Below are 213,331 nucleotides of genomic sequence, written 5' to 3'. Positions count from 1 at the left end.
TTTTTCCGAAAGTCATTTTATAGGTGGGGAACACAGCTCAGTAACTTAGCCAAGGCCATATTACTTCACCACTTTCAATATATATGGCTTTACATCGTCGCATCAAGGCATGTACATCTGTTATCTATTAGGAATTGAATGCTGCTTTTAAAGTATTAGGTTGGAAATGCTATTGCAGATAGCAATTACATACTGCTCCTGTTTTAAATGGTAGCAAATGTGGTCACCCCAGATATTAATTATTCTCATTCAAGATGAAGATGTTGCTCAATATGACAATGTCTTTAGTGATCCCAAAGCCAGACAGTATCTGGCTGACTTAGTACCTTTAAATATTCTCCCTGTTAGAGTAAGGACCAACAAGCTCACATTGCTTTAAGCTGCCACCCATTTTGTATCATTTTATTCACATAAGATCTTACCTAAGAATTTCTTTTCAGCTAGATGAGTCTCTGGTAGTGGGTCCAAAGACTGAGAAGTGAAAAAGCACACTCCTGAAATAAGAATTCCACTGTTGGTCACAGCTTGCTTCAGGACCACCAAAATATATTTTAAAGACCCAGGATTCCATGAGTCTGAGACCCAGAGCAGAGCTGTTGTCTCTCTGCATATTATTCATTCCTATTGGGGGAGTGCTGGGGAGTAAGTGGCGCATGGGCAGCTGGCTACTCAGAGTAGCTGTAACTGGACTTGTTAAAACGTGAGCTGCTCTCTGTTGTTAATAATTAAGGAAGTTAAACATAAAACTATAATTTTCTTTTAGAAAAAAACAAAAAACTTAAGGTGTTTAGGCTGAGAGGAACTCTGCCAACTCTTCAGAATTTCTTTCCTGGGTATATGGTGAACACCACTTACTTTCAGACTCTAAGGCCCTAGGCACCCCAGCATATCCAGCAGCTGGTCAGAACCCGGCCCAGCCTCTGCAGAAGGACGCACCTGCATGCATATCTCTACAGAGGTGGTCAGGCAAAACTCGAATGGTGTACTTTAGACAAGTTACTTAGAGCCAAGAAAGTTTAGTGTTCTGTTTAGACATTAGGTTTTCTACCATAAGATCCTTTGAGACCTAAAATAACCTTTCTAAGGTGCTTTTAGGAAAAGCAGGTCTTAACAGAACAACTAAGAGCTACAAATCCTTTTGACATGTTAGTGTTGTTTTTAAGCAACCACTTTAAAAAGCCACTTGCAGTGACATGTCAGATTTAAAAGTACTTTGTCCATGTTTAGATATTCCTAAATCAGATTTATTTGTTTAAGAAATATTTTGTCAGCAACTTTAAAGCCCTGCAATTTTTCCAAGGCTGCCACAGCATTTAAAAATACTCCACTTATTCACCACAAATAGCCTGAGACAAACAACGGCATATCTAAGTCTACATTAAGGGTAGGAGCCTTGTCCACATTCCACGTTATGGAAACTATTTAACCTTTCTTTGATGGTGGGAAAAATGATAACTATGATCTAACTATTGCCATACACTTAATCCCGACTCCTCAGTTCAGTAGCTTATGTCTCAACACTTAGGTTTCTCATGACATTCTTTCTTGGTGACTAGAGCATAGAGCTATTCTTACAAGTTTTTCCTCAAATGGAACAATTTCAAACGATACACAGCTTTGGGAGGCCCTGAAAATGAAACCTCAACCATGGGGCTACCTGAGAAGCCTTGAAAAAAAGACTCGGTGCACGGCCCCCAGGGAGGACATGCGCATGCACAGCAGCCAGCTGACTTCCCAGAACCCACACGGTCCCAGCCCACACCTCCTGGAGCAGGAGAGCAGTACACGGTGTTCTCACTGCTGAGCGTGGAGGCACCGCAGAGAGCAAGTCATCTATGGAGAGCATTCACTTGCAGAACGAACAAGGCTGGTTTTCTGTTTAGCCTGGCAATTTCAAGCATTTCTCCCCTGCCCTCAGACATCATGTCTTCCTCCCAAGGCCACAACTATCTGACTTGTTCCCACAAAGGTAGATAAAATATAAACAATAGTTTAAGTGCCTTTAAAGAGCTTTAACCCCAAAAAGTACTCTCAAGTGAGCACAGAACACTTCCTCTCAAGTTCATCAACTCTTAATTATAAATATAATTCTATTTTCTAATTTAAAATGACAGAAATTTTTGGTCTGGTCACTGCCCATAAAATACCTTTGCTCCACTTTATGGATGAGACAGATTGGTTCATGAATCAAATTAGGCACATATATATTCACCGAAATGCTCTGGTCTCCCACTGTGCTCTTCTCAAAGCTGTGTTTGGCCAGGGCTATAGATGAGGCTGAAGAGTCTAGGCCAATGGAAACCTCATCACACAGTCTTCACATGAAAGACAGTATTAGTCCTTCCAAGTCTCACAAGTTCCTGAGATAACTGGAAAGAGGATTTGTCATGCACACCTTCCCAGCACTGAAAAATATTAAGTGTTCAGTGTTTGCGAGAGGGTTTGCACCAAAGATAATGTTTAGTTTGTGGGTGTGGGAATTTTGAAGCAAGTAACTTTTTTTGGACCCACTGCCCTCAGGTCAGTAACGTAGCAGAGTTGTCGCAGGGAAGCTGGCTTCATCTAAAATTCCTGCCATGTGTAAGCCTACTGTTTGAGGGCTTCATAGTCACTCATATGCTAGCAGGAAAAGCACTCTGACAAAGAATTCTGGTACCCAAATCCCCTTGCATCTTTAGGCCTCACAGTCATCCCCTAGGGGAGATGTCATGCCACCAGAATGTCACAGAGAGGCACTATAACCACGGCTTTGTTCTGGGACTTTTTGAAAGAGCAGAGATGTGAGGATCTTGGAGGGAAAACGATAAAGCAATCATACAAAGAAGCCAAACATTTATTAGCCATCTCATATAATGAAACATTTTGGCTTTCATAAGGAATTATCTATTAAATTACTTTCAAAAAGTGTGTTTCCAAAAATCAACTCCAGGCTACAAAAAGGTCATTTGTACTGGTCAACTTTCTCTACAAGACCATCTGATCACTATCTTTGTCTTCAGAAGTGCTGGGTTAACAAGAGGCACTGGGGAGCATGATGCATGAGATGAAATAAAAACCCGAGTTTTTATCATGATACAGCTCGGGAATGAACCAACATACAGGCAACCCCATGGATGCAGAGGGAAGGCTTAGGCAAACCTCATCTTCACAGGAGGAAAAATCACATTTTCCTTTGAGAATTTCCTGATTTGAGCTCAGGACTCACCTAGGCAAAGTGAGTAAAGCAGGAAAAACTAAGCAAAGCAGTGAACTGGGAGCAGACATGCTAGAGAGAATTCCTTCCCTGGCCCTGCTTTCTGCTCTTCTAAGGAGAGCAAACAGGCTCCCAAGAAGACAGCACTTAACTGGGATGTAGCTCTACTTTTTTCCACTTTCAAGAAATTGGGGGTGATGACTGGGGAGGTGGGAGAGGTGGTTAGGTCAGGTGGTGTCTTAGCCAGTTTTGTCAGCAGTTCTTCACTAAAATGTCTCCAATCCACAGGACTAGTGTAAGTAAAATAGATCAAGAACATCACGGTTAAAACAACATGGTAGGAAAAACAAGGGACTAGTCATTAAGAAGCTCAGTTCTCAGAAGAATGCAAAACTGAGACAGAGGGGAGGTAAAAAGGAATCCAAAAGGATGTGGTCTAGGAATAGATCACAGAGGGTCCGTGAACCTCGACTGGAAGATCTTCAGGATCTGGTCACGTGAGTGAGGAGGGTAAGAAGCAGCAGAAGCCTGGAATAGAAGTGGCAGTGGGAGAGGATGGGGCTCACACAGGAATCAGGCAGGCCCACGGAATCCTGAAGAGCATCCGACCATGACTCACCACACTCATGCCCTTGATTTTAACTTGGTAGACCATCTGTGCCTCTTGCAACCATTGTCTTAGGCTTCCCATCACAGAGAAAGATCTGCAGAGCCATTTTCATCTTTAAGAGCCAACTGAGAGGCTTGAATGAGGCCTCTGGGCTTGCCTAGGGAAAAAACAGTCAAGACATTTGCCAGCTGAAATGTGTTTTTAGTGATGGAGCTGCAAATGTCTGGGGCAGTTTCAGTGGGTACCCCCAGCATCTTTATCTAAAATGAACTGATAGGGAACAGATTATGATCCTTGAAAAAGAGAACACAGCCCTGCTGTTGGCTGGAAGTTGGAGTACGAGGCTGGAAGTTGGAGGCTCAAGTTCTAGCACCTGCTTCTCTTTTAATGTAAGACTTGGTAGTGTACATCCAAAGGAAATGCCCCGCTGTGTTGCCTTGGTGACAATCAATCCCAGCTTTCCCACTAAGCAGGGGACGAGGCCTGTGTTGGCAGAGGTGATGGGGAGAGAGGGAACACACATTCGCTAGAAGGGTGAACAGAAATCATCATTTATCTAAATAGAATAATAGAAATGAACAAAAACCTTTTAAAACAATCACAAAATTTACAAATAAATTGATACAAAATAAATAGATTGTAAATCTACAACATTGTTTGAATTATAAAATGCATTCGTTATGACAATCAGCTCATGAAACCTATACATGTCGTTTGTGCTTATTTAGGTTTATGGACACAGCTCTAGGTAACTGTGTTCAGAAAACTTTGCTGCGCAAAGCATGAAATGTACACTATGATACAGTGAGTAAAGACTAAGGAGGGTGGAAATCAGACTCAAAGCAGGTCTTCTGTGAGGCGCCAAGGCAGTGCTGGCATTGGACCTCAAAACCAAGAAAAGGCATCTCAGAAGCCCAGGTGGGTAGGCAGCTTCCCTGGTGCACAGAGATGAATCCTGTGATCCAAGGTGGGAACTGGAGACCATCCCTGCTGTGGGGCCAGGCCACCAACCTGGCTTCGGAGTGTGGGAGTGGAGGCCCTGGCCTCAAAGCCATGCTGTACCACTGCCTAGAGAACAGACCCAGTCACCATGAAACCACCTCTAAAGTATTTCACGGAGGTCCCTGAAGAGGCCCTGCTGTGAAGTAGGAGACCTGCCTCCATCCTCATCTCAAAACACTTGCTGTCAGGAACAGAGGCGGGTCCAGTAAAGGGCCTGGCACGCTAGGACCAACATAAGAGCAGCAACCTGTTTAAGACGAAAATAAACAAAACTGCTCCTTCTCATCCACTCTGAAAGACAAAAGAACCCTAGGCTCCATGGATGAGGGGCTCGGGAACAGATCTCATCTTAGTCACAGACGAGCACTAACAGTAGAGGCGTATGTACATAATAAATAATAATATAAAATAAAGCATATACATTTGTGGACTTAAAGGACTCCGGAAACGAAAAGTCAATGGACTGACACACTCCACCTTCACAGTAGACTTTAGACATGGGGAGTAATGAACCAGGAGTGAGGCTGGGCTCTCTGGGCAATGAGAGGCCTGAGGCCTTCCTTTTTTCTCCCTCTCCCTTCTGCTCTGTGAGCCTGCAACCAGCTGTTTACACCCAACGGGCCTGGGCCTCCAGCTTAAAGGCAGGCACCCCAGGTCCTCCAGGTCCACACTTGATAGTTCTCTCCAGGGTAAGTCTGAAGAGGAATCTGGGCCCACTTCTCAAATGAATCCTTGTTGGTCAGATGTGGGCAAATGCCAGAAGATGCTGCCAATGAAGACAGTACTCTCAGTCATTCTTCCAAGTCGTTCATGTCTGATACCCAGTGGGTATTCAAACTTGAAAATGAGTACTCACTCAAGTTTTACAGTGCGTGTTGGATCTGTGTACATATAAACCTTGGCATGCAAACTCCTAGAACTTGACTCTCTTGCCACTTGGAACCTTTTGTTTCCATGTTGCTTCAAGTACAGCCCGATATTTAAAACAATTCTTCTGAGATGATGTCAGTGGCTCTAGCATATACAGAGAGAAAGCTCACTTGAGCCAAGTCAGCCACAGAAGTCTGCAAAGAAGGTTCCCAGCCCAAGATGGTGGGATGGAAAGCTGCCTCAAGTGCTGCAGCTGCTGTGAACTGTCCTCTTCCCTCCTGTTCTCAGGGCTGACCAGGGACTCCTGGCATCTCCAGACAGGGCAGGAGGAAGCCAGCTCATAAGCGCTCCCTGTAGGAAGGATGCCCGCACGTGCCGGAGGTGGAAGGCCCACCGTCACAGCCTTGAGCAAGCTTGGCTTGGGTGCCCCGCACATCCAAAAACAGAGGCAACGAACAGCAAATGAACAACATTCCCCAAACTCATCTCTTCTAACAGCCCACTCAAATACAAAAGAAATGTGGAAAGATAAAAATCTGCAAATGGCCCTGAGGTATAAAAATCCACTGAGTAGGTTCCTCACTGATAACGTTTACATGGGAAAAGTTTCTGAATTCCCAAATCACTTTCATATTGAACTCCTTAAATCCCCTCTAATTCTGCATTAACCTGCCAGCCCTCCAAGATGCCCTTGCTAGCCTGAAGCACCACTAGTCTGGAGGCCATAACAGAACCACACCTGACCTGGGACCAGAGCCCATGTCCTCAAGTAAGAAAGTGAGCAGTGGCACTTCAGAAAGCTCCACACCCTGAACTGCCCAGCTCAGTTTGGCAGTCCCCACCACTCTGCAAGAAAAACTATCTCCAGGATCAAAGTGGAGAGGGGAGTTGTATCCCGCCCTCGTGCTAACAAGGAGCTTGTGTCATGTGACATGCCCCAGGCCAATCCTCCCTGGTGGCCTCCTGCTTAGAATCCCAGGGAACAAGGTGAGCACCTTCCTGTGCCAGCCCAGGTGAGTCCTCTACCTGGACTGGGCCCTGGCGAACACTGGAGGGATACTGGTCTCCTGGCCCAGGGAAGGAGAAAGTGGTCAGATCCCTGGCTGGTTTTCAGAAGGTGACAGGGTTGGGTTTTGTTTCTGACCAGCCATGACACAGGCTCAGTGGGCCAGGGCCTACTTAGGTCTGCTCCTCGACTTGAGGTAATCTGAGGACAGAAGTTCATGGCCCCTGCTTAGCCCAAATTCCTGTTGCTTCATTTCCTAAGGGAAATGCACTTCTTGTATCTAGCACTGTTTTCCAAGACATGGAAAAGCTGGTCCTTTAACTGCATGGTACCAGGGACAGCACAGGTCAATATATTCACAGTTAATGTTCCATAATAGTGTGAAGTTTTACATTCAACACGTGCACAAAAGTTCCTTGAAATATTATTAGGAAATGGCAAGATGCCCTATTCTTCCCACCGAGGGAAGACAGTCCTGTCAGCACGGGCACTGAGCTCTCTTCCAGAAGTGAGGTGAGGAGGGAGGGGAGGAAAGTTACACAGGGTGCCCTTTCAAATTCAAATTATGTAAGATAAGAACCAAGGCTTAAGCTAACTGTAAGTTGACTAACATCCCAATTTCCATGCACAAATCTTAAGGTTCTGTTTTCCTAAAAGTTTAAACACTTGATTTTGGATGAACAGAGAATTAAAAGAGAGGGAACCTCTAAAGCACTAGCAAGTCTCATTTATGAAGAAAAAGCAGATTGTCCTGGAAACACCTGGATACCAGAATCTAGTTCCAGGAGGAACATTCGGGATGCCGGAATGGCTGCTCAGGAGCAGGAGGTGGCCCTGTCTGGTCCCTCAGAGCCAGGGCTCGCAGCAGGGGCCCCGAGGACACTGAAGAGGACAGTGAGGCCCTGGGCCAGATGGTAGGGCTCCCACACGCTTCGGAACCCCGGGGCCTGTGTCTGCTCCTTGACCCACTTCCTCACTCACGCTTACAAACCCGGCAGCCCAAGGAGAGGACGATCCACCGGTGGTGCTAAGGACTAGCCACCACACATCAAGATCTCAACTATCTGAGGGTCTTTCTCTGCCCTGCTCCCATTTACTTTACAGACACAAATTGCACAGACCTGCTAAGCCCAAGTCATTCTCCTGCTCGCCTGCCTCACAGAAGCAATGAGCCAGCATCTCTCCTTCAACAGCCTGAAGTTAGTTTCCAGAAGGAAAGTGGGGCCTGGAAGAGATATCTATCTCTCAGATGTTGAGTGGTACATCTGAAGGGTCCTAAGCTTTCCTCAAAGGAGATGTGACTGTTGCCAAATGTTAGCTTTCATTCCTTCAGGGACCAGACAGGACCTACTTGGGATTCCCTGTTGCTATAAAACAGTGTGAAAAATCAAAGGTAAAGAGTAGTTTATAGAAAATAAATACGAACTTGGGAGACTAAAATTTCATCCTCCAGGAGCCCCACGGCAAAGCCCTCTTGCCACCAGCTCCTTTAGAGAGGACTTTTCACAGAGCCACACTGAGCAGGTATGGCAATGTGGAAAAGTTATCCATTTCTCCCTGAAGCCAAGGAGCCAGCAGCTGGAATCCTCTCACCAGGGCTTTACAATTCTCAGAGGAGCAGGTGGACTCCAAAACAGATCCAACACAGTAACAGTGGTTCCAGAGGCTCCTTCCAGTGGCAACGTGCTGGAGACGGACTGTGTGGGGGGCAGATCGAAGCACATCGGCCAGGGGAAGCTGATAGGCGGAGATCCTGGAGGCCAGAGGTACCACGGCTTGGCAGCCTGGCCCCACCAGACCACTGGGACGGCAAGTACTGTCCTGGCCCAGAGCGTGGCCCGGGGGCTGGGTCAGAAACCTTCCCCAGCAAGGCCCAAGTTTCCCTCATTACAGGGCACTCTCACTTCTGCACGCCCCCCTACACAGACAATCCCAGTTTCCGAGTCACATCACGCTGGCAGTGTGCTCAGCTCAACGCATCTTAAGAAAGCAAGACCTTTAACCTTTATGTCAAGCCTGACGGTGGCAGTGCCATCCCACTGGTGGCATCTTGGGTGCTGGCAGCAGGCCACTCAGCCCCTGAAGGGGCACCCCAGTGACTTCTACCCAGTGAGGCAGTACTTCCCTCACCAAGGGACATGGCACCTTCTGGGAAGATGCTCCAGGACCGACGCACCAGGGGAAGCCATGTGCCGGGCACACATACGACACTGGAGCCACCGAGCTGCTCCCGGGGAGGCAAGCCCAGCGTGTTTCTGGTTCTTCCCCGACCACAGCTCCCACCCACCAGCGCCCAGCCTGGGGTGTACAGTCCTACCTGGAGGAAGGAGAAGAAACTGCTGCTTAGCCCCAGGGCTTCCCTTCGTGCAGTGAGACCCAATGGAGAAAACGCTATCTTCTTGCCTAGAGACTGGACACAGCGTGGACTGACGGGTCTACATGAAAACTGTGGTCAGTAGGAAGTCACTTCAGTGTACGAATGTTGCCCCCAAAATGCACATATCCCTTGGGTTAACACTTAAAACACAGCTAAGAGTTAAGAATTCAGTCATTCAAGAAATACCTCCTGACATTAATCTCACTATACGTGATGAATCTGGTATTAAAATAAGACAGACACACACATGAAATGGCCATGACACACATTTGGTTTCTGAATCCCTGTTTGGGGCCAAACTGACCCTGGCTGTTACAGGCAGCCTCTCTGGCATGGGCCGAGTCTGAGGCAGAGGCACAGAGCCCAACCCTGCTGGGCCCCATGGGCCCAGGGCTGAGGGGAAGAGGGACAGTTGGCTCCCTGGATGGGGGGGCAGGGGCTGGCAGTCCCCAGAGTTCCCTTCGTGAGACACATGGGTCTGGACGTGCCTTCTCGGCGGGGCACAGAGCACAGCTGGAAGGTCTGACTGCTTTTCTAACAACCACATACCGTCCCAGCAGGAAGGGCAGGAGTGTGGACGACACACCTTGAGTTTACTCGAGGGCCCCGTGGAAGATTTCCATTTGGCATCTGTGTAGCAGCATCTTGGGTTAACAAGAGCAAGGCCGGGGGTGGGGTGGGATGACGGTGCTCTGGAGGTTCAGAGGGGGAAGAGGCTTGGCTGAGCCCGAGGTCCCAGGCTGGGGGAATGTTGGGGGGATCCACCCTGGCCTCTTGCAAAGATAAACCATCAGTTTAAAATTCATTAACATTCATTTTGGTGATAAAAAAAAATTCCTTAGAGTGGGAGCAAAATCACATTTCAAGCAAATGTTAAACCTTTCTGAGGGGAAGGGACACGGTTAAACATTAACTTAAAACAACACTGAGCTCAGAGAGGCAACTGCGGGTCCCTGTTGAGGCTCCACCGCAGGGCTGACAGCCTTCGCAGGTCTCTGTCATTCATCCTTCAGGTTCGACAGCGACACCCACTGGGGCACAGAGGAAGGGTGCCCCTCCCTGGGGCGGTGGGGAGGGAGGGCCCAAGGGAGGCCACTGGAGGGACAAGTCCATTCTCTAACGGTCACATCATGGGGTCACAGCAGAGTTCAGACAGAACAACTTACAACTCTGCAAAAGACACTTTTTAAAAACATGATCTCTCGGAAAAAAATAAATCGCGACAATTTTCAACTTCATGCAAATCGAGGGAGGAGGAGAGTGAATAATGATAAAAAGGTACAGCTGAAAAAATAAACATGATTCTATTTGGGCGGAAGAAGTTCATCTCCATAATCTTGAAATGCCACGCCCTGGCTGTCGACTTCCTGTCTCCGGTTTCCATGCCTGCCCTCCCCGGCCTCCTCTGCTGCTTCCAGGAAGGGGACAGAGTCTTTGGTGTCAGGACGTTGCAGGATGCAGCATGGCACACAAGCTCACACTAGTGGGATTCGTGGTCGGACGGCGGCCTGGTGAGGGGGCCAGGCACCCTAGATGGCGCCTTCGCTGTGCAGGCTGTGGTTGGCCTTGGTGTGTGTCACACAGTTCTGTTCATTGAGCAGGTTGGCCGTCTCATCCGGCAACCCATCGTGCAGCTCCGTAAGAGTCAATTCAATTTTAGTGTTTTCACTGTCTGAAGACTGAGGAGTCTTGTCCATCCGGGATGCCATCAAGGCATTTTGGTATTGCTGTCTTGAGATCTGGGGCCAGGAGATGGTACAGAAAACAAACCAAGATAATATCTTTAGGCTATCTTTTCTCCACATGGCATTATATTTATTATACCTTATATCCCCTGAAGGGCCCCAAGTAGCTGCCCTACGTGAAAACCATCCTTCAGTCACTTTGTACAGTTCACGTTGACTCTACGAACAGGTCAGTTTATACTGGTATAAGCTATATCCAAAGTTTGTCTCAAAATTCCACCCAGACTAGAAAATGGAGATAGGCTTCCATCAGCTAGAGCTGGCTCATCCCCTCAAAGCCATCTTTATTCCAGACTGAGAAAAAAGCTCTGTCTCAGGGGAGGAAGTAAGCTGAGGGTTCTCCCTAGCAAATCCTCCAAGTTTCTCAGAAGTCCGTGAAGACTGGCTGAAAAGGTTTCCTCTTTTTCTTACCATCTCCAGCTCTCATTCCCTGAAAGAGAAAGCTACATCTGATTTGGCAGCTCACTGGACAGAGCCAGGGAGATCAATGGTCTTCCCCGGCGGAAGCAGGGAGACAGGAGCTAGAGGCAGGGCCCCCGCAAAATGACCAAGGAGGGCTCCACGCAGGGGCCAGGGAGCCACCTGCTCACAAGGGAAGCAGACCTTCCCCTGCCAGGCCCAGCCGGGCCACCCTTCCCTCTCACCTTAACAAACTGGAGATCAGAGAGGGCTCGCACTGAGTAGTCAGGGATGTAGACCTGGAGGAATGCAGAGTTGAGCTGATTGTTGCTACTCCCCAGCGTCGGCGTTACCGCATCAATTCGGTCGCTGCGACTGAGAGAGTCTGAGTGATTCAAGCCGCACGGGCGAGGAGGTGACTTGTTTTCACCTGGAAAAGGAGGAAAAAAAAAAAAAAAACCCAGATGCCTTTTAAGTGAGGTCAGATGTCACTCAAAGTCAGCTCTTTATTTTCCAAGTAAAGTAATAAACAAGCTCAGCTTCAGGGTCTCTGACAGCGTGCTCACGGCTTCTCCTGCAACAGATTCCCAGCCCCATCCACATGAACACACCGAGTCTCCAATAAACAAAGACCCGTGGCTGCATGCTATGTCAGAGGAGGCGAGGCCCCAGACACAGAAGCTACTTGATAAAGGCCTGGGCTGCAGGAAGGCAGCACAGCATCATTTTGCCAGGAGCAAAAACGCTTGAGAATGTTCCTAAGTCAGTACGTGTTTTTAAAGGATCAAAATAGGTCTATCTGTTCATACTTCCCAGCCAAACCTGTTATTTTTGCCTCTGACCCCAGTAAAATCCCTGAAAGGGAGCCTCAGGACATCTCGCGATTTTAAGCACCACTCAGTTCAGTTCCGGAGAAGGCAATGGCAATCCACTCCAGTACTCTTGCCTGGCAAATCCCATGGACGGAGGAGCCTGGTAGGTTGCAGACCATGGGGTTGCTAGGAGTCAGACATGACTGAGCGACTTCACTTTCACGCATTGGAGAAGGAAATGGCAACCCACTCCGGTGTTCTTGCCTGGAGAATCCCAGGGACGGGGGAGCCTGGTGGGCTGCCGTCTATGGGGTCGCACAGAGTCGGACACCACTGAAGCGACTTAGCAGCAGCAGCAGTTCAGTTCAGTCGCTCAGTCGTGTCAGACTCTTCGCGACCCCATGAATCGCAGCACTCCAGGCCTGCTGTCCATCACCAACTCCTGGAATTTACTCAAACTCATGTCCATCGAGTCGGTGATGCCATCCAGCTATCTCATCCTCTGTCATCCCCTTCTCCTCCTGCCCCCAACCCCTCTCAGCATCAGAGTCTTTTCCAATGAGTCAACTCTTTGCATGAAGTGGCCAAAGTATTGGAGTTTCAGCTTTAGCATCAGTCTTTCCAATGAACACCCAGGACTGATCTCCTTTAGAATGGACTGCTTGGACCTCCTTGCAGTCCAAGGGACTCTCAAGAGTCTTCTCCAACACCACAGTTCAAAAGCATCAATTCTTTAGCGCTCAGCTTTCTTCACAGTCCAACTCTCACATTGATACATGAACACTGGAAAAACCATAATCTTGACTAGATGGACCTTTGTTGGCAAAGTAATGTCTCTGCTTTTTAATATGCTACCTAGGTTGGTCATAACTTTCCTTCCAAGGAGTAAGCGTCTTTTAATTTCATGGCTGCAATCACCTTCTGCAGTGATTTTGGAGCCCCCCAAAATCAAGTCTGCCACTGTTTCCACTGTTTCCCCATCTATTTCCCATGAAGTGATGGGACCGGATGCCATGATCTTCGTTTTCTGAATGTTGAGCTTTAAGCCAACTTTTTCACTCTCCTCTTTCACTTTCATCAAGAGGCTTTTTAGCTCCTCTTCACTTTCTGCCGTAAGGGTGGTGTCATCTGCATATCTGAGGTTATTGATATTTCTCCCGGCAATCTTGATTCCAGCTTGTGCTTCATCCAGCCCAGCATTTCTCATGATGTACTCTGCATAGAAGTTAAATAAGCACAGTGACAATATACAGCCTTGACGTACTCCTTTTCCTACTCAGAACCAGTCTGTTGTTCCATGTCCAGTTCTAACTGTTGCTTCCTGACCTGCATATAGGTTTCTCAAGAGGCAGGTCAGGTGGTCTAGTATTCCCATCTCTTGAAGAATTTTCCACAGTTTATTGTAATCCACACAGTCAAAGGCCCTGGCATAGTCAATAAAGCAGAAATAGATGTTTTTATGAAACTCTCTTGCTTTTTCGAGGATCCACCGGATGTTGGCAATTTGATCTCTGGTTCCTCTGCCTTATCTAAAACCAGCTTGAACATCTGGAAGTTCACAATTAACGTATTGCTGAAGCCTGGCTTGGAGAATTTTGAGCATTACTTTACTAGTGTGTGAGATGAGTGCAACTGTGCAGTAGTTTGAGCATTCTTTGGCATTGCCTTTCTTTGGGATTGGAATGAAAACTGACCTTTTCCAGTCCTGTGGCCACTGCTGAGTTTTCCAAATTTGCTGGCATATTGAGTGCAGCACTTTCACAGCATCATCTTTCAGGATTTGAAATAGCTCACCTAGGATTTCATTACCTCCACTAGCTTTGTTCACAGTGATACTTCTTGAGGCCCACTTGACTTCACATTCCAGGATGTCTGGCCCTAGGTGAGTGATCACACCATCATGATTATCTTGGTCGTGAAGATCTTTTTTGTACAGTTCTTCTGTGTATTCTTGCCACCTCTTCTTAATTATCTTCTGCTTCTGTTAGGTCCATACCATTTCTGTCCTTTATTGAGCCCATCTTTGCATGAAATGTTCCTTTGGTATCTCTAATTTTCTTGAAGAGATCTCTAGTCTTTTGCATTCTATTGTTTTCCTCTATTTCTTTGCACTGATCGCTGAGGAAGGCTTTCTTAACTCTCCTTGCTATTCTTTGGAACTCTGCGTTCAGATGCTTATATCTTTCCTTTTCTCCTTTGCTTTTTGCTTCTCTTCTTTTCACAGCTATTTGTAAGGCCTCCCCAGACAGCCATTTTGCTTTTCTGCATTTCTTTTCCATGGGGATGGTCTTGATCCCTGTCTCCTGTACAATATCACGAACCTCCGTCCATAGTTCATTAGGCACTCTATCTATCAGATCTAGTCCCTTAAATCTATTTCTCACTTCCACTGTACAATCATAAGGGATTTGATTTAGGTCATACCTGAATGGTCTAGTGGTTTTCCCCAGTTTTTTCAATTTCAGTCTGAATTTGGCAATAAGGGGTTCATGATCTGAGCCAGTCAGCTCCCAGTGTTGTTTTTGCTGACTGTATAGAGCTTCTCCATCTTTGGCTGCAGAGAATATAATCAATCTGATTTTGATGTTGACCATCTGGTGATGTCCATGTGTACAGTCATCTTTTGTGTTGTTGGAAGAGGGTGTTTGCTATGACCAGTGCACTCTCTTGGCAAAACTCTATTAGCCTTTGCCCTGCTTCATTCCGTATTCCAAGGCCAAATTTGCCTGTTACCCCAGGTGTTTCTTGACTTCCTACTTTTGCATTCCAGTCCCCTATAAGGAAAAGGACCTCTTTTTTGGGTGTTAGTTCTAAAAGATCTTGTAGGTCTTCATAGAACCGTTCAACTTCAGCTTCTTCAGCGTTACTGGTTGGGGCATAGGCTTGGATTACTGTGATATTGAATGGTTTGCCTTGGAAACGAACAGAGATCATTCTGTCATTTTTGAGATTGCATCCAAGTACTGCATTTCAGACTCTCTTGTTGACCATGATGGCTACTCCATTTCTTCTAAGGGATTCTTGCCCACAGTAGTAGATAAAATGGTCATCTGAATTAAATTCACCCATTCCAGTCCATTTTAGTTCGCTGATTCCTAGAATGTCGACGTTCACTCTTGCCATCTCCTGTTTGACCACTTCCAATTTGCCTTGATTCATGGACCTGACATTCCAGGTGCCTATGCAATATTGCTCTTTACAGCATCGGACCTTGCTTCTATCACCAGTCACATCCACAACTGGGTATTGTATTTGCTTTGGCTCCATCCCTTCATTCTTTCTGGAGTTATTTCTCCACTGATCTCCAGTAGCATATTGGGCACCTACCGACCTGGGGAGTTCCTCTTTCAGTATCCTATCATTTTGCCTTTTCATACTGTTCATGGGGTTCTCAAGGCAAGAATACTTAAGCACCCTGGGAGACACCAGACCCCTTTAGAAGGTTTGATTAGGTTAGCTTAGGTGCTGGGGCAGTCTTCAATGAACTCGTTCGTTAAAACAAAGTGCAAGGAAATCCAGGTGACTCTAAATGTTGCTGCTTTTAAAGGCACATTCACCATAGCTTCTGACACATTTCATTAAAAATAAAACCCACCTCCCCTCACCAAGGCTTCTTCCATTTTTGCTTTTCTAGTCAAACCTATTGCACAAATATCAACCGAGTGCCCACACTGAATTGCACAATGTCACAGGATGGAAGGGGACCTACTCTCCCATCTGATGGCTGGCTCCTCTTTCCAATGTGGTTCTGACTGGCTCTCAGCTGGTCCCACCCTTCAACGACTGGAAAGTCTGTCATCAGAGCCATCAAAATCTGCTTCCTCAACTTCAAGTGACAGCCTCTCCACTCTATGGAGCTCTACTGAGTAACTTCCACTCCTCTGCTACTTGGAATAGCCCTGAGGAGTCTGAAGATAATTCTCTGAAGTCTCTTCTTCTCTGGGCCAAATAATTCAACCATTCACCTCGTATTTTACCTTTCCTTAGCCTATCTGGACCACCATCTGAGAGACCATTGAGCAAAAGTCCCTGTTTAAATATGACAAACAGAACAAAACATGGCAAGTACCCAAGGAAGCTCATATGATGGGTTCATTGTCTCCTAAAATTTTCATGTCACAACTTTCTCTACAGTTTTCATGTCAGGAGCCAATTTTCCATTGTTGGTCAAAATTAAATTCAACAGCACTTCCTCTTGTTGCTTCCACATGGCATATTAATAATTTATCAGATATCTTCTATTTAGCAGGTGACCTAACTTTGATCAGATGGCCCGACTTTGCTAAGCCTCAGATTCCCTATCTATAAAAAGCAAATAGTAATAGCACCCGGCTTATAAGGTCTGATGATGAGTCAACATGAGATAAGGTAAAGCACTTAGCATGGTGTCTGACACCCAGCAAGTGCCGAGGAACGAGCACTTATAATAATAACATTATTATAGTCTTCCCCTGAAGCCCCACCCCAGACCTCTCCACGACTCTCCTACCCTCAGGATCAAGCTTCTCTGCACTCCTGGTAACTTTGCACAGGCTGACAGATGCAACCATCTGTGAAACAAGGGATCCCACTCTATCCCCAGGCTTTAGCCCCAGATCTACAGATACTTCTGAAATGGTGTTTACTTCTTTGAGTTTCAATTTAATGTTATGAAAACAAGACATTTGGGAATGTTCTGGCTGTCCAGTGGTTAGGACTCAGTGCTTTCACTGCTGGGGGCCCAGGTTCAGGGAACTAAGATCCCGCAAGCCGTACGGCACAGCCAAAAAATAAATTATAAATAAATAAATAAAAACATTTTAAGAGCACTTTTCTTATTTGATCAGACCCTGTGCATTGCCCGATCACTGTCATGAGGCCTTCTGCTTCTCAGTCTCCTGTTACTTTTCTCCTGAGGAGGATTACAGGGCAATTTCTCTGGTCTCCCAAGGTATCTATAGACTCCCAGTTAGCTTCCTCTCAGCCCACAGACCTCTGTTTTTTGAGAGATAAACCCTCCCCTTTGCCAGGAAACCACTGCCTGGCATCACAGCCAGTCCAGAGCATCGACCGTTTTCCAGGACCTTTTCTGCAACTTAACAGAAACCAGCACGCTCACCTTTTATCAGCATGTGGTGAGATGTGCAAGTCTTCACACCCAAAGATAACAAAGACTTCAAGTTCCCACCCCGCAGGGCAGGTTTTGTTGCCAAATTTATGTGCCAAGGTTTTATGATGATAATTACCAAAAAAAAAAATCTATTTTAATTGCTCTTATGCCTTCTCAGAATTTTCTGTTTGGTTTGTTTTTTTTTTTTTTGGTCTTGGCTTATTTTATTCATCCTACCCAGGAATCCTTTCATTAGCTAGTAAGCTAGAAAGACACAATCAAGAAACAGCCTCCTCCCTTAGACCCGTGAGGCTCTGTGAGGAACTTTGCAAAAAACTGGTGTAGTTTAACCTCCATTCATCAGGTATCTTATTATTGTAATGCCAGCAGCCCGAAGGCCTGGACCCTCAGAATGGATTTTCTTATGACTAGATCAGATGGAACAGGCTGAACTATGAAATCGCTAAGTTCTAAGAAAAAGTGAAACACAAACGACATTTCCAGGAGCTGCATCCAAAAGTCACTTTACTTCAGTATCTAGGACATTTTAAATCAGTAACAGATGCCAGCAAATAAAAGGGGAGAAAAAAAATACCAACATACACATAAATAAATATATGTTTATGTATACACATGCATGTATATATGTATATACGTATATTTGGTCAGCTGGTCGGATTCAAGCAGCCTGATTAGTATCTTATGGCCAAACACCCTCAAATCTTTTAAGAACAAAGACCTGAAAAATATAACGTTCCTTCTAAGACAAGTAAGTATTGCCTCCTTTACCAAGTATTGGCATTTCAGACTTTTGCTGAAACTGGATGAGGAGATACAAATTTCAGTCAGATTTTAAAATATAAGCTGTATTGAACAAAATACAGAAAAACTGGACTACCAAGTAGGAAAGTCCAGCAATTTTAATTAAAGAGAGATTAAACCTTTGCCGTTCCCTTTAGCAGCTGGACATATTAGGAAGGCATGACCACATTCTCCTGTGGGGCAAGAACCAGCAGCTCCTTAAGAATGTGCACTGTACTAATTTCAAAAAGAAGAAAGCGAGACAGGAGAAGTGGGGCCACCTGCCTGACGGAGGGTGGAAATACATGCACCTCGTTCACGTGGACGTCTGAAAAAAGGACCAAAGAAACAGGAATGCTGGGGCCTCCAAGGATGGAGAACCAAGGAAAGTTCACAGTCCTCCAGCCTTTTGGCTGAATGTGTTCTGCAGAAGAATCCTCGGGTTTGGGGCCTCTGCAGATTCCACACACCATGACTCTGCTGAGGTCACCCAAAGAACCAAAGGGCAGCAACGAAAATCCAAGGTCAGCGGTGTAGGTGGGACTTACAGAGAACACTGGTGACTCACGTTAGAACCACTCTCCTTTTCCCAGTGTCATCGCTGCTCATGTTTCAAGATTCCCTTCCCAGCTCCCAAACCCTCTCTGCCATCTGTTGAGGGCTAATGCTTTCCTGGGTAGCTCACTCTTAGGTCATAGAACCATGGACTTTTAAGAGCTCAAAGAAAAACTGAAAATGGCCTTAACCGAATAGAAGGAGCAGACCTGGCCAGGCAGGCTTTGGCGGGGTCAAGGGAGGCGATCAGAAGAATTATGAAAAGGAAACATGCAGAATTACCTGGAGAACCTGCTGCTAACAACTCTGTTCTGCTGACAACAAAGGTACGAGACAGGGACAAAGGAACTGAAAAATGGAGAAAAACAGGGTGAGACGGTTTCAAAAGGCAAGACAGGAGCTCTCTGTAATCAAGGGACAGGAGTGGATTCCTGTTCTACTCATACGAGTGTTCGGTTCCAGATATGCTGAAGCCTATATATTATATAAACCAAGAGAACACACACTGCTTTCCAGGAAGAGGAATATAGGGAGGCTGAAATCGGGAGAATTCCACTCACATGCTTCTTTACTAACCTAGAAACGTCTTAAGCCATTAATACCCAATTGCGGTTTATAGCTCAAAATGTGCTCTTAAGGACTTCAAACACAGCTAGCCACACAGACTGGGAGCTCAACCCATCATCTGCCCCAGGAGCATGACCCAAGACGCTTTTGCCAAAACACCGCGATGTTAATTCAGTGCACAGCCTACAGCATCCCCATCTCTGCCAAGCAATTAGTTATTCAATTCATTTACACTCTTAATTAGTCTGATTGTAACTTTGACCGGATTGTTTGAAATTGCCAAGTATTCCAAAGCAATTCAAAGTATCAGAGGAAGGTCCTGGGTTGGCCAAAAAGTTCGTTCGTTTTCCATAAGCGCTCACCCAAAAAACTTTTTGGGTAGCCCAATAAATAAAGAACATCATATGCAGATTTCCTGAGAGTGGCAGACCAAAGTCAAACAAAATGCCCTACCAGGCAGGGGTCATATTTCCTGGGCAGGTTTTTTTTTTTTTTAAATTGAGATATAATTTGACAAATAACTGGGCAGGACTTGATAACTGATTACCACAGGGTTTTCTAGGCAATCAACAATAACAAACAGAAACATTATCTTGAGATTACAATACTAATGCATCTCTCAATGGATATACAAAACCATGAATCCTAATTGTAAAGTCAAGTAAAATGCTGGGCTTTTGTAGTAAGCAGGATGCTAATTCTCATCCTTCTGGACATTTGCCTACTAGGTAAGGCTATTGCAGCTCCACATGCTTTCTGTATGGAAGGCCTGCTCTTCCTTTTCTGAATGCGATTTACCCCTGTATGAATCCATAGTTCAGTATGAACTGGGCTAATATTTAGGTTTCAAGAACTAGTAACCAATAAAAATGTACAACTTACATTTTTACAAAGAGGACTAGCTTTCTTTTCAAAGCCACCTTATACACTGATTCTGCTAACCTGGGGCTAACATGAGGATGGTTGCCAAGCAAGAGTCACGATCTCAACACCTTGTGTTAATATAAACATTTCCTCTTGTTCCTTAAAGGTTACAAAGCCCTTGTATGAGTATCACCACATTCTACTCTAACAATCACAGGAGATGATCTTATATCCTTTTAATAGTGAGGAAGCCAAGGGCATTTCTCAGTTGGGAGACCCATAAATGATGGAACTTAGGCTGTCACCCAGGTCTTCTTGACCTAGTTAAGAATGTCCCTGTCCTCTCACTAGCAGTGAAAACAGAAGATCATCTTCAGGTTTACAGCAGATACCTACTAATTATATGGGGTTCAACAGGCTTGTGCTCACACTGGGTGTCAGTTTGCACTTGACAATGGAGATGCTGGCCCATGGAACTCAGTAACCTGCACCAGGGCAGTGAGAAGATGCATGGGGGCAGGGGAGGCTTCAAACCTCAGAATTCTTGACCTTCTCTTGCTTTCTAACTGTAACATCTCTGGGTGCCTGAGACACCGTGTGACGCAGTAAATGAGGACCAAGGTCACAACACAGACTTGTCTGGAGACATCCCCTCCCCTTCATGGGTGATTTTTAAGTTTGAGGTTTATAAGGAAGGTATTTCCTAGCAACACAGCATGTCATTAGGCATTGTGACCACAAGGTGGTACTCCAAGCCCTGTTTACCTGCCTGCCCTGCTGTGCTGTGCTGACTCCTGTTCAGCTCTTTTTGACCCCATGGACTGTAGCCCGCCAGGCTCCTCTGTCCATGGGGTTTCTCCAGGCAAGAAGACTGGAGTGGATAGCCTATCCCTTCTCCAGGGGATCTTCCTAACCCAGGAACCGGGGTCTCCTGCACTGCAGGTGGATTCTTTACTAGCTGAGCTACCAGGGAAGCCCACCTGCCTGCCCAGTTAAAGCAAAGGAAGCTAGAGAGAGACTACTCAAGTCCCATCCCAGAGGTGAGCCAAGTCTCTGCAGCCACATTCCCATTAGCACAGGCCCCGCATTCTGGCATTTTGTGTCAGAGAACTGGATTGATACCCTGAAGGCATACCCACCCTTACTTGGCCGACTTAACTGTCCAGCTCTCTAGTTAAGAAGAACTATAGGCAATGGATATGTATCAACAACCTCAATTATCCTCAGAAAAGTGAAAATTTAAAAAGTCCAGAATAGTTAACACCTAAAAGATTCAACAGTATCTAGTGGTGGCCAGGTGGACGTGAGGCAACTGGAACCCTCGTTAGCAGGGGCAGGCGTGTGGAAACTCCTCAGCCACTCTGGGAAACTGTCAAGAGCTATTAACACGGGCCCCAACATCCCGCTCTTACATATAGACCTGACAGAAGTGTCTTCACCAAGGGACATGTGCAGTGTTACTGCCACACAATTCACAGTTGCCTCCAACGTGAAGCTACCCCTGTGTCCACCGAAAAGAACAAACGCACTGGTGTATATTCACACTGTGGAACACTATACGGCCATGAGAAGAAAGACTGTAAGCTCGCACAGCAGTACAGATGAAGGTGACCAGGACAACCCTGGGTGGGAGAAGCCAGATTCAGTGTAATAATTCCACTGACCTGAAGTTCAAAAAGAGGCAAAACTCGTCAAGGCTCAGAAGTCAAGACAGTGGTTACTCTGGGGAGACAGTAACTAAAAGGGAGGGTGGGGTGTCGGGGGGTGGTTTCCTCTGAGGGTTGGTGATGCCCTTTCTGTCCCCTGATTTGGGAGTTGGTCTACACAGGAGAGCTGAGTTTGTGAAAACGCTCAGAGGCATCTATGTACGAGGTGAGCAGTGTTGTTTGTATGCAACTTCAATAAAAAGTTCATAAAGTAAAGAAACAAGCATTGTGTTTAGCCAGCAGGTACAGAGATAACAGTGACAGTACAGGGCCTTATTTCCTGACCCCTAGCCCTGCCCTGAGGCTGACCAGGACACTCACCTGGGGAGGCTGTAAGGGCCATCACACCATAGTATGAAAAAGCACTGGCTTCAAACTTCATACCTTCTTTTCCAGCTTCTACTTCCACTTTCCCCTGTGAAAAGGAAAAAGGGAGCATTTTCAGCCTATTTATATGAACCTCTTTGTAAATTCTATGCAAGATTTAGTCCTTCCTCAGATTTTGGTCTAAATTCCTTTCCCAACAATACCAAGGAAGTAAAAAGCCTCAGGTAGTAGCCCTTTCCCACTTAGACAGAGGAGAGGGTTAATCCATCTTAAATATGAGAAACTGGATTTAGCTGGAGGTGCACTGGGGATGGTAGTCTGATGTTTAATTTCCATGAGTTCACTTAGTAGTCCACAGCACCCCAGTTTGTGGATTCAAGAGCCCTCCCAGGAATAGAAGAATGGGGCTCTTGCCCCATTCAAGGGGCAACACTGAGAAAGCACTCTGTGACCGTCATCCAGACAGTCCCATGGGAGCCTGAGTCGGAGCAGAGTCAGGGTCAAGGGCCAACATGGTTTGTGACCATGAAACAAGGAGGACTAAACCAGTTCCTGAGGGCAGAACTCACTCTTCTCTCCCTATCATAGTCGTGACCAATTGAGCAAACACCCCGCAGGCCAATCCCTGGTCATCCAGACACCCAAGAGGCACCATAACACTATGGTACTCCTCTTGTCTTGGAAAAGCACCTTAAGAAATGTCTTTCCATTAGGACAAGACCTCTTCTAAGGTTCTTCCTTCTTTCCTTCCTCTAACTTGATCACAACTTCTTCACTCTCACCATTTCTTCTGGGACAGGCTGTACTTTACTTATTCCCCCAGCCTTAGGGGTCACCATAATCTTTTCATGGTAGGTGATATCAACATGCATTTTTCTGGGCTACTGGAAAACCCTCATCTGCAAGTTGTATTCTAAATTTCTAAGCCAAGGATCAGGAAAGTTCTTACTCATCTTACCTGTAATTCTTGCCTCTCTGGTAAGAGTGTACCTTCATGGTACATCCTTTACCATGCAGAAACAAAACTTAAGCTACCATTTACTGAAGAGGAACTGTGCCAACAATCACACAGCTTTATTAATTCACTTAATGCTCACAATGCTATGAAGCAGACACAATCACCACCCTCATATAAATCAGGAGAATGGGGCTCAGAAAGATGAAGTGACCCAAGAACAAGCTCTTAATCAGTATGCTACACTGTCACCCACGAATCCAAACCCTCATCACTGTGATCACTCCCTTTTATTCTACACTAAATTCCCATTTATGGAAGTCTTTTCTCGAATCCCTTCCTCAGAAAACCATCTGTTGTCTCTCTTTTAGGTTTTCCTTCCCTCAATGGAAAATACTAGTTTTATCAATCTCCAACCAATTCTCTTGCTATTATACAAAATCAACCTGCAAACCAAAAGGTGCTAAAACCCTGACCACACAGGGTCCTATAGGAGAGGCTGGGCAGCCTTGTGAGAAGACAGCCTTTGTGCTCCAAGAGCACACAGTTCAGGTAAGGGGAGAGCACATGAAACGCCATGATACAAGGCAGTGAACAAAAATTCCACATAAGGAAAAAGACAAGAACACAAGGACTTCAGGGAGAGAGAAAAAAATTACTTTCTGTTCTTGTATAAAGACAAATTTTACACAGGAAGGAATATCTAAGGAGGTGTAGGATTTGAGCCAAGAGAAGGGAACAGTGTCAAGGAAGGTCAGAGGTGGGCAACAGCAGGCTCAGTGGGTTTACCAGGGAAGAAGGGGAGAGGAGTTTGAAGAGAGTTTGGTGAGCAGGTCGGACTGTGGAGCTCCTTGAAGGATGGGTCAGCTCAGTAAGGTTCTTGAGAAGGTTTCAGGAAGATCAAGTCTAGATGTACACAAAGGCAGTAACTACAGGACTGGAAAAAGATCGCCATGAGAGGAGCCATGGATAAAGAATGAACATAATTTAGTGAAACCGTAAGGGAGAAAAGCATAAGGAGAGAAAGGAGGGGTGTCGAAAATTCCAAGAAAAGTTTGCTCTGAGTGACTTGAAGAACGGGGACTCCATGCATGGAGGTGGAAACACTAGAAAGGGCAGTAATGGGACCTGGGAAGAGAGGACGAACACCCTTCAAGAAAACAAGACCTTTCGAAGAGCCCATCAAAAAGGTTGAAATGGAAGAACAAAGGTCAGGGAAAAGGTCAGCATTGGAGATGGGGATGTGAGAGAGAAGAGAAAAGGGGGTGGAACGAGAAAAGGAGCAACTGCAGACCGTGACTGAGAGGAGGAGGAAAAACAGACAGAAGTAGAACCACACGGCCGCATCACCACAGAGGCGCGGAAGAACCTCAGAGTGAACGGACGGATGACCGCATCACCGCCGAGAGGACGAGGGGAAGAACCTCAGAGAAAAGGGAGGGACGACCGCATCACCGCAGAGAGGAAGAGGGGAAGAACCTCAGAGTGAAGGGACGGACGACTGCGTCACCGCCGAGAGGACAAGGGGAAGAACCTCAGAGAAAAGGGAGGGACGACCGCATCACCGCAGAGAGGAAGAACCTCAGAGTGAAGGGACAGACGACCGCGTCACCGCAGAGACGAAGAGGGGAAGAACCTCAGAGTGAAGGGATGGACGACCGCGTCAGGCAGAGAGTAAGAACTTCAGAGTGAAGGGACGGACGACTGCGTCACCGCAGACACGAAGAGGGGAAGAACCTCAGAGTGAAGGGACTGACGACCGCGTCACAACAGAGAGGAGGAGCGGAAGGACCTCAGAGTGAAGGGACGGTCACCTCACCAAGGAAGGCACTGTGGCCTGAGGGGGGTCTTTTCCCAAAGAAATCAGACAATGGATGAAAAGGGAGGGCAGGCGGGACAAAGCACAGGAGGCAGGGCCACAGAGGGGAGATGGCAGCAGGGTGAGGAGGGTGCTGTGGGGTTAATGAGGGCTGTTCTGTTGTTTTTGTTGTTTAGTTGCTAAGTTATGTCTGACTCTAACACTCTTGCCTGGAGAATCCCAGGGACGGCGGGGCCTGGTGGGCTGCCGTCTATGGGGTCGCATAGAGTCGGACACGACTGAAGCGACTTAGCAGGAGCAGCAACACCATGGACTGTAGCCCGCCAGGCTCCTCTGTCCATGGGATTTCCCGGGCAAGAATACTGGAGTGGGTTGTTGTCATTTCCAGGCAGAAAGGGAGGACAGTTAGTGGAGGGAGAAGAGGTGGGAACTTAGGGAGCAAACGCCAAAAGCTGGCGGGAAAGAATAGGAGGCAGGGTCCCTGAGAGAGGTAGGGAAGGACAATATTCAGAAATGGTAAGCAACAGAAATGGAAGTGCCCGTTAGTGGATACCTTCAGTTATATATCCATTTTGTCATGGACTCATCCTTGATTTTGTATCAGGGAGCTAGGATGCACATAGATGCTATTTGAAAATGTCTGCCTTGGTGATTGTAAACTCAAAAGTGGCTGCAAGACCATCTCGTAACCTGCATTTCTACGCAGAAAATCAGGAGGCAGGATCAAATGCCGTAAAGACTCGTAATGACGTCCATCTTTATGAACCACCCGTTGATCTGGATCTTTTAATTTTTTTTTTTTTTTTTTTAAAGAACAAGTGACAGGGCCTTCTGTGTTCTATGTCCCTGCAAATGGGTATCAGCTCTGGAAACTCTGGGCATTCTGGCCTCTCAAGAGACTCCCCACAAGCTGTCAGTTAGACCAGAACGGCTGCTCAAAAATTCTCAGCCCCCTCAGGTGATCTCTCCCTGCTCCCTAAGACTGGCTGGCAGGCAGAGGAAGATCAGCTACCTTCCTTGTGGAGTCTACCGAGTCTAGATCCATCAGATTAAAGGCAGGTATACTAGGTCAGTGGTTCCCAGCTTGGATCCCAAAAACTAGGTCCATCTTCCTTCTCAGGAACAAAGAGAGAGTTGCCACATTTTTATTTCATAAGAGATTTTTTTTTTTTTAAAAAACACACAGCTATCTGTGTGAGACCATGATTTCACAGAAGCCCAGATATTTTAATCCCCAATATAGAAAATACATAATTTCAGAATGTGTGCTTAGTCGCTCAGTCGTGTCGGACTCTGTGACCCCATGGACGGTAGCCCACTAGGCTCTTCTATTCATGGGGATTGCCAGGCAAGAATACTGGAGTGGGTTGCCATGTCCTCCTCCAAGGGATCTTCCCAACCCAGGGATCGAACCCAGGTCTGAATTGCAGGCAGATTCTTTACCAGCTGAGCCACCAGGGAAACAAACTGAATACACACAGCTGCATGAAGAACTCATTGCCACTGTCCTTTTTCCCCCTCATTTTGCCTCAAACTGGAGAAAACTTGGTCAAGTATCAAGCATTTAGGAACTGCTGCCCTAGGCTAGTCTTGCTTCATTTATAAAACGTTAGTAGAGAAGACGAACCCTATGGTTCTTTCAGTTCTAACATTCTGTGACTCTACAACCCCCCAGAACTACCCAGACCTCCTTCTCTAGAGTGAGGCTTTCCTGACCGGCAAGTTTTAAAAACATCCAGTGAACATATTTTTATTCATCTGTGTGTGTCAATGACTCATAAAAGTGACCATTTTCAAGTAAACCTGCAGCTGCTGCTGCAAAGTCACTTCAGTTGTGTCCAACTCTGTGCAACCCCATAGACGGCAGCCCACCGGACCTCCCCATCCCTGGGATTCTCCAGGCAAGAACACTGGAGTGGGTTGCCATTTCCTTCTCCAATGCATGAAAGTGAAAAGTGAAAGTGAAGTCGCTCAGTTGTGTCCAACTCTAGTGACCCCATGGACTGCAGCCTACCAGGCTCCTCCGTCCATGGGATTCTCTAGGCAAAAGTACTGGAGTGGGGTGCCATTAAGTACACAAAACAGGGCTGTCCTTTGAGGAAATAAATATCTTGCTGGGCTCAAAACTCAATCAGGGAACTTCTCAGATAACAACTTTCTATATAGGGAAGGGGCTATGTATCAATTTTACTTTTGAAACATTCATGGCTTTGCTCTAGCCTGTCACCAAAAAAAAAATTGGGACAGGGCAGGACAGACTCCCAAAGGAAGAAGGGGCATCACATGGGTAAACTGACAAACAGGAAGAAGGCTTCACTGCCCCAAGCAAAGCTGCTGGCTCCTCGAGTAAAGTGACTCCCACAGGATCCCACCTTTCCTTGGAAAAAGGTGTAACTCCTTTCAAAGTTTCCAAGCATCCACAAAGTGCTCAGCGATCATGTGGACCTGGCCTCTAGGGAGAAGCCTCAGCTGTCCTTGCTGGCACGAACAAGGTCAAGCGATCAGTGGAGGCCATGGGCTCATGGCTGAAGACCCTCAGATCCCATATGCTGAGCAGCTACTTGGTCTCCTGCTCGCTCTGGAATTGAGTTCTCTTTTTATTTCCTGTTTTTCAAATCATCATCACAAGTAGGCTTTGACACGTACAGGGAGATACCATTAAATGCCAGGTCACCAGCACTACCCAATAGGAAGAGGAACACCACCCATCCATTCTAAAGCAATATTTTTCAATCTGGAGTCCACAGATGTTGTCCTGGGACTCAGCAAGTTCATAAATGCTTAAACTAAAAAAAATTTTTTTTGACGGTCAAAAATTAATGTACACATATTTCAGGCTATCTCATTGACCATCATCTAACCAAGTGCTACCACCAGATGTCAGTGCCAGCACTTGCCTTTACTGCTCAAATCTCTGTTGGGAAGCTGTTCTTACTACATAAATCATTGTGGCTAAGCCTTCTACTCATCCAAATGGGAGTTTGTTAAGACTCCACCCTAGATGTAATGAATCCTCAAGAGATTCCCAAGCACACTGAAGTGTGAGAAGCACTGAGCCAAAGAGAAAGCAGCGAGGAGGACTAAACATAGAAATAATCCGGTCACACCCAGCAGAGGCCAACTAACAGCACAACATACTGTACAAACATACAAAGTAGCTCAAACTGAGCACAGGGCTGGAGGGTGCCTTCCTCGCCAGGTGCAGGGGAGCCGAGTGCGCTGGATGCAAGAGCAACAGTCTGGGACCACTGGTACTTTCCTGTCAGCCAAACAACATCATTTACACATTTAAAGTATTAATTACAAACTTGTTCTCTTTATTGTTCTATACAAGAGTTCTCAGCTCAAAGGGTTCAAAAGGAACTTATATTGGTTTCATATTGGGTTGGCCAAAGAGTTTTTTGAGGTTTTTCTGTAAGGTGTTATGGAAAAACTCAAATGAACTCTTTAGCCAACCCAATATTTATACATACTTTTTTTAAAAAAATAGGGTTGACGCTAGGTAGCTAATTTTTTTCATTAACGTGACTGTGTTATCAGTACATGAGTCAAGAGTGAGGAAATACTGTCCACTGAGACACATAAGATCCTGCAACTCAAAACTCCATGAGAAGGTTTGATATTGAAGGCTTAAAATTCCTTTCCCAAATAGCAGGTGAAATGATGTTAAGTATTGTGTTTTTTGTTCACTGTTCATCATGGATTTTTACAGAGATTTTTTTTGGTGGGGGTAGAGGGTTTATTTTCTAAAATCAAGAATGGATGTTTACCTCTGTCAGTTGCCTTTTTGATAACTATCGACAGTATAAGGATTTTTTCTTTTACTGCTTTCTTAATTAACATGGCATATTTTAGTTTTGTTGTCCTTTTATTAAACTGGCCCTGAATTTCTAAAATAATCCTAATTCAGTCACAGTGAATAACTCTTTGGGTCTACTGTTGGTTTCTAACTGCTATCTTTTTATTTAGGACTTCTCCATCAATGTGGATAAGTGAGACTGGGCCACAGTAGTATTTACTCAGACTTAATTAGATAAGGCCATGTTGTCCTAAAGAATGCATATGATAGTCAATCATTTTTTTTTCTATTTGTGTAATATAGAAATTGAGTTCTTTAAAGTCTCAACTTTTCCCCCAAGCGATTCTTTTGATTCTAGCTGCTTTTCGGGGGGGCAAGGGAGAACTTCTAGTTTTGCTTTTTCTCTTATCACATTAATTATGGCGTGAGAATACTGAGTTTGTTCATCTTTTAGAAGAACCAATCTTGATTTTGTTTATATGTAGAGTTTTTTCATTTTAAAAGTTATTTTCATGATAATCTATTATTTAATTTGTTCTTTTGAGTTTGTTGCTTTGCTCTTTTTCTATTACAGAAAATTATAGGTATCTTTTTTCTTATGCAAATACTTACAGAAATAAAAGTTTAAAATTTACCATATTATGTATACAGTATTTATATTATTTAATAGTCTTATGGTATTTTATGATAATCTATATATTTTCTCCCTAATTCAGTTGCTACTTAGGGTTTTTAGTTTGCCATTAATTCACAATTTTTAACATTTTTAAACAGGTAGTACATACACATGGAAATTCAAAAAGAGAAGTAAGTTTCCCTTCCACCCTATTCCTAGTTCTTCAAACCTCCTCCTCAGAGGCAATGATTATTATGTGTGTGTAAAGGAAGAATGTAGGTTCCTTTAACACAAATAAGAACATCTTATACTGTCTGTTATATACACATCTTTGTAAGAGAACTGACCACAATTTTAAAATAGCTCTGTACTTTTCAATTATGCATTTTTGTTTAATTTTATTTCATTATGATCTGTGCAGATTGTTTTTATGAAATTTCTCTCTGAATTTACTAGACATTACATGTGACAGCAAATGACCAATTTTTATGAAGTCACATAAAATGTTTTTAAAAGTGTACTTCCCTAGTTTTATATTTAATTTTCTTCAACTTGGTTAATTTTGTTTTATTATGTACACAATTTAAAACTAATATTTTTTCTTCCGTTTTTATGATGGTAGAAAAAAATTTTCCATCAAAATTATGTTCCTATCCATTTCCATTATTTTATTAAGTTATTTAAGGTATGTAGAGCCAATAAAGTTTTCTTTCACTATCTACTGTATTTTTATCAAAATACATTTTATTTAAAAAAACTATTCTCTCAGATAAAACTTGAAAGTGCCTTTTTATTCATCTGTAGTGGGAGGTATGTGCCCCATAACCTATAGGATATTCTTTTAATTAAGCTTACTTGAGTGGTTTGCCCTTTGAATAAATTTATTTCATCTAGGGTTTAAACTCAAAATGATGTTTCTATTTATAATTATATTCCAGACATCAATCATTTGATAAGAGTTTTCAAGTGTCTTCAGAAGAGGGCAGCTCGCTAGCCCTGGGAAAGGAAGGGAAGGCAGCTACTTCTGCTTTCTACTAATTTAATGCTCTTAAAATACAGTGGAACATATTCAATAATCTGGCATGAATTTCCAGTGATGGATTAGTGAATTTTAGCTTGGACTATACTCTGTATGGGGCTTCCCAGGTGGCTCAGTGGTAAAGAATCTGCCTGCCAAGGCAGGAGACACAGGTTTGATCCCTGGGTCTGATAGAATCCCCGGAGGAGGAAATGGCAACTCACTCCAGGATTCTTGCTGGGAAATCCCACGGACAGAGGAGCCTGGAGGGCTACAGTCCATGGGGTCACAAACAGATATGACTGAGCGACTGGGCATATGTTAGACTGACAGGGTATTAGATTTCATTTTGTCATACTCTGCGTACCTCAAGTAACTGGCTGGCTCACAAGAACATGACTTTCACCAAACTCTATAATTTGAACACCTCCATAAATCCTATAAATCTTTATAAAACCCTCATGACATCATCAGTTCCAAGAACTTGTCACATTTACAAAAATATTTAACATGACACAGGTATTCAAATATAGTTACACAGACCTAAAAGTCTTCTGAAAAATATCTTTAAAGATTTACTTATAAAGGAACAAAGATTATGAAGTCCCTCTTCCATAAAGTCTACTTTTAGATCTATCAGCCAAGAAATGGCTTTCTTACATACCAATAGAGCATTAATGAATCAGAATTCATAAATGCTAACTATATAAAAATCAACAATTGAAAGCCATAGAGTTTCTACTATTACTGAAATTCACAATGTCAACCCTCAGAGTTCTCCGAAATAAACTGTCTTTAATGTCATTTAGCTTCTCTAGGTTTAAGGAATATTCATATTGACCTTTTATGAGAAACATGAATGCTTTTCCTTCACTGTAGTAAATAAAATTAATTCCCAATAGCCCCCTCAGAGTTTCAAGCTCATCTATCCCCAGAGAAACAAAAAACACAGTTCAGGACTGAATGGGACTAAGTTTAGTAGAAGCATTAGGGTACTGACTTAGAAAACCTGCAAACAGAAGTTTCCAAGAAACACCCTATGAAAGCAGCATATACCCAGTTAATCCAGACTTTTCTACAACTCCTGACTTCTGCATCCAGAATTCACTGTACAGGCCAAACACAGGGCATGAACACAACACTTCCCAGAGTTTCCAACATCTAGACATTTGATAAACGTTACTTTCAAACAAAAGAACTTTAGTTCATTTAGATAACTAGGACTTACTAGATGCAAACTGTAGATGGCCCTCTGCTGCTGCTAAGTCGCTTCAGTCGTGTCTCCGACTCTTAGTGACCCCATGGACTGCAGCCCACCAGGCTCCTCAGTCCATGGGATTTTCCAGGCAAGAATACTGGAGTGGGGTGCCATTGCCTTCTCCTATAGATGGGCCTACCAAGTGCTAATTATACTCTTACAAAGATCCTTCCAATTCTTATTAGGAAGTAACCAAGAAACAGGAGAATGCTAAAAGGGCTAGTATTCTTGTACTGAAATACACTCAGAATTCCCATAAAAGTAATTGTTCACTAAAGAGGTATAAGAAATCAATAAAACTAGCACACTGTTCTTTGTACTATGCATGTTGGTCTCCATGCCAAGAACTGTGCTCTACCAGGTGAAACTGTGAGATAACAAGGGCCTCCTGTCAACTCAAGCACAGAAGCCCCTCTAAGAGGACTCAGAATGGAGAGACCTTCTCACCTTATATAGTGGATTATGTTATAGTAAAGAAGGAGGTAAGTAACCACTGCCGTGAGAGGCTGTGATTACCCATCAGTTGCTCATTAAAACAATCTGGTTAGTAACCAGAAATAAAAGCAATACATTTGGGTTTTTCCATAACACCTTACAGGAAAACCCAAACGAACTTTTGGGCCAACCCAATAAATGGATTATTTTGACAACATTAAGAGAAGAGATAATAAGGAATCTCTAAGAAGCTGTGTAAGGCCAAGTCTTAATGAGGGGTGGAAAAAAGAAGACAATGAAAAGAAGACCCAAGGAACTCACAACACTGACATTTCAAGTGTCCAGCCAAGATTTAGACACACACAGTTAATTCCCCAAACTCTTCCAAAAAACAAACACCTGAATTCACCCTTCTTCAAAGGAATGCCTCAATGCCTCAGCAATCACCAAGTGCCTATCTGTACTGGAAATTAAAGTAACTAACGACACTGCTTTTGCAGATACGAAAACAGGGAGATGAAATTCTCCCACATATAAGGCCACCCCAGAAGTTAAGTGTGCAATCCTTGACACCCATTCACCTACACCAAGTCTCCTCAGAGCTGGAAGGGTGGGTACTCAATGAGATCAAACAACTATTGATTAATACTTCTGACCTGCAAAATGAGAACGAAGTAGTCTACAGGTTTGTTTCGCTGGTAGAGGTAGTATTCTGGAGCTTTCTTGTTCTTCTCATCATACTTCAGTTCCTGGATGACATTGGGGTGCTTTAGCAGCCTTAGAAGGATCTTCTCTGACATCTGGGATGGGCTAAATGCTTCTACTTCTATAGATATAAACACAACTCGATATTACACTTCAAATGGATGGAAAAAATGATGCTAGTGATTAAAGTGTTTAAAGAATACTTGGAATCGAAGCAATACAGCATGGATTAATGAGACTTCCGTTTCGTGATCCACTGGGGGCAGATAACCTGGGAGAAATTAGAAAATGCTGAATTCTCATGTTTGTTGCTTTAGAATTTTTCTTTTTCAACCTGTCATTGGTATCAGGTATCATTAAAAAAAAAAAAAAAAACCCTCATTTTCTGACTGACACAAAGGAAAATCAACCAGAAGCAGGCTCCATGACTGCCAGGACACCCTGCAACAGGCCACAAAAGACTGACTGTCCAACAACAGCCAAAGGAAGAAGCAGAGGTCAGGAAGCGTCTAGGCGTGGGTTAGTACCAGGTGCTCAGACGCAGTGCTCACATCTCATTCTCCCATCGACTACCCTGAGAAAGTCTGGAAACAGGAAGGTAGAGATTCAGAATAAAAGCAAGGCACGTGCACACAGCAACATGCACTCCAGCTTGCTATTAAAAAAAGTAATGTTGATCTGAATTGATAAAGATAGTGATTTCATTTAAAATAACAAAACCCCAAGTTACTGACTTAAGGGTGCTATACTAAAAGTGAACTTTATGGTATCTCTGAGGCAGAATAAGATAACATCTAACTTGTGGTTCTTAAATGATGAAGAACAATATTATCAGAAATAAAAAAAATAAGTTAAAGATATTGTTCATATGTCTTAAAAGGTTTTTAATTATGTTATATGTGAGACCTATAGATTCTGCATTAGTTCAGTGACTTTTTTGTAATAACAAAATGAGATAGTACATCACAGAAGTTTTGGAAAATACAGAAAGAGAGAAAGAAGAAAATAAACCTATAAACCAACCACTCATAACCATTCTGAGCAATTGGTGAGTATTTCTTTCCCATACCTCACCTAGGCATGAGTACCATGTACATACGTGTGTGTGTACACTAAAAAATACAAGGATAATCTTGTGTACACATGGTTTTATACTGTTTCTTCTTACTTTACACTAAGTATTTTCACATGTGGTAAGTATTATATGATAAGCCTTTCGAGGTATCTGAAAAAATGATCTTAAAGAGTGTATAACATTCCATCACGTGGTTGCTGTCAGCCTTCTTTTCAAAATATCTCAAGTACACTGCATTCAGTTGAAAGGCACTGGCTGCCCCTCTTGGACACAGACGTCTTCTACAGGCCACTGGGCACTCTCAGATTCTCTCACACTTCCCCCTGGCCAACAGAGCTCACCCTTCACCTAGAGAGCCATCTGGGGATGTGAGCAGGGTCAGTCAGTCTCTCAAATCCGTTCGACCTTGACCTCCCTGGAGCAGTCACTGCCGGCTGGGTTGGTGGTTTTAATAATGTGAACACTTGCCTCCTGGAATGGGCCTGAGTTAACAATCTGCTTTGAAGAGGCCATCAGGAAATCTATGTCAGAGTTCTGAGGATTTCTGATTTCATTACAACCAGAAAGGGTAAAGATTTAATTTTGAGAATTTATTGTTCTTCACTGCAAATCATAGCACCTGTGTCACCACTGATGTCCAACTGTTCTTCCGAGGCAAGCTGAAGAGAGAGCTACTCAATGCCTGACACACCGAGATGGGGTCTGGTGTGCACTGTCCGCCTGCTCCGCCAGCTGGCTCTCCCCTGGACTGAGCTGAAGCGGATGGCCTGGCCTACCGTTCACATGCAGTGTGGCACTAACATTCATCCTTACCTTTCAGACCAATTTTAAGTTACTGGTCCACCCCTGGTAAATGTCTCAGAGGGTTCATGCCGACACTGAACATAGGAGAGGAGAGAATTTAAAAAGAAAAAAAACAAAACAAAACAAACAAAACAAAAAAAACAAAACACAAAAGTGGCATTACTTATCACCCCAGTTCCCAGGCTCCACCCCCAGCCCACCCCAGTCAGCGTGGGTGAGAAACTTGCTCCAGGGTTGGCAGAGATTTCAAACTGTGATAAGCGCACTTGCCTGTTGCTAGGAAACGGTGCATGGCCAAGAGAAGCTGTGGTGATATTTTAACCTTCATCTCGCTGTCTGTTTGCTTAAAGGCAGAAAAATCTTGCTTTCTTTCTCGATGGGCCACTTTCTTTTTCGTTCTGTTATCAGCTGAGGGAGGAATGAGAAAAGGAAAAAGTAAGGAAACACATTCCATTAGATCAGGGCTCTTTTTGAACGAAAAATGACAAGATATATTGGAAAGGCTAAGCTCGCTCTCCAGATGGTGGGCACGCTACATGCAAACAGCACGTGGAGAGGGGAGGGACAGAGAACCCTCATCGGATCAGTGCAGCACAGGCGTGGCTATGACACAATCCAGAGTACGAAATCACAGGCAACATGATTAGGGATGACTGTGGACACACGCTGGGAAGATCTACAGGGCCCTTCTAAGTATTATTAATGGGCAGCTGTGGACAAAAATCCTCCCCTGGTAGAGCCTTTACACAACCACGCAGCGACAGGACATGAGCCCAGAGTGCACATAGGCTCCTGCTACTCAGGCTGCCACACAGCAGGAAGAACAATCACGCTACAGAAGACACAGAGAAGCGTGTCTCTGCCTGCCTCTACTGAAAGAGAACACACACACACACACACAACCTCGAGAAACGAACAAGAACACTTTCACAGAACAGTGATTATTTGTGATTGATTTTAATAATATTATCTGTTGATTTTTAATAATATTTGTTGATCTTAGTAATAATACCCCAGACCATGAGACCCTCAAGGTCAAGCAAATACGAAGGAGTGATTCAGAACAGAGGTCAGCACATTTCCTCTGCAAAGGGCTGGACAGTAAATATTTCAGGCTTGCGGGCCATGTACGCTCTGTTGCAACTACAACTCTGCTGTTGAGCAAAAAGAAGCCATGTGAAAATGAATTAGCAGGGCTGTGCTGCAGTAAAACTTTATTCCGGATATGACATTTTAATTCTGTATCATTTTTACGTGTCACAAAATAATATTCTTTTGACTTTTTAACAACTGAAAAAATGTTAAAAAAATTTTTTTTAGCTTGTAAGTGTAGTTTGCCAATCCTTGATCTTGAACGTGTCAAATGCAAAACTTCTGAGTATTTTTCTGGACAAAGTAATGAACTAGAAAAAACTAGGTTAGAGACAATTTGCTTGCTTTTCCTAATTGCTTGCTTTCCGCCCTCAAGAATCAGGAGTCTTTACATTACCATTTCATGCCTAAGGCAAAACAGTGATGACTAATCAGGCTTGTCCTGGGGAGAAGGCAATCACAACCTGGAATTTTCCTCTGTCCCAAATTCTCTTTAAAGTCAGGCAGCAAAAATCAAGGCAAGCATTCTGAATCATTTTCTAATGTCAAAGGTCGTCATCATCCCTGAACTGAATCAAGACTATCCTTGAAACACAAGTTCAGTATCTCATCTCAGGAAGCCATGTATGAAATCAGTCTCATCAAGGTTTAAAAGAAGTGAGCTGAAGTGCAGACATAAAGGCACATAAATGTCTAGAGTATCTTTCTTACACTGAGGATTACCCCTGGGGAAACACAGAAATATGCAGAGACACACTTGGTATTCAACAGTCTCTGTGAGGAAGGATGAAAAGAATGTAAACACACAATTAACAATATTCTCTATTATGAAAGCTCTGATTATTCTCCAAGAGTCCAAAGGATAAAACACATAGGGACCCGGGTTGTTTAAAGAAGACTATACAGATGTGAGGAAAAAAATAAGATCCATTTAGGAAGCAGGTCAAGAACTAAATATTAATTTTTTTTTTTTTTTTTTAAGGGTGGATGGAAGACTTTTGTTTTAAAATGAAGGACATTCCCTTTCCAATAGGCCTGAATAAAATGACTCTGCTTTGAGCAAGGCTGGTTTTGTCCTTGGTGCTCCAGGCCACCTGAACGGTCCCTTTTCCCCTCCAATTCAAGCTTGAAAAGCTCAACAGGATACAAAGAGCCCAAATTCTCCTTCTCTATACCACCTTTGACAGCCGCTAACATCTCAGGCCTCAGGCCATCTTTGGCATTAAGAAACTCTTTAAAGAGTATTACTTTGCTAAGAGTGAGGCTGAGGAAATCCAACAGTTGTGGATTTAATAGGACAGAATGCAGGTTCATTGCCCAGCCCAGGATCGAGCCTGTGCGTGTGTGCTAAGTCACTTCAGTCGTGTTTGACTCTGTGTGACCCTAAGGACTGCAGTGCACCAGTCCATGGGATTCTCCAGGCAAGAGAATCCTGGAGTGGGTTGCCATGCCCTCCTCCAGGGGATCTTCCCAATCCAGGGATCGAACCTGCATCTCTTAAAACGTCTCCTACACTGGCAGGCGGGTTCTTTACCACTAGCGCCACCTGGGAAGCCCCAGAATCAAGCCTACTCCTGGGCAAACAGGTGTGGATACCCACCTTCCCCGATCCAAGCCTACCTCCCAAAAGGCAGAGAAACAGAACGAGAAAGACACGCCTTTACTGTGTACCCTAACCTGTCCTGCTCTTGCTATATACTCCGCAGTGACAACACTACCCCAGCAAAACTACGCCTGCAAACTTCACCTCTATCCCGACCCATGGGTACTAGAACGAGGCAATTTCAACAGTTGCTATCCACAAACCCTTCTCAGTTTTTACGCATTTGAATTATGACTTTAAGTAGAGGCAGAAACTTAACTGAAACAGTTTGCTTAACTGTGTAAAATGAAAGCCAAGAATGGAGTTCTCTGTTCAGGGCAAGTAATGCCCAGCTCAGAAGCAGCTGGCTTTTCAAAGAAAAAAACCATGGCCAGTTGATATTACAGGACCTGCCTCTTCTTCCTCTGCGGTGGAAGGACTGGTGTATACTTGTAGGTGGTACCCAGCCTACACACACTGTGTGTTATTAGAAATAGACAGACAACAGCTGGAGAGATGTCAGATGACTCACAAACAACATGGCAAATAAAAGCAAAGGTTTTGCAAAATTATACTCAGGCAACGGTACTCACTGTATAAATCTGTTTCATCTAGAATCTCAGATTTGATGATTTCTTCAATCACATCCTCTAATGTGACAATTCCCAGAACTTCATAAAATGGATCCCCCTCTCCCTCATTGTTTACTCGCTGCACGATAGCCAGGTGAGATTTACCTTTAAAGAAAAGAAAGCAAAGAGGTAATTTTCAGAGGTGATTTTCTCAATTTCCTGAATGAAATCTTATAAAGGATTATGTTAAAAATAGCAGCAAACACAGATACCAGATTATCAAAGTCTACCTTTCAGCATTTAAAAATGGTTTAGAAATGTTTGTCCACAAACAAATGGCAAAGCTTCATGGGCCATCAAAAGTAAGACCAGTTAAGCCAAAACAGCATCATCATCTACACACCAGGCACCACCATGGTGCCATGTGCTTCTTAATGGAGTTGGTCTCTGGTTATGTCAGCTGTTCCTTTGTGACCATTTAGCAACTGCTGCTTTACCTGAGGACAGCAGTTCTCAAAGTGTGGTCTGTGGACCCCTAGGGGTACCCAGGACCATTTTAGGAAAGTCAGAAAGGCCAAATACTTTGCATTTAGATTACTAAAATGTTTCTGGAGTTTTCTACTGTGTTGGTATTTGCACCAATGGTATAAAAGTGCCTCAGCACAAGTCAAGGCAGCGGTAGTAGCAGGTCACTACCAGTGGTCACTGTCTTCTCACACACACACACACACACACACACACACACACACACAGTAAAAGGGGGAAAATCTGTTCAAGTATCCTTTAAATTAGGAGTTTGGGATTAAAACATACAAATTACTATGGATAAAATCTATAGCCATCAAGGACCTACTGTATAGCACAGGGAACTATACTCAATATCTTGTGAGAACCTACAATGGAAGAGAATTTTTAAAAGTATATAAAACTGAATCACTTTGCTATACACCTGAAATTAACAGAACACTGTAAATCAACTGTATTTCAATTAAAAATTGTAAAAATAATTCTTTTCCGGAGGGAAAAAAATATCCTTGATGATACAGTAGAAGTAATCAGCTTCATTAAATCTTGATTCCTGGGACTTGTCTTTCAATATTGTACATGACAAATTGAAAAGTACCATAAAACATTGCTGTTGCATTCTGAAGTATGATAGTTGTTTTGAGGAAAAGGACTCATGCAAACTGAGTTGCAAGTTGGATCAATTTTTTCACCAAACATTTTAAAGAATAACTACCAAGCTATGGTTATTTAGACTTGGATATTTGGCAGACATTTTCTTGAAAATGAACACGATGAGCCTATTACATTTAGGAAAACAACAGCAGCGTTCACTGCCAAACAGAACATCCGAGCTTTCAAGGGAAAATTAGGGTTTCTGGAAACTTGGATCCACCACCGTGAAACTTGAGAGCTTCTCAGTGAAGACTTACCTGATGGAGACAGGTGGTGCTATTAACAAATGTGATTTGTAAAGTACTGAACAACAAAATGTGTCAACAGTTCAAAGATCTGCCTAACTCTGTGAACCAGTATTCTCCAAATGACCATGGCCATGATGTTACCAAATCATGCATGGGTAAACGATTTATTCAAAATGCAATGCATAACAGTGGATTTTAAAAAACTTTTTATTTTGCAGTAATTTTAGATTTACAGAAAAGTGACAGAGTTCTTGTATACCCTTTACTCAATTTCCCCCTCCCACTATTAACACCTTACTTTACCATGATATATTCATCAAAACCAGAAGTTGACACTGATATGGTAACAGTAAGTACATTCTAGATTTTATTTGGATTTCACCAGTTTTTCCATTAATGTCCTCTTTCTGTTCAAGTATCCAGTCTTGAGGACCACACTGCACTTAGCTATCGTGTCTTCCCAGTTTCCTCTGGTCTATGACAGTTTCCCAGTCTGCCCTTGTTTTTCACGAGCTTGAAAATCAAGGAGTTCTGGTCAGGTACTCTGTAGAATATCTTCTGATTTGGGCATACTTTTTGGATGTTTTTCTCACAATTAGACTGGGGTTGTGTTTTTTCGTTATAGGACATCAGGGCTCTCATCATCACAGGCAACGTCCACGGTCACTGTGTGGCCAGGGCAGTGTTCCCCAGGTTTCTCCACTGCAAAAGTTACCCCTTTTTCCTTTGTCCTCATTCTACTCTTTGGAAGCAAGTCATTTGGCCTAGCCCCACCCCCAGAGGGCGAGTGGCAGGAATTAAGCTCTACTTCTTGGAGTCAGGGAATAGCTACACACACTACTCAGAATTCTTTTGTAAGGAAGATTCCAGACCAAAAGATCTTAATGGAACAGGGCACCACAAGTCCACTGGCAGAGTTTCAGATGCTACACTGCAACTAACCCTAAAGAGACGATCACTTGGGGAGTTTGGGGTTATTATCAAAGAACATCCAAATATTCATAAAGGTTATTAAAATACCCCTCCCTTTTCAAATACATATCTGTGTGAGGACAGAGTTTCTTCACACGCCTCAATAAAAACAGTGTATAGCACAGACTGAATGCAGAAGAGGATCTAGCTGCCCTCCATTTAGCTTGATAATAAACAATACACAGAAAGGCAATCACTACTCTCTTTACTATTCAAGTTTTGGAAAAAGTTATTTTTAATAAAAATGCTACGTTACCATGTAATGGATTCATGGTTGTCCCTTAAAAATAAGTAAATGTTTAAAATTCCTCAGGTTTAATTTCAAACATAGTAAACATCAAAAAGATATCCTATAAGAACACATGCTGTGAAACTGACCACTTCTGGATGCGAACTCTAGTATCACCGCTTTAGCTACCACCAGCTGTGTGATCAGGACCAAGGCCTATGTAACTTTTCTGAGCCTCAGTCTCCTCTTCTCTAAACCCAGGCTCATAACTGCTGCCATGCAGGATTATCGTTAGTATCAGGGATAATGTACCTAGCAAAGGCAGGGACTGGGATCAACTGGGCAATCAATAAATGGTAGCTTATATTAATTTATCAATATTCTTCCTCAATTCTAAGGCACTATCAACTATTACCAGCTTAGAAAGAAAAAGTCTACTACATTAAATGTGCACTGTGACAGAAACATAAATTACCATATGTAAAATAGATAGCCATTGGAAATTTGCTCTATGACGCAGAGAACTCAAATCAGGTGCTCTGTGACAACCTAGAGGGGTGGGAGGTGGGAGGGAGGTTAAGAGAGAGGGGACACATGCATATCTATGGCTGATTCATGGTGAGGTATGGCAGAAACCAACACAATATTGTAAAGCAATTGTCCTCCAGTTAAAAATTTGAAAATTAAAAAAGGATGCATCTCAATTTCAGAAAGATCTTTTAAAAATATTAAATTTATCTCATACACCAATCATTGGTTTTCCTAAACCAAGCCATGAGGGCAGCTGAAACATATCCTTAAGCTAAGCCAAGGAGACATGATATCTGGAAACTTCATGATCGTTTTAACATTGTATTATTTTCTTTAATTGGAGCATAACTGTTTTACAATGTTAATTTCTGCTGCAGGACAACATGAATCAGCTATACGTATTCATATATCTTTCCCCTCTTGAGCCTCCCCCTACCCAACATAATTATATTTTTAAATGACAGGGTGAGGTTTATTTGGAGGCGGTGGGAGTGAGGGCACGTCATTTAAATAAACTTTACTTCAAACTGGGTGAGTTTGCTCAGACACAACTAGCCAAACTAAAAATATCCTGAAGGCCAGTTCTGATGAAGTTCCCAGCACCTACTCAGAGGCTGGCTTTGGGTCTGTGGGTTCATCTGCCCTTTCTGCTCTGCCTCAGACCCCTTTGCAGGCAACACTGTCTGGAGACTGAGAAGTTAAGATTGTTAGACAACTAGGCATCCTAACAATTTGCATCCTTTGCGTGCTCACACTCAAAGAATGAAAATATTTTGAGCAAATGAGACTACAAGGGAAACTTATCAGCAACAGATATATAAACACCGCATCAGGTCAAGTCAATTCCAGTCTAGTCAGTTTGGTTAGGTCAGTTTCTCCCATCTGCTTTCCCAAGGACCCAAACATAAGCAGTTAAAAATTCTTGGTGAATGCTGTCTGTCGAAAGTTAAATTCTTTTGCTATTCCCAGCTTGTGATCATTTAAAAGGAATTTTCCAAAGCAAGGTCTAATATTAGACTCAAAATGAAGTTTCCATTCCACTGAGGCGCTATTCTCACCAAAGTAACTACCGCATAATCAGATTGTCTTGGAGCAATTCGTTTAAATGCAGATGGACATACTTGAAATACCAGCTCGACAGCACCAACAGATCTAACTGGAAAAGGCCTTACTCTAGAAATAATTCATGTAAGCTAGGCTTCTTAGATGGAAAATTAGGTTTTCTTCCTAGCTCAGTGTTCCCTTTCACACCCCCACCTCCAATGTTGAAACTTCTTCATCTGCCCCAGAGTCACATATTTTTAGCTTTGGAATTCCTGGTGAGAAGTCTTGTTTTCTAACCTTCTTCCCAGTAAGCAGTACCAAAAAAAAAAAAGATATCCCTCTTCTCTAATCATGCTTTTGGAAGACAGCAATATAAGGTACCTCTTCCCCTACTTAGCCATTCACTGCAGGGAGTTCAGCCTTTGGCCTCATCAATGGAACCATCAAAGGGAAAATATAAACTTATCAAAACAGAAATTTAAAGAACTGAGCTCAAATAACATCGTTCTTAACCTGAGCATTGGAGGGATTAAGCCAGGATTGAAAGCAGCAAAACAATTTTGGGGAAACTAATAAAAGATATTTATAAACCAAAAACTGGAAAAGATTATGAACTGATGGATTCTTAACTTCCAAAGAGAAGAATAAAAACACAGCACTCAGCACAATATGTGATTACAGGCATGAAATAGCACTAAAGCTTTTTAATATAGCTAGATTACACAAATTTGATTAATTATATATAGAATAAAGCAGACATTGCTGGCACAATTAGGGCTTGGAGACAGCCCTTTGTGGCTAGCTATAAGGGGTCTTGCAGTATTCATGTCGTTTCAAACTGTCCTGAAACTTATACCTACAGCCTCTTGACTAGCCTGGTCCTAGATGACTAACGGAATACTTAAGTCAGACCTAGGAGAATCTATGCAGGCCTCTCTTCAGAGTATAGGGCTCCATAAACACATTTCCAGTCAAATTCAGAATTGTTAAGTTTACTGTGAAATAATCACCTAGATTTTAACTGCTATGTGTTCAAAACAGGGCACTTACACAGATGAAATTATAATAACACGTCTTCACTGTGAGGTAGGCTAAGTAAAATCATCTATATGCAATAAAATTAGGATCAAATTTCTGCCTCCGCCTGCTTCCACTGCTCCCCAAATCAAAGTACTGCATCATCTCTCTGGAGAATCGGCTCAGAATTGTTGCCAGTTGCCACGCTCAAATCTTTTAACCTTACCACAATGCTAGGCTCAGATTCTGAATGACAGATACCATTTGTATTTTGATAGGGATAATTAACTAGGTAATGATTAGGCTGACAAAGGGTACCGTAACCGCCTGATGAAAATATGGACTCATTTGCTCTCATACAAGTTTGATGTCAATCAAGTGAAGTGGAACAGCAGGCAGAGTAACTGAAACACCTAAGGAAGAAAGCCAAGTGAGCAGATGAAGTAGAATGGAATCAGGAAAAACTTGACACAGCTGAGCTAATAACAAGCGACAAGCAGTAGTCCAAACAACCGAACAATGTGAGTGCAAAGCAGACAGGGTCCTAAAATGCCACTTGAACAGCAGGAAGAAAACAAACAGAAGATTTAACGATGAGAAACTAAAGCCAAACATTTTACGTCTGCCATGGCTGCTGGGTCCCACAAATGTAGGAGTCGTGCAGCGTCACGCGTGCGTGCTAAGTTGCTTCTGCTGCTGCTGCTGCCAAGTCGCTTCAGTCGTGTCCGACTCTGTGTGACCCCAGAGACGGCAGCCCACCAGGCTCCTCCATCCCTGGGATTCTCCAGGCAAGAACGCTGGAGTGGGTTGCCATTTCCATCTCCAATGCATGAAAGTGAAAAGTGAAAGTGAAGTCGCGTAGTCGTGTCCGACTCTTAGTGACCCCATGGACTGCGGCCCACCAGGCTCCTCCGTCCATGGGATTTTCCAGGCAAGAGTGCTGGAGTGGGGTGCCATAAGTTGCTTCAGTCGTGTCCAACTCTGCGACCCCATGGACTGTAGCCCACCAGGCTCCCCTGTCCATGGAATTCTCCCCGCAAGAATGCTGGAGTCGGCTGCCACGTCCTCCTCCATAGGATCTTCCTGACCCAGGGATCGAAACCCCATCTTCTGTGTCTCTTACACCACAGGTGGATACTTTACCACTTGGCTACCAGGGAAGCCCATGCAGTGTTGTAGCCCCCCACTAAACAAGAGCATTAGGGCAAGGGAGGCATTTGATATGCCTCTGTTTTTAAACATTTCCCAGTTTACCTAACATAAGAATTATAATAATTCAACAAGTAGGAATCAATCAAGTTCCTAAGAATGAAACCAGTGATAAAGAAATGCTCTGTAAGTTAGAATTCAGGTCCCCCTTCACTAAAACAAAACAAGATGGAGGGTAGATTTGAAGGCTATACTTAAGATCTCCCAAGGAAACCAGTTTGCATATAGGCCGTCAAGGAAGTCAATACACTTTAAGTAGCATTAGTTAGATTTAGTCTGATGTACAAAAATTGAACACACTGACCAATGATCTGACGTTTTTGAACATAATGTATAATCCAAAAGGTACAATGCTATGTAAGTGTCAATGAACTATAGTCACAAACTCATTCATTCACTCAGTAAATATGTACTGATGTCTACTATATATGCCAGGCTTATACCTCAGGGCACAAAACAAAGCTCTGGCTTTCAAAGAACATTCTAGCAGGGGAGACAAACACTCAGGGAAACAGTATAAATGCATGTCAGACTGTATAAAATGTGCAGTGCAGAACAAAAAAGCAGAGGCCAAATTATTTAGCTTAGGCTGGCCCGGGAAGGGCCTCCCTAGTAAGGGGACAGTTGAACAATGCTGGAAGGCATTAAGGAGCCAAATGAAGTAAGTAAGGGGTTGGGGAAGATGTTTCAGGTGGAGGGAACGATGGAGCCCTGGAGAGGAGAGGCCTGGTGTGCTTGAGGGAAAGCAAGCAGTGTGGCTGGAGCAGAGTAAGCAGGAGAGAAAAAAGCAAAGATGAAATGGGGGTTGGAGGGGAGGCCGGGGTAGTTGGGGATGGGGGGTAGTGCAGATCACATCTCCATCACCAAGACCTTAGCTTTTACTGAAGTGTGTGTGTGTGCACGCTTTGTGTGCAGTTGTTCAGTCCTATCTGACTCTGCAATCCCATGGACTGTAGCCCACCAGGCTCTTCTGTCAATGGATTTTCCAGGCAAGAATACTGGAGTGGGTTGCCTTTTCCTACTCCAGGGCATCTTTCCGACCCAGGGATCATGTGTATAAAATAGCTAACTAATGAAAACCTACTGTATAACACAGGGAACTTTACTCAGTGCTCTGTGGTGACCTAAATGGGAAGGAAATCCAAAAAGTAGTTGGAATCAAGATTGCTGAGAGAAACATCAATAATCTCAGATATGCAGATGAAACCACCCTTATGGCAGAAAGCGAAGAAGAACTAAAGAGCCTCTTGATGACAATGAAAGAGGAGAGTGAAAAAGCTGGCCTAAAACTCAACATCCAAAAAACTAAGATCATGGCATCTGGTCCCACCACTTCATGGCAAATAGATGGGGTAACAATGGAAACAGTGTTTATTTTCAGAGAGACTTTATTTTCTTTATTTTCAGTGATTTTGGGCTCCAAAATCACTGCAGCCATGAAATTAAAAGACACTTGCTCCTTGGAAGAAAAGCTATGACCAACTTAGACAGCATATTAAAAAGCAGAGACATTACTTTGTCAACAAAAGTCCATATAGTCAAAGGTATGGTTTTTCCAGTAGTCATGTATGGATGTGAGAGTTGAACCTGAAAGAAAGCTGAGCGCTGGAGAATTGACGCTTCTGAACTGTGGTGTTGGAGAAAATTCTTGAGAGTCCCTTGGACTGCAAGGAGATCCAACCAGTCAATCCTAAAGGAAATTGGTCCTGAATATTCACTGGAAGGGCTGATGCTGAAGCTGAAGCTCCAATACTCTGGCCACTTGATACAAAGAACTGACTCATTGGAAAAGACTCTGATGCTGGCAAAGACTGAAGGCAGGAGGAGGAGGAGACAGAAGATGAGATGGTTGGATGACATCACCGACTCGATGGACATGAGTTTAAGCAAGTTCTGGGAGTTGGTGATGGACAGGGAAGCCTGGCATGCTGCAGTCCATAGGGTCACAAAGTTTCAGACAGGACTGAGCAACTGAACTGAACTGATACGTGTATGTATAGCTGATTCACTTTGCTGTAGAGCAGAAACTAACACAACATTGCAAAGCAACTATACTCCGATCAAAATTTGAAAAAAACAAAAGTTATTTCAGTGATCTCAGTGACAAGGATGGTGGCCTGGACCAGATGGCAACAATGGAGGGGGTGGGAAGTACTTAGAATCTGGGTTTATATTTTAGATTAGAGTCAACAGGTTTTGCTGATCGACTGAATGTAGGCAGGAAAGGAGGAGACAAGCCAGGGCTGACTATAGGATTTGGGGGCCTGAGCAGCGGGAAGGACGGAGTTGCCATTTATAGAGGAGGACTGTGGAAGGTACTCGCCTGGAAAGAAGAAGTCAGTTCAGTGTTAGGTTAAGTTCAAGATGCCTATTAGATTTCCCAGTGGAACTATCCAGAGAAGGCAATGGCACCCCACTCCAGTACTTTTGCCTGGAAAATCCCATGGACAGAGGAGCCTGGTAGGCTGCAGTCCATGGGGTCACTAGGAGTCAGACACGACTGAGCGACTTCACTTTCACTTTTCACTTTCATGCATTGGAGAAGGAAATGGCAACCCACTCCAGTGTTCTTGCTTGGAGAATCCCAGGGATGGGGAAGCCTGGTGGGCTGCTGTCTATGGGGTCGCACAGAGTCGGACATAACTGATGCGACTTAGCAGCAGCAGCAGCAGCGGAAGTATCAAACTGGCAGTTACATACCTAAGTGCAGAATTCAACAGAGTGTGAGCCATGGGGGTTACAGATGAAGAGTGAGAACTCCCAGAGAAGAAAGGCTAGTGAAGCCAGACACCAGTGGAGATCACCAAGAGAGGTGGTGTGTGCAGCCTGAGCCCAGGGCAGGCCAGCGTCTCTAGGGCAGGAAGTGGAGATAACAGTCAAAAAGGAGACTGAGAAGGAGGGGCTGGTGGCACGAGCAGAGAAAAGAGAGATTGGTGTTTGGAAGCCAAATTTTTAAAAAACTACTTCAAGAAGCAGAAAAGTGGCCAACATATCAAATGCGGCCAAAAGATCATGAAAGGTGACTTTGGGAACAAAAGATGCTCAAGATAAGAAAGGTCATAGATGAAGAATCCAAGGCTCATCATCTCAGTGTTCGATCCATGCGATTTCCATAACATCCTTCCTTCTTCTAACAAGGACAAACACACTGGCCTGCTTCTGCCAGGGCGCCTTCGCCTGAGAGCAAAGACCTGTATCTTTAGGCAGAGTGTTTGTCCTTCCTTAGTAACACCTCCCTCTTCTAAGTGCCACCTCTGACAATACTGCCATTGGAGCTCCAATCACCCAGCCTTAAAACTCTGAATCACCTTTGCCTCTTTTCTCCAGATCTTTTTTTCTTTCTTTTTGAATGAAGAGTGAATGAATATAAACCTACTTACAATAACATGTAGGGGCACTGGTCATTATCTTCATTATCTCCACCATAGTTTGGCCTCAGGTCAAATGACAGGGAGGGAACACAGCCCCACCCATCAGTAGAAAATTGGATTACAGATTTGCTGAGCATGACCCTCAGAACAAGACCCAGTTTCCCTCTCAGTCAGTCTCTCCCATCAGGAAGCTTCTATAAGCCTCTTATCCTTCTCCATTAGAGGGCAGACAGACTGAAAACCACAATCACAGAAAACTAACCTATCTGATCACATTGACCACAGCCTTGTCTAACTCAAAGAAACTATGAGCCATGCCGCGTAGGGCCACACAAGATGGATGGGTCATGGTGGAGAGTTCTGACAAAACGTGGTCCACTGGAGAAGGGAATGGCAAACCACTTAAGTATTCTTGCCTTGAGAACCCCATGAACAGTATGAAAAAGCAAAAAGATAGGACACTGAAAGAGGAACTCCCCAATATACTACTGGAGATCAGTGGAGAAATAACTCCAGAAAAAATGAAGAGACGGAGCCAAAGCAAAAACAACACCCAGTTGTGGATGTGACTAGTGATGGAAGTAAAGTCCGATGCTGTACAGAGCAATATTGCATAGGAACCTGGAATGTTAGATCCATGGATCAAGGAAAATTGGAAGTGGTCAAACAAGAGATGGCAAGAGTGAACATCAAAATTTTAGGAATCAGAGAACTAAAATGGACTGGAATGGGTGAATTTAACTCCGATGACCATTATATCTACTACTGTGGGCAAGAATCCCTGAGAAGAAGTGGAATAGCCATCACAATCAACAAGAGTCCAAAATGCAGTCCTTGGGTGCAATCTCAAAAACGACAGAATGATCTCTGTTTGTTTCTAAGGCAAACCATTCAGTATCACAGCAATCCAAGTCTATGCCCTGACGAGTAATGCTGAAGAAGCTGAAGTTGAACAGCTCTATGAAGACCTACAAGACCTTCTAGAACTAACACCCAAAAAAGATTTCCTTTTCATTATAGGGGACTGGAATGCAGAAGTAGGAAGTCAAGAGATACTTAGAGTAACAGGCAAATTTGGCCTTGGAGTACAAAATGAAGCAGGGCAAAGGCTAACAGAGTTTTGCCAAGAGAATGCACTGGTCACAGCAAACACCCTCTTCCAACAACACAAGAGGAGACTCTACACATGGACATCATCAGATGTTCAATACTGAAATCAGATTGATTATATTCTCTGCAGCCAAAGATGGAAAAACTCTATACAGTCAGCAAAAACAAGACCGGGAGCTGACTGTGGCTCAGATCATGAACTCCTTATTGCCACATTCAGACTTAAATTTAAGAAAGTAGGGAAAATCACTAGACTATTCAGGTATGACCTAAATTAAATCCCTTACGATTATACAGTGGAAGTGAGGAATAGATTCAAGGAATTAGATCTGATAGAGTGCCTGAAGAACTACGGACAGAGGTTCATGACATTGTACAGAAGGCATTGATCAAGACCATCCCCAAGAAAAAGAAATGCAAAAAGGCAAAACAGTTGTCTGAGGAGGCCTTACAAATAGCGCGAAAGGCAAAAGAGAAAAGGAAAGATATACCCTTTTGAATGCAGAGTTCCAAAGAATAGCAAGGAGAGATAACAAAGCCTTCCTCAGTGATCAGTGCAAAGAAATAGAGGAAAACAACAGAATGGAAAAGACTAGAGATCTCTTCAGGAAAATCAGAGATACCAAGGGAACATTTCATGCAAAGATGGGCTCAATAAAGGACAGAAATGGTATGGACCTAACACCTAAAGAAGAGGTGGCAAGAATACACAGAAGAATTATACAAAAGAGATATTCATGACCCAGATAATCACGATGGTGTGATCACTCACCTAGAGGCAGACATCCTGGAATGTGAAGTCAAGTGGGCCTTAGGAAGCATCACTAGGAACAAAGCTAGAGGAGATGATGGAATTCCAGTGGAGCTATTTTAAATCCTAAAAGATGCTGCTGTGAAAGTGCTGCAGTCATATGCCCGCAAATTTGGAAAACTCAGCAGTGGCCACAGGACTGGAAAAGGTCAGTTTTCATTCCAATCCCAAAGAAAGGCAATGCCAAAGAATGCGCAAAACTGCACAATTGCACTTATCTCACATGATAGCAAAGTAACACTCAAAATTCTCCAAGCCAGGCTTCAACAGTACATGAACCATGAACTTCCAGATGTGTAAGCTGGTTTTAGAAAAGGTAGATAAATCAGAGATCAAATTGCCAACATCCGTTGGATCACTGAAAAAGCAAGAGAGTTCCAGAAAAACATCTACTTCTGCTTTATTGACTACGCCAAAGCCTTTGACTGTGTGGATCACAATAAACTGTGGGAAATTCTTAAAGAGATGGGAATACCAGAGCACCTGACCTGCCTCCTGAGAAAACTGTATGCAGGTCAAGAAGCAACAGAACTGGACATGGAACAACAGACTGGTTCCAAATAGGAAAAGGAGTACGTCAAGGCTATATATTGTCACCCTGTTTATTTAACTTATATGCAGAGTACATCATGAGAAATGCTGGACTGGATGAAGTACAAGTTAGAATTAAGACTGCTGGGAGAAATATCAATAACCTCAGATATGCAGATGACACCACCCTTATGGCAGAAAACGAAGAACTAAAGAACCTCTGGATGAAAGTGAAAGAGAGTGAAAAAGTTGGCTTAAAACTCAACATTCAGAAAACTAAGATCATGGCATTTGGTCCCATCACTTCATGGCAAATAGATGGGGAAACAGTGACAGACTTTATTTTTGGGGGCTCCAAAATCACTGCAGAGGGTGACTGCAGCCATGAAATTAAGAGACACTTGCTCCTTGGAAGAAAAGTTATGACCAACCTAGACAGCATATTAAAAAACAGAGACATTACTTTGCCAACAAAGTCTCGTCTAATCAAAGCTATATAAATATAGTAGTCACATATAGATGTGAGAGTTGGGCTATGAAGAAAGTTGAGTGCTGAAGAATTGATGCTTTTGAACTGTGGTGTTGGAGAAGACTCTTGAGAGGTCCTTGGACTGCAAGGAGATCCAACCAGTCAATCCTAAAGGAAATCAGTCTTGAATATTCACTGGAAGGACTGATGCTGAAGCTGAAATTCCAATACTCTGGCCAGCTGATGAGAAGAACTGACTCATTGGAAAAGACTCTGATGCTGGGAAAGACTGAAGGCGGGAGGAAGGGACGACAGAGGATGAGATGTTTGGATGGCATCACCGACTCAATGGACATGAATTTGAGTACACTCCAGGAGTTGGTGATGGACAGGGAGGCCTGGTGTGCTGCAGTCCATGGGGTCACAAAGAGCCGGACACGACTGAGCCACTGAACTGAACTGAACAATAAAATGTATAAGACGCACAGTTCAACGAGTACTTAAAGAACTACCACCCACGAGGGACTAAAGGGGTCAGGGCCTAACAGTGGACCTCAGGGTGTATGAGGCAGGAGCAGGAATGGGGAACAGGAGGTGATAGGAGAAGTCGCTAAGGAAGGTGAGCAGACTTAGGTAGGTTCCAAGGGGGAATACAGGCCCACTTGTGTCCTCTTCACTAGGACCTCCTTCCCAGAACCCCTTCTCTTTGTTAACAGCAGGTGTCCCCAGAATAGATGTCCTGGTGGTCCAGGAACATATTATTACCTGGTGACTGAGTGCCAATACAATCTCCAAACAAGGAAAGCAATGCTCCTACTACGGTTAGCCTATGCAGAATACTGTGTTCAGGTTTGGGTCTCTTATTTTATGAGGCAAACTGAGAAGAGAACTACCAAGATCTTGTAAGATGTATAAACTATGGCACATGAGGAGGAAATGGAGGCTAGAGACGTTGAGCCAGAAGAGAAACCTGGGCCGGGGTGAGCAGGACAGAGGCCTTCAAATCTCTGAAATGGAAAGCAAGCCTTTGGTTCTGTGCCTCCTCACCTGAGCACCTCCTCAACCAACTCACACCTTACTCACCACAAGGCTGTCTCCCCTCTGAGATCATCAGCAATGCCTAGATGACAGGGACCTCTGTGTTCCTCATCTTTGTATCACTCTTCATCTACAGGCCCCACCAAGTCTAGCACAATACCTAACACCCCCCTCAAGACACAAAGGTAATACTTACTAAACCCTATCATTCTACAACTCAAAAGTGCTCACTTCCCTTCAATGACTGAATTTAAAAGAAAATGGCTTCGAGTAGGGTTCAAAGGCCATCAAGAACCTGGTCCTTAACTGCCCTGTCTTTCCCTCTTTTGGTCTCCAACGTACACCTCTTAGGGCTTCCCTGGTGGCTCAGATGGTAAAGAGTCCACCTGCAGTGTGGGAGACCTGGACTCAACCCCTGGGTTGGGAAGATCCCCTGGAGGAGGGCATGGCAGCCCACTCTAGTGTTCTTGCCTGGAGAATCCCATGGACAGAGGAGCCTGGCGGGCTGCAGTCCGTGGGGTTGCAGAATCAGACACAACTGAGCGACTAAGCACACATACTCCTCTTATGTTCTTCTTCCCCAGCCGATCAAATGACTTGATTTTCTCCAACCGTAACCTCCATGGTTTTATTCATCCCCACAGAACAAGTAGGAAGGAACCTCTCTCTCCTCAGGGGAAGGGACCAAAGATCACAGTGGGCCAACCCCTGCACGCACAACCCCCCGGGACTGCCCCCACCTCGGCCATGCTGTGTCATATCACAGCCGCACCTAACTCCCGCCAAAGCCACACCTGGGCTGTGGGAATACCTGTGTCTCTACACCCGGAGTACATTTTTTTTTAAACCTTTTATTTTCTAATGGAGTATAGCCAATTAACAATGCTATGGTGGTTTCAGGTGCTCAGCAAAGCAACTCAGCCAAACATATACATGTATCCATTCTCCCCCAAACTCCCCTCCCATCCAGGCTGCCACACTCATATTGGTCTTAACAGTAGATACATCCTTATCCTACCCCTCTCCCTCTCAACAAGCGCAAAATCAAAAGAAAACTAAACCCTGAATTACAAGCTATATTGCACAAAACAGCTAATTTCTCACAGATTTTCATAATGAATGCATGGATGAATTCTTACACATGCCTTGCAGATCTTCAACTGACTTATAGGGTGACAGATCTATTATTATAACATGAGTAAAATGGTAAGATTTGTTTAAGGAGAAAGAAGAAACACAATTTCACTTAGGGAGCTACTACCTTGCTATTTCTGTCCTCTTTAAAGACAAAATGAAGAAAAAAACCCAAAAACTTCATTTCTTTTTAAAGTCTTACTTTACCTTAACCATCCCCATCAGAGCTAAGTGCATTTTTTCCAACTGAATTTTCCCACCGTAAAATACACCAGAAAAAATGTGACACAGATCTTAAAATAGTCCTATATAAATAATACAGGAGTATATATATAGAAGCACTTGCTGTATATAGAAATCACTGGTTTTAAGTGATGATAACTGTTGCTATTCCAGGAGACAAAAGCTCCCTTTCACCAAAAGTTCAACTACTTTTAAAAATTCCAATATCCACCCAGTTAAGTGGCTGGCTGAGCTCTCCCTAGCAGGACAGCTCCACCGCAGGTGTGTTGGGGTCCCTCCATCCCCGACAACCTCACTCCCAGTTAGGTCACGTCTGCCAGGAGCTGACTGGGGTGAAATATGGAATCATGGTTTCCTAAACACTTTAATTTATGGGGGTGAGGGCAGGAGTTGATTTGATGCAGACAGTATTTCTTAATCAGGCCGTTTCCTGGGTAGAACCCTAAATTTATCTACTAACTTAGATTATAACAGCTTTCAGGGAACAGATCCTGCTGTTCATAGGCCAAACTCTGAAAGAAAGATGGCAATCACTTGCTGAGGTGCTCAGCCTCTAAGGCACTTAAAAAAAAAAAAAGCAAAGCCTACACCTTCACTAAAGGTGACCAGAGAGTCCTGGGCAGAGCGCACGGAGCCCCCAGGAGTCAGAGCACTTAGGCCTGTTACCAGGGCCCAGGCCCAATGTTAAGGGCTTTCTTGGTGGTTCAGTGGTAAAGAATCGGCCTGCCAAGGCAGGAGATATGAGTTCCATCTCTGGGTTGGGAAGATCCCCTGGAGAAGGAAATGGCAGCCCACTCCAGTATTCCTGCCTAAGAAATCCCATGGACAAGAGTCTGCTAGGCTACGTGAGTCGGACATGTAAGTCATGTCCTACATAAGTTGTAAGTTATGAATCTTACAAAAGTCACGAGTCGGACACGACTTAGCAACTAAAGAACAACAACCGCCCCAATGCTGGTCCCTGGAGGTTACCTGATTGTCTGAGCCTTCTTTCTGTTTGCTATAAATACCTGTTTCTTAACATTTAAACTGAGTTTGGTCCCCACCTTTCCATTTCTTAACTGTAGTTTCCTATTCTATATCCCTAAAATAGAAACACCTGAAAGACATTTCAAGTAGAAAATATCTTTTAAGACAATCCATGAATTACATTTGTAGTTATCTTTATAAGTTACTATTGAATTATTTTTGACTGATGGAATTTCACTTCTCCACAAAAATCTGATCGAGTTGGATCAGAAATATACACTGAGAAATTCCAATCCACATGATTCTCAGATTTTGACAGCTGTATCAGTTGAGATTTGGGGAAGGCGTGGCTGCCATCAAGGACATCAATATCTACATCAAGAAAAGTTTCTGAAATACATGAAAACTATAGATAGTTGCCTGGCAGAGAGGCACACAAATATTCACTAAATGAGTGAATCCACACATTTACCTAAATCCTTCAAACAGTTTTATTTTCAATCTATACAACTTTCTGGGCTAAGATGGTATTTGTCCCACAACTACCTCCCTCCTGCACATTTCCAATGGTTTCCTCTTGATTTACACTTTAAGTTTGTTATTGTTCGGTTGCCAAGTCATGTCCAGCTCCTTCTCGACCCCATGGGCTGTAGCCCACCAAGCTCCTCTGTCCATGGGGTTTTTCAGGCAAGAATACCGGAGTGGATTGCCATTTCCTTCTCCAGGGGATCTTCCCAACCCAGGGATCATACCCACTTATGCACTGGCAGGCAGATTCTTTACCACTGAGCAGTATGTAATTTATTCAAGCATAGGACTAAGATATATAGATGTCTACCTCCTGAAAAAAAATGACTATTTTTTTAAAATGGATTAAAAAATAATTAATCATATTATAAAAGGATTGCTTTATAAAATGTTTTTTTTTTTTTTTTTTAATTTATTTTTGGCTGTGCCAAGTCTTGGCTGTGGCACACAGGACCCAGCTCTCCTGACTAGGGATCAAACCCGGGTTCCCTGCATTAGGAATGTGGGGTCTTAGCCACCAGAACACATGGGAGGTCTCTAGAATGGATGATTTTTCAATTAGAATTTTAGTTTGAAATAACTGTGCATTCTTATACAGCTGTGAAAGATCTCATGTGTTTTCACCCAGGACACCACATACACTCTTGCCCATCCGTTTCTGCCACCAAGAATATCTTGTGAAGCCAAACTGTGTGGCAGCACAGCATTACGACCAGGATACTGACCCTGCTACACATACAGAGCATTTCTATCAGCACCAGCACCCCCTGTTGTCCTTTCATGGCCTCATTCACTGCTCTTCCCACTCCCCAGAACAGATCATTTTAATACCTTCTCTGATAAAGTCAGTGCTTGGTTTTCCACTGGCAGTTGGCTCTTGAGCTTTAGCTTTTAAGTTTAAACAAATATTTAAAAACTCACAAAATAGCAATCAGTAGGGAAACATTTTTCAGTCAACAAAAACCTGTTTTGTGTGCAACTTTTGAAAACTCACGAGTGGGGTTCGGTGCCGACAAGATTAACTAACCAGGCTCCCCTGGTGGAGGTACTTGGCAGGCAGTGCTACAGCTGTGGGCGCTCAGAGAGGACTGCTTGTAGAGAGCAGCGGACACCAGCCCTGATTTCATGAACGCTGCAGAAGCACCTCCATGGCAGTAATTTCTCAGGCAGCTCCTCTGGCTTCTCTGAATGGGATGGATTTTTGCTGTGTCCATTTGGCTAGGTAACTGCCCTCAACAATTCAGTTAAACGTGAATCCAGGTGCTGATGTGAAGGGATTTTGCAGATGCAGTCAAAGTCTCTAACGGGTCGACTTTAAGGGTTGCCATCCTCGGTGGGACTGACTCAATGTGCTGACAGCCTTAGAAGCAGGGCGAAGGCTTTCTGAGGGAAAGATGACCTTCCACCTGCTGAAAGCCGCTGCAGACCGTGCCCGTGGGGTTTCCACCTGCTGGGATCCTCCCTTCCTGACAGCCTGCCCTACCAACTCTAGACTTTCTTAGACAGCCTCCACAATTCCATAAGCCTGCTCCTTATAAGAAATTCCTTAACGCATGTGGGTGTCTGTCTTTTACTGGTTCTGCCTGTTGAACCATGATTGACCTACTCAGGACCCACCAAGGGATTTAGAAAGCAGATACCAAAAGAAAACTAGGATTATAGACTAAATTGTATTTCCCAAACCCAAGACAATGAATGACTAATTATCTAGGAAGATAATATGTACTTATATATATACTAAACGCCAGAGAGACTTGCTGAATGAACTTCCTGGTAGAATAGAAAGTGAAGTAACCACTAGGACCAAAATATTAACTTAAACTGAAGTTGTATTCAAAAGACAAGAAACCAAATCATTATGAAAACAATACTGTAATGCAATTATCCTTCAATTAAAAACACATACATTAAAAAAAAAAAGCCAAATCATTTGCTTCAAACCATCTGCATGGACTGCCCTATTAAGGAGAGCCCTGTGGTTCTCCCACCTAACTTAGGGTTCCAGGCCACAAATAATGGATGGCCTTGCATTCCCACACCACCATCAGCTGTTCACTCTCTTTTGCTTGTTCTTCAGTCTTACTGCCAGATACATTAGCCAGAAAGCCAAAGTGGGGCAATTAATATAAGATTTCGGTTACTATGTGACTTGCTTAAAGGCCCATCCAAATGATTTGTGAGAAAAATCTTATGAACCAACAGAACAGAAACTGTAGAGTTTTTTCCATTATTCTCCTCTCCCAGAGTATTTAAAGACTTGGACTTTCCCATCTTTAGGGGAAATATTTTCTTATAAATAGTGAGGCATGCCGGGCATCTCCACTTCATCTTTTTTGGTGGTCTGTACCACTCACTGCACACTCACTGGAATGTTTTCCTAGTAAGTGTTCAGCAATGGAAAACGTGGCTAAGACAAAGGATGGATTTCGGAATGAGATGATGGGAACCTTCACGTCTTTCCCAAGAGATAAGCAGTTCTTCTATAGAACCAAGGGGCTTATTTTAGAATCAATGAGTCTATTTCTGTCTTTTCCTTCAGACTTGTAGCTTTCCTAAGGATGATAAATGAGGAATAACTGTGTTAGTGAGTTAACAGCCCAAAAGATGAGTAATTGCCCAACATATCCAATAATAGGAGATTCAAAAACCAGAAATATATTTCCGTTGCTAAGGTAAGACCAACTATCTGTGCTTTAATTCTTCTCTTCCTTCCTTGTGACTTAGTCTTTGGATCAGCAACATTCAGAACTTTGTGCTGCAGTACAGAACTCTCAATATCGACTGAACTAACTTCTTGAATGATTTTTATAACATGAGGAGGCAAGATCAGTAGTTATATAAAAGAGACATAAAAACATGGTTCTTTTGTGATACAGTGAATAAAAATTACCTAAGTCCAGATGATGTGCTAAGAAATACTACAGACCCAACTACCTCATACATTTGCCTTAGAAGCAGGCATTTTAAGGAGAGAGGTGAGGTCATCACTTCTTTTAAAACCTGCTTAAAGGGAAAACTAAAGGCTGGTTTTGTTCAGAAAAACCTTATCCCCTTTCCTTATTCAAGTCTCCTCTTTTCAGAAGTCCTTTCTGATGACCTCAAATTGTAATGAGGAAATGGAATTGCTATTATAAATTTGCTAATTATGTATTATCATATCATTAATAATCACATGATATGAAGGAAAAGGGCTAGCAAAACTGTCAAAATACCACTGAGTCCCGATGTTGCAAGGAAAAATGAAAAGTCGAGTTCAAATTCTCATAAAGTGCCATTAAGCTCATCTGCAAATTTTGTGCAAACAATAAACTTAAAAAAATACAAAAGGGGGCAAAAATACTGAGTATTTTTCTTGGTGATCAAGCACTTCATCATCATCACAGAAAAGAGATAAAACCAGACGACTTTAAAAACCAAACCTTTTCTCTCTAAAATTCTTTCACAATTCCTCTCACCATTTCCATTATCTATTTTCCCCACCAAGTATCTCTTAAAAATATGTCAGAGATAAAAGAAGTTTTTGTATTTCTATAAGGAAAAACATCCAACAGAGAACCAACCCTGATTAAATAAATTCTCATAAATCCATATAATGGACTACTACGCAGTCATTAAACAAGATTAAATAGGTCTACCTAACTGTTAAAGAAAAGTTACCCAAAATAAAGGAAAATAAAAACAGGAAAAAACAAGACTATTTTACATAGTATGATCTTATTTGTATAAATTGTATATGTATAGGAAAATTCTGGCAAGGAATAGTTGGTTAGTGGATACTTAGTCTTATCCAAAATGTCTATGAGATTCCCTTGAAATTCAGTCTTGTCCCAAATCACGTGTCATGGACCAAAAACGCTCAGGACATTTTGGACAGGACCAAATGTCCTGCAAGGCAACTAGTTCACAGTAGCACGCTGACGGAAATTTTTAATAGCCACGACAAGGTTGTGTTCTACAAGTAGAAATTCTGATAAAGTCTATTTTGTGTGATTGTCATCAAAAAGTAAAACAGAATGGAGATTTATAATGACATGCCCTGTATTAGCATATGTAATTCTAACAACAGAGAAAGTTTGACCATGAATGAATGAGAACAGAATCTTCTGTCAACGTTAGATGGCTCTTAAGCATCACTTCAAAATCCTCTTGGCCCACTGCTTACCCCTTCCATTCCTTCCACTGCCACAGTGACCAGTTCCACACAGGTTCAGATTGGTTTCACACCCATGTAACCAGTGCAAGCAGTTTTCAGGGGCGAGGTCGTGTTGGACTCTTTTGTGACCCAGTGGACTGTAGCCTGCCAACGCTCCTCTGTCCATGGGATTTCCCAGGCAAGAATACTGGAGTGGATTGCCATTTCCTTCTCCAGGGGATCTTTCTGACTCAGGGATGGAACCTGTGGCCTCTGCATTGGCAGGGGCATTCTTTACCACTGAGCCACTGGGGAAGCCCAGTACAAGCAGACGTCATCTCATATACAGCTCACAGCGTAGCTCATTGCGTCTCTCACCTCTGCTTTGGGACTTCTCCTGCACAGAGAAGGAATTAATGCCCATGGGAGAATACGTCCCCCTCTGTACTCAAGCACAGTCCTGAGAGCATCTCACAATGCTCCTTTATAAGTCCCAGGTAGGACAGAACACCTGCTACCTGTAGTCAAAAGCCAACAGACTATCACATCCTTGATTTCCTTTCCTTTCTTCCCATTTCACTTCCCTTGTTCTGAACTCCTGCACCCTGGGATCCCATTCCAAATACACCTCCCAGCATGCAAGCCTTTGTATCAGGCAGATGTTCAGGCTATAACTTCATCAGAAGTTTTTCTACTAATCAGTTTCTGGCTTTGTACATTTCATCCTCTTCTATTTCCATGATTCCAGTGCCAGAGGTGTAAAGATACATTCATATCTCAATATAGTTACAAAGCTGGTTATGCAGCTTTGTATCACAATACCAGGTGAGCTGGCACAGTGCAGGAGAACTTCTCAAAGTCATTCCTACATCGGGATGGCCAGCAATAACTACACACTGAAGTGCCTGCAAACCCAAATTAAATGCATTTCAGGCTCAGCTTCTCCACAGCTAGAGTCCAAAAAACACCTGTGACATTCCAACATTACCAAAGATAGAAAGAGTGAAAGAGGGTAATTAAAAATGCCAAGAGAGGATTTTAGACCAACTGCAGTAATATCTGGATTTTTCAAATTTCACAAAAACATATGATGATGTAAACACATTTGCTAGAGCCCTTCCTGAAGCCTGTGCATATGAGAAGCATATACTTTTAATTAGCTTTATGGTAAATCTACCTTCACTATGTACTAATCAAGTAAGTGTAACAAAAGTAGACAGAACACAAAGACTGAAAAGGATCAAATCTATGCACTACCACCATCCCCAATCTAATCTTCTCTCCTAACTTCAGGCACAAAAATACCCCAACTGCCAACCTGGTCCTCTTCACTTGTCCCATGAGCATCTCAAGGCTCAACACACCCCACACTATCATTTTTTCTACCAAACCTGTTCCTCCACTTCTACTCCTCTTGCTGACTAATGGTACCAGTATGTATCATGTGTGAAATTGTGGGAGTCATCTTAGATTCCTCCTTTTTCTCTAGTTTCACCCTGCTATGACAAACGGGTCACCAAACACTGTGTCAAGCTGTAAAGTGAAGACCACCTCCTAAATATCTATTGGATCTAATAGCCATTGGATCTCTCCCATATTCTCCATCCCCATCATCAGCTCACTTTTAGTTACAGGTCCTCAATATTTCTGTTCTGAACTGTAACAACCTTCTAACTTCTCTAACTTTACTGTAATCTCCCCATCTCCCTGATGCCATAGTAATCTTTATAAAAAGCAAATCTGAACATGTTATACCACTGCTTAAAACTCTCTAATAGCTTCCCATTGCTGCTAAGTCGCTACAGTTGTGTCCGATTCTGTGCGACCCCATAGACGGCAGCCCACCAGGCTCCCCCGTCCCTGGGATTCTCCAGGCAAGAACACTGGAGTGGGTTGCCATTTCCTTCTCCAATGCATGAAAGGGAAAAGCGAAAGTGAAGTCACTCAGTCGTGTCCGGCTCTTAGCGACCCCATGGACTGCAGCCTACCAGGCTCCTCCGTCCATGGGATTTTCCAGGCAAGAGTACTGGAGTGGGGTGCCATTGCCTTCACTTGGGATAATCTAAATGCTTCAATATGACCTACAAAGCTATCATGACACGATCCCTAGCTCTTTCTTTAGTCTCATGTCCTATTTCTTTGGTCATTCAATGTTAGAACACATTCTGCCACTCTCCAAACTAAAGATATGCTATTTTACAGTTCCTTCTGCCAAGAACCTAGACAGCATATTAAAAAGCAGAGACATCACTTTGCTGACAGAGGTCCATATAGTCAAAGTTATAGTTTTTCCAGTAGTCAGGTATGGATGCGAGAGCTGGCCCATAAAGATGGCTGAGCACTGAAGAACTGATGCTTTCAAACTGTGGTGTTGGACAAGACTCCTGAGAGTCCCTTGGACAGCAAGAAGATCAAACCAGTCAATCCTCAAGGAAATCAACCCTGAATATTCACTGGAAGGACAGATGCTGAAGCTCCAATACTTTGGCCACCTGATGGGAAGAGCTGATTCATTAGAAAAGACCCTGATGCTGGGAAAGATCAAGGGCAGGAGGAGAAGGGGATGCCAGAGGATGAGATGGTTGGATGGCATCACCAACTCAATGGACATGAGTTTGAGCAAACTCTGGGAAACAGTGAAGGACAGGGGAGCGTGATGTGCTGCAGTCCCTGGGGTCACAAAGAGTTGGGCACAACTTAGTGACTGAACAACAACTGGCAAGAACACCCTCTTCCCCTTTGCTCTTATTCTCCTCAAGGATGCAACTCAAGTATTCCCTCATCCTGGAAGTCTTCGTCACGTCACCTATGCCAGTTGGGTTTGATGTTCTGTCTCTGCACTTCCACAGAGCCTTCATTAGTTCCATCGAGATTTCTTATCCTGTATTATGATTTGCTCTCTTCTCTACTAGACTGTGAGATTCTTGAAGGCAAGCGCTCTCTTTTATATCTAAAGTCTCGGAGGCTAGCACAGTACTAGGTATATAGCACTGTCAATAAATGCGGAATACATGGCTCAAATTAATCATAAGAAAATAAGAAGGAAGATAAAGATGGGGGGGGACAGTATCATCCTTGCAAGCTTGTGTTATAAGAAGAGACTGTTTTTCTTCCTGGGACACAATACAGTAAATGGGGCCAATCAGTGACTGCCGGTTGATTGTAATTTTAGCAACGATTTCCCAGAAGAGTGACCAACTATTGTTACCTCATCTAAGGCCTGGGACATAGAAGACTCTCGTTTCCTATTTAATTTAATTGTACTGATTTTATTATTTCAGCTCCTATTGGCACCAACTTCGAGAAAAGTTACAATAGAGTTTGTCCCCAGTTGAAGCCAGCTTGAAAAACAAGTACAAATCAAACCCTGTGCTCCTTCCTGTTGAGTTTGAGAATATCTTCAAAGAATTTTCATTGTCTTCTTAAATACACAACATGAATTCAGCCTGGAAACTGAGACTCCAAATTTTGAAACATGATGGTTTGTCAAATAAAAGAGAGAGAGAGAAAGGCACTTAGCTTACCAAATGAATGAATGAATGTTCAAAAGAGGTCAACGATCATTCATTTACGTAAAAATCCTCAAACACCTTTTGAGATATCAGCAGATACCTCGGTCAAGACAACAACCTGTCTTTAGTTCTCTGGGAGTAGGTACTACAACTGCCTGAAAAGAACATCACCTTGGTTCCTGACAACATTCAGAAAATCTAGGTCATCCATTGCCACTAATCCCTCACCAAAAAAGTCAGTTTTAGAGCTCAAATATGTGTGCTGGGACCCCAGAGAATACTGTCAGTGGTGACTAAGGGCTTAAACTAAAATTAGACAAATCTGGGTTTGAACACTCTGGTTCTGCTACACACTTAGCTGTATGACCAAAGACAAGTCATTTACCCTCTCTTGGCCTCTGACTTTAATCATCTGTGAAACAGAGATAAATCCTAGGCTTCCTATGAAAACTGAAGTTCAGAATTTAACACAGGGCCTGGCACACAGCAAGTAATGCAATAAACAACAATGAGTATATTCTTGATGAACTTTCTCCTGGTTCTGAAACCTAATAATCATCTCAAAGGAATATGTATAACACGTTTAGTATCTATAGAAGCAAGATCTTGGAACCATTGAGAAAATTCAGCTACAAGCTGCTGCTTTTAAAATAGAGGCTACGGGCTTCTATGAAAAAGCATAATTAACATCCCATGGGCATTCAGTCCTAGGCAGCCTTGTTTTAAAGTTCTTCAGCACAGCAACTCCACATATTTTTCACTCTGTTTCTCAAAACCAAAACTTTGCCTCTGAGTGGATTCAAATGGATTGTGGAGATTGTCCTCCATCCCCTCTCACCTCTAGAAGTGGTTGCTCCCGCTTACTGGATGGGGCAGTGGGGAGGGCGGCCCATGAAGGAAGCTTGTACAGCCATTGCCTTTGTCATATTTCCTCTGTGAAGAAACAGAAGACTTCAGTTCCTGGGATTGGTTAAGCCCTAGAACAGAGAACTAAGGAACTACTTTGTATTCTCCTACGAATCTCATCTCTTAGTGTATAGCGCCATAGAAGCAGAATTGTTACACATTTTTGCATCTTGATCAGGAAACTGGAATGAAAATGAACACAGGTAGCCTGCCATACACCATAAATGGAAGCTGGCACAGAGCAGAGAAAGACTCAAAGACTGAGGGAATGCAAAGAGGAAAAGCCAGTGAAAGAATAAATTATACACAACGTCCATGCCAAGCCTGACATTTGCAAAACACTGTGAAGGTTACTATATTTAAGATCAGCGTTGACTTGAGGTCAATGTGGTCTCCTCTGGCGCGGGTTAAGGATTCATTCGACAAATATTTTTATCGTGCACTCATTACCTGCTAGACTAAGCTTTAGGGTTAAAATAAACACATGAAAATAAGCCTAGTCTTCACTGTCAAGGAGCTAGAAATCTAGTGTAAAAGACAAGTAAAGATTATAACATGGTAGACTCTCTCAAGGGACGTCCATGTGACAACGTACTGATTAACTGACATGTCCATTCTCCTTGTGGAGCACACTGACTGAGGTCTATAGGACACTGGAAGCTTTTGGCTGGTAAAACTACTATCCAGTACTCTGCATAATCTACTCCCATATATTAAGTAGAATGTTTATCAAGAATTGGTTAGTTTTGTTTTCAAACCTAGTTATGCCATCTACACTTGATGCTACAAATTAAATGTTATAGAAACTGATGATAATAAAAAGAAATTGCTGTTTCTATGGAAACAACAGACTGGTTCCAAATAGGAAAAAGAGTTCGTCAAGGCTGTATATTGTCACCCTGTTTATATTTAACTTATATGCAGAGTACATCATGAGAAATGCTGGACTGGAGGAAACACAAGCTGGAATCAAGATTGCCGGGAGAAATATCAATAACCTCAGATATGCAGATGACACCACCCTTATGGCAGAAAGTGAAGAGGAACTCAAAAGCCTCTTGATGAAAGTGAAAGAGGGGAGTGAAAAAGTTGGCTTAAAGCTCAACATTCAGAAAACGAAGATCATGGCATCCGGTCCCACCACTTCATGGGAAATGGATGGGAAACAGTGGAAACAGTGGCAGACTGAATTTTTCTGGGCTCCAAAATCACTGCAGATGGTGACTGCAGCCATGACATTAAAAGACACTTACTCCTTGGAAGGAAAGTTATGACCAACCTAGACAGCATATTCAAAAGCAGAGACATTCCTTTGCCAACAAAGGTCCATCTAGTCAAGGCTATGGTTTTTCCTGTGGTCATGTATGGATGTGAGAGTTGGACTGTGAAGAAGGCTGAGCGCCGAAGAATTGATGCTTTTGAACTGTGGTGTTGGAGAAGTCTCTTGAGAGTCCCTTGGACTGCAAGGAGATCCAACCAGTCCATTCTGAAGGAGATCAGCCCTGGGATTTCTTTGGAAGGAATGATGCTCAAGCTGAAACTCCAGTACTTTAGCCACCTCATGCGAAGAGTTGACTCATTGGAAAAGACTCTGATGCTGGGAGGGATTGGGGGCAGGAGGAGAAGGGGACGGCCGAGGATGAGATGGCTGGATGGCATCACTGACTCGATGGACGTGAGTCTGTGTGAACTCCAGAGTTGGTGATGGACAGGGAGGCCTGGGGTGCTGCGATTCATGGGGTCGCAAAGAGTCGGACAGGACTGAGCAACTGATCTGATGGAAACTATGATGAAGCCTCTGGAAGGAATCAGCAAAAGCAAGTTGCTTAAACACAAACACACACACACACACACATCAAAAACTGATATTGAATTAGAAGTGAGCAAGAGAATCACAAAAAGTGAGGGGGAAAAATCTTTAACAACTCTTTAATTTGTACTATTTGTTTAAAAATCCTTTGTAGGGATTTCCCTGGCGGTCCAGTGGTTCAGAACCCACCTTGCAATGCAAAGGACACCGGTTTGATCCCTGATCTGGGAAGACTCCACATGCCCGTGCCCCACAGGTGCGGAGCCTGTGCTGTGGAGCCCACCCCCCAGAGCCCATGCCACACAACCAGAGAAGCCACTGCCCCTAGAGAGGACCCCCACTCTCTGCAACTAGAGAAAAGCCCACACACAGCAAAGACGACCCAGAGCAGCCAATAATAACTTTTTTTTAAGCCATAACATAATATAATAAAAGTTCCTCAGTCGCAGTCGACTCTTTGCGACCCCGTGGACAGTCCATGGAATTCTCCAGGCCAGAATACTGGAGTGGGTAGCCTTTCCCTTCTCCAGGGGATCTTCCCAACCCAAGGATCGAACCCAGGTCTCCCACACTGCAAGTAGATTCTTTAGTAACTGAGCTATGAGAGAAGCCCTTTAAAAGCCATAATTATATGGAAAAAATCCTTTGTATTGTTTGTTCCACTTAAACAGAAAACTCCAATTTAGAGAACTGAGAGAAAATATAGATGTTGGATGACTTCATTCAATTATTACAGGGAACACAAATCAGCCCACATTCAAAGAAAAGGCCTTGGTTCTGTACAAGAAGAATGACAATAATATTTTCCATTGCCTGTTGATATCATACTGATTCAAGCAAAGGACATAAATGATTGCTAAACATTAGAGCAAAGGGTGCTAGAGAAAATAATTTTCACATGGTGCTGAAGTATCACTCCATGAATTTTCATGGATGGGGGAGAACATATGTTTACAATGGAGACAACTGGTAGTTGCCACCTTAATCAAGTGACTCAACATCAGTAACAGTGAAGATCAGACTAGGTGCCCCCTGATGTGATGTGTTGTTAAGTACATACAGCTCATTAAAATATTCTTGCCAAAGGTTGCTTAAGAAGTTGGATTTAATTTCCAGTATATAGGCAATATAGGAGATCAGAAAAATTAGTTAAATGATAATGAGAAAATCATAGAAGCCCCAAATATAGAATACTCCATGAAAGAACCAGCTTGGTTTCTGTAAAAAGTCAATGCCATTATTAATTTTGTTTGGTATCATTACACCACCAGTTTGGTTACCTAAGAAAATGTTATTTTTTAGAGTTCAAAGGGATAAAATGACATGTCTTGAATTTGTTTTTAAAATATGCCAGCAAAGAAAAAAGATGAGGAAAGGTAAATATGGAAAAATGTTGACAATTACTGAATCAATGGATATACTGGGGTTTATTGCCTTTTTTCACTACTTTTATATGTATGTTCGGAGAAGGCAATGGCACCCCACTCCAGTACTCCTGCCTGGAGAATCCCATGGACGGAGGAGCCTGGTGGGCTGCAGTCCATGGGGTCGCTGAGGGTCGGACACGACTGAGCGACTTCACTTCACTTCAAAACACCAAAAACAGAAAACATTCAATGTCATGAAAAAACTGAGGAGGGGATTATTCTGGTTTAAAAGATACATAACAACCAAACACAATGCACAAACCTTGACTGAATCCATGTTAGAAAAAAACAACTGTATATGACATTTTGGGAAAATAGAAAATCTGAATATGGACAGGGAGTAAATGATTTGGGAACAATAAATTTTCTTAGTTATAATGGAAAGAGGATGATGTACAAGAGTAATGCTGGGTCAGCTCTCATGACAGCTGCAATTTACTTTCAAATGGTTCAGGAAAAATCATTAAGAACTATCAAATCTAGAAGACAGGTATATGAACATTAATTACACTAGTTGTTCAACTTCTCTGTATTTTTGAACATTTTCATAATAAGGTTTTAGCAGTTTGTCAAACACTTGCAAATGTTTTTTCCAAAATAATATATTTAAGATGCGTATATAATTTTTTAAATTCTATACTTCAGTTAATTTTGTTATTTAGTGAACTGAGAGGGGAGAGGATCCAGACAGTGGGGCACTGATATATGTTTAACAAGTTCTCTGGGGAAAGCAGCCCTGGTTTGTAGCATTCACCAGTTTTCATGGTAGGAATATCCCTACCATGTCCGATTTCAAATTACTAACAGCTCTTCCCAACTCTGTGTTCAGTGACATGAGTACAACTGGTCTTTCAAGACACCAGACAGTTCGAACACATCACTGAATCCAGATCATAACAGAAGGATGCCAGCTGTAATAAGAGAGAGGAAAGATGGTTTGCAGAAAACCAAGAACCAAAGGTCATCAGCTGACAAGGGCTGAGGCAGGGGAGGAGAAGGGTTTGAACACAGAAGACAAAATATTAAATTATCTATAAATATTCAGCACAGTGCTTGGTATACAGTAATCACTAACTTACTAAGCACTTCCTACAATTGGACTATAAAGGAAGCTGAGCACCAAAGAATTGATGCTTTTGAACTGTGGTGTTGGAGAAGACTCTTGAGAGGCCCTTGGACTGCAAGGAGATCCAACCAGTCCATCCTAAGGGAGATCAGTCCTGGATGTTCATTGGAAGGACTGATGCTGAAGCTGAAACTCCAATACTTTGGCCACCTGATGTGAAGAGCTAACTCATTTGAAAAGACCTTGATGCTGGGAAAGACTGAAGGTGGGAGGAGAAGGGGATGACAGAGGATGAGATGATTGGATGGCATCACTGACTCAATGGACATGAGTTTGAGTAAATTCCAAGAGCTGGTGATGGACCGGGAGGCCTGGTATGCTGCAGTCCATGGGGTCACGAAAGTCGGACATGACTGAGCAACTGGACTGACTATTATCATTTTCTAGCCTGATTCATAATCTAAAAGGTCATCTTATCTTTTTAAGACGGCGTATGATGGTTGCTTCTAAAGAAGGGAACTGAATGGCTGGGCAACTCGCCATCAGGAATGGGAAGAAGCCACTTCACTGCTCTGAGCCTTTTGAATTTTCAAAAATGTGAATGTATTATAAATATTCAAAATATAAATGAAATTGAAATTTCTAAATCTTAGGACATGGGTCTCTTGAAAGAGCTCTTTTCTCACCATAAGCTCCTAATCTGACATCTATGCAGTCATGCATTTATTCCCATCACTCCTAATACAAGAATTTTAAAATCAACAGCCAACAGGGACCTCCTTGGCGCTCCCAGTGCAAAGGGCATGGGTTTTATCCCTGGTCAGGGAAGTAAGATCCCAACATGGTCAGAAAATAAAAATAAAGAATCAATGACAATAAACTAGTACCAAAAAACAAAGTTCCAAATCATCATGCCCGGCTGACACGGTAGAGGTTGTAGTTTAACAAGTTTATTCACATGTGGAAAAGTTAGAATCTTGGCTGCCTCAGTACCCATGATAAGATTCAAACAAAGCCTTCAGTCACTCAGAATGCCACATTTCACTCCAAAATACAGTCATGCAACAAATATTCACTGAGCACTTTCTATGTCTCTGGGTCTGGGAACACACATGAACAGAATTCTCTCCAACTCTAAGGAGTTCTAATTTGGCTTTGGAAAATTTCCTTTGCGAGGAATTTATCTAATCTTAGGCAACTATCTTTAGGCCGAAATTACTATTTATAATTATGAACAGCAGAAGCAACTCTTACTTAGAGGACAAATATTTTCTCATAAATTTGCTAGAAAACACATTTTGTTAAATGAATCCTGGTTTTTAAACCATAAATTAGAGGTGTATTCTTCTCAGGGGAAAAGGCCACAGGAAAAGGAGTACGTTAATGTGATTCCTGAACTTAACCACTTAATCTAACTCTCTTGTAGGACTCCATGCCTCCACTGGCAGGAGCCAAGTGAAGTAGCAGAAGTCAAAAGAGAATTGCAATCCTTGAAGTAAAATAACCCCCCAGCAGGCCAAAGTCAAGTGGGAGCCCCAGAACTCTGTAATTCTGACAAGACCACTCCAGGTCTCCCCTTCAATACCCATAGCTTCTCTGCCATTGTCTACCTTGGGATAATCATGACTAATTTCATCATGCCCTTGACACCATTCACAAGAAGCCCAGGACTGCCAGGCCTTCCTTATTTTTTGCCAGCCTCAAGTGGTCTCCTCACACGCATGTATTCAACAGTACTATACTAAAGACTCAGGAGAACCCCTTGCAGATCTGTGCAACTCTCTCTTCTCCAGTATTCTCTGAATTCAAGGCTCTTTAACCTCCTTGAATTCTCAACATTGTCTCAACTCAAGGAGACTGCAGGCTCTGTTTAGGTTGGCCCTTCTTGAATCATAACCTCCATCTAGGTAGAAAGCTGGTGCAATCATAAGGGCTCATCTTCTGTCAAGATCGTCTTCCAGTACTGCCTGTTGTCCAACATCTGAAAACCACTATATGTATCAGTTCAGCTCAGTCATGTCCAACTCTTTGCAACCCCATTGACTGCAGCATGCCAGGCCTCCCTGTCCATCACCAACTCCCGGAATTCACTCAAACTCATGTCCATTGAGTCGGTGATGCCATCCAACCAACTCATCCTCTGTCATCCCCTTCTCCTCCCGCCTTCAATCTTTCTCAGCATCAGGGTCTTTTCAAATGAGTCAGCTCTTCTCATCAGGTGGCCAAAGTACTGGAGTTTCAACTTCAACATCAGTCCTTCCAGTGAATATTCAGGACTGATTTTCTTTAGCATGGACTGGTTGGATATCCTTGCAGTCCAAAGGACTCTCAAGAGTCTTCTCCAACACCACAGTTCAAAAGCATAAATTCTTTGGCACTCAGCTTTCTTTATAGTCCACCTCTTACATCCATACATGACTACTGGATAAACCATAGCCTTGACTAGATGGACCTTTGTTGGCAAAGTAATGTCTCTGTTTTTTAATATGCTGTCTAGGTTGCATATCTGTCTACTTATTTAAGGAAGGAGGGTAAATCTGGCCCCTATTACTCCACAGGGGCACAAATGGAAGCCTCTTCTCTGTTTATTTTCCATCCTAACTTAGTCACTTTCTTCCATGGTCACTCCCTTGACCTTGTCATTTACAATTACTGCAACCCCTCATTATCTCAATTCCAAACATCTACTCCCCAACCACCACCACCTCTCTCTCTCTGTGTTTTTAGGACAGTCCTGCTAGTACAATCCCAGCAATCCTTTGCCTCACTTTCAATCCACTGTTTCTACCGCCTTCACTTGTCCTCTTTCTCCTCCTAATCAAGCTCTACATCATTTCACTGTCAATCATTTTAACTAGACCCTCAATTCCCTGGGCCCTCTCACTTCATCTTATTTGCTTGGCTAAATAACAACCCAATTTAAATCCAACTAATTACCTAAGGAATAGTACACATTTTCTGTTTTTATCTTATTTATTGTCTTCTATTCCATAGAAGGACAGCTCCGTGAAGGCAGGGACTCTCATTTGCTTTTTTACTACTTTTGTATTCCCAGAGCTGAAAACAGTCCTCAGTAAATGGATGATACTCAATTATTTCTTGACTGGTTTAAATAATAAAATCCAATGGTCAAAGTAAGTATTCAAGTGAAAACACCAAAAGTGAAAAGCAACACTGTCTAGAATATCTAACTGCTTCCTGCTGTAAAACAGATCATTAAAAAAGAAGCAGGTAATGTGTATATACTTTCAGTCCTATTTTTTATAACCTCTTGAATGATTTTTTTGTAATGTTATATACATGGTTCTAATAAAATGGAAAACTATAGTTGGCTCCCAACAGAAACTTGGAGATCTCACAGACACGTTAATTAAACTGTCACCCTAACACAAAAGCTGTGACAAAAACTGCAGGCAACAGAAAACAGCCATGTTTCAGCTGGAAAGAGATGCCCATGGTAGGTCCTAAGCAGGTGGCATAGAAAACACTGCAAGGGGACAGGCTTCTCCATGTGTGTTTCTCTGTGTTGTTCATGCCTCTTGGCCCCTACTGCTCACAACACTCTTGCCCAGCTGGTCTGACAGCAGGACCAGGGTGGTATACTTAGGTAGGCTGGGTTAAATAGAGGTACAAGCAGCTGTAAAGCCCTAAGTGTATCTTCCTCTTTTACCCTCCTTCCCAGCCAGAGTGAGGTAAGGACTGTCATCAAAGGAAGCTCTCAGAGGCATAAGCCAGTGCCTCTGTGTTGTTCACAGTCCAGGGACCCATCAAGAGATGACAGCCAGAAAAAACGGACTCACAGAGAAGACAGATGAGCTCATCTCAGGGGCACAACTGCCACAGAGAAGAACAAAATTAAAGTAGTTGTATCAAACAAAAGCAAGTTAATAGATCAGTATGTAAAAAAATAAATTAGTAAATATCTTCCAAGAAGGACCATACATAACTGGAAACATGCAGTAAGAACAAAGTGAAAGCGTTAGTTGCTCAGTTGTGGCTGACTCTTTGCAACCCCAAGGACTGTAGCTCGCCAAGCTCCCCTGTCCATAGAATTCTCCAGACAAGCATACTGGAGTGGGTTGCCATTTCCTACTCCAGGGGATCTTCCCAACCCAGGGATTGAAGCCAGGTCTCCGGCATTGTAGGCAGATTCTTTACTGTCTAAGCCACCAGGGAAGCCCATAAGTAAGAACAAAAAGTTTTAAAATAAACACCAACTAAAGTTAATGGTGTGAAATTTAAGAGCCAGGATAATCAAGAACCCAACAGCTGGGCTAAAGAGCCAAAGATCAGGTTAAGAAACTCTTAGAAGATATTAGGAAGGGGAAAAAAGAGGAAAATAAATAGCGAGAGGTACAGGACGGAAGTGGAAGTGTCAATATATCTATGTAATGAGGCCCAGAGGAAAGGAAAGCTGTTTCTCCTAGCAAAACAGAAGGAGAAAATTTTGAATAAGAAATAACTCAGGGTTCCCAGCTCTAGTAAAAGATGTGAGACCTCAGACTGAAAAAAAAACCCAACAAACCCATAAAAAGAATAAAGGCCGGGGGGTGGGGGGTGGGGGTGGGTGGGTGGGATTTATCACCAGTCACAGTATAATGACTTCCCTTGTGGGAACTCATTATAATGCTTTCCTTGTGACTCAGCTGGTAAAGAATCCACCTGCAATGCGGGAAACCTGGGTTCGATCCCTGGGTTGGGAAGATCCCCTGGAGAAGGGAAAAGCTACCCACTCCAGTATTCTGGCCTGGAGAAGTCCATGGACTGTATAGTCCATGGGGTTGCAAAGAGTCAAAAACGACCAAGCGACTTTCACCTCACAGTATAATGAAATGAAAGAAAAAAAGAAAAAGAAGTCTAAAGTCTAGAGGAAAAGTAAATCACTTATAAAGGAAAAACAAGAATCAGATGGACTCCATAATTCTCAAAGGCAACACTGGTTCTAAGAGGTCAAGGAAGTGATATGTGCAAAGGTGTGAAAGAAAAAAACTTGAAACTTAAAAATAAGAAATACATTTTGATATTTGGCAAAACTAATACAATTATGTAAAGTTTAAAAATAAAATAAAATTTAAAAAAATAAATAAAATCAAATCAAAAAAAATAAGAAATACATATTCTGGAATACATTATAAAAAATGGGAAGGGTAATAAGTAAATAATTCATTAACTATTGTCTAAACAAGGTACAAAACAAAACACAAAAGTAAACCCATAGCAATTCCAGAACTAGTGTTCTTTAAAAATCAAAGCACTTTTTTTTTTAAGGTGGGGCATGGCTGGAGGGTAGAGAGGAAGATGAAAGCTTCTAACATACTAGTCTTTTTTTAAGTATGTGTGGGGAATACATACACTTAAAGGTTTAAAATAGAGAAATTTTTTCAATAGGAACAAACACAAGTACATATATTATCAAATTAAGAGTAAGAGTTACAAGCACTGAAATTGAAGCTGTGATCAAAAATCTCCCAAAAAACAAAAGCCCAGGACCAGACAGCTTCACAGGAAAATTCTATCAAACATTTAGAGAAGAGCTAATGCCTATCAATCCCAAAGAAAGGCAATGCCAAAGAACGCTCAAACTACCGCACAATTGCACTCATCTCACTCATTACTAGTAAAGTAATGCTCAAAATTCTCCAAGCCAGGCTTCAGCAATATGTGAACCGTGAACTTCCTGATGTTCAAGCTGGTTTTAGAAAAGGCAGAGGAACCAGAGATCAAATTGCCAACATCCGCTGGATCATGGAAAAAGCAAGAGAGTTCCAGAAAAGCATCTATTTCTGCTTTATTGACTATGCCAAAGCCTTTGACTGTGTGGATCACAATAAACTGTGGGAAATTCTGAAAGAGATGGGAATACCAGACCACGTGACCTGCCTCTTGAGAAATCTGTATGCAGGTCAGGAAGCAACAGTTAGAACTGGACATGGAACAACAGACTGGTTCCAAATAGGAAAAGGAGTACGTCAAGGCTCTATATTGTCACCCTGTTTATTTAACTTCTATGCAGAGTACATCATGAGAAACACTGGACTGGAAGAAACACAAGCTGGAATCAAGATTGCCGAGAGAAGTATCAATAACCTCAGATATGCAGATGACACCACCCTTATGGCAGACAGTGAAGAGGAACTAAAAAGCCTCTTAATAAAAGTGAATGTGGAGAGTGAAAAAGTTGGCTTAAAGCTCAACATTCAGAAAACGAAGATCATGGCATCCGGTCCCACCACTTCATGGGAAATAGATGGGGAAACAGTGGAAACAGTGTCAGACTTTATTTTTCTGGGCTCCAAAATCACTGCAGATGGTGATTGCAGCCATGAAATTAAAAGACGCTTACTCCTTGGAAGCAAAAGTTATGACCAACATAGATAGCATCTTCAGAAGCAGAGACATTACTTTGCCAACAAAGGTCCGTCTAGTCAAGGCTATGGTTTTTCCTGTGGTCATGTATGGATGTGAGAGTTGGACTGTGAAGAAGGCTGAGTGCCGAAGAATTGATACTTTTGAACTGTGGTGTTGGAGAAGACTTTTGCGAGTCCCTTGGACTGCAAGGAGATCCAACCAGTCCATTCTGAAGGAGATCAGCCCTGGGATTTCTTTGGAAGGAATGATGCTCAAGCTGAAACTCCAGTACTTTGGCCACCTCATGTGAAGAGTTGACTCATTGGAAAAGACTCTGATGCTGGGAGGGATTGTGGGCAGGAGGAGAAGGGGACGACAGAGGATGAGATGGCTGGATAGCATCACTGACTCGATGGATGTGAGTCTGAGTGAACTCTGGGAGTTGGTGATGGACAGGGAGGCCTGGCGTGCTGCAATTCATGGGGTCGCAAAGAGTCGGACATGACTGAGTGACTGAACTGAACTGAATGCCTATCCTTCTAAAACTCTTTCAAAAAACTGCAGAGGAAGGAACACTTTCCAAACTCATTCTTCAAGGCCACCATAACCATGATACCAAAACCAGACAAAGACAACACAAAAAAAGAAAACTACAGGCCAATATCACTGATGAACATAGAAGCAAAAATCCTCAACAAAATTTTAGCAAACAGAATTCAGCAACACATCAAAAAGTTCATACACCATGATCCAGTTGGGTTTATTCCAGGGATGCAAGGATTCTTCAATATATGCAAATCAATCAACGTGATACACCATATTAACAAACTGAAAGATAAAAACCATATAATCATCTCAAAAGATGTAGAAAAAGCCTTTGACAAAATTCAGCACCCATTTATGATTAAAACTCTTCAAAAAATGGGCACAGAAGGAACCTACCTCAACATATAACAAGCCGACAGCAAACATTATTCTTAATGGTGAGAAACTGAAAGCATTTGCCCTAAGATAAGGAACAAGACAAGGGTGTCCACTTTCACCACTATTATTCAACATAGTTCTGGAAGTCCTAGCTTCAGCAATCAGAGAAGAAAAAGAAATAAAAGGAATCCAGACTGGAAAAAAAGAAGTAAAGCTCTCACTGTTTGCAGATGATATGATACTGTACATAGAAAACCCTAAAGATGGTATCAGAAAATTATTAGAGCTAATTAGTGAATTTAGCAAAGTTTCAGGATACAAAATCAATACACAGAAATCACTTGCATTTCTATATACTAACAATGAAAAATCAGAAAGAGAAATTAAGGAATCAGTCCCATTCACCACTGCAACAAAAATAATTAAGTATCTAGGAATAAACTTAACTAAGGAGACAAAAGATTTGTACACAGAAAATTATAAGACAGTAATGAAAGAAATCAAAGATGACATAAACAGATGGAGAGATATTCCATGTTCCTAGGTAGGAAGAATCAACTTTGTGAAAATGACTATTTTCACTACCAAATAGTCTACCAAATGACTATCAAACACAATCTACAGATTCAATGCAATCCCTATCAAATAACCAATGGCATTTTTCACAGGACTAGAACAAAAAATTTCATAATTCATATGGAAACACAAAAGACCCTGAATAGCCAAAGCAGTTTTGAGAAAGAAGAATAGAGCTGGAGGAATCAACCTTCCTGACTTCAGCTTATACTACAAAGTGACAGTCATCAAGACAGTATGGTACTGGCACAAAAACAGAAATATCGACCAATGGAACAAGATAGAAAGCTCAGAAATAAACCCATGCACCTATGGGTACTTTATCTTTGACAAACGAGGCAAGAATATACAATGGGACAAAGACATCCTCTTCAATAAATGGTGCTGGAAAACTGGACAGCTACATGTAAAAGAATGAAATTAGAACACTTCCCAACACCATACACAAAGATAAACTCAAAATGGATTAAAGACCTAAATGTAAAACCAGAAACTATAAAACTCTTAGAGGAAAACATAGGCAGAACACTCAATGACATAAATCAAAGCAAGATCCTTTATGACCCACCTCCTAGAGTAACGGAAATAAAAACAAAACTAAACAAGTGGGACCTGATTAAACTAAAAAGCTTTTTGCACAGAGAAGGAAACTATAAGCAAGGTGAAAAGACAACCCTCAGAATGGGAGAAAATAATAGCAAATGAAACAACTGGCAGAAGATTAATTTTCAAAATATACAAGCAGCTCATACAACTCAATGCCAGAAAAACAAATAACCCAATCAAAAAGTGGGAAAAAGACCTAAACAGACATTTCTCCAAAGAAGACATACAGATGGCTAATAAATACATGAAAAGATGCTCAACATCACTCATTACTAGAGAAATGCAAATCAAAACTACAATGAGATACCACCTTATACCGGTCAGAATGGCCATCATCTAAAGGTCTACAAACAATAAATGCTGGAGAGGGTGTGGAGAAAAGGGAATGCTCTTGCACTGTTGGTGGGAATGTAACTGATACAGCCACTATGGAAGACGGTATGGAGATTCCTCAAAAAACTAGGAATAAAACTACCATATGACCCAGCAATCCCACTCCTAGGCATATACCTTGAGGAAACCAAAATTGAAAAAGACACAAGTATCCCATTTTTCATTGCAGGACTATTTACAATAGCTAGAACATGAAAGCAACCTAGATGTCCTTCGACAGATGAATGGATCAAGAAGCTGTGGTGCATATACACAATGGAATATTACTCAGCCATAAAAAGGGACACATTCAAGTCAGTTCTAATGAGGTGGATGAACCTAGAACCTATTATACCGAGTGAAGTAAGTCAGAAGAGAAAGATAAACATCATATTCTAGCACATATATATGGAATCTAGAAAAATGGTACTCAAGAATTTATTTACAGGGCAGCAATGGAGAAAAAAGACACAGAGAACAGACATATGAACAAGGGGAGAGGGGAGGAGAGGGTGAGATGTATGGAAAGAGTAACATGGAAACTTACATTACCATAAATAAAATAGACAGCCAATGGGAATTTGCTGTATGGCTCAGGAAACTCAAACAGGGGCTCTGTATCAACCTAGAGTGGTGAGATGGGGAGGGAGATTGGAGGAAGTTTCAAAAGGGAGGGGATGTATGCATACCTATGGCTGATTCATGTTGAGATTTAACAGAAAACAAAATTCTGTAAAGCAATTATCCTTCAATAAAAAATAAATTAATTAAAAAGAAAAAAAAAGAGTTAAGGACAACTGCCAAAAGAATAAAAACAGAATGGATAACTTTCAAACAGGAGGACTATTATATTTAGCCAATAATAGATGGTAGGAAAAGAGGATAACAAAAATAAGCAAACAGAAAACATGCAATAATATAGCTTTTAAAAAATCAAAATAAATATTTTATGATTGATATAAATCAGTTCAGTTCACTGACATTCTCAGAATAACTTTTTGAAAGATACAGGTAAAATATGCTCAGTGTACAAAAACCATGAGGAAATAGTCTGGAAAACAGAGTCAAATGAAGAAATTAAAAATCACCAATAAAATCACCAACATTTTTCTCTACTGTGTATTAATCGTTTATTCATGAAAAATACTTTTCTGCACTTAAATCTGAAAATCTTTCCATATCAATCAACACAAAACTTCATGATTTTTACTGGGTAAACTGTAGTTCTGCACTGTATCACCATAATTGTTACACAGTCAATGTATTTAATTTCCTCTAGGTTAGACATTTCAATAGTTTCGGTCTGTCATCTTTCATGTAACGTTTGATACTTCCTTCCGGGAAAACTACCCTGCCCTGACTGCCACCTCCACAGGTTTAGAGAAGGCCCAAGGGTTTTATGTAGGAAGACTGTCCCCTCCATCACTTGGCTCTCCTTCTCTACGAGATAATTCTTTTTTTTTTTTTTTTTTTTTTTTTAACGAGATAATTCTTATCAGTACATTCGAAGCCCAGAATATTTCCCATCTTTAAAACCAAAAAACCTCTCCAGCTTATTTATCGCTTTCCTGCTATCATTCCATTTCTCTACTGCTCCTTATAGCAAAGCCCTTAACAGAACTGTCTCTATTCACTATCTCTATTTCATCTTTCACATTCTATTCAATATGCTGCAAACCACTCTTGTCCAATGAAACTACTCTTGTAGAGATCTCCAATAAACTCTTATTTGGATACATTCAAAGATCAATTCTTAGCCCTCATCTTAGTCCATTTTTTATCGCTCCTTTCCTGAAACCATCTCTTCACCTGGCTTACACCACACTTCTCTGGGTTTTCCCTTCCTTGACAGCCACTCCATCTCAATCTCCTTGTTGGTTCCTCTCATTCCCCTGACTTCTAGAAGACAGAGTACTCTTGCTCTTCATTCTTGGATCTCTTCCCCACAGACACTTATTCACTTGAGTAATTATCTCATTTAATCTCAAAGTTTTAAATATCTATAAGTCGATCATCCCTCCATATAGTTCCATCCAGATCATTCCCCCATCCCAGATTTATATATCCAATTGCCCACTTGACATCTCCATCAGACTGTGTACCAAGAATATGAAACTTTCTTTCTCTAAATCTGTTCTTCCTTTAAAGGGGGAAAAGATGTTATCAACAGTCACCAAAATTAGTGGCTCAAGCCAAAACCCCAGGCTTCATCCTTAACTTTCTCCTTACTTCTAATCCTCTGAAAAAATATCTAGAATTTGATCTCTCACCAGTGACCCCGACCAGTCCAAGCCACTCTCATCTCTCACCTGAACCGCAACAACAGCTAGTTAACTGTGGCCTCTCTGCCTTACTCTCGCTCTCTATAATAAACTCTTTGCAGAACAACCAAAGTAACTTTTTAGAATTCACTAAGATTCTGTCACTCTCCTGTTCAAAAACTCCCCATTGTGAGACTACCCTAGTGGCCCAGTGGTAAAGACTCCACACTCCCAAGGCAGGGGGCATGGGTTCGATCACTGGTTGGGGAACTAAGATCCCATGTGCTGAATGGTGCAGTTAAACCAACCAACCCACCCTCCACCATACTTAGAGTAAACACAAACCCCTCACTATGACCTGCAAGGCCTTACTGATCCCCGCTGATCTCTGTGGCTTCATCCCCCATCACTTCTGGCTTACTTTTCTTTAGAATAAGACTAAAGACACTTCTGCTTTTTAGACACTTTCTTTAGACACTTCCTGGTCTTCCTTAAATATGCCAAACGTTCTCTGGCCTAAGGATCTATGCTCTCCCTGTTCCCAGTTGTAGACCACCCTTCTCTCCATTCCCGTGCTTCTTACTCCCCCACTCCATTCATGTCTCTGCTCAAATGTCACCCCCTTATGTGGTCTTCCCTGACCATTCATCTAAACTAGCTTCCCTCGACCCAGTCAAAGGTCCTTCTTCTATGCTACATGTAGCAATTATTAGTAGCTGATATTATATTCCATATTTATTTGCTTATTAGTGTGCTCCCCACCTAGCTATAGAACACACAAAGGCAGAACACTCTCCTAGTGACACTATATCCTCTGTGCCTGGAACACGGTCTGGCACATAACAGGCACCACATCTGAGTAATACTGACTGCATATCCTCAGCCACACATCTTCATGCATTTGTCTATTCAGGGCTAATGATGCACCTCTTCCTATCCCTACAAAAATCAAGAGAGTCAGACCAAAATTTTAAATAAAGAAAATATGTGTTATTATAAAATATTTCAGACATAAAAACAGTATAAAGAAACAAATACCCATGTGCCTACTACCCAGTTTAAGGGAAAAAAAAAACAAATATAATCCCATGAATACCGACTCACTCCATTAAGCCAGCTTAATATCAGATTTGAAGAAAAATAAAGGAGAGAAGTGTGTTTTTTGAATCGTCTATTTTTTTCTCACCTGATTTTTAATAAAATGAAAATAAAACTATTTAACACATTCTCCAGTAGTTTTCCAATAAAAGGAGTTTGGGAAATGGGGGTAAAAAAAAAACCACAGAAAATTTAACAAAGTACTATAAGTACCCCTTCCTCCCCCACCCCAAAAAAAAGAAAAAAAACTCCACATCACAGGAGACTGGGGGTTTTGAAGGGAGAAAACAAAAGAAACAGGAGAAGAAATACTAGGTTAAGTGAGCAGAAGGAAGCAGAGGGCTGGCGGGGTATGCATGGCACGACTGGGAGGAGCAAGGCCAGAACAAGGTAACATCAGGAACCAGGTGCTGGTCATCTGTCTTCCCTACTGAACACATGGCTACAGAGCGATTACAGACGAAGCCCGGCTAAGCACCAGGATCTAAGGAGGCACGTATCACAGAAGGCTTAGACAACACGAAGGTCATCACAGTTCGGCACAGCACCACACACTGAAGTTGTAAGTGAACGCTGCTGTACACAGAGACGGCAAACAAGCTGGTGGCTCAAAACAAAAGTGAAGAGAGATGGAAATTTTTTTTTAATTAGAAGAATACTTTAAGGGTTTAATAGAGTTAAATCGGAAACTCGGTGATCCATTAAAAATAGATCTTTCAGATCTTTGTCACTAAGGAGCAGTATCAGGAATCCAATGGAACAATTTCATACATAATCAAATTTCAAACATATCTAATAGCATCTAACACTATTCTGCCACAAAAGCTACTGGCTCTGCAGATAATATCTGACTCTAGTCTTGGGCAGGGGTGGGGGAAGGGATACATCAGGATGGGGCTAGAATATCTTGTTTTTGCCAGAAAGTCTAGAAAGGAGCCAGTTTAAAAGATCAAATGGCAATCTGACCATGAATTCTGTGAAAATTCATGAGTCTTAATGGTATTCAAAAAGGGAGTTTTTGAGCTATAGGCGACCTGCGGCAAACAGGGCAAGCCGGAGTAAAAATCTAGCCAGGCTTAGCTAGCTGAACCTTGAGTCGTGACCTGAGGCCTTTTGTAATTATTTCATCTACCTAGATTGGCACCTGTAATTCACACAGAAAGTACTGTTTGTGCTAGAGATCGTCCTGGGTATGGGATTACAGTGTATGTGAAGTTCCAATAGTACTTACTTTAAAATGTTATGTGCCAATCTGCCGAAATGACTACCTCTGACTACTGGACAAGGTCCTGTTGATGCAAACTCAACAGGAAAGATACTATCCAGGCAGGGTCTACAGAATCCTGTCATCTCTAACGTAGATTAAGAGACTATGGTCAAAAATTAGATAAGTACAGGGACTTCCCTGGTAGCCCAGTGGGCTAACACTCCTTGCTCCCAATGGAGGGGGCCTGGGTTCAATCCCTGGTCAGGGAACCAGATCCCACATGCTGCAACCAAGACCAAGCACAGCCAAATAAATAGTTTTTAAAAAATTAGATAAGTACAAAATGAACTTAGTTACATAATAGAAAGAGTCAGATATAGAAAACAAATGTATGGGGGGGGGGATAAATTGGGAAATTGGGATTGATACACACTGCTGCTGCTGCTGCCACTGCTAACTCACTTCAGCCATGTCCGACTCTGTGCAACCCCAGAGACAGCAGCCCACCAGGCTCCCCCGTCCCTGGGATTCTCCAGGCAAGAATATACATACAAACTAGTCTATATAAAATAGGCAACTAATAAATTACTGTATAGCACAGGAAACTCTATCAATACTCTGTAATGATCTGTATGAGAAAAGAATCTAAAAAGAGTGGATATATGTATATACATGGGCTTCACCGGTGGTTCAGGTGGTAAATTATCTGCTTACAGTGCAGGAGACCCAGGTTTGATCCCTGGGTCAGGAAGATCCTTTGGAGAAGAGAATGGCTACCAACTTCAGTATTCTTGTCTGGAGAATTCCACGGACAGAGAAAACTAGCAGGCTATAGTCCATGAGGTTGCAAAGAGTTGGACATGACTAAGTGACTAACACGTATATGCATAACGGATTCACTTTACTGTACAGTCGGAACTAACAACACTGTAAATCAGCCATACGCCAGTAATTTTTTTTAATTAGATAAGTACAAGACACAGAAAGAGGCAGAGGCTTGGGCAGTCCCGTTACTATAAGGCATTTAGGCCAAGAACAAGCCTGGAATTATTGACCCAGACATGTATCTCCAACCTGGAACGCTATAGCAGCTTCAGAATGGTAATTTTGTCCACTTTGGTTGGGTACATTTGTAGTCTCTGAATGAAGAGACAGTAGTAGTGATAATTTTAAGTTGTATTTATACAGTGCAGTAATAACTTTTATTACCATTACAACCATCAGTGGTTGTAATGTTAAAATGTTTAAAATTCTTAAGAGATGATGACTTATCTGTTTTTACTGGAAGTTTGAAGTACTTGAGGAAATCAGACATTAAATTTGTAAGTATGGCTTGAAATGTTTAAGGAACTCTAACCAAGTTTGTAAATAGTATTAATATAAGAATTTCATCTATTTAAAAGCATCTGAGCATCCAAAAACTAGCAAATGTGTTTTTACTTATTTGTTTATTATTTGTGGCTCTGCTGGGTCTTCGTTGCTGCACAAGCTTTTCTCTAGTTGCAGCAAGCAGAGGCTACTCTTTCGTTGCAGCGCGCAGACTTCTCACTGCGGTGGTTTCTCTTGCTTTGCTGCACAGGCTCTAGGGCTCAAGGGCTCAGGAGTTGCGGCTCCCAGGCTCTAGAGCACAGGTTCAGTAGTTGTGGCTGAGTTGCTCCTCAGCATGTGGGATCTTCCCAGCCCAGGGACTGAACCCACGTCTCCTGAATTGGCAGGTGGATTCTTTACCACTGAGTCACCAGAGAAGCCTCAGATGTGTTTTTATTACAAGTTTCATGGACTTATTAGAATTCTGTTTTACTGGCTTTATTGTTTTTTTGTTGGGTTTTAAAGGTTTAAAGAAAATAGGTTTTAAAAAATCATAAATTTAAGGACTTCCCTGGGGGTCCAGTGGTTGACTTCACCTTCCAACGCAGGGGTGCAGGTTCCAACCCTGGTTGGGAAACTAAGAACCCACATGCCTCATGGCCAAAAAACCAAAACATAAACAGAAGTGGTATTGTAACAAATTCAATAAAGACTTTTAAAATGGTCCACATTTAAAAAAAAAAATCTAAATTTTTTTTAATTAAAAAAAGTTAAAATTTTAATAAGCTAAACTCTGACCAAAGCATACTGTGGGTACTCAGTGGCTGCCGGCCATAGTAGAACCAGACAGCCTACATTCAAATTCCTGCTCTCTACTCCTCTTTAGGCAAGCTACTTGAATTTTTGTGCCTCAAGGTCTTCATTTGTAAAACAAAATAAAAGCACCTGCACCAAAGTCCTTGTGAGGACTGAGTCAACACATACAAAGCACCTGCATAGAAAACTAAGTCCTCTACAAATGTTAGGTGTTCTTACTATAGTCATCGTTATTGATAGAACCTGACAAGGCTACAAATGCCTCGAGGACAAGAACAACGTCTTATTTGTCTCTATATTTCTAGCGTTTAGCACACCGCCTGGTACCCAACAGGTACAGAGTAAATACTGCCTGAATTTAATCTGAAATTCTAGCTATTAGGTTGTAGGCTGAAATCAGTAACACATAAGAGAACTACCATCATAAATGGCAATAGCAAAGATAAAAGGGCCAATAAAAACAAGACCCCAAATCTTATATGGTCAAAAAATATTGTTTCTTAGCAGGGTTTTTAAAAAACTTATTCCGGGTTTCTCAAGGTTCAACTCATTAGTAAGGGAGTTCAATTGGGATCGGAAAGTAATAGTTGATCAAAGTCTAGACTCTCAGTCTAGAATTACACAGATTCACTAGAAAATGAGATTCCTCTCCCAATACATTTAATCTAAGAGTTCATGGTCAAATTAATTACTTTAGCTTTTTCCAACCACAAAACTTGTTTCTGAATTAAAGTACAATACAGCCTTAACCCATTCAATTCGGGGCACCCTTTTGATTTTCCATTGCTCTCGGATTTTCCAGCAGTTTAGTCTCATTTGGATTAATTGCCAGTACTCTAGATGGAAAATTCTCCCAGCAGATTGTTCCATTCATAGCCATTTAGAAAGCACTGCTTGCGTCAGACTGTTTTCTGCTTGAATAAAGGGGGCTGTTACTGCAAACCCCAATTTTTCTTGGCGTCCAGCAGTCACACTTCATTGAGTACACCCTGTGCTTGCCTTCTACTAATGACCTCTCAGAGCAAAATGCTTTATCTAACCCACCAAGTTGCAGATTTACCTTTCCTTAGAGTACTGATTAAGGCCAGAGAGGCTATAATTCCATCCACAGACATCACATGGCTGCAGTACTAGTAATAATAATTCACAATTATTGAGGGCCTGTGTATACCAGCCACTAGGCTTGTGTATCTCATTTAATTATCCAAGAACCCCAAGAAGAAGATATTAATTCCATCTTATAAACCACAAAACTGAGACTTAAAAAGGCTAACATTCCCTGGGTTTCTGTCCTTGTTTCAAAGGACTCCAAGTAGATTACTCAAAACAGCTTCCTCAGACAGGCCCACTGAACTATTGTCCTCATTTTATAAGAAACTGAAGATCAAAGGTCTTATAACTAAGAAGTATATAAAAAGTATATTCAAAAAACTAAGATCAAGGCATCTGGTCCCATCACTTCATGACAAATAGATGGGGAAACAATGGAAATAGTGAGACTTTATTTTCTTGGGCTCCAAAATCACTGTGGCCATGAAATTAAAAGACGTTTGCTCCTTTGGAGAAAAGCAATGACAAACCTGGACAGTGTATTAAAAAGCGGAGACATCACTTTGCTGACAAAGGTCTGTATAGTCAAACAGATGTGAGAGCTGGATGGACCATAAAGAAGGCTAGGCACTGAAGAATTGATGTTTTTGAACTGTGGTGTTGGAGAAGACTCTTGAGAGTCCCTGGGACAGTAAGGAGATCAAACCATCAATCCTAAAGGAAATTAACCCTCGATATTCACTGGAAGGACTGATGCTGAAACTCCAATACTTTGGCCGCTTAATGCAAAGAACTGACTCACTAGAAAAGACCCTGATGCTGGGAAAGATTGAAGGCAGGAGGAGAAGGGGATGACTGAGGGGCTGGATGGCATCACTGACTCAATGGTAAATGAGCTTAAGCAAACTCCAGGAGACAAGTGAAAGACAGGGAAACCTGGCATGCTGCAGTCCATGGGGTCACAAATAGTTGGACACAACTGAATGATTGAACAAAATATAGATAACTGTGAATTCTAGTTGATTCCAAAATCCATAGTTAATTATTTTGCTATGCAATCTATATAACTGAATAAGTCCTTTCATAGAACTTCCTTCCACTCTCAGCTAAGGAATGAAAAAAATCCTCCTGAAAAGGCTCTGTTACCACTGGAAAAACCATAGCCTTGACTAGATGGACCATTGTAGGCAAAGTAATGTCTCTGGTTTGTTTTTTGTTTTTTTTTTTTTTAGCTTTTTAAATTTTTTTTTGTCTGTTTTTTAATATGCTATCTAGGTTGGTCATAACTTTCCTTCCAAGGAGTAAGTGTCTTTTAATTTCATTGCTGCAATCACCATCTGCTGTGATTTTGGAGCCCAGAAAAATAAAGTCAGCCACTGTTTCCACTGTTTCCCCATCTATTTCCCATGAAGTGATGGGACCAGATGTGATGATCTTAGTTTTCTGAATGTTGAGCTTTAAGCCAACTTTTTCATTCTCCTCTTTCCCTTTCATCAAGAGGCTATTTAGTTCTTCACTTTCTGCCATAAGGATGGTGTCATCTGCATATCTGAGGTTATTGATATTTCTCCCAGCAATCTTGATTCCAGCTTGTGCTTCCTCCAGCCCAGCATTTCTCATAATGTACTCTACATATAAGTTAAATAAGCAGGGTGACAATATACAGCCTTGACATACTCCTTTTCTTATTTGGAACCAGGCTGTTGTCGCTTGGACTGCAAGGAGATCCAACCAGTCCATCCTAGAGGAGATCAGTCCTGGGTGTTCATTGGAAGGACTGATGTTGAAGCTGAAACTCCAATCCTTTGGCTACCTGATGAGAAGAGCTGACTCATCTGAAAAGACCCTGATGCTGGGAAAGATTGAGGGCAGGAGGAGAAGGTGACAATAGAGGATGAGATGGTTGGATGGCATCACCGACTCGATGGACATGGGTTTGGGTAGACTCTGAGAGTTGGTGATGGACAGGGAGGCCTGGTGTGCTGCAGTTCATGGGGTCGCAAAGAGTCAGACATGACTGAGCGACTGAACTGATTAACTGACTATTATAAAAGAAGGAAAAAGGAAGGAAAGGCTATGGCAACTTCTATCTCCAAAGGGTCTTAAACTCTTATTTAAAAAAGCAGACTATACCAAGCTGGTGAGGATCACAGTGAAATATCATTAAGTACTGAACGCTTTCTAGAACACTCTTCAATGTCTTCAGAACTTCAGTAAACTGCTTAGCTTCCAGGTAAACAAATTCAACCATTTTTTGCAATTCAACTCAAGATTTTATTTTTAATAGATGTGTCAAGTCTCTCAAAACTCAATTATAGCAGGTTATTCTGTAACGTATCAATCATACAGTGGTCTGCTCAGCTCACTGTTGACTGATCAACTAGCACTCATTTTTAGAAGCTTTCATTCTATAGTTTTTACTGATAAGAAATATTTTTAAATTCAATCTAGTATTGAATGTTCAATTTAAAAAATTCAGTTGTATCACATAACTTATTACTAACGGAATCTCCAGCAAGTTTTGTTGTTGGTGGTGGGTTTTTCTGGTTTTAAGTATTTGTTTTTTCAAATGAGCTTAGAATTTAAAGTGGGAATTCAAAGAACACTGGTGCAGTATTTACAAAGTATCAAACTTTCACTGAGCTAAATACTTTAGGTCTCCAACTAGAAAATTGTTTTATTAAATACCCCTGACCTGAAACCCTGGCTGTTCATTGATAATCAGTTCTGGATGTTTATTGCTAGGACTGATGTTGAAGCTGAAACTCCAATACTTTGGCCACCTAATGCGAAGAGTTGACTCATTTGAAAAGACCCTGATGCTGGGAAAGGTTGAAGGCAGGAGGAAAAGGGGACCACAGAAGATGAGATGGTTGGATGGCATCACCGACTCGATGGACATGGGTTTGAGTGGACTCCGGGAGTTGGTGATGGACAGGGAGGCCTGGCGTGCTCCAATTCATGGGGCCGCAAAGAGTCGGACACGACTGAGCAACTGAGCTGACCTGAAACCCACACTATGTGCTGCAATCTAATCTTACACAAAAGTATCAATTTCACAGCTTAAGTGTGTTCACAAAGTTGAGCCCAAATCACATAAATTATCATCTCCTTAATTAAGGAAAGATAATTTACTGAACAGTTTATTCTACATTAATAGTATAAACTGACTATAATTCTATTAGACAATGTTTAAAATAGACAAGAGAGGTTTATTTTAGTTTGATATACATTGCATGAAACTGCTTTCCAGAAAAAAATGAAAGCCTATTATTCTTTTATACCCTTAATGATGGATTGTCAATCTTTGTATTTAATTAATGAAATGTATAAAATAAGATATCTTGTTGATTACTAGGTTAGATTTAACATCGTTTCATGTTGTTGACCACTGCTATTTCTTTTTTTCATATTCTGTTTTTCTCCTAGCATATTTATCCTTTTAAAGATTTAAAAGCTTTTCATAAATTACATATTTTGCCCTATCATTTGTCTTGCAAATATTTACCCCAATCTGTGGCTGCCTTTTAACAAATTTGGCTACAACCCATAAATTATCAATCTTCTCCTTCATGAATTCTGGGTTTTTAGAAAGGCGATCCAACCAGAAGTGTAAAAATAATGTATTCCCCTACAGTTTATCCATCCGCAATTTGCTTTGGCACTAGAGGTGGTCACTTCTTTTGAGAGTCCTATATACTCCTAACTTCTAAAACTCTAAGACAGATTAATCAGAAAGTGTGTGCACATTCATATTTTTCATGACTCAAAAATTTAGATGTATTCCACTCTAGTATATGTGCTAAGTCACTTTAGTCCTATCTGACTCTGTGAGACCCTATGGACTGTAGCCCACCAGGCTCCTCTGTCCATGGGATTTCTCCAGGCAAGAATACTGGAGTGGGTTGCCATGCCCTCCTCCAGGGGATCTTCCCAACCCAGGGATCGAACCCACGTCTCTTATGTCTCCTGCACTGGCAGGCAGGTCTTTACCACAAGAGCCACCTGGGAAGCCATTCTACCCTGCTGCTGCTGCTGCTGCTAAGTCACTTCAGTCGTGTCCGACTCTGTGCGACCCCACAGATGCGACCCCACAGACGGCAGCCTACCAGGCTCCTCCATCCATGGGATTTTCCAGGCAAGAGTACTGGAGTGGGTTGCCATTGCTTTCTCCGATTCCACCCTACTAGTTGTTATTTCTTTTTCTCAACAATACTTTTTAACCCCGGTCATCCTCTTAACTGGGCTTCCCAGGTGTGCAGTGTTAAAGACTCAGCCTGCCACTGCAGGAGATGCAGGTCGGAAAGATTCCCTGAAGGAAATGGCTACCCATTCCAGTATTCTTGCCTGAAAAGTCCCATGGACAGAGGAGCCTGGCAGGTTATATTCCATGGGGTTGCAAAGAGTTGGCTATGACTGAGCATGCACACATCCTAATTGTTAGTTATCCTTCTCCCAATCAGTCATGTTCTTCCCATATCACTGCATCCAAAACTGAAACCAATACTTCAGATGAAATAAAAATAGTTCAATACATGACCATGATGGTGTGCCTCTGTTAGGTTTCAAATTTCTTAACAATGCCCAGTACTTTATCCAAACTGTACTGAACCACTGTTTTTAGAACATTGTTTATAAGTCTTAGCTCATATTCCTCTAACAAAAAGTATATACTTTATCCTTGTCCACAATGAACCTCATTTGTTAAGAGTCTGATTACTCATGTAGGCACATTTTTCAACATATCAGTGATACCTGGAAACTATAACATAAAATCTCTCAGATACTGATGGTAAAAGTGTTAACTACTTGAACTTCACTGAAGGGTACTTTGGCCAAATCTACCAAAACTGCAAATGCAGACATTCCTTGATTTATCAATTCTATTTCAAGGAATTAATCTCACAGGGAAACTTATACACATGTAAAATCATGTATAAACAAGGAAATATTCTATTGCATTGTTAATAGTGGTAAAGTTTGCCAACAACTTAAGTATCCATTAATAAGAGACAGTTAAATCAATTATGATACATCCATACAATGAATACTGTGTAGCCATAAAAAATAACAATATAAATTCTTCCATATAACAATATAAAACTTATACACAACAATATAAAATTATCTCTAAGACATACAGTGGGGACAGGGGGAAGGAAAAGAATTGTGCATACAACATGATATCATATGTAATAAAGGGGGGACAACATGCATTTTGTGTATTTCTAGAATGATACAAAAAATTTCAATGTTGCCTCCAGGGGAGAGTCCTGGTAGCAAGATGAAGGGACTTCATGATATGTTTTTGCACTCTAAAGATTTTATGTACAGTGGACCTGTAAACAACACGGGTCCCCTTATATGTGGATTTTTTTCCACTAAACATCTATTACAAGAAGCCAGAGTTGGTTGAATCTGCAGATATGGAACCAGGGATACAGAGGCAGACCATAAAGTTATATGAAGATTTTCAACTGCATGGAGACTTGTTATTGCTAACCCCCCACCTTGTTCAAGATCAAGGGTACTGTAAGTACACTACTTTTGCAAAACAAACCAGCGTAACATTTACCAGTTGCTTTCTGAATGTTTTTAAACTTTTTACCTGACAGTAACACTTTGTAGTCTTTTCCATTAATTCTCACACTTTTCATAACATATGCTTTGCTTAAAAATAGCTTACTTTACTTGGCCAATGGTTACAAAATGCTTTTATTACTCTCTGCGAACCTATGGACCATAGCCTGCCAGGCTCCTCTGTCCATGAAATTTTCTAGGCAAGAATACTAGACTAGGTTGCCATACCCTCCCCTCCAGGGGATCTTCCCAGCCTAGGGATGGAACTCACATCTCTTACGTCTGCCTGCATTGGCAGGCAGGTTCTTTACCACTAGCTCCATTTGGGAAGTCCAAAGATGAGATAGTATGAGCAAATATTAGGTGTCTTCCATGTGCCAAGCACTGTGCTGGATGTTAAGACATATACAGTCTCTGCTTAAGTTATATCACTATTATAATTTCTTTTCCCCAAGAGGAAGTATTTCCCCCTGATTACAAAAAAATCACATAGACTTATAGCTTTTTAAAATAGGCAACAGAAAAACATGAAAATCAGGTTTAATCCCACTATCAAGAGACAATGATTTTTAACATTTCATGCATCTTTCTAAAGTTTCTCACTTAAGATATATCTTTTAAAAAAATCCCCATTTTTTTAATATTCATATTCATATATGAATTCATATATTCAATATATTCATATTATATTATTTAGCAATGCATATTTCCATTTGAAGAACACAGATAAACATTCTCCTGTTATTAAATATTATATTTAAATGTTTCAAATTTTGTTTTAAGTCAATGTGTTTAGGATTAAACATCCTCCTACTTAAATGTTCTAAAATGTTCAACTTTTTAGCAGTTTCTTTTTTAATTATTCCCAGCTCTGATGTTTCTACCATTATTTCTTTTTTTGAAAATTTAGAACATTTTAATAAAATAACCTGAAGTAGTGAAGTCCAATGAGATCCTTGCATTGTAAGTCTTAACTGACTGTTCTTTAAGGGGGAGGGGCTTACATCTCCTTTGTCTGCATGCAAAAGCTATGAAATCCAGATTGATATGGGGGTGCTGCATTGATGACACAACAAACACCTCAAGATGAAGGGCTGTAAAGCTTCCAAAGTGGCAAACTGCTCCACTCACTGTTCCCTGCCTTAGGCCTTCTGGTCATGGTCTATGGAGATCAGCTCACTGTGCATCATTTTTATCACTGCCCATATCGAGTCCTCTGTGCTCCCAATATACTTTTTATTAGTTATACATTCTTTATCGCTACCTTCATAACCTTGGATAATATAATCATTACCTTCATTTTCTTTTTCTATTTTAAGACAGTAGCCACTGCCTTACCACTTTTAAGGTAATGATGCTGGCACTCTTTTTCTATTTGGTTCTCTTCACCTCCATTTCCCTCTCAACGTGTACCATTCTAAGTCTATTCTTTTGTACAATCAAGCAACCTCTATCAAGTCTAATGGTTGTCCTACTTTCCATTGTATGAATACACCATAATTCACATGATGAAACCTCTACTGAATAACACGTTCCCCATTTTCACTTATGGATTCATTTTGATATTTGGCAAAACTAATACAATTTTGTAAAGTTTAAAAATAAAATAAAATTGTAGTTGGGAAAAAAAAGTGCTGAACAAACATCTTATATGCATCTTATACACTTGTTCAGTTTTTTCTTTAAGGTAAATTCTTAGAAGTGGAGCTTTCTGCGTGAAAAGAACCTTGTTAAGGCCAAACTACCTTGCAAAAAGATTTACAGGCTTTGAAATTGATTAGAAAAAAGATCATCTCTGAATGTTCATACTTTCATTCTTTTTCCCAAAACTGAATTTTATGGGAAGGTCTGGTTCTCATTAAGTGTCATACAACAGATCATTCATTTACATAAGTATGCATTTGCATATTTCTATTATATTCTGAAAACAAAATAAAATGGTTGGGTATATTTACATAATCATAAGCTGATGTTTTTGCCAGTTTATTTGGCAACTTTTTTTTTTACTGCACTGTGTAGCACGAGGTAGCTAGTTCCCCATCCGCTGCGATGGAAGCATGGAGTCTCATCCACGGCATCTTGAAGGAAGTCCCAAAACTGGCTTTTAAACATAAATCATAATTTCTTATAAAAGGTATTATTATATAAGCAAATTTCATACTTCTCTAAATTTCAAAATTGATCAACTGGTTTGAAGACACATTTTATACACACACACGCCCCTAATGAGGCCATGCACCTTTTTTGAGGCTAACAATACCTAGACTTTCCTCAAGCATATTTTCCTTTAAATTTTGTCTCCAAAATCTAATACTGAACAACACTTTCCTGATTCAACTGGTTTTTTAAAAGTCTACGAAAATGTCATAAATCAACACAGAATTTCTCTTATTTTTATAAACTGATCATATTTTTAAGAACACACAAAATGTTCTCATAGTTGAGTGTATCAGGTTGTCTAAGCTGACAGGCATTTAGCTAATATTATAAAATTTTATGATTACAGTGGAAATTTGAAAAATCTGATTTTTCAAATGCTTGGGAATATGCATTTCAGAGTTCAAATGTATGAAAATTCAGTGTGAACATCTGAAAAATTTTAAGAAAATTTCTTGTTTTTATACAACTATTTAAAAGCAATCTATGCACAGCGGTGAAGCAGAGCTGGCCATGTGAGGAACGGTCAGGAGGGCCCCACACCTGGTGTTCTGCTCCTGCTGTCTCGAACTTCTTAATTTTTGAGCAAGATACCTCACATTTTCACTCATCCTGCACCTCGCGAGTAACCAATGAGGTAACCCCCCAAATAATTTGAAGCCAAGATGAATAAGGTTTCTCTCTAGAATTAAACACAAAAACTGGTAAAAAATAACAAACACACACTAGCAGTTCTCTAACACAAGAAAGTGCAAATGTATCTGGAAAAAGATCTGTAACACACACAACTCCACTTGGCAGGGTTTAGGAACAATCTTAGAAAAAGAGAGAAGTAATGTACGTATTATTTTAGTGAAAAGAAATTTAAGTATATTATATCCAGCTTCATGAACATAGCTGGAAAGGCAACCCGTTAAAGATGAGAAAGAAAAAACAAAGAGGTTAAGTTATACTATCTAGCCATGAATTGTTCCTGAGCAAAAATATCCACACCTCATATATCCATATCACTGATGAGTCACTGGGCTATAAGAGTGTGGGCCTCAAGAATCAAAATCATAGAAATACCTAATTAATTAAAAAAGCAAGATATGCCATGCTGCTGCTGCAGCCAAGTCGCTTCAGTCGTGTCCGACTCTGTGCGACCCCACCAGGCTCCCCTGTCCCTGGGATTCTCCAGGCAAGAACACTGGAGTGGGTTGCCATTTCCTTCTCCAGTGCATGAAAGTGAAAAGTGAAAGTGACGTCGCTAAGTCGTGTCCAACCCTTAGCAACCCCATGGACTGTGGCCTACCAGGCTCCTCCGTCCATGGGATTTTCCAGGCAAGAGTACTGGAGTGGGGTGCCATTGCCTTCTCCGAAGATATGCCATAGGTTTCAATAAATTTCAAAAGATTAAAACTTAATTTTCTCTGATCACAACAGCATGAAACTACAAACTAATAACAAAAAGGTAACTAGAAAGATAGTTCTGAATTAACTATAAGAAATAAGGAAATTAGAAAATATTTTCAGCTAATATTAAAAACAAGGCATAAAATGTTGCAGAATGCAGCTAAAGCTGTGCGTTAAAGGGATCCTAAAAAAGAAAGCTGAAATATTCAATAATTCAAGTATGTATCTCAATAAATCAGAAAAGTTTAAGCCCAAAGAAATGAGAAGAAAGGAAACAATAAAGCAAAAAATGAGATAGACAACATGCAATAGAAAGTTAAAAAAATAAAATAACAAAGTTGGTTCTTTGAAAAGACAATGAAATTGTTAAGAATTTGGCAAGTCAAGGGGAAAAAAAGAAAATGCAAATTATCAATGATAGGAAAGTAAAAGAGCCATAACTAAGGTCCCATAGATGTTAAAAAGATACTTAAGTGCTTGTTTGGAACAATTTAAGTACATATATCAGAATATTTTTTAAAATATATTTGTAAAATTCGAAAAACAGAAAAACTCCTAGTAAAACACTAAAATTAAGAGACAGTATATAGTTCTAAATCTACAAAATGTATGAAATCCAGAACTAAAAACCTTCCCTAGAAAGACAACTCGAGGCCCAGTTGTCTTCGCCAGTAAACTCTTCAAAACATTCCGAGAGGAAACAACTATTTTATATGAACTCTTCCAGAGACAGAAGAAGTGGAATACTTCGCAATTCATTTGATGAGGCAAGCACAAAATATGACAAACACAACAAGGAAGATTCTATGCTAATCTCCCTCTTTAACACAGATGTAATAATTCTTAAAGTATCAGCCAATCCAAACACATATAAAAAAGGAGCAATACATTTCAAACTCCAAGAATAGAGGTTGCTTTGACATTTAAGAAACTCAATGTAATTCATCACATTATCAGAGGAGAGGAGAGAAGTCACATATAATCACCTCAATAAAAGAAGAAATAGCATATGACCAAATTCACTATCTAGCATGACTTCAAAAACAAACAAAAAAAACCCCCAAAAACTCTTGGCAAAGTTAGGATTATACGGAACCTTTTTTGATCTGATAAAGGGTATCTATACAAAATCTAAAGCAAACATCATCCTTAATGGTGAAATACTGAAAGCTTTCCCTCTGAAATGTGAAATACAAGAATACCCACTATTTCTTTTAGTATTCAACACTAAATTGGAGATACTAAGCAGAGCATTTAGGTGAAAAAAAACCAATGGTATACAGTTTGAAAAGGAAAGAAATATCACTTGTTATTTGCATGACATGATTGAGTTCACACACAAAAAAACCCAAAAGAATCTATTATAAACACTTAAAATTAAGAGAATTTACCAATATACTTGATTAAAAGTAACAAATGAAAGTCAATTGTTTTATGTATCAGCCTTGACATTTATGAAATAATTTAAGAATAGAACTATTTACAACAGCATTAACAAATGAGATACTTAAGAATAAACTAACAAAATAAAACCTCGACGCAGAAAGTTGTAAGTGTTGTTGAAACAAACAAAAGGCTACATCAATAACGGAGGATGATATACCACATTCAGAGATCTGAATGTTGGAAAGACATCAATTCTTTCTCAAATTGATGTCTAGAATCAATACAATCCCAATCAAAATTCCAGCAGGTTTATGCACATGGAAACTGATCCTAATCATAAAATGTAGATTAAAATGCAAAGGTCCAAGAAAAGCTGAAACAATCTTGAAGAAATACCGAGTTCAAGGACAGGACTTATATTAGCAAATATCAAGTCTCACATAAAACTGAAGTAATCAGGAACGTAGTACATGCACAAATAGAAAAACCAATCAATGCAATAGAACAAATAAATGTAAACAAAGGAATCTTATAAAATGCCGATAAGAAAGTAAACTGACTCAACTACTCTGAAAACTACTTGGTGTTATTTACTAAAACTGAATATAAGTGTATCAGTTATGAGTAGATATATAAGTATCATAGGATACTATAACCTTGCTAACTCAAAGTGTAGTCCAGAACCAGTACATCTGGAATTCCCTTAAGCTTGTTAGGAACCCAGACTCTCAGGGCCTATCCCAGATCTGCTGAAGTAGACTGTGCATGTTAAGAAGACCCCCAGGTGACTGATATGGACAAGATAGTTTAAGCAGCAATGCCCTAGGATCCAGCAATTTCACTCCCCGGTATACATACGCCCATCAGAAGTCCGGTCTCTTGGCAAAACCCTTGTTAGCCTTTGCCCTGCTTCATTTTATACTCCAAGGCCAAATCTGCCCGTTACTTAACGTGTATCTTGACTTCCTACTTTTACATTCCAGTCCCCTATAATGAAAAGGACATCTTTGTTGGGTGTTAGTTCTAGAAGGTCTTCTACAGGTCTTCCCAGAACCAGTCAACTTTAGCGTCTTCAGCATTGCTGGCTGGGGCATAGACTTGGATTACTGTGACACTGAATGGTTTGCCTTGGAAACCAAGAGATGATTCTATCGTTTTTGAGAATGCACCCTAGAACTGCATTTAGGACTCTTTGTTGACTATGAGAGCTACTCCATTACTTCTAAGGGATTCTTGCCCACAGTAGCACATATAATGGTCATCTGAGTTAAATTCGCCCATTGCAGTCCATTTTAATTCATTGATTCCTAAAATGTCAATGTTCACTTTTGCCATCTCCTGTTTAACCACTTTCAATTTACCTTGATTCATGGACCTAACATTCCAGGTTCATATGCAATATTGTTCTTTACATAATCAGACTTTACTTCCATTACCAGTCACATCCACAACTGGGTGTTGTTTTTGCTTTGGCTGTATCTTCATTCGTTCTTGAGTTATTTCTATACTCTTCTCCAGTAAGTAGCATTATTGGGCACCTACTGACCTGCGGAGTTCATCTTTCAGTGTCCTCTCTTTTTGTCTTTTCATACTGTTCATGGGGTTCTCAAGGCAAGAATACTGAAGTAGTCTGCAATTCCCTTCTCCAGTGGACCACATTTTGTCAGAAATCTCCACGAACAATACAAGAGAAGACTCTACACATGGATATCACCAGATGGTTGATATCAAAATCAGACTGATTATATTCTCTGCAGCCAAAGATGGAGAAGCTCTATATATTCAGCAAAAACAAGACCGGAAGCTGACTGTGGCTCAGATCATGAACTCCTTATTGCCAAATTCAGACTTAAATTGAAGAAAGTAGGGAAAACCATTAGACCATTCAGGTATGACCTAAATCAAATCCCTTACGATTATACAGTGGAAGTGAGAAATAGATTCAAGGAATTAGAGCTGATAGACAGAGTGCCTGAAGAACTATGGGCAGAGGTTCATGACGCTGTACAGGAGGCAGGGATTAAGACCATCCCCAAGAAAAAGAAATGCAAAAAGGCAAAATGGTTGTCTGAGGAGGCCTTGCAAATAGCTGTGAAAAGAAGAGAACTGAAAGGCAAAGGGGAAAAGGAAAGATATACCCATTTGAATGCAGAGTTCCAAAGAACAGCAAGGAGAAATAAGAAAGCCTTCCTCAGTGATCAATGCAAGGAAATAGAGGAAAACAACAGAATGGGAAAGACTAGAGATCTCTTCAAGAAAATTAGAGATACCAAGGGAACATTTCTTGCAAAGATGGGCTCAATAAAGGACAGAAATGGTATGGACCTAACAGAAGCAGAAGATATTAAGAAGAGGTGGCAAGAATACACAGAAGAACTGTACAAAAAAGATCTTCATGACCCAGATAATCATGATGGTGTGATCACTCAGCTAGGGCCAGACATCCTGGAATGTGAAGTCAAATGGGCCTTAGAAAGCATCACTACGAACAAAGCTAGTGGAGGTGATGAATTCCAGTTGAGCTATTTCAAATCCTAAAAGATGATGCTGTGAAAGTGCTGCACTCAGTATGCCAGCAAATTTGGAAAACTCAGCAGTGGCCACAGGACTGAAAAAGGTCAGTTTTCATTCCAATCCCAAAGAAAGGCAATGTCAAAGAATAATCAAACTACCGCACAAGTGCTCTCATCTCACACACTAGCAAAATAATTCTCAAAATTCTCCAAGCCAGGCTTCAACAGTACATGAACCGTGAACTTCCAGATGTTCACGCTGGATTTAGAAAAGGCAGAGGAACCAGAGATCAAATTGCCAACATCTGTTGGATCATCTATAAAGCAAGAGAATTCCAGAAAAATATCTACTTCTGCTTTATTGACTATGCCAAAGCCTTTGACTGTGTGGATCACAATACTCTGTGGAAAACTCTTTACAAGATGGGAATACCAGACCACATTACTTGCCTCCTGAGAAGTCTGTATGCAGGTCAGGAAGCAAGTTAGAACTGGACATGGAATAACAGACTGCCTCCAAATCAGGAAAAGGAGTACGTCAAGGCTGTATATTGTCATCCTGCTTATTTAACTTATATGCAGAGTATATCATGAGAAATGCTGGGCTGGAAGAAGCACAAGCTGGAATCAAGATTGCCGAGAGAAATATCAATAACCTCAGATATTCAGATGACACCACCCTTATGGCAGAAAGTGAAGAGAAACTAAAAACCCTCTTGATGAAAGTGAAAGAGGAGAGTGAAAAAGTTGGCTTAAAACTAAGTATTCAGAAAATGAAGATCATGGCATCCAGTCCCATCACTTCATGGCAAATAGATGGGGAAATGATGGAAACAGTGACAGACTTTATTATTTTGGGCTCCAAAATCACTGCAGATGGTGACTGCAGCCATGAAATTAAAAGACGCTTACTCCTTGGAAGAAAAGCTATGACCAACCTGGACAGAACATTAAAAAGCAGAGACATTACTTTGCCAACAAAGGTCCAACTAGTCAAAGCTATGTTTTTTCCAGTAGTCATGTATGGATATGAGAGTTGGACCACAAAGAAAGCTGAGCACCAAAGAATTGATGCTTTCGAACTGTGGTGTTGGAGGAGACTCTTGAGAGTCCCTTGGACTGCAAGATCAAACCAGTCAATCCTAAAGGAAATTAACCCTGAATATTCATTGGAAGGACTGATGCTGAAGCTGAAAACTCCAATACTTTGGCCACCTAATGAGAAGAGCTGACTCACTGAAAACACTCTGATGCTGGGAAAGATTGAAGGCAAGAGGAGATGGGGACAACAGAGGATGAGATGGTTGGATGGCATCACCTATTCGATGGACATGAGTCTGAGCAAGCGCTGGGAGATGGTGAAGGACAGGGAAGCCTGGTGTGCTGCAGTCCATGAGGTCGCAAAGAGTTAGACATGACTGAGTGACTGAACTGATCAGAAATGCAGACAGATATCCACCAACAGACATTACAAAAAGTATTAATAATAATAGCCAAAACCAAAAATTACCCCAATGCCAGACAATGGAAAGAATCAGTTGTGGGATAATCACCAAAAAATGAGAAGAAACACTCTATAATTCACAAATATATCGCTGTATAAACAAAGCAGACCAAGAGAATACATCCTGTATGTTTTAATTTACATGATGTACAAAAACAGGAAAAACTATGCATTCTGAAGGCAGCAGTTATTACCTTTAGGTGACCCGGGAACATTACTCTCTCTTAGTTACTATTTCATGAGATGCAGTTTTACATGGATGGGAAAATCCATCAAGCTGTATATATACATGCATTTTGTATACTTTCTGTATATATATATTGTACTTTTTAAAAAGTTCTTTAAAAAGTTCCAGAAGATTAAATGGGTCACCTATATAGAAAATGAATTCTCTCTCAATAAGTCTGCCTTTTGTTTTTTTAAGTTCTGAAAGGACAGACACCAAAATTTAAAAAATTTTTTCCTCTGGGAGAGGCTTACAATGGTTGAATTCTTTTGTTTACTCTTCTAAGCTTCTCATTTCTTTTTTTTCTTTTTTTTTTTTTTTTTGAATAGTTACAGAAATATTTATTTAAAGTAACACTTTATAAAAAAAAACAACACAGAAATGATTTAGATTAAAAGCTCCAAGGTGTATTGTTTCATACCTGTTATTGCTATCTATACCTTCACCCCATTATTAAGCCACTTCAGGTAACTTTCAGTTCATAAATTTACAGTGAGGTTACAGAGCCCAGTCAGGATGGGACAGAATGTGTTCCAAGTTAGGAAGGGACCACGTGACTCGTCAGTGATGTCTCCCATGGAGCATGTATGCTTCACTGTTTCTTCCTGCACATCTTTTGGCTTCTCTGGTTGTGGCTGGTTTAGAGTCTCCTGATGCTAATGATGTGCTGCTTTTTGATCCTAGGAGGCTGATCTAAGCTTTCAGGCCTCCTCTCCTGTAGGCCCTAATTATGAACTGTGAGGTTCAGGAGAGCTGGACAATCTGAAGGCTGGGAACGAATGCTTGCTTAAGGGAGGAATTGCCATTCCAACATCAACTATCTTTAATCCTACTGCAGAAACTGTTTTCATTCTGGGGATGGTGAGTCCTAGAAGATCATGGCCAACAAGCAGATGTCCTAGGTAGCTTCCTCTGAGAGTCTATCTCCAAGAGAGAGCCATGTGGCCACTGCTTTTATCATATTCCTAATAGCTGCTCCATTTCCTCAAGGGCTGTTGTGAAATCATTTTCTTGACTGCTATATAAGGTCTGTTGTTCAAGGAACTGGGCTCTCTCTTCTTCTTTCAACTCTACCTTTGAGGCATGTAACTCCTCCATCTGCTTTTTGGCTGTTTCGTTAAAAAGCTTCAGTTCATCTTGCAAAGTTTGTAACAGCAGCATGGAGTCCACGTGATCTGCGGTGGAGTCTTGCTGTGACGCCAGGGTCTCACTGCCTGGGTTGAGGCCTTTGCTTTCTAAAATTGCCAAACGGTTGTCCTGAAACTTCTCCAGCAGCTCTACTTTTTGAGTCAGGTCCTTCAGCTCTCCCTGAGTTTCAATCAATTTCTGGTGCAACTGCTTGTTGACAGCCTCTAAGAGTTGGTTCTTATCCTTGAGCTCTTCTTCCGGTTTCTGTTTACTCAATGGTTTGTAGCTCTTCCTGAGGTTCCTCCTGGAGGTGTCTGTAGCCTTCACCTGCCCATTCTCTCGTCTCGGTTTGATGATTTTTGTAACATCATTCTCTGAAGCTCCTGAATGAGGTCTGGAAACATCAACTTCTTTGGACTTAACAGGTAACTGGCTCTTAAAAGTGGCTCGAGTTTGTGCATCTGCGGGCAGACCGCTGCTCAGCACACAGGAGGGCTGCAGGGTGTACACTGTCTTAACCACGCTGGTCATCGTAACGAGGTGGCACGGCTGGGGCCCAGGTGCCTGCTGCTCCTGCCCGCATGCCTCGTCACTCTGGTTCAAAAGATGCTCGGCAATAACTGCCGTACCACCGACCACGTCTAGCTTCTCATTTCTTATTTTCTACCACTAAGGACACTAATTTAGTAAATTATTTTACAAATTTTTTTGGAGGAAGATGGGGAGATTATTCCTAGCAATGAATTCCCAAGGGTTTCAGTGACTGAGAAACCATTCAAAAATTAAATAATTCTTACTATAAGTGAACAAAAACATCGTAGTTCTAAAAGCTAATTTATGGCGCTTACATACAGTTCAGTTCAGTTCAGTTCGGGCACTCAGTCATGTCTGACTCTTCGCGACCATGAATCGTAGCACGCCAGGCCTCCCTGTTCATCACCAATTTCCAGAGTTCACTCAAACTCACATCCATCGAGTCGGTGATGCCATCCAGCCATCTCATCCTCTGTCGTCCCCTTCTCCTCCTGCCCCCAATCCCTCCCAGCATCAGAGTTCTAAAGAAAACAGGAATCCAGCTAGTTTAGGTAAAGAAGATAAATACAGGCAAAATTTCAATGCCTCAAGTTAAGCTCTGTGGTGTTGGAAAAATTTTTTAACTAGGAGTATATGTTACTTTTACATTGTCAAGCTATAGATACCTTTTCATGTCAATATTTTAAAGTTTACTTTATCTCCCTCCCCTTTGTTTAAAAACTTTTATAAGATATAATTCACAGACCGTATCTTTCACCCAAAGTATACAATTCAATGGTTTTCAGTATATTCAAGAGTTGTATGACCATCACCACTATCTCAGGTGGTGCTAGTGGTAAAGAACCTGCCTGCCAAGGCAGGAGACATAGGAGACACAGGTTCAATCCCTGGCTTGGGAAGATCCCCTGGAAGAGACTGTGGCAACCCACTCCAGTCTTCCTGCCTGGAGAATCCCATGGACAGAGGAGCCTGGGGAGCTGCATTGCATGGCATCACAAAGAGTCAGACACAGCTGAAGAAACAGCATGCATGCACCAATATCTAAAATGGCAGAACCTTTTCATCACTCCCAGAAGAAACCCATTCCAACCAGCAGCCACTCTCATGTCTCCCAATCCCTTCAGTTCAGTTCAGTCGCTCAGTCGTGTCCAACTCTTTGAGACCCCATGAATCACAGCACGCCAGGCCTCCCTGTCCGTCACCAACTCCCGGAGTTCACTCAGACTCACGTCCATCGAGTCAGTGATGCCATCCAGCCATCTCATCCTCTTCCGTCCCCTTCTCCTCCTGCCCCCAATCCCTCCCACCATCAGTCTTTTCCAATGAGTCAACTCTTCACATGAGGAGGCCAAAGTACTGGAGTTTCAGCTTTACCATCATTCCTTCCAAAGAACACCCAGGGCTGATCTCCTTCAGAATGGACTGGTTGGATCTCCTTGCAGTCCAAGGGACTCTCAAGAGTCTTCTCTAACACCACAGTTCAATAGCATCAATTCTTCGGCGCTCAGCTTTCTTCACAGTCCAACCCTCACATCCATACATGACCACAAGAAAAACCATAGCCTTGACTAGATGGACCTTTGTTGGCAAAGTAGTGTCTCTGCTTTTGAATATGCAATCTAGGTTGGTCATAACTTTCCTTCCAAGGAGTAAGCGTCTTTTAATTTCATGGCTGCAGTCACCATCTGCGGTACCCTCACCATTAGGCAAGCACTAAGTCACTTTCTGTCTCTACAGATTTTCCTATTCTGGACATTCAACAACTTTTTGTAGTTTGCACAGTACAAGTTTTGCAATTGTTTTGTAAATAGATTCCTAAGTATTCTGACTATAAATAGAAATGTCTTAATCTCATTGTTGAATTGTTCATTGTGAATGCATAAAAATACAAATGACTTTCCTATACTATTGCTACCCTCCCTGATATCCAGGTGAACTCACTCACTAATTCTTATAGTTCTGTACTGGATACCTTAGGATTTTCTATAAATATATACAAGATCATGTCATCTGCAAACACAGTTTTACTTCTTCCTTTCCAACCTGGGCACCTACCTTATCCTTGTAAGGGCTGGAGATTATACATCACCTATCACCAACACATTGATATTTTAAAGACCATCCTGCCTAGAGGCACCACAGTATTTTTTCAAGTTCCATGAAGCTGTACACTCTTAATTAGCATATACATATTAAGGATACATGTTAATTTCTAGAACAAAACAGTAGCCTAGGAATAATACATACGGTTACATTTGATAGCGAAAAGAAAAGAGTGGAAAGTACTTATCTTTAGGAGTATTGAGTAACTCGTCAATTATGCATATTGATGTGGTTAGCCAGGCCATTCTAATTTCCTTTGCTATTACACTAAAGAGAGTCCTGAGGGATTCCTTCCTCTAGAGGCTGGTAAATCTACTCTGCAAATATAAGAAGTATGCATCTCATGAGTTCCCACCCCACCTGAAGTCATATTTGCACTGTGAATAAGAAAGCCAGTATAAATAAGTAACTCATCCCACTTTTACAAAGCAGGAGATCATTACTCATGAAAATGTTTCTATAAAAGCCACCTAGGTAGGTACCATTTTATGCAGCATCAAAATAGATTTTACAAACTCTCTAACTTAAAGATATCCAGAAACAGGGGGAAGAAATAAAACCTGAATGCTGACATAAGGCTATCAACATGGGATATGTCCTGTGTAGTGCCAGTCATGCTAAATGTATGACTTTTTATGCTCAAGGAGATATCTGTTCTAAACCTTCGTAAGTCCAGAGGTAACATCAGTTTATCCTTTTATCCTTTCAGTGTTTTCATTCCTTGAGTCACTATATATTACCACATACTTGGTCATTTGTTAAGAGGGAGGAAATGAAATCACGTTAGAAATCTAATGGGACTGCCAAGAACATAGAAGTAGACATATCCATTGCAGTTTTCTTTATCTCTGAATAAAATACATTACATTGATTAGAACCTTCATATTCTATCACATAACAGTACTTATAACCTATACTCTATGGGTCTTTTTCCTGAACTGCTTTTCCATAGAAATTATACTTTACAAATATTTAAACAGACAACTTAAATATAGCTGGTCTATAGCCTGTGGAACTTAACACTTTAGAATGCTGCTGTATACATAAATATTAAAACCAAAACACTAGACTTTACATCTGTGTTTCCAGTATATTTATTCATCAGAATCTGAAACAAACTTTTACATACACTCAATATCTAAATTATAGCAGGTTGTATTATGTTTCTAAATCAGAAATAAAATCTCCCATAGAAATAAGGTCGTAAGTTGTGATAAGATTTTTTTTCATAAAAAGCTGTTTATGGGAGAGGCTTCCCTGGTGGTCCAGTGGTTAGAATTCTGTACTCCCACTGTAGGGGGACACAGGTTAGATCCCTGTTTAGGGAGCTAAGATCCACATGTCATGTGGGGAAAAAAAAAAAAACCTATTTAAAAATTAAAGAGTTGCTAAAATCTACTACTTAAATACAGTATTGGACTCAGCAATAATAGAGTCAACAAACTTTTGTGGACTATTCTAGCTACCTAACTATGATGGGCTCAATAAAGGACAGAATTGGTATGGACCTAACAGAAGCAGAAGATATTAAGAAGAGGTGGCAAGAATACACAGAAGAACTACACAAAAAAGATCTTCCTGACCCAGATAACCACGATGGTATGATCCCTCAGCTAGGGCCAGACATCCTGGAATGTGAAGTCAAGTGGGCCTTAGAAAGCATCACAACAAACAAAGCTAGTGGAAGTGATGGAATTCCAGCTGAGCTATTTCAAATCCTGAAAGATGAAGCTGTGAAAGGGCTGCACTCAATATGCCAGCAAATTTGGAAAACTCAGCAGTGGCCACAGGACTGGAAAAGGTCAGTTTTCATTCCAATCCCAAAGAAAGGCAATGCCAAAGAATGCTCAAACTACCACACAATTGCTCTCATCTCACATGCTAATAAAGTAATGCTCAAAATTCTCCAAGCCAGGCTTCAGCAACATGTGAACCATGAACTTCCCGATGTTCAAGCTGGTTTTAGAAAAGGCAGAGGAATCAGAGATCAAATTGCCAACATCTGCTGGATCATTGAAAAAGCAAGAGAGTTCCAGAAAAACATCTATTTCTGCTTTATTGACTACGCCAAAGCCTTTGACTGTGTGGATCACTGTGTGGAAAACTCTTCAAGAGATGGGAATACCAGACCACCTGACCCGACTCTTAAGAAATCTGTATGCAGGCCAGGAAGCAACAGTTAGAACTGGACATGGAAAACAATCTGGTTCCAAATAGGAATTGTCACCCTGCTTATTTAACTTATATGCAGCATACATCATGAGAAACGCTGGCCTGGATGAAGCATAAGCTGGAATCAAGATTGCCAGGAGAGAGAGCAATAACCTCAGATAGGCAGATGATACCACACTTATGGCAGAAAGTAAAGAACTAAAGAGCCTCTTGATGAAAGTGAAAGAGGAGAGTGAAAAAGTTGGCTTACAGCTCAATATTCAGAAAACTAAGATCATGGCATCCAGTCCCATCACTTCACAGCAAATAGATGGGGAAATAGTGGAAACAGTGGCTGACTTTATTTTTGGGGACTCCAAAATCACTGCAGATGATGACTGCAGCCATGAAATTAAAAGATGCTTACTCCTTGGAAGGAAAGTTATGACCAACCTAGACAGCATATGAAAAAGCAGAGACATTACTTTGCCAACAAAGGTCCATCTAGTCAAGGCTATGGTTTTTCCAATAGTCACATATGGATGTGAGAGTTGGACTGTGAAGAAAGCTGAGCGCCGAAGAATTGATGCTTTTGAACTGTGGTGTTGGAGAAGACTCTTGAGAGTCCTTTGGACTGCAAGGAGATCCAACCAGTCCATCCTAAAGGAGATCAGCCCTGAGTTTTCATTGGAAGGACTGATGCTGAAACTCCAATACTTTGGCCACCTGGTGTGAAGAGCTGACTCATCTGCAAAGACCCTGATGCTGAGAAAGATTCCAGGCAGGAGGAGAAGGGGACGACAGAGGATGAGATGGTTGAATGGCATCACTGACTCAATGGACATGAGTTTGGGTGAACTCTGGGAATTGGTGATGGACAAGGAGGCCTGCATGCTGAGGTCCATGGGGTCACAAAGAGTTGGACACAACTGAGTGACTGAAGTGAACTGAACTACGATATTCTAGTTACCTAACCGTGATAACACAGAACATTATTTTTAATACTAAGCAAAGGCATTTTTCAAGGTCTTTTAAAAATACTGTGACTTTTGTTCCCCTTCACAGTCATTTAAATTAATTCTTTAAGGTCCTCAAAGTCTATAATGTCAATTGAAAGAAAAATATAGAAAGAAGAAGTAAAGAAATACAATAGCAGTTGATTGGAGAAAAGACAGAAATAATATTTCCTTCACAGGAAAAAGGAAAGGAAGTTGAAACTTTAGGAATGCAACTTTTCTTCTTTAACCCTTCTGGTGACTGTGACCATGTGGCAAGAAAATAACAAAACTGAAGAATGCCCATCAGCACAGGGTAGGAATGTTCACACATGGCATTCAAGTCATGCACTTGCTGTATTTCAGAGTGTCTGTACATATTTCTTCAATGGTATTTCAAATTCAAACAGAAAAGTCTTTACCTTCTACTTGGGTATACAGAAAATATCAATGGATTAATTGTAAATGATCAGATAAACTATTTACTATCATGAATACACTCATTCTCCTTACTTTGAAAAAAGGATTTATTTCATCTACATTTCCCAATGTTCAGTGAGGTTTTTTATGCGGGTGACAAAGACTTCTCTCTGTAAGCAATATTATGTTCGTCGCTCAGTCATGTCCGACATTTTGCAACACCATGGGCTGAAGTCTGCCAGGCTCCTCTGTCCGTGGGGTTTTCCAGGCAAGAATACTGGAATGAGTTGCCATGCCCTTCTCCAGGGGATCCTCCCAACCCAGGGATCAAACCTGGGTCTCCCACATTGCAAGTAGATTCTTTACCATTTGAGCTACTCAAGTATTTGGCTTTAAAATGAACAAATATAAATCAAAGTAACCTGAGATCTAGTCATTCCTTTCCCCTGGACCTCCACTGGCATGAAGTAACCTGGATTTGCCTTGGTAATAACAAGCTACTGGGAGAATATGGTACAATGTTCCTTAGCTGAAGCATCAGCTCTCCAGGTTCCTAGCAGGGTTTGTGAGCACAATCTGCTTCCCTTTGACCTGTGGGCCTACCGCTACTGCAGCCCTCCAGATCACTTCCCCTACAGCATTCCTTAGCAAATGCTCAGCCTCACTTTTAATTCTACTTTCTCTTTCTTCCTACTACCTTGAAGTGAAAGTCAATCAGTTGTGTCTGACTCTTTGCCACCCCATGGACTATACAGCCCATGGAATTCTCCAGGCCAGAATACCAGAGTGGGTAACCTTTCCCTTCTCCACAGGATCTTCCCAACCCAGGGATCAAACCCAGGTCTCCTACTACCTTACTTTGATGCTTATTCTAAATAGATCATTTGGTCATTCTGTTTCTTTATACTTAACTAACTGTTGTTTTCACGAGAGAGCTCTACAACTAGAAAATACTCCTCAGGAACAAGGACTCACCAGGAGGTATTATCGAAATTTAAATGTTTCCATATTCAGACAAAGGCGTTATTTTCCCATATATTTAGACTAGAAATCCAGCACTTTATCATATTTATCTCTTTTGTAGTGGAGTAATATGGGGTCTAATTCCTCTCCCCTTGGGTCTGGGTTGGCTCTGACTCATCGGAAACCAAAAAATGAGCAGAAGTGAAGCAATTTCCGGAACCAGGTCAGAAGCAACCCAGTAGCGTCCTCATGTTCTATTGGGATATTTCATCTCTGGACAGGTCATCTCCAAAAAGTTCCCTGGGCAAACTCTCCCTCTCAGAAAACAGCCATCATGCATACACATTCAAGTCAACAGAGAGGCCATGCAGAAATGCTCTGGCCAGGAGTTTCAGCTGAGCAGAGTCTTCAAGTGTGAGAACTAGATATGGGAGTGAAGACGTCTCCAGCTGATTCTGCCCGCCAGCTGCTGCTTCTTAGCTGAAACCCTAGATTTCAGAGAACAGAGCAAGCCATCCCTGTTATGCCCTGTCTGAGATCCACAGAATCTATCTGTGCGTATGATAAAATGACTTTTTAAACGTTAAACCACTAACATTTGGGGTAGGTTTGCTACATGGCAATCAATAAGAGTCTCCACAGTTACGAATTTCAGAAAGAAAATTAAGAAAACAGGAAAAACTAGCCAAGTAGTATTTGCAAAGAACATGCATCTTCAAACTAAAATGGCCTACCAACGGCCAATACAACAAATTTTAAAAGGTTTATGTCAAGATGTATCATTGCAATCTCTCAAAGATCACGTATAAAATCAGACCTCTACACAGGAACAAGCATTGGGATAGGACTGGCCTCCTCATCACTGAGACTGGATGCTAACAGATAGTATAACAATCCATCAGAATTCTCAGGGAAAACACCCAACCCAACCAGCCATTATATGTACAGAGGGAATAAAAGGACTCAAAAAGGGTACTTCCTTCACATTTTTCAATAAGGTGGTTCTTAAGGATATGTTCCATCATAATCAGGGAGTATGTCAAGAAAGAATGACATTTTAGAAAAAAGACCACATAAGAAAGGAAAGGTAATCAGGATACAGTGCTAGGATGAGAAGTGAACAGTATTTATGTAGTCATAATAATGTAAGTGATTTATAGATTCAACCTATATACAAAGCAAAGACATCTAAATTGCAGTTACATTACAGAATGAAATAAAAATCTCACCAGCTTTGATGAAGTCCTTTACTTTTAAAAACAAAAAGTAAAAAGATACCACAAGCTGGAATTATAAGTTGGAAGATGAAAAAAAGGTAAAGGCACTACTGTTCTAACCACTTAAACAGGTAAAACCAAACTTCTGTTTTTTGGTGTGTTTTTTAAGTCTACAAAATTGATAAATCTCTAGCAAGAATAACAAAGAAAAAAACAGACAACACGAATTTTTATCAGGAATGAAAGGAGGGAATTTCAATACAGGCATTAAAAGAAGAGAATACTGCAAACAATGCTACAACACAAATTCAACACTTTAGGTAAAATGGGCCAATTCCTTAAAAACTCCAATCTATCAAGACTTATCCAAGATGAAATAGGTAACTCAAATATTTAACAAAATTTAACTATAGATAAAAAACCTTCTGTCTACATCTCACAGATGCAGAGAACAAACCAGTGGTTAACAGTGGGGAGAGGGTAGGAGAGAAGGGGCAATAATGGAGTAGGGAATTAAGAGTACAAACTATTAGGTGAGTTACAAGGATATACTGTACAACACAGGGATTAGAGCCAGTATTTTACAGTAACTATAAATGCAGTATAACCTTTACAAACTGTGAATCACTGTGGTATACATCTGTAACTCATAAAATATTTAGAGCAACTATACTTCAGTTTAAAAAAAAAATCTTCTGGGGAAAAAGTCTCCAGGCCCTTATGATTTCACTGGTAAATTCTCTCTCTAGTCATGAAGTCGTGTCCGACTCTTGCGTCCCCATGGACTGTAGCCTGCCAGGCTCCTCTGTCCATGGGATTCTCTAGGCAAGAATACTGGAGTGGGTTGCCATTTCCTTCTACCAAACATCTAAAAAAGAAGTAATGCTAAATATATATAGTCTCTACAGAAAATGGGCTTCTCTTGTGGCTCAGCTAGTAAAGAATCCGCCTGCAATGTGGGAGACCTGGGTTCAATCCCTGGCTTGGGAAGATCTCCTGGAGAAGGGAAGGGCTACCCACTCCAGCATTCTGGCCTGGAGAGTTCCTGTATAGTCCATGGGGTCACAAAGAGTTGGACACAACTGAATGCCTTTCACTTTCACTTTTCACTACAGAAAATACAAGAGGAAGGTACATTTCCCATTCTATGCTGCTACTGCTAAGTTGCTTCAGTCGTGTCCGACTCTGTGCGACCCCATAGACGGCAGCCCACCAGGCTCTCCCATTCCTGGGATTCTCCAGGCAAGAACAGTGGAGTGGGTTGCCATTTCCTTCTCTAATGCATGAAAATGAAAAGTGAAAGTGAAGTCACTCAGTAGTGTCTGACTCTTTGCGACCCCATGGACTGCAGCCCACCAGGCTCCTACGTCCATGGGATTTTCCAGGCAAGAGTACTGGAGTGGGGTGCCATCGCCTTCTCCGCCCATTCTATGAGACCAGCACTAATCTGATTCCAAAGACAGACACTGAAGGAAAACTACAGACCAATATCCCTTCCTAATAAACCTATGTACTCAAAATTCCTCAATATAATACAGCCAGTCCTCTCCATCTGTGGGTTCCACATCTGAATTAAACTAACTGTGGATCAAAGATTTCAGGGGAAAAGCGGCAAAATAAAATAACAAAACTTCAATTTCCCTCATAGGCAACTATTTACACAGTATTTGCATTATATTTACAACTACTTATATAACATTGGTGGCTCAGATGGTAAAGAATCTGCCAGCAATGCCAGAGACCTGAGTTCAATCCCTGGGTTGGGAAGATCCTTCTCCAGTATCCTTGCCTGGAGAATTCCATGGACAGAGGAGCCTGACAGGCTACAGTCCATGGGGTGACAAAGAGTTGGACACAACTGAGCAACTTTCACACAAACACACAACATGTAAATGCTATGTAAACAGATGTAAATATAAATACTATGTAAATAGTTGCTGGCATATACAGCAAATTCAAGTTTTGGTTTTCAGAACTTTCCAGGAATTGTTTGAATACTTTGTAGCTACCAGTTGGCTGCACACAAGGATGGGGGACACGCAGATTCCCCATCTTCCACTACTGAAAATCCATCCTTGAGTAAATGTACCTGGTGAGGGTTTAATCATGATCCCCGTTTTCTAGATCAGGAAAATGAAGCTTGGAGAGATTAACTAGATCTGTTCAAGACAGATCCCACAGCTGCAAAATGAGAGTGCCAAGGTTCAAATCTAGGGCTCACACCAAAGCCTGTGCTCTTAACTACTGAGCTTATGGTGTGGCAGCAAGAGAATCAGGAACAGGCAAGGAGTCACACCCCCACTCACAAGAAGGCACACTGCACAGCTCAGCCTCCCAGCCTTCCCCCAACACAGCCTCCCCTCCCATTCATCAGCACCCAGATGGAAAGGCAGAAAGGAACTGGAGCTGCTTCTCGTAAAGGCTGCCCCCAACTAAGATGGGCACCAAGCAAAGTCTTTGGCAGATATGTTTACAGTGGAAGAAGAATGCCAAGGGCCACACTTCCTGTCCTCAGAAAGCTTGGTCTAGTTTATACCCAAAGATCATGTCCTCCAATTGTCCACAACACATGGTGTGCTCAGGGACTGTAGTACATGTGCACATATACATCAGTGTGTGTAGCAGATGTAATAGTCATGCAAATGCACATGTATATGGAGAGCACTCGAGAGTCTCCTGGAGCCCTAGTAGTGCCACTCTACTTAATAATGTAATCACTCATATAACTGAGCTAAATGGACTCTCACCCTGGCTATGAGAATTAAAAAAAAAAGTTTGCTAAGAGCACATCCAAGACTTTAAGGGCTGCTACTGGTTAAACTACTAAGAACTCTTTCAAAGTAGCCTCAAGCACTTAAACATATCTATATACATGCAAAATCAAGACTTAGGTAACTGCAAATTCCTTAAAGATCATGCAAGGTAACATGTGGTTTACATTTTATACATACATATATAAATATATATATAATTATTTATATGAAATTAAAAGATGCTTACTCCTTGGAGGAAAAGCTATGACCAACCTAGACAGAATATTAAAAAGCAGAGACATTACTTAACCACCAAAGGTCCATCTAGTCAAAGTTATGGTTTTTCCAGTAGTCATGTACGGATTTGAGAGTTGGACTATAAAGAAAGCTGAGTACTGAAGAATTGATGCTTTTGAACTGTGGTGTTGGAGAAGACTCTTGCGAGTCTCTTGGACAGCAAGGACATCCAACCAGTCCATCCTAAAGGAGATAGGTCCTAAATATTCATCGGAAGGACTCATGCTGAAGCTGAAACTCCAATACTTTGGCCACCTGATGCGAAGAGCTGACTCATTTGAAAAGACCCTAATGCTGGGAAAGATTGAAGGTGGGAGAAGGGGACAACAGAGGATGAGATGGTTGGACAGCATCACCAATGCGATGGACATGAGTTTGAGTAGGCTCCAGGAGTTGGTGATGGACAGGGAAGCCCGGCGTGCTACAGTCCATGGGGTCACAAAGAGTCGGACACGACTGAGCAACTGAACTGAACTGATATATACATATACACACAAATGATAATATACATTCCTTGAAAAATACTGTTTAGCAAAGCAACTGACAAAGGATTATTCTCCAAATAAAGAAACAGCTCATGCACCTCCATATCAAAAAAAACAGCCTAATCAAAAAATGGGTGGAAGACCTAAACAGACATTTCTCCAAAGAAGACATACAGATGGTCAAACACATGGAAAGACACTCAACATCATTAATTATTAGAGAAATGTAAATCAAAACTACAAGAAAATATCAGCTCACACTGGTCAGAATGGCCATCATCACAAAATCCACACACGGTAAATGATGGAGAGGGTGTGGAGGAAAGGGAATCTTCCTACACTGCTGGTGGGAACGTAAACTGATAAAGCCACTATGGAGAACACTATGGAGGTTCCTTATAGAACTAAAAATGGAACTACCATGTGACCCAGCAATCCCACTACGGGGCATATTCCCAGAGAAAAACCTAATTCAAAAAGACACATGCACTCCAACATTCTCTGCCGCACTATTTACCAGAGCCAGGACATGGAAACAATCTAAACATCCATCAACAGAGGAACGGATAAAGAAGATGTGGTCCATATATACAGTGGAATATTAGTCAGAAAAAGGAACGAAATTGGGTCATTTGTAGAGACACAATTGAAAAGAGAGACTAATAGAGTGAAGTCAGAAAGAGAAAAACAAATATCATATATTATCCCATGCATATATGTGGAATCTGAAAACATGTATAGACAATTTACAAAGCAGAAATAGAGATAGAGACAAAGAACAAACATATGGATACCAAGGGATAAGGGGAGGGTGGGGCGAGGCAAATTGGGAGACTGAGATTGACATATATACACTATTGACACTAGTATAAAATAGATAACTTAATGAGAACCTTAAAAGAATAAAATATACTGGATATGTAAAAATTTTAAAAGCTGTTAAGAAAAAAAAAATACCATGTTTATAATTTTAGCTAGTTAGTTTAGACTGGCCTTCCCTCTACTCCCTCAAATATTTTTAAAGTTGGTATGGCTTTTTAACATATGATGGAAACTAAGAAACAAAGTAATCAAAATTCTAAGAGCTAAGCAAACCAATGACGAAAAGTGGGAGATCACCATAATGGGAGAAAATTATACGTCACAGTTCACATCCTGAGATCATATACCACAATTTAAAAAGAAGGCAATCCAAAATAATTAATAAAAATATCCATTTTAATCAATGTTTTATTGCCTCCTTATTTCCTCCTATATCTCTATACCATTTTAGCTAGAAAGGATTTCATGAGAGAGAAGAATAGAGAGAACACACTCATTGAAAATGAATTTCCTAGGACCACAATTTTTGAGGCCCCAGCCCAGCACCTTACCCCATTTCTTAGTTCAGGATGGCATGTGTACTTCATTTTACCTTTCTGTCTCTCAACCGCTCACATATATAGGGGCTCTGACCCTCTCACATATATGCAATTTTCATATGTAACAAATACTTTTCTTCCAATTGTATTGATATATACTTGACATACATCAGTACTGCATAAGTTTAAGATTTATAGTATTATAATTTGACATCATGAAATGATCACAAGACATCCATGAGATGAATGTTTACTAATCTTGTGATAATTAGTAAACATCCATCATCTCATATAGATACAGAAAGTTTTTCCTTGTGATGAAAATTCTTGGTAGTAAATCCTAACAACTTTCATATGTAACACAGTATTAACTGTCACATCCATAGGACTTTTTTTAATTGAAGGATAATTACTTTACAGAATTTTGCTGTTTTCTGTCAAACCTCAACATGAATCAGCCATAGGTATACATATAGCCCCTCCCTTTTGAGCCTCCCTCCCCATCCCACCCCTCTAGGTTGATACAGAGCCCCTGTTTGAGTTTCCTGAGCCATACAGCAAATTCCCATTGGCTATCTAGTTTACATATGGTAATGTAAGTTTCCATGTTACTCTTTCCATACATCTCACCCTCTCCTCCCCTCTCTCCACGTCCATAAGTTCATTCTCTATGTCTGTTTCTCCACTGCTGCTGCCCTGTAAATAAATTCTTCAGTACCATTTTTCTAGATTCCGTATATATGCGTTAGAATATGTATTTATCTTTCTTTGACTTACTTCACTCTGTTTAATAGGTTCTAGGTTCATTCACCTCATTAGAACTGACTCAAAGGCATTCCTTTTTATGGCTGAGTACTGTTCCATTGTGAAATATGTACCACAACTTCTTTATCCATTCATCTGTCAATGGACATCTAGGTTGCTTCCATGTTCCAGCTATTATAAATAATAGTCCTGCAATGAACAATGGGATACATGTCTCTTTCCCATGTATCTAGCTATTATGAATAATAGTCCTGCAATGAACAATGGGATACATGTGTCTCTTTCAATTTTGGTTTTCTCAGGGTATATGCCTAGGAGTGGGATTGCTGGGTCATATGGTAGTTTTATTCCTCGTTTTTTTTTAAGGAATCTCCATATCATCTTCCATAGTAGCTGTATCCATTTACATTCCCACCAACAGTGCAAGAGCATTCCCTTTTCTCCACACCCTCTCCAGCATTTATTGTTTGTATACCTTTAGATGATGGCCATTCTGACCGGTGTAAGGTGCCATCTCATTGTAGTTTTGATTTGCATTTCTCTAATAATGAGTGATGTTGAGCATCTTTTAATGTGCTTGTTAGCCATCTATATGCCTTTTTTGGAGAAATGTCTTCTTTAGGTCTTCTCCCCACTTTTTGATTGAGTTGTTTTTCTGGTATTGAGTTGTCTGAGCTGCTTGTATATTTTGGAAATTAATCCTTTGTCAGTTATCTCATTTGCTATTTTCTCCCATTCTGAGGGTTGTCTTTTCACCTTGCTTATAGTTTCCTTTGCTGTGCAAAAAAGTTTTAAGTTTAATCGGGTTCCTTAGGACTTTTTTTTCTGATAACTGGAAGTTTCTACTTTTTCATTGCCTTCATCCAATTCCTCTTCCTTCTCCCCTCCACCTCCAGTAACCACAAATCTGATCTGTGGTTTATTCTTGAAATATAGTTAACCTATTATTAAATGTTAGTTCCTATTACACAACAGTGATTTGATAATTCTAGACATTTCAAAAGGATTACTACAATAAGTCATTATGACCTATCACCATACAAAGATACTACATAATTATTGATTATATCCCATATTGTACATTTCATGACTGTGACTCATTTATTTTGCAACTGGAAGTTTGTACCTGTTAATATCCCTTACCTATTTCTCTCCCCTCCATATCCTCAACCCATCGGGCAATCCAAAATTAAATTTTAGTTTTTCAAACATGGAAATTTACATTATCATGTGTAAAATAGATAGCCAGTGGGAATTTGCTGCACAACTCAAGGAACTCAAACTGGGGCTCCATAACAACCTAGAGGCGTGGGAAGGAAGGTGGGAGGGGGGTTCAAGAGGGAGGGGATACATATACATATGTATGCCTATGACTGATTCATGTTGATGTTTAGAAGAAACCAAGACAATTCTGTAAAACAATTATCCTTTAATTTTAAAAATAAATTTTAAAAGTTTTAGTTTCTTCTGTTGATCTGACTCGTGTCAATTTAATTCCTAGACTAGCCAGAAGAACCTAAAAGGGTAGAGGGCGAGTTCTTCCTTTCTGACAGGTCTCAGTCTTAGAGATCTCTTCTCACTCTCCAACTATAAGGAAAACTCTCCGTTTGGTTGGAGGATGGGGTAAAAGAAACAATATAGTACATTTCTGCAAAGATCTTTAAAAGTCCACCCCCTCAAACAACCAATCAAGGCACTGCACATTAAGGAAGGGATGAAGACACTCCTCTCACACTTCACAATTCAAAAAGTGGACAGGTCAGAAAGAGGATCGAGGTTACACTAAATCCACCATCCACTGAGGAACAGCAGCCAAGATGCAGGTTACCGTGATGACCATCACTCTGGAGGTTGAACCCCCGGATACAACAGAAAATGTAAAGACCAGGATCCAGGATAAGGAATTTCCTTCTGATCAAAGACTTCTCTTTGCTGGCAAGCAACTGGAAGACGGACTCTGACTTCAACATTCAAAGGAGGCCACTCTTCATCTTGTGTGGTGGTGCTAAGAGAGAATCTTACACCACTCCGAAAAGAATGAGGGAAAGAAGGTTAAGCTGGCTGTCCCAAAATACCGTAAGGTAGATGAGACTGGTAAAATCAGCCACCTTCCGAGGGAGTGCCCTTCAGATGAATGTGGGTGCTGGCTTTTATGGCCAGTCACTTTGACAGATGCTATTGTGGCCTATGTGGTCTGATCTGCTGTTTCAAGAAACCAGAAAACAAGTAATTTTACACTGGTTAACAAAAGGCATGAACTAACAGACTGAAAAAAAAGATTACACAAAGGAAACCCAGTATGCAGGGTTGGTGAGGAGTGTTCTAGATTAGGAATTGGGCTTGTTCTCTCCTCACTGCTATCACCGGCCTTATGCCCTGTCCACCTGAAACCCCAGGGGACTGGAAATGTAAGGGACTGCAGTGACATGGGGGATGTCCCTGGTGATCCAGTGGTTAAGACTCTGTGCTTTCACTGCAGGGGACAGAGGTTCGATCCCTGGTTTGGGGAACTAGGATCCAGCATGCTGTGCAGCATGACCACAAATCAAATTTTTTTTAAAAAAAGACACTCTTCCTACCATACTAATTACCTTCAAAGAACCAGGAGCCCTAGAGTTTAACAAATGAGTGAAGAGGACATTTTTAAAAACCCAAAGTACATTTAAATGTTTCATCTTCTTACTGTAGTTAGACATCACTCACTTCAACTAGGAACTCACACAAAACAAGTGTTTTTTCTTCCTGGCACAACAGGCCAGCCTCAATTTAAAAAAATAATTTGCTGAAGCAGCCTCAGGGGAAAAGGCAAGGAAAAAAGACCACAGCTACGTTTTTAGATAAGACAGAACTTACTCACTGAAGGAAGAGTACTTTTCTTCAGGAGTTTTTCAAGATGACCAAAAAAATAATGAACAGTTCCCCGGTTCCTCCGAACATGTTGCCTGGGCTTCAGCGACGGGGGTTTGCTTGTCTGAATGGACAGAAGTGATTCAGGGAGAGGACTTTAAAAATACTTCTGTTTACCTAATGGAACTCAGTGTTCGGAACGCTCGTCTCTCTGCTTTCCTGGTTTACTCACCACAAACAGGAGCCGAGATCACTTGCTCAGGAAGAAGGGGAGCAAGACACTGCCACATACCAGTACTCTTTTATTTTTCCTTTTCACCCAGGCACATGTATTTGGCAATGCTCTTTGCAAACATATAAAGCATTATAAAACTACATAAGGTGAATAACCACCATCAATGAATTCACCAATCCTAATAATGAATGGCCTGTCTTCCTTGACAAAAAATTTCTGCACCAAAATTCAGAAACTCAAATCTAGTTTCCATCACATAACACCCATGTTTAAGGACTTAGAGGGGGAGATTCTTACCATTTATCTGAAAAACACATCTTGTAGGTGACTATTTTCAAGCCTCTGGTCCTTCTCAGTCATACTCATACCCCATACCCATCATTGTTTAGCGTTGTCTTCAGCTCTGTTTCAGTCACACTTCCATCATACTCACCTTGCTCAGCCCCATCCAAGCACCCATGCTGAAGCCTCCACCATCACCCCCGGAGGACCCCACTCTTGTCTATGACTTAGCGCATGTCAGGCACTGAGATATTGGGATCCCCTTCCTCAAGGGAGGGGCTCTTCTTTCCCCCTCACATCGGGCGTAGGCGGCCTCAATTCATGTTGCAGAATAGTGAATAAATGTTGTCTTCCCACCTCTGAGACACTGATTCATACCCACTACTCTTTTCCCAGACTCGGACCAGCTTCTCTGTTGGAGTGGCTCCACACCAATCCTTCTGTTACCACCACCACAAAACAGATACTCACTGAGCCTCTGTCAAAGCCAGGCGCTGCTGTCCAGCTGGAATAAAGCAATGAACCAAACATAAAACACCCTGCCTACATGGAGCATGCCTTCTAATAGGGGAGAAGTGATGCCCTGGACAGCTCACATTCAATTAGAACTTCAGTATAATTCAGTTGTTTTGATTCTATATTGAGTCAAGTGACTGCCTGTGGTCTATCTACCAAGACTCCTGTGGTAGATATTCTGCGAAGACAGGTACCCCCAACTCCTAAACCTGCAGACACAGGAGTACTCCTCCCATTAAGAGGCAGAGTCTGTTTCCTCTCTACCTGAACTTGAGCTGCCCTGTGACTCAATCAACAGAATTCTCAGAAGTGACGGCTGTGTCATCTCTGGGCCTAAGAAACCCGACAGTTTCCACCGTCCAGGAAACCAGACACCACGTGAAGAAGCTCAGCCTATCCTGCTGGAGAGAAGGCCATGCAGACAGAAGGGCCCAAGGAGAAGGATGTGGCACCCAGGGTGACAACCAGGACAAAGGCCACACGTGAGTGAGGCCACCTCCTACCTTCCAGCCACCAGGTAAATGCAGCCCCTTGAGTGAACCCAGCAAACTTCACTGGAGCAGAGACCACCACCTATGATGAATTTCTGAACTACAGCATTGCAATCAGTAAAGTGGTGGTGGTTGTAAGCCACTAAATTTGGGAGTGCTTGTTAGGCAGCAATAGATAAGGGAGATCCTGCCTTCACGAGACAGAGTTCTTAGCCAGAGTCAGGGTGGTATCTTCTACGTGTTTCTAGACCTTCATTATATAAACCATTACAGTTAGGCAAAAAGGAAATACCCAGCCAAGATCTGACAAGTGACTATTTTTTTGTTTTTTAAAACAGCTTTATTGGGTTAGAAATTACATACCCTAAAGTTCATCCACATGAAGCGTACAGTTTAAGGGCTTCAAGTAACCATCACAGAATCTGGCTTTAAAATCTTTTCATCGCCCCCCAAAAAGAAACCCCACAATCGCTAGCAGTCACTCCCTATTTTCCACCAACCCCCAGCTCAGTCCTAGGCAACCACTGATCTACATTCTGTCTCCATGGATTTACGTATTCTAGACATTCTGTATAAATGGGATCATACATTATATGGTCTTTTATGACTGCCTTCTTTTGCTTAGCATGATTTTTTTTTTAATTGGGGTATAGTTGCTCTAATGATGAGTGAATATTATAAAACTAAAAGGGGGAGAGGATTCTGGAGGAGTCGCCAAAGTATAACACACCAGAATCTGTCTTCCCACTTAGCCAACTGCACTGGTGGAATCTATTTAACTATTTTGGAACCTTGAATGCTTACACCTTCCAGGGGAAGGTAAGATGATAAACTGTGATGAACTGCAGTCAATTTTGGCTCTTAGCACAGTAGGAGCCACCCGTTCATCATTCCCAGACCCTTGGCAGACAGCTGCACATGTGTTCCTGGAACCACTGCCCACAGCCTGTGGGAGCTAGGGTGGGCATGAAGGATCCTGTGCTCCAAACACCAGGGGTCCCTGCTGTGACTGCCAATAACTGCTTCTGATCACAGAGGTGAGCAGCCACTGCGCCTCCCCCACCCTGTTGCAGTTCCCTTCCCTTCTACCCGAGAAGACTTCCAGGGGATTTGAAAGGCCAGGTCCCTTCTCCCCCTTCGTTCTTCACTTTTTTCCCCTTTGGAGCCAGACATTAAAGACTAGGACATTTAAAAACAACTGCATATATGAAAAAAATTAGAAAGTGACTATGTGTGCCCTGAGAAAGGCTCAGAAAAGACCTGGGAAGACCTTTGGTTCCCATCTCAGGCTGATCCTCAGCAAAGGGACTGTGTACAACAATTAAAATAAAAAACAAACAATAAGAAAAACAAGCAAGCCCTAGGGAAAGGGGGAATCTGATTTCCAGAGTTACCACATTATTATATTCAAGAGTCCATTAAAATAAATCATAAGGCATGCAAAGGAACAGCAAAGTACGGCTCACTCGGGAAAAAAAAAAATCAATAGATGCTGTCCCTAAAAAAGGCATAATGGCTAATACACTAGACAAAGACTTCAAAGGAAATGTCTTAAAGATGCCCAACAGACTAAAGGAAGATATGGAAAAAGCCAAGAAAACAAAGTGTGAATGAAAGGAAATATCAATAAAATGACAGAACCAAAAGGAAGTTCTGGATGGAGCTCAAAAGTATATAGCTGAAATGAAAAGTTCCTTAGAAGGATTCAAAAGCAGATTTCAGTAGACAGAAGACTCAGCGAACTTGAAGATAAGATAATGGAAATTACTGAGTCTAAAGAAAAGAAAAAAGATGGAAGAAAAGCCAACAGAAGGGAACTGTGGGACACCATTAAAAAGATCAACATAAGTATAGAGGAAGTCACAGAGGGAAAAGAGAGAAAAGGGAAGAGAAAATACTTGAAGAAATAATGGCTGAAAACGTCCCAGATTTAATGAAATACAGGCTACAAACATCCAAGGAGCTCTGTAAACTCCAAATAAGAACATAAAGAAACCCACACCAAGACACATTATAATCGAACTTTCAAAAGACAAGAGAGTCTTGAAACCACAAGACAGAAGTGACCCATCACATAAAGGGATCCTCAATAAGATTACCAGACTCCTTGCCAGAAAGTTCAGAAATAACGGCGGTCAATGGGCTGATACTGCAAAGTGAAGAAAACAAATTATCAAATGAGAACCCTGTTTCTGGCAAAACTGTCCTTAAGAGTGAGGGAGAAAGCAAGACTTCGCCAAACAATAGTTGAGAAAGTATGTGACCACCAGACCTGCCCTGCAAGAAATGCTCAAGTAGTCCTACAGGGTGAAATGAAAGGACACCAGACAGTGTTTTGAAGCCTATAGAGAAATACAAATCTCAATAAAGCTGAGTGTATCCGCAATTACAGAAGCCTAGCATTATTGTAACAGTGGTTTGTAACTACATTCTTCTACATGATTTAAGAGACTAAAACATTCAAAGAAAAAAAAACAGTACAAAAGCTAGTATTACTGTAACTTGGGTTTCTCACTCCAAATCTTATTTTCTATATAATTTTAGATCAGTGCATTTTTAAGGAATTATATGTTCATTTTAGAGTGTATTATGTATAAAGACGTTAGTTTTGTGACATCAACAACCAAAGTGGGTGGGAACAAAGCTGTAAAGATTCACATTACTAAAATCAGAAATGAAAATAGGGACAGAAGCACTGGTTCTACAAATATAAAAGGGATAGACGTGAACAACTGGATGCCAACAAATATCTAGATGAAATGGACAAATCCCTAGAACCACAAAAGCTACAAAGATTAAATTATGAAGAACTAAAAAATCTGGTTATTCCTATAGCCAATAAGGAGACTGAATCAATAATCAAAAATCTCCAAAGAAAAGCCTTGGACCTGATGGCTTGGCTGATGAATTCTACTAAACATTTAAAGAACTAACTCCAAAAGTTCTCAAACTTTTCTAAAAGACTGAATAGGAGGGGATATTTTCAGACTCACTCAGAGGCCAGCATTACTTTGATACCAAAGCTGGACTAAGGACACGGTAAGAAAACTGCAGACCAATATTCCTTATGAACACTGATGCCAAAACCTTCAACAAAATGCAACAAACTGAAGTCAGCAGCATATTAAAACGATTATATACCATGAACAAGTAGGACTTATTCCTGAAATGTAAGGATAGTTCGACAGACCAAAAAGGTAGTACACCACATCAACAGAATGAAGGAAGAATATCCACATGATCATCTCAATTGAGCAGAAAAAGAATTTGACAGACATTCAACACCCTTTCATGATAAGAACATTCAAACTACAAACAGAAGGAAACTACTTCAACATAATAAAAGCTGTATGTGAAAACCCACGGAGATCATCATCTTCAATGGTTCAAGGCTGAAAGCATTTCCTCTAATATCAGGACCAAGGCAAGGATACCCACTTTCAGCATTTCTGCTCAACACAGTATTTGAAGTTCACTCAGAGCAATTAGGCTAGAAAAAGAAAGGCATCCAAATTGGAAAAGAAGTAAAATTCTCTTTGCAGATGATATGATCTTATATGTAGAAAATCCTAAAGATTCCAGACATACCAAAAAACTATTAAAACAAATTCATTAAAGTGGCAAAATACAAAAGCCAACACAGAAAAAAATTCAGTTTCATTTCTCTGTATATAACAATAAACAATTTAAAAAGGAAATTACTAAAACAATCCTGTTCACAGAAACAATTCTATTCACAATAGTATCAAAAAGAATAAAATACTTAGGAGTCAGCCAATAGAAAGATTTGTACAATGATAATTACAAATATTGATAAAAAGAAATTAAGGCCATAAATAGAAACATCCCAAGATCATTAATTGGAAATCTTAACACTACTAAGATGTCCATACTACCCAAAGCGACTATAGATTCAATGCAATCCCTACCAAAATCCCAATCATGATTTTTGCAGAAATAGGAAAAACAAAACAAAAAAACCCATCCTAAAATTCATATGGAATCTCAAAATGACCCCAAGTAGCCAAAACAATCTTGAAAAAGAATAAAACTGGAAGACATACCTCCTGAATTCAAAATTTACCACAAAGTTACAATAATCAAACAAGTGTGGCATTCGTAAACAGACATATACACAATGCAATCTACTAGAGGGCCCAGAAATAAAATCCTTGCATATATGGACAAATAATTTTTAATAAGGGTGCCAAACCTTCAGTGGGGAAAGGATATTCTTTTCAACAAATATTTCTGGGAAAAATGGATATCCACATGCATGAGAATGAAGCTGTATCTTTATCTAACACCATATACAAAAATTAACTCAAAAAATGGATCAAGGACCTAAATATGAGCCCTAAAAGTATAAAACTCTTAGAAGAAAATATAGGACAAAAGCCTCCCAACAGTGGACTGGGCAATGATTTCTTAGATATGATACCAATGGCATAGTAAACAAAAGGAGAAAAATAGACAAATAGGTTGCTGGGAAAATTTTAAATGTTGTACATCAAAAGATACTATAAGAGTAAAACAGCAACACACAGTATGGGAGAAAATATTTACAAATTATTTATCTAATAAAGGAATAATATCCAGCATATATAACTCCTAAAACTCAAACAATAAAACAACCCATTTAAAAATGGGCAAAGGACTTGAATAGGCATTTCTCTATATGAATGGCCATGAAATACACAAAAAGATGTTCAACACTGCTAGTCGTTCAGGAAAAGCAAAGTGAAAGTACCATGAGATGCCACCTCACACCCAGTGGGATGGCTATTGAAAAACGAGAAAATAAATATAGACAAGGATGTGGAGAAAGTAAAATTGTTCAGGTGCTATATAAAACTGCTGGTAGTCCCTCCAAAAATTAGCAGTAGAATTGCGATATGATCCAGCAATTCCACTTCCAGGTCTGTACTAAAAAGAAAAACCCAGAGGAGGGTGTGGGGGAGCTGGCTGCATTCCCATATTCATAGCAGTGTTATTCACAATAACCAAAACAAAGAAGCAAGCCAGTGTCCACGGACTGAAAACTAGATAAAGAAAATGTGGTATATATACATAATGGAATATCCTAAAAAGGAAGGAAATTCTGCAATACGCTGCAATAATCTTGAGGACATTCTGCTAATTAAGCCTTTTTGTATTTGCCAAAAATACCAAAAGGCAACTAGTGTCTGATTCCACTTACATGAAGTACTTCAGGTAGTCAAAAAATCATGAGGAAAGAAGGTAGAACGGTGGTTACCAGGAGATGTGGGTAGGGGGGAAATGAGAGTTACTGTTTAGTGGGTATAGAGTTGCAGTTTTATAAGATGAAAAGGATTATGGAGATAGAAAGAGGTCATGATTATACAACAATGTGAATATATTTAATACCACAGAACTGTGTGTTTAAAGATGGCTAATATGGCAAATTTTATTCTGTTTTAAAACAAAAAAAAAATTAACTTAAATTGGATATCTATAAGCATGGAAGTGGAGAAGGCAATGGCACCCCACTCCAGTACTCTTGCCTGGAAAATCCCATGGATGGAGGAGCCTGGTAGGCTGCAGTCCATGGGGTCGCAAAGAGTCGGACATGACTGAGCGACTTCACTTTCCCTTTTCACTTTAATGCATTGGAGGAGGAAATGGCAACCCACTCCAGTGTTCTTGCCTGGAGAATCCCAGGGACAGGGGAGCCTGGTGGGCTGCCGTCTATGGGGTCGCACAGAGTCGGACACGACTGAAGCGACTTAGCAGCAGCAAGCATGGAAGAGACCTAGAGCATTTTATTTTTTGGACAGAGGACTCAAATCATTTTTTACTGTGTATTCTGTTAGTTAAATGTTGACCATGTCTCCTCTATATTTTTATTAATTATACACAAATATTACTAAATTAATGCATTATGTACATTAAGAAATACCTTCAATAATAAGCTTAAGTGTTTATATATTTATGTTTGAATAAACATGCAAGTCCTACTGCAATCTGTTGGTTAGCTATGCATGCAACTCACCTTGGGGACAACTGCTTCAGGGTAAACCAGTTTCTATGTTATTCTCTTATTTCTTCTTCCAACTCTCTCCCCTTGGCCTTTGTCCTCTAAACTATTTCAGTTTTCTTCCTCTCAATGTTTTCCTTTAGCAGTTCCACTTCCTGCTTTCACCTTTTAAATACGGGCTTTGGTATCTGGCCTTCTGCTCTTTCAAGTACACCCTCCCTTGGCAAATTCACCTTACTAACAAATCGCCGGAAGGTTTGTCAACTTGTCTGCTCTCTGACTTAGTCTGCAACCTGAACATTACACCTGAGTCAAAAATCTCACCACTAGTGTATCATCTAGCCCACCTCACCCACACTGCCCAACAAAACTCTCCAATTTGCTTATCTACCTTCTGCTGAATCACCCAATGTAACTATACATCTGGAGCCAACTCAAAACGCTTTCTAACAGCTCTACTTATTAGAAATTCTGCTGGAATTAGGCTAAAACTGACTTCCTTGTAACTTTCACACTGGGTCCAGTTTGGGCTTCTGAGGTCTCACAAAATACCATCACTGCATGCATGCATGCTTAGCCACTCAGTTGTGTCTTTGCGACCCTGTGGGCCAAAGCCCACCAGGCTCCTCTGTCCATGGGATTTTTCAGACAAGAATACTGGGATGGGTGGTTATTTCCTCCTCCAGGGGATCGTCCCGACTCAGGGATCGAATCCGCGTCTTCTGTGTCTTTAGCACTGCAGGCAGATTTTTTTACCCACTGAGCCAACGGGGACTACCCACGCTCAAAGTGAAGTGAAGTCACTCAGTCGTGTCTGACTCTTTGTGACCCCATAGACTGTAGCCTACCAGGCTCCTCTGTCCATGGGATTTTCCAGGCAATAGTACTGGAGTGGATTGCCATTTCCTTCTCCAGGGGATCTTCCCAACCTAAGGCTTGAACCTGGGTCTCCCGTATTGCAGACAGACGCTTTACCATCTGAGCTACCCACACTCAAATCTAAAGCAAATGCACCATTTTTGTCATCTTTAGGTTTCAGTGGCAAGACATGAGGACCTTTTCCAAGTAAAACAGGGCAGCTGGAACCTCACAGCTAATCTGTGTCCTATAAACCAAAACAGGCAGTGAACGCTTTAGGTGAGTGAATCAGGACAAGCGCAGAATAACGTCCAGGACTCAGATCCAGTTCAGCGGGCATAAGAAACTATGGGTCTCCAAGCTGACGGATGATACAAAGTCTGAGGCCTCTCATCAGTTGGTTCAGTTCAGTTCAGCCGCTCAGTCGTGTCCAACTCTTTGTGACCCCATGAATCGCAGCACGCCAGGCCTCCCAGTCCATCACCAACTCCTGGAGTTCACTCAAACTCACATCCATCGAGTCAGTGATGCCATCCACCCATCTCATCCTCTGTCGTCCCCTTCTCCTCCTGCCCACAATCCCTCCCAGCATCACAGTCTTTTCCAATGAGTCAACTCTTCGCGTGAGGTGGCCAAAGTACTGGAGTTTCAGCTTCAGCATCATTCCCTCCAAAGAAATCCCAGGGCTGATCTCCTTGCAGTCCAAGGGACTCTCAAGCGTCTTCTCCAACACCACAGTTCAAAGGCATCAATTCTTTGGCGCTCAGCCTTCTTCACAGTCCAACTCTCACATCCATACATGACCACTGGAAAAACCATAGCCTTGACTAGACGGACCTTTGTTGGCAAAGTCATGTCTCTGCTTTTCAATATGCTATCTAGGTTGGTCATAACTTTCCATGCCTATTCTCTGCTTAGAGAACCAGGCAAGTCCTCCATGCTCCCAATTCTGCTTTTACGACTGTCCCTTGACAACATGTTGTGAACTGATTACACTGTAGCTTAAAAAGCTTTTTCATCAATCTGATCTAGTAATTTAAAACCAAAACAAAGACACTATTGTGGAATAAGCCATTAAGTGCTTACTTAACACTAGGTGCTTCTGGGTACTGATGACTTGGTCATGACGTTGGAGGAATTGATGACTAGAAGGAATATGACTAAGAGTAGTCAGTGAGAATACGAGGAAGAATGTGAAGTGGTACCGAGTGGCACATTAGCCAAGAATATACCCAGAGAATACCAAAGAGAACACACACGAGACTGGTCTTCCGGCCTGTCTTGTGTCATTCACACAGAAGCAAGGGACCAGAAAGACTTCTGATATCTAACTCTGATGATGAGAACTGGGAGGAAAAATAACTTGTGTGTTCTTCATAATGTTTTAAGAAGAATTGACTGTATCAGACAAACTATGTAAATACAGAAGAGGAGTCCTAACTAAGTTAAACATGAGGGTGAGAAGAGGAAAATCATATAGAAAGAAAAAAAAAAACTATTAAAATTCTTCTGAGGGAAAAAAAAGACAAAACAATTGGAGCAATTCAGAATTCTCAAGGTCTGCCAAGATTTCCTACACAAAGCAAGAATTTTGTCCACTTGCTGTAGAAAATAAAGATCTTTCTCTTTTACATTCTTCGTGTTAGAAAATGTTAGCAAAATTCAGTCTTTCAGTCCTTAACAGTGACTAAAATGTAGTCACACAATTACATTTAAGTTATATTGTGGACTTGAACTGTCAAAGAAAGAGAATATTTCGTGAACTTTTTATACATACTTCTTTAAAACCACTAATAACATCAATTTTTTTTTCCTGTAAAAATTTTGAACACAGATTTGAAACCACTGCTATAGCTTAAAATACTGGAATTCCCTTAATGGTTACCGGAACTATGATAATAGAAATTATTTTTACTAGTGTTTCTCTGAATTCTATTCATTTATAACACTTTCTATAGTCATGCTACTCTTCAGCTTTCTTAAATTGGTCCATTTAGCCTTGGCTGTCCCACTAATTATATAAGCTTTTTGAATCCTGACTTGATTTTTGGGGGCTCCAAAATCACTGCAGATGGTGACTGCAGCCATGAAATTAAAAGATGCTTACTCCTTGGAAGGAAAGTTATGACCCACCTAGACAGAATATTAAAAATCAGAGACATTGCTTTGCCAACAAAGGTCCATCTGCTCAAAGCTAAGGTTTTTCCAGTAGTCACGTATGGATGTGAGAGTTGGACTATAAAGAAAGCTGAGCACGGAAGAATTGATGCTTTTGAACTGTGGTGTTGGAGAAGACTCTTGAGAGTCCTTTCGACAGCAAGGAGATCAAACCAGTCTATCCTAAAGGAGATCAGTCCTGAGTATTCATTGGAATGACTGATGTTGAAGCTGAAACTCCAAAACTTTGGCCACCTGATGCGAAGAGCTGACTCATTTGAGAAGACCCTGATGCTGGGGAAGATTGAAAGCAGGAGAAGGGGACGACAGAGGATGAGATGGTTGGATGGCATCACCGATTCAATGGACATGAGTTTGCGTAAACTCAGGGAATTGGTGATGGACAGGGAGGCCTGGCGTGCTGCAGTCCATGGGGTCGCCAAGAGTCGGACACCACTGAGCAACTGAACTGAATCTCTAAAATCTCTTGTCTTCATTCTTTACCTATAATGTACATTTGTTTATTTACTCATTCAACAAATACTTACTGAACAACTACTGCCAGTCAACAGCATTCTCATAAAACTTACAACCCAAGTGCTATACAAAATGGAAAGGTTAAACTGAGATGTTATTGTCCCTTTAAGATCTAAAATTTCATTATATAAAAGATCACCTACATTTACCATTTTAATTGATCAAAAAAGCAGAAGACAAAAACTTGGCATTAATAAGAAATAGAAATATTTAGACCACACCCAAGCAAGGTCTGCTTCAATCCTGGGTACAAATTTCTAGCTCTATCACAAGTTCCTGTCTAAACAAAGTCAATGTCTGTGTTGATCAAACGATGGGTCACAAATAAATGAATCTTTGCAAATTATGAAAAAGTTGGGAAATGATTAAATAGTACATTGTAAATTGGATATTTAAACCTACATAAGCTCATGTTTGAGGAACGGTTTTTTTACAGTTAGTTTCTGAGTTCATTTAGAGAAGATCTTCTATAACTTAGGTTAGTTTAAGGTTAATTTTTTATACATTCAAAAGTTCACACTACGGTAGAAGTTTACAGAATACAGTACCAATCACAGAAGTGTACTGCAACTCAGTCGCTGAGTTTAAACACATGTTCTTCAAACACTCATCTGAAATATCAAAGTACTGTCATCTAATTCAGAATAATAAACATTCATATATACCAGTAGAAACACTCTTGTTTCCAGCTGTTTACAAGTCCCAGAGTCGTAACTAACACACTGTTGAAAACAATTCCTTGTAATCTAAAGGCCCTAAAGCCACAATACACTACTAATCAAAGCTTCACAGCCTTGATTACTCAGGGGAGTGCAGCGGCCCATCGAAAAGCCCAGAGAGAAGCGAGCTTATCTTTCCCACAAATTGGTAATGTTTTTCCTCTCTTTTCTGCCAAATTCTTGAAGAAGGGACACACTGCACATACAAAGATTCAATAAAAAGAATCCTAATATTTCCTGTTCCTGAGATGTAACCAGACTCATTTAGCTAACATGTATTATATACTTCACTATGGCAGGCTCTAGGCTAACCCTCTGAAAGACATGGCCCCTGTCTTCCAGGAAAGTTCTAGAGGGATAGAGCAGTATGAACAAATAACTAGTGTGATAAATACTGTGAAAGAACAGTAACAATGTTAAAAGACTTAGAGGAGAATTTTACCTAATATAAGAAGGGAAAGAACACCACGTCTTGAGAAAGTAACATTTAATCAGGTTATCTGAAGGACGCTGCTTATCTTAAATTTTTTCTCTGCATATTTGCACAGATATTTATTTTTGGTCAAATAAGTTACACATTTAAAAACATCCCATTTTGGAACTATAGTCAGCTGGTGTATTTAAAATACAAGAAAGGCACATAAGCTTACCTGGTTGCCTTCTGCCATCACCAGGTAAATATCACACCTTGGCTAGACTGCCTGTCCCCAGGGAGGATGAGACTCCTGAAACAGAGCTAGGTCACACCAATTGTGCCAGCCAAAACCAGCAGATAGCCAAACTCCCGAAGTCAGCAGAGCCCCCAAACCAACCACCCTAGAAATGTTTTGAACAAATACTTCTTGTGAGCAACTGACGTTTCTCAGTCATCTGCCATGCAGCATTACTATGGCAACAGATAACTTATACACAAGATCTTTAAAAATTACTATTCCTGTATCTTTTCTCTGGAAACTACTGAAGGATATGTCCTCCCAAGAGAAATGAGTAAACCAGGAAAGACTCTGATTTGGGATCCAGAAGTGAAGGATTTAAACATAGGAAAAAAGATAATTTTTAGGTTAATTTGTGAAGGGAAGATTCAGAGCAACAGGCTGCTACAGTTCTATAGTTATTGTTGGCAATTCTAGGACAAATGTTTCCAAAACAACCTAAAGAACTAATATATCACCCAGTGTGTGTGAGAATCCTGGCAAGGAGTATGAGGATACGAAGTTAGTTATGTGAAGAAGAACAAGCAAACAAAAAAATGAGAATTATGGAAAATTCCAGGAGAAAAAAAACTAAGATGTGATCATAAGATATAACCTGACTCATATAGAAAAACTTTCATGTTTACAATAATGTATACACTAAACATCTGACATGAGAAGCTAGAGAACAATTCCCCAAGAAAGTGACATTTGTGAAGACAACTGAAAGCATATTTTAACAACTTAAAAACATTTTTAAATTTTGGACAATTATACTGGGAGGATAGGGGGAAAGGGTGTGTGTGCTGCAGGGAGAAAGAAGTTTAAGAAAAGTAGATCTGTATCTTCCAGTGTAGAAAGCCCTCAAATAAGATCTAAAACTGAAATATAAAAGTGATTTAACCATAGATATTTTTTAAATATCAAATTTAATGCGTAAGAAACAGCTAGAAAGTAGTCAAATCCAGGGAGTTGGGAGGAGACAGAAGGCTGCTATTTTTGAATCATAAGCCCAGTGTCTTTTGAAGCTATTATTTTAATAAAAATTAAAATTTTCACCAATTTTTAACCTCATTTGCCTTACTTCCATTCTCCCCAAATTTCTATTTCTAGACACCTTATGTCTGTTACAACTAGAACTATTTCCTGAATTCATTTATTCATTCAACTATTTACTGGGAAGCTACTAATGTCCACTGTTTCTGATAAGCAATTAACAAAAAACTAAGTCTAGTGGGGACACACAAAATATTTTAGATATATTAAACACACAGATAGGCCAAGAATTAAGTGGTAAGAAGAAAAGTAATGCAAAATACACAGATGGATGTGTGCATGCTCAGTCACGTCCGACTCTCTGCAACCCTATGTACTGCAGCTCCCCAGGCTCCTGTCCATAAAATTTTTCCAGCATTTATATATGTTGGTGGCATTTAAGCAGACATCTGGAGTTAATAAGGGAGTAGTCCATGCAGATATGTGGCAAAAGAATGGAGGAGGTGGGAAAGCAGCTAATGCAAAGGCCCTAAGATGTACATGCACTTAGCGTGTTCAAAGACAAGTTGGAAAACCAGCTATTTAGGGCCTTATGTGCATTGTAAGTACTTTTGCTATTACTCTGCATGAGCTAATGAACCATGGGTCTTCAAATGAGTTACAGCAATAGGAGTTAACTTTTACTCTTTAAAAGATCACTTGCTGGTGTACAATCACTTGCCAAAAAAAAAAAAAAAAAACTGGCTATATATGCTAAGGCTTATAGATAGATAGATAGATAGATAGATACACACTATACGTTAAGGCTGAGGCAATATACACTAACACTGGACTTTCTAGGTGGCATGGCAAAGAATCTGCCTGCAATGCAGGAGACCCCGGTTCAATCCCTGGGTCGGGAAGATCCCCTGAAAAAGGAAATGGTAACCCACTCCAGTCTTCTTGCCTGGGAAATCCCATGGACAGAAGAGCCTGGTGGGCTACAGTCCGTGGGGTCACAAAGAGTCAGACATGACTGAGCACACACACCATGAGGCTAGTACATACTGAATCAAAAATCTCACTTCTAGGTATATCCCCATCATAAATTTATACATAAATGTATACATGTATTTCTCAAAAGCCAGGTACTAGAACATTCATAGCAGCATGATTCATAACAGCCAAACACTGGGAACTATCTGAAAGTCCATCAACAGTAGAACAGATCAATAAATTGTGGTGTGTATGTGTTAGTCGCTTAGTCGTGTCTGACTCTTTGCAAGCCCATGGACTGTAACCCACCAGGCTCCTCTCTGTCCATGGGATTCTCCAGGCAAGAATACGGGAGTGGGTTGCCATTTCCTTCTCCAGGGGATCTTCCTAACCCAGGGATCAAACCTGGGTCTCCCGCACTGCAGGCAGATTCTTTACTGTCTGCACCACCAAGAAAGCTCTAATAAATTGTGGTATATTAACACAAAGGGGACGACAGAAGATGAGATGGTTGGATGGCATCACCAACTCGATGGACATGCGTTTGAGCAAGCTCCGGGAATTGGTGATGGACAGGGAAGCCCGGCATGCTGCAGTCCATGGGGTTGCCAAGAGTCGGACACAACTGAGCGACTGAACTGAACACAACTGAATAGTTCCCAGCAATGAGAAGAAACCAAATTTCACGCACCATTGTGGATGGATCTCACACACATAATGTTGCATAAAAGACAGACTCAACTTACACATTGTATGATTCCATTTACATGAAGTTTAACAACAGACTAGACTAACCTGTGCTCTTAGACAGTGGTCATCCTTGGGGGATAAGTGTCTGCAGGTGGATGTGAGGAGTAGCTAGTCACATGCCGATTTCAGCTCTGGGTGCGGCATACATAGATGTGATCAAGTTGTGAAAATTCACCACAAACCCATAATATGTGCAATTTTCTGTATGTAAATGTAAGGTTCTTTTTAAAAGATGAATCTGCTGGGTGGAAAATGGATTCGAAGGAGGCAAAACACCACGGAGAGCAGTTAGGAAGCTGGTGTAATTCTTCAAAATAAGACCATGGTGGCTCAAGCAGGAGAGGCAGAGACTGTGCTGAATGGCCACATCCTGGAATATTTTGAAGCTCAAGTAAGCGTGATTTCCTAATAGACTACACCAAATAGTAAAAGCAACAAGGATAACATGAAGTGATTTTGTTGTTTTGTTTTGTTTTGTTTTTTTGCCTGGACAACTAGAAAACAGAAGTGCCTTAGCTGAAGTGGAAAAGACTATAGAAAATGCAGATTTGGAGAGCATGGGGGGAAAAATGTCTAGTTTTGAGAACCTTATGTTTGTGAGGGGTCCAAATAGAGCTGTTAACACCTGTAGTTGGATGCATAAATCCGGAGTGCAAGAAAATCTGGATTGCAAAATAAATCTGGGAGCCGAGAGCAAAAGCACAGCTTTAAAACCAAGGGACTGCCTACCTGTGCCAAGTGATCAAGGTTAATATCAACACTCATGAAGTCATGTACCCCTGACACGAGACGACGAGAGAGACACTTTGCGGCCCTCTCCTCAAACCCTTAACTCCCGACAAATCCTTCTACAAAATACCTGACTAGTACTCCTTAAAACTGTCAAGATCCTCAGAAACAAGCAAAGTGTGGGACACTGAGAACTGGGGATTCTATTAGCATTGCTCCTCCTGTTTTCTCACTTCTTCCATATCACCTTCACGCTGCCCTTGCTTCCACTCTGTTGCTCCCTCTAGGGCAGCACCGTCCAACAGAAGTTTATGTGATAATGAAAAGAAGTGTTCTATACCTTGGCTGACTCATACAGTAGCCCCGAGGCACATTTAGCTACTGAGCATTCGCAATGTGTCTATAGTGCCTGAGGCACTGAGTTTTTAGTTTTATGTCATTTTAATTTAAATTTAAATAGGCACGCGTGGCTACCAGTTACTATTTGGACAGCACAGCTCTGAGTTCACGACCTCTTATTTGATCCTTTCTTTTCTTGACCTTTTATAAACCCTGATACTTCTCCATACTTGATTATCCTGGCCATAGTCAATCCTTAAAGAACATCTGAAGTCAGATTTCACTTGGCCTTTGCTCCTATCTTTCTATACCTACACAGTACACCTGGAAAAGGACAGAAGCCTCCTGGGCCAAACAAGCTCCCTCCCTAATCTGCCTGTTAAGTTAGGCCTCAAAGATCACTAAGAGATTGATGCCTGTGAATTCAAGGAAAGACTTCTCAAATGTGAATTTTTTTAAAAAAAAAAAAAAAAAAAAAAAGACTCCAAGTGTTAATGATAAACTAGATATAAAAAAAAAACTCTTAGAGACTCACAGACTTAGAAAACAAACTCATGGTTGCCGGAGGGAAGGGACAGTTAAGGACTTTGGGAAGGTCATGTACACACTGCTATATTTAAAATGTATAACCAACAAAAACCTATTGTATAGCACATGGAACTCTGCTCAGTGTCACGTGTCAGCCTGGATGGGAGGAGAGTCTGGGGGAGAATGGATACACGTATATCTATGGTTGAGTCCCTTCACTGTTCACTTGAAACTATCACATTGTTAATTGGCTATACCCCAATAAAAAACATTTATGGTGTAAAAAAAATAAAACTTTAATAAAATTTTAATAAATAAAACCAAAAATAAAAAACTTTTACAAATAGAAAATAATAATAATACTCAGATTAATGATATCAACTCAGTGAGTTAAGGAATACTCTCCTGCTAAAACTAAACCACGATTCACAATGTATGGTACCAGCTTACACAGCACATACTCTCGCCACTTTCCTCTAGTGTAAAATCCTCATTTGTACAGTGTGTCTTTACAGCTATTAGGCAGGAAGACAATTCTATTAAGACCTTTTCTCATGAATATACAATAATTATGGCAGCACAATCTGGTATGGGGGCTTCCCTGGTGGCTCAGCAGTAAAGAATATGCCCACCAACGCAGGAGAAGCAAGTTTGATCCCCAGGTCAGGAAGATCCACTGGAGAAGGAAATGGCAATCCACTCCAGTATTCTTGCCTAGGAAATCCCATGGACAGAGGAGCCTGGTGGGCTCCAGTCCATGGGGTCACAAAGAGGACACGATTCAGCGACTAAAGAACATAATCTGGTATAGATTCAAAATGAAGTGCCCGAGCTCAGCGATAATCTCATTATCCAGAAGATCCAGACTTTATTTATGCTAGTTTTGAAAGAATTGAAATAAAGGCAATTTTTAAAAATTTTATGGAGAACAAGGATTCGGAGAGTAAATTCCCAAAGAACTGTAGCTTGAGAAACAAACTATCCCCAGCTGAAAATGCCAACAGCCATGAGAGAGTAACTAATAAGAGCTTGTTACAGTTTAGCTATCAGATGCTTTTCTCTCTGCAGTCAGATGAGAACAGCTCTTAAGAAAATTACTTCCACAGAGGTCAAAGTTCTTTTGTTTTTTTAACATTTTCATCTTTTCACTTAGTTCAATCACTAAGTCATGTCCAACTCTGTGAGACCCCAAATGACTGCAATGCACCAGGTCTCCCTATCCTTTATTTACTCTCTCTCAGAGTTTACTCAAACTCACGTCCATTGAGTCAGTGATGCCATCCAACCATCTCATCCTCTGTCGTCCCCTTCTCCTCCTGCCTTCAATCTTTCCCAGCATCAGCACCTTTCTCCAACGAGTCAGTTCTTCACATTATTGGAGCTTTAGCATCAGTCCCTCCAATGAATATTCAGGGTGGATTTCCTTTAGGATTAATCTCTCCTTAATATTTTTATTAGGAAGAGATTAATACAATGAGCCTCCCTGTACCCAATACCCAGCATGACCAATAACCAGCCTGCAAAAGTTGTTTTAATAAGACAAGTGCATGATGAAGACATCAGCAACATCTCAGAGAAATGCCAAGACAAGTAAGTAGTACAATGAAAGAGAAGGGAAGTGAAGTGAAAGTCGCTCGGTCATGTCCGACTTTTGCAACCCCATGGAGTATACAGTCCATGGAATTCTCCAGGCCAGAATACTGGAGTGGGTAGCCTTTCCCTTCTCCAGGGGATCTTTCCAACCCAGGTCACCTGCATTGCAGGCGGATTCTTTACCAGCTGAGCCACAAGGGAAGCCAGAGAAGGTAAAGGGGCTCCTATTTATTCAGTCAACAAACATTTATAAAACCCTTACCATGCATCCAACCAACCCTGAAAGCCCAGACACAAAACTGGTCCCTGTCTTCTTGATGCATATAGTCTAGGGGCTTGGAAAACCACCAGCCAATAACAAAGCAGTGTAAAAGATGTTATAACAGGCTAAGTAAAGTGCCAGGCGGGTGCCTAACCCAGAATTAGAGGCTGGGGGAGGCTACAGCGTGAAGGATGAGTAGGAATTTGCTGAGGGCAGAGAAGTCGGCATCACTCTTGACTACATTCTTCTTTAACTAGTCATAAGATTCCATGCACTGTGTCTTCTCTTTTTAAATCCACCATCCCCTCATATAAGAAGCGAATTGCCAGTCCAGGTTCAATGCAGGATACAGGAAGCTTGGGGCTGGTGCACTGGGATGACCCAGAGGGATGGTATGGGGAGGGAGGTGGGAGGGCACCCGTGATGGATGCATGTTGATGTATGGCAAAACCAATACAATATTGTAAAGTAAAAAATAGTAATAATAATAATAAATTTTTTTAAATAAAATAAAATAAATCCACCACCCTTCCAAAAAGTTTGTGAACTTGAAAGAAAATTAGCATAAGGAGGTATGTTTTAGACTATTTGAGGCTCAGGCTGCTGTAAGTTCTCTATCTCAGCTTCTAATCCCTTCAGTCAGCTCAATGAGCTCAGACTCACCAAATGTTCCTTTCATTAACCATCCAAATCTCTCTCTCCTTAAGCATGTCGAGGTTTCCTCAACAGAAAGGACCCAGTAAGGTGCTTTCATGAGAAGGGAGCAGAATTTCACTTCAGACTGGAAGTGGCTCTTTACCATGAGGACACCTCCTCCTTCTCCCCCTATGTTAAGAACATATTTCAAACTGCTGACTTCATTGTAACTGTGATTCCCAAAGCTGTGGTCAATTTCAGAGGGAACAATTACAGTCCATTGAAACTTTCAATTTTAACTTGCTATGGTTCTATTATTCTGTAACTCTAAACTGCTGCTTAACATTTATTAGAAGATCATATACCCAAGAATCTTACAACTGGAAGGAGTCCTTAGAGATCAGTTAGTGCCAAGGTTTGCACACTGTTCCAGAGAAGTGCTTCACAGGCCCTGCCAACACAGACATTCAAATTTTAACATGAAGAGTACACTCCTTCAGTTTTATATAGCTCCCCACTCGACTCTTCAGTGCACATATATTTGCAGGTTCTTATAACTGTGTCAGTGATGAGAAAAGGCTATATCTGTTTTAAAAAGATTCCAGCTCACACAGTTCACCTAGGGAAACCTGCTCAGGTAGGTCCACTATCTATTACTGACACTGAACTGAGCAGAGCAGCAAAGAAGGCTGCAGTCCATCTGCTGGTTCATGCTCTCTAAAGGCATTACTATTGCTTGCAAAATAATCAAACTTGATAACATTATATCAAGAAGTCTACTAAAATTTGAGTGTGATCAACTTTGGATGTTTATTGCCTTTTCAATTTACAATAAGGATACGGGAGCAGCTGCTAACAATTCAACTTAAAATTCCCCTAAAACATGGCTGCCAAATGTTTGGTCAACCAATGCTCTCACGCCTCTAGGAAGAGCAAATTTATCTTCTACTCAATCATTAGACAGCTTTCACTGCAAATTATTCCTTAAACTGAACCATGTCTTTCTTCCCATAGCTTCCATCCACTGGCCTTAGTTCTGTTCCCTGGAAATACAAGGTACAAACCCTCTTCCTTTACAATATTTGACTGTGGCCTCCTTCCCCAGGCCCCAGGTTCTCTCACCTCCAAACCAAATATTATTTCAATCATTCTTCCATATGTGGCTTTCCAGTCCCTTCATCACCTTGTCTACCACTTTTGAACATGTTCAAGAATAGACCTGGATTCCATGGTTGTATTTTATTCTGTTCTAGAGTGGATACAACCATCCTCTCCCCCAAATCTAGATTTCTAGATTTTTAATTCCTTTTTAAAGAAAGCATCTGAGACTGGCTTTTTTGTTGCCACATCTCCCAGACTCACACTCAGCTGCTGACCATTGCCCCAAAGTGCCTCTATCATCCACATATTCCTCTACATCTTCCAGTGCTTACTTATGCAGTTGGTTTCATGGACCAAAAATAGTTAAACTCCATCTGTATTCAACCCTCCATCATCTTAGTTTGACAAAAATACAATTCCAGTTTGGACATGTACACATCCTCGGATCTTAGATCTGTTTGTGTTTTCTCTCCCTCTTCATTCAAAGTAAAGGCCTGACTGGATGATCTAGCTTCAGGCTTATACATACTAACCTAAACATCCCTTCCAATCCCTCCATTTCAAGCCAAAAAATCATTTCAAACACAGTTTCACCTGGAATTCAGAGAAACCTGGCAGGCTACAGTCCATGGGGTCACACAGAGTTGGGCACGACTGAAGCAACTTAGCATGCAAGAAATAAGCTTTGCCAAATAAACTACAACGTGCTATTATCCCAATTTCATAAATGTTAAAATGTGAAAAAAAAAAAATGTACCTTTACAATCAATGAGATATAGCCTACAGTTTTGAGTTTGTTTTAGCACACAATTGGCTCAAGATCAAGAAATTTAATTATTTTCAGGATACAGTATACAACAGTTTTTCTTTTTATCAAGTACATGAAGTCTCTCCTTACTAATTCTCCAGACCTGTCACAGGGATTCAGTGGATGGATGCAGGTGAAAATAACCTGCATCAGCTTCAACCAGCACCACTCCATTTTAAGAAAAGACATCTACTTTACATATTGGGATTTATAACCAGGGTTTGACATCACAAAGGAGAGCTTCTTCCTCTCCCTTCAAAATAAAAAAAAAAAAAACCACAGAACTGGACCCCAAAACTGATCTACTAAGAAAAAACATCTTAGCAGGAAATCACAGCATATGTACTGGAAAAACTCACCTAAGTTATTCTGATGCTTCTCTAATTAGGAAACATTAAAAGATAACTACACTTAAAATACTCATGCACAGAAACTCTTTCTAAGCTTAACTCCAAACTTAAAAGCAATGACTGCTTGGCAAATTTGACACAAAAAATATAAAACTTGTGTAAGGAAAAACTGCACCATAAAGAAAAATAAGTTGTGAGAAAATACTTGCAGATGCCAAAATATATAAAGACTTCTTCCTATTAATTAGAAGATAAACCCAAAAGAAAAATAAGCAAAGCAACCGGCAATTCAAAGTACAAGTGGGTAATAATTACAAGAAAAAAATACGTTCAGTTTCACTAAAGAAGTGCAAATTATAACAATGAGCTATTTTTCACTTATCAAATAGGCAAAAATTTTAAAAGATTAATAACAGGCAGTCTTTGGTAAGGCTACCTGAAACATATGAGCATTATCTATATAAGAACCAAAAATTCACCAACGGTTCAGTAAATTATAGTAGAATCATACAAATGGTATGCAGCTGCTAAAATCAGGCACCTCTAAATCTATGCATGTGGAAGAAACGGCCATCACAGACTGTGCCAAGTTAAAAAAAACCTTGATGTTAAAACAGTATGTATATTATAATTTCATTGTTATAAAAACCACAAAATCCAGAAAGAGGTCTAAAAGTAAACAGACTTAATTCCTAACAGTAATGACCACTAAGAGTAAAGTAAGTGGGTAGATGATGGAGAGATGTAACTCTTACTTTACATACTTCTCTATTGTCTTGATTTTTTTTACAGTAAGCAATTTTTTTGAATTTCCCAATTGATGAAAAAGTTGCACATCATTACTTTCCAAACTTAATACAAACAGTTAACATGATACCTTCCTCTACAAAAGCTCCTGTCTTTTTCCCCTTAGTTTTACTGAGAGCTTTTTCTAACTTACCCCTTCTAACTAGAGCCACCAGCCAGAAAAGAGATCATTAGCAAATGAGTCTTTTAACGTTCCAGTCTCTTCTCTTGCAGGGCGCCAGTCGGCAAATGGATTTGGGTTTTTCAATAACCAACTGGAGAACCAATGCGAGAACTGAATAAAAAGGCCAGAGTAAAATCTTTTCTGAATCTAGGCAAGAGATGGAACAGGTGAGCGAGAAGTTAGAAAAGTTGATAAGCATTTTCTGTGAAGGACCAGAGTAAATATTTTAGGCTTCACAAGCCATAGTTTCTGTCATCACAACTTAACTCTTGCCATCATAGCACCTAAGCAACCAAAGATCACACATAAGGGTAAGCTTCATTACGTTCCCATCAAAGTCTGACACGGAAATCTTAGCTTCACATAGTTTTCACATGTCATGAAATATTATTCTTTTGATTTTCTATTCTTCTGATTTTCAGCCATTTAAAAGTGGGGAAAAAAAAATTTGTTACTCTGCAGGAATATGAAAGCAGGTGGTAGGCCACATGCGGTAGTTTGCATTAGAAGATAATCTTACAAATCTCAGAGTAAAAACAAGCAAATAAACAAGAAGTCTCTAGTAAAATACTGTCCGGATTCTTTACATAGAAAATTTCTTTCAAGAGGTCTAAAATTATATAGTGAACCACAGTACCAATTATCACTATTATAAAATGAGCTTTCTCTCAAATGACTGGCAGAATTTATGATATTAAAAGGGGTTCCTGGGATTTCCCTCATAGTCCAGTGGCTAAGACACTATGCTCCCAATGCTGGGGGCCTGGGTTTGATCCCTGGTCAGGGAACTAGATCCCACGTGCAACAACTAAAAATCCTGCATGCTGCAACTGAGACCCGTCGCAGACAAATAAATAAAAATAAATATATTTTTTAAAAAAGGGGTTCCTAGTCACTAGTGAAAGTGAACTAGCTCAGTCGTCTCCGACTCTTTGAGACCACATGGACTGTAGCCTACCAGGCTCCTCTGTCCATGGGATTTTCCAGGCCAGAGTACTGGAGTGGGTTGCCATTTCCTTCTCCAGGGGATCATGGAACCCATGTCTCCCGCATTGCAGGCAGACGCTTTACTGTCTGAGCCACCGGGGAAGCCCTCTTAGTCACTACAGAAATGCAAATGAAAGCCACAGTAAGGTATCACTACATTTCCACTAGAGTAATTTTAATGCAAAAGACTGGCAACAACAAATGTTGAAGATCTGGAAAAACCAGAATCCTCAAATATTGCTGGTTTGTAAAATAGTACAGCCACTTTGGAGAACAGCTTGGTGGTTTCTTATAAAGTTAAATATATACTTACTATATGATCCAGACATGACTGACTGAACAACAAAATATGATCCAGCTATTTCACTCTTAGGTATCTATTCAAGAGAAATGAAAACATATGTCCACACAGACAATTATGCAAGTGTACACAGGAGTATTATTCATAATAACCCCAAACTTATAAGCAATACAACTGCAATCAACTAGCAAATAAAGGTAGTTTATCCACACAATAAAATAAAATTTATCTTTAAAAGGAACAAGTTGCTGACATATGAACACGGCTGAACAAAATACTATGCTAAGTGAAAGAAGCCAAACGGACTACATAATACACAGTATTCAGTACCCAGTTTCAGTGCATGGGTTTCCCCCACATACACACCAAGCTATTCTTTGACCCCAGTTGGGTGCCCTACAATTCATCAGTTCTGACACTATCCAGAGATAGTATCAGATTCCACAGGTTTAGGGCTCAGTCCTACCAGACAGCACCCCACTTCAGATGCCAATCACAAGTCCAGGTTGTTATCTGTGTTTCTGACCGACTGACGGGAATCAGAGGTTCCCATCACCCATGGGTTCGATTCAGAGAACTCTGAGAAGCAGTTTACTCACTAGATTTATCAGTTTATCACAAACAACGTAAAAGGCTACAAACGAACAACAGCCCAATGAAGAGATACATAAGAGATACAAAAAGAGCCTCCATACCTGTGGGGTTCAAGGCGAAGCACAAGCTTGCCTGAGTCCTGGTTCACCAACCTGAGAGCTTTCCAAACCCAATCCTTTTGGATTCTTGGGGGCTTCATTACATAGGCATGATTGATTAAATCACTGACAGCTGGCAACTGCATTCACTCTCCAACCAATTCAATCTCCAGAGGGAGGTGAGAGAGGGGCAAACTGAAAATTCCAGCCTTCTGATCATGTGATTGGTCTCCCTGGCAACCAGCCCCCATCCTTAAGTGCCTTCCAGAAGTCACCTTATTAACAAACTCAGGTGTGTTTGAAAGGGATTTGTTAGGAATATCCAGGCATCTTTAGCACTCTTGTCACTTGGGAAATCCCAAGAGTTTTAGGAGTTCTGAACTAGAAACAAGGGACAAAGATCATCTATTTATTTCCTATGATACATCACAGTATTACATTATATGATTCCTAGTTATATGCAATTTCTAGAAATGGCAAATCTATCCAGACAGAAAGCAGATGAGTGGTTGCCTCAGAGGTGAAAGCAGAGATCTAGTAAATCGGGAGGGTGCTCTGTAGGAGGAAAGCAAGCGGACACAGCTAGACTGGGTGATGGCCGCACAACTCTACAAACTGACTTTACAAATATGACTTTTATACTCGCAATGCGTAGATTTTATTATATGCAAACTATACCTAAAGAGACTGTTTTAAAAGGGGGAGACAGACCCCAAACAGCCCTGTGGACCCATCAGTGGCTCACAGTCAGCATGCCCAGGCACTCTCTTGATTCTATGCCTTTGCTCTGGAAAGTCCTGGAAAGCCTCCTTAACCAAGAACCTCCTCTGTAAACTTCACTCCACCTCGACTTCGCTCCCAAGGAGTTGGCTTCTTCTTGGAACCATCCCAGCACTTGTGCTCGAACTTTTTATCATCACCTTTAGTCCTAACCTCTTACCTGTGATAAATTCCTTGAGCAAAGAACTGTGTGTCATTCACCTATCTGTTCTTTATTATGCTCTACATACAGCAGGCACTCAGTGACTCTTTGTAATAGTTAACAAAATCGACAGGATTAGGTGCTATCTTAAAAACCTTCTTGCAGCATGAAAAGTGGCAAAAATCTAAACCTTGAAGACTCACTCATCCAACCCTACATCCCCCACTCTCCTCCAAAAAACCATTATCTAAATGCTTTCCAATTGTTCAACATTTTTAGTGTGCTCATTCCAGACATTTCCATTTTAATCACACAAATACAGGAATCACAAATCCCATTTCAATGCTGAGCACAAGCAAACCTGACAGCCAGTTACTAAATCTGCAAGTCAGTGGAAACTAAGGGAGACTAGAAAATATGGCTTCATACACTTCAACCAAAGCCAGATTTCAACCCGTAAGAAATTTCCAAACTAGTAAAAACATCATCTTTAGAAACCTTTCTGGTAAAAGCCTGGTTGAAATGAAGCTCCTCTGCTGTGATAGAGGCTACCTTTTATTGTAAGACGTGTTAGCACTGGTGGTACCAACTGAACATGGGTACACTTGCCAGCCTCGCAGCAAAGCCAACTTACTGACATTGGGTTGTGGTGAAGGAAGGAACATCTGCACCCAGCAAGGAGATCTGGCAGCTCACTGCTCAAAAGACCCAATGGCCACCAGTGAATGGTTTTTAAAGGCAATGATAGGGGTGAGCGTGGCAGGCTGCATGACTTTCTTCTGATTGGTTGCAGGTAAGGTAACAAGTGGCGTTCTTAGGAATCAGCCTAAACTGGTTTCAGTCGGTCTGGGGTCTTAGTGCTGCCCACCACATAGTCGCCATCATCACCTGGGTAGGGGTCTTAGTTCCAGCAGAACAATTCAAAGATAAGTGTCAGATTGCTATGCACATCCCTTGAGGAGGAGCTAGGGCTGGTTTTTAGCTGCACTATTATTTCTTGACTGCTTTCCCTTCGTTTCTGCAACTCCCTTCCCTAATTAGTAACTGCTGGAGTCTGCTCTTGGAACTCAGGGAAGGCTAAAGAGACTAAAGTCTTTTTCTACAAGAAATGGGTGACACAGAGGGGCTTCTGCACCCAGGAGGGCCCTACTGGGTCCTGCTTGGTTTCAATCTCTCCTTTTCTTTGATATTCTTCAATCCAGAAGGGAAGGGAATAGAAAGAGAATAAAGTGTTTTTTTAATTAATTCATTTTTTAATTGAAGGATAATTGCTTTACAGAATTTTGCTGTTTTCTGTCAAACCTCAGCATGAATCAACCATAGGTATACAGTTTTGAATAAATAAAGTTTTGAACAGAAAGGTTAATCATAAACTCAGCAGAGGAACTCAGTTTTAGGGGGACCTAATTTCACTGCTCACTTTTGCCTGAAACGGACAATACAGAGACCCTAAAGCTTAGAAACGTTCTAGCAGCTTTGTGGCTTCTCAAATGTTGGCCATAGGTTTTTTAAACTTCATATATAAGTGACTTCTGGAAATTATTTGCTCTTACTTTCAAAGAAGGTAAGGCAAAGCAAGCTCTTTTTAAAAGCACAATTTGCGTCAGATGGAATTTAACTCTCCCAAAAATGATGCACAGAGATAGAGGACATAAAGGCCAAACACTGATAAAGATAAAACGCTGACTCAACACTTAAGAAAAAAAAGCTTTAAAACAGTGAAACTGACACTATGAGGGATTAAAAACCATTTACTGGTCATCTTCAAGGAAGGAGTCTGAGAGTCTAAGAACTTCTATCTCCAGTCAAACAGCAAGAATTAACTATGAAGACGTCTGAAGATACCACTGGGACAGAGGCACACATCTGTAGCTAGTGAAAAAGATTTGCCACGTGTCTTTTATTATTAGCAGACCTGCTAATAATTAGACACCTATTTTAAACATCTATGACTGTAGTAAGTGTCAACCTTCTACTATTAAATATCTGTGCTTTCATTAAATAAACGCAAGCCATCCCAATATGTGACTAAGAGGGAGGAGATATACTGAAAGCATTTTTAACTTCCCATCTTTTAATGGCTGATGCTTCAAATGAGATCAGGCAGGGTGAGGAAGAAGCCCAGTTATTGACAGCCACGGATCAGGTGCATTACATATAATATCTCATGTGAGCCTCACCAGACTCCTACGAAGAATTTTAAAGAGGAGAAGACTGAGGAACAGAAAGGCAAAATAAAACTTAACAGCACTGGGAAACAGCAGAGCCAGTTTCTGTCTGTCTTACCATCTCACATTGCCTCCCTAAGCTGAATAGTTTGTCTGGTTAACTAGCTCTCACTGTCAGTTAATTAATTACAGGACATCTGACACCAATCCTCCTCTCTTGATTTCTACATTAAGAACATCTAATTAGCCAATTAAGTGAACATTTTTTTTTTCTTTCTGGCAACACCCTGCAGCATGTGGGATTTTTAGTTCCCCAACCAAGGATCTAACCCATACCCTTATATTACAAGGCAGAGTCTTAACCGCTGGACCACCAGGGAAGTCCCAAGGGAACATTTTCTGTAAGTAACTTTCAATATTACTTTATGCATAAAATTACATTTCATTACAGTTGGTAGACTACAAACTCCTTGAGGAGAGGCTCAATAAATATTTGTAGAATATCTTTAAAAATCATTAAGCCACTTTTAGGCTCCTTACCTAAAAGAATAGCATCCAAACATTTTCACCTTCCCTTCATTTATCCTAAAGTAAAGAAAAGCAATAAACAATGGTCTGTTTGTTTAATTTCTAAAAGAAAACTCAAAATATATGATTCCATGACCAGAAATAATTGCCTTATTTGAATTTCCACACACTTCGTGTTTGTCTTTTTGAGCCCTGATCATCTTCTATGTGGATTAAAATTATTTCCGTGCATTCTTTACCTTCTCGACCAGACTGTAAACAACTTTAATATACCCCCCCAGCACCTGGAATAGCAGATGCTGAATAAATGTTTAAATAAAGGAAATTATTTCTCTTTTTTTCCCTACATTTCTGTCATATAGATACTCAGAATAAATGTTTTTTATTAAAAAAAGATTTATACAATAATAAACGAGATTCTCCTGGAACAATCAGTCTTGAGTCCAAGTTGATTTCTGTCATCAGGTTCTAATTAAGAACGGCAGATAAAGCAGATGGAGAACAGCTTTAATCTTCATGCTAAGTTGATCCTTCTCTGGTGAAAACACAGAAAAATTGTTTGGACAAGCCAACTGAACAAACATGATATTGGATGTCTAGAGGAAAGTCATTCTTCAAGAGTCTTCTTTCCACTAGATGGCTATCTGAACTTTAACCAAGAGAACTGGTCCAAGGGAAAAGGACCACTTAATATTACTATGTACTCCAGCGAGGCCAAAGAAAGGGGGTGGTGGTAATGGGGAAAAAATTAAGGACAGGGGGGATTTTTTCCCCCCTATTTTAAAAAGGTTTCTCCTTTTGGAACTACATACTTAGTCCTCTTCCCATTTTACTTGCTCATGTCATTTACTCAGCAATGTAGAAGTATTTTCAGAGAATTGATGAAATTTTGCCAAACTTCTCATCAAAGACGTTTAGGGTTCCCTGGTGGCTCAGACGGTAAAGCGTCTGTCTACAATGTGGGAGACCCGGGTTCGATCCCTGGGTCAGGAAGATCCCCTGGAGAAGGAAATGGCAATCTGCTCCAGTGCTATTGCCTGGAAAATCCCATGGACAGAGGAGCCTGGTAGGCTACAGTCCATGGGGTCGAAAAGAGTTGGACACAACTGAGCGACTTCACTTTCACTTTACACTAAGTTGTCATTTGATTTCTGATTAAAGCTTATCTAAATGTGAAGTCCTCCATTTTTTTTTTAAGTAAATGGCCCCAAGATAAAAGTAAACATTAATTATTAAATGCTACCAAATAGTTTTTCCATTAAGGATAACGTACTGTGATCTATATAGTAAAACTATGGCCATCTAAAGTGAATCACATAGGGCCATTTGTCCAAATCATTATTTCATACTAATGTTTATTCATTTTTTGGTTATAGAATAAAAATCTCATGAAAAAAATCTGGGAAATTTTAAAAATGTTTGTTTGTTTTTATATAGTCTTAAAAAAAATTTCCGTGCAAATAAATTGACTCTTACAAAATTGACATAATACTGTAATATAGAAAGTATACCAACCACATTGTGAGAATTTCCCCATGTTATTAATTATGCTTTTTAAGCACATCATTTTAATAGCTATATAATATTTCATCATTTGGATATATCTTGTTGGACATTTGAACTGTTCCCAGTATTTTTCTGGTTGAATACTACTTTGATAAACATCTCTGTGCACATTTCTATGTCTGAGTTAGACCACGTCTTCAGGAAAAATGACTGAAAGAATAACCACATGAATTCCAAACAAAAATGTTTACTGGAAAGGGTGTGTCAAATCCCACTGGCAGTGAGGATGCCCATGTCCTCATACCCTCATTACCCTGAATGTTTTGTGGCAGGGGGGTGGTTTGGCTAATTAGACAAAAATCAGTATCTGGCTGTTTCAATATTCTTTTATCACCAAATGGAAATTATCTTCACTTTTTAAAATTTAAGTGGCTTATTTCAAGTCAGAAGTCTATTTTTCATTAGCATGATTACACAGTCTTCTTTAAAACTCTGTAAAATTGGCTCTAAAAGGCTTTATTCTACACCACAACAGATTTGGCTATTCTTAAGATAAATTAACTACTGCAAAATTAAAAAAAGGAGCAATATCTTTAAAACAAAATTTCATATCATATCTTTATCAAATTTAATTGTAAAATTTTACCATCGAATTTTATAATTAAAAAGCTAAGGTAGTTATACTGCATTAAATCCAGAAGTTAAAAACAATGTAAAATTCCTCATTTTACAGGAAGAAAAGCATTTCATGAATGTTTCCTTTGCTAAAAATGTAAATATTTCTTTTTATAAGACATGCTCAAAATGAGTTACTAGAGAAATAGCCTCAGCATCGCAAAAAAATACCATTAACCCTTCAGTTTAAGTAAATGTTCTTTCTTTTTATAATTTCAGCTTCTTATAAATGAGAGAGATTTCTTGACTTATCAAGAACATTTAAATATCAGTTAAAACTTCAGAATAAAATTACTCAGTTATCTATTTTGATAGCCTGGTGTTGCCTGCTACAGTATTTGATGGAGAAAGAACAACATGAAGGTTAAGAATGGCCTGCTCCATCTGGTGGGATGTTTCTGTGTAGCCATTTAAAATGGTGTTGAGTTTAAAACATAACATCAATTGAGGGGAACAGATACAACACTATAATCCCTATAATTATGTTAAAATCATAGCACATAATCCTACTATAATTATGTTAAAGATAAATAAATAAAAGATAAATATGCACTGGGAAGAAAAAAGATATGCCAAAATGATGAAGAAAAACAAACAACAAGGACTCCCCTGGTGGTCCAGTGGTTAAATGTCCAGGATCCCAGTGCAGGGGACCCAGGCTGGATCACTGGCCAAGCAACTAGATCCTGCAGGATGCAACTAAAGATTCTATATGCTGCAACTAAGACCCAGCGCAGCAAAACAAAAAAAAATATTTTTAAGACATTGTTTTCAATAGTTGAATATTGGTTGTTTTATTGCAATCACATTATGCATTCATGTAACAGTGACAGACTTTTATGCATTCATGTAACAGTGACAGATTTTATTTTCCTGGGTTCCAAAATCACAATGGTGACTACAGCCATGAAATTAAAAGACACTTGCTCCTTGGAAGAAAAGCTATGACAAAACTAAACAGTATATTAAAAAGCAGAGACATCACTTTGTTGACAAAGGCCCGTCTAGTCAAAGCTATGGTTTTTCCAGTAGTCATGTATGGATGTGAGAGTTGGACCATAAAGAAGGCTGAGCACCAAAGAACTGATGCTTTTGAACTGTGGTGTTGGAGGAGACTCTTGAGAGTCCCTTGGACTGCAAGATCAAACCAGTCAATCCTAAAGGAAATTAACCCTGAATACTCATTGGAAGGACTGATGCTGAAGCTGAAGCCCCAATATTTTGGCCTCTTGATGTGAAGAGCTGCTGCTGCTGCTGCTAAGTTGCTTCAGTCATGTCTGACTCTGTGTGACCCCATAGATGGTAGCCCACCAGGCTCCCCCGTCCCTGGGATTCTCCAGGCAAGAACACTGGAGTGGGTTGCCATTTCCTTCTCCAATTGTGAAGAGCTAACTCACTGGATGGAGAAGGCAATGGCACCCCACTCCAGTACTCTTGCCTGGAAAATCCCATGGACGGAGGAGCCTGGTAGACTGTAGTCCATGGGGTCGCTAAGAGTTGGACACAACTGAGTGACTTCACTTTCACTTTTCACTTTCATGCATTGGAGAAGGAAATGGCAACCCACTCCAGTGTTCTTGCCTGGAGAATCCCAGGGACGGGGGAGCCTGGTGGGCTGCCATCTATGGGGTCACAAAGAGTCAGACACGACTGAAGTGACTTAGCAGCAGCAGCAACTCACTGGAAAAGATCCTGATGCTGGGAAAGACTGAGGGCACGAGAAGAAGGGGACGACAGAGGATGAGATGGTTGGATGGCATCATCAATTCAATGGACATGAGTCTGAGAAAACTCTGGGAAATAGTGAAAGACAGGGAAGTGTAGCATGCTACATTCCATGGGGTTGCAAAGAGTCAGAAATGACTGAGTGACTGAACAATTCATGTAACAACAACAAAAGATTCCATAATTATTTAGTTACTGCTGCTGCTAAGTCGCTTGAGTCATGTCCGACTCTATGCGACCCCATAGACGGCAGCCCACCAGGCTCCCCCGTCCCTGGGATTCTCCAGGCAAGAACACTGGAGTGGGTTGCCATTTCCTTCTCCAATGCATGAAAGGGAAAAAATAAAGTGAAGTCACTCAGTCGTGTCCGATTCCTAGCCACCCCATGGACTGCAGCCCACCAGGCCCCTCCATCCATGGGATTTTTCAGACAAGAATACTGGAGTGGGGTGCCATTGCTGTCTTCAATAATTCTTCAGTCATGATCTGCAGAGTATTTACACACTCGTACACGCTAGTATGATCATTACAAAGCACTGGCCAAGTTTTAAATGAAATGTGAATAATAAATCAAAGTGGGGACCTCCTTGATGGTCCAATGGCTGAAACTCTACACTCCCAATGCAGGGGGCCCTTGGGTTCCATCCCTGGTCAGGGAACTAGATCCACATGCTCTAAGAGCTGGCAAAGCCAAATAAAAATAATACATAAATTAAAAAAAAAGATCAAAATGCTTTTTAAAAATTATTGAGCACTTAATGTGTCAGGTGCGTTGCTGAGTCTTCACATAGACTAGTTCATTTAACCCTCTCACAAATCTAAACGATACTATCACTATTCTCATTTTAAAGCTGAGGTGCTGAGGCTTACAGGTAAACTGAAATAACTAGCCCATGTCATACTATCAAGTGGAGAAGCCAGGGTTCAAAGACAAGATGTTTAATGGCAAAGCTCATGCTTTTATTGAGAAGGAGATGCTGGCATTTCTTCATTAATAAGCACACATCCAACACCCCAGGTCCAGATTATAGCTTCCTGGATTATATCACAACTCAGATCTTCCACAGAAAGCTGGAGAATCCCTCCCAAAGAACATGTTTAATTCATTTTTCATGTGTAGTTATACTGGCAAATGTACAACAATAAAATAAACTCACGCAAACCTTCCAAAACCAGGATAACCATCTCTGCCTCTGAAAGCACACACTGAATTCTGGCTATCGTTTAAAAGGGGTTTTTTAAAGCACCAATCTGAAATAGCCATCACAAGCCAAAGCACAAAGACCAAATTGTAAAAAACCAACACAAGTTCCTAGAATTTAGAACAAGTCAATTCAGACTCAACAGTCTATACAGGAAAAGGGAATAGTGTTAAGAGGAGGCCATGCCAAAACCTATCCAACTTCAAATTATATTCACTTTAATTCCTTTGCTGTCCATACAATATTACTTTTTGAAACTAAATATATTGAAGAGTCTCAAATTGTGCAACATGGGAAGAAAAAAATGAAAATTGGACCTTCTAAAATATCACACAATTCAACTTTCTCTCTGAGAGCAATTGCTACTTAGTATCACAGTATTCTAGATTGCAGTAGGTGTAGGCGCTTATTACAGAGAAGCAAAAAGTAATGCCAAAGTGAGCAGTTCTCCTCCAGTCTAATACACCTCAAAATGCCAGATTAAGTACTATATGGCACCTGAAATTCTATCAGAATTAAACACAGAAATCAGTCCCTGTCTTTAAAAGATGTTTTTCTTCCTTTAGTGCTTAATTCCAGGGAAAAAGTCAAAACCTTAAGAATGAAAGAAATCCTGACCTAAATAAAGGCTATCAAAAGAGCCTTCTTTGTGAGAAGAAAAGCCATACAACCTTAAAAGCAACAGTTTGTTGATTTCCTAAATTGAAAGCAGTGACTGAGCATAAGAGATGCTTGATAAATGTCAATGAACACATAATCAACTAGTACATAAAGTTTAAATCACTCAACCTTGCACTCACACACTCTTCTTTCTAGATCAGTTTTCCTTTCCAGCCCACACCCCTACTACTCTCTCTTCCTTGCCTGCCTTCCAACCTCCTGACCTACCCCTCTCTCTACCAGTGGAAATCCTACTTATCTCTCAAGGTTTTCTTCAAAATCCCACTTCTACTTGAAGTCTCCCCCTCCCACAACTGGTTGTTAACAACATTCCCTCATCTGTCTCAAAGCACCAGTTTATCCAATAACTACCAGCAATGTCTTTCTTCACTGCCAAGACACTGCTGCAAAGCCATGAACCAAACAGGGAGCTAAGACTTCTTCATCTTTGCATGGTCCACCTAGGCCTAGCAGCTTTGTGACTCTCACACAGTCGGCTCAATAAATACTTTTTAATAGGTGTAAGGAGGAGAAGGGGACGACAGAGGATGAGATGGCTGGATGGCATCACTGACTCGATGGACATGAGTCTGGGTGAACTCCGGGAGTTGGTGATGGACAGGGAGGCCTGGCGTGCTTCGATTCATGGGGTCGCAAAGAGTCGGACACGACTGAGCGACTGATCTGATCTGATCTGATCTGAAGAAAGAAAGTGAAGTTGCTCAGTCGTGTCCGACTCTTTGTGATCCCATGGACTGTAGCCTACAGGCTCCTCTGTCCATGGGATTTTCCAGGTAAGAATACCGGAGTGGGTTGCCATTTCATTCTCCAGGAGATCTTCCCAACTCAGGGATTGAACCCCAGTCTCCCGCATTGTAGGCACACGCTTTACCATCTGAGCCACCAGGGAAATAGGTGTATTTCCCTGGAGAGGAGACATTAAAGGTTGATCGGTATCAGGGCCTTCACTGTCTTATAATTAATTATTAATTGATTGATGAACTTACAAAAACTAAATTGTTTTTTAAAAATTTATATACAGAATAGCATGGACAAGAAGCAACAGTCAGAACCAGACATGAAACAACAGACTAGTTCCAAATTGGGAAAGGACTATATCAAGGCTGTATATTGTCACCCTGCTTATTTAACTTATATGCAGAGTACATCATGCAAAATGCCAGGCTGGATGAAGCACAAGCTGGAATCAAGACTGCTGGGAGAAATATCAATAACCTCAGATATGCAGATGACACTATTCTTATAGCAGAAACTGAAGAGGAACTAAAGAGTCTCTTGATGAAATTGAAAGAAGAGAGTGAAAAGACTGGCTTAAAACTCAACATTCAAAAAATGAAGATCATGGTATCTGGTCCCATCACTTCATGGCAAATAGATGGGGAAACAGTGGAAACAGTGACAGAGTTTATCTTCTTGGGCTCCAAAATCACTGCAGATGGTGACTGCAGCCATGAAATTAAAAAAGACGCTTGCTCCTTGGAAGAAAAGCTATGACCAACCTAGACAGCATATTAAAAAGCAGAGACATTACTTTGCCAACAAAGGTCCGTCTAGTTAAAGCTATTTTCCAGTAGTCATGTATGGATGTTAGAGTTGGACTGTGAAGAAAGCTGAGCGCCGAAGAATTGATGCTTTCAAACCGTGGTGCTGGAGAAGACTCTTAAGAGTCCATTGGGCTGCAAGGAGATCCAACCAGTCAATCCTAAAGGAGATCAGTCCTGAATATTCATTGGAAGGACTGATGCTGAAGCTGAAGGTCCAATACTTTGGCCACCTGATGCAAAGACCTGACTCATTGGAAAAGACCCTGAACCTGGTAAAGATTGAAGGCAGGAGGAGAAAGGGAAGACAGAGGATGAGATGGTTGGATGGCATCACCAACTTGATGGACATGAATTTGAGCAAGCTCCAGGAGTTGGTGATGGACAAGGAAGCCTGGCGTGCTGCAGTCCTTGGGTTTGCAAAGAGTCAGACACAACTGAGCAACTGAACTGAACTGAACTGGACTAAGTGTTTTTGAGCAGTTTGAGATTCACTCCCACTCGGCCACTTTCTCATGGAGAAATCCTGAACAGTTACTTGGCCTTTCTGAGCTTCAGCTTCCTGACTTGTATATTAGGAATAATAATACCGATTTCATTGGGCTGTTGTCAGGTAAAATTAAATAGCATGCACGGTACCTGGCTTATAGTAAATGCTCAGTAAATGGAGCTACAGTCACTATTACATGAAAACTCTTCCTTTTTGCTAGGTAAGTTTTAAGTAGCAAGCTGAATAAAACCTGAAACCAGCAATTTTTACTTTTTAGAACTTTATTTCACATAAGTCTTCCCTGAGAAATTGTAAGTCACTGTCCATAAAATTCCATACTATATAACTGGTAGGATACTAACTTATTTAAGTTTATTAATCTGACTCAAGAGCTAAATCAATACATACCAAAGTCATATTTTCTTCTTCTGTATACTCATCAGTAGGAAATAATTCAAAGTTTCCCTGTAATATACCCACTGATCTTACAATGAGGTCACCAACTAACCCTATTAGCACATTCTATATGTTTGCAGCACAGAACCATCAAGGCCTTTTGTTCAAGTAACAAGGCAAAAGTACTTTTCAGTTACAGCTTCACTGATATATTACTATTTCACAGATGTACAGAACATGTCTCGTGGGCTTCAACCAGGAGGTGGGGAATACCATGCTGCCCTAACACTGAGGCTCCTCAGGAAACAAGCCTCACGTTACCCTGTACTCTACTCCACTAATAAATCCCAACAGGCTTATCTGAAATGGTACTTATTTAACACTTTTTTTAAAAAGTACTGAAATCAGTATCTATACAGTCTGGATAAATCACCACACTAACCTTTCAGTTCCTTGACTACACAATGTTAGCTCCCACCTCCTCAATATATCTCCTTGTAATAGTCTCTTTTCCACAACCAAATTTCCCCTAGTTGACTCCGACTTAACTGTCAGATCTCAAGTCACTCAAAAGTTATTTCCTTCCTCAGCTGATATTCTCTCAGGGCACCAAGCACTTTTTCTCCAGGGCACGTCCCATGATGGTGAGTGTATCTGTGTGATTATCCAGTCCACGTCCATCTCCCGCACTTAACTGCAAGCTCCAAGAGGCCAGTGACACACTTACTTGTCAACAGAAATGTTTGAAAAAGAAGTGATTTTTCCGAAACTTGGAAACAGAAAATTATGAGACCAGTGTTTTTGGAGAAGGAAATGGCAACCCACTCCAGTATTCTTGCCTGGAGAATCCCAGGGACGGCGGAGCCTGGTAGGCTGCCGTCTATGGGCTTGTACAGAGTCGGACACGACTGAAGCAACTTAGCAGCAGTAGCAGCAGCAGTGTTTTTAACCTGTGGAATTTCAGTGTTCTTCTACATTTCTTCTTTATAACTATTTCTGAATATTTTTTAAAAACCCAGTCAGTGTCTAAAATCATGATGTGAAACCCTGGAGGACTAATACATTTTTTAAAACATAGAAACAAAGGCATTCCACATCAAAAGCTTTTGCCTGCCTGAACTTATTCCCAGCTTTAGAACTCTGTGAAGCATAGCTATTAAATATAAAACTGAACCTTTTATAGGTTTATTTTAAAACCCAGGAAGCTATAAAAGGATTATAGCACCTATGAAGCAGTAAAAAAACAATTAAAATGTATGCCAGAGAAGAGATTACAGAACATATGACTGGGGAATTTATGGTAACAAGGTTGGTAACTAAAAACCTCTTTAGAGTAAGCCAGTATTTATAAGGGAAAAAAAAAATCCATTCTCTAATGGCTCACACTTCCCATCTTACCAACACTTACTATAAGCAAAAAGTTCTGGCATTTGGTGAAGAGTTATTCAAAATATAAGCAGAAGTATATTTCAGAAGGGAAAAAAAAAACAGACACTAATGTATTAAAAAGGCACATGTCTAGCTCTTTCTTAGAAAACAACATCGCGTTCTTCAAGTTGGTCCCTTCTATTAGTAAGTTTCAGGGTTTTCTCCTCATCTGAAAAGAAAACAGGTAGAAAATAAGTATCATGGTGAAGGCTCCAGGCCATTCTCAATGTGCTTACATCTCAATATTCTGGATGTAAATTACGTTAAATAAAGTTTTCAGGTAACAGAAAACACTGAAAGTTCAGAATTGAAGCAGTAATGCTTCACAGGTTTTCAATCATTAATGAACTTTACCTATCTAACCTAAAAGAGTGAAGAATCTGGGCTCACAGGCGTTACACAAGCAGTCAACAAATCTTTCAAAAAATACTCGGGTTGGAACAACGGCTACCCGTGCTTGCTCGAAAAGTCCTCCATGGTAGAAACTAGCGCAAGAAAAGATTTTTCTGGCAATCAGTTCAGTTCAGTCACTCAGTCATGTCCAACTCTTTGCAACACCATGAACCGCAGCACGCCAGGCCTCCCTGTCCATCACCAACTCCCGGAGTTTACCCAAACTCATGTCACCCAAACTCATGTCAATCCAGTTGGTGATGCCATCCAGCCATCTCATCCTCTGTCGTCCCCTTCTCCTCCCACCCACAATCCCTCCCAGCATCAGGGTCTTTTCCAATGAGTCAGCTCTTTGCATGAGGTGGGCAAAGTATTGGCGTTTCAGCTTCAACATCAGTCCTTCCAATGAACACCCAGGACTGATCTCCTTTAGGATGGACTGGTTGGACCTCCTTGCAGTCCAAGGGACTCTCAAGAGTCTTCTCCAACACCACAGTTCAAAAGCATCAATTCTTCGGTGCTCAGCTTTCTTCACAGACCAACTCTCACATCCATACATGACCACTAGAAAAACCATAGTCTTGACTAGACAGACCTTTGTTGGCAAAGGAATGTCTCTGCTTTTGAATATGCTATCTAGGTTGGTCATAACTTTCCTTCCAAGGAGTAAGTGACTTTTAATTTCATGGCTGCAATCACCATCTGCAGTGATTTTGGAGCCCCCCAAAATAAAGTCTGACACTGTTTCCACCGTTTCCCCATCTATTTCCCATGAAGTGATGGAACCAGATGCCATGATCTTCGTTTTCTGAATGTTGAGCTTTAAGCCAACTTTTTCACTCTCCACTTTCACTTCCATCAAGAGGCTTTTGAGTTTCTCTTCACTTGCTGCCATAAGGGTGGTGTCATCTGCATATCTGAGGTTATTGATATTTCTCCCGGCAATCTTGATTCCAGCTTGTGCTTCTTCCAGCCCAGTGTTTCTCATGATGTACTCTGCATAGAAGTTAAATAAGCAGGGTGACAATATAGAGCCTTGACGTACTCCTTTTCCTATTTGGAACCAGTCTGTTGTTCCATGTCCAGTTCTAACTGTTGCTTCCTGACCTGTATACAAATTTCTCAAGAGGCAGATCAGGTGGTCTGGTATTCCCATCTCTTTCAGAATTTTCCACAGTTTATTGTGATCCACACAGTCAAAGGCTTTGGCATAGTCAATAAAGCAGAAATAGATGTTTTTCTGGAACTCTCTTGCTTTTTCCATGATCCAGCAGATGCTGGCAATTTGATCTCTGGTTCCTCTGCCTTTTCTAAAACCAGCTTGAACATCTGGAAGTTGGAATGGGTGAATTTAACTCAGATGACCATTATATCTACTACTGTGGGCAGGAATCCCTTAGAAGAAATGGAGTAGCCATCATGGTCAACAAGAGAGTCCGAAATGCAGTACTTGGATACAATCTCAAAAATGACAGAATGACCTCTGTTCGTTTCCAAGGCAAACCATTTAGTATCACAGTAATTCAAGCCTATGCCCCAACCAGTAACACTGAAGAAGCTGAAGTTGAACAGTTCTGTGAAGACCTACAAGACCTTTTAGAACTAACACCCAAAAAGATGTCCTTTTCTGGCAATACAGGTGTTCAATTAACAAAACCAGTAAATATATCCTACTTTTCTCTAAAAGCAAAATGGAAAAGACTCAGGATAGCAACCAATTCGTACAAAGAACCATCTACGTGTATGCTATTTATAAGGCTGCTGCTGCTGCTAAGTTGCTTCAGTCGTGTCTGACTCTGTGCGACCCCATAAACAGTCTCCTACCAGGCTCCTCTGTCCCTAGGATTCTCCAGGCAAGAACACTGGAGTGGGTTGCCATTTCCTTCTCCAATGCATGAAAGTGAAAAGTGAAAGTGAAGTCGCTCAGTCGTGTCCGACTCTTAGCGACCTCATGGACTGCAGCCCACCAGGCTCCTCTGTCCGTGGGACTTTCCAGGCAAGAGTACTGGAGTAGGGTGCCATTGCCTTCTCCGATTTATAAGGCAAAGAAGCCTAAAAACCAGTCAACTCAACTGCTCAAATTCTTCCAAACACAACTTTTCTGATTCTAAGCCTTCCCCAAATTGTTCTCTCCAACTGAAATGCTCCAACAATCCCCTCAGCCTCTGGCCTCCTTTGGGCCTGCCCTTAGGACACTCTACCCTCCCAGTGCTGGAGCAACACAGAAGACTCCCTATACCATCAATTAACTCATTCTGTCTTTTTTTATAACTATAGTCAAGACTTTCCCCTCCACGTTCCTTGAGGACTTGTATAGCACATAAAATAGCTTTCCATTTTCCATACTGCCCTGCATATTCTAGATCAAATATTTATGGAAGCTATCAGAACTGGAGGGACGTGGAGTTCTGAATCTCAACCACATCTTTATGATAAAGCAATCAATGACCACAGAGCTGAAAGGGCTTCACTATTAGAGCACGTATTGATTGAGCATTCTAAGTGGCAGGCCCAGGGATGAACTAAACAGAAATTCCTGACCTCGATGAGCTCACAGTCCAATAAAAGAGAAGATAACTGCAAACAACTATTAGCAAAAGGAAAAGAAATCCACACAGTGATACATGAGATATGAATAAGGCCCTATCATAACAAAGGAGGGCACCTAACTCAGCCAGAAGGTGGTTAGTCAGAGGCCTTCTCAGCAGAACTCAGCTCATTAATAGTTAAAGAGTGAAGGGAAGTAGGTGAAAGGCAATGATTTTTTGGAATTGACACCAAAAGCACAGGCAACAAAAGCAAAAATAAACAAGGAGGACTGCAGCAAACTGAAAAGCTTCTACACAGTAAACAATCAACAAAATGAAAAGGCAGCCTATGGAACAGGAAAAATGTATTTGCAAACCATGTATCTAATAAGGGGTTGATATCCAAAATATATAAGGGACTAATACAACTCAATAGCAAAACAAAACAAAACAAAACAAAAAACCGAATAACTCGACTTTAAAAATGGGCAAAGGATCTAAACAGACATTTTTCTAAGAAGACATACAAATGGCCAATAGGTAGATGTAAAGACACCCAACATCACTAATCAGGGAAATGAAAATCAAAACCACAATAAGATATCACCTTACACCTGTTAGAATGGCTATTACCAAAAAGTCAAAAGATAACAAGTATTGGTGATAATGTGGACAAAAGGGAAGCCTTGTACACAATCTGTGGGAATGTAAATTGATAGAACCACTATGAAAAACAGTATAGAAGTTCCTCTAAAAATTAGAAAATAGAACTACCATATGAACCAGCCATCTCACTTTTGGGTATATAGCCAAAGGAAATAAAATCATGATCTTGAAGAGATATGTGCACTCCCATGTTCAGTTCAATCGCTCAGTCATGTCTGACTCTTTGCGACCCCATGAACCACAGCACGCCAGGCCTCCCTGTCCATCACCAACTCTTGGAGTTTACCCAAACTCCTGTCCATTGAGTCGATGATGCCATCTAACCACCTCATCCTCTGTCAGCCCCTTCTCCTCCCACCCCCAATCTTTCCCAGGATCAGGGTCTTTTCAAATGAGTCAGCTCTTCACATCAGGTGGCCAAAGGATTGGAGTTTCAACTTCAGCATCAGTCCTTCCAAGGAACACCCAGGACTGATCTCCTTTAGGATGGACTGGTCGGATCTCCTTGCAGTCCAAGGGACTCTCAAGAGTCTTCTCCAACACCACAGTTCAAAAGCATCAATTCTTGGGCCCTCAGCTTTCTTTACAGTCCAACTCTCACATCCATACATGACCACAGGAAAAACCATAGCCTTGACTAGATGGACCTTTGTTGACAAAGTAATGTCTCTGCTTTTTAACATGCTGTTTAGGCTGGTCGTAACTTTCCTTCCAGGGAGCAAGCGTCTTTTAATTTCATGGCTGCAATCACCATCTTCTGTGATTTTGGAGCTCAAAAGAATAAAGTCAGCCATTGTTTCCAGTGTTTCCCTACCTATTTCCGATGAAGTGATGGGACCAGATGCCATGATCTAAGTTTTCTGAATGTTGAGCTTTAAGCCAACTTTTTAACTCTCCTCTTTCACTTTCATCAAGAGGCTCTTTAGTTCTTCTTCACTTTCTGCCATAAGGGTGGTGTCATCTGTATGTTCACTGCAGCATTTTTCACAGTCACCAAGATATGGAAATAACCTAAGTATCCATCGACAGATGAATAGATTTTAAAAATGTTACACCATGGGATTTCCCTGATGGTCCAGTGGCTAAGATTTCAAGCTCCCAATGCAGGGAGCCTGGTTTCGATTCTTGGCCAGCGAACAGAATCCCTCATGTCGCAAGTAAGAGTTCACATGTGGCAACTAAAGATCCCACGTACCAAAACCGAGACCCAACACAGCCAAATAAATAAATTTTTTTTAATGTCACACATGCATGTACACACACACATAGACACACATCCCACAGAGAGGAATATTATTCAGCCTTAATAAGTAAGGAAATCCTACCATTTGCAACAACATGGATGAACCTAGAGGACATTATACAGAAGGACAAATATTGCATGATCTCACGGTTATGAAATCTGAACACTGGAACTCATAGTAACAGAAAGTAAAATAGTGGTTACCAGAGGCTGGGGGGTTATCATGAGAGAAAATGGGAGATATTGATCCAAGAGTACAAATTTTCAGTTTATAAGATAAGTAAGTTCTGGAGAACTAGTGAACAGTGATTACAGTTAATAGCAATGTATTGTATACTGAAATTTGCTAAGAGTAAATCTCAAGCGTTCTCAACACAAGAAAGATAAGTATGGGAGGTGATGGATAAGTTAATTAACCTGATTATGGCAATCATTTCACAATGTATACATATATCAAAACATCACACTGTATACCCTAAACATACACACTTTTTATTCATTAAAAATAATAATTAAAGGACTTCCCTCTTGGTCCAGTGGCTAAGAATCTGATCAAACACAGGTTTGATTCCTAGTTAGGGAACTAAGATCCCCATGCTGAGGAGCAACTAAGCCCAAGCCGCACAACTACTGAGCCCAAGGCCTCTGGAGCCCACACGCTGCAACTAAGACCTGATGCAGCCAAATAAATAAATAAGTAAATATTTTAAAAATAATAATTAAACATTTTTATTTTAAAAAATAAAAATTAATTAAAAAAAGAGAAAGGAAAGATAAATGTAACAAGCCAAAGGAACAGCACCTAGGAAGACAAGAGAGCTGGAAAGCACGGAGCTCAGGTTTAGCTGGGCTACACCACGAAGGATATGGGAGGGATGGGTAGAAGAGCTTGATTTGCCTCTTTTGAATAAGTGAATAAAGGAATGCATGCAGAAGGAAAATGAATATATGCTTTCTACTTGCAAAAAAAGTATATTCTATGTGAGGTAATATATATATGCTTTGGGTTTTGCATTATTGGTTAAGAGTCAATAGAGCACAGCTGGAAGTAGCACTGGATTAAGAACCAGGTTCTGGTCAGTAACTTTGTTACTAGCTACAGGACTGCTCTGGGGTTGGGGTGATCCCCTGGAGGAGGAAATGGCAACCCACTCCAGTATTCTTGCCTGGAGACCATCCCACGGCTAGAGGAGCCTGGTGGGCTACAGTCCATCGGTCGACTGAGAAGCTAAGCACACACATGCATGGACATGACTGCTTTTGAGCGAAACATTAAATGCTCATCTAGAAAATAAGATGTTTGAAACAGATTCACTACTCTCTCTTCCTATCTCAAATGTCTATTTTCATGCTCAAATGGAAGACAGACCAGATTAATACAAAAAAGATTGATGAGACAGACTTTGCAGAATGATACTTTTAAAAGGAGTAAGATATCAGAACCATTGGATGAAAATTGTCCGGAGAGTCCAGGGTATATACGATCTCAAAATATCATCCCAAAGCTTACTCACTACAAGGGAGAAAGGTTGTCTACAATGTACTATTCTTGCCAGAAAAAAAAAAAAGATTTAAACTGATTCTAATTATGAGAGGGAAAAATCGGACAAATCCAGATTGTGGAACATTCTACAGAACAACTAGCCTGGACCCCAAACATGTTAATGTCATGAAAAAAAAAAAGGAAAGAAAACTATTTCAGATTAAAGAAAATGAAAAGAATGCTCAACAACAGTAATCATCAAAGAAATGCAAATCAAAACCACAATGAGATATTACCTCTCATCTGTCAGAATGCTGCTGCTGCTAAGTCACTTCAGTCGTGTCCGACTCTGTGTGACCCCACAGATGGCAGCCCACCAGGCTCCCCCGTCCCTGGGATTCTCCAGGCAAGAACGCTGGAGTGGGTTGCCATTTCCTTCTCCAATGCATGAAAGTGAAAAGTGAAAGTGAAGTCGCTCAGTCCTGTCTGACTCTTTGCGACTCCACGGACTGCAGCCTTCCAGGCTCCTCCATCCATGGATTTTCCAGGCAAGAGTACTGGAGTGGGGTGCCATTGCCTTCGCCAATCTGTCAGAATGGTTATCATCAAAAAGAACACAACTAAAAAATATTGGTGAGAATGTGGAGACAAGGAAACCCTTGTGCACAGTTGATGGGAATATAAACTGGTGGAGTCACCATGGAAAACAGTATGGAGCTTTCTCAAAAAAATAAAAATAAAACTACCATATGACCCAGCAATTCCACTACTGGGTATATATTCAAAACAAACAAAAACACTGAATAGAAAAGATACATTCATCCCAATGTTCATAGAGGGATTATTTATAATTGCCAGGGTACAGAAGCAACCTAAGTGCTCATCAACAAAAGAGTGGATAACTATATATACATATCAGAGATCAGATCAGATCAGTCGCTCAGTCGTGTCCGACTCTTTGCGACCCCATGAATCGCAGCACGCCAGGCCTCCCTGTCCATCACCAACTCCCGGAGTTCACTCAGACTCATGTCCATTGAGTCAGTGATGCCATCCAGCCATCTCATCCTCTGTCGTCCCCTTTTCCTCTTGCCCCCAATCCCTCCCAGCATCAGAGTCTTTTCCAATGAGTCAACTCTTCCCATGAGGTGGCCAAAGTACTGGAGTTTCAGCTTGAGCATCATTCCTTCCAAAGAAATCCCAGGGCTGATCTCCTTCAAAATGGACTGGTTGGATCTCCTTGCAGTCCAAGGGACTCTCAAGAGTCTTCTCCAACACCACAGTTCAAAAGCATCAATTCTTCGCTGCTCAGCCTTCTTCACAGTCCAGCTCTCACATCCATACATGACCACAGGAAAAACCATAGCCTTGACTAGACGGACCTTTGTTGGCAAAGGAATGTCTCTGCTTTTGAATATGCTATCTAGGTTGGTCATAACTTTCCTTCCAAGGAGTAAGCGTCTTTTAATTTCATGGCTGCAGTCACCATCTGCAGTGATTTTGGAGCCCAGAAAAATAAAGTCTGACACTGTTTCCACTGTTTCCCCATCTATTTCACATGAAGTGATAGGACCGGATGCCATGATCTTCGTTTTCTGAATGTTGAGTTTTAAGCCAACTTTTTCACTCTCCACTTTCACTTTCATCAAGAGGCTTTTGAGTTCCTCTTCACTTTCTGCCATAAGGGTGGTGTCATCTGCATACCTGAGATTATTGATATTTCTCTTGGCAATCTTGATTCCAGTTTGTGTTTCTTCCAGTCCAGTGTTTCTCATGATGTACTCTGCATATAAGTTAAATAAACAGAGTGACAATATACAGCCTTGACTTACTCCTTTTCCTATTTGGAACCAGTCTATTGTTCCATGTCCAGTTCTAACTGTTGCTTCCTGACCTGCATACAGATTTCTCAAGAGGCAGGTCACGTGGTCTGGTATTCCCATCTCTTTCAGAATTTTCCACAGTTTATTGTGATCCACACAGTCAAAGGCTTTGGCATAGTCAATAAAGCAGAAATAGATGTTTTTCTGGAACTCTCTTGCTTTTCCCATGATCCAGCAGATGCTGGCAATTTGATCTCTGGTTCCTCTGCCTTTTCTAAAACCAGCTTGAACATAAGGAAGTTCACGGTTCACATATTGCTGAAGCCTGGCTTGGAGAATTTTGAGCATTACCTTACTTGCGTGTGAGATGAGTGCAATTGTGTGGTAGTTTGAGCATTCTTTGGCATTGACTTTCTTTGGGATTGGAATGAAAACTGACCTTTTCCAGTCCTGTGGCCACTGCTTAGTTTTCCAAATTTGCTGGCATATTGAGTGCAGCACTTTCACAGCATCATCTTTCAGGATTTGGAATAGCTCAACTGGAATTTCATCACCTCCATTAGCTTTGTTCGTAGTGATGCTTTCTAAGGCCCACTTGACTTCACATTCCAGGATGTCTGGCTCTAGGTCAGTGATCACACCATTGTGATTATCTGGGTTGTGAAGATCTTTTTTGTACAGTTCTTCTGTGTATTCTTGCCATCTCTTCTTAATATCTTCTGCTTCTATTAGGTCCATACCATTTCTGTCCTCTCTTTTTTTTTTTTTTTTTAAATTTTATTTTTAAACTTTACATAACTGTATTAGTTTTGCCAAATATCAAAATGAATCCGCCACAGGTATACATGTGTTCCCCATCCTGAACCCTCCTCCTGAGATTTCTGTCCTTTATCATTTCTGTCCTTTATCGAGCCCATCTTTGCATGAAATGTTCCTTTGGTATCTCTGATTTTCTTGAAGAGATCTCTAGTCTTTCCCATTCTGTTTCTTTGATCGCTGAAGAAGGCTTTCTTATCTCTTCTTGCTATTTTTTGGAACTCTGCATTCAGATGTTTATATCTTTCCTTTTCTCCTTTGCTTTTCGCTTCTCTTCTTTCCACAGCTATTTGTAAGGCCTCACCAGACAGCCATTTTGCTTTTTTGCATTTCTTTTCCATGGGGATGGTCTTGATCCGTGTCTCCTGTACAATGTCACGAACCTCATTCCATAGTTCATCAGGCACTCTATCTATCAGATCTAGGCCCTTAAATCTATTTCTCACTTCCTCTGTATAATCATAAGGGATTTGATTTAGGTCATACCTGAATGATCTGGTGGTTTTCCCTACTTTCTTCAATTTCAGTCTGAATTTGGCAATAAGGAGTTCATGGTCTGAGCCACAGTCAGCTCCTAGTCTTGTTTTTGCTGACTGTATAGAGTTTCTCCATCTTTGGCTGCAAAGAATATAATCAATCTGATTTCGGTGTTGACCATCTGGTGATGTCCATGTATACAGTCTTCTCTTGTGTTGTTGGAAGAGGGTGTTTGTTATGACCAGTGCGTTTTCTTGGCAAAACTCTATTAGTCTTTGCCCTGCTTCATTCTGTATTCCAAGGCCAAATTTGCCTGTTACTCCAGGTGTTTCTTGACTTCCTACTTTTGCATTCCGGTCACCTATAATGAAAAGAACATCTTTTTTGGGTGTTAGTTCTAAAAGGTCTTGTAGGTCTTCATAGAACCATTCAACTTCAGCTTCTTCAGCATTAGTGGTTGGTATATACTTGGATTACTGTGATATTGAATGGTTTGCCTTGGAAACGAACAGAGATCATTCTGTCGTTTTTGAGATTGCATCCAAGTACTGCATTTCGGACTCTCTTGTTGACCATGATGGCTACTCTATTTCTTCTGAGGGATTCCTGCCCGCAGTAGTAGATATAATGGTCATCTGAGTTAAATTCACCCATTCCAGTCCATTTCAGTTCGCTGATTCCTAGAATGTCGACATTCACTCTTGCCATCTCTTGTTTGACCACTTCCAACTTGCCTTGATTCATGGACCTGACATTCCAGGTTCCTATGCAATATTGCTCTTTACAGCATCGGACCTTGCTTCTATCACCAGTCACATCCACAGCTGGGTATTCTTTTTGCTTTGGCTCCATCCCTTCATTCTTTCTGGAGTTATTTCTCCACTGATCTCCAGTAGCATATTGGGCACCTACTGACCTGAGGAGTTTCTCTTTCAGTATCCTATCATTTTGCCTTTTCATACTGTTCATGGGGTTCTCAAGGCAAGAATACTGAAGTGGTTTCCCGTTCCCTTCTCCAGTGGACCACATTCTGTCAGATCTCTCCACCATGACCCGCCCATATTGGGTTGCCCCACGGGCATGGCTTAGTTTCATTGAGTTAGACAAGGCTGTGGTCCTAGTGTGATTAGACTAGTTTTCTGTGAGTATGGTTTCAGTGTGTTTGCCCTCTGATGCCCTCTTGCAACACCTACCGTCTTACCAGGGTTTCTCTTACCTTGGGCATGGGGTGTCTTCACGGCTGCTCCAGCAAAGCGCAGCCATTGCTCCCTACCTTGGATGAGAGGTATCTCCTCACCGCCACCCTTCCTGACCTTCAACGTGGGATAGCTCCTCTAGGCCCTCCTGCGCCTGCGCAGCCACGGCTCCTTGGACATGGGGTTGGTCCTCCCGGCCACAGCCCCTGGCCTCTGTCGTGGGGTTGCTCCTCCCGCCCACCGCCCCTGGCATGTGTGCATATCACACATACAATGGAATACTACTCAGCCATAACAAAGAATGAAATTTTGCCATTTGTGGTAACATGAATGGACTTGGAGAGCATTATGCTAAAGTGTAATAAGCTAGACAGAGAAAAACAAATACTGTATAAAATCACTTATATGTGGAATCTAAAAAATACAACAATCTAGTGAATATAACAAAAAAGAAGTAGACTCATAGATTCAGAGAACAAACTAGTGTTCACCAGTAGGGAGAGGGTGGCAGTGGTGGTTGTGGTTTAGTTGCTAAGTCGTGTCCAACTCTTGCGACCCCATGGACTGTAGCCCACCAGGCTCTTCTGTCCATGGTATTTCCCAGGCAAGAATACTGGAGTGGATCTCCATTTCCTTCTCCAGGGGATCTTTCCAACCCAGGAATCAAACCCGGGTATCCTGCAATGCAGGTGGATTCTTCACCAACTGAGCCACCAGGGAAGTCAGGTAAAGGTGCAATATAAAGATGGGGGAGTGAGAGATATATACTATTTGCTGAAACACAGGCTCTAGGATATATTGTACAACATGGAGAACAGAGTTAATATTCTGTAATAACTTGTATACAAACAATAAAATACACATAAAAAATAAAGGACACCAAATAGATCAGACAATCAAATGAATATGGACTGAATGTTAGACAATATGTTTGTATTGACATCAAATTTATTGAGTGTAGTAATGTTACTGTGATTATTTGGGAGAACATCATTATACTTAAGAGATCCATGATGAAGTATTTAGGAGTGAAATATGATATCTGCAACCTACATTCAATTATGTAAAGTTTAAAAATAAAATAAAATTAAAAAAAAAAAAACAAATGATCAAGGGTTTAGAAAAAAAAACACACATATATGTACACACAATATATATATGGAAAAAGAGACAAACGTGGTATCAAAATATTAACAGTTAATAAATCCAGATGAGAGGTATACAGGAATTCATTGTACTATTATTTAAACTTTTCTGTGCTGGAATTTTTCTCAAAATAAAAAGTTGTATAAGAAGAGGATGAGTGAAAATTAGGCAGAGAAGAATAAGGTTGATCTGGAGACAGGAAGTATGAGAGACACAAAAGTAGCAATTTAAAGACTGAAGATAATTAAGAAATAGAGTGTTCATTATATAGGACATAAATATAAGTAGTGTAAGAGTTAGAGATCAGTAGAGATTTCAGGAAAAAAAAAAACCCAGCATTTTAACAAGGTACTAAAGGCACAGCAGAGTCTTGGATGGGCAGAAAACTAAGTGTCTATCAGGATAACATGAGTAGAAGTGTGCAAGCCACAGTATGTGTATGCAGAAACACATACACATGTAAACATATAGACATATGTACATATGCATATATTACATATATGCAGTTATGAGATGCCCTTTTGGACAGAAGGTACAAATATGGGTGAGAGTCAGAGCATAAAGAGTTCTGAAAACTCTAAAAGGGTTTGGATTTTATACAGGAGATACAGAGAACTCCTGGAAGTTTTTTGTATTTTCCCCTAAATAATAAAGTAATGCCTGCTTGCTTTGGGGGACAGATTATTGTCATGTGTCTGTGTTACTTGCATTCACTCAGATTCCACATGACTTGGGGAGAGAAGAGGAGCCCCATCTAACTTCTTTGCAGTTAACACTTGATGCTTCAGGTCCTTTATTGGGCAGGGAGAGTTGGTGGAGTAATATACTATTTTTGGAAGATAAGGCTAGACAGTGTGAAAATGTTAAGTTTGGGCACAATGTTTAATTCTGGAATTCCACCTTAAAACCAGTACAGTAAATAGAATGTTCTATAGCTTAAGTGCCCACTGAAATTTATTTATAAGGAATTCCAGATGACACTGGAGTGTGAGCAGGTCTGTCTTTTGACCTGGGAGGCCCAGAGAGCCTGCCAGATTTCCTATGAGGTGAAAACTTGTCATAATGACACTAACATATTACTTGGCCTTTTTTTTTTTTTTTTTACCATTTTCAAGTGGATTTTCTAACTATGCAACAATGAAAGAACAGATGCTATGAGAACCTAGATGTCGTATTAGAGATCCATGTCAATTTCTAACCTATTTATAAATTATAATAGAGATGACTATATGCTGCAGTAGTTGAAGCTGGAATGGAAAGAAAATAAGTATATAAGAGGCATTTTCAAAAATATCAATTAACTTTGGTAACAAGACACAGGGGGCAAAAAGACTGTAAAGTTCCTATGTCTTACAGGTTACTCAAGAACAGGAAATATATCTAAATCATTTTTGCATCCTACACAGTTCTTTTTTATTATGATACTGAATAAATGCTTATGGATTAAAAGTGAGTCAAAGAAAACTTTCCAAACATGGAAATAGACCATGGAAGATAAAGACAAAATCTTGGGGAATGCTCAATTACGGACAGAAGGAAGAAATCAGGAATTTAAAAGGAAAAAGGAAAGAGTCAGAGAAACAGGAGGAGAAACAAGACTGTGCTGAAGAGCTAAGCTGGATGTGACAAGCAGCTAAATTAGTCAAGGGAGTGAGGAAGGATAATAACTAAGACATAGGTCTGGCAATAAAGGGAGTCCTGGTCAGTTTGAAGCCAGACCGTAGAGGACTGAAGATGAAGGGAGTCAAGGAAAAGGAAGCAACTACCTGTTCCTTAAGAAACCTTGAGACTTCCCAGCTGGTCCAGTGGTTAAGAATTCACCTTTCAATGTAGGAGACACAGGTTTGATCCCTGGCCGGGGAACTAAGATCCCACATGCAGCAGGGCAATGAGGCCTACTTGCCAGAGCTAGAGAAGCCCAGGCAGCACAACCAGAGAAAGCCTGTGCACCGTAAGGAAGATCCAGCACAGAAAGAACTTTTTGTTTTTAATCTTATAGTAAAAGTAAAAAGGGAAAATAGGTAACAATTCCTTAACACACATAACTGCCAGAAATGCTTACACTGGCCTCTGCACATGCAGTGAGGCTAGGGAAGCTTTAAGGACTTACTTAACAACATTCGTCCTAGTTGGGAGCCTCAACCAACCAGGTAGGCTGAATGAATACAGGAAAGATTCTATCTATATTATGTATGAAGAGACAGCAAATCTTCACAGTTGCTACTAACAGATGGTTTCGTAAGTGCCCTTAAGAGGTCAAAGAAAGTAATACCTGTAAGTGACTTGGTTTGTTGGACTTTAGTTAATGTGTGCTAAACCGGCTTTAGTCAATTAAGATTCTTTTTTCTGTTTGTTTCGTCTCACTATGAGACTATTAGAGGCTCTCCTCAAATATCCAGAGATGTTTAGCTGTCCATTCGTATTGAAGAAGCTTATGCCTAAACGCTGGCTGAAGGTTCTGTGTCAACTGATGAGTTTCAGCGTAGAGGAAGCATGTCAAACCTTTCATATATTTTCAGATATCAAGGAACTGAGTAATAATAGATCTGACGGCCTAATATGCATGGGACCTTTTAAGAATACTACTGTCTGTCACAGTCCATGGGGTCACAAGAGTTGGACACGACTTAGTGACTACACCACCACCACCGTTTGTCAGAAGTGAAAGTACCTCAGTTGTGTCCGACTCTTTGCAATTCCATGGAATTCTCCAGGCCAGAATACTGGAGTGGGTAGCCTTTCCCTTCTCCAAGGGATCTTGCCAACCCAAGAATCGAACCCAGGTCTCCCACACTGCAGGCAGATTCTTTGCCAGCTGTCAGAAAGCAAACATCAATTTCAATTCCTAGAATGATTAGTTTTCTTGGGAAGTTAGATAAAAGAGTAGAGGCAAAAATCCACTGTCATAATTTTACCTCATTTGAAAACACACTTTAGGGACTTTCCTGGTGGTCTAGTGGTTAAGAATCCACCCGCCAATGCAGGGGACGCGGGTTCTACCCCTGGTCTGGGAAGATTCCACGTGCTGCAAGGCAACTATGCCCATGAGCGACAACTGCTGAGCCTGTGCTCTAGAGCCCGGGCTCCAAAACAAGAGATGCCGCCACAATGAGAAGCCTGAGCCCCGTAACTAGATAGCAGCCCCCTGCTTGCGGCAACTAGAGAAAGCCTTCATGTAGCACAGAGACCCAGTATAGCCAAAAATAAAAATATTTTTTTTTAAAAGAGAAAACACACTTTAGGAAAGATGCCTAAATGATAGCTAACTTATCCTACAAAGAAATATAAAGTTTCTGTATACATTCAGAAAAACACAGAAAATCACATCTTTTTATCTACCTGAGATAAATGATGTATATAACAGGTACATAATTTTATAGAACTACAATCAAGTAAATATCAAGTCACCTCATCCAAGTTAAAAAGTCTTTTTACATAGCAAATGTATAAAGATAGTCTGGAAACTACCGAGCTTCACGTATGTGTGGTTCCAATTTATTCCTTTTTTTCTTTTGTCCCCTTTTAATAATTATTACTGGTTTTACAGTACTGATTTCTATAGATAAAAGGAAGTATCAGTTTCTAGAATCTCAATGTCCCTAAATGACAAGTATCTCAGTATTACAGCTTTATGCTAAAAGGACATACCTAGGTGAAAAACTACTTCACCAACCTTTTATTTAATAAGAGCAATCAAGTAAGTATCAAATCGCTTCATTTCAGGTAGTCCAGGTACAAATCTAAACCTGATTTTGTCAAATGATAACATGTTTGGAAAATGAAACACAAAAGCCTAAATTCCTTTTTTTAAATACAAAATTAATTTTGCTAAGCTGTTTTACACACTCATGTGCACTCACACACATGTACACATATACACATATATTTTATGGGTTTTAAAATGCATCTTTCATTCCAAACGCTAAGGATTCCAAGAAGAGGATAAAATGGTTCAAATAACAGCATGCCTGCATTACGACAAAACAGTCCATATTCTGAAGGAAAAAGGATAAATTTCACCTAAGTATACTGAATTTCACTTTAGTACCTAAATCAGTGATTCAAGTTACAAAATGTATACCTTTAATAACATTTTAACATTTCATTTCCTTCCAAACATTACAAAATACATGCTTAAAAAAACAACTTGATGAGATTAACATATACACACTGCTGCTGCTGCTACTGCTAAGTTACTTCAGTCGTGTACGACTCTGTGCGACCCCATAGACGGCAGCCCACCAGGCTCCCCCGTCCCTGGGATTCTCCAGGCAAGAACACTGAAGTGGGTTGCCATTTCGTTCTCCAATGCATGAAAATGAAAAGTGAAAGTGAAGTCGTTCAGTCGTGTCCGACTCTTAGCGACCCCATGGACTGCAGCCTACCAGGCTCGTCCACCCATGGGATTTTCCAGGCAAGAGTACTGGAGTGGGTTGCCATTGCCTTCTCCCATATACACACTACTATGCATAAAACCCCAAAGAAAGGCAATGCCAAAGAATGCTCAAACTACCACACAATTGTACTCATCTCACACGCTAGTAAAGTAATGCTCAAAATTCTCCAAGCCAGGCTTTAGCAATATGTGAACCGTGAACTTCCTGATGTTCAAGCTGGTTTTAGAAAAGGCAGAGGAACCAGAGGTCAAATTGCCAACATCCACTGGATCATGGGAAAAGCAAGAGAGTTCCAGAAAAACATCTATTTCTGCTTTATTGACTATGCCAAAGCCTTTGACTGTGTGGATCACAATAAACTGTGGAAAATTCTGAAAGAGATGGGAATACCAGACCACCTGATCTGCCTCTTGAGAAATTTGTATACAGGTCAGGAAGCAACAGTTAGAACTGGACATGGAACAACAGACTGGTTCCAAATAGGAAAAGGAGTACGTCAAGGCTCTATATTGTCACCCCGTTTATTTAACTTCTATGCAGAGTACATCATGAGAAATGCTGGACTTGAAGAAGCACAAGCTGGAATCAAGATTGCTGGGAGAAATATCAATAACCTCAGATATGCAGATGACACCACCCTGATGGCAGAAAGTGAAGAGGAACTCAAAAGCCTCTTGATGGAAGTGAAAGTGGAGAGTGAAAAAGTTGGCTTAAAGCTCAACATTCAGAAAATGAAGATCATGGCATCCAGTCCCATCACTTCATGGGAAATAGATGGGGAAACAGTGGAAACAGTGTCAGACTTTATTTTGGGGGGCTCCAAAATCACTGCAGATAGTGACTGCAGCCATGAAATTAAAAGACACTTACTCCTTGGAAGGAAAGTTATGACCAACCTAGATAGTATATTCAAAAGCAGAGACATTACTTTGCCAACAAAGGTCCGTCTAGTCAAGGCTATGGTTTTTCCTGTGGTCATGTATGGATGTGAGAGTTGGACTGTGAAGAAGGCTGAGCGCCGAAGAATTGATGCTTTTGAACTGTGGTGTTGGAGAAGACTCTTGAGAGTCCCTTGAGGAGATCAGCCCTGGGATTTCTTTGGAAGGAATGATGCTCAAGCTGAAACTCCAGTACTTCGGCCACCTCATGCAAAGAGTTGACTCATTGGAAAAGACTCTGATGCTGGGAGGGATTGGGGACAAGAGAAGGGGACAACAGAGGATGAGATGGCTGGATGGCATCACTGACTCTATGGACGTGAGTCTGAGTGAACTCCGGGAGTTGGTGATGGACATGGAGGCCTGGCGTGCTGCGATTCATGGGGTCGCAAAGAGTCGGACATGACTGAGCGACAGATCTTGATCTTGATGCATAAAATAGATGACCAACAAGGATAGCTGTTGATACGTAGCTCAGGGAACTATACTCAACATTATATAATAACCCACAAGGAAAATAATCTGAAAAAGAATATAACTGAATCACTGTGCTGTACACTTGAATGTTACATTATATTGTATTTTGGTAAATGTTCTTCTAGCTTTTGTGGGTAAATGTAGATACACAGGAACAAAGAATTAAAAATTTTAAAGAGAAAAGTTAGCAGATGGCCCACCCAGTATGATCATAATAGTATTTTACCCAAATGATTTGCTTGCAGCAGAATCTCACTCCCTCCACCAAACAATCCCATACCCCTAAAGTATAACCACGGGAACAGGGAAAATCTCTGCTCAGTTATCAGCTCTACAGAGACCAAATTATTTCTGCCATGCCTTAAATCAAGGATGTAGACTAGTGACTATTACTCCTACCAGTGACATTACTACTACCAGTAACTACTCAAGAAACAAAACTTGAAGGAGATGAGAACACAGTCTCATTTTAGCTGTTTTTAGTGTTACATTTAAAAACCTGCTCAAATATTTCCATCTCTTGCATGGTCTTCCCGACTGCCTCAGCCCCAAATGCCATTCTGCAGAGGCTCCATGTTGAGTCAGCACGTTGTTTTTATGATTGCAGATGGGCAAATGGAAAAACTGAGGCTTTGCACACCTCCATAAAGATCAGATGATGCCCTCAATATGTCTTTGCTAATGAGAAAACATTTTCCCTCTCAGATTACCAGCTCCCCACCCCCCACACAAAAAAAGAAAAAAGCTCAAAGAGTTTCATTTTGTCTCTTCCAGTTACCTGGTACCTAAAAACCTTAAGGATTCCATTGACAATGGCAGTATGAAATGCAGAGTGACTAAAGTCAGGGCTTTTTCTAGTCTCTGTAAAAATGACCCAAAGAAAACCTTTGGTAAAATGGCCTGGAGAAGAAAGGCACATTTAGATAGCAACCAAACACATCTGTGCTCATCTCCTAGCCAAATCCCAAGTCTTATACAAAGCCACTCTAAACATTAAATACAGATTAACTTTTAAACTCCCAAGCTCCAGCCAGCTGTATTTTTGGTCTCTCTAAAACGTTTCACACAGCCTAGTTCTTTTTTTCCTACATCTAATCTGAGAAAGAAATTTTATTCTTTCCTATCATCTTTGCCGAAGAATGACAATGTCAGTCATAGATAGAGCTTCACTCTATATATATGAAAGTGGTAAGTAAAAATGCCTAAATTTTTTAAAGAAAAAATTAAGTCCACTACAATCAAATGAAACATAGGATCAGTTCAGTTCAGTCGCTCAGTTGTGTCCAACTCTTTGCGACCCCATGAATCGCAGCACGCCAGGCCTTCCTGTCCATCACCAACTCCGAGAGTTCACTCACACTCACGTCCATTGAGTCAGTGATGCCATCCAGTCATCTCAATCTCTGTCATCCCCTTCTCCTCCTGCCCCCAATCCCTCCCAGCATCAGAGTCTTTTCCAATGAGTCAACTCTTCACATGAGGTGGCCAAAGTACTGGAGTTTCAGCTTGAGCATCATTTCCTCCAAAGAAATCCCAGGGCTGATCTCCTTCAGAATGGACTGGTTGGATCTCCTCGCAGTCCAAGGGACTCTCAAGAGTCTTCTCTAACACCACAGTTCAAAAGCATCAATTCTTTGGCGCTCAGCCTTCTTCACAGTCCAGCTCTCACATCCATACATGACCACAGGAAAAACCATAGCCTTGACTAGACGGACCTTTGTTGGCAAAGGAATGTCTCTGCTTTTGAACATGCTATCTAGGTTGGTCATAACTTTCCTTCCAAGGAGTAAGCGTCTTTTAATTTCATGGCTGCAGTCACCATCTGCAGTGATTTTGAAGCCCAGAAAAATAAAGTCTGACACTGTTTCCACTGTTTCCCCATCTATTTCCCATGAAGTGATGGGACCGGATGCCATGATCTTCATTTTCTGAATGTTGAGCTTTAAGCCAACTTTTTCACTCTCCACTTTCACTTTCATCAAGAGGCTTTTTAGTTCCTCTTCACTTTCTGCCATCAGGGTGGTGTCATCTGCATATCTGAGGTTATTGATATTTCTCCCAGCAATCTTGATTCCAGCTTCTGTTTCTTCCAGTCCAGCGTTTCTCATGATGTACTCTGCATAGAAGTTAAATAAGCAGGGTGACAATATACAGCCTTGATGTACTCCTTTTCCTATTTGGAACCAGTCTGTTGTTCCATGGCCAGTTCTAACTGTTGCTTCCTGACCTGCATACAGATTTCTCAAGAGGCAGGTCACGTGGTCTGGTATTCCCATCTCTTTCAGAATTTTCCACAGTTTATTGTGATCCACACCGTCAAAGGCTTTGGCATAGTCAATAAAGCAGAAATAGATGTTTTTCTGGAACTCTCTTGCTTTTCCCATGATCCAGCGGATGTTGGCAATTTGATCTCTGGTTCCTCTGCCTTTTCTAAAACCAGCTTGAACATCAGGAAGTTCACGGTTCATGTATTGCTAAAGCCTGGCTTGGAGAATTTTGAGCATTACTTTACTAGCGTGTGAGATGAGTGCAACTGTGTGGTAGTTTGAGCATTCTTTGGCATTGCCTTAATCCCCCCCAAAGTCACATGTTTTTGAAAAGCACTTTCCTATTTTACCATGTGTTATGTAATAAATGAGTTCAGTACAGCTGCAGGCTACAAGATCATTATACAAAAATAAATTATATTCTATATACTACCTATGAAATTAATAAAATGATTGCATTTACAACAGCATCAAAAAAAACTTTTATTCCAAGTATTTTATTTAACAAAAAGATTGCAAATGCACTGAAAAATACAAAACACTGTTGAAAGAAATTTTAAAAGACCTAAATAAATGGCAAGATATCCCATTTCATGGGTGAAAGATTTAATATTGTTAAGACTGTAATACTCCCCAAATTGACAGATTCAATGCAATCTCTATCAGAATTTCAACTGCCTTTGCAGAAATGAAGAAGAATATCCATGAAGAATTCATATGGAAATGCAAGGGATTGATTTCATCAACATCATCATGAAAAAGAACAAAGTTGGATAATTCATTTGTCCCAATTTCAAAACTTACTATAAAGCTATAAGAACCAAAAGGGCATGGTACTGACATACGAAGACATGTATCAGTGGAAGAGAATTTAGAATCCAGAAATAAACCCTCACGTTTATGGTTAATTGACTTGTGATAAGAATGCCAAGACAAGTCAATGAAGAAAGACTAGTCTTTTCAACAAACTGTGCTTGAACAATGAGATATTCACATGCAAAAGGATAAAGTTAGACTACTATTACATACCATATACAAAAACGAACTCAAAATGGATTAAAGACTTAAATGTAGAAGGTAACCTATGAATGTCTTAGAAGATAACATAGGCAAAAAAGTTTGTGACCTAGGACTGGACAATGGTTTCCTAGAAATGACAATAAAGACAAAACAAAAAAAAAAGGAATTGGACTTCATCAAAATTAAAACTTTCCTGTTTCAAAGGTTATTATCAAGAAAGTGAAAAGACAACCGACAGAATAGGAAAAAATATTTGCAAATTATATATCCGGAAAGAAACTTCCTGATGTTCAAGCTGGTTTTAGAAAAGGCAGAGGAACCAGAGGTCAAATTCCCAACATCCACTGGATCATGGGAAAAGCAAGAGAGTTCCAGAAAAACATCTATTTCTGCTTTATTGACTATGCCAAAGCCTTTGACGGTGTGGATCACAATAAACTGTGGAAAATTCTGAAAGAGATGGGAATACCAGACCACGTGACCTGCCTCTTGAGAAATCTGTATGCAGGTCAGGAAGCAACAGTTAGAACTGGACATGGAACAACAGACTGGTTCCAAATAGGACAAGGAGTATGTCAAGGCTGTATATTGTCACCCTGCTTATTTAACTTCTATGCAGAGTACCTCATGAGAAACGCTGGACTGGAAGAAACAGAAGCTGGAATCAAGATTGCCGGGAAAAATATCAATAACCTCAGATATGCAGATGACACCACCCTGATGGCAGAAAGTGAAGAGGAACTAAAAAGCCTCTTGATGAAAGTGAAAGCGGAGAGTGAAAAAGTTGGCTTAAAGCTCAACATTCAGAAAACGAAGATCATGGCATCTGGTCCCATCACTTCATGGGAAATAGATGGGGAAACAGTGGCTGACTTTATTTTTGGGGTCTCCAAAATCACTGCAGATGGTGACTGCAGCCATGAAATTAAAAGACACTTACTCCTTGGAAGGAAAGTTATGACCAACCTAGATAGCATATTCAAAAGCAGAGACATTCCTTTGCCAACAAAGGTCCGTCTAGTCAAGGCTATGGTTTTTCCTGTGGTCATGTATGGATGTGAGAGCTGGACTGTGAAGAAGGCTGAGCGCCAAAGAATTGATGCTTTTGAACTGTGGTGTTAGAGAAGACTCTTGAGAGTCCCTTGGACTGCAAGGAGATCCAACCAGTCCATTCTGAAGGAGATCAGCCCTGGGATTTCTTTGGTGGGAATGGTGCTAAAGCTGAAACTCCAGTACTTTGGCCACCTCATGCGAAGAGTTGACTCATTGGAAAAGACTCTGATGCTGGGAGGGATTGGGGGCAGGAGGAGAAGGGGACGACAGAGGATGAGATGACTGGATGGCATCGCTGACTCGATGGACATGAGTCTGAGTGAACTCCGGGAGTTGGTGATGGACAGGGAGACCTGGCATGCTGCAATTCATGGGGTCGCGAAGAGTTGGACACGACTGAGCGACTGAACTGAACTGAAGAAAGTAGTATGTGGAATACATAAAGAACTCTTACAATTAAATAATAAAAAGACAATGCAATTTTTAAAATGGACAAAAGATATCGGAATAGACTTTTCTCCAAAGAGGATTAACAAATGGCCAACAAGATGAAATGATGCTCAACATCATTAGACACCAGGAAAATACCAATCAAAACCACAATGAGACACCACTTCACACCTACTAGGGTGGCTATAATTAAACAAACAATCAACAATAACAAGAGTTAGCAAGGATATGGAGAAATTGGAATGTTCATACATTTTCAGTGAGAATATAAAATGGTGCAGCCATTTTGGAAAACAGTTTGGCAGTTTCTCAGGGTTAAATATAGAGTTACCACAGACCCAGCAATTCTACTCCTAGGCATCTACCCATGAGAACTGAAAATTTACATCCACACAAAAACACGTATACTAATATTTATAATAACCAAAAACTAGAAACAGTCTGAATGTTCATCTACTGATGGGTGAAAAAACAAAATGTAGTATACCCATAATATGGAAAACTATTTGACCATAAAAATGAATGAATGAAACACTGATACATGTTACATGGATGTACCTGCATGAACCTTGAAAACATTACACTAAGTTAAAGTTAAATATATAAGTTAAATATAAGAAGCCAGACACAAAAGGCCACGTAGTGTATGATATACTTTACCTGAACTGTCCAGAACAAGCAAATCCACAGAGACAGAAAGTAGATTAATGGTCTCCAGGGAAGAGGGGAATGGAGAGTGACTACTAATGTGATTCTTTCTGGAGTAGAAACTGCTCTAGAAGTAGGCAATAGTGATAACTATACAACCTTGTGAATACACTAAAGACCAAGTTGTACACATAAAATGGGTGATTTTTGTGGTATGTTAATTACATCTCAAGTTTTAAAAAATTTAAAGGAACCATTTGTGTCAGCAGCAAAATGTTCCCAAGGAGAAATGGAATAATATGAGTTCTCCATTAGCAAAGGTCAGTTTTCCCAAGAACAGGACTCATAATGTTCTCAGCAGATTTGAATTTTTGCCAGGTATGTTATTCTGCAAAGTTATCCAAGGGATCTTTGAAAAGATGATCTATGATTACCCTATCCTAACACATCAACTATTAACTTGTCCATGTTCCCTTCCAGTCTATACACATGTATATTTTCACATATCTATAATCTATACAAAATAGTCAGTATAAATCTTCCATATTGCTACATGGCCTTTAATGACCATATGATCATTAAATGGTTGTGATTAATTGATTGTGATTAATTGACACCTATCATTTTCTTAACTCCTTTCTTCCATGTCCTATCTTAAAGTGTTAGATATATTTAAGTCATCTCTAATTTTTCAATATTTATAGGTATTTTTGCAATATATATGCAACATGAAAAGCCAACATAGCTCTTTTCTCCTCTGGAATTGTATCACTGAATTAAGATTTCCAGGGGAAAAAAATTACTAAACCCTTTGAAGGATATTTTTATGATTCCTGGTTGCCGTCCAAGTATTACAAAGTTACATTGCTATTAGCAACAAAAACTTGCTATATTAGATGCTGATTATGTCAAAAGCATAAAAAATAGCAATACTAAAAAACTTTATCCGAGTAATTTGACATCTTCCTTTAATCTTCTAACTTTGATTATTCAAGGCTTTCCAAAATCCATGAGAATTTGTTCTATTTCTTTTAAACTTTGCTGTCTTTTTCAGTCACTTACAGTTAAAGAGAATGAAGTTTTTTTTTAATTCAGCATTCTTACTCTAAAGAGGATAGAACATGTAATCAATTGCATTGTTTTCCTTAAAAACATATACACATGTGGCTATCTCATAAGTAACAGCATCGGCTAGAAAAGCCTAGAATTCAATCACACACACACAAAAAACAACCTACTATGATTAGCCACTTTTCAAAATTTCAACATCCAGGGGAATTCCAGACTCAGCACTTCCCTGTAGGGGCCCCAGTTCAATCTCTGGTCAGGGAGTTAAGATTCTGCAAGTCACATGGGCCCAGCAAAAAAAAAAAAATTTCAACTTCCATTAACAACTAGGTGCACACATGACCCAAGGTGTCTCTCTTGACTTGCAATCATTAGTCTAGAGAAATACCAAGACCACCACCAAAGAGTCTACAGAATCATTACATAAAAATAATGGTTAACTGAGCTCTGTGGAAAATTCTTAAAGAGATAGGAATACCAGACCACCTTACCTGTCTCCTGAGAAACCTGTATACAAGGTCAAGAAGCAACAATTAGAACCGGACATGGAACAACTAGGAAAGGAGTTCACAATTGGGAAAGGAGTACAACAAGGCTATATATTGTTACCCCGCTTATTCAACATATGTGCAGAGTACATCATTCGAAATCTTGGGCTGGATAAATCACAAGCTGGAATCAAGACTGCCAGGAGAAATATCAACAACCTCAGATATGCAAATAATACTGCTCTAACAGGACAAAGTGTAGAGGAAATAAAGAGCCTTTTGATGAAGGTGAAAGAGGAGAGTGAGAAAGCTGGCTTAAAACCCAACATTCAAAAAACTAAGATCATGGCATTCAGTCCCATCACTTCATGGCAAATATAAGGGGAAAAAGTAGAAGCAGTGACAGATTTGATTTTCCTGGGCTCCAAAATCACTGCAGAGGGTGACTACAGCCATGAAATTAAAAGACAGTTGCTCCTTGGAAGGAAAGCTATGACAAACCTAAACAGCATATTAAACAGCAGAGACATCAGTTTGCCTACAAAGCTTGGTATAGTCAAAGCTATGGTTTTTCCAGTAGTCATGTACAGATGTGAGAGCTGGACCAGAGAGAAGGCTGAGCACTGAAGAACTGATGCTTTAGAACTGTGGTGCTAGAGACGACTCTTGAGAGTCCCTTGGACAGCAAGGAGATCAAGCCAGTCAATCCTAAAGGAAATCAACCCTGAATATTCATTGGAAGGACTGATGCTGGAAGCTGAAGCTCCAGTACTCTGATACAAACAGCCAACTCATTGGAAAAGACAGTGATGCTGGAAAAGATTGAAGGCAAAAGGAGAAGGAGGCAGCAGAGGATGGATGGTTAGATAGCATCACGGACTCAAAGGACATGAATCTGAGCAAACTCCTGGACACAGTGAAGGACAGGGAGCCTGAGGGCGGCAGGCCACAGGATCACGGAGTCAGACACAACCCAGCAACTGAACAACAAGCAGCAGAGTGACTGGTACTGGTGTAGAAGCATTTTCACATTCATTATCACAGGAATCCTTACTAAGTACAGTATGAGTCAGAAAATATCCCATTTTACTATGAAAAAACTGAAGCTTAAAGAGGCTAAGTTACTTGTCCAAAGTAGATTCAGGAAGACCACATATTTTTTAACCTTTATGCTAGCAGGTAGTAGCCTCCCCACAGGATGTGAATTCAAAGAAAGAAACATTCCCATCTATGTCTGACAGCAAGAGAGGGTTAAGTATGAAGAAATGAGCATCTCATCATCACTATATCAATATTTATGATCAATGGTCGCACTGATGTCAAAGTGGGGAAGAGTCAGCACCCCCATTATGTCCATCAAGCCTTCAGCCAGTCTAATAAACACATCATCTTCAGAGGGTGCTTGTTCTTAGTCCCCTTTCTCCCCCTTCCGCAGCCTGCCTCCCTGAACATCCCTCTATGCAGACATTCCTAGAGATGCCAGTGATGTGATGTTGCAAGAATGCTTCCTATTGTCTCTCCTTTGCAGTGTTGGTAGGATTTCGGGTTTCTTGTTTGTGTTCTGAGAAAAAGAAGATGAAAAGACAATACTGAAATTGTATTCAATCCCAGTCATCCATTTCTATGTATTTAGTTTAATAAATGTCCTTTACGTGCCAAGCAAATCTTACTGGAATTGACGCTTACTACCAATAAAATGTGTATTTAGAGGAAAGGGCTCCTTAGAAAGAAATATACTAATTTATATGTAACTAAAGTACTGTAAACATCTAATTCAAGTCCAGAGGTTTGCTCTTAAAAGTTGAAGTAGTTCAAGAGCAAATAAAATCATAAAATATTATGTTGGCTCAGTCTATTTTGTGCATTTTCCTGGTTAATAAGATTTTAACTTGTGTTTAGGGCTGCTAATAATTAAAATTAACCACTACCTCATAGTATGGTACTGGTTTGGAATGATAAAGACCAAGAGAAAAAGCAGAACAAGATTCTTTCCTATTTCATCCAGGTAATACTAAGTCAGACCTGGTATTCATCTATGGCATGTCTTGACCTAAAAGGCTTCAGTGATACTAACACAAATAGCCTTCAAAATTCAGACTGGATCCTCTGTAAGAATTTTGTTTACATGATAAAAAACCTGAAAAGATGCATGAATGGGACACATGCTTCAAATGCTTTAATGACTATTTCAATGGAAATGTCACAGACCTGCACCTTGAACAAAAATTAAAAGAATCAAAGAAGATTCATCCCATAGTCCCAAATCCAATCTTCACTACTCTCACAGAAGAAACAATAACAACAAAATCACTCAGGGATATCTAAAACAAGTTAGTTAACTCAAAAGAAAAAGAAATAGCTTACACCTTACCTAAGGCTTCAATCCAGATATCAACACCCATTTCATAAAACACGCGTATAGTCTAATCTTCAGTTCAGTCGCTCAGTCATGTCCGACTCTTTGCGACCCCATGAATCGCAGCACTCCAGGCCTCCCTGTCCATCACCAACTCCCAGAGTTCACTCACACTCACGTCCATAGAGTCAGTGATGCCATCCAGCCATCTCATCCTCTGTCGTCCCCTTGTCCTCCTGCCCCCAATCCTTCCCAGCATCAGAGTCTTTTCCAATGAGTCAACTCTTCGCATGAGGTGGCCAAAGTACTGGAGTTTCAGCTTGAGCATCATTCCTTCCAAAGAAATCCCAGGGCTGATCTTCAGAATGGACTGGTTGGCTCTCCTTGCAGTCCAAGGGACTCTCAAGAGTCTTCTCCAACACCACAGTTCAAAAGCATCAATTCTTCGGCGTTCAGCCTTCTTCACAGTCCAACTCTCACATCCATACATGACCACAGGAAAAACCATAGCCTTGACTAGACGGACCTTTGTTGGCAAAGTAATGTCTCTGCTTTTGAATATGCTATCTAGGTTGGTCACAACTTTCCTTCCAAGGAGTAAGCGTCTTTTAATTTCATGGCTGCAATCACCATCTGCAGTGATTTTGGAGCCCCAAAAAATAAAGTCTGACACTGTTTCCACTGTTTCCCCATCTATTTCCCATGAAGTGATGGGACAGATGCTATGATCTTCTTTTTCTGAATGTTGAGCTTTAAGCCAACTTTTTCACTCTCCACTTTCACTTTCATCAAGAGGCTTTTGAGTTCCTCTTTACTTTCTGCCATAAGGGTGGTGTCATCTGCATATCTGAGGTTGATATTTCTCCCAGCAAGCTTGATTCCAGCTTGTGTTTCTTCCAGTCCAGCGTTTCTCATGATGTACTCTGCATAGAAGTTAAATAAACAGGGTGACAATATAGAGCCTTGACGTACTCCTTTTCCTATTTGGAACCAGTCTGTTGTTCCATGTCCAGTTCTAACTGTTGCTTCCTGGCCTGCATACAAATTTCTTAAGAGGCAGGTCACGTGGTCTGGTATCCCCATCTCTTTCAGAATTTTCCACAGTTTATTGTGATTCACACAGTCAAAGGCTTTGGCATAGTCAATAAAGCAGAAATAGATGTTTTTCTGGAACTCTCTTGCTTTTCCCATGATCCAGCGGATGTTGGCAATTTGATCTCTGGTTCCTCTGCCTTTTCTAAAACCAGCTTGAACATCAGGAAGTTCACGGTTCACGTATTGCTGAAGCCTGGCTTGGAGAATTTTGAGCATTACTATACTAGCGTGTGAGATGAGTGCATTTGTGCGGTAGTTTGAGCATTCTTTGGCATTGCCTTTCTTTGGGATTGGAATGAAAACTGACCTTTTCCAGTCCTGTGGCCACTGCTGAGTTTTCCAAATTTGCTGGCATACCAAGTGCAGCACTTTCACAGCATCATCTTTCAGGATTTGAAATAGCTCAACTGGAATTCCATCACCTCCATTAGCTTTGTTCGTAGTGATGCTTTCTAAGGCCCACTTGACTTCACATTCCAGGATGTCTGGCTCTAGGTGAGTGATCACACCATCGTGATTATCTGGGTCATGAAGATCTTCTTTGTGTAGTTCTTCTGTGTATTCTTGCCACCTCTTCTTAATATCTTCTGCTTCTGTTAGGTCCATACCATTCTGTCCTTTATCGAGCCCATCTTTGCATGAAATGTTCCCTTGGTATCTCTAATTTTCTTGAAGAGATCTCTAGTCTTTCCCATTCTATCTAATCTCAGCAGAGGAGAAAAACTTAAAAAAAAAAAACTAAAAGAAAATGAGGTCACATATTCAGACTCATTTTCTATGTAACAAAATGCCTGTCAAAGATGACTTGAATGCCAGATATCAAAAATATAGATATCAAAATCACAAAGCAAATAAAAACCAATGGCAAAGCTGAATATTTGTTTAAAGGTACCCTGAACTTGGAACCAGAAGACCTGCTTTTTGGAATGGAAAGACCTCCATCCTAGAGTCAGGTTCTAAGTCTACTGATCCTACTAGTTAGATGGGTGGACCTACACAAGTCACTCAGCTTTCTCTCCTCATTCTCTCCTGCTCGAGAGAGGCTGACCAGACCAATGATTAAGAGGTTGACTAGACCAAAGTTTCCTAAACTCACCTCATCACAAGAACTACCTCACAGTAACTGTTAACAGTGTAGAGTCCAAAGCCCCTTCCCTAGAGAGTCTAGTTCAGGGGGTCTCTTAGTGAGGCTTAGGAAGTAATTCTTAGTAAGTGATCCAAGTCAGTCTCATCATTTGGTAAGCTTCACAAACTGGACCACATGATCCATGAGCTGTTGCCTGTCTTCCAGCTCTGATTCTATACTATCTGGATATTTCAAAATTATGTTCTAAAAATGTGCAAAATCATACTAGTATCACATGTTTGCACATTAATTTGCAAAGAATTAATAAACCTACAAGATCAAAAAAACAAATATATCCACGCCCACCCCTTCACCCCGACACCATTCACACCTTTAAATATCAATAAAAACATCCTCCTAGATTCTAGACAAATGGAACACTGTATTTGGTGAGGAAAAAAGTTTTCAGTATTAAGCACTCAGCACATTAATACAGAAAGACTTGTGTTACAGGAAGGGAGAACTTGTACACCTAATGTTTAAGTGAAAATTACACACTACATTCTTCCCTTAAAGAACATTATCTGATGAGTTTACCTGTTTCAAGTTTTAAAAAAAATTAAAGAAATAGTCCAGCAAAGTCTGCAGCAGCTATAAAACAGCGTGCTCCGCAATCCTGGAATACAATTGTTACAAAGCTAAAAGAAACAAAAGGAAGCAAAACAAACGAGGTGGCTCGGAGCCCACATACTTTTGTTAGGTTTCGGCAGGTATAGGAGGAGCCTCCAGGGCACTTTCTGCGCACAAAGGTAGCAAGCTTTAATTTAGCTTTCCTTCCTCTACACTACTTTGCTTTAGGTGGTTTTTCTAAAATTCTCGTAATCCACTTCTGGGATTCACTTTTATTCTCTTTTTTAGATTTATGAGTTACTATAAAAGCTTACAAAGAGAAAGGCTGATGGCGGTACACTGGGGCTTGGGGAGGGGCAGGGCTGTACAGGAGGCTCGGAGGCAACCAATTATCACAAAAGTGGCCTCAAACAATGTAAATAAAATCAGGATTAAAACACAAAACTGGGTTTGAGTTAGCCCTGCAACACAAACACATGTGAGACTAAGAGTGAAACAGGACCACATAGGTTAGCTACCACTCACTGGTTAGAGTACGCCACTACAGCGGCAGCGGACCACAACACAGTGTTAGCTCAAAACAATATCAAAGTGAATCTTGACCTACAATACTGGAAACAGAATTGTTTAGATTTAGGATCATACACATCAGAAACTGACTTATTTTAATGGCAAAAGTGGGGACACCAACTGTTAGGTACCAGATCGCAAAAGCACTGGTTTAACGCAGTAACGCCGTGTTTAATGTTTAAATACATTTTTGTGTCTGTTGCTTTCAACAAGCCCTGAGGCAATGTTTTATTCAAACCTCACACTCACTTAAAATAAAATCGGGATCAAGGGATCAGCATAATAGAATGGTTAAGAGTATGGGTCTGGCTGTCACACCAACCCCAAAACAACAAATTACTCAATGACCTTGAACACATCATTTCACCTATGCCTCAATTTCGTCATCTGTAAAATGGAGATGGTGCCTCAATCAGTTATCAGAAGATTTAAACAAGGTGATTCATGTAAAGCACTAAGCCCTGCACCTTGCAGAGAGCAAATAGGTAATAATAATGAGCTAACTGCAAAATTAGCATAATTACTGTCTTCTAACCTCAAGGAAAGCTATGAGTTTCCTGGTAGCCAGGCCTGCATGCATGCTGAGTTGCTTCAGTCCTGTCCAACTCTTTGCAACCCTATGGAGTGTAGCCTGCCAGGCTCCTCTGTCCATAGGATTCTCCACACAAGAATACTGGAGTGGGTTGCCATGCCCTCCTCCAGGGGATCTTCTCCACCCACGGATCGAACCCGTGTCTCTTATGTCTCCTGCACTGGCACGTGGGTTCTTCACCACTAGCACCAAAGCCAGGCAAAAACTTTTAATCATTAGAAAGAAGATTATTTACATATACTACATAATACAGAAAGGTGATTGTTATTTTAGTCGCTTAGTCATGTCTGACTCTTTTGCGACTCCATGGACTATATAGCCCACCAGGCTTCTCTGTCCATGGGATTTCCCAAACAAGAATATTGGAATGGGTTGCCATTTCCTTCTCCATGGGCTCTTCCTGACCCAGGAGTTGAACCCACATCTCTTGCATTGGCAGGTGGGTTCTTCACCACTGAGCCACCTGGGAAGCCACTACATAAAGGTAGCTTTTCTTTGCACATTACAGAAACTTTGCCCTTCCTTAGTAATGAATAACTGAGACTAATGATGCAGACCTATATCCAGGAAAGGCTTCAATGCAGACATTTTTAATTAGGAAGGATAATTTTCAATGAGATATGGATTAAGGGTCTAACCTGTGGGGGGGAGTTATAGTTGGTGGTGTTAGGAGAAAGAGGAAAGGAGAAGAAGTAAAAGTCTTCAAACCATCCCATAAAGCATTATTCAATGGAGAAAAACAGTGGCAGGTTGACTGTTCACATTACTTCATAACTGAATCAGAAAATGAAGGAAAGAAAAATCAGGTGAAACATTTTAACTAACGCAGAAAAAAGAAATAATGCAGCTATTAGTAAGGTTAAAACGGCCACACTCATTCAAAAAAAAAAAAAATCAAGGAAAGGAAGGTGAAAAATCTATTATTTTGACAGTTTAAGCAACAAGCACCCACTGTAGCCTTTTAAGATCATGGCTTAAATTTCCCATTTGCAACCAACTGTCATTGCCCACTCTTCCAAATAAGCTACTAGCATGAATGCACCTTTAAATCATACTGTCTTCTTAACTGAATACATTATTCTGGTTACAGACAAAAATAAAATCTTGTGCATTATCTTTTTTTTTTTTTTAGAATTCACAGGAAAATATTATCAATTCAATCAATTTAAAGGATACACTTCAAAGAAAGTACTGTGAGAGGTAATTTGGGGAAAGGGAAAAGTTCCTAGTAAAAATAAATCATTCAGAGGAAAACTGCTCAAGAACAATCAAAACCAAATTTCAAAATAATGCAAATCTTGAGATTTTGAGAGAGGGGCAGGATTAATGAGTTGCAAGGGGCAGAACTAAATTCTCAAAGAAAGAAAATAAAAGATACAGAAGTGAAGAGAAGATTTCAGCAGGGAGTACACACCAGTGCTACCAATCCATCAGCAGATACGCAAAAATTCTGAATAATAAAAAAAAGAATATATTATCTCTATCAATATTGGGAAATTTAGCAACTAAAGGAAAATAAAGTATTTCAAAGCCATTTTCAAGCATTTCAAGACATTTTTCTGTATTCCACATTCTACTGCAAAATGAAAAGAGAGACTGGTTAGATGCTCTAATTAACAATTTAGTAGTGAAAGAATAATGCCATCTCCAAAGAAGCTCTGTCACTTAGAGATAATGGACATTTTCTTTTTACTGTTTAAGAATCCAGAAGAATCCCCTTCTGCTTTTTAATGCAAATTACCCCATCTCTGAAGCGCATTCTGCTCTATCTGAAAATTACTGCAGTGTGATCCTGTTCCAGAGAGGACAGCGTTCAGGGAGGAAAATGGAATTAGGACAACTGCATACTCTATGTTCATATCATCACAGCCATCAGGCTGTCACCACTTACACATGGCCTTTTTCTGTGGAGAGACCACTCTCAGTGATCAAAATTCTACTGGAAGAAGGAAAAGTTAGTTTTGAGGACTATTGGCTCATTAAAAGGTTAGTACACATTCTAACACCCACACCATAACAATTTAAAAACTCAGTATCAAAAACTTGGCTTTCAACTAACAAAGCTAGCTACCTACTGGAAACATTTTTAAAGTCAGAATTTCAGTGATAACAGTATGAGTTGCCGATTTGTTACATGGTAAAACAAACAGAAAACACCACTATGCAAGAAAGGTGAGCACACCACCCCCTGTACTTCTCTTTCCTGGTAAAACTCCCTGGAACAGGGAACAATGACTCGCAGACATACTTCCACTGAACATACCAGGTGATCAAGGTTAAAAAGAACACTTTTAAACCAGAAAGTCTCAAGAAACAGACAAACCATATAGAGGAATTAATCCCATTGTTAAAAATCCAAGCTTTCTGCCTAAACCACACTCGGTTTGGGAAATTTTATTTGTTGTTAGGTAAATGTAAACAAACAGTGAAGTAAGCTAAGCAATATAGAGCCTCATAAAAGGTTAATTTATCTCTAGTCTTTCCAAGTTATATATTAACAAATAGCTTTAGTTAAAAAACAACAACAACAACAAAACACCTCTTTTCCAGCTAAGACAAGTCAACCAAATGAGTGATTTTCTTTAGTGATACCTGACTTATCCCATACCCTATTCTCAAAAGCAGACCCTAATCTCTCCCACAGGTCACCAGACAACAAGGAACTGAAGCAACTGAAAATGTACTTCCAATCTTGGAAATATCAACTGATTGCTCTGGGTTTAGAAAAGCCCATTTAAACGTTCTCCAAATGCCTGAGATTAGTACATGGCAACCAAATGGCACAGCATGGCATCAGCGGGTCCCTTTTTTCATCTACCCACTCAGAATCCCGCAATGAATGCAGCAGATCTCTCAAGGCCAGAGTGCAGGGGCTAAGAGTACCATGCACAGAAAATAGGAAGCCTGCTTTGATAGGGAGGGAAGCAAGCCAGGGCAGTCTTGTGGTTTTAAAGAACCTAGAAGGGCTTACTAGTTCAATCCACCCCCAAATCCATGCCACCCTTTCAACTTTACAATTAAAAGAGAGGAGAAATTCCGGTCAACTCGCCTTGGGGGGTTGGTCTGAGGGTAGAGGACTCAAGTAGGGAGGAGGATGGAGTGAGAAAGAGCAAGCCAATGAAAGGGTACCAAAATTTTCCCACCTTTCTTAAATTCTTCCAGCATAGCGTCCAACTTGGTGTCATTGAAAACAAAGTGCAAGGGGTGGTTATAAAATTTCGTGATGGTTTTCAGGGGAGTACAGTCATCTGGATCCACGAAGGCCAAGTCTTTGACGAAGAGGAGGTCCACGATGTTGGAGCGTTCCCCCTCAAATACTGGAATGCGAGTGTAGCCGCTCTCCATGATCTCCGACATGGTGTTGAAGTCCAGAATGGCTTCGCCGGTGATCATGAAACAGTCCCGGAGGGGAGTCATCACGTCCTCCACCGTCTTGGTGCGGAGCTCCAGCGCCCCTTGGATGATATTCAGCTCCTCCTTTACGAGGTCGTTGTAGGGGTCTGTGACCCGGAGCATCTCCAGCAGCTTTTCCCGGTTATAGACGGTGCCTATCTCCTGGCCCAGAACGCAGTCCAGCAGCTTGCTGACCGGGTAAGAAGCGGGAAAGGTCATCATCATGAAAAACTTGGTGAGGAAGATGGTGTTGGCTCCCACAGCCAGGCCGTGCCGGGAGCAGATGGCCTGGGGCACGATCTCCCCGAAGATGACGATGCCGATGGTGGAGACCACCACCGCCACCAGGCCTGAGCCAGCGATGTCGTCGAGCAGGATGGTGAGCGTGGTGTTGACCAGCACGTTGCCCAGCAGCAGCGAGCACAGCAGGTAGTTGCCCTGCCTGCGCACGGGCTCGATGCGCTTGGCGTAATTCTTCTCCTTCTCGGTGCCGCAGTTCTGCACAATGCGCAGCTCCATCGGGTCTAGGGCCATGAGTCCAAGGTTGAGGCCGCTGAACATGCCCGACAGGCACAGGAGCAGCGAAATGAAGATCACCTGCAGCCAGAAGGGCAGCAGGAACTTCTTTTCCTCCCCCACGATCATCTTGGTATCCTCGCCATCGTGATAAATCCAGGTGGTCTCGGCCCACGGGGGTGGCGGGAGCCCGGCCACCCCTGAGCCGCCCTTGCCCCCGACGGCGCTACCCGCGGACCCCGAGCCGCCGGCGCCTAGGGCTGGCGTGGAGAGCGACGTGCACAGGTAATAGGACTTGCTCTTCTCCATCTTGCGCAGCGGTTTGATCTCTATCTCAATGATGCCCGATGTACGGCGGTTGAGAATGATATGGGGCAAGATGATGATATCTGATGTGCGGATGCCGCAGCGCTGGGGGCCGCTGTCCGGCTCCGGCGGCGCGGGGCCCCCCAGCCCGCGCTCGCCGGGGCTGTGGCGCTGCCGCTCGTGCTCTGTGAAAGCAATGCGGGACCATGTCTCGTTGTTGATGTTCTGCCCGTACACCCGCAGCTTGACCCGGGTCCGCTCGCTCACCCGCAGCGCCCCCCCTTCCATGAAAGACACGTCGTTCGTGTCCTCCAGCCGCAACCCGATGATCACCGTCTCTTCGTTCTCGCCCACCGCCGTGCAGCCACCCGCGCCGCAGCAGCAGCTCAGCAATAGCAATGGCAGCAGCCGCCCCGCCGCCGCCTGCAGGACCCCCCGGCCGCGGGCGCTGAGGCTGCGGCGCGCCGCCATCTTCCAAGAGGGCAGTGCGGCGGCTGCCTGCCCGCCCGCCATCTTTACTTCGGGTTCACAAGCGCCACAGCCAATCATAGGGTGGCTGCTCCAGCTGCGGCTTCATGCTTCTCAGCCGGCGGCACGAGCGCAGGGACCGGCCCTGGGGCGAGATTGCAACGCAGTGTTCGAACCCACTGCTCAGCAACCCGCCTCCCTGACTGACACTGACTCGGCCTGGGCCAGCACCGAGACCTCGAGGCTAGCGGGAGGGGGGAGAGGGTGGGGGGAGTGCCAGCGGCTTCTGCGAGAGGCAGGGCGACCAGCCAATCACCAGCAGGTGCCCGCCCTCCCAGCCAGGGGGCTGGAATGGGGGCGTGGCCGTGAACGGTGCCGCGAGCCAATGGCAAGATAAGTGGGTGGGGAGACGAGGGACAGCGTCCTCCTCTGCACTCCAAGTTTCCAACTGAAAGGCGCGTGACTCTTGTGTATGTGCGAGGGGAGGAGGTGTGGCCAGCTCGGGCCCAAGAGCCAGTCACAGATGAGAGCCGTACGAAAAGGGGCGGAGCCCCCCGTCCCGGCGGCCAATGCACAGGGGCCTTTTGCGAGTCTGACGTCCCGGAGGGGCCTCGGTAGTACCCCTGTCCCTAGGTTGGCCCGCTAGACTAATGTCCTGTGGCCCGAGGCGACCGGTTCTCGCCGGGCCACGCTGCCGGCTCCCGCGTGCTCAGTGCCCGTTCAGAGAGGGCTGCGCCTTCCTGACTCAAGATGCACATTAGCCTAAAATGAAGCTGAGCCACCGGCTGCGCCCTGCTTCTTTACTCCTATGCGCCTCTCCGCTCGGGATGAGCAGTGGCCGGTGGGCCCCAACACCACACCTACGCGCTCCGCTGGAGCCGCTCACTTATCCGTAAGGGACAGACGCCCTCTGCAGCTCACGGTCAGGTAGCGCCACCTGCCGGTAGCACAGGCTCCCTGCAATGCTTTCCAGGTACGCTGCAAACCCAAAAAGGTGTTCAGGAGGTGGGGCAGTTCCCCGTCTTCCAAATTATAAGAATCCCTTCACTTTCTTACTGAAAATATATATTCCCTGGACCCATTCCATACTTACTGGATGGGTAGGACTCAGGAATCTATTCCTAGTAGGCACTTGGGCAAATCTGGGAAATGGGACGGGGCGGACATCCTAAGCAGACCCATAAAGGCTCATTCTTAAACACACTGACCAAACCCTGCTAGGTTCTTTGGTGGCTCAGGAGGAAAAAAAATCTGAAGACCAAGGACTTCCAAGCCCCTCTGTATCTGGAGGAAACAGAGTAGCCAAATTGCTTTTTTTTCTTGGAACTTAAACATCCAAAAAATAATTATTTCCGTTTTTTCTATGCTGCAAGCACATTTTCCTTTCTGTAAAATTTTTATGAATTTCTAATAGATATAACTGCAAGGGCCTCCTCACTGTTCTATCCTCTTCTACACCTGTCCCCTTCCCTTCTCAACCCACCAGCCAGAGTAGTTTTGTTAAATAAGCCACTGTCCCTTCTTTGTTTAAAATCCTACTCTGGCTTTCCAACTCATCACAGTAAAAGCCACTGGCAGCTATAGTATTGACAAGGGTCTAAAAGACCTACTGTCCCCCCGGCTCCCGCCAGATTCTCTTGGTTATTCATTCTCTCTAGGGATCTCCCTCAGGGAGCCCGTACACCTGCTGTTGCCTGTGCCTGGGACTCTCTTTCCTCCAGATGTCAGCACAGAACCCTAGTCTACCTCCTTCAAGACTGTTTCAAGTCCATCTTCATAAACCAGTGACCAAACACTCCCTATACTCCATCCTTGCTGTATTTTCCTTAATTTGGTGTATATCTGTCTCCAACTAGAACTTAAACTTCCTAAGGGCAACGATTTTGTCGTTTTATTCACTGCTGTATCATCAGGGCCTAGAAGAATAGTAGATGCTCAGAACAGTACTTGTATTTTTAAAAAATGAAAGAATTTTTATTCTGAGTGTTCCAAATAATGTCCTCAACTCTAGTTTCCAGTCCTTCAGTCTTTTTTTTTTTTTTTAATAAAGTTGACTTCTCTCTTATATGGAAGAGGACTACAGGTCTGCATTCAGAGCTGCTATGAAGGTGATTGCAGCCATGAAGTTAAAAGACGCTTACTCCTTGGAAGGAAAATTATGACCAACCTAGACAGCATATTAAAAAGCAAAGACGTTAGTTTGCCAACAAAGGTCCATCTCATCAAGGCTATGGTTTTTCCAGTAGTCATGTATGGATGTGAGAGTTGGACTATAAAGAAAGCTGAGCACCAAAGAATTGATGCTTTTGAACTGTGGTGTTGGAGAAGAGCCTTGAGAGTCCCTTAGACTGCAAGGAGATCTAACCAGTCCATCCTAAAGGAGATCAGTCCTGGGTGTTCATTGGAAGGACTGATGCTGAAACACCAATACTTTGGCCACCTGATGCGAAGAGCTGACTCATTTGAAAAGACCTTGATGCTGGGAGGGATTGAGGGCAGGAGAAGGGGAAGACAGAGGATGAGATGGTTGGATGGCATCACTGACTCAATGGACATGAGCTTGGGTGAACTCCGGGAGTTGGTGGTGGACAGGGAAGCCTGGCGTGCTGCAGTTCATGGGGTCGCAAAGAATCAGACATGACTGAGCGACTGAACTGATACTGAACTGATGAAGGTTCCTTGGTCATCAGGTATTATTGGTTCATTTTGGTGTTTTTTGTTGTTTGGGGGGGTTGACTGTGTGGCACGTGGGGGATCTTAGTTCCCTGACCAGGAATCGAACTCAGGCCTCCTGCAATGGTAACACAGTTTTAACCACTGGACCACCAGGGAAGTCCTTCTAACCCTTCAGTTTCTGACACTGCTTCCCGCACCCACAATTCTCATACTGGTACATCTGAAAAACAAGTTTAGATTTTTTTTTTTTTTAAGTTTAGATTTTTTAAAAAGCCCTGATTCACAGACTTGGCATGCATTTACAAAAATAACATTATCAAAGTTTGGAAGAAATGTTGAGCTTTGGGGGAATATATGACAAAGGTTAAGGATAGATATGGTCTTCTAAATGAGCTGATTAAAACTACAACTGTTTTACCTTCATTAAAAGTGTGAGCACAAGTCTGCTTAAGGGAGCTAAGAGGGAAATTGATTAAAGGCTTTTAAATGCTGACTGCATACCTTTGGAATAAGAGTGCAGAGAAGAGATTGAGGAGAGGCTTGCCAAACCTACAGATATCTCCTGTGCATTTCAGAGAAAACTAGAATAGTCAGGAAAGTGTGGCATTCAGCAATTTAGAAGCAAGTTAGAAGTTCATAGCAAAATGTCAGAAAACACCCAGCAAGACAATTTACAATATAAAACAAAGCAAGCTCAAATTTACACACAAGTTCAACAATTCCCTGCGTGAATTTAATGTTCATCTAGATGTGAATGTGGTGGGTGGGGATCATATTCTCCATGAAGGAATTCCCTGGTGGTCCAGTGGTTAGGATTCTGCTGTGCTTTCACTGTTGAGGGCCCAGGTTTGATCCTTGGTCAGGGAACTAGGATCCCACAGGAGGTGCTGTGTGGCCAAAAAGCAAACAAACAAAAATACATTCTCCATGTACACCCAAGACACAGAGCAATCTAGACACCCCAGCCGAGTAATTTTTCCATAGCAAGTGGGATCCTGCTTCAAGTTTGGAGGCTTTTTAGCTGGCCTACCCTCTCTTTAGTGGGGGCCTGCTAATACAGACTTGACCTTCAGGAGCTTCCCAGTCTGTCCATCTGGATGAATCGAGGGCAGGGGCAGCACCTATTTCTCAGGATCTCTTTTTTAAAAATCTGGCAGAAAAAAATAAAACAAAACCCTGAATTCTGAACATGTTTCATTTCCACAAAGAGCTACAAAAGGCTCAAGACTGCTTACTGGTTGCTATGGATGTCTAATCCTAGGTAGGCTCTGACTCTGACCTTCCACACCTACGTAGGTAAAGCAGAACCTCCAGAAAATACCTTCCCTAACATACCCTCTCTTGCTAGAATCCATCACTGGGTCCTCCAGGGGTAAGGCACCTGTTCAGTTCTCTCATCTGCCAGCAATATGCTCCCCTGTCTGCAGGTTCAGAGACAGGAAGGCACTGTATCCAGACCTAGAAGTCTTTTCAAGTTTGATTTTAAAGATAGCAAGTAGAACACCAAATGGCTCTCTCTGCATTTGGTTTCTCAACATAAAGCTCCAGTTTTATAGAGAAACTTTTTCCCCCAGAAAAATGCCTAGCTGTAGAAAAATATTTAAAATGACATTTTAATCTCACTGAAGCACTGGGTCTTTTGAGGAAAATTAGGAACTGGGTGATGCTGGTGTTGTCCAAACTTTCCCTCCAATCAAATCAGCTCCCCCTGAAGCAACGCTGTCCGCTTGTTTAAAGACAGAACTCTTTTAGCTCAAATGAGAACTCTTCACAACAGAGGACAAACAAAATAAAATCAGCAATGCAGTCTACCTTCTCTAGAGGGCTTTTCAGGCTTTTTGTTTCAGGCTTTCCTATTTCCCTCCTTTTCTGGATACTTTCTGGACATAGTCACTGGGGTAAAAGAGAAGGGAAAACATGACTTTTTGACAGAGTTGTGAGAAAATCTTCCTCCTTTGAGAAGGACCCAAGCTCCTCAGGAGAGAATCCCTGCCAACGGTAGGTGGCCCCCTGCCACTTAAAATTCTGCTGCCTCCTCCCTCCTCACTGCCCTCCTCCTGGCCCCGGCCCCATGGTGCATTGGACAGCACCCTACCTACTCCCCTTCTCCCAGGGAGCTTGCCCCTCCTAAACCTCCCATGGTGTCCTTCTTCTGCTCTAAGTCCACTATTTGCCCTGCCCCCGGTCCTCCAGACTGCCAGACCCTACAACTGTGGGACTTTCTAGAATCTTCTAGATGTTCTTTCTGACTTCTGTATCACCTCAGTTCCAATCTCCAGCTCAGTCTTGGACAAAGTTGTAAGAGATGTTCTGTGCTCCACTATCCTTATCATTGTGACCAAAGCATTCAACCCAGGTTGCAATTTTAGGTTTTAAAATGTTGCTCCCTATGAATACTGCCGATTCAAAAATCTAAACATAAAAGCCACACTTGGGGAGTGAGGAAGATGTGGGAGGTAAGGCAGACTCTGACAGGAGGAAGGTAACTATGAGACCACAGGACTGCAGGAAAAAGAACAGATCTCTCGAGTCCAATTCTGAGCCCTGGATCTGATATCCAAGCTCTGATCTTCGATTATGCCTCTAGACATAAAATGCTAGTTTTTCCATATCAACTGAGTTCATTTGTATGGTCTTTTTTGCAAATCGTTTGAAATTGCAGCAAAAACTCTACTCCAGTAATTAGTCAAATCTCCACATATAGACAAATAATAGGCCAGGCAGCAGTGGGAAAAAATTCTGCTCCTATTTTTAGTTCCTCTGAGATATTTGTTTTATTTGAAACACCACTACACTGAAGATTTAACTTACTTCTTCCCATTTATTAATACCACATCTCAATTCTCTGCTTTCTCTTTAAGTGTGTGTCTTATTTCTCACCCCATTTCTTTTTTTCTCTTTCATTCATTTTTCCCCTCATTCAACCCATAGAGATTGCATTTCTAAATAAGCACTAGGCATTGCGGACCTAGAGGTCACCCCAGAAAACTTACTAGTAAGACATCAGGAAACATGTACTAAGTAACTACATAATGCAGGGTGGAATATCGAATGTCTTTAAAAGAAATACAAAAAAAACGGAGGAATTGAGGGGAGCTTCACGGTCAGTCAAGGAACTTCATGTGTCAGTCGCTCAGTCCATGTCCGACTCTTTGCGACCCCATGGAACCCGCCACACTCCTCTATCCATGGAATTCACCAGGCAAGAATACTAGAGTGGGTTCCCATGCCCTACTCGAGGGGATCTTCCCGACCCAGGGATTGAACCCATGTCTCTTACATCTCCTGCACTGGCAGGTGGCTTCTTTACCACTAGCACCACCTGGAAAGCCTCATAATAAACATCATTGCTGTTGCTGTTGTTGCTAAGTCACTTCAGTCATGTCCGACTCTGTGTGACTCCATAGACGGCAGCCCACCAGGCTCCCCCATCCCTGGGATTCTCCAGGCAAGAACACTGGAGTGGGTTGCCATTTCCTTCTCCAAAGCATGAAAGTGAAAAGTGAAAGTGAAGTCACTCAGTCGTGTCCGACTCTTAGCGACCCCATGGACTGCAGCCCACCAGGCTCCTCCGTCCATGGGATTTTCCAGGCAAGAGTACTGGAGTGGGGTGCCATCGCCTTCTCCAAATAAACATCATAAAGGTGCATAAATGTAGAGTAGCTGACCACATAATTTATTGTTTAAAACAGAACCTGTTTTAGAGTAAAAAATAAAGGTACTATTAATAAATAACCTAGTTTGAGGCTAACTGGGACAGTCCCAGGCAAAGATTATGTTGACTTTGTAATCTTTTATAATGGTAACAGGAACCACTCCCTCATTGAGAAAACTCCTATCTGTCCCTTCTGGATCACACACGTTCTTTACCCTGCATAGTGATCCTTGTGTGTGTGTATTAGTCGCTCAGTCGTCTCCAACTCTTTGCAACCTCACGGTCTGTCCATGGAATTCTCTAGGCAAGAATACTGGAGTGGGTTGCCATTTCCTTCTCCAGGGGAATCTTCACAACCCAGGGATTGAACCCAGGTCTCCTGAATTGCAGCCAGATTCTTTCGTTTAGGCAGGCAGATTGCTTACCGTCTGCACTACTATAGTGATGCTTGCTTTTGTACTAATCATTTCCCGTCTTAATTCTATATTTTAAAATTTTGGGATCACCTAAAGGAAAGCATTCTTTGGCATTGCCTTTCTTTGGGATTGGAATGAAAACTGACCTTTTCCAGTCTTGTGGCCACTGCTGAGTTTTCCAAATTTGCTGGCATATTGAGTGCAGCACTTTCACAGCATCATCTTTCAGGATTTGAAATAGCTCAACTGGAATTCCATCACCTCCACTAGCTTTGTTCATAGTGATGCTTTCTAAGGCTCATTTGACTTCACATTCCAGGATATCTGGCTCTAGGTGAGTGATCACACCATCGTGATTATCTGTGTCGTGAAGATCTTTTTTGTACAGTTCTTCTGTGTATTCTTGCCACCTCTTTTTAATATCTTCTGCTTCTGTTAGGTCCATACCATATCTGTCCTTTATTGAGCCCATCTTTGCATGAAATGTTCCCTTGGTATCTCTGATTTTCTTGAAGAGATCTCTAGTCTTTCCCATTCTGTTGTTTTCCTCTGTTTCTTTACATTGATCGCTGAGGAAGGCTTTCTTATTTCTTCTTGCTATTCTTTGGAACTCTGCATTCAGATGCTTATATCTTTCCTTTTCTCCTTTACTTTTCACTTCTCTTCTTTTCACAGCTATAAGCATCAATTCTTTGGTGTTCAGCTTTCTTCACAGTCCAACTCTCACATCCATACATGACCACTGGAAAAACCATAGCCTTGACTAGACGGACCTTTGTTGGCAAAGTAATGTCTCTGCTTTTCAATATGCTATCTAGGTTGGTCATAACTTTCCTTCCAAGGAGTAAGCGTCTTTTAATTTCATGGCTGCAGTCACCATCTGCAGTGATTTTGGAGCCCAAGAAAATAAAGTCTGACACTGTTTCCACTGTTTTCCCATCTATTTCCCATGAAGTGATGGGACCAGATGCCATGATCTTCGTTTTCTGAATGCTGAGTTTTAAGCCAACCTTTTTACTCTCCTCTTTCACCTTCATCAAGAGGCTTTTTAGTTCCTCTTCACTTTCTGCCATAAGGGTGGTGCCATCTGCATATCTGAGGTTATTGATATTTCTCCCGGCAATCTTGATTCCAGCTTGTGCTTCTTCAGAAGAGTTGACTCATTGGAAAAGACTCTGATGCTGGGAGGGATTGGGGGCAGGAGGAGAAGGGGACGACAGAGGATGAGATGGCTGGATGGCATCACCGACTTAATGGACATGAGTCTGAGTGAACTCTGGGAGTTGGTGATGGACAGGGAGGCCTGGCGTGCTGCGATTCATGGGGTCGCAAAGAGTCGGACACGACTGAGCGACTAAACTGAACTGAAAGGACAGCAAGGACAGACCTTCGGAGGCAGTGGTGCCAGTCAGAAGAGCCGGGTGTAGCCTTGATTCTAACATTTCTTAGACTGCACTCCCACTGAGAAAGTCATTTAAATACCTGCACCCTCAGCTTTCTCATCTGTAAAATTAGAAAAATCAGCATTATGAGGGAGGTGTAAGGGAGTTCTTTTCAGAAGAGAAACAACTTAGGATATTTGGCATGCTTTATATGCACACAAAGCAGTCAATTTTCCTCCTCCCCAGGAGAAATCACCATTTGTGAAGGGCTGCCTCGGTGGGGTCCTGTTACATTATTGAAAAGCAGAAATAAAAACACCTCCTTTACATCATTTCCCTAGTTAGATCCGACTGAAAGGAATAATAAGGTTAATAAGAAAAAGAAAAGAAAGACAGTTAATAAAAGATTAACTATTAAGCCTAGAAGCCACACAAATCCTTCCGCGCTCACTGTGCAAAACCTTTCCTCCTGAGCAACTTGACATTTTGAGGCTTTGCTTTCCTGGGGATGCTCATCTCATATTCACAGAGACACTGATGTGATGGGAGCCTGTTAACTCGGAACAGAGAATAAACCATCCCAGGTCGCCTCACCTGACACAATCAGGCTCCGAGTTATATGTCAAATTACCATAAGCAGCCCCAGCGCTCTTCGGTTCCCTGCTGTGAGCACCCCTGCCCAGCTCCACGTGCCCTTCTTAGCTTCTGCTTGTAATGAATTAAATATACAAGTCAGAGTCATAGATTAAGCCAGAGGCCAGCCATCATTTGAATTATAATGGGGGGACACACCCTCACTTTTAATTATGATGAAACTGTGCTAAATTCCAGTCCTAAAATGGGGCCCTTTGCCTGCAGGGGTCAGCAAAGTTGACCAGGTAGAAACGATGCCTAAAGAGACATGCCCTGTGTAACAGGGAAACCAGTATTCACTGGGGCCATGGCAGCTGTGCAGAAATGCAGGGTCAGGTTGCCAATTTTTCAAGAGAAGCCAGTAATTCATATTTTTTGGAAAACCTTCTGATTTATAAATGTGGGCAACTAGTTCAATTGTTTAAAACTCTGTGGCTTCCCCAGAATCTAGACCCGTTAAGTCTGTTTCTGAGATGGAAGGGAACTTATGCAGAGTTCAAAACCTCATTTTACAGCTGAGCAAAGTGAATCCCAAAGTGGACAAATGATTTTCCAAGCGGAAAGTGACAAATTCAGCAGCAGAACCAGAACTAGAAAGAACACCTGTTTTCTGTCTCCTGCATCCCTTTTCCTTCCATGAATGAGGTTAATGGCTTTAGGCAAAATGAGCAGACCCAAGTCTGGCTTACAGAGCACCCAGAAAATCATCCATTTGCCATTCTATTTACTCTCTCTGGCTTCTGGACAGTGTACAGGAAGCATTCTCTGTTGTTATATGAGGCAAGAAGCAGAATGCTTCTGTTCCCAGTTGATTTTCCCCTCACCTGGAGCCTGTCACTGTGGTAGGGCTCGGCGTCATGAAAGGACGGGCTAGCACTCCCACGCCTATTGGGGAAGGGGACTGGGGTGGTCGACAGTCCAAGACAAGCAAGGCTCACCCAGCAGGAGAAAATGAAGAATAAAACTTACGTTCACATAACACTCCCACTAACCTCAGTGGGAGCTGTGCTTATGGGAACTGCAGCATCAGCAGTTAAACAGAAACTGGAATGAAGCAGGAAAGCTCAAGCCATAGGTCATGATTAGGACTGTAGAATTCCAGCTTCCAATTTATAGACGAGTTCACTATCTAGGGAGATCTCCCTCTGCTGACTCTTAGGGCAGGGTCTACAAAATAACCCCGGTTTAGATCCAAATGGTGGTGTGTGTACGGTTGAAGAAACTTGGCAAATCAGAGAAGTGAGGACAGATGCCAACAAAGTTTAGAAAATATGCCTAGCTGGTTTTGTCCTGTTGGCCTCGAAGGTGCATAATATTCCAGTGTGAGGAATCGGAGCCTGGGATGGAGCCTGGTAAACAGCAGGTACTTCATTAATATTTAGTGGCCAAATGAAAGTGTAGACTGAAAGAAAAATGCAGAGTTGAGCTGAGTTTTATTCAGGGTCTTACTAAAGACTCTAGCTTGGGAATCATCCCCTCCATAGCTTGGGGGGTACTGCTCCAAAGAGACGGGAGGAAAGTCAGTATAAAGATGACTTTGACTAGGGAATTGGTGCAGGAAAGCATGCATCTCAGTAAAAGGTTACTGTTAATCCAGAGGAACAGATATCTCAGTTAATGATTTTAGTGCTTTTCTATATATGTGAAGATACAAGAATCTGGGTTCATAAAAGTTTTTCTTGAGATCTATGTAACTGTCTAAGGGAACTGTTTTGAAAAAATATAGAGTGCTTCATCCTGTTTTTCATCCTTAATTCTTTCCAGGGTGTACTGTCATCAGTGACTGAAGTAGCTGAAGACTTGATGCTTGCAGAACCTGATAGCAAGCAACATTCTTTGACTTACAAAAAGAAAAAAAAAAGGATAGACAGGTTCACATTTCCTGCTGGACTCATGTAACAGGCCTCTCAGCCTAATAGGACAGAACTAGCCACTACGTTGGCTGCTTCTTGGGAGCCATCAAAGAAAGGCCAAGAATCTATAGGAGGAGAGGGTTCTGCTGCTGTCCTGACACAAAGCCATGACCTTTAAAGCTGTGTGTGGCTCAAGGCGGGCTGGGAGTAGGGGCCCAGTTTGGGCTGCGGCTGGGCCTCCCCCAGTAGGTAAACAGAAAAGCCTCTCAGTTCAGTTCAGTTCAGTCGCTCAGTCATGTCTGACTCTCTGCGACCCCATGAATCGCAGCACACCAGGCCTTCCTGTCCATCACCAACTCCTGGAGCTCATTCAGACCCATGTGCATTGAGTCAGTGATGCCATCCAGCCATCTCATCCTCTGTCATCCCCTTCTCCTCCTGCCCCCAATCCCTCCCAGCATCAGAGTCTTTTGCAATTAGTTAACCCTTCTCATGAGGTGGCCAAAGTACTGGAGTTTCAGCTTGAGCATCATTCCTTCCAAAGAAATCCCAGGGCTGATCTCCTTCAGAATGGACTGGTTGGCTCTCCTTGCAGTCCAAGGGACTCTCAGTAGTCTTCTCCAACACCATGGTTCAAAAGCATCAATTCTTTGGTGCTCAACCTTCTTCACAGTCCAACTCTCACATCCATACATGACCACAGGAAAAACCATAGCCTTGACTACATGGACCTTTGTTGGCAAAGTAATGTCTCTGCTTTTCAATATGGCATCTAGGTTGGTCATAACCTTCCTTCCAAGGAGTAAGCGTCTTTTAATTTCATGGCTGCAGTCACCATCTGCAGTGATTTTGGAGCCCAAGAAAATAAAGTCTGACACTGTTTCCACTGTTTCCCCATCTATTTCCCATGAAGTGATGGGACCAGATGCCATGATCTTCATTTTCTGAATGTTGAGCTTTAAGCCAACTTTTTCACTCTTCTCTTTCACTTTCAACAAGAGGCTTTTTAGTTCCTCTTCACTTTCTGTATTAACTGACTGTGTTAATATATTTTTTGAAAAAATTGATGCCTCCACCTACCACCCTGTTCCCTCAGACCTCCCAGAGATTCTTGTTTCATTCATCATTTTCCTCCTGCATCTTCCACTCACCCTCTTGGTTGGCCTTTTCTCCTCAGTTGACAAATACGCATAAGACTTTTATCTCAAACAAAATTTTAATATCCTCCACTGATGCTACGTTCCCCTCTAATTTTCCTTTAATTTCTCTCCTCCAACTTGCAATCAGACTTCTTGGTAGAATAATATGATGAACATTTGTGTTTCTATCTTATTCCCCATTCATTGTACACTTGTAGTTTGGCCTCTGACCCACTACACTGGTAGATCCATAGGATGTCTTTCAGACCTTCTATCCATCTATTAATTATTGAGATATAGTTGATATTATAATAGTTTCAGGTGTATAACATGGTTCAAAAATTCTAACGGCTATATTTCATTTACAATTATGAAATATTAGCTAAATTCCCTGTTATACAATATATCCTTGTAGCTCTTTTAATACATAGTAGTTTGCACTTCTCAATCCCTTATCCCATCTTGCCCCTCTCCTCTTTTCCCTCCCAGTGGTAACCACTAGCATGTTCTCTATACCTGTGAATCTGTTTCTTTTTTGTTATGTTCAATAGTTTGTTTTATTTTTTAGATTCCACATATAAGTGATATCATACAGTATTTATCTTTCTCTGACTTATTTCATTTACTGTAATACCATCCAAGTCAATCCATATTGTTGCAAATGGCAAAATTTCATTCTTATTTGTAGCTGAATCAAATACCATTGTGTTTGTGCGTGTATATATATGTGTATATCAATATCCCACATCTTCTTTATCCACTCATCCATTGATGGACGTGTAAGTTGCTTCCGTATCTGGATTATTTGTAAACAATGCTGCAGTGAACACTGGGGTGTATCTTTTTTTTTTTTTTTTTTTTGACTGCACTCTTGCGGCTCATAGCACCTCAGTTCCCTGACCATGAACTGAACCCTGCCGTCCCCAGTGAAAGCACTGAGACCTAACCACTGGAGAACCAGTGACATCCCCGCAGGTATCTTTTTGAATTAGTGTTTTCCTTTTTTTTTTTAGATATATTCCCAGAAGTAGAATTGCTTGTTTACATGGTATTTCTACTTTTAGTTTTTGAGAGAAACTTCCATATGTACTGTTTTTCACAGTGGCTGTACCAATTTACATTCCCACCAACAGGGCACGGGAGTTCACTTTTATCCACAGCCTCACCAGCGTTTGTTATTTGCGATCTTTTTGAGAACAGCTATTATGGATGACATCACATTGTGGTTTTAATTTACAGTTCTCTGATGGTTAACAATGTGAGCATCTTTTCAAGTGCCTGTTGGCCATATGTCTTCTTTGGAAAAAAGGTCTATTCAGGTCTTTTGCCCATTTTTTAATCGAGTTGTTTGTGGTTTTTTCATGTTCAGTTGTATGAGCTGTTTATATATTTAAGATATTAATACCTTATCTGTCATATTGTTTTGCAAATATTTTCTCCCATTCAGTAGGTTGTCTTTCTGTTTTGCTGGTGGTTTCTTTTGCTGTGTAAAAGCTTTTAAGTTTAATTAGGTCTCATTTGTTTATTTTTGCCTTTATTTGCTTTTCCTTAGGAGACAGATCAAAAAAAAAATTGCTTCAATTTATGTCAAAGAATGTTCTGCCTATGTTCTCTTCTAGAAGTTGTATGGTTTCCAGTATTACAGTTAGGTCTCCAATCCATTTTGAGTTTTTTTTTAATATAGTGTTAGAAAATGTTCTGTGCATGCTAAATCACTTCAGTGGTGTCTGACTCTGCGACCCTATGGATTGTAGCCCAACAGGCTCCTGTGTTCATGGGATTCTCCAGGCAAGAATACAGGAGTGGGTTGCCCTGCCCTGCTTGAGATCTCCCTGCCCCAGGGATGCAACTAGCATCTCCTATGGCTCCTGTGTTGCAGGTGGATTCTTTACCACTGAGCCGCTGGGGAAGCCCAACTTCATCCCTTTACATGTAGCTGCTTTCAGACATTCTCTTGTAAAGACTCTCAATTAGCATTATCAGTTATTTTCATCTTCCTTACACCTTCTAATATGAAACATCACATAGCTCTGGATTCCTGGTAATCCTTTTGTTTCTCTTCTAGTTCCCCGTGTCTTCTCATGGATGTCAGCTTTCCCTAGTCAGCTGTCTTTGGCCCTTCTCCATCTACATTCTGCCTGAATGATCTCACACTTTCAAGGTTTTATCTATCATCAATACTCAATCTTTTTTTTTTTTTAATGGTCATTTTTCTACCAATGTTCAAAGTTTAGCAAATCCTTACTGCTTTTGACCCTCACAGAGCTTAGAGATGTCTGTCATTGCCTCCCATACTCATCTGACTTCACCCAGTTTGTGCGTTGTGTCTTGTGACCCTGATTGATTGAAATAGGAGGATATGGCCAACAGGGAATCTATTCTCAGGCTGAGTTAAGCCAATCAAATTCCTTTTGGGAACTTGACCCTGCACTGTCAGCAACAATGCTGATTTAACAACCCTAGTCACAGTCTGGTCTGGTGGAACATTTTCCTTTTCATCCTTGTTAGCCACATAGGCATGTCCAATTCTTTGCTACCCCATGGATAGTATCTGTTCATGGGATTTTCCAGGCAAGAATACTGGAGTGGATTACCATTTCCTTCTCTAGGGGATCTTCCCAACCCAGAAATCAAACTTGGGTCTCCTACACTGCAGGCAGATTCTTTACTAACTGAACAACCTGCAAAGCCCATTTCATCCTTAGGTATCAGTTATACATTTATCATCTGACTGTTGAAAAGTCTTAGTTTATGAAAACATTTTCATTTTAATTAACTTGTAAAAAATCTACCATTTCAAAATTAAAACAAAAATCCCCCCAAACAGTGGTCTATCAGTATCCATGGGGTGTTGGTTCCAGGACCCCCATGGATGCGAAAATTCACAGATGCTCAAGTCCCTTACATAAATTGGCATAGTATTTGCATAGAATCTACTCACATCCTCTTGTATACTTTAAAATATCTCTGCTGCTGCTACCGCTGCTAAGTCACTTCAGTTGTGTCCGACTCTGTGCGACCCCACAGACGGCAGCCCACCAGGCTCCCCCGTCCCTGGGATTCTCCAGGCAAGAACACTGGAGTGGGTTGCCATTTCCTTCTCCAATGCATGATAGTGAAAAGTGAAAATGAAGTCGCTCAGTCGTGTCCGACTCTTAGCGACCCCATGGACTGCAGCCCACCAGGCTCCTCCATCCATGGGATTTTCCACACAAGAGTACTGGAGTGGGGTTCCATTGCCTTCTACGAAATATCTCTAGATTACTTATATATAATACCCAATACAATGTAAATGCTATGTAAATAGTCACTGACCTACAGCAAGTTTAAGTTTTGGGTTTTAGAATTTTCTGGAATTTTTTTCCCCAGGAATGCCATCTATATGAGGTTGGTTGAATCTGTGGCTGTGGAACCGGTGGTTGCAGAGGACTGGTTGTACCTTTAGTCAAAATGGGCTTTTTCAGAAAGGCTGATTATGTAAAGTTGATGATAAACTGATCTACTCAATAGTAAGGCAAGAATCACCTGTTTGCCAGTGTAAAAATTCCTTCCAAAAGTACATATATACCTGGTGAGGGTGTAATTATGATCTCTGTTTTCTAGATCAGGAAAATGAAGCTTGGAGAGATTAACTAGATCTGTTCAAGATTGATCCCACAGCTGGAAAATGAGAGTGCCAAGGTTCAAATCCAGGGCTGACACCAAAGCCTGTGCTCTTAACTACTGTGCTTATGGTGTGGCAGCAAGAGAATCAGGAACAGGTGAGAAGTCACACTGCTACCTCTAAGAAGGCACACTGCACAGCTCAACCTCCCAGCCTTCCCCCAACACAGCCTCCCCTCCCATTCATCAGCACCCGATGGAAAGGCAGAAAGGAACTGGAGCTGCTTCTCATAAAGGCTGCCCCCAACTAAAATGGGCACCAAGCAGTCTTTGGCAGATATATTTACACAGAAGAAGAATGTCAAGGGCCATGCTTCCTGCCCTCAGAAAGCTTGGTCTAGTTTATACCCAAAGATCATGTCCTCCAACTGCCCACAAATACATGGTGTGCTCAGGGACTGTAATACACGTGCACATATACATCAGTGTGTGTAGCAGATGTAATAGTCATGCAAATGCACATGTATATGGAGAGCACTGTAGATTTTTCTCTAAAAATATCCTAGCAGCTCCACTCTACTTAATAATGTAATACTTCATATAGCTGAGCTAAATGGACTCAACCTAGCTATGAGAAAAATAAAAAAGGTTTACTAAATAAGAGTATACCTAAGCTTTAAGGGTTACTGGTTAAACTATTAAGGACTCTTTCAAAGTAACCTCAAGCACTTAGAAATTTTCCATTTACATGCAAAACCAAGACTAAGGAAATTGCAAATTCCTTAAGGATCATGCTAGGTAATATGTGATTTATGTTTTTTATATATACATATACACACAAATGAAAATATAACAGTCTTTGAAAAACACTGTATTTAAGATTTTCAGCTAGTTAGTTTAGGCTTCTCTCTACTTCCTCAAATACTGCAAGTTAGTATGGATTTATTACACATGATGAAATTTAAGAAATAATCAAAATTCTAAGAGGTAAGCAATGATGAAAAGTGGGAGATCAGCATAATGGAGATAATTAGTTGTCAGAGCTTAATTCTAAGATCATATACCACAATTTAAATATGAAATGTGGAAGTAATCCAAAAGAAATAATAAAAACAAATATCTATTTTAATCAGTGTCTTACTTTCTTCCATTAATTATTTCTATCCCATTTTAGCTATGATTTCACAAGGGAGACAAAGTGATAAAAAGGGACCACTCCTGAAAAATTAGAAATATCCTAGGACCACAGTGAAAAACATAAAAATTTGGTCTATAGGGGTTCAGAACAAGCATCCCCCAAATGGGCTACTCTTTAGTTCAGTCTAGTCGCCCAGTCGTGTCCGACTCTTTGCGGCCCCATGAATTGCAGCACGCCAGGCCTCCCTGTTCATCACCAACTCCTGGAGTTCACCCAAACTCATGTCCATCAAGTCGGTGATGCCATCCAGCCATCTCATCCTCTGTCGTCCCCTTCTCCTCCTGTGCCCAATCCCTCCCAGCATCAGGGTCTTTTCCAATGAGTCAACTCTTCACACGAGGTGGCCAAAGTACTGGAGTTTCATCTTTAGCATCAGTCCTTCCAAAGAACACCCAGGACTGATCTCCTTTAGAATGGACTGGTTGGATCTCCTTGCAGTCCAAGGGACTCTCAAGAGTCTTCTCCAACACCACGGTTCAAAAGCATCAATTCTTGGTGCTCAGCTTTCTTCACAGTCCAACTCTCACATCCATACATGACCACAGGAAAAACCATAGCCTTGACTAGACGGACCTTTGTTGGCAAAGTAATGTCTCTGCTTTTCAATATGCTATCTAGGTTGGTCATAACCTTCCTTCCAAGGAGTAAGCGTCTTTTAATTTCATGGCTACAGTCACCATCTGCAGTGATTTTGGAGCCCAAGAAAATAAAGTCTGACACTGTTTCCACTGTTTTCCCATCTATTTGCCATGAAGTGATGGGACCGCATGCCATGATCTTCCTTTTCTGAATGTTGAGCTTTAAGCCAACTTTTCCACTCTCCTCTTTCATTTTCATCAAGAGGCTTTTTAGTTTCTCTTCACTTTCTACCATAAGGGTGGTGTCATCTGCACATCTGAAGTTATTGATATTTCTCCCAGCAATCTTGATTCCAGCTTGTGCTTCTTCCAGCCCAGCGTTTCTCATGATGTACTCTGCATAGAAGTTAAATAAGCAGGGTGACAATATACAGCCTTGACGTACTCCTTTTCCTATTTTCATACAAAGATAGGCTCGATAAAGGACAGAAATGGTATGGACCTAACAGAAGCAGAAGATATTAAGAAGAGATGGCAAGAATACACAGAAGAACTGTACAAAAAAGATCTTCACGATCCAGATAATCACGATGGTGTGATCACTGACCTAGAGCCAGACATCCTGGAATGTGAAGTCAAGTGGTGCCGGGAGCCGGCATATTGCATATTGAGTGCAGCACTTTCCACAGCATCATCTTTCAGGATCTGGAATAGCTCAACTAGAATTCTATCACTGCTGGGAGCCAGCGTGAGGCACTCCGCCCGTGGCAAAGGTCATGAGGAAGGAGGCTCAGCATACGCAAAGGCGGGATCGAGCCTCAGGAGTCCCCCTGGAAATTCTCGAGCATCTACCCCCAAAACCAGAGCCTGCCTACTTTCTGCTTTGTGCTTTCACCTACACCTCTGACTTTATGGGGGCTGTCCCCCACTACCTCTCTCTGAAAAAAGAGTTAGCTTACAGCTCCAGTTAATAATTCCTGGGTGTGACAGTGTTTCAACCTACAAACTCCTTTGGAAATCCTCTAGCCTGCCTGAATAGGTTTTTCCGGCCACATGTGATTGTTCAGAGCCTCCCACCTGTGAGAGGCAGGAGATGTTCTAAACTGCCTAAGCACAGATTCCTTTGAGTAGTTAAAAGATTGATTAGAAATTGTATTGGTGAAGGGTTTTTCACTTGTTGGGCCACTGTTTGCTGCTAAGTCTCCATACTCCTTACCTACTGTGTCCTTGGCAGTGTATTGATTGATATAATGGGTGTACAGAAATGTAAAATGCAGCTTTGTTCAATGCTTTTTTGGAGGCTGGTGCCTGACTTCGGAATAATCACCTTTAGAGAAAAATAAGTTTCTTAAAATGTTAACAGGCCTCCTGGCCAGAAGATGATGTCAATCACCTGAACTTTTGCATATGATAAGTTTGAAAGCCTGGCTTCGATTAGGACCAGGAACTGCTGTCCTTGCATGACTCCACCCCTTCCCCCATTATCCTCTATGCACAACTTAAGGTATAAAAACTACTTTGGAAAATAAAGTGCGGGCCTTGTTCACCAAAACTTGGTCTCCCCATGTCACTCTCTCTCCCAAATTCTGGCTGAATCTCCATCTGGAGCGCGGAACCCACCATGCTTGCTAATTATGCCTGGGCTTCTAAGATCCGACCGGGGAAGCCTCAGTGTCTCCTCTCCTTCGGGAGAACGGAAGGATACCTGCGGCCTACGTAAGTGGTGCAAACTTCTTGTCTTGAAGTTTTATTGGTCTCCCGCATAAACCAAGCTACTCAGCCTCTTTTCTCCACTGAATTTTCCTACTGAGCTATCCTCATTCTATTACTCTTTGTATCCTTAATTAACGTGTAATTAAGCAGTTGTTTCCTGACCCTCGCCTACGCCGTCTCTCCTTCGAATACCCTGGATCAGCTGGGGCTGGACCCCGGCAAAGTGGGCCTTAGAAAGCATCACTATGAACAAAGCTAGTGGAGGTGATAGAATTCCAGTTGAGCTATTCCAAATCCTGAAAGATGATGCTGTGAAAGTGCTGCACTCAATATGCCAGCAAATTTGGAAAACTAAGCAGTGGCCACAGGACTGGAAAAGGTCAGTTTTCATTCCAATCCCAAAGAAAGGCAATGCCAAAGAATGCTCAAACTACCGCACAATTGCACTCATCTCACACGCTAGTAAAGTAATGCTCAAAATTCTCCAAGCCAGGCTTCAGCAATATGTGAACCGTGAACTTCCTGATGTTCAAGCTGGTTTTAGAAAAGGCAGAGGAACCAGAGATCAAATTGCCAACATCCGCTGGATCATGGGAAAAGCAAGCGAGTTCCAGAAAAACATCTGTTTCTGCTTTATTGACTATGCCAAAGCCTTTGACTGTGTGGATCACAATAAACTGTGGGAAATTCTGAAAGAGATGGGAATACCAGACCACCTGATCTGCCTCTTAAGAAATCTGTATGCAGGTCAGGAAGCAACAGTTAGAACTGGACATGGAACAACAGCCTGGTTCCAAATAGGAAAAGGAGTACGTCAAGGCTGTATATTGTCACCCTGCTTATTTAATTTCTATGCAGAGTACATCATGAGAAACGCTGGACTGGAAGAAACACAAGCTGGAATCAAGATTGCTGGGAGAAATAGCAATAACCTCAGATATGGAGATGACACCACCCTTACGGCAGAAAGTGAAGAGAAACTAAAAAGCCTCTTGAAGAAGGTGAAAGTGGAGAGTGAAAAAGTTGGCTTTAAAGCTCAACATTCAGAAAACGAAGATCATGGCATCCGGTCCCATCACTTCACGGGAAATAGATGCGGAAACAGTGGCAGACTTTATTTTGGGGGGCTCCAAAATCACTGCAGATGGTGACTGCAGCCATGAAATTAAAAGACGCTTACTCCTTGGAAGGAAAGTTATGACCAACCTAGATAGCATATTCAAAAGCAGAGACATTACTTTGCCAACAAAGGTCCGTCTAGTCAAGGCTATGGTTTTTCCTGTGGTCATGTATGGATGTGCGAGTTGGACTGTGAAGAAGTCTGAGTGCCGAAGAATGGATGCTTTTGAACTGTGGTGTTGGAGAAGACTCTTGAGAGTCCCTTGGACTGCAAGGAGATCCAACCAGTCCATTCTGAAGGAGATCAGCCCTGGGATTTCTTTGGAAGGAATGATGCTCAAGCTGAAACTCCAGTACTTTGGCCACCTCATGTGAAGAGTTGACTCATTGGAAAAGACCCTGATGCTGGGAGGGATTGGGCACAGGAGGAGAAGGGGACGACAGAGGATGAGATGGCTGGATGGCATCACTGACTCGATGGACATGAGTCTGAATGAACTCCGGGATTTGGTGATGGACAGGGAGGCCTGGCGTGCTGTGATTCATGGGGTCGCAAAGAGTCGGACACGACTGAGCGACTGATCTGATCTGATCTGATCTGTTGTTCCATGTCCAGTTCTAACTGTTGCTTCCTGACCTGCATACAAATTTCTCAAGATGCAGGTCAGGTGGTCTGGGAAATAAATCTTCCTCTGTGATAATGAAGGACTGAAAATACTGTATTTGATACAATAATCAATTAAGGAAAAATCTGCCTCTTAAATTTTTACGTCCAGTATCTTTTGAAAAGGATTTGCAGTGAGGGGAGAATGTTTCTGTGCTTCTATTGTCAGTAAATATAATGTTAAAATGTATTGAATGATTGCAGATGGTTAACAAGTCTTTTTTTTTTTTTTTTTTGATGGGGGTGGGTAAATGGATCATCCCTACAATTCTTTAAATCTTTCTGTATGTTTGGAAATGGTTACAGTAAAATGTTGGAAGTAAAGCTACCTACAGTCAAAAGACCTGCAGGCAGCTTCATAACCCATGTTCTGGCAGCAAAAGGAGCACTTGTCCTGACATCACATGCTTGCAGCAACCACGTGGATCTAAACATGTGCTCTCTCAAAGAACTTCATACAAATCAATAAACAAAGGCATGGAGATGTGAAATGATTTTCTCAAGGCCAAAATGCTAAACGGCAGAGTTGAGAGGGAAAAAAACTAAAGCGTCTGGCATCAACTTTTGCCCTTAATTATCATTCCATACTGCGTCTCACTCTCATAAGGGTCAAATATTCCTAGCTGTCTACTTCACCTATTTTTGAATATTTACATAATTGTTTATGGCATTTTTCTGGGTAAAACACATCTAACTTTATATTGTCTAATATATATCTCTTCTAGGTTCTAGATCAAATACAATTCTTAACATGCATAAAGTATGTTATCCTTTGGAAAAGAAAAATGTGAATTTCTAGCCTAATCTCATTTCTCAACCTCTTATGCAGCTCAGGAAGCAACAGTTAGAACTGGACATGGAACAACAGACTGGTTCCAAATAGGAAAAGGAGTACGTCAAGGCTGTATATTGTCACCCTGCTTATTTAACTTCTATGCAGAGTACATCATGAGAAACGCTGGACTGGAAGAAGCACAAGCTGGAATCAAGATTGCCGGGAGAAATATCAATAACCTCAGATATGCAGATGACACCACCCTTATGGCAGAAAGTGAAGAGAAACTAAAAAGCCTCTTGATGAAAGTGAAAGAGGAGAGTGGAAAAGTTGGCTTAAAACTCAACATTCAGAAAACTAAGATCATGGAATCCAGTCCCATCACTTCACAGCAAATAGATGGGGAAACAGTGGAAACAGCGGCTGACTTTATTTTGGGGGGCTCCAAAATCATTGCAGATGGTGACTGCAGCCATGAAATTAAAAGATGCTTACTCCTTGGAAGGAAAGTTACGACCAGCCTAGATAGCATATTAAAAAGCAGAGACATTACTTTGCCAACAAAGGTCCATCTAGTCAAGGCTATGGTTTTTCCAGTAGTCATGTATAGATGTGAGAGTTGGACTGTAAGGAAAGCTGAGCACCGAAGAATTGAAGCTTTTGAACTGTGGTGTTGGAGAAAACTTTTGAGAGTCCCTTGGACTGCAAGGAGATCCAACCAGTCCATCCTAAAGCAGATCAGTCCTGGGTGTTCACTGGAAGGTCTGATGTTGAAGCTGAAACTCCAATACTTTGGCCACCGGATGCAAAGAGCTGATTCATTTGAAAAGACCCTGATGTTGGGAAAGATTGAGGTCAGGAGGAGAAGGGGACAACAGAGGATGAGATGGTTGGGATGGCATCACCGACTCAATGGACATGAGTTTGGGCAGGCTCCAAGAGTTGGTGTTGGATAGGGAGGCCTGGCATGCTGCGGTTCATGGGGTCGCAAAAAGTCAGACACGACTGGGTGACTGAACTGAACAACTGGTGTCAAAGAATAGCTTGGTGTGTTCGTGGGGGAAACCCATGCACTGAAATTTGATACTGAATACTGTATATTATGTAGTCCTATGTCTGGCTTCTTTCGCTTAGCATAGTATTTTGTTCAGCTGTGTTGTTCATGTGTCAGCAACTTGTTCCTTTTAAAGATAAATTTTATTCTATTGTGTGGATAAACTACATTTATTTGCTAGTTGATTGCAGCTGTATTGCTTTTAAGTTTGGAGCTATTATGAATAATACTCCTATATACATTCACATAATTGTCTGTGTGGACATATATTTTCATATCTCTTGAATAGATACCTAAGAGTGAAATAGCTGGATCATATTTTGTTGTTCAGTCACTCAGTCATGGCCACCTGATGCAGAGAGCTGACTCATTGGAAAAGACCCTGATGCTGGGAAAGATTGAGGGCAGGAGGAGAAGGGGACAACAGAGGATTAGATGGTTGGATGGCATCACCGACTCAATGGACATGAGTTTGGGCAAACTCTGGGGGTTGGTGATGGACAGGGAGGCCTGGCGTGCTGCGGTTCATGGGGTCGCAAAGAGTCGGACACGACTGAGTGACTGAACTAAAATGAATAAACCAAATAATCAGAACACCATATATTTTCATCATTTACTGTTGCAGGACCACCGAGCACTGATAGCAAAGTAGGCTTAATCCCAGCTGTACCATTTTAAGTAATACTGTCACTGAAGTAGGTTACGATTGAATAGATATTGAACTCAACAACCAAGAAAGCACTGTTTAGAATCAAGGTCACACAGATGCATCAGCCTTGAAGTATACCACCAGTCCTTTCCTCAGTTTGTAGTAGTAAGTTAGTGTCTATACCTGAACCCATTCAGAAATCTGAGAGTTTTTCCATTTTGTACAGCTCTATTAAAAGAGGGTTCATGTCCTATAAATTCATTCCAATGTTTTAGAAGACCTAAAAATTTTCCTACCTCTAACAAAAAAAAACTCTTCAGTCATGCGTGTTCCCCCCTTCTTCTTTTTGCACTGAACTCAGAGCAACTAGTTGATATTTGCTTGTCAAAATTCTTCATTGCTTGAA

The 213,331-nt window shown here is 41.3% G+C and overlaps 2 protein-coding genes and 1 pseudogene across 6 annotated transcripts; 1 reads left to right on the top strand and 2 right to left on the bottom strand.

The window, feature by feature from the left end:
• Nucleotides 1-4,338: 4,338 nt before the first annotated feature.
• Nucleotides 4,339-191,301, bottom strand: CNNM2 (cyclin and CBS domain divalent metal cation transport mediator 2). 5 transcript variants are annotated; one of them, XM_006067763.4, is made up of 8 exons: nucleotides 188,279-190,062; nucleotides 37,675-37,818; nucleotides 34,678-34,815; nucleotides 32,480-32,649; nucleotides 21,918-22,011; nucleotides 18,742-18,807; nucleotides 11,448-11,632; nucleotides 4,339-10,797 (listed from the first exon to the last, which is right to left on the bottom strand). In XM_006067763.4, exons 1-8 carry the CDS (start codon nucleotides 189,897-189,899, stop codon nucleotides 10,588-10,590), a joined length of 2,628 nt encoding a protein of 875 aa, XP_006067825.1. In that variant the 5' UTR covers nucleotides 189,900-190,062; the 3' UTR covers nucleotides 4,339-10,587. The 5 variants fall into 5 exon arrangements, 3 of the variants coding, with proteins under 3 accessions (XP_006067825.1, XP_006067826.1, XP_006067829.4); XM_006067764.4 differs by lacking the exon at nucleotides 18,742-18,807 and having other exon boundaries at nucleotides 188,279-190,058; XR_006547876.2 differs by lacking the exons at nucleotides 4,339-10,797; nucleotides 11,448-11,632; nucleotides 18,742-18,807; nucleotides 21,918-22,011 and adding an exon at nucleotides 34,417-34,481 and having other exon boundaries at nucleotides 32,574-32,649; nucleotides 188,279-190,104.
• LOC112581630 (small kinetochore-associated protein-like) lies at nucleotides 98,852-111,789 on the bottom strand. Its single transcript, XM_045164224.1, has 2 exons — nucleotides 111,772-111,789; nucleotides 98,852-100,257 (listed from the first exon to the last, which is right to left on the bottom strand). Exons 1-2 carry the CDS (start codon nucleotides 111,787-111,789, stop codon nucleotides 99,424-99,426), a joined length of 852 nt encoding a protein of 283 aa, XP_045020159.1. The 3' UTR covers nucleotides 98,852-99,423.
• Nucleotides 115,471-115,868, top strand: LOC112581631 (annotated as a pseudogene).
• Nucleotides 191,302-213,331: the final 22,030 nt, after the last annotated feature.

Source organism: Bubalus bubalis, chromosome 23 (genome assembly GCF_019923935.1).
Source record: "Bubalus bubalis isolate 160015118507 breed Murrah chromosome 23, NDDB_SH_1, whole genome shotgun sequence".
Taxonomy (NCBI): Eukaryota; Metazoa; Chordata; class Mammalia; order Artiodactyla; family Bovidae; genus Bubalus; species Bubalus bubalis.
Note: the sequence above shows the minus strand (reverse complement) of the source record. Positions and strands in the feature narration are given on the sequence as shown.

What these genes read in the sequence shown, in the direction of transcription:
- CNNM2 (XM_006067763.4), bottom strand. Translation starts at nt 189,899, where the DNA reads ATGATTGGCTGTGGCGCTTGTGAACCCGAAGTAAAGATGGCGGGCGGG. An exon ending in GCTGGAAGAATTTAAGAAAG is followed by an intron (nt 37,819 to 188,278) that starts GTGGGAAAATTT and finishes TTTTCTTTAAAG; the next exon opens with GTAAATCTCACCTGGCTATC. An exon ending in AGATGAAACAGATTTATACA is followed by an intron (nt 34,816 to 37,674) that starts GTGAGTACCGTT and finishes TTCCTCCCTCAG; the next exon opens with CTGATAACAGAACGAAAAAG.